The following is a 288358-nucleotide window of genomic DNA, read 5'->3' as shown; positions in this document are numbered from 1 at the left end:
GTACCGGAGCGCAAAGGTGCAGTAACACGAGGAGCCTGAAGTTCTCATAGACTGTGCCCCGCACCGTTAAGGCTACCACACAGCTCCCAAGAACGGTAACTGATCGGGACCTCGACGCCATAGAGATTGTCTGCCTGACAGTTTGTACTCGGAGAGCGCACCATTTCACGGTACCCGGATGAATGAAACTCTCCGTGCTTCTGCTGTCAAACAGACAATGTATCAGGCGTCCATTTACCTCTATGTCCATCATGGACTTGTCGTGTCTGTGAGGTTTGGCCTGGTCCAGGATGATTGACGCCACTGTTGGATCCCGAGTGCAAACTGCAGGCAGCTGAGATGGTCGATGATGAGGACCCCTGCTGGTCGTCTGCAGCCGGTGTCGACCAAAATGGCTGCGCCCATGGATCGCACGTGGTCGATGGCGTTGAAAGTGGCGGCACTCGCAGGTCGCACATGTCTTGCGTCGTCGTCCTCAGGAATGGCGGCGCCCGTGAATCGCACGTGGTTGTAGACATCGACGAAGTTGGAGACGAGGAGACGGATCCTGGGGAGTCACACGCAGCACTGCTTGGCTTCGAAGGTGGCTTCGCTCGGCACACTTTAGCATAGTGCCCTTTCTTTCCGCAAGCGGAGCAAAATACCGTCCTGGCCAGACATCGCTGACGAGGGTGCTTCGCCAATCCACAGAAATAGCACCATGGGCCTTCTGGAGCTGCCGCCGCCGTCAGGTCCGAGGTTGAAAGCACGATCGTGCAGTTCCTAGGAGCCGCTGGGTAGAGTTGAGTCAGTGGCTGTACTTGCCACCATGTTCCCACGTGGTCGGTGGGGTAAGTTTCAAGACTTCTGGAGGCCGTTTCCATCGCATCAGCCAATTCCACCGTCTTAGCTAGGTCCAAGTTACCCTGCTCTAGCAGCCGCAGGCGAATATAGGATGAGCCGATTCCCGCCACGGACGCATCTCGGATCAGATCGTTAGTATATTGAGTAGCCGACACCGGCTTGCAATTGCAGGCTCTGGCTAGCTGCTGAAGTTCGCGCAGGTACTGTCCCGTCGTTTCACCGGGCTGCCGCCGTCGAGTGGCTAGTAGGTGCCGAGCATGAATCTCGTTTGGCGGTTTATGGTACAGCTTCTTGAGTAATTCGATGGCCTCTTTGTAGTCTTGTGAATCGCGAATTGTTGCATACACAGTGTCGCTTACCCTTGCGTGGAGGACCCTCAATCTGTCGGCGTCGCTTTGGATGCTGTTGAGGCATCGATATAATCCTGGAAACACTTCAACCAATGGTCGAAAGTGTTCGACGCTCCAGCAGCACGCGGATCTAAGGTAAGCCGATCAGGTTTTAACATTTGCTCCATGGTTTTTTTTTTCAAAACAAAAATTGTTGCTCATAAAATTGATGCGCGATTAATTCACTCGGGAGGCTGGATCGTACCCGGGAAATAAAGGCTTTTATTAGCAACAAAAATAGAGCATACTGCTTAACAATACAATCCCAGACTAAAGGGTCACTAGGAAGTGCAGTGACCTTTATACTCCAATAGGAAGGCGGAGCCAACCGGAGTGTACCACAGAACAATGCCAACAGGTGGAACACCCCAACCCTAACCCCAACAGTAACAAGAGTCACATATGTACAAGTACCCATAGTGATAACCATTTATGGTTCAGTACCCATAGTGATAACCATCTATGGTTCACCACACCTTCCATCATCAAAAAGGAAAAGGAAATCAGGTGGCCATCTCCACGTCTGTCCATTTCCCCACTCCCCTCGACATTCTCCTTGCTTCGCTCGCTGATCCTACAAATCCATTACCAGCATCAATGTTCTCGCTCAGACCAACATCCCCGGCACTGAAGCATTGACCACACACGATCAGCTCTGCTGGGTGGGCCACATCATCCGCATGCCTGGCATGAGATTCTGGGAATAAGTGCTCTACTCAGAGCTTCGACATAGGAAGCAAGCCCAGAAATGCAGAGGAAGCGCTTCAAGGACACTCTCACATGCCTCCTGTCACCTGGGAGTGAGGGTAACGAGGAGAATGTCGAGGGGAGTGGGGGAAATGGCCAGACGTGGAGATGACCACCTGATTTCCTTTTCCTATTTGCTGATGGCAGGATTTACAATATTTTAGAATTAGCACATGTTGCCTTCTCAGAAAGCTCAAATTACTTTTACCAACGCTCGAGCGTGTTTGTGTGACCGAACCCAGTGACTTTTATAATCTTCAACTTTAAACATCCAGATTGTAGTTTTGAATGTTAATCTGGTATTTGGGTGACCTAACTGCCTACCAAAGCTTGCAGATGATATGAGTTTGTATAATTTAAAGGATGTTTATATCCTCTCCATGTTACATTCTGGCTTGTATATCACTGAACATCGAACATAGAACATTACAGCGCAGTACAGGCCCTTCGGCCCTCGATGTTGCGCCGACCAGTGAAACCAATCTAAAGCCCATCTAACCTACACTATTCCAATATCATCCATATGTTTATCCAATGACCATTTAAATGCCCTTAATGTTGGCGAGTCCACTACTGTTGCAGGCAGGGCATTCCATGCCCTTACTACTCTCTGAGTAAAGAATCTACCTCTGACATCTGTCCTATATCTATCACCCCTCAATTTAAAGCTATGTCCCCTTGTGCTAGCCATCACCATCCGAGGAAAAAGGCTCTCACTATCCACCCTATCTAATCCTCTGATCATCTTGTATGCCTCTATTAAGTCACCTCTTAACCTTCTTCTCTCTAACTAAAACAACCTCAAGTCCCTCAGCCTTTCCTCATAAGACCTTCCCACCATACCAGGCAACATCCTAGTAAATCACCTCTGCACCCTTTCCAATGCTTCCACATCCTTCCTATAATGCGGCGACCAGAACTGTACGCAATACTCCAAGTGTGGCCGCACCAGAGTTTTGTACAGCTGCAACATGACCTCCTGGCTCCGAAACTCAATCCCTCTACCAACAAAAGCTAACACTCCGTACGCCTTCTTAACAACCCTACCAAACTGGGTGCCAATTTTCAGGGATCTATGTGTGGTAAACCACTGTTAAGCTTATTGCCTGTGTGTGTGTGTGTGTGTGACATGCCTGGACATGCCCCTGCCGACCCTGTCTGAGACTCCTCCCCCCTGGTCCAGGAATAAAGGTGACTGCTCCCAACCCCCCTGCCTCAGTCTCTGGACCAGTTCATCAGCATGGGTGTGCTCCAAGTCTTTTGCTAATAAAAGCCTATTTGTTCTTGCATACAAACTAGTCTTTGCTTGATTGATAGTGCATCAATTTTATTCTCAAAAAGTTTGGAGATGGAGCAGATACTAAAACCCGATAGATTAGAATTGGATCCTCAAGCCGTAGGAGCCTCTAACAGCTTCGATCACTGGCTGCGATGTTTCGAAACTTTCCTCACCGCCTCCGTCATCCGGACCGAAACCGACAAGCTACACATGCTCCACGCCCGGGTAAGCGATCAAGTATTCTTGATGATTAGAGACGCTGAAACTTACGAGGATGCAATCGAACTTTTAAAAGGCCAGTACAACAAACAGACTAATGTAATCTACACCAAACATCTTCTGGCTACTTGCAGCCAACAGCCAGGAGAATCGGGTGACCAATTCCTGCGTGCGTTGCGAGCACTTGGCAGGGCCTGCAACTGCAAGGCTGTAACAGCCGCCCAAAACACTGAGGACTTAATCAGAGATGCCTATGTCACGGGTATCAGGTCAAACTATATCCGACAACGACTGCTGGAACAGGGTGGGCTGGATCTATAAAAGACTGTAGCGCTTGCCGACTCGTTAGAGCTGGCCTTCCGTAATCTCGAGGCCTACACCCCCGACCACGGGGGCGCATCGTGGACGCCGCAGTCACCACCACCTCTGTACTCGGGAGGGCCGCAGGCCTACGTCACGCCACGTCCCACCAATGACCCGACCGCTGCGGCAATCTCTGGAGGCCCGAAGTGCTACTTCTGCGGCCTGGGGAAGCACTCCCGACAACGCTGCCCAGCGAAGGATGCGATCTGCTCCGGATGTGGAAAGAAGGGCCATTACCCGAAGGTATGCAGGGCGAAGTCGACCTCCAAGCCCAGTAGCGCCGCGTGCGACCCGCGGGGGCCGCCATCTTGGGCGCCGGTAGCCGTGTGTGAGCCGTGCGGGCTGCCATCTTGGAGGCCATCAGCTGCGTCGCAAAATCCAACGGTGGCTTCGGTTACGCTGGACCAATCCAGGCCTCACCAACTCGCCAGGTCCATGATGGACATCGAGGTAAACGGTCGCACTACAAACTGTTTATTTGACTGTGGGAGTACGGAGAGCTTTATCCACCCTAACACAGTGAGTCGCAACGCCCTTTCAGTACTGCCAGCGAAGCAAACGATCTCCATGGCTTCAAAGTCCCACTCGGTGGATGTCCTCGGGTACTGCATGGCGACCCTGACTACCGGGGCACAGTGTACAAAAACATCAGGCTCCTCGTGCTGCCACAACTCTGCGCTGCCGTACTCCTGGGGCTAGATTTCCTGTGTCACCTTAAGAGCGTCACCATGGAGTATAATGGGCCTTTCCCCCCGCTCTCCGTTTGCAATCACCAGTTCTTAGATCGCCCACCGCGCACCACCTGCAGCCTCTCGACCCTTAAAGTCGCCCCTCCCTCACTGTTTGAAAATCTCACCCCCGATTGCAAGCCCATCGCCACCAAGAGCAGACGGTACAGTGCTGGAGACAGGGCTTTTATCAGGTCCAAAGTACAACGGCTCCTAGGGGAGGGGATCATCGAGGCCAGTACCAACCCCTGGAGAGCCCAAGTAGTAGTTGTTAAGACTGGGGAGAAACATCGCATGGTCATTGACTACAGTCAGACCATTAACCGATACACACAGCTGGACGCGTACCCCCTTCCCCGCATATCTGACATGGTTAATCAGATTGCGCAATATTGGGTGTTCTCCACCATTGACTTAAAATCTGCATACCCACCAGCTCCCTATCCGCCCGGAAGACCGCCAATATACTGCCTTCGAGGCGGATGGCCGCCTCTATCACTTCCTTAGGGTCCGCTTCGGCGTCACCAACGGGGTCTCGGTTTTCCAGCGTGAGATGGACCAAATGGTAGACCAGAACGGGCTGCGGGCCACCTTCCCGTACCTGGATAACGTCACCATCTGCGGCCATGATCAGCAGGACCACGACACCAACCTCCACAAATTCCTCCACACCGCCACACTCCTAAATCTGACCTATAATAAGGAGAAGTGCGTATTCCACATACGCCGCCTCGCCATCCTTGGTTGTGTTGTGGAGAACGGGGTCATCGGTCCCGATCCCGACCGCATGCACCCCCTCCTGGAACTTCCCCTCCCCACCAGCATCAAAGCACTGAGGAGATGCCTGGGCTTCTTCTCATATTATGCCAAGTGGGTTCCCAATTATGCAGATAAAGCCCGTCCGCTCATCAAATCCACCTCTTTTCCCCTGATGGCAGAGGCCCACCTGGCCTTCGACCGCATCAAAGCAGACATCGCGAAGGCCACGATGCACGCTGTAGATGAATACATCCCGTTCCAGGTGGAGAGCGATGCGTCTGACTTCGCCCTAGCCGCCACCCTTAACCAGGCGGGCAGACCCATGGCCTTCTTCTCACAAACCCTCCAAGGCCCTGAAATTCGACCCTCCTCTGTCGAGAAGGAGGCCCAAGCCATAGTGGAAGCTGTATGGCACTGGCGCCACTACTTAGCTGGTAAACGATTCACCCTACTCACGGACCAACGGTCAGTTGCATTCATGTTTAACAACACGCAGCGGGGCAAGATCAACAATGATAAAATATTGAGGTGGAGAATCGAGCTTTCCACCTACAATTACGACATCTTATACCGGCCCGGGAAGCTCAATGAGCCCCCAGACGCCCTGTCCCGGGGAATATGTGCCAGCGCACAAATAGACCAATTGCAGACTCTCCACAACGACCTCTGCCACCCGGGGGTCACCAGGTTTTTTCACTTCATTAAAGCCCGTAACCTGCCCTACTCCATTGAGGAAGTCAGGTCTATAACCAGACACTGCCAGGTCTACGCAGAGTGCAAGCCGCACTTCTATCGGCCAGACAAAGCACACCTCATAAAGGCCACCCGCCCTTTCGAACGCCTAAGCATCGACTGCAAAGGCCCCCTCCCCTCTTCTGACCGCAACATATACTTCCTCAATGTCATTGACGAATATTCACGTTTCCCCTTCGCTATTCCCTGCCTGGATATGACCTCGGCCATGGTCATCAGGGCCCTGCACAGCCTCTTCACCCTGTTCGGTTTCCCTAGCTATATCCATAGCGACCGGGGATCCTCCTTTCTGAGTGATGAGCTGCAACAGTACCTGCTCTCCAAAGGCATAGCCTCGAGTAGGACCACCAGCTACAACCCCAAGGGGAACGGACAGGTAGAGAGGGAGAACGTGACAGGCTGGAAGGCTGTTTTACTAGCTCTGAGGTCTAAGTGTCTTCCAGTCACCCGCTGGCAAGAGGTCCTCCCTGATGCACTACACTCAATTAGATCACTCCTTTACACAGCTACCAATGCTACCCCTCACGAAAGGATGTTTGTTTTCCCCAGGAAGTCCTCCTCGGGGACCTCATTTAGAGAATATAAAGACTGACAAATCCCCAGGGCCTGATGGAATCTATCCAAGGCTGCTCAGGGAGACGAGAGGTGAAATCGTTGGGCCTCTGACGCAAATCTTTGTCTCGCCACTGGACACAGGTGAGGTCCCAGAGGATTGGAGGATAGCCAATGTGGTCCCGTTATTTAAGAAGGGTAGGAAGGATAACCCGGGTAATTATAGGCCGGTGAGCTTGACGTCCGTGGTGGGGAAGTTGTTGGAGAAGATTCTTAAAGATAGGATGTATGCGCATTTAGAAAGGAATAAACTCATTAACGATAGTCAGCATGGTTTTGTGAGAGGGAGGTCATGCCTCACTAACCTGGTGGTGTTTTTTGAAGAAGTGACCAAAATGGTTGACGAAGGAAGGGCCGTGGATGTTGTCTATATGGACTTTAGTAAAGCGTTTGACAAAGTCCCTCATGGTAGGCTAGTGAAAAAGGTTGGATCCCATGGGATAAAGGGGGAGGTGGCTAGATGGGTGGAGAACTGGCTTGGTTATAGAAGACAGAGGGTGGTAGTGGAAGGGTCTTTTTCCGGCTGGAGGCCTGTGACTAGTGGTGTACCGCAGGGCTCTGTATTGGGACCTCTGCTGTTTGTGATTTATATAAATGATCTGGAAGAAGGAGTAACTGAGGTGATCAGTAAGTTTGCGGACGACACAAAACTGGCAGGACTTGCAGATAGTGAGGAACATTGTCAGAGGTTACAGAAGGATATAGATAGGCTGGAAATTTGGGCAAGGAAATGGCAGATGGAGTTCAATCCTGATAAATGCGAAGTGATGCATTTTGGTGGGAATAATGTAGGGAGGAGCTACACGATAAATGGAAGAACCATAAAGGGTGTAGATACGCAGAGGGACCTGGGTGTGCAAGTCCACAGATCTTTGAAGGTGACGTCACAGGTGGAGAAGGTGGTGAAGAAGGCATATGGCATGCTTGCCTTTATAGGACGGGGCATAGAGTATAAAAGTTGGGGTCTGATGTTGCAGATGTATAGAACGTTGGTTCGGCCGCATTTGGAATACTGCGTCCAGTTCTGGTCGCCACACTACCAGAAGGACGTGGAGGCTTTGGAGAGAGTACAGAGGAGGTTTACCAGGATGTTGCCTGGTATGGAGGGGCTTGGTTATGAGGAGAGATTGGGGAAACTGGGGTTGTTCTCCTTGGAAAGACGGAGGATGAGGGGAGACTTAATAGAGGTGTATAAAATTATGAAAGGCATAGATAGGGTGAACGGTGGGAAGCTTTTCCCCGGGTCGATGGTGACGTTCACGAGGGGTCATAGGTTCAAGGTGAAGGGGGGGAGGTTTAACACAGATATCAGAAGGACATATTTCACACAGAGGGTGGTGGGGGCCTGGAATGTGTTGCCGGGCAAGGTGGTGGAGGCGGACACACTGGGAACGTTTAAGACTTATCTAGACAGCTATATGAACGGAGTGGGAATGGAGGGATACAAAAGAGTGGTCTAGTTTGGACCAGGGAGCGGCGCGGGCTAATTGTTCCTTGTTTCTCGTTTCAAGGCTTCATTCTATGATCATCTTGCTGGTGCCAGTACAGAGCGAGACTGCGGATAGTTGGGAACCTGTCTCGGGGGCAGGGAATTCATATGGTGTTCGTGGAAGTGGAAATGACTAGGGTTGGGAAGCATTTTCCGATCAGGGCCATTGTGATCTCCTGGACTCGTTTCGATCGCCTCAGGGGGTCGGAGGGGAATTTCCCAGATTTTTTTTCCCCATATTGGCCCTGGGGTTTTTCACTCTGGGTTTTCACCTCTCCCTGGAGATCACATGGTCTGGAATGGGGGGGTGGGGGTGAGTTAATAGGTTGTAATGAACAAAGCATCGTAGCTGTGAGGGACAGCTCGGTGGATAGGATATTGGTATGTAGATAGGCTGGAAAATTGGGCGGGGATCCTGGATTCAGGATTCAATCCTGGACCGGGGAGCGGCGCGGGCTTGGAGGGCCGAAGGGCCTGTTCCTGTGCTGTATTGTTCTTTGTTCTTTGTACCGTCGTGGCTGACGTCCCCAGGCCCTGTCCTGCTCCGGAAGTATGTGAGGACCCATAAGTCGGACCCCCTGGTTGAAAAGGTCCAGCTCCTCCACACCAACCCCCAATACGCCTATGTGGCACACCCCAACAGGCGGGAGGACACGGTCTCCATTCGAGACCTGGCACCCGCAGGTGCCCCAGGGACCACAACGACCCACAACCCCACACCCCCAATCCCCGTATACAGCACGCCTGAGCCCCAGGAGCCGCCACCACGCACCCGACAATCGGAAGGGACTACAGACGACTCGAGAGACTACGGCCTGGTGCCTGAACCAACACCGCGGCCATCGGAACCGACACCACAACCGGCACTACGGCGGTCGCCACGGCAGATCAAGCCCCCACAGAGACTGAATTTGTAAATTTGTAATTCTGTAAATGTCATTCCATTGGGCGGCACGGTAGCGCAGTGGTTAGCACTGCTGCTTCACAGCTCCAGGGTCCCGGGTTCGATTCCCGGCTCGGGTCACTGTCTGTGTGGAGTTTGCACATTCTCCTCGTGTCTGCATGGGTTTCCTCCGGGTGCTCCGGTTTCCTCCCACAGTCCAAAGATGTGCGGGTTAGGTTGATTGGCCAGGTTAAAAATTGCCCCTTAGAATCCTGAGATGCATAGGTTAGAGGGATTAGCGGGTAAATATGTGGAAGTAAGGCCTGGGTGGGATTGTGGTCGGTGCAGACTCGATGGGCCGAATGGCCTCCTTCTGCACTGTAGGGTTTCTATGATTTCTATGATCCACCTCACCCCCGCTGGACTCTTTTTTAAAAGCAGGGGTGAATGTGGTAAACCACTGTTAAGCTTATTGCCTGTGTGTGTGTGTGACATGCCTGGACATGCCCCTACCGGCCCTGCCTGAGACTCCTCCCCCCCTGGTCCAGGTACAAAGGTGACTGCTCCCAACCCCCCTTCCTCAGTCACCGGACCAGTTCATCAGCATGGGTGTGCTCCAAGTCTTTTGCAAATAAAAGCCTATTTGTTCTTGCATACTAGTGTCTTTGCTTGATTGATAGTGCATCACTATGCACATGGACACCGAGGTCTCTCTGTTCCTCCACACTACCAAGTATCTTACCATTAGCCCAGTGCTCAGTAACCCTGTTATTCCTTCCAAAGTGAATCACCTCACACCTTTCCGCATTGAACTCCATTTGCCACCTCTCAGCCCAGCTCTGCAGCTTACCTATGTCCCTCTGTAACCTGCAACAACCTTCCGCACTGTCCACAACTCCACCGACTTTAGTGTCATCCGCAAATTTACTAACCCATCCTTCTACACTCTCATCCAGGTCATTTATAAAAATGACAAACAGCAGTGGCCCCAAAACAGATCCTTGCGGTACACCACTAGTAACTGAACTCCAGGATGAACATTTCCCATCAACCACCACCCTTACCCTCTGTCTTCTCACAGCTAGCCAATTCCTGATCCAAACCGCTAAATCACCCTCAATCCCAGGCGTCCGTATCTTCTGCAATAGCTTACCGTGAGGAACCTTATCAAATGCTTTACTGAAATCCATATACACTACATCAACTGCTTTATCCTCATCCACCTCTTTGGTCACCTTCTCAAAGAATTCAATAAGGTTTGTGAGGCACGACCTACCCTTCACAAAACCGTGTTGACTATACCTAATCAAATTATTCCTTTCTAGATGATTATAAATCCTATCTCTTATAATCCTTTCCAAAACTTTGCCCACAACAGAAGTAAGGCTCACTGGTCTATAATTACCAGGGTTGTCTCTACTCCCCTTCTTGAACAAGGGGACAACATTTGCTATCCTCCAGTCTTCTGGCACTATTCCTGTGGACAATGACGACATTTTTTTAGGGTAAGAGAGTTTGATTTTTGGATTTTGGATGCAACCCAAACAAGCAATGGCACTCAGTTTGGCTTCAGCAATCTACACACACGCTCATCATTTACTGGGTAATCATTAAAATCTGTGCTTAGATCTCCTGTGATGCATTGAACATTTTTACAAGGTAGCATAAATCAGCAACTCGTTTAATTGTTTCTTGTGTAACATTAGTTCCAGCCAAAAATCTAGGAGGTCATCCTCAATAGTTCTCAATAGAACTCAATAGTTCTATTTGTTTTACACTTCAGTATAAGAACACATTAAAACCTTGATAAATCAGTGCCTCTATTTCAGAGTAATAAGACCCAGAAGGGTAAATAATAAGACCTCAAAGGCCTGGTTGCGAATTAACAACACTCCACAGTGGATCTAATCTTCTGCCAAAGATTTCTTTATTCTTCTTTCAGCAAAAGGTTTATAAAATTTCTGTTGATACGAAACCCCTCACATCAATAATGTCCCAGTTATAAACCCTGCACCAGGTTGATTTGGCTGATTTCAACCCAAGTGGCATTGAGAATGGTTCTTGGGCTAACGAAGGTTGGGGAGGGAGTCAGGGGGGACAGTGTGGGAGGTGGTTGGGAGAAGCAACAGTGCCTCCCATTCTTGATTAGCCTCATCCATGTAACCTTCACTGGAAAACATTCATGTCTAGACATTATGTGGAGACAGAATTAAGCTAGAATGTGATGTGCTGTTAAGAAAGAATAATCTGCTGACACTTGCACTCATATCACATAAAGTAATATTTTCTGCTTGTTTTTTCCAAAATTGGAATTAAGCCAATTATTTTAAATATGTTAATTTGATGTTCACATCACACCAATGGGAAAATATTCCCTAATGTTTCAAAGCTCGATGAGGGACTGGATGGCTGCAGATACCTGAAGAGCCAGAGGGCCCCATACGTACTTCACTGGGGCAGAAAACGTCCAGCCATTTTTGTACAATCCAACCAAAACTCGAGCAGAAAGGCTGATAATTAGACCTGGTCTGATGCACATTCACAGACTTCAGTAGAAACACAAAAGGCTCACATGAAAAACTGTAGAGAGGCCAGCAGTCCACATGGCTGCCCTGGTCCCTACATGTTTTCCACACGTCTTCTATATGCCCAAGAGAGGACACCACCCCCTGAGGTGATCACTCATTCTTGTCCCAATTGGTCCCCACAAACCAGGTGATCCTCTTCTGCTCTGTTGCTCTATAGGACGGGGCATAGAGTATAAAAGTTGGGGTCTGATGTTGCAGTTGTATAGAACGTTGGTTCGGCCGCATTTGGAATACTGCGCCCAGTTCTGGTCGCCACACTACCAGAAGGACATGGAGGCTTTAGAGTGCAGAGGAGGTTTACCAGGATGTTGCCTGGTATGGAAGGGCTTAGTTATGAGGAGAGATTGAGTAAACTGGGGTTGTTCTCACTGGAAGGACGGAGGATGAGGGGTGACCTAATAGAGGTGTATAAAATTATGAAAGGCATAGATAGGGTGAACGATGGGAAGCTTTTTCTCAGGTCGGTGGTGACGTTCACGAGGGGTCATAGGTTCAAGGTGGGGGGGGTGGAGGTTTAACACGGATATCAGAAGGACGTATTTTACACAGAGGGTGGTGGGGGCCTGGAATGCGCTGCCGGGCAAGGTGGTGGAGGCGGACACACTAGGAACGTTTAAGACTTATCTGGAAAGCCACATGAATGGAGTGGGAATGGAGGGATACAAAAGAATGGTCTAGTTTGGACCAGGGAGCGGCGCGGGCTTGGCGGGCCGAAGGGCCTGTTCCTGTGCTGTATTGTTCTTTGTTCTTTGTTCTATAAGGGACAATCACCACAAATCCGCACATGACCATGATACATGGGTTGACCTTGCATTTTTTTGTGTAGTCTAGGCCTTCTTTCAGCGATGAGGTTGCGTCGGCATCAAAGGGGCCAAGGAAGGGCATCGCCAGAGGCAGCCAAGTCTAGATTGGATATTTTAGCACCTGTTCCACAACAGTAAAGTACAGGTCATTATGTTGAGTAAGATCAGGCATTCTAGACAGCTGACAAAAGTAGGGCCCATCATAGAAGTAATGACTTGTGATAAGGCCTAGATCCACAAAAATATAGGTAAAATCTAACGATATTTTAACCCGTAGAAGATAATTCTGGAGATGGCGGGGAAGGCCTCGATAGTCAGAACTATTCTGTGCCTCCTCCATCTGACGGGTGTGTCAAGTGAATCTCAATTTTATGGATTCTCTTCACTAAGAGTCCAGTACAGGATCAATCCCACTGGATCCACGGGTTTTGGCAGAATCAATGCTTGCGGTCATGGATGGGTGCATTCCTGAGACTATTGCGGGGATTTGGCTTGGTGAATTTTCAGGATCAGCACCTTCAGTAGAGAAATACAAACTGAAGGCAAAACGTGAAAAGCTAAACATTTTCTTGAAACATTTTCCTCATATAACGAAAAGACACATATTCTTGTGCTGGCTTGGCTCAGCCTACAGGGCCTGTGATTCCTAATAAAACTTCCAGATGTACATATATCAGCTCCTACTGCTGAGATCATGTCGGGTGAATGGAACTTCCAATGGCATGAGAAGCTTTGAACTGGAATGGCAGGTTGCCATTGATTTGGTATTATTTTTGAGGCTTTATTCCCAGACAAACTTGAGGCAATTGGACACCAGACTGACGCTCAGCCAATCTCTTGCCAAATTGTATTTTTTGTGCCTTTGTGTTAATCAAAAGATCATTTCACTTTACGGAACATTTCTTTTTCTTTTTCTGGCTTCCAGTCAATATTCCTCAGAAACTTCACTTGTCATCTTGGAGAATTCTTGATGACTATTTCAAGCCCTTCATGAAAACACAGAAAGCTGGCAGATGTAGAAGCATGTTTATGTTTATATATTTTCCTTCTCTACTAGTTGGTGAGTAGGGGACATGAATGCATGTTTCACGCCATGCCTCCGGGCATCACTCCCTGGCTGGCAGACCCTGGAAATATTCCCAGAGCACAAAATCAGTGATTTCTTACAGTACACTGAAAATGATTTTCACGTGTTGTTTTGGGAAGGGTGTGGGTGGAGGCGGGGATGGGGGCGGGGGTTGTAAACAGAGGCACAACTTGTATAAAGGAGAAATCCAATGTGAGAATGCAGATTGCGCATGAGCAGAGTGGCTTAGTGGACAGGATTTTCCGGCCACACTCACCCCAAGCCCGGAAAATCCCACCTGAGGTCAACGGACTTTTGCATGGTCCGTGTTCCAGCGGCAACGATTCCGGTGGTGGGGAGGTGGGAAAATTCCACCTTTTATCTTCACGAGCACAGGTACTACTACTTTTCGTTGGTGAGTGCATCCTGACCCAAAGCTGGTTATGGTCAAGTGTTATCATTAACTAAGAATGTCCCAATTCCCAAATCATTTAGAATTATCAGTCGAGTTGAGAACTCATCTTGGTGGTGCTGGATGTTACGAAACTGCAAAAACAAAAATTGGCTCCAAGGGACTCTTTGTACTTAGGTCAGGAAAGAATCAAATTGTGGTTGCCAGACCAAATCTGTAAAGAAAGAACAAGGACATGGCTGGAGTACTCATTTAACGTGAAGACAGACATTTATTATGTGACTTCTACGGGAAGCCCTACAGAGGTAGTGCATCCTGTGACACATTTGCTATCTTGCGACATGCTTTCCATTTGAGAGTTCCTGTACAGATCAACATCTTGGGAAGTGCGAATGATTTAAGATACTGTGTCACTCACTGCATCTGTCCATGTGTGCATCTTGTGATTTTCTCCTTGCGCCCAGCAGAACAATTATTTATAGCAGTTTCGTGATATTCTGCTCCCAAATAATTGAGTCATAGGAAGTTCTCCGCAAAGTTACAAACGTAAAAGGCTTGGCGGGGCATCACAGCTTTCTTACCACTGCAGATTGATATGCGGCAACCATAAAGCATTTCAGCTGACAACAGTTTTTCTCTCCTGTGCAAGATACGATGAGCTACTATGAGCGAGCATCCCCAATCCATTAAGCTGTGTCAGCCATGCTTCAGTCAAATTGTTTCTTGCACCAACTGTTTCAGCTAACTAGTTTTCTCTTTTGTTACCTTTTGCAGCCTGAATTGTATGTGTAAGCTGAATGCAAGCTGGCACATGGAGTGGTTTGAAGTATTTCAGGAGAGCCAGCCCGGGCTTGTAAAAGGCTTGACTAATCGAATTGAATTTATTGATGAAGTAACAGAGGCTGATGAAGGGAAAGCAGTGAACTTTTTCTGTGTGAATTTTCAGAAAACATTTGACAAAGTACCACTGGTTAGCAAAGTGAGGCTCATGGAGTGGGAGGGTACGCGCCAAACGGGATAAAACTTTGACTTAAGGATAGAAAACAGTGCGCCGGAGTAAATAGTTGCTGGTCAGACTGGGGGAATGGGAAACAGTGGTGTTCCCCAATATTCAATAATCACTTCTTTTTTGAAAAATGACTCGAGTATTGGGATGCAGGATAAAATTTGACAATTTGTTGATGATGCCAAACTTGGCGTGTGGCAAGGATGATACCAGCTGACTGCAACAAAACAGAGGGGGAATTTTCCAACCTCGCCGCGTCTGGCACAGATCGCGCCGATCCCGAAAAATAGCGTACGGGTCTAAAATCGGTTTCGCGCCCGGTGCCAAATGGTTTGCAATCATCCCAGTCCCTTTCTAATGGTGTGAACCGGATCTCACCCAGAAAGGGCGAGAGGCCGATTAGCATGTTTAAAATAGCATTTAAATATGCATAGCCCATTCAATGCAGATTCTCCCAGCTCCCGGGACTTTCCGACCTTCGGGCATAGTGCCAGACCAGTGAGAATTACTACTGGTCTCCACTAGCAGAGACCAGGCATGAAGGCCATGCTGGGGGGCTCGGAGATCACTGAAGCCCCTGGGTGGTCAGGGACAGACCGGCGCTGATCGCTCTGGTGATCTTGCCATTTGTTTTGGGGAAATTGCAGCCATGGTTAAGCTGGCTGAATGGAGATGGAATTTAATAAGGAAAGGTAACATAGACTAAATGGCACAGTTCTAAAGAGTGTTGAGGAACAGAGCAACCTGGAATTTCATGGTCATAGATTTTTGAAGATAGCAAAGCAAATGGGATCCTCAGCTTCATAAAGTACAAAAGCAGGGAAGTTACACAACTTTTAGAAAGCTCTGGTTAAACCATGACGAGAGTATAGGGTCCAGTTCTGGTAAGCACACTCTAGGTAGGATATGACCATCATTGAGAGAGTGCAAAGGAGATTTACCCGAATGGTTCCAGGGGGGAGTGACTCCAAAGTTAGGTTGGAGAAGCTGAGGTTGTTGGCCTTGATGAAAAGGTGATTGAGGCGAGATTCGATCAAGGTATAAATGATTATGACTGACTTAAATAAGGTAGACAAAAAAAAGCTGTTCTGATGATACAAGGGCAAGGGGACATGGATTCAAGGTTTTGGGCAAGGGTTACAGGGAGACGATAAAGAAGAACCTTTTTTACACCGGGTGGGAATGTCCTGGAACTGGCGGCCATGAAGGTGGTGGAGGTAATGAATGATTTCAAAAGGAAATTGGATGATCACTTGAGGGCAGTAAAATGCAGAGCTACGGGGGATAGAGTGGCATTATGGGACTGATGGATTGCCCTCTTGTGAACCAGCACAGATAGATGGGCCGAATGGCCCTTTCTGTACTGTAATGATTCTATGGGTGGAAGCTTCCATTCCCAACAGCAGGGGGGAAGCTTGGTGGTTGGAAAAACTTATTTTGGCATGAGGCCAAAAATCAATTTCCTGACAGTGGGATGAACTTCAGGAATTCTGGTCTCGGGACTTTAAAGGTGGGTTAAAGGTGGGTTGAGTTTCCTGATGAACAATGACAGGAAGCCCGCTTGCATGCATTAGCCTGTCATGCGTGCTCACTAAAAGGCCACCTAACCGGAATAAAATTCCTCCTCCAACGTTCCCAACAGTCAGAAATGAGAACGTTCTCTTTTATAACTATACTTAAATGGCGTGCACTTGGCGATATAGATTTCTTTTGTGATTAACCATGAGTTGGCATTGCACTGTTTATAAATGCCAGCCTATGTTTGAAAGCGGGTGATGGCTGTACAAGTTGAGTAGAGGATGACCAAGGAAGGGAGGGAGGCTTAGTGGAGAATGGTGGAGAAGGGGCAGGGCAAAAGTGGACGGGGATAATGCAGACTGTCCAGGTGCCCTTTGAATATGGCACTCTGAACTATGACCAACTTCGAGGCAACAGCGGGGCCAGCAATTTCCTGTTTGCCCTCCTCATGAGAATCAATGAGCGGGTGCATATTTAATAAGCTGAACCGTACAAGATCCTACGTGGTCAACAGTCAGGCCCTCTTTGCAGAAATCTCTCCCACTTCTGTGGCCACCACCGAACTTAGACTCCAGGACAGAGGGCTCCAGCCTATGACTCTATTGCAATATTTATTTGATCCTCATTGCTTATTCAAACTCTGAGAAAGGTCATCTCTCCCAGTGGTTTGATGGGTAAACGTACAACTCCTTGTGATAACTGAGTTTCCCAGGACAGAAACATCCCAGCTTTATTCCTGGTTTTAGGAACATAAGAACGTAAGAAATAGGAACTAGAGTAGACCATTCCACCCCTCAAGACTGCTCCAGCATACAGTATGATCATGGCAGATTTTCCACCTCAACAACAATTTATTAAATTATGTTTTATTCATTTACAGATGTGGGTGCCATTGGTTAGGCCAGCATTTATTGCCCATCCCTAGTTACCCTTGACAATGTGGTAGTGAGCTAACGTCTTGAACTGCTAACAGTCCATGTGCTGTAGCTACACCCACAGTGTTGCTAGGGAGGGAATTCCAGGATTTTGACCCAGTGACAGTGAAGGAACAGCGATATATTTCCAAGTCAGGATGGTGAGTGGCTTGGGCGGTGGGTGAAGTGCGGGGAGGGGGGGGGAGGGGGGGGGTGAATCTCCAGGTGGTGGTATTCCAAGGTATCTGTGGTCCTTGCCCTTCAAGATGATAGTGTCATGGGTTTGAAAAGTGCTGCCTAAGGAACTTCGGTGAGTTCCTGCAGTGCATCTTATAGATGGTACACATTCTGTTACTGTGCGTTGATGATGGACGGATTGAATCTTTTGTTCTGGATGGTGTCAAGCTTCTTGAGTGTTGTTGGAGCTGCACTTATCCAGGGAAGTGGAGAATATTTCATTACACTCCTGATTTGTGCCTTGTATAAGAACATAAGAACATAAGAAATAGGAGCAGGAGTAGGCCATCTAGCCCCTCGAGCCTGCCCCGCCCTTCAATAAGATCATGGCTGCTCTGATAGTGGTTTAGTTCCACTTACCGGCCCGCTCACCATAACCCTTAATTCCCTTATTGATCAGAAATCTATCTACCTGTGACTTAAACATATTTAACGAGGTAGCCTCCACTGCTTCAATGGGCAGAGAATTCCAGAGATTCACTACCCTCTGAGAGAAGAAGTTCCTCCTCAACTCTGTCCTAAACTGACTCCCCCTTATTTTGAGGCTGTGTCCTCTAGTTCTTGTTTCCTTTCTAAGTGGAAAACATCTCTCTGCCTCTACCCTGTCTAGCCCCTTCATTATCTTATATGTCTCTATAAGATCTCCCCTCAGCCTTCTAAACTCCAACGAGTACAGGCCCAATATACTCAATCTCTCCTCATAAGCTAACCCCCTCATCTCCGGTATCAACCTGATAAACCTTCTCTGTACTCCCTCCAAGGCCAATATATCCTTCCGCAAATAAGGGGACCAAAATTGCACACAGTACTCTAGTTGCGGCCTCACCAGTACCTTGTACAATTGCAGCAAGACCTCCCTGCTTTTATACTCCATCCCCTTCGCGATAAAGGCCAACATTCCATTTGCCTTCTTGATCACCTGCTGCACCTGCAAACTGAGTTTTTGCGATTCATGCACAAGGACCCCCAGGTCCCTCTGCATAGTAGCATGTTGTAATTTTTCACCATTTAAATAATAGTCCATTTTACTATTATTCCTTCCAAAGTGGATAACCTCACACTTGTCAACGTTATACTCCATCTGCCAGATCCTCGTCCACTCACTTAGCCTATCCAAATCTCTCTGCAGACTTTCCGCACCCTCCACGCAATTCGCTTTCCCACTCATCTTTGTGTCATCCGCAAACTTTGTTACCCTACACTTGGTCCCCTCCTCCAGGTCGTCTATGTATATGGTAAACAGTTGAGGCCCCAGCACCGATCCCTGCGGCACGCCACTAGTCACCAACTACCAACCAGAAAAGCACCCATTTATTCCGACTCTCTGCTTTCTGTTAGACAGCCAATCCTCAATCCATGCTAACACTTTACCCCCAACTCCGTGTACCCTAATCTTCTGCAGCAACCTTTTGTGAGGCACCTTATCGAACGCCTTCTGGAAATCTAAAAACACCACATCCACCGGTTCCCTTCTGTCAAACGCACTCGTTACATCTTCATAAAAATCCAGTGAATTTGTCAAACACGAATTTCCCTTCATGAATCCATGCTGCGTCTGCTTGATCAAACCATTTTTTTCCAGGTGTCCTGCTATTTCTTCTTTAATGATGGATCCCAGCAATTTCCCAACTACGGACGTTAAGCTAACCGGCCTGTAGTTACCCGCCTTTTGTCTACCTCCTTTTTTAAACAGTGGCATCACATTAGCTGTTTTCCAATCAGCTGGCACCTCCCCAGAGTCCAGCGAATTTTGATAAATTACAACCAACACATCTGCTATTACTTCTGCCATTTCTTTCAGTACCCTGGGATGCAGTACCCTGGGATGGACAGTTTTTGGGGAGTCAGGAGATGAGCTATTCATTGCAGGATTCCTAGCCCTTGACTTGCTCTTGTAGCCACAGTATTTATATGGCTAGTCCAGTTCCGTTTCTGGTCAATGGTAACCCCCAGGATGTTGATAGTGGGGCATTCAGCTCTGGTAATACCACTGAATGGCAGGGGGAGATTGTTAGATCCTCTTTTGTTGGAGATGGTCATTGCCTGGCATTTGTGTGGTGCGAATGTTACTTGCCACTTGTCAGTCTAACCTTGGGATATTGTTGATGTCTTGCTGCATTTGGACATGGATGGCTTCAATATCTGAGGAGTCGTGAATCATGCTGGAAAATGGGAAGTTGCTGAGAAGCAGTCACTGGAAGACTACGCAGTGGGGGCCACACCACCACCAGAAAAATGTCAGTGGCCCAAGAAGATGATCTTTAATTGAGCCTTTAAGTGGCTAAGTTGGCTGCCTGCCTCTGTTCACCTGGTAGTCAGCAGCTGCCAATTTCATCACTTGGCTCAGCAACAGGATTCGATCAGAGACATTCCAACATGGCGGTGAATTTTAATTTTAAATCGGGCTGCCTCACAGCGACAATACGCTGGGGGAGGCTTTAATTTGGTAAGAGTGTGACCTCAGCTACAGGAAGTACCACTCTCAAGGGCAGCCACCCAACCTGATTGGCCAGCAGTTCTGCAGTCTCAACAGCACCAGAACACATTAGTGGCCGCTGCTGGGACTGCAAACGGTCCCAGGAATTTAAGATATCATCCAGACTTAACACGGGGCTGTTGGGCAGGCACATTTCTATGACTCCAGCAACGGTGGTGGGGGGAGGGGGTGGGACATTAATGTTTAGAGGTTGGGGTGAAGACACATGGGTAGAGGGGTGGGACCATCTTTTGGAGGGGGTGCCCCTGATGTCCCAAAGGAGGTACCCTGCCCTTTCTGCCCATCTTTACCCCACACCGTGAAAGCTCCCAAATTGGTTAGCTTCCTGGCTCCTTCCCCAGTTGCACATATTATTGTGGTGGAGATGGAATAAGTCAAGTTGCCATTAATAAGCTGCATAAGAGCCTCAATAGGCCTAAAGATGGGCCTTTACAACCCCCTGCAATATGAAGGAACGTTGGGGATGGGCGGTGCAGTGGTGGACTGTGACCATCTGCTTTATTTTTATATGCCCCAGTGGGAAACCATCCCCTCCCCCCACCTCCTTCCCTTCCCCCACCCACCCCCCTGCTGACCCACCTTCAATTATGCCAGTGGGAAGGCCATAACATTTTAAAATCTTAGTGTTTCACAGAGACATTGGTTTGGATTTTAAAAATGTGCTTGCAGTTCACCTCAAGGAAAATCTTTCCCCTTTCCTGACAATTTAAATCTCTGCCAAATCAAGGGCCTATAGCAGCAGTGATGTCAGCAAGCAGATAAGCAGCCAATCATACTGAAGTATTCCCACACTGCCGGGAACTGAAAGAAGATTTAGGATGGAATTTTACAGCCCCTCCTGCTGGCTGCATTTTCCATTCCCTCCAAAGTCAATGGACTTTGTGAACGGCTGGCTACTTTTTCCAGTCCCATCCCTGACACAATAGGGCCGTAAAATTCCACCCTTTATAACCTTCAGGTTAAATTTAAATTTCAGATAGAATTTAAACATGAGAGTGAGAATTTTAAAACAAAGGAACTGGTGAATGAAGACCAATATTAGTCAATGAGGACAGGGGCAATGAATGAGTCGGACTTGATGCAGGGTGGGATTCAGGTGTAGAGTTGTGAATGTAACAAAATGTACAGAGGATGGAAGTTAGGCCATAGTCAAGGAGCACATTAAAATAGTCAAACCTGGAGATAGCACAGGCATGGATTAATTCATATTACAAAACCTTACAATGGGCATCCAGCAAAATCACTGCTAAGGAAATCCTGGTGGCAATATTAAGATACATTTGTTACATTCTTGTGGCCATTTGATATTTTTTAATATTGCTTCCTAGGTTAAAAAATTGGTAACTAATTTCCTTCTACACTGTGATATGAGTCCAGCTGATATGTGAAGTAAATAAGGAACCGTGGATATGTGATGTAAGTAATTTGCTGAGGATGTGATTTAGTTTATTTATTAGAGTCACAAGTAGATTTACATTAACACTGCAATGAAGTTACTGTCCCTGGCACTCTAAGGCAGCAGTGCTAACCACTGTGTCACCATGCTACCCTTTAATTAGAATTTAAGAGAATTCAAATACATTTGAAGTAAATAGGATCTGCTTTGTGAAATAATTGAGTTCTTTCTTCCAAACTAGAGAGGATGCTATTGTGCATGATCTACAGTCAATGGGATTTTTATTTTTTAAGTTATTACCACTATTGGATACTAATAAGTCACAGTGATGTTTGATAGGAACTTATCATCTAACACAGATGTAGCAACATTGTTAAAGCCCAAATTCTCACTTCACTCAGCATTTAGCTGACTTGTCTCCTGCTGAAACTGCAATAAACACTAAAGAAAATTACTGTTTACTTTTATTGCTTAGGGGCTGCTTGTGGCACAGTGGTTAGCACTGCTGCCTCACAGCGCCAGGGACCTGGGTTAGATTCCTGGCTTGTGTCACTGTCTGTGTGAAGTTTGTACTTTCTCCCCGTTCTGCGTGGGTTTCTTCCGGGTGCTCCAGTTTCCTCCCACAGGCCAAAGGTATGCGGTTTAGGTGCATTGGCCATGCCAAATTCTTCCTCAGTGTACCCGACCAGGTGCCGGAGTGTGGCGACTAGGGGATTTTCACAGTAACTTCATTGCAAGCTTATTTGTGACTAAAAAAAAATTGTTTTAAGTTTTAATCTGTTGGAAAGGAATATCTCAGTGTAACCAAATACCAAACAGAAATACATAGACTGCTACATATCATAGGAATAAAAAAGAAAGGCTTGCATTTATATAGCACCTTTCATGATCTTTAGACACATCAAAGCACTTTACAATTGCTCTGGATGTGTAGTCTCTGTTGCAAAGTAAAAATTGCAAAAGCCAATGTACACACAGCAAACTCACAACAAGGTGGAGATGACCAGCTCATCCGTTTTTTGTGATGGTGATTGAGGGATTGGCCAGTCCACTGGGGATAACTCCCCTGTGCCATGGGGACTTTTACATCCACCTGAGACAGCAGAAGAGGCCTTGGTTTGATGAGGGCATGGGCTGGCCCTCCAGTGACTGGCATCTAGTCAATCACTGGCAATGCGTGGGAAGGGAACCCTATTCCAGGAAGCTGCAGCCAATGTTAGCAGCAAGCTGCCGTGAGAACCTGAACCTCCTGAGACACTGGCGTTCTGCCATGACAACAGAGCTAGTTCTCTGCCTTTAGATACTGTGTTTGGGGATCTCACCAAACTGGATCACTATGTCCATCTCCAGCTGTTTTGTGGAAGGTCGGGCAGCTGAGGAGACGGCAGCTGGTGCTGTTGTTGGTATTTTGCCACTGCTGCAACATTTGGTAGTGGTGCGGCCGTTGCCTTTAATCCTCAGCAGAGGTGCAAGATGTAGCAGCATTAGCTGCTCCCATGCCTGTTGAAGGCTGGCAGTGGGGAAGTGCAGCGGAAGGTGGGTGAAGTGCTAGAAAAGTGAAATGCCTTCCAAGGAGTTGGCAAAAAACTGTCAAACAATGAAAGCACTCTTAGAAAGAAGAAATGCTTTAACAGTTTCTCACTGGCTATAGCTGGAGCTCCTCGGTGTAACTGATCAAACTTTCACAGCTTGTCAATTTCACTGTAAAAGCTTTTCCCACAGAGCATTCACCATGGTGACCCTGGCAACTTTCTGACAGCTCGGGAAACCGCTTCCGTGGCTGGTAAATCCAGGATTCAATCATAAACTGCTTAATAATTGGCTTCCAAACAACCTCAAGTATTTCTGAATTACTATAGAGCAAAGGGGACTGCCCACTTTCTTTCCTTCCTGTTCTGGGAAAGCAGGTGGAGGGTCAGATCACATCAGCATCCTGACTTAATGGAAATTTCCGGGATTTTTCCACCCAGCTTGCCACTACCTCCAAACCCACTTCCAATGGTCTGACAAAATTCTGCCCTTTGTTACTGAAGATAGATTTCAATAACATCGCCACAGTTGGTGTTATGGTGTAACTCAGTTTGTGCACAGTCTAGTGAGACATACAATCTGACTGTGTGCCTAGGTTCCTGTCACATGTAAGAAGTGCTCAAGCGTTCTAGCTGAAAATACAAACATCTTGAAGGAGGGATAAGAAAAGACCATTCACTTAGTGACTTCCATTCCATGCAGATATGGTACAGCCTGGGAGAAACAAAGAAAATAGTCAGGCCAATTTAGTAAAAAATTTGGTTAATTCCCTTCAAACACCTAAGGCAATGCAAGGAAACTCCATGGAGCACGTTGACCCACAAGTCTTTCCCTTCACATGCCTCAAAATAATGCTGCAGTTGCTGTAAAGCACAAGTACATCTCGTTTTTATAAAATATTGATTGCCTCTTTCAGACAATAGAAATGATTTTGTTGGTAACAAGTTGCTGACTCTATGGCTACCTTTATGCTGATGCGTTGTTTAAGGAGCAGCGTGCACAGTTGTTATCAGTGGTGATGGAGGGAGGCACAAGCAGAGATTCATGCATATGGAACATAATTTGCTAGCTTCAATTATCACTGACTTGCAAATAGCTGACAAGACAGCCAGATCTTTAATTTGAAAATAAAGGGTAACTTCCAATTAGGTTTTTAAAAAGTACACAAGAGAAAAGCTTCATCCAGTTACCATTATGCTATCCTTACTGCAAAATGAGTGTAGCACAGTAATCCCATTTACATTGATGAGATAACCTGTATTTGCTATTACTTTGCACTATTGTTTTCCAAACCAACAAAGGAGGTAGTTAATTGTTTCTAATGGGTCACTCGCTGACAGGAAAGTGGACCTTGGTTGTTGCACCAAAATGTGCCAGTGTTTGATAAACCCGAGCCCAATCATTCATTATAGATTCCGTCAACACCATTTAGCCCTATTTCTCCATCTCTGGACATTGATTCTACAATGACTGATTGGACTGCAGTTTAATCAATGAGCTGTCATGTTATCAGGCAAATCCATACATTGTTCAGACAGCAGTTTATCAGCAGAAAAAAGAAATGCAAACAGTGGGTTGATTGCATTTGTAGCTGTTACATCCTGTCGTCCTAAGCATTGCCACAGTGATATATTTGTCAGTCGTTTGCTTTGCAGGTTGATCAAACAAGTATTTATCATTTCCAGGTCAATACTCAATCAGAACAGATTGAGAATTCCTTGGGATTGGGGGCAGCACAGTGGTTAGCACTGCTGCCTCACAGCGCCAGTGATCCGTGTTCGATTCCCAGCTTGGGTCACTGTCCATGTGGAGTTTGTACATCCTCCCCGTATCTGCATGGGTTTCCTCCGGGTGCTCCGGTTTCCTCCCACAGTCCAAAGATGTGTCCATTTAGGTGGATCGGCCATGCTAAATTGCCATTCAGGAGGCGATTTTACCATTGCATTGTGCCCGTTTTCGGGTGTGAAAACATGGTAAAATCGGGCGTGAGGCGAATAGCACGATCAGCGCCCGCATCCACACCGAATTCCCCTTTACCAAGGCCCGAAAATGGCCACAATCGGCACCGCGCCCGAAATGGGCGCAACAGCGATTTAAATGCATTTAAATTGAATTAATGGGCTGCACGCCCAACTTTACCAGCACTTCCCCCTTTACCACCACATTAGCCGATCCCGAATCGGCACGAAACAGACATGCTCAATATAAGTCCGATTCGGGCAATTCATCAGTGAGGGTAAGTGAGGAGGTAAAGTGCATAGCGTCCGACAGCTCTCTGCTACTCACGGGTGTCCTGTTGTTGCGGCCATTTTCTATCTCGGGTCGGTGGCGGCTCTGCAAGTGCATGGGGGTGGGGGCTGTTGCTCAGCAGGATCTCCGATGTCCGACTTGCAGCACAGACCTGGGTCTCAGCACTGACCTCGGGTCTTGCGGTGCTGCTGGGTCCTAGTGCACTCAGCACTTTGCCAGCTGAAGGATGTGCACAAAGCTCTTGTAAATAGCACTGCTGCAGCCTCTCAACTTTGTATGGAGTTGTGATTCTGGGGGAGCATGTGGCTGGGGGAATTGGGGGCCAGGGGGGCTGTGATTGTGGATGTGCTAGGGGCATGCAGCGTTGCATAACCTCCACATTCGTTCCTCTCCACCTCCCCCCACCCCCCCTTCAGAGTGACGAGATGGCTTTTGCAATGCAACCAATCGATCTTGCTGTTCTTTTGGTTGCTGCTGGAGCTGAGGAGGAGGAGCTGGAGGAAGAATTGCGGGCACAGGAGTTACCACTTGCAGGAGTAGAGGGAGATGACCACCAGAGGCAGGAGGTGTCTGCCATTCATCCAGAGAGGGGGCGTAGGAGAAGGAGGGAGCAGAGACCCGGCAGTTCTGTGCGTGAGTGCCCTTCGAGCAGATGTCGGACACCATGTGCCACCAATGTCTCCGCCTCCGAAAGGAGATGGTAAAACATCTGTGCAACCTGTTGCAGGACCTGGCACCTCAAGCAGGGGGTGGGGTGGGGTGGGGGGGGCACCCACTCTCAGTGGCTGTCAAATTGATGGCCGCTCTGAACTTTTGTGCGACTGGTACTTTCCAGAGCCCTAGCGGAGATGTCTGTGACATCCCCCAGTCTTCCATGCACACCTGTGTCAAGCAGGTCACTGAAGCCCTGTATGTCCGGGCTGGGCAGTACATCAAATTTAACCTGGACCAGGCCCATCAGGAAGCCCAGGCTGCAGGGTTCGCTGCCATTGCAGGGATGCCAAACGTGCAGGGGGCGATCAACTGCACACATTTCGCTCTCAAGGCCTCTCAAGGCCTCTCAAGGCCCCCCTACAGAAGAAACGAAGATTTGTTAATAGGAAGGGGTTCCACTCCCTGAATGTTCAGCTAGTGCGCGACCATAACATGACCATCATGCACGCATGTGCCAGACATCCAGGCACTGTGCATGACAGCTTCATCATCAGGAGGTCGGACATCCCGGAGGCATTTGAGGAGGAGACCAGGCTGCGGGGGTGGCTCCTGGGTGATATGGGTTACCCACTTCGGGCACGGCTGATGACGCCTATGCGAAGGCCTGTGTCTGAGGCGGAGACTCACTATAATGAGGCCCATGAAGCCACCTGCGCGATAATGGAGAGGTGCATTGGGCTCCTCAAAATGCGATTCCGGTGCCTGGACCAATCTGCAGGGGCTCTCCAAGACAACCCTCTGATCTCCTCCCACATTGTCAGTTTATCAGTTTTGCATAATTTGGCTGTGCAGGAGGAATAGGCGGAAGAGTACACTTGGAACTACCACTACGTCTCAGTGACTCCCCAGGCTGTACATCAGAGGTGGAGGGGGCTAGCTGCCTACCTCGCCGTGTGGCCTGCGATGTGCGTGGTGGGCATCCTCTGGAGGCCCTGGACCTTGAGGGCCCTGGCCTGCTTCCAGGTGTCTGGGATGTTTCCTTGATACCCTCTTCATCCCGCTGCCCAAGAGGTGCCCCGGTGTCAGGAAGGGGGGAGTCAGAAGGTTTATCCACAGAGACAGTCACCTGGCTGGAAGACCCCGGCATGGGCTTGAGCCCTTCCTCCTCTCTTGGGGTTCCTGTTGGCCCCTGGGGCACTTAATAGGACAGCGATGCTTCTGCAGTGAGCTCCAGAAACACCGGCGTCTCTTGGCCCTGCCGGTCCTGGAGGACCACCTGTGTCCTACCCATGGTGGTCGATGGCCACTTGAGTCGGGGGCCATCTTCCAATGGCTGCAGCAAGTGCCCTCTGAGACTGGGCCACTCTCTGCAAGCCCTCAGCCGTGGCCCTCTGAGACTGGGCCACGTTCCCAAGGGCTGCTGCCGTAGCCTGGTGTGTTTCAGCGCTGTCCCGCTGGGTCTCCCGCAAGCTCTCAAGCCTCTCAGCCATAGGCCGCAGAATCTTGAGAAGCCTGTTCAGTCCCTCAGCTGTGGCCTGCTGTGACTCGCCCATGGCTTGCAACCTGCCACTGATGATGAGGATCCCCGGCCCCAGGCTTTCCTTGCAGTGTTGGTCTGGGAAGCACGCAAGACAGGCAATAGTTGGTACACCTGAAAGCTTTGGGACTCCTCCCAACAGCCTCGCAGTCAGTCCAGTGTGGTCGTCAGCCCCCACTGCATTCCCTGGCTTTGTTGCTGCATCTCCAGCAGCTGAGGGAGAAGTGATCTCAGAGGCCCAGCATGTAGCCTGGGGCCAGCTGAGTCCTCGCCTCCAGCAGCCGCCGCGTGCCAGAGGCCTCGGACGTTCCCTCCTTCACCCGATGTACATCAGCAGATGTGTCGTGCTCACCAGAGAGTGACCCAAAAGCCTCAACACTAACTGGACCCACCGACGTGTCAGTTTCTGCGATGGTGAGTTGTGAGGTGGAAGCTGGCGGATAAACGGTGCCACCCTCGGAGTTCCCTTCACCCATATCCTCCATGGACTCCTCCGAGCTGTCATGATTAGGATGGTAAGGAGCCACACTGGGGGCCTCGATGGCAGAAGGCCCCCGGGCATCCGGATCTGTTCCTGCAACACAGGACACAAGGTTAAGTGCAAGGGAGGGAGAGGAATCCGGGATGCCAAACACATGATTCACATTTCTCCATTGAACATAGAACAAAGCACCAACAAAATTATATCACATGAACAGGCTCTTCAGCCCTCCAAGCCTGTAGCGACCAGACTGCCCATCTGATTTGTAACCCCCTACCCTTCCGGGGACTTTCTGTCTCTATTCACATCCCGTTCACAAAGCTGTAGAGATGCCCCTTAAAGGTCACTATCGTATCTGCATCCACGACCTCCCCTGGCAGTGGGTTCCAGGCACCAACTACCCTCTCTATGCAAATAAACATGCCTCGTACATTTCCTTTAAACCTTGCCTCACGCACCTGAAACTCGTGCCCCCAAGAAGTTGCCTCAAAGTGAGTGGAGGAATGACAGGTGCTCATGTCTGGACGGCAGCCCGACCATGTTGTTGCTGACAGCTCGCATCTCCCCTTCGCTGGAGATCACCAGCGCCCACTCCTCAAAGGGGGTGAGGATCCAGATGTCTGGCTCACCACCCCGTCTTCGCCCTCTCATGGGTGTTGTGCTCGGTCTTCTTCTGTGGAGACAGAAGGACAGTAAGGAGTCTAACAACACCAGGTTACAGTCCAACAGGTTTATTTGGTAGCAAACGCCACTAGCTTTCGGAGCGCTGCTCCTTCGTCAGATGGAGTGGAAATCTCCACTCCATCTGATTTCCACTCCATCCGTCGAAGGAGCAGCGCTCCGAAAGCTAGTGGTGTTTGCTACCAAATAAACCTGTTGGACTTTAACCTGGTGTTGTTAAACTCCTTACTGTGTTTACTCCAGTCCAATGCCGGCATTTCCACATCGAGACAGAAGGAGCCATGAAAGAAATGGTGGCCTGACTCCTGCAGAGTATCAGGTGGTGGCCCTTAGAGAGCAAGCACAGTAGGGCCCTTGGGTGGGATAGGAAGGAGGTGCTTGGGGCTCAGGAGCTGGAAGCATGCAGGGTGCTGGGGATGGGAGGATCTGAGGGAGATTTGGGGGAAGATGCTAGATGGGGTTCAGCACTCATTCTTGCTGCACGAATGAGGTCATTGAGGTTTTTCCAGCACTCCTTTGCAGTTCAGGGGGCCAGTGCCCTGGCACTGACCGAGGCAGCGATTGCCTCCCAGGCCGCATTTGCATCAGCCCCTCCCCCCTTGGTCTGCATCCTCCTGGGGCGAAGAGGGTGCCCCTCCTCACCTCTGCTGCATCCAGCAGTCTCCCCACGTCACCTTCAGAGAATCGGGGGGCTGGTCGTACGCATATTGTCCTGCACTGCCTGCCTGCCTGTACATTCTTGAGTTTTTAATGGAGCTGCCCCTTGTTAGGGCAGATCAGCTGCAGGCAGTTTGGCAGAACATTCCAGCAAGTTCCATGCAGTTTGCTTGTTAGCATTGAGGGGAAGGCAAGTAAGCACCTGCTGACGAAGTGAGATCAGTGCCTCAATGATTGGGTCATGATGTGGAGATGCCGGCGTTGGACTGGGGTAAACACAGTAAGAAGTTTAACAACACCAGGTTAAAGTCCAACAGGTTTATTTGGTAGCAAAAGCCACACAAGCTTTCGGAGCTCCAAGCCCCTTCTTCAGGTGAGTGGGAATTCTGTTCACAAACAGGGCATATAAAGACACAGACTCAATTTACATGAATAATGGTTGGAATGCGAATACTTACAGCTAATCAAGTCAATGATTGGGGACAGGAGAGAGAGAGGGAGGTGTCACACAGCCATCAGAGTCCGGAGGAGATGGGGGCCTTGTGCAGGAGGGTCTGGGGTGCGGGTGAGCGGGATCACTCTGCCTGATATCTGTAGGGTGGAGGGGGCAGGGGGGTCCACTGCCACTCTGCCTGAGATCGGTGGAGGGGAAGGGAGGAGGGGGTCGCGATCAGTCTGGGCGGTGGGGGGGATGGGGGAATGAATGGGTCTGTTATGTTGTGGGGGTGGGGTAATGTCTGTGGGGGCCAGGAGGAGGCATTAACCGGCCCGGGCACAATGTGGCAGGGGAGCGCTTTTCAATTATTTTTTACTGCGCATGTGCAGTTGAAGGCTCCGATCGGAGCAGCAGCGTTTCGGGCACGATAAGCCCCGCCCACAGCGCAATTCAGACTCGCATTTATTTTTTCTGGATATGTGCGTATGGGGGCGCCTGAGAACAGATTTCCAAGTCAGATCTGAATTGCACCCAGATTCAGCACTTAGAATCAAAATGGTAAAATCGCCCCCTTAGTGTCAGGGAGACTAGCTGGGGTAAATGTATGGGGGTAGGGCCTGGGTGGGATCATGGTCGGTGCAGACTCGATGGGCCGAATACACTGTATGATTCTGTGATCTGTGATGTGTTTCCAAGTGGTTAGAGCTACTTAGATGTATCACTTTATTTTCCTGTTGAATAAAGCTTAAATAATTTATGAAAACTTTAAAAGCTGATGTCATATAAATAATTCTAATCGTGTGACATGTGTAGATTAATTTATGACAAGTTGCCACCACTATTCAATTCCGTTTTTATTATTTCTTATTGAAGGAACAAAGAAGGATTTGCTTTTATATAGTGGCAGCAACACTGCTCCAAAGTACTTTACAGTTAATGAAGCACTATTCAAGCCTGTTAGTGTTATAAAATAGACATGTGGCAACAAATATGCGCCCGGCAAGTTCCCAGAAATGAAAATCTGGAAATGGCCAAATAATTTTGAGAATTCTAATGAATGTGGACTCGCAAAGGAACTGAATCAACCATTGTTTCATGATTGAAATATTCAAGTAAAATCTTCATCAAATTGCTTTACACATACGTGATAAATTGTGAAGACAGTGAGAGATGAATTTGTATGGAGCGGGGGTATAGAAACCCTACAGTGCAGAAGGAGGCCATTCGGCCCATCGAGTCTGCACCGACCACAATCCCACCCAAGCCCTACCCCCACATATTTACCCGCTAATCCCTCTAACCTATGCATCTCAGGGGCAATTTTAACCTGGCCAATCAACCTAACCCGCACATCTTTGGACTGTGGGAGGAAACCGGAGCACCCGGAGGAAACCCACGCAGACACGAGGAGAATGTGCAAACTCCACACAGACAGTGACCCGAGCCGGGAATCGAACCCAGGACCCTGGAGCTGTGAAGCAGCAGTGCTAACCACTGTGCTACCGTGCCGCCCATAGGTATAGGTATTTTTAAAAATTAATTTACAGGATGTGAGGTGTCACTGGCTCGACCAGCCTTTATTGCCCATTCCTGGTTACCCTTCTGAAGGTGGTGGTGAGTTCCCTTCTTGAACCGCTGCAGTTGCTAAGGTGTAGATATACCCGCAGCACTGAGGGAGGACTTGGGATTGCCAGGGAAATGCCTGATCTCTCCCTCATTCCGTCATCACTTCCAGTTCTGTAGCTCTCAGAGATATCTGTGTTTCTCTAATTCCAGTAAGACATTTAACAACACCAGGTTAAAGTCCAACAGGTTTATTTGGTAGCAAAAGCCACACAAGCTTTCGGAGCTCCAAACCCCTTCTTCAGGTGAGTGGGAATTCTGTTCACAAACAGGGTATATAAAGACACAGACTCAATTTACATGAATAATGGTTGGAATGCGAATACTTACAGCTAATCAAGTCTTTAAGAAACAAAACAATGTGAGTGGAGAGAGCATCAAGACAGGCTAAAAAGATGTGTATTGTCTCCAGACAAGACAGCCAGTGAAACTCGGAAGGTCCAGGCAACTGTGGGGGTTACAGATAGTGTGACATGAACCCAATATCCCGGTTGAGGCCGTCCTCATGTGTGCGGAACTTGGCTATCAGTTTCTGCTCAGCGACGCTGCAGCATTGTGTGTCGCGAAGGCCGCCTTGGAGAACGCTTACCCGAATATCAGAGGCCGAATGCCCGTGACCGCTGAAGTGCTCCCCAACAGGAAGAGAACAGTCTTGCCTGATGATTGTCGAGCGGTGTTCATTCATCCGTTGTCGCAGCGTCTGCATAGTTTCCCCAATGTACCATGCCTCGGGACATCCTTTCCTGCAGCGTATCAGGTAGACAACGTTGGCCAAGTTGCAAGAGTATGTACTGTGTACCTGGTGGATGGTGTTCTCACGTGAGATGATGGCATCTGTGTCGATGATCCGGCACGTCTTGCAGAGGTTGCTGTGGCAGGGTTGTGTGGTGTCGTGGTCACTGTTCTCCTGAAGGCTGGGTAGTTTGGTGCGGACAATGGTCTGTTTGAGGTTGTGCGATTGTTTGAAGGCAAGAAGTGGGGGTGTGGGGATGGCCTTGGCGAGATGTTCGTCTTCATCAATGACATGTTGAAGGCTCCGGAGGAGATGCCGTAGCTTCTCCGCTCCGGGGAAGTACTGGACGACGAAGGGTACTCTGTCCACTGTGTCCCGTGTTTGTCTTCTGAGGAGGTCGGTGCGGTTTTTCGCTGTGGCGCGTTGGAACTGTTGAGCTCCGAAAGCTTGTGTGGCTTTTGCTACCAAATAAACCTGTTGGACTTTAACCTGGTGTTGTTAAACTTCTTACTGTGTTTACCCCAGTCCAACGCCGGCATCTCCACATCATCTCTAATTCCAACCTGTTTCCCAATTCTGATTTCAGTTGCTTCATCATTGGCTGACATTCCTTTACCTACTTAGAGCTTGAACTCTAGAATTCCCATCTAATCACCTCTGCCTCATCCGCCCCCATCACCACAACATCAAACAGAGCGAACGGTTCTGACCAACTCCGCCAACTCTTCTGGGCCCGATAACTCTCCCTATCTCTATTAACAGCTCCAGCCTATCTAACTCTATCTCTGTTATCACACAATTCACCCAAACAAAATTTTCCAACAACTAGAACCCTCCATTTCTCTTTCAGATCACCAAACCTACAACCCTTCCGATCATCATCCAGAGACGGCAACCTATATCCTCCATCTCCTGCAAAACTTCCTATCACTGTTACATCCTCAAATCCACACAACTGTCCCTACAACTGTCTATTTGTGTAACCTCATTCAGAGCCCGCAACACTCTATCTTTGTAATAGTCCAAAGCTCCTATAACCTCTACAATTCTCCCAACCTCAATAACACCCGTTAGAATACTGCCAGGCTGTTTTAGCTCGTCTGACCGCCAAGAGTATTCTCTTGTATCCCTCCTCTGAGATAAGACATCCTACCTCAGTAATCTTCTCCAGTTCTTACAGGCCTCGACTCTATAACCCTCGCTATCTCTCTAACCTCCTCCAGCTACTACAACCTCTCTATCTCCTGTAAAATCCTTCAGCCCCCACAATGCGCTCAATGCTGTCATCTTGCTCAGACTCTGAGATTGCTCTGAGAGTGGAACAATCACAGAGACTGAGTCTGAGCGATGCCATCAAAGAGGGAGAGACTGAGCGGAACGGTCACTGAGACCGAGGCCATGAGCAGAGTGTTCTGTTCACAGAGGCTGAGGCCATGCGAGGAGTAGCAGCTCTCGCCCAATCACTCTTTCTTGTTCATTCATTCTATCTCTCCCTTGCTCTCTCTCTCTTTCTCACTTTCTTTCTCACTCCTTCATCCTCTTTCATGCTCTCGCTCACTTTCACTTTTTCCTCTCTCTGTGAGTCTGTAAATGGAGCTGGTGTGAACCTTCACATCCCATCATCATAACACAAGGAGGCGTGTAGGGCTAAGTCTGCAGCTAAACATTTAATATAACATCATATAATAATTTAATACAGTATAAACTGAGATCAACTAATTAATTAAAAACTAACAATTAAGACAACTTGATTAAATACATAACCTTAAGAATACTTATACATTGCATATGGTGAAGGTAAAAGTTTTAATTTGGTCGACATAAAACTTTATCTAAATGAAGACATTAGTTTAAAAACTCTAAAAGAAGCTGTGTTGAATTAGAGAGTTCAAGCTTTAGGGAGAGAGGTGAATAAAGACATTGGGTGGGATTTTTCTGTAGCGGGGCGGGAAATATGAGCAGGAGGTGAAATATTGGGCTCGCGCCCGATTTCTCGCCTCTCCCGATATTGCCGCAAAATCAGCCGGCCCGGGCGCGAGGCTGATTTCAATATTAATAAGGCCATTTTAACATCATTAATGTGCCTGGGACATAAGAGTCCAGGCCTTCAGACTGAAGTGGTGGAGGTCCTCACAAGCAAGGATCACAAATGGTCCCCACCAATGGGGACCAAGGCTGATGGCCCACTGGTGTGACCAGTGTCCATTGAAACCCCCCAGGTGGTCAGGGGCAGGGCTGGGCAGTGCCCCATGGGCAGTTCCAACCTGGCACTACCAGCCTGGGAACCTGGGCAGTGCCAAGGGGGCAGCTCCTGATTGGGGGTGGGGCCTGAAAGGAGCAGGGAATGACGGAGGCATTTCTGAAATGGGAGGTGCCAATAGAGTGGGGGAGGCAAAGGGAGAGGATGGAAGGAGGGGGGCGAAGGGGGGATTTCAGCATCGGGGCTGGTGGTTGGTCGGTGGGGCTGCCAATCAGGGGTCGGGGCTGCCAATCGTGGGTTGAGGTCTGTGATCGGGGGTTGGGGCTGACATTCAGGAGGCCAGCGATTGGGGTACCGGTGACCACGGGAGTCAAGGATCGGGTGAAGAGTCCGTGAGTGGGGCATGTGGCGCTCGGGGTGATGGCAATCAGGTGGATCCATGGGGGCATTTGCTGGGTGATGTCCGTGTGGAGGGTTTGACATGTCTCCCAGTATACTGTGTATACTTGTAGACAGTATAATGGGAGATACGGGGGTGTGCACAATCGTGCCCCTAGCATTCTGCAGCTGGCTTCCTGGCCTCAATAGGCTCCGGCCCCCTACTGGCAGGAATCAGTTTACAGCCTCTGTATTGCACAGAGTGCTGTAAACTCACGATACTTATCTCGCTGAAAAATCGAGTGAGAAAACCTCCCATTTTCTCACCTGTTCATCACTACCAACTGACTACAGCTCACCCGTTTGTCACGTACCAACCGACTCAAGTACAGTGTGTGGTGAACCATAGATGGTTACCACTATGGGTACTTGTACATATGTTACTCTTGTTACTGTTGGGGTTAGGGTTGGGGTGTTCCACCTGTTATTATTGTTTATGTGGTACACTCCATTCGGCTCTGCCTTCTTACAGGAGTATAAAGGTCACTGCTACTTCCTAGTGGCCCTTAGTCTGGGATAATATTGTTAAGTAGTGTGCTCCAATCTTGTTGTGAATAAAAGCCTTTATTCCCGGGTACGTCCTAGCCTCCCGTGTGAATCAATCGCGCATCAATTTTACTCACAACAAAATACTGAAAATTTTGTTCCAAAAGAAAATGGAGCAGATGCTAAAGCCTGATCGGCTAACCTTGGATCCGCGTGCCGCTGGGGCATCGAATACTTTCGACCATTGGTTGAAGTGCTCCGAGGATTACGTTGAGGCCTCGACAGCAGTCCAGTCCGACGCCGACAGATTGCGGGTCCTCCACGCCAGGGTGAGCGACACTGTGTATGCAACAATTCGCGATTCCCAAAATTACCAAAATGCTATTGAACTACTCAAGAAGCTGTATAATAAACAGCCGAACTAAATTCATGCTCGTCACCTATTAGCCACTCGACGGCGGCAGCCCGGCGAAACTACGGGACAGTACCTGCGCGAACTTCAACAGCTAGCCAGAGCCTGCAACTGCAAGGAGGTGTCAGCTACTCAATACACCAACGACCTTATTCGGGACGCGTTCATGGCGGGAATCGGCTCATCCTATATTCGCCTGCGACTGCGAGAGCAGGGTAACCTGGACCTGGCTAACACGGTAGAATTGGCCGATGCAATGGAAACAGCCTCCAGAAGTCTCGGGACCTACCCCACCGAACACGTGGGAACAGCATGGCAAGCACAGCCACCGCCTCAACTGTACTCGGCGGCTCCTCGGAACTGCGCGATAATGCTCCCAACCTCAGACCTGACGGCTGCGGCAGCTCCTGGAGGCCCACGGTGCTATTTCTGCGGATTGGCGAAGCATCCTCACCAGAGATATCCGGCCAGGACGATGTTTTGCTCCGCCTGTGGAAAGAAAGGGCACTGTGCAAAAGTGTGCCGAGCAAAGACCCCTTCCAAGCCCAGCAGTGCTGCGTGCGACTCCCCAGGATCCATCTCCTTGTCTCTGGCCTCGTCGATGTCTTCAGCCACGTGCGATCCACGGGCGCCGCCATTTCCTATGATGACGACGCAAGCCACGTGCGACCTGCGGGTGCCGCCGTTTTCAACATCATCGATCACGTGCGATTCATGGGCGCAGCCACTTTAGTCGACACCGGCCGCAGAAGACCAGCAGGGGTCCTCGTCATCAGCTATATCAGCTGCCTGCAGTTACGCTCGGGATCCAACAGTGGCGTCAATCATCCTGGACCAGGCCAAGCCTCACAGACTCGACAAGTCCATGATGGCAACATAGAGGTAAACGGGCGCCTGGCACAATGCCTGTTTGACAGCGGGAGCACGGAGAGCTTCATCCATCCGGATACAGTAAAACGGTGTGCTCTCCGTGTGCAAACTGTCAGGCAGACAATCTCCATGGCGTCGAGGTCCCGATCTGTCCTCGTTCTTGGGAGCTGTGTGGTAACCTTAACGGTGCGGGGCACAGTCTACGAGAACTTCAGGCTCCTCGTGTTACCGCACCTTTGCGCTCCGGTACTCCTGGGGCTGGACTTTATGGTCCACCTGAAGAGTGTGACCCTGCAGTACGATGGGCCACTCCCTCCACTTTCAGTGGGATAACAGCAGCCTCCAAATTGTCCAGCGCGCTCCACATGCAGCCTCTCAACACTCAAAATTACCCCGCCTTCCCTATTCGAAAATCTCGTGCCAGGCTGCAAGCCCATCACGACTAAGAGCAGGCGTTACAGCACTGAGGATCGGATCTTTATTAGATCTGAGGTTCAGCGGCTCCTCAGGGAAGGGGTCATTCAACCTAGCATTAGCCCATGGAGAGCACAAGTCGTGGTGGTTAAGACTGGAGACAAGCCCCGGATGGTCATAGACTATAGTCAGACCATTAATAGGTACACGCAGCTGGACGCATACCCTCTCCCGCGCATATCTGACATGGTCAACCAGATTGCGCAGTACCGGGTGTTCTCCACCATTGACTTGAAGTCAGCCTACCACCAGCTCCCCATTCGCCCAGAGGACCGCAAATACACGGCCTTTGTGGCGGATGGCCGTCTCAACCACTTTTTAAGAGTCCCTTTCGGCGTCACTAATGGGGTCTCGGTCTTCCAGCGTGAGATGGATCGAATGGTGGACCAAAACGGGCTACGGGCTACCTTCCCGTACCTGGACAACGTCACTATCTGCGGCCATGACCAGCAGGACCACGACGCAAACATCCAGAAGTTTTTACGCACTGCGTCTCTCCTGAACCTGACCTATAACAAGGAGAAGTGCGTATTTAGCAAGCACCGCCTAGCAATCCTCGGATACGTGGTGGGAAACGGGGTCATCGGCCCCGATCCAGACCGTATGCGTCCCCTCCTTGAACTTCCCCTACCCACTAGCATCAAAGCACTGAGAAGATGTTTAGGCTTCTTCTCGTACTATGCACAGTGGGTCCCCAATTACGTGGACAAAGCCCGTCCGCTCATAAAATCTACCTCTTTTCCCCTGACAGCAGAGGCTCGCCTAGCCTTTGCAGGGATAAAAGCCGACATCGTGAAAGCCATGATGCATGCTGTTGATGAGTCCATCCCTTTTCAAGTGGAGAGTGATGCATCTGATTTCGCCCTGGCCGCCACACTTAACCAGCCGGGCAGGCCCATCGCCCTTTTCTCTCGCACCCTCCAAGGCCCTGAAATTCAGCACTCCTCTGTGTAGAAAGAGGCTCAGGCCATTGTGGAGGCCGTACGGCACTGGTGCCATTATTTGGCTGGAAAACGGTTTACCCTGCTCACGGACCAGCGGTCCGTGGCCTTCATGTTCAACAACACGTTAAAGGGAAAAATTAAGAATGATAAAATCTTGAGGTGGAGAATCGAACTCTCCACCTACAACTATGATATCATGTACCGTCCGAGGAAACTCAATGAGCCCTCAGATGCCCTGTCGCGTGGAACATGTGCCAGTGTGCAGGAGGACCGGTTACAAGCCCTCCACAATGATCTCTGCCATCCGGGGATCACTCGGTTTTTCCATTTTGTAAAGGCTCGGAATCTGCCCTACTCCACAGAGGATGTCAGGTTGATAACTCGAAGCTGCCAGGTTTGTGCAGAGTGCAAGCCGCACTTCTACCGGCCTGACAGGGCACACCTCATTAAGGCCACTTGCCCTTTTGAACGACTGAGTGTCGACTTCAAGGGGTCCCTTCCTTCGACAGATCGGAATGTGTATTTCCTCAACGTGGTTGACGAATACTCACGATTCCCCTTTGCCATCCCCTGTTCTGACATGTCCTCTGCCACGGTCATCAAAGCCCTGCGGAGTCTTTTTACCCTGTCCGGCTACCCCAGTTATATCCACAGTGATAGGGGTTCGTCGTTTATGAGCGACGACTTGAGGCAATACCTGCTCTCTAAGGGAATTGCCTCAAGTAGGACTACGAGTTATAACCCCAGGGGTAACGGACAGGTCGAGAGAGAAAACGCTACAGTCTGGAAGCCTGTTTTACTGGCACTAAGGTCTAGGGGTCTTCCAGTCACCCGTTGGCAAGAGGTACTTTCTGATGCGCTCCATTCAATCCGGTCCCTCCTGTGTATGGCAACCAACGCTACCCCACATGAGCGGATGTTTACCTTCCCTAGGAAGTCTTCCTCTGGGACCTCACTGCCATCTTGGTTGACGTACTCAGGACCTGTCCTCCTGCGGCGGCATGTTAGGGCCCGCAAGTCCGACCCTTTGGTTGAACAGGTCCACCTCCTCCACGCCAACCCTCAATATGCCTATGTGGCATATCCTGATGGGCGAGAGGACACAGTCTCTATCAGAGATCTGGCGCTTGCAGGGGACCTGGAAACCCCTGTCACTCCCGCACCCCTGGTTAGGATTCCTTTGCCCATTCTCTCCCCTCCTGACATGGCGCGGGCAGCATCGGGACCTCAACTTAATCCTCTTACTCCCGTGTACAGCTTGCCTGAGTCCAGGAGATTGTCGCCACCTCGAGGTCCACAGGCGTGTGAGGAACTGGAGGAGTCAGTGGACACCACCTCGGAGAGAGGGTTGTCACCACGGTCACCAGAACCGGCACTGGAGCCAGTGCTGCGGAGGTCGCAGAGACGGTGCGGACCTCCGATACGACTGAACTTGTGAACATGTGGACAGTTCGTATTGTCTCCTTACCCCACCGGCCTTTGTTTTTAAAGGAGGGGTGAATGTGGTGAACCATAGATGGTTACCACTATGGGTACTTGTACATATGTTACTCTTGTTACTGTTGGGGTTAGGGTTTGGGTGTTCCACCTATTATTATTGTTTATGTGGTACACTCCGTTCGGCTCCGCCTTCTTACATAAAGGTCACTGCTCCTTCCTAGTAGCCCTTAGTCTGGGATAGTATTGTTAAGTAGTGTGCTCCAATCTTGTTGTGAATAAAAGCCTTTATTCCCGGGTACGTCCTAGCCTCCTGTGTGAATCAATCGCGCATCACAGTGTCTTCCCTGCTGCCATCAAACTTTTGAATGGACTTACCTTGCATTAAGTTGATCTTTCTCTACACCCTAGCTATGGCTGTAACACTACATTCTGGACTCTTTCATTTCCTTCTCTATGAATGGTATACTTTGTCTGTATAGCGCGCAAGAAACAATACTTTTCACTGTGTGTTAATACATGTGACAATAATAAATCAAATCAAATCAAATCACTTCGGATTTTTCTGAGAAAATTCTGCCCATTGATGGTGACAACAGCACAAGGGAAGGAGCTGATTGGTGGACAGCTGGTGAACATTTTGTTTCAGCTCCTAAGATTGTTTCTGATCAGTTAGTTTAATAATGTCAGTCGGGGAACATTTGTGTCGGCATCGTTCTATCTATGGGAGAGGATGGACACACAACAAACAATCCATTTCGGGGCAGCTTCTTCATTGGGTGGCTGTGAAGCCAATTCTTCAGAAGCAGCTTCCTCCACGAGTGCTGAAGGTGAAGCTGCCGAGTGCATTCTCTGGCTTGTTAGTCGCAGCAAATGATGGCGGCTGCTCTTCCATCCGATGAAGAGCTGCTGTTGCCGCTCTTTTATTCCTTCCTGCTGGTCTCCGCATCACTTAGGGAACAATAATAAGAAGAACATATTAGAGTTAGATAATCACTGGAAAAGAACAAGAAACAATCCAGAATAAAAACACTTAATGGGAGCAGGGCCAGTTTCGAGGGGTTGAGAACAAATCCATCCTGGATTAGTTGGAACCAGGGATTGGTGGCAAAACTGTAACAGAACAGTGAATCCTCTTTAAAGATGAGGAATTTTGGGGAGCGTCAGTATTCGTTCACACAGGAAGGAAAAGCAGGAGAACTGGTTGAATTCCCTGGATGACAAAAGGGTGAGAGTGTAAGTGAAACTGATTGACGAAATTAACTAAGTAGAGATGTCTGGTCAGGTGATGTGCTATTGCTGTATGATGTGGGAGCTGGCAGATCCCATGGCGAGCTGCTGTGACCACATCTGCAGGAAGCATTGGTTGCTTGAAGAACTTCGGCTCAGAATTAATGAGCTGGAGTCTTAGCTTCAGACACTGCGGCACATTCGAGAGGGGGAAAGTTACCTGGACACTTTGTTTCAGGAGGCGGTCACACCCGACAGATTGAGTACCTCTAATTCAATCAGTGGTCATGGACAGCACGGTGTGACTGCAAGTGAAGCAGGTACAGGGATCCTGAATTCAGGAACGGAGGAGCCTCAGCTCTTGACCTTGTCCAACAGGTACATGCTCCCTGCGTGGATGAGGAAAAGGGCTGTCGGGAGGATGAGCTTGCCGGCCCATGCACTGTGGTAAAGGAGGCCATTCAAGAGAGGGGGAGCAAAAAGACAAGTGGTAGTTGTAGGGGATTCTATAATTAGGGGGACTGATTGCATCCTTTGTAAGCCGGATCGTGAGTCCTGCATGGTATGTTGCCAGCCCACTGCCAGGGTGAGGGACGTCTCTGACTGGCTTGAAAGGATATTGGAGTGGGAGGGGGAGGATCCAGTTGTTGTGATCCATGTTGAGACGAGAATAGGAAAGAGGACCTATTTGGGATTGTCAGGCACTAGGAGCTCAATTAAAGAACAGGTCCTCAAGGGTAATAATCTCTGGATTACTACTCGAACCATGTGCAAACGGCAAAGAGAGAAGAAGATTAGGATGATAAACATGTGGCTAAAGGAGTGGTTTGGGAAAGACAGGTTCCATTTCATGGGGCACTGACATCAGTATTGGAACAGGAGAGAACTGTACCAATGGGACGGGCTCCACCTAAACCAATCTGGGACCAGGATCCTAGCGGAAAGGCTAAATAGGGAAGTCACAAGGACTTTAAACAAGTTAATGGTGGACAGAACTTGGAGAAGTTAGTAAAGTTTCCAGAACTAGTCATAGAGTAGAGAGTATAGGAATTGTCAGGAATAAAACTTTAGGCACAGCAGATAAAAGGACAAATATGGGAAGGGGGGCAGTCAACACAACACTGAGGGTGCTGTACCTAAATGCACGCAGTATATGGATCAAGGTAAATGAGCTAGGAGCACATATTGTAATTGATGTTGTGGGCATCACAGAGACGTGGCTGCAAGGGGATCAGAGGTGGGATCTGAATATCTAAAGATATGTATCCTATCAAAAGGACAGGCAGATGGGTAGAGGAGGCGGGGTTGCCTTGTTGGTAAGAAACAAAATTAAATCATTAGCAGGAAGTGATACAGGGTCGGATGGTGTAGAATCTGTGTGGGTGGAGCTGAGGAAGCGCAAAAGGAAGAAGTCCCTGATGGGAGTTATGTACAGGCCCCCTAGCAGTAGTCAGGATGTCAGACAGGAAATAAATCAGGAGAGAGAAAAGGCATGTAAAAAAGGCAATCTTACAGTAATCACGGGGGATTTCAATATGCAGGTGGACTGGGAAAATCAAGTTGGTAGCGGATCCCAAGATAAAGAATTTGTGGACTGTCTACAGAATGGTTTTTGGAGCAGCTTGTGCTAGAGTCCACTAGAGAACAGGCACTTCTGAATCTGGTGATGTGTAATGAGGCAGACTTGATCAGGGGACTTAAGATAGTCAATATCTTTTCCCAAAGACAGGGGAGTCTAAAACTAGAGGGCAGAGGTTTAAGGTGAGAGGGGAGAGATACAAAAGTGTCCAGAGGGGCAATTTTTTCACACAGAGGGTGGTGAGTGTCTGGAACAAGCTGCCAGAGGTAGTAGCAGAGGCGGGTACAATTTTGTCTTTTAAAAAGCATTTAGATAGTTACATGGTTACGATGGGTATAGAGGGATATGGGCCAAATGCGGGCAATTGGGATTAGCTTAGGGGTTTAAAAACAAAAGGGGGGCATGGACAAGTTGGGCCGAAGGGCCTGTTTCCATGCTGTAAACCTCTATGACTCTAAGGTGAAGGAACCCCTAGGGGGCAGTGACCGCAATATGATAGAATCCTCCTTGCAGTTTGAGAGGAAGATGTTGGAATCAGATATAACGGTGCTTCAGTTGAGTAAAGGAAACTACAACACCAGATTAGGAGGATGCTGAGGGGGCTGGTGAGGGTGACAATGCAGAGGAGGAGGCGGAAGCTCCCCGGGCAATGAACAAGGCCCGGCTGGGCTGACGTACTCGGTATGGATTCATAGTTTTGAGGACGAGCAGGACTAGGGAGTGAAAGGTTTTCCCACCATGGGGACTAACATCTCACCAGTAACATGGTGCCAGCAGAATGTTCCCATGCTGTTGGGTGGTTTCTGTGGGAGAATGATGATGACTTGCATTGAGGGCAGTGCTATGCTCCGTTCATCCTCAGCGATATGTCTGACTCCATCTCGCAGACAACATGGGCAGCCTGGCAGCATCGTAAATTAACTGGGCACTGTACATTCTCTGGCAGCGCAAAGTATTTGTATGGTTTATATGAAACTTCTATGATAATAACACAAACACATTAAACTGTTAAGAATGAAGGAAAAACATTAAAATTAAAATTTCACGTTAACTTCCCTCTGTTGGGCTTTCAGGCTTTCCAGTCTGGGCCGGTGTCTGCTTAATCAGTGGAGATTTCCCCAGCTGTCTGCACAACTTGGCTTCTATCCCTGACTTCCAGTTCTTGAACTGCACAGTGGAGCGCTGGAGGAAGTGCACGGTGGCTGCAGGGACCTGTCTCTTCCCCTGTCCTCGTTCTCTCTGCCGTGATGATCTGCTATCCATCCAAGATTGGAGTCGCTGCATTGATTGTTTCAAAAATGGTCTCCTTGCTGGTGGAGTGATGGTGAATGGCTGCTCATTCTCACTGCGACGCATGTCAGGCCTCAATGCAATCCAGATGGAATGGCTGCTGTCTGTGTCCGAGTCACTTTCGAGATTGATGCTGTCCCAATCTGTGTCGTCAGGGAAATGTCCGTGTGCACTCTTTGTGATCTCTCTGTCCATTGCGAGTCCCTCAATGTCACTCATCTGTGAACCGTGTTCCTCCATTACATCTGGTTCTGGTCAAAAGAGGAGACTTCCCCAGTGGATGTTTCCATCCCACAGGCACTGCCACCCAGACTGATTACATCCATTTCTAATCGACCTTCAACCTCAGTCAGACTCATAATTGCAGCAGGAGACTCCACCAGTGGCTGCGCTGCCATCGGCGACCACTCCAGCAGTCAGTCATGTCTCACACCTTCCATGTTTTGCAGTCGTGGTGATGTTCCAAGCTCTTCTTGGCAATACTGAATGATTTATTCCAAGTTCTCCATCCTCCAAGGCAGCTGATTATTAACGGCCGTCAACAAGTTGTGAAGACTTGGCTCCTCTTCATCTCCAAGTTCAGATTCTTTGGTGGGATCTTCCATCTTCCCACTCATTAGGCTGGTTGAGCCAACACAATGACATCTGAGGAATCTGTGGTGTTAAATTGCAGCAGATTTCCTCCTTGGTCATTTTCATTAATTGTCTGCATCCCCTCTTCATTCACCGTTGTTGTGAAGAGAATGGGATGCATTGATCCGTTTATCCTTTTCACGTTGTGACGGTCATTGTTGACTCTGGGGTGTCCAATGCGCACTGATAATATCTGTTTGGTGTATGAACAGTTGGCAGGTAGAACACCAAATCAATGGTAAACATTCTGTCAACAGCATTTAAACTTGGTAACTATGGAAACGGGTAAACAGGATGATGTCACAAACATGGTGGTACTGTGACATCACAGAATTATGTAACAATAGCCTCATACCCGACAGTGTGATGTCACCAGCTTCCAGAATTCCCCAATTTAGAGACACAAGTCAGGAAACAAAGACCAAAGTGTTAAGACAATGGGGGCTCCGTGTTAATACAGCGCAGAAGAGAAAAGACAAAGGAATTTCATTTTCATAGAACCTATCACCATCTCAGGATTTTACATTTTCCATTTAGGGGCGGCACGGTGGTACAGTGGTTAGCACTGCTGCTTCCCACTGCCAGGGACTAGGGTTCGATTTCCAGCTTGTGTCACTGTCTGTGTGGAGTCTGCACATTCTCCCTGTGTCTGCGTGGGTTTTCTCCGGGTGCTCCGGTTTCCTCCCACGGCCCAAAGATGTGCAGGTTAGGTGAATTGGCCTAAAATTCTCCCTCAGTGTACCCGAACAGGCGCCAAAGTGTGGCGACTAGGGTAATTTTCACAGTAACTTCATTACAATGTGAATGTGAGCTTACTTGTGGCTACTAAATAAACTTTAACTTTAAATGGCAGCTAATGAATTACTTCATTCAGAGACTGTTGTGATGCAGGGTTGTGAGTGAAAAAGGATGGAAATAATGAGATGGAAGATGTGATAATCCCTCAGTTCTGACATCAGAAGTTATAATGATCAAGAAAGACTGAACAAGCTGGGATGGGGGCTTCCCCGCCGTATGTTCCCCCCACATTGGGACATCACATCACTTGAGGATACTCTCCTTGGGAACCCCACCTCCAGTCTCTGAGGAAGAAGATTGCCCTCCTCTCCTCCACAGAGTCCAATAGCCATCCGAGCTCCCCCTCTGTAAACTGTGGAGCAGTTTTACGAGGTGCCATCTTCCTGGTGTGACTGACTGTGATCATGAGAGAAGAGTCAGGCTACATGTAAAATGTAAATTAATATGTCCAAACGCACCCCTTCCCCTCCCCTCCATTCTCCTCCCCTCCCTTCCTCTCCTCCCTCCTTGTATACAGAAAGACAAACGAACTGTTGTGTTAAAGTAAAAAATATTTAATTGATCGTTGTGTTAAAGTTAAAGGACATGGCCAGGATTCTCTCAAAAAGTTCTAAATGCCGAATTCGCATGAAAACTCCCGTTGGTTTTTTTAGCGGGATTTTCAGAATGAATCTCCCACACTCTGCGCATCACAGAGTGCACTCGCGTGATTCGCTCTGAAAACCTGTGGGCGCGGCCTATTCCCGCCCGAGAGGCCAGCAGCATAGCGCTGAGTGGGCCACTGCACATGCTCCAATCTGTCAACGCCAAGATCAGCATGCACAGTGGCCCCGCATTGCCAGCCTCCCAATCGCTGGCCAGCCCCACATCACTGCCCCTCTGACCGCCCCACCCCCAGATTGCTAGCCTCTCGAATGTCTCCAAGCCAGCCCTGATGTCTCCCCCTCCACTTGGCAAGCCCTGTTCCCCCAAACCCCTCCCCCATCCCCGCCAGCAGTCCCGGCTGCCCCAGCATTCCCGGCCCCCTCCCAGCTTTCTTCTGGCAGAGTGGCACCGGGACCACCACCCTCACTGGTCGGCCCCCAAAAACCCTGCCCCAATGGCCCCGCCCCCTTGGCATTGCCCGATGCCCAGTGAGCAGTGCCAAGATGCCCCTTGTGCATTGCCAGTTTGCCCCTTGGGGCAGTGCCAGTTTCCCTCTTGGGCAGTGCCAACGGGCCTGGCTGGCACTGCCAGGCTGGCACTTTCCAGGGAGTACCCCCCCTTACCCCCAAACTCCTGGGGGGGAACCTCAATGGTCTCTGTTTCCTCCATCGGGCTCGGGCCACCGTTCCCCGTTAGTGGGGAGCTGCTGTAAACCTCGCTGGAGGGAACCACTCCTGGCTGGGGGGAGACACTAGCGGGCCCGGAGACCTCAGACCCGGGCCCGCTAATGAAATGGAAATCCTCATTAACATATTGTAATCAGCTTGCGCTGATTTCTGGCACTCCAAAAACCTTAGCCCCGGAAATACGCAGAGGTCGTGGCGCCCCACGGGAAGCCCGTGAAGGAACCTCCGCTGATGTCTCCCAGCCCGTTGTGCTGTAGCACAGTGGGTTGGGAGAATCGCCCCCTATATTTCATTGTGAGAAATTTGGGAAAGGTGAGGTCATTAAACAAAATTTAATTGTTCAGTTAAATGTTAACATGGTATCAATGTTTTGTATTTATAACATTAGTTTTTTAATAAATGTTTTTCATTAAACTTTACAAAATTCTGCAATTGCTTTATTGAAATAGCAAAACACCACATTTAAAAATGAGATAATTATAAATGAATAACATAATGGAAGTAAACAAGGCAGAAGAATGATGAACACACGGCGGTTTCGATTTTCCACGGCCCAAAATGTGAACTCCCCTTTGCTCAACCTCATGCAATAAGGTATCCAAATCATGGTCCGAGACATCCCGAACTCCCTCCTTCCCAATTACATTTTCAGTTTCCATATTCTAAATTAAAACATACAAACACTTATAAGAATGCAAAATGTATAATTAGAAATTAATTCAAATTTAAATCGTAGTTTCACAGATTTAAAACAAATTTCAAATCATATATTCAAATTTACATATCAAATAATATCCATCTTCATAAAATCATAAAAATTAAATTAAAAATTACAATTTAAATGAGCCAATAACAATAGGATTAACTGCTTAAAAGAAATAGCAAAAAAATGTAAAAAGAAAATGACATACATCAACAATAGCAGGGAATCATTTTGATCTCTTTGTCTGCACTTTAAAACTGCTGTTTCACAGTATCACCTCAACGGGCGTTTTCAAACTGTCCCCGTCATAAGGGAGCATGGCTGGAGTTCTCCTTCACCACGCTGGGGACTGCAGAGATTGTCCAACGCTTCTCGGCCTTTTGGCTAAGATCAAGTGTAGTATCAACATGCTGTGCTTGGTTGAAGTCATTAGGTTACATTTTAGCTTCATTTGAAGCAATTTTTAAAAGCGGCATCTCGGCCTTTTGGCTAAGATGCAAATGAGATCAAGCTTTGGAGGAGGAGCTATTCCTACTCCAATCAGCTTGGATCATGTCGATCAAGCCCAAGACAGGAGGTGAGAGCCCTGTCTTGTCAGCTTGGATCGGGAATGTCTCAACTTGTTGAGACTCTGAATTGGACTTGATTTGATTGAATTGAAATAAAAATACAAAAAAAAACTGAAGGCCGAAAGCTACTGCTCCCATCGGGAGTTAGATTGGCAATTTTGAATGCAGGTAACTTTGGAAGGAATTCTCCTATTTCTGGCAGCCAATGGCATTCCGCAGCTCGGTGGAAGTTATGGGCCGTAGTGTTGTTTAAAATATTAGTCAACTCCGTCCTACTCAAGGGGGGTTTGGATGGTTTGTAAGTGATCTCTGATACCCCAAGTGGAAGATTACTCTGCTTCTTCTCTGGCATTTCTGGGATTGGAGTTCCCTCTTTTGCTGCGACATTTATTTTTTAATTGATTTTCTCACGCTGCCCTTCCCAGCATCGCACATGCACTATGCTCCCGGACCCAGCTCCCTCTGAGACACAGCCCCAGTTGCCTTTGAATAAGTGGGCATGTTTCACATGTGGGTGGTTTAGACCATAAGACATAGCAGCAGGAGTAGGTCATTCGACTCATCGAGTCTGCTCCGCCATTCAGTGAGATTATGACATATGTAATGTGATAATCCTCAACTCCACTTTCCCACCTTAACCCCACAACCCTTCATTCCTTTACGAATTAAAATTCTGTCTAGCTCAGCCTTGAAGAGCATATTTAACACCCCAGTCTCTACAGCCTTGTGCGGGTTATTGATCGTTGCAACATCACCTCTCGCCTCCTCTGGATGGACAATAAATGCTGGTCTTGCCGACCTGGAGAATCTGGAGAATGAGACTGTGAAAGGTGTGATAGCAATGGAGTCTTCTTTATTTAATGATAGCAACCAATTTGAGTCATTAATCTACAGCTAGAGGCCAGATGCTGTATTTTGATCTTGCTTGATCCTGAAGATGTGAACTCAAATCCCATCATGAGATTGAAAATTTCAATTCAGTATTTTAAAATGTTATGTTGATGGAATGATTGTGAATCTGTCAGATTGTCATCAAACCCCAACTGGTTCACTCATGTCCTTCAGGGAAAGAAATCTGCCATCCTTATCCTTATGTTACTCCAATGCTGCACCCAGTGTGATTGATTCTCAACTGCCCCCTGTACTGACCTAGCAAAGCACTCATTTCTATCAAAGTGCAACTGTGCTTGGACCATAAATGCGGGCCAGTCAGCAACACCATCATCCTGAGAGTGAATCATAAAAATAACAACAAACTTAAACATGAGGTGAGGAAAACCCCCAGTGGTGGAGAGCGTTTAACACCACAGGCCCAAAGTCACCTGTCACCTGATCCCAGGAGACAGGTGAGAATTATTGGACAGCTCATTAAATTTATACTGAGTTGGTTTCTGTGTCTTCGAAATGGTTTTTGTTTTAATTGAACACGTAGCTGATCTAAGGTCTTCTTGTAGCCTTTACTATTGTACTCATGATACTAGTTAATGTGTGTTAAAACCTTCCATTTACTTTTAGGCCCTGAAACCACTCAAGATTTAGAATCTTTTATGAATTCATGAGATTCAATGGGAATCATGCCAAACCTCAGTTGGCATCAATTATGCTGAAACCTATGGAAGGGATAAAGGGAATAATTTTCTGGCAAATCCTAGGGACTCCTCTCAACAATGGCACTCGGTGCCAGTTATTAAATGGTCAATGCAAATTAGATGGAATTCTGGTGGAAAGGTGGGAATAAAGTTCCTTTTCCATCCGACTGGAAATCTTTCTTTCAACCTTTTTATCCCTAAGAAACACCGGGTCATTGAATGAAACCAACACTTGCTGAGACAACAAGTTTAATGGCTTTTGGCATCGCTGACCCTTCCTCTCTCATCATAAATAAACACTTTACTGAAGGAATCTAAAATAACATATTCAATGGAAGGTTCAGCGCTGGGTTATGTTTTTGAATGTCAAACACTAAATCCATATTTAATGATCTTTGATGTCCCAATTCCCTGTACAGTACAATATCTGGGGCAGATTTGGTTCTTTCTGTAAAAGTAAAGGTTATTGCAGCATGGAGCCTGCTTGAAAGGAGGAGGCAGCTTTTGGGCACAATGTCTGCATCCATGGCCACTGACCTCCACTAGAAAACTCTGTAAAAGCATCTTGGGCTTCCTGGAAATCTTTCCAACTGATCCTAAATTGCCACCTCTACCTGGAAGAAAAATGCATACTCTCTCTTTGGCATAATGGAAGGGTGTGTCCAACCAGATAAAGGCTGTGTGGCTGTGTAACAGACTGTGAAATGATGCTTCCTAAAGCATATTGAACTTCACAACATGGCTTTGTGTTATTTCTGTTGAGCTTTATCAGAAATGCTTATATTAAGCTTATCTTTCTTTACACCCTATGACTGTAACACTTCATTCTGCACCCACTCCTTTCTTTCTCTCCAATGTACTCTATGAAAGGTATGCTTTGTCTGTATAGCGCACAAGAAATAATACTTTTCACCCTATCGCTGTACGTGATAATAATAAATCAAATCAAATCAAAAAAAATCCTGATACCAAAACCTTTAACCTCATTTGCAGCCAGGTATATGGGAATTGGGCATTAACCCAATTAGCAAAATCCTTGCATCTAGTTTGCGACCTCGCTCTGTGCAATTTGCATTCGTATATCCCAACTGTATATACTATATATATCTGTATATCCTGACTGTATATACTGTATACATCTGTATAACCTGACTGCATATACTGTATATATCTGTATATCCTGACTGTATATACTGTATAGATCTATATAACCTGACTGTATATACTGTATATATCTGTATATCCTGACTGTATACACTGTATAGATCTGTATATCCTGACTGTATATACTATATATATCTGTATATCCTGACTATATATACTGTATACATTTGTATAACCTGATTGTATATATCTGTATATCCTGACTGTATATACTGTATACATCTATATAACCTGACTGTATGTACTGTATATATCTATATATCCTGACTGTATATACTGTATATATCTGTATATCCTGACTGTATACACTGTATAGATCTGTATATCCTGAAGGTATATACTATATATATCTGTATATCCTGACTGTATATACTGTATATATCTGTATATGCTGACTGTATACACTGTATAGATCTGTATATCCTGACTGTATACACTGTATAGATCTGTATATCCTGACTGTATATACTGTATAGATCTGTATATCCTGACTGTATACACTGTATAGATCTGTATATCCTGACTGTATACACTGTATAGATCTGTATATCCTGACTGTATATACTGTATAGATCTGTATATCCTGACTGTATACACTGTATAGATCTGTATATCCTGACTGTATACACTGTATAGATCTGTATATCCTGACAGCAGGATGGGCTTCAGCTCATTTAAAATCAACCTCTTTTGATGCATCTCTTGAATCAGAGCCTCCAGTTCCTGAGTGCCAGGAAGAACAATGTTGACCTTATGCCACTGTGAATGATTGGTCCACTTTTCTAACAGCATAACTGCTTCTTTAATGGTAAGTTGCAGCCCATCATCACCTGCTGCCTCATCATATTTTATGCTCTCAGCTAAGAATACTGCATCGGAAAGCTATTCAAATTGAGAGCAGGTATTCTCTTGGAATACCTGCCCACCCTCTGAGCTGCCAGGGTGCAGGTGAACCTTTTCCATCAGTAATTCCCATTTTATCACCTTCAGAAATTTGAATTCTTCATTAGACTGTTTTACACATTTGTGATAAATTATGGAGACAGAGAAAGATGATTTTGTAATGGGGATTGCAGGTATCCTTACTCTACCCATCTACAAGACGGCATGTTGGCACAGTAGTTAGCACTGCTGCCGCACAATGCCAGGGGCCCCGGTTTGATTCCCAGCTTGGGTCACTGTCTGTATGGATTCTGCTGGTTCTCCCCGTGTCTGTGTGGATTTCCTCTGGGTGCTCCGGTTTCCTCCCACAGTCCAAAGTTGTGCGAGTGAGGTGGATTGGCCATGCTAAATTGTCCCTTAGTGTCCAATGATTTGTAGGTTAGGTGATTGGTCATGTGTGGGGTTACAGGGATAAGGTGGGGGCAAGGTGTGCTTTCAGAGTCTAAGTGCAGTCTCAGTGGGCTGAATGGCCTCCTTCTGCATAGAGTCATAGTCATAGAGGTTTACAGCATGGAAACAGGCCCTTCAGCACAACTTGTTCATGCCACCTGTTTTTACCATTAAGTTAGTCCCAATTGCCCACGTTTGGCCCAAATTCCTCTGTACCCATCTTCCCAATGTAACTGTCTAAATGCTTCTTAAAAGAAATTTTTTTACCTGCCTTTGCTACTACCTCTGGCAGCTCGTTCCAGACACTCATCCCCTCTGTGTGAAACTACCATGAAACTCTACTGTCGGGATTCAATCGTATTCTACTTTGCAGTCATCTTCAGAGTGGAGAAAGTGGAGAAAAGACCACAAGGTCAAGGGGCAATCTTAGTGTATTCATTATAAGTTAAAAATGGAAGTGGAGAAATAATCAGACTTAAGATGGACAATTCTCCAGAACCTGGTGCTTTCTGACCCAGAGTATTAAATGGGCAGGGAAATTGTAAATCCGTCAATCATTATTTTCCAAAGCTCGAGATTCAGGAATTGTGCCTTTGAATTACAAAATTGCAAATGGCACTCAATTATTTCAAGAGGTTGAGAGGGAGAAACTAAATAACAGCAGAAAGAAACTTGCATTTATGGAGCAACTTTAACACACAGGAGTATTACCAAAAACAAAATTTGACACAGAGCCACAAAGGGAGGTATGAGGTCAAATGGCTCAAAGCTTGGCCAAAGTGGTAGATGTTAAGGAGAAGTGAGAGGTAGACAGGCACTGATATTTAGGTAAAGAATTCCAGGGCTTAGGCCCTAGGCAGGTGAAACATGGCTGACAACAGTGGAGTGAAGAAAATAGGGGATGTGCAAGAAAATTCGAGCATTGCCAAAGTCTCTGCAGGTTGTAGGTTTGAAAAACATCGCAGAGATAGAGAGGAGTGAGCCCTTGGAAGAATTCCTAGTGCAGAAGGCAGCCAATTGGCCCATCAAGCCTGCACCGACAACAATCCCACTCAGGCCCAATCCTGTAACTCCACCTATTTATCCTGCTAATCCCCATGACACTAAGGAGCAATTTAGCGTGGCCAATCAACCTAACCTAACCTAACCTAATTTAACATGTCTTAAACCTATCTAAAGAAAGCACTTGCAATAATACAGAGCATTGCACAACCTTGGGATGTCCCAAAGCACTTTATAGTCAATGAAATGTAGTCACGGTTGTAATGTACATAACATGGCTACTAATTGGAACTCAAACTTGGTTCCACAAACAAGTAATTATATAAATGACAAATATTTTACTTTTAATCATGTTCCTTTAGGGACAAGTTTTAGTCAGAACACCAGGGAGAAAGCCCTAGTTCTTTTTGAATAGTAACATTGGATCTTTTACATTTGTGTAAGAAAGCAGGTTTGACACCCCATCCCAGAAATGGCACCTCCAACAATGTGGCACTTTTCCAGTAATGGATTGAAACTGTAGCCTGAGCTCAGGGCCTGAAGTAGGGTTCAAACCCATAACCACTGAGCCTAATCTGATACCAGCATCATGGTAAACGCTGGCCGGATTTTTACATCAGGAACACTGGTGAAGCTAATGGCTCTCACTGTTACTTATGTGCAAATCGCTCAGCAACATTCAGATGTGCAGCAAATATAATGTTCAACTTTAAAGTCCAAACGTTGCAGTTTGAGTTCTGCTGTTCTTTCATTAGCCTTTAGCCTTCAAAAAATGGCATCTTGCTGCCTGGCTCAAAAATGAAAAGAATGAAATGTGTGAAGTTGCTGTATTTGCACAGTAGATGCAAAGTAAACTTGGCACAGAAAGTTACATCTTGTACATTCTGCTCTAAGTATCCTTTAACCCTATGCTAAACATTACTTATTGCTGAACACTCTCTCTAGCTCTGAAAAACAACTATTGTAAGTATGGGGGTTATTCCTTAAGGTATTAATTGTTGTTGGAGATCTGAAAATGTCAAATTTAATTTTTTTTAAATCTTTTATCCTTCTTTTTCTCTCTCTTTTAATCTGATCTTTATTTCTCTTTCTGTACCTGAACTGACATTAACTTTATCCACTTTAATTTATACTTCCTGCTCAATGGGAAGGAAGAGTGGATCAATGCTAACTGCTTTGAGGCGAACATCACTGTCATTGAAGCCAAACAGTCCTCTCTCATTAATGACAAAAGAGAATCAAGTAAGATGACTCTAAATAGATTAATTCGAACAGATTGCTAGATGGGATGGGATTTTCCAGCCGCGCATGCCCGAAGACTGGAAATTCACACCCAACCTCTTTATTGGCCAAATTTTCTGTCCCCCCGCAGGGGGCAAGATGGGAAATTTTCGGCCATGGTGTACCAGTGACTCCTGGTTACAACTTTGCCAGAATATTCAGATGTGTTTCAAAACAGGGAATATTAGGTGCACGTATGAAGCAATCAAAAAGGCAACAGATCCAACAGTAAAGAAAATGTCTCCATTAAAAACAAAGGCAGGGGAGATCATCACTGACAATAAACTGTTAGATGGGCGTAATGCTGCTTTGAGCTGTACTCTAGAATGAACACTGTTACTGAGGAAGCTCTAGACAACACAGAGAGCCGGCCTGTCATGCAGGAATTGGATCGTGAACCCACAGTGGAGGAGCTTGGCTACAATTCCCATGGTGGCACAGTGGTTAGCACTGCTGCCTCACAGTGCCAGGGACCCAGGTTCGATTCCTGGCTTGGGTCACTGTCTGTGTGGAGTTTGCACGTTCTCCCCGTGTTTGTGTGGGTTTCCTCCGGGTGCTCCGGTTTCCTCCCACAGTCTGAAAGGTTCATAGAATCATAGAAACCCTAGAGGGCAGAAAGAAGCCATCTGGCCCATTGAGTCTGCACCGACCACAATCCCACCCAGGCTCTACCCCCATATCCCTACACATTTACCCGCTAATCCCTCTAACCTACGCATCTCAGGACACTAAGGGGCAATTTTAGCATGGCCAATCAACCTAACCCGCACATCTTTGGACTGTGGGAGGAAACCGGAGCACCCGGAGGAAACCCATGCAGACACGAGGAGAAAGTGCAAACTCCACACAGACAGTGACCTAAGCCGGGAATCGAACCCAGGTCCCTGGAGCTGTGAAGCAGCAGTGCTAACCACTGTGCTACCGTGCCGGTTAGGTGCAAAGACTCGAACAGGCGCTGGAGTGTGACGACTAAGGGAATTTCACAGTAACTTAATTGCAGTGTTAATGTAAGCCTTACTTGTGACTAATAAATAAATAAACTTTACTTTACTTTACTTAATAAAGCTGTTGACTTACCATACATAAAGCTCCAGATTCTGATGTTATGCCACCTGAACTCAAGCACAGAGAACTGGTATTCTTCCAGCATCTGCATAAACTTCTCTGTCTCGGCTGCAGAGAGAAGGTAATTACGCAGGATATGAACGAAGCAAAGATTGTGACCCTATACAAGAACAAAGCAACCACAATGACTACAACAACTTGTCTGCGTGAGTTTCCTCCGGCTGCTCCGGTTTCCTCCCACAGTCCGAAAAACGAGCTGGTTAGGTGCATTGGCCGTCGTAAATTCTCCCTCAGTGCACCCGGACAGGCGCTACAGTGGCAACTAGGGGATTTTCACAGTAACTTCATTGCAGTGTTACTGTAAGCCTACTTGTGACACTAATAAAAATGAACTTGAAGTGTTTTTGAGACCAATATCTGCTCTGTGAGCACTTTACTCGGCATTTCCTATTATCATAGGGATGGGACTGAATTCCGGCCTGGGTTTGGACATGTGCAGTTTATGGAGCAGTGGGATTTTGGTCGGCCAAGCGTTTGAAACACAACAAGGACGGGATTTTACAGCCTTGCTCGTCCCAAAACCGTAAAATCCTGCCCGAGGTCAATGGATCTTTCTATGGTCCACCCCTCGCCTGCTGCGATTCCCATGGCGGGCGGGACGGTAACATTCCGGCACATGTATCTTACATCTGGGATTGATACGGAAAAGTACGGCGATATTCATTACCTGTTTATTAATGGTATAAGAAAGAATGTACATTGAAAGTCATCAATAATATAAATGACTCAACTGTGTAGAAAATTATTGACTACTTTTCCCCCTTCCAAACTGATTTTATTGGTTAATTACATGCATTTTGTTTTTTGTGGAAGGCATCCTGACAAACTCAAGGCATCGGGTCAGCAGAGTGCTTGTTAAAGCTGTGAGGAAAGTCCCAATTGGAACAATTATGTCGCCACCTAGAGGCAATGTTGTATCACAACCAAGTTCCTCATATATGGTCGCACCTTAGTGCAGCTTATCTATTGGATAATAGGGACTACTGCCCTGTTCTATTGTGTTACATGAGCATATTCATTGATTATAGTTTGATTTGGTTCTAAAAATATATAGCTTCTATTCAGTTTGGAAATGACTTTTTCAACTGGACACGAGCATCAAATCACACTCATAAGATCACCAGAAACTACTTACCATCTGAACATTGAGAAACAAAGATATATATATATATACACATATATGCCCCATTAAAATAGTGTAAGAGAACCAATTGCAATGAAGTTAATTTAGAGGTCCAGTGATAATGTGGATATAATGTTGAATACATCTTTTTAAAAACATTTTTATGGCCATTTGTAATTTGGGCCTGAGTGTTAGAACAGTACCTGCACATTTGGGTGCTCCAGTTTCCTCCCACAATACAAAGTTGTTCAGGTTAGGTGGATTGGCCATGCTAAATTGTCCCTTAATTGCAAAGATGTGCAGGTTAGCTGGATTGGTCATGTTAAATTGCCCCTTAGTGTCCAAAGATGGACAGGCTAGGTGGATTGGTCACCCTAAATTGCCCTGTAGTATCCCAAGATGTGTGGGTTAAGTGAATTAGCCATGCTAAATTGCCCCTTAGCATGTCCAAAGATGTGTAGGTTATGTGGATTAAACATGGCAAATGCACGGAGTTACAGGGATAGGACTGAAGAGGTGGGCCTGAGTAAGATTCTCTTTTGGAGAGTCAGTGCAGACTCAATGGACCAGATGGCCTCCTTCTGCATTGTAGGAATTCTATGATTCTAACATGCACAACTACACAAACTGATGACTTAAAGAAAGCTAGATATAGTTACATCATGTTATGCATAATTCACAAAATAAGAATTTACATACTATTGTAAAATGCTAACATAATATAAGGACGTTGTGAGTTGTAGAATCATTAATGTAGTGATCCCACTGTTAATAGTGAAGGTAATCACCATTTTTGTCACTGCCTTTCCAATTACACAATCAAAGAAACACTGTTTCCTCTCCACCAAAACTACAACCTTGGATCTATGCTAGCTCAGAGTCATGCAGCCTGAGGATCCAGATCCTTCTGCAGCCTGATCCTGTTTCCAGAGGACACAAGGACACATGCATTAGACTCGCTATCATGGCTGTCAATGCACTTGACCCCAGATGTTGCTAATATTTTACTGCAAAGAGTGGCAGAACTGAGCAAATCCACTTCCCTGTATGTTTTTCTTTTACAATTAACCATTTGCTTTTAGAACAACATTCTAGAAAGAAACTATAGCTCAGATTTCCACCAAGGAAAGGCTGTCCATCATGGTAAAAAGAGCAGACAAGCTTAAAGCTCCTAAGTCCCGCCACTGAACACAGCATTTTCTATTTTCACTGGGACAAAACTGAAGTTCAGTCTGGATTCACGCATGTGTGGTTTAAGGAGGAGAAGGAGCACGCCATTATCTTGACTCCACCATGTGCCATGCCATCAGTCATAGCCACTTCAAAGGTGGCCAACACCTTCTCCTCCTTCAGTTTAAAGACATGCAGACATGCTCAGCCCCTTCCAATTAGCTGCTGCTGCCTGCCTCAATGTGCTGCCATGTTCTGCAAGAGAGAGGGCAGTACGTCAGTGAATATGGAGCAGTTCGCCTAGGCGATGTACCTGTCATGGATAAATAGCTGACTGTGTATGCAAGCTGTGAGGTGTGGGTGTAAGGCTTGCAACAATTCTAAGTGTGTGAAGGTGCTGCCTATAAATTGTGCTGGCCTCGCATGAAGTAGGGACCCTTGTTGGGGCATGCAGCCAATCCAGTGTGTTTAGTGCTGACAACACAACTGCAAGCACAATAATGAGCCGGCAGCATGGAGTTTGCATATTTGCTGCATCAGAAGAGACAGGTCAGGGTCAATCATCCCTTGTCCCTTAATTGGAAGGTTGTGGGTTCAAGCCCCCAGACTTGAGAATAACACCCTTGTTGTCACTTCACTGTAGCACTGAGGGAGGACTGCACTGTCAGAGGCACCAGCTTTTGGATGAGAGGTTAAAACTGAGGCTTCATCTGCTCTCTTAGGTGGCTGCGAAAGATCCCAAGGCACTACTTTGAAGAAGTGCAGTAGAGTTATCCCTGGTATCCTGACCAATATGTATTATATTGTAATCTATGTGAACAACATAACTAAAACAGTCATTATCACATTGTTGATTATGGGAGCATGTTGCAGATTAGAATCATAGATTCTGTACTGTGCAGAAGAGGTCATTCGGCCCATTGAGTCTGCAACAACTCTTTGACAGAGAGCATCTTACCCAGGCCCCATCACCCAAGAAAACAATTTTCCCGTTATTATAAACTGGAAAATTGTTCTTTAAATATGCAAATTTACAAAAGGAGCAAATAAAAGACATGTTCATGAGATCTGGGAGTGCAGGACCACAGTTCCCTAAAATTGGCAACATACGTGGCCAAGGTGATTAAGAAGGCATATGGCATGCTTGCCTTCATCAGCCGGGGCATTGAGTACTAGAGTTAGTAAATCATGTTGCAGCTACATAAAACCTTGGTTAGGACGCATTTGGAGTATTGTGTGCAGTTCTGATCACCACACTACCAGAAGGAAGTGGTAGCTTTGGAGAAGGTGTGAAGAAGGTTCACCAGGATGTTGCCTGGTTTCGAGGTGTTGACTATGAGGAGAGGGTGAATAAATTGGATTGTTTTCACTGGAGGCTGGGGGGGAGACCTGAGAGAGGTCTACAAAATTATGAGAGGCATAGGCACAGTGGATAGTCAGAGGCTTTTTCCCAGGGTGCAAGTGTCAATTACAAGGGGGCTCAGGTTCAAGGTGAGAAGGGGAAAGTTTAAGGGAGATGTGCGGGGGAAGTTTTTCACAAAGGGTGCCTGGAACGCACTGCCAGAGGAGGTGGCGGAAGCAGGCACATTAGCAACATTTAAGAGGCATCTGAATGGGTACATGAATAGGGAGAGAATGGAGGGATGCAGACCGAGTAGGGTTTTTTTTAGTTTAGGTAGGGCATCACGATCAACACAGGCTTTGAGAGCCAAAGAGCCTGTTCCTGTGCTGTACTTTTCTTTGTTCGTTGTTCTTTGTTCTTTGAGATCTCGTGAACTGCTCTCTTCAATTGATAATATTGCTAACTGCCAGGGAAAGACAAGACTCAGAGAAAAAAATCTCTAGCTAATTGTTCCAGAGGAACAGCTAGAGAGGTGATTCAAGTGAGGAAAGCTAGTAGGAAAGAGGGATTTATAACTTAATTTTTTTTCTTTCTTTTTTTCGGAGTTTTTGTAAGGCAGCCGGAAGTCTAAAACCGGAAGTAGGCCCCAGTAAGGCCTGGGAAGTTTTTTTTTCTCTGACGTCAGCCAGTAGCACGCAGAAGGTTTAAAAAGCAGGCCGCTCTATCCAGCAGGCAGCGTTGTGAGAGGGCGGCGAGTGAGAGGGAACAGAGTGGGACGGCTTTGGCTCAAACAGTCTTCAGCGTGAACAGGCAGAGGCGAGGGTAGTTCCGGTAAGTTGTTATTGTTTCTTCAGAGTAGAAAGAATGCCAGGCAGGATGTTGGAATGCATCTCTTGCATGATGTGGGAAGTCAGGGAGGCCTCCGGTGTCCCTGACAACGACACCTGCAGGAGGTGCATCCAGCTGCAGCTCCTAACAGACCGCGTCAGGGAACTGGAGCAGGAGCTGGATGACCTCCGGATCATTCGGGAGAATGAGGAGTTTATAGATAGTAGCTTCAGGGAGGCAGTTACGCCAAAGGCACAGAGCACAGGTAATTGGGTTATCGTCAAGCGAGGGAAAGGGAAAGGGCAGTCAGAGCAGGGTTCCCCTGTGGCCATTCCCCTCCACAACAGGTATACCGATTTGGATACTGTTGTGGGGGATGCCTTACCTGGGACAAGCTGCGGCAGCCGGATCTCTGGCACTGAGTCTGGTTCTGCAGCGCAGAAGGGAGGGTGGAAGAAGAGGAGAGCGGTAGTGATAGGGGACTCGATTGTCAGAGGTACAGACAGGAGGTTCTGTGGTCGTGACAGAGACTCCCGGATGGTTTGTTGTCTCTCAGGTGCCAGCGTCAGGGATGTCTCTGATCGCGTGCACAGCATTCTGAAGTGGGAGGGTGATCAGCCAGATGTCATGGTACACATCGGTACCAATGACGTAGGAAGGAAGAGTGAGGAGGTCCTGAAGTCTGAGTATAGAGAGCTTGGTAGGAAGTTAAAAAGCAGGACCCCGAGGGTAGTAATCTCAGGATTGCTACCTGTGCCACGTGCCAGTGAGGGTAAGAGTAGGATGCTCGGGCAGATGAATACATGGCTGAGGAACTGGTGTAGGGGGCAGGGTTTCAGATTTCTAGATCATTGGGACCTCTTCTGGGGCAGGTGGGACCTGTACAAGAGAGACGGGTTACACCTGAACTACAAGGGGACCAATATACTTGTAGGGAGGTTTGCTAGTGTTATTGGGGAGGGTTTAAACTAGATTTGCAGGGGATTGGGAACCAGAGTGCCAGAGCAGATAGTGGAGCCGGGGTGAAAATAAATGATGTTCATAGTTCATGCAAAATCACAAATAGAAGGGTTGTGTGTGGTGGTAATAATCTTCTGAGGTGTGTCTATTTCAATGCCAGGAGTATTGTGGGGAAGGCAGGTGAGCTGAAGGCGTGGATCGACACATGGAATGATGACATTATAGCCATTAGTGAAACTTGGCTACAGGAGGGGCAGGACTGGCAGCTCAGTGTTCCAGGGTTCCGATGTTTCAGACGTGATAGAGGCAGAGGGATGAAAGGTGGGGGGGGGGGGGGGGGTGGCATTGCTAGTCAGGGAAAATGTTACAGCAGTGCTCAGGCAGGACAGATTAGAGGGCTTGTCTACTGAGGCCATATGGGTGGAGCTGAGAAACAGGAAAGGTATGACCACATTAATGGGGTTGTATTATAGACCCACCCAATAGTCAGCGAGAATTGGAGGAGCAAATCTGCAGAGAGATAGCAGACAACTGCAGGAAACATAAAGTTGTGATAGAAATCATAGAAACCCCTACAGTGCAGAAGGAGGCCATTCAGCCCATTGAGTCTGCACTGACCACAATCCCACCCAGGCCCTACCCCCACATATTTCCCCGCTAATCCCTCTAACCTATGCATCTCAGGACTCTAAGGGGCAATTTTTAACCTGGCCAATCAACCTAACTCGCACATCTTTGGACTGTGGGAGGAAACCAGAGCACCCGGAGGAAACCCACACAGACACGAGGAGAATGTACAAACTCCACACAGACAGTGACCCAAGCCGGGAATCGAACCCAGGTCCCTGGAGCTGTGAAGCAGCAGTGCTAACCACTGTGCTACCGTGCCGTGATAGTAGGGGATTTTAATTTTCCACATATAGATTGGGACTCCCATACTGTTAAAGGTCTAGACGGGTTAGAGTTTGTAAAATGTGTTCAGGAAAATTTTCTAAATCAATATATAGAGGTACCAACTAGACAGGATGCAATATTAGATCTCCTATTAAGAAACGAGTTAGGACAAGTGACGGAAGTGTGTGTAGGGGAACACTTTGGTTCCAGTGATCATAATGCCATTCGTTTCAACTTGATCATGGATAAAGATAGATCTGGTCCTCGGGTTGAGGTTCTAAACTGGAAAAAGGCCAAATTTGAAGAAATGAGAAAGGATCTAAAAAGCGTGGATTGGGACAAGCTGTTCTCTGGCAAGGATGTGAATGGTAAGTGGGAGGCCTTCAAAGGAGAAATTTTGAGAGTGCAGAGTTTGTATGTTCCTGTCAGGATTAAAGGCAAAGTGAATAAGAATACTGAACCTTGGTTCTCGAGGGATATTGGAACTCTGATAAAGAAGAAGAGAGAGATGTATGACATGTACAGGCAACAGGGAGCAAATAAGATGCTTGAGGAGTATAAAAAGTGCAAGAAACTACTTCAGAAAGAAATCAGGAGGGCTAAAAGAAGACATGAGGTTGCTTTGGCAGACAAGGTGAAGGATAATCCTAAGAGCTGCAACAGGCATATTAAGAGCAAAAGGTTAGTAAGGGATAAAATTTGTCCTCTTGAAGATCAGAGTGGTCAGCTATGTATGGAACCAAAAGAAATGGGGGAGATCCTAAATGGGTTTTTTGCATCCGTATTTACTAAGGAAACTGGCATGGAGTCTATGGAAATAAGGCAAACAAGTAGGGACGTCATGGAACCTATACAGATTAAAGGGGTGGAGGTACTAGCTGTCTTGCGGCAAATCAAAGTAGATAAATCCCCAGGACCGGACAGGGTATTCCCTCGGACCTTGAAGGAGACTAGTGTTGAAATTGCAGGGGCCCTGGCAGATATATTTAAAATGTCGGTATCCACGGGCGAGGTGCCGGATGATTGGAGGATAGCTCATGTTGTTCCGTTGTTTAAAAAAGGCTCCAAAAGTAACGCGGGAAATTATAGGCCGGTAAGTTTGACGTCAGTAGTAGGTAAATTATTGGAAGGAGTATTAAGAGATAGGATCTACAAATATTTGGATAGACAGGGACTTATTAGAGAGAGTCAACATGGCTTTGTGCGTGGTAGGTCATGTTTAACCAATCTATTAGAGTTTTTTGAGGAGGTTACCAGGAAAGTGAATGAAGGGAAGGCAGAGGATGTTGTCTACATGGACTTCAGTAAGGCCTTTGACAAGGTCCCGCATGGGAGGTTAGTCAGGAAGGTTCAGTCGCTAGGTATACATGGAGAGGTAGTAAATTGGATTAGACATTGGCTCAGTGGAAGAAACCAGAGAGTGGTAGTGGAGGATTGGGCGGCACGGTAGCACAGTGGTTAGCACTGCTGCTTCACAGCTCCAGGGTCCCGGGTTCAATTCCCGGCTCGGGTCACTGTCTGTGTGGAGTTTGCACATTCTCCTCGTGTCTGTGTGGGTTTCCTCCGGGTGCTCCGGTTTCCTCCCACAGTCCAAAGATGTGCGGGTTAGGTTGATTGGCCAGGTTAAAAATTGCCCCTTAGAGTCCTGAGATGCGTAGGTTGGAGGGATTAGCGGGTAAATATGTGGGGGTAGGGCCTGGGTGGGATTGTGGTCGGTGCAGACTCGATGGGCCGAATGGCCTCCTTCTGCACTGTAGGGATTCTATGATTGCTTCTCTGAGTGGAGGCCTGTGACTAGTGGTGTGCCACAGGGATCAGTGCTGGGTCCATTGTTGTTTGTCATCTATATCAATGATCTGGATGATAATGTGGTAAATTGGATCAGCAAGTTTGCTGATGATACAAAGATTGGAGGTGTAGTGGACAGTGAGGAAGGTTTTCAAAGCTTGCAGAGGGATTTGGACCAGCTAGAAAAATGGGCTGAAAAATGGCAGATGGAGTTTAATGCAGACAAGTGTGAAGTATTGCACTTTGGAAGGCTAGTGGTGTGTCTTTTGTACAGGACAAACCAAGGAAGAACATACAAGGTAAATGGTAGGACACTGAAGAGTGCAGTAGAACAGAGGGATCTGGGAATACAGATACATAATTCCCTAAAAGTGGCGTCACAGGTAGATAGGGTCGTAAAGAGTGCTTTTGCTACATTGGCCTTTATAAATCAAAGTATTGAGTGTAGAAGTTGGAATGTTATGGTGAGGTTGTATAAGACATTGGTGAGGCCGAATTTAGAGTATTGTGTGCAGTTTTGGTCACCTAATTACAGGAAGGATATTAATAAGGTTGAAAGAGTGCAGAGAAGGTTTACAAGGATGTTGCCGGGACTTGAGAAACTGAGTTACAGAGAAAGGTTGAATAGGATAGGACTTTATTCCCTGGAGCGTAGAAGAATGAGGGGAGATTTGATAGAGGTGTATAAAATTATGATGGGTATAGATAGAATGAATGCAAGCAGGCTTTTTCCATTGAGGCTAGGGGAGAAAATAACTAGAGGACATGGGTTAAGGGTGAGGGGGGAAAAGTTTAAAGGGAATATTAGGGGGGGCTTCTTCACACAGAAAGTGGTGGGAGTTTGGAATGAGCTGCCAGATGAGGTGGTGAGTGCGGGCTAACTTTTAACATTTAAGAAAAACTTGGACAGGTACATGGATGAGAGGGGTGTGGAGGGATACGGTCCAGGTGCAGGTCAGTGGGACTAGGCACAAAAATAGTTCAACACAGGCAAGAAGGGCCAGAAGGCCTGTTCCTGAGCTGTAATGTTCTATGGTTCTATGGTTCTAAATGAAGGAAAAACACTGGGAATTCCTTCACCTACTCCCTGCAAGCTCCTTAAAACGATGGTTACTGATCATGCATCAATAAATATATTTAACTCATCCCTTGTAGGCAAGTGTTAATGTCCTAGGAACACATGGCTAAGCATTCAGTCCCAGTTAATGTGGTTTACTCTGATTATATTCCAGGTTTCAATTAACTCTAGTGGTTTGTTTCAAACCCTTGAATAACATTTACCGGTAGAATTAGTAATCCTGGTGCCAACAAATTATTTAAGAACAGATGAAGCCATAAAATTAAGCTAAGTCTTTTGACTAATCACGGTGGCACAGTGGTTAGCACTGCTGCCTCACAGTGCCAGGCACCTGGGTTCAATTCCCGTGTTTGGGTCACTGTCTGTGTGGAGTTTGTGCGTTCTCCTCGTGTCTGCATGGGTTTCCTCCGGGTGCTTTGGTTTCCTCCCACAGTCTGAAAGACATGCTGGTTAGGTGCATTGACCCGAACAGGTGAAGTATGGCGACTAGGGGATTTTCACAGTAACTTCGTTGTATTGTGAGTGCAAACCTACTTGTCTCACTAATAAATACACTTTAACTGAATTAGTGAACATAGAACACTGCGCAATGCTAAGTCTGCTGACCACGATAATGTGCTTTATGAGATGGCCAAAAGCGTCATAGTGTGTGCGGGTCTCTATTTTAGGTCTTCGGTATCAAAGATGCTATTTGGCGCTTAGCAAATTCTTGGGGCAGCGTTCCTAGGGAAACCTTGCAAAATGCATGGCATAGCTTGTAACTATGTTTAAAGGTGAAGAAAGTTGAGAGCTGTAATGTAAGGCCAAATAATTTAATTTTGATTTGAGAATTAGTTCTGCGTTAATGTTGATTCCAAAAGTTCAAACTTAGGCCTGGGGTTTGCCATTTAAATGCTACCCGTGAATGAACTTCTGTTGATGGAGAGGCCATAAAATGTTATGTTACAGAATTTGCGAAGCTAATAAAGAATGTGGAAATTATCCTTGAACGGATATATAACACAGACAAGGTGAGTGTTTTCTGGGGGTGTTGCAAAAATCAATGAAAAGGCCCGCTGTGCTGACATGTGCAAACGCTGCTGGAACACATAAGTTCTTGGTTATTGGTAGACATGCCAAGCCTCATGCTCCTAAAGCGATGAAAATTATGTCGGAGTTTTACCAAGTGAACAGACACGCATAGAGTCAGCCAGGAGATCTTGAGAAACTGGTTCCATAGCAATTTTGTTCCCTTGGCTCATGCACACTGTCGCAAGGTTGTGTTAGCTGCTCACCACAAAACTGTGTTTCTTTTAGATAATTGTTCAGCTCACCACCTCTGGAACAATTAGATGTTGATAATGGCTTTCCGACATATTTACCCTCCAATTCCATATCTTTAATTCAACCAATGAAACAGGGAGTTATTAACTCAATGATAAGCCACTACAGGACCAACTTGTGAACAGTTGCAGCTTTTTGGTGCTGATGCTTTTAAGAAGGTCTTTGGTATCAAAGATGCTATTTGGTGCTTAGCAAATTCTTGGGCATAGCTTGTAACTATGTTTAAAGATGAAGAAAGTTGAGAGCTGTAATGTAAGCAAAGGCAAGGTTATCTCTTGTGTTATGTCAAGCAAATGCGAATTGACGTAAATATTGACTTAGACAAGAAAGGCATAGCCATATGGCAGAATAGTGACAATAATGCTCCAGTTGTGCCACAAGTAATGGATTCGGAGATAATTGAGGAAGCTTTACATCCAAAGTCTGTGGATAGTATAAGGGGGCAAATGATCATCAATCATTAAAATCATCATTTAACTTCCTTGTCAAAGTATAAAAATATCATCACAGCTGCCAACTTAGGGAATTGGTTCAGTCTTATCCTGTCCAGGTCAATTATGAAACTACTAAGTAGACCATCATTGGTTTAATCCTGTATCTACCAGTAATGATAGGTTTAACTCAACTAATGCCAATTTATGGCGGCACGGTGGCACAGTACGGCGCTATGGTGGCACAATATGGCAGTGTGGTGAATCATAGATGGTTACCACTATGAGTACTTGTACATATGTTACTCTTGTTGCTGTTGGGGTTAGGGTTGAGGTGTTCCACCTGTTAGCATTGTTCTGTGGTACACTCCGTTTGGCTCCGCCTTCTTACAGGAGTATAAAGGTCACTGCTACTTCCTAGTAGCCCTCAGTCTGGGATAGTATTGTTAAGCAGTGTAAGGGGAAAATACAAGGGGGGCACACTTTAAAATGGCAGCACAAGAAAGCACACTCTGAAATGGCTGCCTGGCACACACAGGGTTAACTGGGAAAGAAGCCAGAAAAACAGCCACAGGCTCCCGCTGTTCAGAAATAACGTCAAGCCAGAATCCTGACAGACAAACCACTTACAAAGTACAGACAGTGACTCATAGCAAACAAACACCTCAGGAAGCCAAAGCCAAGGGTCGAAACATCTTTAAGATAAGGAAACCCCTAAACAAAGAGCTTAGATTAATGTGAGAGGAAGGCGGGAAATATGAATGCGAGGGAACCGATTAGCACCCGCACAAGACGAAACTAGCCATTGATAGACCCATTCATAAAATGTTAAATGTCTATACCTGTTTGTATTCTTGTAAACATGGGGAAATGTACCCATTCATGAAATGTTAAATACTTGTACTCACTTAAACAATGTGATAATCTTCGAATCACCGGTGTGCCCATTGTGTAAAGGGTATAAAATTGAACCGCTCCCGGTATACAATTGAGAAAAGGTGTTCTACGAACATAGTGCCTTCTCTCCCGGGGCTCCGTTTAATAAATCGTATTTTCTGCATCTCGAAGTCTGACTACTAGTGGATTTTTCCCACAACAATTGGCGTAGTCGGCAGGATCCTATTACTGGTGAGATCGATTGGCCACGGTCGCAACCGGGGTAGAGATCGCGGAATCTGTGACAGTCAGACTGGATCAGGAAATACGGTTCATAAGGGGAAACATTTGTACTGTTTATTTGTGATAATATTTGTTATAGTGATAAGTACTAACTGCTGATAGGAATAAGAATTACTGTGATTTGTGCTGATCAACAAAAGGACAAGGTAGTGCCTGTCTCAAAACCTCTGCCTTAGACTGGCTATTAAGAGCAGAAATCTGCCACGTGAAGGTCAGGAATTGAAGTGAGTGAGAGACACCAAGGGCACTAAAGGATTGTGAAGCACAAAAGGGCAGAAGTCGGTTTAACATCACCCTCTGTCGTGGCGAACAGACGCAGAGGTGCCAGCTGATTGCATGAAAGTTATTGAAAAGTTGGAAACTGTACTGTCAATGTGGTGAAAAGCGGGGAGGAACAGGAGTTTGATCAACTCTGACCTAAACCGAAATCCGGTGGAGAAGCACATTGCCGAAGTGGTAATCGTGGAAGCCGTGAGTATAACTTAAAACCCTGTAACGGCAGTAAAACACGGTGTGAGAATAGCAATAGTGGCCGGGGGTAGTGAAGTCCCTACGGTAGTTAACACACTTTGCTAAGAGTAGTAATAGTGGCCGGGGGTAGTGAAGTCCCTACGGTAGTTAGCACACTTTACTAAAGAATAATCGTGGCCGGGGTTAGTGAAATCTGCGAAATGGCAGATAGTGAAGTTAAAAGGGGATCTGCAGGTTCCCTGATTGAAATCTACATGACAGACAGGAAGGAGTTAATAAAGAGAATGCAAAAGGATGGCTGGGATACTTCTCAAACGTTAGAACAGCAGAGGAAATGGATAGATAAAGTGAAAAGAGATAGAACAAAGAAAATAGGAATAATGTTAACACATCAGTTAGCAGGTCTAATTGAGCAAACAATTGCATCTACAAGGAAATGGAAAGAGGACAAAGAAAGAATTAAAGAACTAGAATCCCAAGTGAGGGAATTGGAAAAACGAAATCAGGTTTTAGAAAGGCAAGAGGGAGGAGAAACTGATCCTCTGCCCTCTTATGAGTCTACCCAGCAAGGGCCAACGGCACCCTCAGGAGAGTGGGAACAGCTGGAACATAACTTTACGCGCCCATAACTAGAGGGGGCACCGCAGCGCGACCCAAGGCAAATTATAAACCCTTTACCCCAGGGGAAAGACAGCAGATAATGGCTTCCCTGGGCAAATTACAAACCAGAAGCGCGAACACCACATTCTGGGAGGAATTAGACACAATCTGGGTAGGACATCAATTACACCTAAGAGACATACACCAGCTGGTCAGGGCAGCGTGTCCAGCGGATAAATGGAGACAGGTAGTAGGTGGACCCGCTTCCCCTATAGCGCAGGATTATAGTGGGGGACGGTGGACACATGTAATCCCCCTAACAGCAGAAATAGATACCCAACAACCACCCTTCTTACGGTTTAAGGAAGAAATTCAGAGGGTCTTAGGGAATGCCCCCACTAACTGGAGCAGAATCACCACCACAAAGCAGCTTAAAGGGGAAGGAGCCTCTGAGTACGGGGAACGATTGTTCCGAATATACCAAGAGTGCTCAGGACAAGTGGACCCAGGGCGAGGAGATCAAGCATTCATCCAAGCTTTTAAGGATGGACTCTCTAGTGCCCACCAGATCATCCTAAAAATGGGAGTGATCATGTCCCAAAATTACGATGAGCTGGTGGAGTGGGCTGGCGGCGTCCCAGCGGAAGAGAAACCACAGGCAAGAGCAAGGTTAGAAAGGGTAGCAGCCTACAGTAACGAGAGTGAAACAAAACCCAGATTGATCTGCCACAATTGTGGACGACAGGGGCACTTTGTGAGGGATTGCGGGACTCCACGGAGAAAGAGCAAAACTAGGAACAGTGGTAAGCATTGCAGCCACTGTAAAAGACACGGACATACGGAAGCCGTATGTTGGCATAAGCATGGGAGACCCCCAGCCCAATCCACGTCCCCAGCTGAACCCCAGGAACAAAAGGACACCCAGGGTCAGCAAGATTGATGGTCTGCAGCCCCCGTCCACAAGGGTAAAAAGGAGGGAAGGATTTATGTGTCAGCACTGGTAGGGGGCAGACAATGCGAGATGCTAGTGGACACAGGGGCATCCATATCTGTTACCGACCTACCCTTACCCACTACGAATAAAATGATTTATCTGACTGGGATAGGAGGGAACAAAACTCCCGTCTACCTTAGCGAGACCACGTTAGTTGAAATAAACAATCTATATATCCCAATGAAGTTCTATGTGTGCAGAAATAACGAGGGAACCATAATGGGGAATGATTTAATGAAAGAATATGAGATCTTGATAGATTGTGGGAAGGGAGAATTGATTTGGCCAAGACAGGACGGTCGAAAAATTAAAATAGGGAAACTCACAAGCCACCTCGAGACCATTAAGGTGGCCACAGTCACCACCAGAAAATGGGAGTTAGAGACAGGAGGGTTCGGAGCCATTTGTGCTTCCGTTCCCGGAGTATGGGCTGAGACAAAGTTAGATACCGGGTTAACCAAAACGGACCCAATAAAGGTACCGGGACCAGAGCATAAGCCACACAGGCAGTACCCAATTAAACCAGAAGCAGAGAAAGCTGTAGTAGAGATTGTGAAAGGGTTAGTGAAAAAGGGGATCCTGAGAGAAGCCACGAGCACCACTAACTCCCCAACATGGCCAGTGAGTAAACCTGACGGGAGCTATAGGCTCACGATAGATTACACTGGACTTAATAAAGTCACGTCCAAACTGCACCCCATTGTAGCAAGCCCTTCGACAATCTGTGTGTAAGGGCGGCACGGTAGCACAGTGGTTAGCACTGCTGCTTCACAGCTCCAGGGTCCCAGGTTCGATTCCCGGCTCGGGTCACTGTCTGTGTGGAGTTTGCACATTCTCCTCGTGTCTGCGTGGGTTTCCTCCGGGTGCTCCGGTTTCCTCCCACAGTCCAAAGATGTGCGGGTTAGGTTGATTGGCCAGGTTAAAAATTGCCCCTTAGAATTCTGAGATGCGTAGGTTAGAGGGATTAGCGGGTAAATATGTGGGGGTAGGGGCTGGGTGGGATTGTGGTCGGTGCAGACTCGATGGGCCGAATGGCCTGCTTCTGCACTGTAGGGTTTCTATGTCTATGTTTCTATGTTAATCCTGAATGGACTGTCACAGGAGCATAAAATATTTACAGTACTGGACATAGCTAATGGATTCTGGTCCTTACCCTTGGATCCTGAATCCCAAGACAAATTTGCATTTACAGTAGGGGACAAGCAGTATACCTGGACCCGTTTACCACAGGGATTCCACAACAGCCCCGCTATATTCCATCGAGTGATGAGTGACATCCTAAATAGGGTAGAACTGCCAGAGGGTAACACGACCTTACAATATGTAGACGACATCCTAATAGCTTCAGAGTCCAAGTCAGGACATCAAGAAGCCCTATACCTAGTACTGAGCGAATTAAAAGCCGCAGGGTTAAAAGTCAGCCCCAAAAAGGCGCAGATCGGGAAGTCACAGGTCCTATACCTAGGGCACCTTATATCCCAAGGACTTAAAGAAATGCCGGCGGACAGGAAAGAGGCAATACAACAGATGCCGCGGCCGGTTAATATAAGAGGGGTTAGAAAGGTGCTAGGACTATTCAACTACAGTCGGAGTTTCATACCAGGGTTCACAAAACTCGCAGAACCCATACAAAGACTCGTTAAAGGGGGGAAGCCAGCTTTAGACCCCGTAGAGTGGGAACCCGAGCAAGAAGAAGCTTACACTAAATTAAAAACAGAACTAATATCAGCCCCCGGACTAGGCTTACCCGATCTTAACAAAGACTTCCACATTTATTGTAATAATGAGGAAGGGTTCTATTCCGCAATAGTGACACAGGACCATGGCGACAGAAGGAGACCCATAGGGTATTATTCCACCGCAGAGGGGCCGGTAGTCACTGGACTGCCAAAGTGCATAGCCGCCTTGGATTGCGCCGCATGGGCTGTAAACGTTAGCGAGCCAGTAATCATGACAGGGAACATAATCCTCCACACCAAACACACCTTGGTGGAAATGTTAAACACAGGAAAACTAAAGTCAGTCTCCAACATGAGAAGGGCTAAATGGGAAGCTGTCCTCCTACCTCCCAGTAAGTCCGTAACAATAATAAGGGATACGGGAAATAACCCAGCAGAAGGAATCTTAGATGGAGGAGAACCCCACAATTGTGGGGATGTGGATGCAGGAGAAGGAGAAGGAAGGATAAAGGACATGCCCCTGGTAACAGCGGAAGAGACCCTCTTTGTGGATGGGTCACGTAAATATGTGGAGGGATCACCCCGAACAGGATGGGCAGTCGTAAATAGTAAGCTAGAAACAGTGAGGTCAGGAAGAATTGACGGAAGCTTGTCTGCACAAGTGGCAGAACTGGTGGCACTCACCCAGGCACTTGAGTTGTCCGAAGGTAAAGCGGTAAACATTTATTCAGACAGCCGCTATGCCTTCGGAGTCATACATGATTATATAACAGCTTGGGGAAGGAGAGGGTTCATAACGACAGGGGGAACCCCTATCAAGCACCAGCAGAGAATTGAGGCATTATTAAGAGCTAGCGAGAGACCTAGAGAAGCCGCAGTAATAAAAATTAAAGCGCACCAGAAGGAACCCGGAAGAGATAGCCCAGACTGGCTAAATTTCAAAGGAAACCAAACCGCAGATAGGGCAGCACAGATAGCCCTAGAGCAGGAAACAATTGATGAATTACCCATAGCAACAATAGAACCAACAGAAGCCGAAGTAGACATTCAGGGTTTACATGAGGATACCCCAAAGGAAGAAAAGGAGAAGTGGGAAGCGCAGGGAGCAGTCAAGGGGACAGATAACATTTGGAGACGAGAAGATAAGGTAATAGCACCAGAGTGCATACAAAACACCCTATTGGGATTACATCATGGACTCTCACATGTGGGTAGAGAGGCCATGATCACTAATATCGGAAAGGCGTGGTGGTGGAAGGGAATGGGAAAGGATATTGCCCGACACTGTCACCGATGCGTGACGTGCGCGCAACACAACCCTGGCAGACCCATAAAAATTAAAATGGGACACCAGCCGAGACCCAAGGGACCCTGGGAACATCTACAACTGGATTTTACAGGACCACTGCCACAGTCCCATGGCAAAACTTACTGACTGGTCATCATAGACCAGTTCACCCGGTGGGTGGAAGCATTCCCAACTTCAAACTGCACTGCTACCACAGTGGCCAGAATATTGGCAGAGGAGGTAATCCCAAGATGGGGGGTACCCCTACAAATTGATTCGGACCAGGGAACGCACTTCACTGGAAAGGTAATAAAAACAGTATGCCAATTAATGGGGATAAAACAAAAATTTCACATCCCCTACCACCCGCAGAGCTCTGGAATGGTAGAACGTATGAACAGAACACTAAAAAATGCACTTGCTAAGGCCATGCAGACATCAGGAAGAAGGTGGACAGAGGTATTGCCCACCATACTAATGAAATTAAGGGCGACCACGAACCGGACCACCGGATTAACCCCTTATGAACTAATGACAGGACGGGCGATGCAGTTACCAGAAAGCATCATAACAGGTGGGACCGATGTCGGTCCACTAAAAGATAAAATCAAGAGATACGTTCTGGACCTGAGCACCCAGCTAAAAGGGATGCGCAAATTGGTAAAAGACAATCAGGAAATAAAAGACGCAGAGAGAGAGCTGGAAACGCTCCCTGACGTCCCAACAGTGGGAAGTCGCATCCTAGTGAAAACACTACCCGACAAACCAGGGTTTGCACCAAAGTGGAATGGGCCATATGAAATTATAATTAGTGGGGATACCTGTGCCTGCATAGACATAAGAGGGAAAGGGGTCTGGAAGCACTGGACGCAGCTGAAATTATACAAGGGAGATAAGTAGCTAAATCAATGAACTAACAGAACTGCTTTCCTCAACACAGGCAAAAGACTGCAAGCAAGTGCCGGCGTGCGCGGGTTAATAAACGAAATAAACTGTAAAAGATTAAAAGTGTAATATTAAGTTACAACTGTTGCGAAAATGTATGTAATCGCGTATGTAATTGTATTATTTTGTGTTGTGGTAACCGTAAATCTGACTGGGCTAGAAGACAACTTGTTTTACAAAGCCCACATACATTTACATGGGAATCGAACTGTATGTTACCCATTAACACAATCTGTAGAAGCCCTATTTGTAGCCACCCCTGGGTGGACCCCTCATGACTTATATACTGTAGATACATCAGAGACACCCTGTAAGGGACAAATTGGCAAATATAAAAGAGGTTTACAGGGGAGATGTGTGGGACTTGTAAACCCCACTAATCCTACATGCAAGGGGTCCCAACAGGAGGGAGGAAAAGCTTGCCCAGACACTGCAAGCTATCCGCTTTGTTTCACGGGGCAGGGATGGGGATGTGCCTATGCCTTAGTCCCTAAGAATGATTCTTGTGTTCAGACACAGTGTGTCCGTCAACATTGTCGGATCAACAAGGGACGGATTATTTGTATTTGTGACGAACGAAAATGTTTAAATATAACCGCGGGAAGACAGCTTATTTGCGGGCAATGTAATGGGACTCACGTAAGCTCGGCCAAATGGACATACCCCTTTGTCACTTACCAGGTGGTGGGATCAAACGGGAAGCTAAGTAAACTGAACAATTGGCAGTATGAGCAAACTCACAATCGGGACACTAAATGTTACCGGGCTAAGAAGGGGTATGTATTCCTCTTCAATGGTACCTACATGACAGAAACTCCAAACCTCCCAAACCGTTTTGCGGTAGGAACAATCGGGCCACTGACTGTTCCATGCCCTCAGAAGGGGTACATTCAGAGGAGAATAGTGACCCGGGCTATTAGCAGGGAATTCTGCGCTGACTGGGAAACCCCGAGTACACTGGGATCCTCACTGGGGTATGGGTTCCTCGGAGCTTTATCTCATGGAGGGTCAGCCGGGGTAATTGGAGCTAAGAATAGAAACCATATTGTTTGTGGGCTAACAATCCTGGGAAACAGCACTTCAAAAGCATTGGAGGCTGTCAACCAAGAAATGGCTGAGTTAAGATTGTATGCGCAGCAGACACGATACGCAGTGGACTACCAGTTAGCACAACAAGGGGGAGTATGTGCCATCATAGACGACAAATGCATAACCCATGTCACAGATGAGTCTTACAATATTACACAAGTCATCAATGACATCAGGACGCAACTCGATAACTTTAGACAGGGACCCACAAGAGGAGGTAGTTGGCTGGCTTGGCTGGTGGGAGAATCCTGGGAATCATACCTGTTACATGGGTTGATTATACTCATTGTCATTATACTTGTCTGTTGTCTGACTGTGGGATGCCTTAAAGCCTGTTTTAAAATAATGTTGACAAGAATTGTGCCAGGAGCCAGTGTGTACATCGAAGAAGAACCCCTAATGAAGATCCCCGAAGACGTCAGAAGAAATGAAGATACTGGAAGAAATAAAGACATCAAAAGAAGCAAAGAAGGAGAGAAGAAAGAGAACCTGTATATGTGAATGTATGATTGGTGGTCTGAGGATTGTCCAAGCTATAATCCGACCAACAGGAGGGACTGTAAGGGGAAAATACAAGGGGGGCACACTTTAAAATGGCAGCACAAGAAAGCACACTCTGAAATGGCTGCCTGGCACACACAGGGTTAACTGGGAAAGAAGCCAGAAAAACAGCCACAGGCTCCCGCTGTTCAGAAATAACGTCAAGCCAGAATCCTGACAGACAAACCACTTACAAAGTACAGACAGTGACTCATAGCAAACAAACACCTCAGGAAGCCAAAGCCAAGGGTCGAAACATCTTTAAGATAAGGAAACCCCTAAACAAAGAGCTTAGATTAATGTGAGAGGAAGGCGGGAAATATGAATGCGAGGGAACCGATTAGCACCCGCACAAGACGAAACTAGCCATTGATAGACCCATTCATAAAATGTTAAATGTCTATACCTGTTTGTATTCTTGTAAACATGGGGAAATGTACCCATTCATGAAATGTTAAATACTTGTACTCACTTAAACAATGTGATAATCTTCGAATCACCGGTGTGCCCATTGTGTAAAGGGTATAAAATTGAACCGCTCCCGGTATACAATTGAGAAAAGGTGTTCTACGAACATAGTGCCTTCTCTCCCGGGGCTCCGCTTAATAAATCGTATTTTCTGCATCTCGAAGTCTGACTACTAGTGGATTTTTCCCACAACAGCAGTATGCTCTATTCTTGTTGCGAATAAAAGCCTTTATTCCTGGGTACGTCCTAGCCTCCTGAGTGAATTAATCGCGCATCAGGCAGCACATTGTTTCATACTGCCAGGGACCTGGGTTCACTTCTGACTTTGGGTCACTGTCTGTGCAGAGTCTGCGTGTTCTCCCCGTGTCTGCGTGTGTTTCCTCCGGGTGCTCCGGTTTCCTCCCACAGCCTGAAAGACATGCTGGTTAGATGCATTGGCCATGCTAAATTCTCCCTCAGTGTACCCGAACAGGCACCGGAGTGTGGCAACGAGGGGACTTTCCACGGTAACTTCATTGTAGCGTTAATGTAAGCCTACTTGTGACACTAATAATAATATCAGATGGGAAACACAGGATTAATTTGGGATGACAGACATACACAAAATCACAACACTTTTCCATATGCAGTAAATTTGGGAAATTATGTATTAGGAACTCAACTGGAAGGGTGTAAAACATGGAGAAAAGCAATTGTGTGCCCATACAAGACAATGGACCATCCCAAAGCAACAGGTGACTTTAATTAGACGCAAGTAAATAGCACCTCGGAGGCTGTTAGATCTGAACTAAAACAAACACAAACTTTATCTGCAGGAGAGGAGAATATTGTAGAAAAGGAATATAATTATGAACAGAATATTGTGCTCCCCCCAGGTGGGTTCTGTGGCAAGGGAATGTAAAATTGAATGGAGGGCCCTTAAAGGCCACTTAAGGACTTGTGCCCACCCATCTTCAAATGTTAGGCTGGCAGGAGCGGGTGCCAGCAAGACGGGAAACAGAGAAATAAACTTTTCTTCATCTCGGGAACGTGCACAAGATCCAGGAGGAATCATGAAACAGATAACATTTCAGAAAATGCTTGATGAAGTTGGAAAATCTTGTGCAGGCACATCATCAACATTACCAACCCTAATCCCATCAACAACGCACTGGATGAAGCACAGGACCCAGGTTTAGCAGCTCTTGCCGTTGGCCTTTTACTTCAACGCCCCTTCCGACTCTTCGTGAAATGATTGTGTATAAATCATCTGTCCCTTCCATGTTATCAGCATGATCTTAGTGAAGCACCTTGGGAATGGAAACATGGAAGTTACAGGTTATGGATAAGTAAAACAACTTTTTATTACAGCACTGTTTTATGTTTCAGGTAAATATTCATATCTACAGTGTCTTCCAGTTCACACATTTGTGGTTATGCCGTCCACATCATTCTATCATCCAGGAAATTCAGGAGTGATTTGATCCCAAGTATCCCGGACTGGAGAGATGACACTAATATTGTACAATCTTAATTTTACAGAAGTTGCTGGACATACATTAATTGCATTTGGAGGGAGCCTGTTCTCTTTTGCTAGTGGTGCTAGGATTTAGTCCAATTAAATACATTGGGGTTTATACACTTATCCAGTTTATACTGTGCATTGCAGAAGACTGCAAGAGTGCAAATATGATAGGTATTAGCAGCAGAAGAGGTAGGCTGCCAGGGGTTTTCAAAAGATCCACAGAGGTGAAAGCTAGTTATTTGTTTCTTGAATACTTGCCAGATTATAAGGCTTGCTGTTAAAGGTAAGTAAATTATTCCAAACAAATAAACCAGTTTTTCATTTTGCATAGAACAATAACTGGAATTTTAGAAGGGATCACAGTCAAATTAATCTCAGTACATTATTCTGTTTTTTACCAGCAAATGAAAGAATGTACAGAATTTAATTTATCGTTTCTATGGAAACAATTTGGTTTAAATTGAGTGGAGTTAGATCTTCCAGGTCCAGTGGATTTAAATCCAATTCAAGCCATTCTATTTCTAATCTACTGATGTAATTTTCCTTGTAGAACGACAACATTACCCAAGAATGAATTATATAAGGCAAGCCCACGTGAAAAGCAAAGGAAGTTTTATTTTGCAAAAATATACATTGTTTTTAAAGTTTATTTATTAGTGTCACAATTAGGCTTACATTAACACTGCAATGAAGCCGCTGTGAAAATCCCCTAGTCGCCACACTCCGGCACCTGTTCGGGTACACTGAGGGAGAATTTAGCATGGTCAATGCACCTAACCTGCATGTCTTTCGGACTGTGGGAGGAGACCGGAGCACCCGGAGGAAACCCAGGCAGATACAGGGAGAATGTGCAGACTCTGCATACAGACAATGATGATCTCGACATAGTGGCTGTGCTAGCCATGGGAGCAAATTCCCTCATGGCTGCTAAATCTCACAAGAACGGGATTTGTGCTGGCTTGATTACAGTTTAGGATCTGGAATTAAATGCTCTCTTCCAAATTAAACATTTGCAAACAGCATCTATTGCAGCCAAATGAAGAATAGTATGGAATTGAATTTTATGGCCCACAGCCTTTAATGTTCCTCCTTATAATATAACTGTAGAATATTCTTTTGAAAGAATGCACTGGCTCTGTTACAACAATGGTTTGTGGCAGATAATTCCATATTCCAACCATTTCCAGGGAGGATGTTTTTTTTTCTAACCTCCCCTATAATCTTTCTGTAATTGATACATTTGTGGCTTCATACAATTCTAATGACTGGCAGAGACAATGTCACTTCTTACTTTATCATAGCCCTTCATAATCTTGAAGAAACTACCAGTTCACTCATAACCTTCCTAACCCCTGACATAAACTTCTCAAGATTCTCTTCATTACTCATCCCTGGTAACATGGTCCAGGACATCCTCCAGCATTTCAGCGTGTGAATCAGTCTGACGTTGCAATGCAACAGTGTGGGATTGCTACATTCTCAAGTGAGTTATTAAGCAGTGTTTCCATGTTCCTGTTAGTGTTGACATTAACAAGCTTATGTCTCCATTCAGAAATGAGTAAGTTATCTCAGTGCCCTGGCCAACACCATCAAACGAAACATTTATCTCATTTGCTATGCAAAATATAGCATTGCCCACAGTGACAAGAGTTCAAAATGAATTCATTTCTTATAAAGCTCTTTAAAACACACGAAGGATACAGTATTGCACTATATACATGCAAGCTCTTTCCTGGATTCTATTGACCTTGCTGTTATCTTCAATGTCTTACAACAGAACAGTTAACCTCATACTTCACAATCTATCGAAGCTCCCCTCTATTTTTTCCAGTTGTTTTCCCTCCTCGCCTGAAGTCATAGAATCCTACAGGGCAGAAGGAGGCCATTTGGCCCATTGAGTCTGCACTGACCACAATCCCACCCAGGCCCCATCCCCATGCATTTACCCTAGTTAGTCCCCTGACACTAAGGAGCAATTTAGCATGGCCAATCCACCTAACCCACACATCTTTAGACTGTGGGAGGAAACCGGAGCACCTGGAGGAAACCCACACAAACGCGGGGAGAATGTGCAAACTCAGACAGTGATCTGAACTGAGAATCGAACCCACGTCCTTGGCACTGTGAGGCAGCAGTGCTAACCACTGGGCCACTGTGCCGCCCTAAGTGCAGAAGTATAACTCTGCAGAAGTATAATTTCGCAGGCACTGACAGATACCCAGTACAACTGGCTATTATTCATGTGGGCCAGTGTATTTATCCTTTGGGACATTGGGAACTATGGCCCTCTCTCACTGTCCCCAAGTTCATGTTTCACTTTTCCGAAGTCTCGTCACTATTCCATATCCTCAATCATTGATTCTAACGTCTGTAAATTCTCTTTACAATCAATGGCATGATACCCATGGCCTCTTTCCAGTTGCTTTGTCCTCACGACCTCACACAATTAATTTTTTCTGACAGCCTTATCAATGTATTCGCATTATATTATGACATCAATGGCACAATCCCAAATGAAGGCTCTTGTGAAATCTTTCTTAACAGACCAAGTAGACAAAACCTGTGGGTTAATTTTGCAACTTTGTAGTACTCAAGGTTCAACCACTGTTATTTTGAACCTTCAACAGTTTAAATCACAGCACAGAAAAAGCTGCCAGGAACACCAAGGTGTCCAGAAGTCAAAGCAGTTCAGTTAATGTCAGAAAAGGTGACTTGGGATATAAGGGGTAACAAAAAGCTAACTAATTAAGGGGAAAAATAAACCACAAACCTTCTGGTTGTTACTTATTGGGAGGCCTGTTTCTGTCAGACTGGCTGCTTCCCATATGCGTTCAATAGAACCATAGAACCATAGAAAATTACAGCTCAGAAACAGGCCTTTTGGCCCTTCTTGTCTGTGCCGACCCATTTTTTGCCTAGTCCCACTGACCTGCACTTGGACCATATCCCTCCACACCCCTCTCATCCATGAACCCATCCAAGTTTTTCTTAAATGTTAAAAGTGACCCCACATTTACCACTTTATCCGGCAGCTCATTCAACACTCCCACCACTCTCTGCGTGAAGAAGCACCCCCCTAAAATTCCCTTTAAACCTTTCTCTTTTCACACTTGATGCGCGATATAACACACGAGAGGCGTGATGTACTCGGGAAATAAAGGCTTTTATTGCCAACAATAACAGAGCTACCATATACAGTACACGATCCCAGACTAAAGGGTCACCAGGCAGAGCAGTGACCTCTCCCAGGAGGCGGAGCCGACTGGGGTGTACCATAACAACTATATTAACAGGTAGAACAGCCCAACCCTAACCCCAACAGTAACATATATACAGACTCATAGTACTGGCCAGACCATGGCTCAGCACTACCTAGTGGGAACCAACAATGGTTCACCACAACCCTTAACCCATGCCCTCTGGGTTTTTTTCTCCCCTAGCCTCAGTGGAAAAAGCCTGCTTGCATTCACTCTACCTATACCCATCAAAATCTTATACACCTCTATCAAATCTCCCCTCAATCTTCTACGCTCCAGGGAATAAAGTCCCAACCCATTCAATCTCTCTCTGTAACTCAGCTTCTCAAGTCCCGGCAACATCCTTGTGAACCTTCTCTGCACTCTTTCAACCTTATTTACATCCTTCCTGTAACTAGGTGACCAAAACTGTACACAATACTCCAAATTCGGCCTCACCAATGCCTTATATAACCTTACCATAACACTCCAACTTTTATACTCGATACTCCGATTTATAAAGGCCAATGTACCAAAGGCACTCTTTACGACCCTATCCACCTGTGACGTCACTTTTAGGGAATTCTGTACCTGTATTCCCAGATCCCTCTGTTCAACTGCACTCTTCAGAGTCCTACCATTTACCCTGTACGTTCTACTTTGGTTTGTCCTTCCAATGCGCAATATCTCACACTTGTCTGCGTTAAATTCCATTTGCCATTTTTCAGCCCATTTTTCTAGTTGGTCCAAATCCCTCTGCAAGCTTTGAAAACCTTCCTCACTGTCCACTACACCTTCAATCTTTGTATCATCAGCAAACTTGCTGATCCAATTTACCACATTATCATCCAGATCATTGATATAGATGACAAACAACAATGGACCCAACACCGATCCCTGCGGCACACCACTAGTCACAGGCCTCCACTCAGAGAAGCAATCCTCCACAACCACTCTCTGGCTTCTTCCATTGAGCCAGTGTCTAATCCAATTTACTACCTCCCCATGTATACCTAGCAACTGAACCTTCCTAACTAACCTCCCATGAGGGACCTTGTCAAAGGCTTTGCTGAAATCCAGGTAGATAACATCCACCGCCTTCCCTTCATCCACTTTCCTGGTAACCTCCTCGAAAAACTCTAATAGATTGGTCAAACATGACCTACCACGCACAAAGCCATGTTGACTCTCCCTAATAAGTCCCTGTCTATCCAAATATTTGTAGATCCTATCCCTTATCACACCTTCCAATAACTTGCCCACCACCAACGTCAAACTTACTGGCCTATAATTTCCCGGATTTCTTTTGGAACCTTTTTTAAACAATGGAACAACATGAGCCACCCTCCAATCATCCGGCACCTCCCCCGTGAATACTGACATTTTAAATATGTCTACCAGGGCCCCTGCACGTTCAACACAAGCTTCCCTCAAGGTCTGTGGGAATACCCTGTCCGGTCCTGGGGATTTATCCACTCTGATTTGCCTCAAGACAGTGAGCACCTCCTCCCCTTTAATCTGTAAAGGTTCCATGACCTCCCTACCTGTTTGCCCTATTTCCGTAGACTCCATGCCCATTTCCTCAGTAAATACGGATGCAAAAAAACCATTTAGTATCTCCCCCATCTCTTTTGGTTCCATACACAGTCTACCACTCTGGTCTTCAAGAGGACCAATTTTATCCCTCACTATCCTTTTGCTCCTAACATACCTATAGAAGCTCTTTGGATTTTCCTTCACTCTGTCTGCCCAAGCAACCTCATGTCTTCTTTTAGTCCTCCTGATTTCCCTCTTAAATAGCTTCTTGCACTTTTTATACTCCTCGAGCATCTGATCTGTTCCTTGCTGCCTGTACATTTCATACAACTGTCTCTTCCTCTTAATCAGTGTTACAATCTCCCTCGAGAACCAAGGTTCCTTATTCCTATTTATTTTGCCTTTAATCCTGACAGGAACATACAAACTCTGCACTCTCAAAATTTAATAGGATGATAGGGTGGATAGGGTGGATAGGGTCATAAAATGATATTACTCCTTTGACAGCACAAATACCTGCAGAAGCTCAAACTAGATCCATACTCTGACAACTTGTTTCTAATTTTTCACTCCCTCCTATTTTTATTTGTATCATTCAGTTGGTTAATTGTGTGTTAAAGCCACTGAACAAGATGCCCAAATTCAGTGATCAAATCTCTGAGCGATTGCATAGCAGGTAGCTAAAAACTTAACGCAGGGTCTCAGCATTTGGATTTTGCTTAATGTGGATTCAAAATTACCTCATTCTTAGCAGCATGAAATAAACACAGTCAATTCAGTATATTTGTTTCCGACATTGCAACATCTCCAGTTGTTTTCCCTCCTCGCCTGAAGTCATAGAATCCTACAGGGCAGAAGGAGACCATTTGGCCCATCGAGTCTGCACTGACCACCATCCCCTCCATGCCCCATCCCCATGCATTTACCCTAGTTAGTCCCCTGACACTAAGGAGCAATTTAGCATGGCCAATCCACCTAACCCACACATCTTTGGACTGTGGGAGGAAACCGGAGCACCTGGATTCCTCCAGGTGCTCCGCAAACACGGGGAGAATGTGCAAACTCAGACAGTGACCTGAGCTGGGAATCGAACCCATATCCCTGGCACTGTGAGGCAGCAGTGCTAACCACTGGGCCACCGTGCCACCCTAAGTGCAGAAGCATAATTCTGCAGAAGTATAATTTTGCAGGCACTGACAGATATCCAGTACAACTGGCTATTATTCATGTGGGCCAGTGTATTTATCCATTGGGATACTTAATTGGCTGTAAAGCACTTTGACTTGTCCTGAGGTCATGAAAGAATCTTTATCAATGCAAGTTCTTCCTCTTTCTTATAGGAAAAATAAAGGAGCTCATATAGACTGGAAATAGGACGCCTCTGAAGTTATCCATTCAGCATTAGTTGTACAGTTGTCGCCAACAGTTCCAGGAATTAAGTCTCAACTGTTTCGTGCTTGCCGTTTGCCAATCTTAAAATTGTTGCAAAATGTTTTAGTTAATGATGTGCTTTCTCATTCCATAAGCATGGGGCCCATTCCACCTTGTTCCTCTCCTCTCTTTTCTCCCATCTCCTCTCCACCCATCCTCTACCCTACTCCTCCTTTCCTTTCCTCTCTCTCCCCTTCCTTCCTTCTTCTCTCGTTCCTCTTCCTGCCATGTTTCTGTAATGATATATAATACTTAGACCTCATTTACTCTATAAGATACAAGACACCAATCACTCGTAAGGGATTATGTTGTTAACTCATTTATGACGAGGCACATGAGAACAGTTATACACAGGTATAAAGCATCAAGGCAACAGAGCTGTGTGTGTGTGTTCTCTTCTCAAAGCAAAAGTGAAACTAAGACTGGATCACATGACACATTTTCCTTCCAGTGATGTTGTGCTGAAAAGAATATTAAAACATCCCCCTTTCTTTTTAAAGACAGGCGGTGGCATGGTGGCACAGTGGTTAGCACTGCTGCCTCACAGCGCCAGGGATCGGCTTCGACTCCCAGCTTGGGTCACTTCTGTGTGGAGTTCGCACGTTCTCCGTGTCTGTGTGGGTTTCCCCCAGGTGCTTCCTCCCACTGTCTGAAAGATGCGCTAGTTAGGTATATTGGCCATGCGAAATTCTCCCTCAGTGTACCCGAACAGGTGCCGGAGTGTGGCAACTGGGAGATTTTCACAGTAACTTCATTGCAGTGTTAATGTAAACCTACTTGTGACACTAATAAATAAACTTTTACTTTATTCCCCCCCCCTTGCAAAGAGGTAAAACCATTTACAATGCATGTTATTGTTTTGTTACCTTTATATAAGTGCTTGAACTGATTAATATATGAATCTCTAAAGTGTAAAGATAACCTGCCAGTACTCCCAGATCTTGTAATGGTAACGCTGTCTGGAGGTTTCTTTAATTGCTCACAGATCTGTGCGAGTGTCGTTCTTGCGTGTTGTTCCTAGTTGCATTTGGAATCTTGCCCTAGATGCAATAGGATGGTTTATGTTTGAGGAGCTGGAGTGGATGTGATTTGTCCTTGGCTATGCCTCACTGTTGCACCTGGCTCTAAACAATTCCTGTCATCACAGCTGATTGATAAGTGTCTTCTGTCGGATTCTGCATGGTAACTTATTGTCCCAACTCTAAACTTGGCAATACTGTGCCTGCAGTTTTATCATGCATGTTGTTCATCTCCTCGTGTAATTTTATCAGTTACCGTCTAGCTCCTGAGAGAGTATAATGGGTAAGAGTGAGTAAATTGGTACACACTCGTCTACCAAACATGAGCTCTGCTAGTGATGGAATAGTTGCATTTAAACTTATTGCTCTCAGGTGTAACATTGCAATGTGTGGGTCTTGCTTGGTCTGACTACATTTGAGAATGAGGGATTTCATCATATTAATCATTTGTTCAGCTGAGTCATTAGATCTAGGATAATAAGGAGAAGAAGTAGTGTGATCGACATTCCATTTCTCACCTATGTCCTGAAATGTCCTCCTAATACTTTGCAGCCCTTTATTTATAATGATCTCTTGAGGCACACCAAATGAACTGAAAATTGAATTAGAATGCTTCATCTGTTGTGCTATTGTTAAATAATGGGATACTTGGTAAAATAATGATGATGGTGAAGTCAGTGCCATAGACATGAAAGAGCTCAGATGCGATTTTAGAGCAAAGATGGGTAGGAATTTCATGTGGAATCAATGCTGATTGATTGTGTGGTACTTCATGCTGATTTGACCTATGCCTTTGACTTGCCTCACACTTCTTGACAATACCTTCAATGTTATTGTTCATATCCTGACAGTAGACTGTCTCTATTGTGATTCTTCATGTCCAATCAACGCCAATGTGTGAATGATGAAGTTGTTCAAGGATAGTTTTGGAATAATTTGTTAGCAAACTGTGGACTATTGTCTCACACTACGATGTCTGGGATGCCTTGTGTTGTGAAGATTCTCTTCAGTGATTGAATGACTGCCTTTACTGTGATGGTGTGCATTGTATTCACTTATATCCATCTGGAGAAGTAATCATGGTGGCACAGTGGTTAGCACTGCTGCCTCACAGTGCCAGGGACCTGGGTTCAATTCCCGTGTTTGGGTCACTGTGTGGAGTTTGTGCGTTCTCCTTGTGTCTGCATGGGTTTCCTCCAGGTGCTCCGGTTTCCTCCCACCGTCCGAAAGATGTGCAGGTTAGGTGCATTGACCATGCTAAATTCCTTCTCAGTGCACCTGAACAGGCGCTGGAGTTTGATACCTCGGGGATTTTCACAGTAACTTCATTGCAGTGTTAATGTAAGCCTACTTGTGACACGAATAAATAAACTTAACAAAGATGACGATGAAACTCAACCAAATCATTCCCAGGAGTTTTGATGGCCTTGTTGTAAAAGTGGAGTGCGAGGCTGGTTCACTCCGCTGCTGCCTATTCGCTGCACACATATGGAAATTCATGATAGGCTCTTCAATAGAATGATTAGTACCTGGCCACCAGACTGGCTGCTGGACTCTTGACCATCCTCAAATGATCTTCATGTATTTTTTGGAGAATTTCAAATCAAAGTAATTTAGAGATGGCTAGTCTGTCACTGAAGAAATTATCAAAGGGGGTGGCCCGGTGACACAGTGGTTAGCACTGCGGCCTTACAGCGCCAGGGAGCTGGGTTCAATTCCAGCCTTGGGTCACTCTCTGTATGGAGTTTGTACATTCTCCCCATGTCTGCGTGGGTTTCCTCCGGGTGCTCCAATTTTCTCCCACAGTCCAAAGATGTGCAGGTTAGGTTGATTGGCCATGCTAAATTGCTCCATGGTGTCAGGGGATTAGCAGGGTAAATATGTGGGGTTACGGGAATAGGGCGTGGGTGAGATTGTAGTTGATGCAGACTCAATGGGCCGAATTACCTCCTTCAGCAATGTGGTCAATGATTGTGACATTTTCACTGTTCAAAGTACTTGCGTAATATTGGGTTGTTTGGAGTATAATCTGGTCATCTTCTCTGGCAGTACACTACTTAGATGCCTTTGTCATCCTGTTACTGTGCTTGCTTAATCTCTTGTAGCCTCTTCTCAGTGGCTGGCAAGTGTTTGGTAATGAGTGAAGTATTTGCTTCTACTTCCTTAATGAAATTTAAACCTTCTAATTTGACTCCTTCCACTGTTATACCTGATAGTTTTTTAAAGTTTATTTATTAGTAGGCTTACATTAACAATGCAATGAAGTTACTGTGAAAATCCCCTTGTCATCACACTCCGGCGCCTGTTCGGATAGACTAAGGGGCAATTTAGCATGGCCAATGCACCTAACCAGCACATCTTTTGGACTGGAGGAAGAAACCAAAGCACCCGGAGGAAACCCACCCAGACACAGAGAGAACGTGCAGACTCCGCACAGACAGTGACCCAAGCCGGGAATCAAACCCGTGTCCCTGGCACTGTGAGACAGCAGTGCTAACCACTGTGCCACCATGCTAGTGCATTTACTCTTGCTTTTTACTTCCCTTGAACATACTGATTCATATCTTAATAGTCTCAGTCTGTCATGTTGGATTCTATGCAGCATTTTTACAGCCTCACATCTGTGGTGGGTAAATTGTTGGAAGGTATTTTGAGAGACAGGATCTACAGGAATTTAGAGGTTTAAGGACTGATTGGGGACAATCAGCATGGCTTTGTGAGGGGAAAATCATGTCTTACATTTGATTGAGTTTTTTGAAGGGGTAATGAAGAAGATAGATGGGGGCAGTGCAGTTGATGTTGTCTACATGGACTTTAGCAAGGCCTTTGACAAGGTACCGCATGGTAGGTTGTTGCATAAGGTTAAATCTTATGGGATCCAGGGTGAGGTAGCTAAATAGATACAAAACTGGCTTGATGACAGAAGGGTGTTTGTAGAGGGTTGTTTTTCAAACTAGAGACCTGTGACCAGTCGTGTGCCTCAGAGATCGGTGCTGGGTCCACTGTCATTTATCATTTCTATTAATGATTTGGATGAGAATATAGGAAGCATGGTTAGTAAGTTTGCAGATGACACCAAGATTGGTGGCATGGTGGGCAGTGAAGAAGGTTATCTCCGATTGCAACAGGATCTTGATCAGTTGGACCAGTGGGCTGACGAATGGCAGATGGAGTTTAATTTAGATAAATGCGAGGTGATGCATTTTGGTAGATTGAACCAGGGCAGGACTTACTCAGTTAATGGTAGGGCGTTGGAGAGAGTTACAGAACAAAGAGATCTAAGGATACAGGTTCATAGCTCCTTGAAAATGGAGTCACAGGTGGACAGAGTGGTGAAGAAGGCATTCAGCATGCTTGGTTTCATTGGTCAGAACATTGAATACAGGAGTTGGGACGTCTTGTTGAAGTTGTACAAGACATTGCTAAGGCCACGCTTGGAATACTGTGTACAGTTCTGGTCGTCCTATTATAGAAAAGATATTATTAAACTAGAAAGAGTGCAGAAAAGATTTACTAGAATGCTACTGGGACTTGATGGTTTGAGTTATAAGGAGAGGCTTGATAGACTAGGACTTTTTCCTCTGGAGCGTAGAAGACTGAGGGGTGATCTTACAGAGGTCTATAAAATAATGAGGGGCATAGATCAGCTGGAAAGTCAATATATTTTCCCAAAGGTAGGGGAGTCTAAAATTAGAGGGCATTGGTTTAAGGTGAAAGGGGAGAGATACAAAAGTGTCCAGAGGGGCAATTCTTTCACACAGAGGGTGGTGAGTGTCTGGAACAAGCTGCCAGAGGTAGTAGTAGAGGCGGGTACAATTTTGTCCTTTAAAAAGTGTTTAGACAGTTACATGGGTAAGATGGGTATAGAGGGATACGGGCCAAATGCGGGCAGTTGGGACTAGCTTCAGGGTTTTAAAAAAAGGGCGGCATGGACAAGTTGGGCTGAAGGGCCTGTTTCCATGCTGTAAATCTCTATGATTCTATGACTCTATGGTACCATGATATTACAGACATTTGCACTGTCTGTGCGTGAGTGATCTCAAGGCATTATAAATTGGTCTTCTTTTGCTATCTTTTTGAACTTGAAATAAAACTGCACCCAAATCCGCAGACGATATATCCGCTGCTACAATTGTTGACAATTCTGGATCAATGTGTGTAGAATTCCAGGCAAAATTCGATGATTCTTGATCTTGCCAAAAAGATTTTGCTAGTTCACATTCCCCAGGACCTTGTCTCAACAATTCATTGATTTCTGCCAAGTATTGTAGGGATTTGGTTGACCATCCAAAGGATTCTTTACAACTTTGTGATGTTCCTAGGCTGTGGGAACTCTGTACTCACCTTGCTTTTCTGTGGGTCAGCAGTTACTCTCAAGTATTGCACAATTTGCCTTAGGAATTTTATCATAGCTTGGCAAATTCACGTTTCTCATTCAAAATCAAACCTGCTTCCTCAAGAACATTGAGAACAATTTCATTCTGCGGTCATTGTTCTTCTCTCGATGTGACTGTGTATGAGTATGTCATCCATAAGACACATTAGTTCTTCCATGCCTTTTAGTATCTGAGAGGAATATTTCTGGTGCAGAAGCAATTCTAAATGGTAACCTGGTAAAACAATGATAACCGGATATCATTATAAAAGTAGTTAGCTGTTTGGATTCTTTGTCCAGAAGCAAGTGCCCAAGGCCATTGTTAGCATCTAATTTGGTGAAGAGGGTACTTTTTGCTAATTTGGCAAGATTTTCATCCACTGAAGTCATCACGTGGATCTCACACTCTGCTGATTTGTTTAATTGAGTAAAATCCACATAGATTCTAATTGAAACATTAAGCTTTGGTACTGTGACCTTTCTAGAACATCACTTTGTTGAATGGTTACTACAGAAAGAAGTCTCACAACACAAGACTTTTTGCTGTGCCTACCCTAGTCCAATGCCGGCATCTCCACATCATGGTTACTACAAAGATGACCCCCTGCTGTAACATATGCTCAATCTCACTCTTGACTATGTCTAAGAGTAGGTGAAGGACTTTTCTCAGCGTAAAGGGGCAAATTAATTTAGCATCAGCTCTTAGGGTCACGTGATATTCTGTCTTCAGCTCTCCTATGCTTGAAAATAATGTTGGGAATTCTTTCCTGAATACAAAGTTGAACTGCTCATTAAAGCAATTTAATCAAATTTGTAAATCAACTTCAATCGTAAGTATGCTTTCCTGCTTAATAACAATCACTCTAGGTTCTGTATGACATGCAGAGGTTCAATGATTTATTTATCTTTGTGTCTTAGTCTTTCCAAGTGTTGTCCTATGACTGCCAGTATAGCCCCTTCTGGACCTTGTAACTGGATGGATGATGGCTGCCATGTGATATATTTAAGCGAATTTTCTTAATCTGATAAGGCTGAAACACCCGTGCCTGTGTCTAATTTAAACTCTGTTGGATGCCCATCCACTTCTAGTTTAATGCTCTGGTAATTATTTTCTGCTTCATTAATTTCCCCTGGGAAGGTTATTTGTTTTTTTTTCTGGAAAATCATGATATCGGTCTCCCACTCAATGTATTTGATTTGGCTTTGGTATTTTCTCTTTTCGCCTTGTTTGGTTACTTGCATTTTAGATTGCAGACAATTGTACAGTTTTCTCACTCGCCACAGCTGTAGCACTCTGCTTCCCCCTGCTGGACATTCCTCCCACTTGTGTCGGGGTTGCCTGCCTCACCAAGAGCCCTTCAAGGGGGCAATTGATACGCTTTAGGAAGCTTCTGCTTTAATACACTTTCTCTATTTTGTTCGATATATTGAATGGCCTCACTCATTCATTTTCAAGGGACATCACTTTCCTCATGAACAAATTCTCTATTTCACTTTCTGAGTTCAGTCTGTTGAGAAATTTGTGCTGCTTTAGTAAGAGTTAGACCCTCTTTCCCTTGCAACAGATCACAAAGAGTTACATCCAGGATCCTAACCACAGTGAGATTGCATGTTAATTAATCTCTCAGAATATCATAGCCGCAATTTACTACTAGCCTATACAGGTCATTAATGATGGAATCCATGCACTCACCCAGTTCTTGCTTCCACTTAAGTTATATTCATTCAGTAATTACATTTTTTGAAAATAAAAATCGAATGCTGCAGGTCTTCATTGTAAGAGCTTGAAGCTTCATTGACTTCTTGTCTCAATATTACGTTATTGGCAATAGCTCGAACAGCATAGGGCAAAATCTTACCCAAAAATGTCAGAGTGTTGGGTGTGGCATGAAAAACAGAGTGTTTCGCACCAATGGTGCTGGCATGTTTTCGGGCCAAATCTTACACCACATTAGCATTAATTTCTATTCACACCAGTTTCATGCTATTCCAGCGACGTGTTCCCTCTAATTCGTCTACAGCATAATGACTTAATTGCTGCAAGCACTGGGAGCTCCATGTAAACGGCTCCCCAGCACTTGTTCCACAACAACTGCGGGGGATAGCAGCCAGCACCATGCTTCAGGGAGGGGGCACTGACCAGACTGCTCAATGGAATGGCGCAGAGGCAGGAAAACCTTTACCCACACAGCAGGAGATGGCCATCCAGCAGGGTGACCACTCCTGCTTGGGATGCAATGGCAGCCCTGGTCAGTGCAAGCACACTCCAGAAGAGAATGGGGCAGCAGTGTCACAAGAAGATAAATGATCTTCTTCGCTCAGCCAGGGTAAGTGAACTACCCCGAGTCTCCCCCTCACACACCCCTCGCACCCCGAACCCTTTCACTCACTCAGCCTCCTTGACCTCTGCAAACACCAGGCACCAGGTTTCCCCTCCCTCCCACAGTCACCATGTTCCTTACATATTTATCCTTTGCATTTATGAAAACCGACAGACTCCGTGCGTTCTTCTGTGCTGCTTTATACAATAAGTGGGACAAAGGATCATTTTTCCTCATCTCCATGTAATGTAAAACAGTGACATGGATGTGATCATGAGAACCATGATCAACTTCAATGCACAAAACTAATCCAAAAGTTACATTGGGGGAATTTTAACTCTTGCCAATAACTTTATCAGGCCGATATCCAGCCAGCCATCCACGTGCATCCTGATTCTCATTTCCATCAAAGAAGGCATACAGCATGCTTGCCTTCATCAGCCGGGGCATTGAATACAAGAGTTGGCAAATCATGTTGCATCTATACAAAACCTTGGTTAGGATGCATTTGGAGTATTGCATGCAGTTCTGATCATCACACGACCAGAAGGACATGGAAGCCTTGGAGAGAGTGCAAAGAAGGTTCATCAGGATGTTGCCTGGTCACGAGGGTGTTGATAATGTGAAGAGTTTGAATAAACCAGGATTGTTTTCATTGGAATGATGGTGGCTGAGGGGAGACCTGATAGAAGTCTACAAAATTATGAGAGGCAGAGATAGGGTGGATAGCCAGAGGCTTTTTCTCAGGGTGGAAGTTTCAATTACAAGGGAGCACAGGTTCAAGGTGGGAGGGGGAAAGTTTCAGGGAGATGTGTGGGGAAAGTTTTTCACGCTGAGAGTGGTGGGTGCCTGGAACGCGCTGCCAGGGGAGGTGATGGAAGCAGGCACATTAGCAACATTTAAGAGGCATCTGGATGGATACATGAATAGGGAGGGAATAGGGAGATACAGATCGAGTAAGGGCAGAAGGATTTTTTTTAGTTTACTTAGGGCATTAAGATCAGCACAGGCTTGGAGGGCCGAAGGGCCTGTTTCTGTGCTGTACTTTCTTTTGTTCTTTGTTCAATAAAAACAGAAATTGGGAGAGGTTTACAATAGGAGAGAGCTGATTTCACCTTGTTTATGCTATCATAAAATTAAAAATAAAATGAGTGAACAAAAGCAGCTGATGGTAACTTGTAAGTGTAAGGAAGCAGCAGATTGATGAGTATGGGGTCAGGAGGTATCACGTCTTAATGAAGAGCCTGCAGATCTACTGTTCAACACAACAATGCTGCCACAGCATCACACATTGGTGCAGGCGTTAAGAGCCATAAAAGTCTTACAGATCATGACAAGTCCATCAGCTCCACACTACAGGAAACTTTAACAACATGCTGACCACCGTGTAGAGTGTGGCAGCTTTATAGGATCTACGGAGGAGGCCCTTCCACAAAGACCCAGGCAGTTGTTCTCTCTGTGGATTCTCAGACTGCAACAGTAGAGGCCAAAATTGGAGGGAATGGTCTCTTCCACCTGGTCAGGCTTTGCAACTGGATGTGGTTAACCAGGACATGGAGCTTAGCTGCTTTCATTAATAGAGTCGGCCGTTTTCCCAAATCCATTGCTACACAGAGCTAGTTCCCAGGACCATGACTGCATTCGAATGATGCTCAGAATGACAGCACATACATATGAGTCCCCTAAAATGCCTACACATGACATTAAGGACCATGTAATAGGTGCAGCCTGTAGCCGACCTGTTTGCCTTTAAACAAGGAGTAATTCAGTCCAAAGAAATTCATATTGACACACAGCAGTTAGGAACCAGAAGGATGTGAAAGCTTTGGAGAGAGTGCAAAGAAGGTTCACCAGGATGTTTCCTGGTCTCGAGCATGTTGACTATGAGGAGAGTTAGGAAGGAACTTAGGAGAAGGAATAGGCCATTCAGGCCCTTGACTCCACAATTCATCAGGCTGATCATCTACCTCAATGCCATTTTCTCGTGCTATCCCTATATCCCTTGCTATCAGTAGTATCTAGAAACCATCGGTCTCTGCCTCGAACATGCTCAATGACCGATCCTCCACAGCTCTCTGGGGTAAAGGATTCCAAAGATTCACTACCTTCTGAGTGAAAAAATTCCTCCTCATCTCGGTCCTAAATGGTTCACCCCTTATTCTGAGACTGTGTAGCCTGATTCAGGATACGCCGCAGTCAGGCGAAACAGCCTATCTACATCGACCCTGTCTACTCCCTTAAGAATTTTGTAAGTTTCAGTGAGATCACTTCACATTCTTCTAAACTCTAGAGAATACAAGGCCCAGTATCCTCAATCTCTCCTCTCAGGATAATCCCGCCACCCCAGGAATTAGTCAGGTGAACATCCACTACACTCCTGCTATGGCAAGTGTATCCTTCCTTAGGCAAGAGACTCCAGAAGGACGTGGAGGCGGGTATCTCAAACATCCCTGGCACTGAGGGTATCTCAAACATCCCTGGCACTCAATGAGAACCTATGAGAAGGGTTATACTTCATATACTAATAACAAGGCAGTGCCAAAAAAAATAAGACAGGACTGACAATAAAATTATGGTAGCTAAATTTGTGCCAACTTTGTGTTTGGAAAGATGAGCAAGTTGTTTTCATAAGATTTTAGGGATCCTGCAGCTGTTGTTGGCTTTGGATGAAAATTATAGCCTCAATCTCCCAAGAAAAAGCCAAGACTTCCCTTTCAGAACCAAGGAGAAGTGGCACACTGAATTGTCTTCAGATTACGGCAGCTGCCAGGAAGGTGAGCATGAACCTGCATGTTGTGCTACTGCTGGCCACAAACCAGCTGCACAATGAAAGAGAGGGATTTCTTCCTATTAATCTGACAGGTGGCATCGAGCAAGGAAACACATGTGCCCATGTCAATGCCACCCAAGATTGCCACTCAAAATGCCAGCACTGTGTAACATTGCAGAGCCATCTCATACAGCTGACAATTTCCATAGAAAAGGGGCTGGTGTTTCTCACTGTAGCTAATTAAGCAAGTCACGGATGCAGTGTTGAACTGTACATCAGTGTTAGAACAAAGAACAAAGAACAGTACAGCACAGGAAACAGGCCCTTCGGCCCTCCAAGCCTGTGCCGCTCCTTGGTCCAACTAGACCAATCGTTTGTATCCCTCCATTCCCAGGCTGCTCATGTGACTATCCAGGTAAGTCTTAAACGATGTCAGCATGCCTGCCTCCACCACCCTACTTGGCAGCGCATTCCAGGCCCCCATCACCCTCTGTGTAAAAAACATCCCTCTAATATCTGAGTTATACTTCGCCCCTCTCACCTTGAGCCCGTGACCCCTCGTGAACGTCACTTCTGATCTGGGAAAAAGCTTCCCACCGTTCACCCTATCTATCCCCTTCATAATCTTGTACACCTCTATTAGATCTCCCCTCATTCTCCGTCTTTCCAGGGAGAACAACCCCAGTTTACCCAATCTCTCCTCATAGCTAAGACCCTCCATACCAGGCAACATCCTGGTAAACCTTCTCTGCACTCTCTCTACCGCCTCCACGTCCTTCTGGTAGTGCGGCGACCAGAACTGGATGCAGTACTCCAAATGTGGCCTAACCAGCGTTCTATACAGCTGCATCATCAGACTCCAGCTGTTTTCCTAAATCCACATGTGCACAGCCTGCAGTAACCCCATGCCATGTAAGTTCAGGGTGCTTTGCAACCATTACACCCATTGGCAATGTTGAAGATTGGCTATTCTTCAGGAAGTAACTTGTAACATTGCCGAGCTAATTGTTTCCTGTGCAAGCAGCTTTTGCAAGTTTGGCTCCCAGATGTCGGAATTTGTCTGTCTATTCCAAAATGGGAATGCTGGCAAGAGTTGCCTCATACTTGTTGCATTGTCTGAAGCCTGGCACCACTGTGTTCCTCCTTCTCTTCCCCAGTAATACAAGGGGAGTTTCTCTCCTTGTTGCTTACTGTACCCTGTGTGCAATGGAATGTAGAGTACATTAATTAGGGTACATGCATTAATAGCAGCATAAGCCACACACGCAGAAAAGTTGGCAGCAACATAAATCAATTTAGAAATATGTTATCCATCAATTCCATTCTTTTATTCATTCATGGGACATGGGCATCGCTGGCTGACCAGCATTTATTGCCCATTCCTAGTTGCCCAAAGACATTTGAGAGTCAACCACATTGCTGTGGCTCTGGAGTCATGTGTAGGCCAGACCAGGTAAGGATGGTAGATTTCCTTCCCTAAATGACATTGGTGAATCAGATAGGTTTTTCCTGACAATCAACAATGGTTTTGTGATCATCAATAGATTTTTTTTATTGAATTCAAACTCCATCACCGGCGGTGGCGGAATTCGAACCCAAATTCCCAGAACATTGGCTGAGTTTTTGGATTAATAGTCTAGCGATAATATCACTAAGCCATCGCCTCCCCTTGCATGAAGGTAATTGCCAGGTAAATCCCTTACCATCTTGTCTGGCGTGCCTTGCAACCCATTTTATGGGGATGGGAATATTACCTGATGCAAATAAGGTGCGATTGCAGCAGAATGGAAAGTGAAATCATACAATTACCACCTTACATCTATGGAGCTGACAATAATTAGCTGGGTGCCCTTCGCAAATAATTGGCATTTCTTTTGAAAAAGAAGCAGATGGCAAACTGGGCAGAGTTCCAGTGTAGCTTTTTCCAATGAAGCTGTCCAATTCACATGACTACAATGGGCAGTCAGGAGTGGGAAATCCACACTTTATTCACGTGTTCGCTCCACTCCAAGGAAGCTTTGGATAATGAGCACAATTAAACTGAAGGGTATGTGGAGCACCATCAAAAGGTAAGTGATTTAATGAATGAATCTATGTGACAAATATACTTTCCAATTCAGACGATTATAAAACCATGTCCAAAATTTTCCAATCTAAAGTGAACTCGTCTGAGAAGATCTTGAATAGGCTGTTAAAACTCTCCATTGTATGTACACACAGAACATGTTTAACTCAGTCAAATGAAGTATTTTATTTTCTCATCGGCTGTAAATTACATGGTTAAGAGGATTTTTCTTCCCTTATAGAATTCAGTTCACCTGATTAATGACACTCTCAGGAGACCCTGTCAAACAAAGAAATCCCCAGAAAGAATGGAGTTACTTACTCTTTAAACATTTAACAGAATTCACTGCGAAACCCATCACAAAGTCTCTCCCTGCCTGTCCAACAATGAGAGTAATCCAGTCCCTCTGATGATGAAGGATTATTTAAACCTTTCATCCATTCAGTTGTTAATCTTGTTAAAATGAGGTCGTCTATGAAATAGTTTTACTATCTGATGTTAATTGATGCTCTATTTAATAAGACAGGAGTTTTAAAAAAGGCAGCATCAATCACCAGACTATATTTTAAAGTAATTTATTTTGTACAAAGAAGCCATATTTGTAAGATGGTCCTCTATTATAGACTTATAATGTTGACACCTAAATTGTTGTCTCATTAATGAAGAATAACCCATTGCCAGGCAGCTGTTATTTTTGGATCACCTCCCAGTTCAGGACAGGATGACATAGTAGCATAAAACATTTAACGCTGGTAATTGGTGGATTTCAATCAGAAACTGCATTTCACCAGTAATATAAACTTGTCACTTGCACAAGCTCACTTTGTCTATTGCCTAATGAAAATGAATACGACGTTATAATCATCATTACAGTAAATGACCAACTGACTCCTCACAAGAGGATAGAAATTAATGTTGGCAAGGTTACAGTCTGAACATTTAAGATGTTTGTTTCAAATTCCTCATCCCACTATTTTAATAGAGCATTCAGCCGTTTTAAAATAAGCACATAAATTCCTCCATTAATTTAAAGAGTGAGAAATTCGGGACCAGTTGCACAAACTGTTCACACACCCGTGCTTCATTTCTGCTTTATTATAATCTAATTTTGTAAATCTAATGGGGTGGCACGGTGGTACAGTGGTTAGAACTGTTGCCTCACAGTGCCAGGGGCCAGGGTTCAATTCCTGGCTGGGGTTGCTGTCTGTGTGGAGTCTGCATGTTCTCCTAGTGTCTGGGTGCTCCAGTTTCCTCCCACAGTCTGAAAGGCATGCTGGTTAGGCGCATTGGCCATGCTAAATTCTCCCCCAGTGTACCCGAACAGGCGCCGAAGTGTGGCGGATTTTCACAGTAACTTCATTGCAGTGTTAATGTAAGCCTACTTGTGACACTAATAAATAAACTTTAAACTTAATTTTCAGAGTGTTAACTTCAATTGAAGTAAAAATCAGGAGAAATGTAAAAAGGGCTGCCATCTCATTATGATGTAGTCTCCATCTTAAAAATGCCGACTTTTGTCGATACATAGTTTTGTCTGTAATTTTAACAATTTTAGATTGTTGAACAGTCAAAGTTACTGCTATACTGTCTCAACCAGATTACAATGATTGACAAAACACAATCCTTACTAAATATCGTCAAATTGATTCTGCCGTACATCCATGAGCTGAGAAACAAATCTCACCAATGTTTGCCACATGTTTAGAGGATGCCTTGAATGCCCAACCCAGTAGAATTCGAACAGTAATGAGGCTGACAGCTGCTATTAATTTCAGTGTGATCACTACAACAGAAAGAATATTGAAAGAATAATGCAGTCTTTGACAACTTCAAAGTCTCCTTAGTAAGCTCCAAATTCAAGTAATTTAATGCAACCAATATGCCACTGGACAATATGCCATCAAATGTCTATTTCTGTGTGACCGCAGTGAAGCTGGAGGTTAATAAACAATTGTTTCTTTAAATAGACTTGCTAAAATAAATCCAGATGTGGAGACTGTCTGAGAACCAATCAAAATAATGTACGATGCAGCTATGTTCAATTCACAAAAATATTTCTCCTGTGCCAGTGTGCAGTCAGCTAGTTATGTTAGTGGTCGTATGTGTGTCACATTATGTGACAGTAATAGAAGGCGGAACAAACCTGTCCAATTCTACATGAGAAAATGTCACCTGGAGCTGATAGCAAGTACACTACCACTGACTGCTGTCTCTGCTATAATGATAATTGGAATCTCACAGGTAGTATGAGGGTCTTTAGTCTCTCATTTCTCTCATATAGTTTGAATTTGATGCTGCCGCAGACAATGTCCCAACCAGGAAGCTCTTGTCATACTCTACAGGATTTTCCAGAGCACCCAGGCAGTCATCTCTCTGACAGAGACCAGTGCAGATGACAACGAGTTATTTTTCATGCTACAGTGACCACAGGTCGTGCCAGAACTCAGCCAAACCACTACTCAGTGCTGAATATACAGCAGTCCCATGTCAGCAGAATTAAAATGAAATGCAGATTGAGTTTCTGCACTTGGTCTATAAATTTAATAGCGAAAGGTGGATTGTATAACAATTCCCAAAGCTGTTTCTAAAAACCTCAGCATTTGATTAAACAGGAATTCAGTAAACAGCAGGGAAGAGAAATTGGCTACCCAAAGCCAGGTGTGGGGCGGGCAGTACACAGTTAACCCATGCCCATGTAATGTGCTGCAGGCAGCATGGTAAATTGGCACTGCTTGCTGCTTGCGGTGCACTATGTAATGGCAGCCAGTCCCTCCTAGAGGGAGGCACATTGTGGGTTCAGGAAGTTATGGCAGTTATTAGAATACTGATTCTGTGCTTTGATATTTTCATCAATGGCAAAACACATGGGGGAGTGTCCACAGAGCTTTTCAGTCACAATCTGAGGCGTGGAGGTCTTGGTGGAAGAGGAGGAAACAAGGAGTGACATCCTTTATCCGGAGGAGGGAGGACCACTCCAGTCAAATGTTCAGGAAGCAGTGGGAAGAAGTAATGCAGCCTGGAAGTATTTGGCACATAGCATTCAAGAGCCACAGTCACATTGACCGCTTCAGGCAATGTTCTCATGTCCAGCATTGAGATTGCAATTGTGGTTACAGTAGTTAACATATTTCAGTCATGACCTCTTTATGTGAAGCAAAGACATCTCAAGCATTGACCCTCACAAAAACTGAGGCGAGAGATTGCTCCATAAAGACCCACTACAGCTAGGGCCTCATACAGAGAGGGCTTCTCCCTCTCCTCCTCCCTCTTATAGCAGTTTGAAGCTCTGCGTGGCTTCTCTTCATTCTCCCAGCCATGTTTAATTCTAAAAGGAAGGCCGACTAGGCCACCCATGTCTGGAAGCCACTTGTTTCAGCACAAGCTTTTAAACGATCAGAAAATACTTCAGCACCAGTCAGACTGCTCCCTGTAAACTATTCAAACTTTAGCAAAGTACAATGTAATGTGAGGTTTATGCACAAGAACTGCACAAAGGTTATAAAATAAGGTTATTTTATTGCACCAGCATCAAAGCTATATATAATTCTCAAGGGGAAGCTTAATATCAGTGAATAAACTATTTAAGGAGAATAATCACAGCCAGTGCTCTCTGACCTATGGATGGCCACAGCTCCTGAACACAGTGACTGACCAGTCTTGAATTGCTGCTCCAGTTCTTGGCTGTAGCCCTTCTCTCCTCTCTTTCCAAGAGGTTTCTCTGACTCGGGGGTGCTACCCGTCTTGAATTCCCCTTCCTGGATCTTTAGCCACTATCGGGGGCATCAAGCTACTCTATTCATGGTCTTAGCTCCTATCACAGTGCTACTCACAAGCTCTAGACATATCCTTGCTGTTTTCTCCCTTGCCTCATGCCACCTAGCTCCACACCTCAGATTATCAAAGACGCTGCTTCCTGCAAGGAGGGGCCAGCAGGAACCGATCAATTCCTTTGCTCAGTGTTCTCCCCGACCATCGTCATCCACTGCCAGACACCTCTTACAGTAGGAAAACTCCAAACAAACGTGCTATTGCACCAGAAGCCAGAGGAACTAATCCAGCAACTCAGCTCTGAGTAGTTCTTGATTCCTTAAAGTAGAACTGGCATGGAGCGGTTCATGTCCTTGAATGTTGTGCTCAGCTGTGAGATTGGAGTTGGAGCATGGCATTTGAAAATAGTAGAACCAGAATCGTATCAGTGTGCAGACTGATTGACATCATTATCTGCCTTCTCTACGGGCTGGTAATGGTCATTAAATACACGCACAGTCCCTCTTACCAAGATGGCATCCAGATGTACAACCAGTTGGATACTACAGTCCCCAAGTCAAATAACATAAAAGTTTTTTTTAGCATGTCATTTTGCAAGATAGTGTGTTGGTCCTCCTTACTTGATTTTGTTGACTTTATGCCTACTTCGCCATTGTGTTCACAGAATTCTTGTATTGATACAATAATATCTTTGCCCTGTGGGTAGGCAATTTAAGGTTAAGATCTGAGCACAGTCTGTTCGCATCTTGTCCTCACCGACATCTTCTTCTGCAAGTGGCAAGTGTTTCCTCTTGTGTTGTTGTCACCACTGGTGAATACTCAGTTGTGCTGATAATGCCACAGGTTCTCCTGTGGTAACGTTAATGTTGGTACTGCCTGTGAATATCTTTGATCTCCACGACATCCCCCCCCCCGGCTGTCCCTACCTCCGACCCAGCCGGCAGTCCCAAACTCCCCACCCCGATGGCCAACCCCGATCAGCCCCTTCCCTCCCTATGTCACTGATCCCAGCCCCCACCGATCTCCCCCATATGCCCTGCCCCAATAGGCACCACCCCTCTGGCCTCACCCCTCTGCCACTGCCCGATGCCCCTGGGGCAGTGCCACAGGACCAGGCTGGCAATGCCAGGCTGGTTACACCCAAGAAGCACCTCTCCTTACTCCTGACCACCTGGTGGGGCCTCCATGGCCTCCCTTCACTCCAGTGGGGTCGACCGCCAGTTCCCCATTAGTGGGTAGCTGTTGTAAGTGTTGGAGTGAAACACTCCTGGCGGGGAGGGGGAGATGCTAGCAAGCCTGGAGACTTCAGTCCCGGGCCCGCTAATGGGAATGGAAATCCAGATATTTAATATTTAAATAAGCTCCGCGCCGGTTTCCGGTGTGGAGCTGACGTGCTGGAAATCCTGTCCCTGTTGACGTGCGGAGGCTGTGGCACCCAATGGGCATTGCAAGACTGGCCTCTGCTCCTGTCACACTCCATACCCAGTCAAACCACAGTCCGTTGGAGTGGAGGGTCTATGAGTTCCGCAGCACAATGCTATACATAAAGACCAACTCACATGGAGCTGAGGAATGAACTAGTCTGCACTAGCAGAGTGGCATTCGGGGCAACAGGAGTGGTACAGCACAATGGCAGGTGGACTATGTATGTTGCACTCACCTCGAAACCTCGAACTGAGATCTGCCTTGTGCATGTTTTGCATCTGCCTTGGCATAGATCAGCTAGATAGTCAACATCTTTTCTCAAAGGTAGGGGAATCTAAAACTAGAGGGCGTATATTTAAGGTGAGAGGAGAGATATACAGAAGGTCCAGAGGGGCAATTTTTTCGCTCAGAGGGTGGTGAGTGTCTGGAACGAGCTGTCAGAGACAATAGTAGAGGCGGGTACAATTTTGTCTTTTCATAGAATCATAGAATCCCTACAGTACAGAAAGAGGCCATTCGGCCCATCGAGTCTGCACCGACCACAATCCCACCCAGGCCCTACCCCCATATCCCTACATCTTTACCCACCAATCCCTCTACCCTACGCATCTCAGGACACTAAGGGCAATTTCAGCATAGCCAATCAACCTAGAAAGAAAAGATTTAGACAGTTACATGGGTAAGATGGGTATAGAGGGATATGGGCCAAATGCGGGCAATTGGGACTAGTTTACTGGTTGAAAACTGGGTGGTATGGACACGTTGGGCCAAAGGGCCTGTTTCCATGCTGTAAACCTCTATGCCATTCCTTTTCATACGGGTTTGAGGCTGACGTGATTTCTCGCTGGAGTGACGCAAGATTGAAACGTGTAGGGAGATTTCAGCGAGCAGCTGTTTTAATGAGCATTCATGAGATGCAAATGAATGGAAATGCGTTTATGCTAACAGGCGGGGGAGAACCGACCCACCATTAAACCGCCATTGGGAGAATTTCAAACTGTTTTTATGCCGGTGGGTTTCTGGCTTTTCAGTTCCCACTGGAGTTCCCTCTTCCGCCGCCAGCAAATCCACCCAAGCGCATGGGAAAATTGTGCTCAATAATTCAGGTGGATGTCCCTTCATGAGAACCTTCAGTAGCCCAAGCTGGAACCTGATTTATCAGATTTCCTAGTAAGCCTCACTGCATTCCCAATCAAATTACATCAGGAGAAGTCCACTGGGCTCATAAAAGTTTAAGGCCAAAATTTCTTTCCATTGTATGTGTCACATTTTCCAACCGTTGTTAGTTCAAACATACAAAATATTAAAACACAATGAAGCAGTGGGTATAGTATACTATGTTAACCTCTTCTGTCTTATCCCGCTCTCTCAGGTTCTTTGCACCCAGTGCCAGCTCCCTGTAGACAATGGGCAGACAACTTACTCCTCGGTCTATTTCGAACTTGTTCTTGAGGCACATAACAGGGAAAAGCTTGGCTGTGGTGGTTCCTGGCCTCTGCTCAACTTCATCCCATGAGACTGCAGCTGGGCTTGGGAGTTTACTCATTTTGTAGCAATACACTGTACGACACATTTGAGCATTTGTTTTCAATTGGAACGTAGCTTTCTGTGCTTTCGGCACAAAGCACCTAATCGAGTCTTCAGACTGAATTAGCTGCCGGTGGTTCCCTGTAATAACCCCTTTCTCACGTTGCCATTGTCTTTTTTGCATTTTTATTCAGCCTGCATTGAATAACGTTCCTCCCTCTGGATTTTCCGAGAAGTTCCTGCCAACCATGTGTCATTCCGCCCACAATGCTTCATTCCAAAGTTCCTTTTTTTCACACAGAACAAAAATCTAATCCTCCCCACAAGTGCTGCAGTCTCCACAGATTCAACCATAGGTTTCTGTCATTGCTGTTAGCCCCCAGGAAACAGAGAAGAATGTTCACCATGATAACCTACTCATTCTGGGTGCTGATCTACATTTGGTTCGAGATATTGCTGGTAAGTTGCGTTCCTATTTTCTCTTTGATGGTTCTTGTGTCATTCAGAGTTTTCATCGAGTGTACAAAAGTTCTGCTTTCTGGAATTAGGTGGATCAGCAGGCTACGGTCTGTTCTGTTGCTTCTGAGACTAATATTCAAGCACAATCCAGACTATTAGAAGTATTCTTTCTTTGTTAACTGCTAAATCCCCATTATAATCTCTTTAGCATTACTGGTTGCGGACAATTCTGGTCCCATTCCAATTCCACTGGAGGCAATTTTCCAGCAATTTTAATGTACAGAAACTGGAAATTCACTCAAAACAACCCCAGTCTGCAATGGAATAATGTATACATTCAGGTTAGAATAATCCTTCAATAAAATTAATAATAATGTCTGTATTGATGTTCTGGCAATTCACTCGCTGGCCTTTGGGACCATGGAGTATTTTTAGAACTTTCTCTCTGGAGATTATGGAGAGTTGAGGTAGAGTCTAGGAGAACAGAGTCTTTAATCTTTCAACACATTATTAAACAGGTACTCAAACGCAGCACAATATTATATTTAGAGGTGCATTCATCTTCATTTGTCATAATAAAATTAATTAAAAGGGCGTGAGGTGCAAATTCATGTGGAAAAAAGAGATTTCATCTGCAGGACAAATGGCTCATACTTAAGGGTTAAATGGTGCTAAATATCAATCACTGAAGGAGACTATAAGGTTGCCGATAGACAGGAATGGGAAATTCTGCACTGGGTGCTGGAGGATATTTTCCCAATTTAATGCAAATTCATAGAATCATAGAACCATAGAATCCCCACAATGCAGAAGGAGGCCATTCGGCCCATTGAGTCTGCACCGACTCTCCAAAAGAGCATTTTACCCTGGCCCTATTCACGTATCCAACCCGCTAATCCCCCTAATATAACACATCTTGGGACACTAAGGGGTAATTTAGCATGGCCAATCCCCCTAACCTGTTCATCTTTGGAGTGTGGGAGGAAACCGGAGCACCCAAAGGAAACCCATGCAGACACAGGGAGAATGTGCAAACTCCACACAGTCACCCAAGACTGGAATCGAACTCAGGTCCCTGGCGCTGTGAGGCAGCAGTGCTAACCACTGTGCCACCACGCAGCCCTTTTTGCCAGGGCACAGTAGAAAGAGAATTACTCTGATGCCAGAAACATTGACACTGATGCTGTAGAATGTTCCACATTAATGTTTTCTTTCTTTATTCTTTCCAATTCCATTAATTTTAATGAATTAATTGAAAGCATTAATTGGACAATGCAGTGTTTGCTGTAGATTTATATTTTACTGGATGGCAATGATTAATACAAATAAGTTTCATAAAGTTAGCTTCCTCATTCATTGTTTTAAGACTTCCATTATAGTTAAAAAGTTCCTTGTAATTTTATGCCTTTGGTTAGATGCAGACTTGACTGTAACTGCTTCTCCCTTTTAAACAATAGAAGGCTGGAATTGTTGGCAGATTCAAAAGGTAATAGAAGAACATGATTGTGGTTAAAATGAGGGCTTCCTATACCCTGTACTGGAAAGGAAGAAAGAAGGAATTTATATAGCATGTTATCACATTTCCCAGCATATTCAATGCACGTCATATGCATTCCAATGGATTAGATTTTGCAATAAAAATAACAGACCAACAGCTTTGGTTGTATTCATGTGGAATTTCGACAGCAACTTTTAGTGACCACATATGAGCCATTAAATGCTTAAATTCAAGATCTTACTGTCCAAAATACCCTACTGTTCCTAAAGTGAGGTGAATCCCGCTACCTTGCCATCTGACATTTAAGTAATGCGAAGCTGCTGTATTTAACTGTGAACTAAACATGCCAGGAAAGGTTCAGGCTTGTCTATTCCAGATTAAGTACCCTTTTATTGGTGTGGTTAACAAAATATTAAATTTAACAAGTGTGGCTATTCAGTCCTTCAGATCTTAATAGTTGGAGATTTAAAAAAATAAAAATACTGTTTTTCTAACTCTGTCACAAAGAACAATACAGCACAGAACAGGCCTTTCGGCCCTCCAAGCCCGCGCCGCTCCCTGGTCCAAACTAGACCATTCTTTTGTATCCCTCCATTCCCACTCCGTTCATGTGGCTATCCAGATAAGTCTTAAACGTTCCCAGTGTGTCCGCCTCCACCACCTTGCCCGGCAGCGCATTCCAGGCCCCCACCACCCTCTGTGTAAAATACGTCCTTCTGATATCCGTGTTAAACCTCACCTTGAATCTATGGCCCCTCGTGAACGTCACCACCGACCTGGGAAAAAGCTTCCCACCGTTCACCCTATCTATGCCTTTCATAATTTTATATACCTCTATTAGGTCACCCCTCATCCTCCGTCTTTCCAGTGAGAACAACCCCAGTTTACCCAATCGCTCCTCATAACTAAGCCCTTCCATACCAGGCAACATCCTGGTAAAGCTCCTCTGCACTCTCTCTAAAGCCTCCACGTCCTTCTGGTAGTGTGGTGACCAGAACTGGGTGCAGTATTCCAAATGCGGCCGAACCAACGTTCTATACAACTGCAACATCAGACCCCAACTTTTATACTCTATGCCCCGTCCTATAAAGGCAAGCATGCCATATGCCTTATTCACTACCTTCTCCACCTGTGACGTCACCTTCAAGGATCTGTGGACTTACACACCCAGGTCCCTCTGCGTATCTACACCCTTTATGGTTCTGCCATTTATCGTATAGCTCCCCCCTACGTTAGTTCTACCAAAATGCATCACTTCGCATTTATCTGGATTGAACTCCATCTGCCATTTCTTTGCCCAAATTTCCAGCCTATCTATATCCTTCTGTAGCCTCTGACAATGTTCCTCACTATCTGCAAGTCCAGCCATTTTCGTGTCGTCCGCAAACTTACTGATCACCCCAGTTACACCTTCTTCCAGATCGTTTATATAAATCACAAACAGCAAAGGTCCCAATACAGAGCCCTGCGGAACATCACTAGTCATAGGCATCCAGCCGGAAAAAGATCCTTCCACTACCACCCTCTGTCTTCTGTGACCAAGCCAGTTCTTCACCCATCTAGCCACCTCCCCCTTTATCCCATGAGATACAACCTTTTGCACCAACCTACCATGAGGGACGCTTTACTAAAGTCCATATAGATGACATCCACGGCCCTTCCCTTGTCAACCATTCTAGTCTCCTTTTCCTCTCACTTAATTCAATTTTTTCCATTTCTTTATTTTGCTTTCCATACCTGGTTTTACATTGGGTTTAATATTAGATTGACACTTCCTGGTTCATATTCTGTGCAGCCCACTAACAATTCATAGAATCCCTACAGTGCAGAAGGAAGCCATTCAGCCCATCGAGTTTGCACCGACTACAATCCCTCTCAGCCCCCATCCCTGTAGCCCCACGTATTTACCTTGCTAATCCCCCTGATACTAAGGGTCAATTTAGCACGGCCAATCAACTTAACCTGCACATCTTCGGACTGTGGGAGGAAACTAGAGCACCCGGAGGAAACCCATGCAGACATGGGGAGAACGTGCAAATTTTGCCTAGTGACCCAAGCTGGGAATCGAACCCAGGCCCCTGGCGCAGTGAGGCAGCAGTGCTAACCACTATGACACCATGCCGCACCGTGAGGTCTTCAATCTCATTGGTAATCGAGATGCTTATCCTATTCACACAGGTCCTAGGTCCCTTGTAAACAGTGCTATGCTTTTGGTGGTTGGCAGACAGGAACTGTGAGTACAAAAGTCCAAAGAAAGTATATGGCCAAGAATAAACCTATCAAATGGTAGGTGTCTTCCGTTCATTGTTGTCTGCAAAATCTGACCCAAGCATTTATTTCAAAGTTACCTTTGTTCAGTGAATGAATGTCTGCCAATCACCAAAAGCATCTTATTTACAGCAGTGCCCCAAACACAGCAATGACAAGAATGGCCAATTTATTTGTTTTTGGTGGTGTTAGTACCAAATGAATGATGTTTGTCATAGTTCTGATTCATCACAAGTAAATTTGCACTGAAGAAAAGCTATTTTTCAAATGCCTTTCTGGAGATGACGATTAATGTGAAACGATGATACTTCTGTTGTGTGACTCCTAAACTGTTCAAGATGTGTGCCTGGATTGCATATGTTGTCAGCTTTCTCCGAGTATTTTACACAGCATCATTGCATGATAATTAAAGATAAAGGTTGGAATTCTATCTCACCACAACTTCCCCACCTACACACACACACACACACACACGTACAACACTAAAACACGCACATACACTTACAACACACATTCATACACACAACGCACACACACATACAACACACATGTTCATAATATGCTCATGATGCATACACTTAAAATACACAAATTCACAACACACAGCACTAAAACACGCACATACACTCACAACACGCACACACATACAACACACATGTTCACAACACACTCACGACACATACACTTAAAACACACAAATTCACAACACACAGACATACACACACACACTCACGATTCGTGTCCATTTAATTATAATCGGAGGAGACGGATAATTTCATTTAAAATTGTCTGTTCCGCTTTAGCTGTTTTACTTAGCTAAAATGTTATTATCAGTGTTCCTCCTTTCTGCTATATATCTGAACATTTCAACAAAATTAAGTGTGTAATCCTATTGAAATGTATTTATTTCACGAGTGTAATGATTTGAGAAGTGGTCTGTAGTTCAGTAGATCTAGCTCATTGCACTTCATCTCAAAATTCAAAGGAAGATTGCTTTGACATTCTGAGGCACACCAGGTTTTAAACAGAAAATTTCATAATAATGCCGTCTTTCACTGAAACTAAAGTAAAATAAATTACAGTAACCATGACAACATCAGCAAAACTCTTCACTGCTCACTGAGCTTGCGACAACTCTGACTTAATGCCACGTCGAGACAAACTTGGAGTCCCTTCAGGCCTTGCCTGTGGGAATGGCCATCTGTTTCCAGGCAGCAGATACTTATACAAACTTTTGGTAGATAGATTTTTAATTCTACTTCTCAGACTTTATTTCTATTTTCCACAATAATTTTCTTCTCTCCTCTCCTAAAGTTTCTCACTCATATTGGAGAAGTTGTACAAGCACTTCACCTGACTTTAAGCCTTCACTGTGTGTTTTAGCAGGCAATTCAATCGGGTAATCCTGTACTCACTTGATACCTACACATGCAAACGTTCCAACAAGCAATATTAGATAGCAATCAGGAGCGGGAACCCCTTTCCCCCCTTTAATCTCCTACAGACACTGCTCCAAGCACCCTACACCAACATTGCCACCATCCATTGCAGTCTAAGGATGATGAGGTTAATTGCACATACCTTTGCAATATCCCAGTTTGATAAACTAACTGGTACAAGGAGGGAATGCACTTACAGACTGAACCATCAGCAGAGGGTGGCATGGTGGCACAGTGGTTAGTACTGCTGCCTCACAGCGCCAGCGTCCCAATTCGATTCCTGACTTGGGTCACTGTCTGTGCAGAGTCTGCATGTTCTCCCCGTGTCTGCGTGGATTTCCTCTGGGTGCTCCGGTTTCCTCCCACAGTCTGAAAGATGTCCTGGTTAGGTGCATTGGCCATGCTAAATTCTCCCTCAGTGCACCCGAACAAGCGTCGGAGTGTGGCGACTAGGAGATTTTCTCAGTAACTTCATTGCGGTGTTAATGTAAGCTTAATTGTGACACTAATAAATAAACTTTAAACCTGTCAGACTATTCTAATGATTCTGGCTCAAGCTATGTCTGTAATTATCTATGATGTGGAGATGCCGACATTGGACTTGGGTAAACACAGTAAGAAGTCTCACAACACCAGGTTAAAGTCCAACAGGTTTATTTGGTAGCACAAACTTTCGGAGTGCTGCTCCTTCTTCAGGTGAGTGCTACCAAATAAACCTGTTGAACTTTAACCTGGTGTTGTGAAACTTCTTACTGTAATTATCTATACATGCAACAATTGGATTGGCAAGAGGAGAATCCAGTTGTTGTGTCCATATAGGAACCAGAGACATATGTAGAACTAAGAATGATCTTCTGTGGAAGGAGTTTGAAGTTCTATATTAAGAAATAAAACTTCAAAATAATAATCTCTGGATTACTACCTGGGGGAGGTGAAAATTGGCACAGCGTCAAGCAGCCTGGAGAATTAAACATCTGGCTCAAAGAGTGGTGTAAGTAGAAGTGATTCAATTCAAGGGGCCCTGGTACCAATAGGGGGAGGGAAGAAATGGGCTCCTTTATGACTTGATTGGAATCAGCACCCTGATATATTGTTTAAATAGTGCTGTGGATAGCGCTTTAAACTAAAAGAGCTCTTGGGAGGGTGGCGATCACCTGGGGTACTATACAGTTTTGATCTCCATATCTATGGATGGATACATTTGTTTTAGAGGTGGAACAACAGAGGTTCACTGGATTGATGCCTGGGATGAGAGTTATCCTATGACAAGAGGAAGAGTAAATTGGCACAATATTTTCTGGAGCTTCAAAGAACGAGACACAATTTCATAGAAACCTACGAGATTCTGAAGCGATCGACAGTAAACACTGAGAGGTCATTTCCCCTGGCTGAGGAATTTAGTAAGAAGTTTAACAACACCAGGTTAAAGTCCAACAGGTTTATTTGGTAGCAAAAGCCACACAAGCTTTCGGAGCTGCAAGCCCCTGGTGTTGTTAAACTTCTTACTGTGTTTACCCCAGTCCAACGCCGGCATCTCCACATCATGAGGAATTTAGCACATAGGTGCAGAGTCTCTTAATATGAGAATGATAATTTAGGGTGGAGATGAGGAGATATCTCTTCACTCAGAGGGTTACGAATCTTTGGAATTCTCTACCCCAGAGTGTTGTGGAGGCTTCAACATTCAGTTTATTTAAGGCTGATACAGACAGATTTTTGGTTTCTCAGAGAATCCAGGGATAAGGGGAGCAAGTGGGAAAGCAGAAGTAAGATAGATCAGTCACAATCATATTGAATGGTGGAACAGGCTTGAGGGGCATATGGTCAATTCCTGCTCCTATTTTTTTTTATTCATTTGTGGAACATGGGCGTTGCTGGCTGGCCCAGTTGCCCTTGAGAAGGTGGTGGTGAGCTGCCTTCTTGAATCGCTGCAGTCCATGTTCTGTGGGTTGACCCACAATGCCGTTAGGGAGGGAATTCCAGGATTTTGACCCAGCGACTGCAAAGGAACGGCGAAATATTTCCAAGTCAGGATGGTGAGTGGCTTGGAAGGGAACTTGCAGGTGGTGGTGTTTTCATGTATCTGCTGCCCTTGTCCTTCTAGATGGAAGTGGTCATGAGTTTGGAAGATGCTGTCTAAGGGTCTTTGGTGAATTGCTGCAATGCATTTTGTAGATAGTACACACTGCTGCTACTGAGTGTCGGTGGTGGAGGGAGTGAATGTTTGTAGGTTTGGTGCCAATCAAGCAGGCTGCTTTGTCCTGGATAGTGTCAAGCTTCTCAAGTGTTGTTGGAGCTGCCCCATCCACGCAAGTGGGAAGTATTCCATCACACTCCAGACTTGTGCCTTGTAGATTTGTCTTTGTATATTCATATAGACCACTTGAGACGCTCTGGTTGTTCCTCGAGCAAGACGGTCGGGATGAGAGGGGAGTGCCTCGCAACTGCCTTCACTCTCCTCCACCACAAACATTCAGTTGAATTTCCACTGGCAAGGGGCAGGCAGGCACCAAAGAAACACCTCCAGAGGGTATTTGGGCACTCCTGTCATGGTGCAAGGCAAGTTAACCACCAAATCTTAGAAAATTAACCTCCTTCCCAAAGAGTCTACTTGCTGAGCAACGTTTTAGCAGTGCTGATTGATTGTTACAAGCAGAGAGGTAAAAAGTACAGTTGGAAATAAAGTTTATTAAATACCCTTACCTGTTGCTGTTCTTTAAGTTGAAATCTAGTTTTCATTCCTTTGTTTTGTCCATTTTCTTATTGTAGGTACCAGTTACTGGACAGTCCACTGCGAGTGATGGAAAACAAGAGGCTTCCGATTCCCTGCAGAAGCATTTAGTGGCAGTTCTTGTCCTGCTGGTTATAGTACTGTTAGTGTGTGTTGCAACAATCTTTGGAATAACTCTCATCTACCTTAAACTCAATCAGGTATTTGTCACATCATTTAAAAAAAAGGATTAAAATACAGTTTTGCATTTCTATTGTCATAAGTAGAAAGCACAGGAACGCGAGTAGGCCATTCAGCTTCTCAGACCTGCTCTGTCTAACTGCTTCACTGCCAATCTGTACCTCAACTCCTGTTACCCAACTAAGCTTCATATCCCTTGATCCTCTTCCCTAACAAAAATCTGTCAATCTCAGCTTCGAAAGTTCCCATTAACCCAGGGTTCACAACCTTTTATGGGAGAAATTTTCCGATTTCCACTGCCCTCTGAGTGGAAAAGTGCTCCTAATCTTTTTTTTGTTGGTCTTATATGGATTTAAGCAAGTATAAAAGACCCTCACTCTGTGAATTTGCACAAACTCCAATTTAACAGTTAATCTGACAATGATGTGTTCACGCCCAATGCAGTTTAAGTGGAGTTCTAACCTTTTAGGTTAGGATTTTCCACATCCCCCTACCCACGCCTCCCCCACCACCACTACCACCACAGAGGGTTTTCCCATGGCAGATGTGGCAAGCCATTGGCTGCCGGCAGGATCTTCCAGTCCCGTCGAAGTCTATGTGCTTTTGTGAGATTCACCAGCCCCGCCATTGGGGAATCTGGTGCAAGGGGTCAACTTTGACTAGACCAGAAGATCCCGCAGGTGGGAGGGGTGGGAGGGTGGAAAATTCCCTTAAACTTGGCCCTGAAATTCTGTGTGTTTTACTCCCGCTAAGACATCAGTGAAATCCCCCAAGGAACTGATAGCACCCTGTTGCAACAAATGTCCAGCATTGCTGCCCCTTATACATAAATGAAGGGACTTCTCCTTCCTGGCTGTACATGAGGACCTAGATTATCAGTGATACTCAGTGGATTATCAAGTCAGATGAGACATCCCAGCCTCACCCAGAATGCATGTGGACTCCACTAATGGGGTACAGGACTTGCAAATGACCTGGAATCCTGGGACATCTTTTCTCTATAAAAGCAAAATTTCCAGTTTGGCTGCTTTCCACAGGGGTGTGGAAGCAAAATATTGTGGCTCCAAGGTGGGGGAAGACTGCCAGGATTGGGAGGGGCTGGCAACCATCTCCACTGCCTGACAGGCATGTGGGTAGCAACTTTCTACTGACAAGGACACCGGCATAGTGTCATTGTGGCATTACCACCTGCTGATCCATGCAAGCGATGAACTGCCTCGCTGACCCCAGAAACTTTGCCAGGGATTAGTGGCAGTGGGCACCAGTAAGCAGCTGTCTGCATCACTCCCTGTGGAATGGCAGGGCCCCAATATTTGCTCAAGGTGGAGGATGTCTCATCTGATTATGTTTGTACAGTTTGTTCAGCTTTTAGTTGCTCCACAGTGCCAGCAACTATGGGGGTCATTTTTGGCTTCATTACCTGGGTGGTGTCCTGGTAAATCAAATCATCTGCCCATTGCAAGATCCACTTGACTTTTCATTCCATTGATTTAATTGGGATAAAATTTGAAGAAGGTCTATAATGTGCAAATGATTTCTTCTACGAAAATTACCTGCACGTCTTAAATCAACAGATCAGTATAATGTGATTCACTGGTGGATTCCTTAATTGGTGTAGCAACAGTGCATGTAGCCACTTCAAAAAATTCATAATTAATTTGTCTCCAAATGTCCAGTGGAGTTAATAGTCAGCTGAATTTGACACTCCTGCTGTTTTGATACCTCGTTCTACAATTACCAAACAGAAGCAATTCAAAACGAATGAAAATATTCAAGAACTCATTGGGGGAAATTCTGTTAGTGGCGTTGCATTGAGATTAGGAAGATCCTAGGTTCAATCCTTGGACTGTGCTGACTTTGCTGATCTCTATTGTAAAGATACTAGAATTTGCTTGAGTGCATGAGGGGATATTTAAGCTCAGCTATGATGGGCTGGATTTCTGCCAAGCCTGAGAGCCCAGAAATCCATTAGCTTATCGAAGCACCTGAGCCTCAGGGAAGACATTGCTTGACTGGCAGTTCTGGCTCTCTGTTCTCTACTGTCAATTATGTAATATTTATTTAAGCAAGATAAAGAAGTTTCAAGTGCTTGCAGTTTCTGCTACCTGAAAGGATGATATTGACATTTTTATTAGTTTGTACTACAAGGAAGTTTTTTTTTTAAGAAAGGAAAAAGTTATCAATGAATGACCTTTTAAAGCCTTTTCATACATATAACTGCCACTAGAGGGTTCATTGGTTCTAGACAGTTTATAGTGGGTGAATGGGCATGGAATTAACATAGTTTGGCATGGGGCCATAGGGGCTGTTTGGGAGGGCATAGCTTGGCATGGAGGCATGAGGGACCATAGGGATAGATAGGTGGGAATGATATGGCATGGATGGGGCATGAGCGGTGTGTGAGAGTAGAGGACTGGAGATCCTTGCTGTTTTTATTTTTATTGGGTGGCACAGTGGCATAATGGTTAGCACTGCTGCCTCACAGTGCCAAGGACCTGGGTTCGATTCTGGCCTCGGGTGACTGTCTGTGTGGAGTTTGCACTTTCTCCCTGTATCTGTGTGAATTTCCTCTGGGTGCTCCAGTTTCCTCCCACACTCCAAAGATATGCGGGTTTGGGAGATTGGCTATGCTAAATTGCCCCTTAGTGTCAGAGGGACTAGCAGGGTAAATGCGAGGGGTTATGGGGATAGGGCCTGGGTGAGATTGTTGTCAGTGCAGGCTAAATGGCCTCCTTCTGCACTGTGGGGATTCTAGATTCTATTCTATAATTCTATGAGACCAAATCCCACTGCATCAAGGTAGGCCTTTAAACAGCCCACCTTGGCAGCCAGCAGCCCCTATAGTTTTCTCTGAACTTTTCCCTGGATGACTGGTTCAATTTCAGCCCCCATCCATGCCTGAATGAAAATTCTGCCCCCGTGAACATTTTGTCCTGAGGTGGACGGGCCGAACTGGGAATTTTCCCAACTCCCGCTACATGCCTCAAGGGTGAAAAGCCAGCCTGATATATCCTACAATCAGCATTCAATACTTAGATTCCTAATGAAGACAAAGAGAGTTCCAGAAGCCCCCAGATCTAAAAATCAAAACGGCCCGATTGAGGGAAAAATGAGAGTGAAGGAAAAAGAAATTGGCAGAAGAATTATTAGGAAGCTGTTGGTCTAATTAAAGCATTGGTCTTTTTAAATGACCTTCTGAAAATGTTGATGTGCTCTTGTTACCAATTAAGCCCCCTTGCTACTATTTAATATCTAAATAAGCCAACTCCTCCCATATACAGTGCAAGCAATTACACTTTTTGTTTCAGATCAGCAAAATGTTGTCAGAAAAAGATGACGAGACATACGCGCAGATTGGTGCTAACCTGGCTCACTTTACACAAGTCAGGAAAGATCAGGACTCGACCAATGCTAATGGGAATGTGAAAGGAAACAACAGCCGCCAAGTGGGAACTGGCAATGAGCATGACACAGAAGAGAAGTCAAGCAGGTCTTCTTATCTTAAGCTTCCTGATGGAACAGTTCAAACCACCTCATTCAAGTCTCCTAACAAAGCCAAGCTTGGTGCAAATCCATCAAAAGACCCCAATGCCAATGGATCCAGAGGGGATAGCCGACCAACAGAGAATATTCCAAAATATTCCTCACCGCCATCTTACAACAAAGCTATCAGGAATGGTTTGCGAAATGCTATGTTGGAAAAAGCAAATGGGAACCACGAAAATCTAACTCCGAGAGAGGTGAATAATTCCCAGGGGAACGTGCTTCAGCAGTCAACAGAGTTGAGAATTTTCAACCATGCAGCAAACAGCGACTCTGTTGTCACCCAAACTAACCAGAAAACTGCAAAAAAGCCTAAAGCTGAAGATAGATATATAGAGACAAACGTCCCGGCGCATTCCACTCCTGACTCAAGTATTTATGCAATTTATGATGTGCCTCGATCTTGTTTGTGTTCCTCAGTGTGCCGTGGTGTCGTCTGGCATACATCGACTTTCCAACACAACACTCTGAAACGCTCCTTAAGTGAAATAGGTCCCTCTGCCTTTGAACTGCCACTTGAGATGCTTCAGGATAACAAGTATGCAGTGCCTAGACCTGTGACCTTTCCTAGCCATGGAAACTATGAAGCTGACTTTAAGAACCTGGAGAAATCCTCATCCAAGGACTCCGGCGTCCTGTCATATGTAGATTCCCAGTTGCTGGATTTGATCCCTGAGGGAAAAGAACCTCGGCTTGACTCAAAAAGTAATCTGGAAAACAAACAAAGACAAGTTGCAGATAAGGAATCCACCGGAGACACCAGTTTATTTATTTAATAGAATTGTAAATTAGAAGTCCCAAACGTACCGAAAATGAGTAATGTGCCTCTAAAATTTGAAAGAAGGAATTGCCCTGTGCACTTTCTTAAGACATGAAAGATGGCAAGTATTGAGCATAAATTACCAATCTACGAGTACAGTACCTCATTTTATACATCTAATTTATTACTGGTGATAAATTCAGCCAACCCGTGTTAATTAATTGAAGATATGCTAATTTACTAACTTCTATCAAGCAAACAGGACATGCATCTGTAGCAAATAACGTCTAGCTCCCAAGTAACAGGAATTAATGGCACAAGAATGGGAGATAAATTAATGGACCAATGGGAATAATTATGAGAAGAGAGTCTAGAGTGCTCAGTCAAATAGCAAAACATTTCTTTTGGAGCAAAACAGCTGGATAAGTTCGGGCTCTGCAGTCTGCCACCTTATTTGTACAATAACATTTATCATACTTAAGTAAGGATTGTATATAATTGATCTAAAGATTATGTTATATGGCATATGTGGCGTCCAATCCTGAACATTGCATTTTGGGAAGATGTTAAAGCCTCGATGAGGGTACTTACCAGAAAAAAAAGCAAAGGTCTCAGGTATGAGGAGAGACCTGAGAAGTTGAGGTTTTTCTCCTTAATCCAGAGAAAATTAAGGAGAAGAAGAGAATTAATAGAGGTGTTCAAAATGATGAAGGGTTTTGGTAGGGTAAATAGGCAGAAATGATTTCCACTTGCAGGAGGTAATTCAGGGACACAGCTTAAGAGAATTAGGAATATAACTAGTGGGATGAGCTTCTTTTCACTCAGCTCCTGGCCTCAATACAGTTTTGCTTCAAACATGGACAAAAGAACTGAATGCCACAGGTGAGGTGAGAGTGACAGCCCTTGACACCAAGGCAGCATTTGACTCAGCATGGCATCAAGGAGCCCTAGCAAAACTGAAGTCAGTGGGAATCAGGGGAAAACTCCACTGGTTAGAGTCAAACCTGGCACAAAGGAAGATAGTTGGAAGTCATCTCAGTTCCAGGAAATCATTGACGGAGTTCCTCAGGGCTATGTCCTAGGCCCAATCATCCTCAGCTGCTTCATCAACTACCTCCCTTCCATCATAAGGTTAGAATGGGGATGTTTGCAGATGATTGCGCAATGTTGATCATTAGTCGCGACTTCTCAGATACTGAAGCAGTCGGCATCCAAATGCAGCAAAACCTGGACAATATCCAGGCATGGGCTGACAAGTGACAAGCAACATTTATGCCAGACAACTGCCAGGTAGTAACCATCTCCAACAAGAGATGATCTAACCATCGCCCCTTGACATTCAATGACATCACCATTGCTGAATCCCCACGATCAACATCCTGGGATTTACCATTGACCCAGAAGCCATATAAATACTGTAGCTACCAGAGTAGTCAAAGGCTAGGAATCCTGCAGCGAGTAACTCATCTCCCAAAGCCTGTCCACCATTGACAAGGCACAAGTCAAGAGTACAATGGAATGCTGGATGAGTGCAGCTCCAACAACATTTAAGAAGTTTGTCACCACCCAAGACAAAGCAGCCCACCTGATTGCTACACCTTTAGCAAACATTCAATCCCTCCACTACTGATGAACAGTGGTAGCTGTGTGTACCATCTACAAGATGCACTGCAGGAACTCACCAAGGTTCCTTAGGCAGCACCTTCCAAACCCACGACCACTACCATCTAGAAGGACAAGAGCAGCAGCTATCTGGGAATATCACCACCTGGAGGTTCTCCTCTAAGCCACACTCCATCTTGACTTGGAAACATATTGTGGTTCCTTCCCTGTTGCTGGGTCAAAATCCTACTTAACAGCACTGTGGGTGTACCTAAACCACATGCACCTTCTGAAGGGCAACTAGGGATGGGCAGTAAATGCTGGTCTATCCAGCGATGTCCAAATCCTGTAAAATGATTTGTAAAACAAAAGTTGGTAAGATGCAGAATGCACTTCTTGAAAAGATGGTGAAGCCCCACTACCCCACCCTTGACTTGGGCATCTGCATACCTGGTCAGTCTCCTGCTCAAATCAGACAGGAGGTGGTAGCTGGATCGTAGGTGGGTGCCTTATTTTTAGGGGCTGGGGGCTCATGCAGGGAAACAAAAAATGGCCCCTGGCACTCAGGTAAGTCACGAGGAGGACGTTTTGAGAACCCCTTATGGTCAGGGAAGGGATAGCCCAGTCTAAACTTACATCGAGCATGTCTTGTAGGAGCATTTTCTGGCCTTTTCTCTGTGGACTTCACCTATTGCGAAGGCTATAATTCCTTCTCTGCTCATAACACCAGTCACAGATTATCAGACCCTGGCCTTTATATATAAAGAATGACAATGAAGACATCTTTGCCAACTGCTCACAAAGGCAGGCTAACAGAAAAGCAGTGGGAATGGAGTGGGTTTGAGCAGTTATGTATACCATCAATGTTAATCATCTGCTCTCAACAGCACCCCTCCATTCCTCCTGTCAGACAGATAGAGATAAAATCATCCCTGCTAAATGCATTAAGCAATTGGCATCTAAAAATAACTCCACAGATAAGGCTCAGGATAGATAGCTCCAGGTATCCACAGTTCTTACGTTCATATCTTTGCACATAATTTATCCCCAAAAATTTCTGAGTCATCTGATAGAAAACCAGAGCTAAGACTGAGGAAGAAAACTTCAAATGAAGACTGAAAGATACCAGCCAGTAACAGACAGCCAAGATCTGAGGAAGAAATATTAAAATGTCAACAGCTGCATGACAGGATGTTGTAGCCTCCACAGTCCATCTTTGTTCAAAGAACCATCAAAGGATGTTCTTACACCACAACAATCTGCCTTGGCTATGAGCTGCACCATAATGTGCAGCCGGGCAAAACTATCTTCACATTTCCTGGTTCCTGCCTCACTGGAACTGATAGAACTCCTTGTAAACAGTTCCAAATGTAAATGTTGAGAGATTAATGGAGAGGGTTGAAATCCTCCTCACAGTTTAAGCAAAATTAGGTGGGTTTGCAAAATGTCCCAGGGATCCAATGAAGGCCCTAGTGCTTTACAAATTCAGTACTCAGAGAATGGTTGAAATGTGGGGCTGGCTGCCACGGGGAACAGTTGAGCCAAACAGGAAAGATGTCTTTAAGAGGAAGCTGGATAAGGACATGAAGGAGAAAGGAATAGAAAGTTACACTAGTAGCATTAGAAGAAGAGGAGTGGGAGGAAGTTCATTTGTAGCAAGATATCAGCATGGATCAGTTGAGATATGGTCTGTTTCTGTGCTGTAAATTCTATGTGAATCAGATTAGACACTGCACCCGAATTTGCACTCTGTGCAGTGTCAAACCATAATGAGCTATAATTGCCATATCTATGGAGCCACACCTCGCTGTGTCCTGAAACTATGTGAGACCCTGGATGGAATTTTGTGCCCTCTCCCGTGGTGAGGTTGGTGACAGGGGACATTTGATTGGGCAGATGAAGCCTTCCCATCTCCACCCTAGTTATACCCGAAGTGGGAAGGACCATGGTCAGCCTTCTGACCCTGCTGCCAGTTGAAGCCCTTCAGTGAGCATTTAATATCCACTTAAAGACCTCATCCTGCCACCATGGTTATGAACCTGGCAATAGGCAGGGGGCTCGGCATGTGCGAAGCACGACAAACAAATCCACATGAGGTTGCTTGCGGGCACCCAGGGAGGTCCCCAGTTCAAAGGCACTTAATGTCTGATCAGTTGAAAGAGGATTGTGAAGGAGCAGCCTACTGAGGGCCACCCCCCTACCCTTGCATCCACCTCCACTCCCGTCCTCTTTATGAATTGAGGAAATTATGACATTGGTAGGCCGTTTTTCTGCCAAAATTTCCTTCCCTTTTCTTCTATTCATGGTGAGCCACATTCAGGCCCCACTTTAATGTGGCAATTTTCCCCATTACCATCACCGCATGGCCCTCCCCCCACCATCCCTCACTCCTGGCCTGAGATCCAGTAACAATCCTAGGCCTCAGGTAGATGTTGTACCTGCAGTGCAGTAGCTGCTGCCGTTCAGGAGAGATGCTGGCCTCTGATTGACCAGTAGTTTTTGGCAGGCTGGATTTTTACCCCCAGGGCCTTTGAATCCACTGCGAACCATTAAGTGATATGGACACTTTTAGCACCTTTTTCAGCCTTCTTCATCATCATTTACATTTCACGTGTCCAATTACATTCCCACCCCCTGCCACCCCGGCACCCTCACAGTATAAATCTAGGTCTGATTTTTCTTTGCTCTTAGCTCTGAGGAAGGGTCACCCAGATTTGAAACGTTGGCTCTATTCTCACTCCACAGATGCTGTCAGACCTGCTGAGATTTTACAGCATTTTCTGTTTTTGTGTCTAAACTAATTCACTTTTGAGCCAGGCAGCAAGATGCTATTTTTTTGAAGGCTAAAGGCTAATGCAAGAACAGCAGAACTTGAACTGCAACTTTTGGACTTTAAAGTTTAACATTACATTTTCTCCTCATCTGAATGTTGCTGAGCGATTTGCACATAAGTAACAGTGAGAGCCATTAGCTTCACCAGTGTTCCTGATGTGAAAATCTGGCCAATGTTTACCACAAAGCTGATATCAGGTTAGGCTCAGTGGTTATGGGTTTGAACCCTACTTCAGACCTTGAGCACAGGCTGCAATTTCAATCCATTACTGGAAAAGTGCCACATTGTTGGAGATGCCATTTTTAGGATGTGATGTCAAACCTGCTCTCTTACACAAATGTAAAAGATCCAAGGCTGAATTCTCTGGCAGTGCTGGTCTAAAAGCCGGAAATTCCCACCCATCTGTCAATGGGGTTTCACATTGTCCGCAACCCGCCCACTAAAATTCCAGTGACGGGCGAGATGGGAGAATTCCGGCCCTAATGTTACTATTCAGAAAGAACTAGGGCTTTCACCCTGGTGTTCTAGCCAAAACCTGTCCCTAAAGGAACATGATTAAAAGTAAAATATTTGTCATTTATTTAATTACTTGTTTGTGGAATCAAGTTTGAGTTCCAATTAGTAGCCATGTTATGTACATTACAACCGTGACTACATTTCATTGGCTATAAAGTGCTTTGGGACATCCCAAGGTTATGCAATGCTCTGTATTATTGCAAGTGCTTTCTTTAGATAGGTTTAAGACAGTTTTTACGTTTTATTTTTACTGTGTAAAAATGGAATATTATCCGTTCACTTTGGTTTATTGAAGATATGTAAAATAGTTAATTTTTATAATTTCATTACAATTCCATTTTCTTTCCATATAGACATGCAGCTCCCAGCTCAAAGTGTATATTTTTTTCGGTTGCGTCTCTACACCCGTATTTCGTACCCTCTGCCTGGAGTGTTCTGGCACATGTTGTGCTCTTTTCTTCTCCGGATCCCAACGTAATGAAGTTTATACCTGTAAAAGGTGGCTTCGTTGCTGCCAGATACATTGCAAATAATTGTGTAAAATATGCCATTAAAAAGCAAACTTTTCATAATTCTCTGCACTTTATTTTTTGTTTGTTGTCCACAGCATTTCCAGGAGAATGTATTCAAACAATGTGAACCAATATAAGGCTTCACATCTCATCTGAAGAAGAGCAGAGGGCATCTTTGGTGCCCTGATCAACATTTGTCCCATTAAAAGCAAATTAAGTGTGGATTAATGGAACCTTCTGTTTGAAATGGTTGCTAACGTTTTTGGGGTCAGCTCATACATGTCCAAATGCTCTGTCACTCTGTTAATGATGATATACTCCAGTAACTTCGACAACTCTTGTTAAACTGATGAGTCCAGAACTGCCTCAATTTTAAAATTTTCATCCTTGCTATCAAGAATGAGGTGGCACAATGGTTAGCACCGCTGCCTCACAGCGTCAGGGACCCCGGTTCAATTCCGGCCCTCAGGTAACTGTGTGGAGTTTGCACGTTCTCCTTGTGCCTGCGTGTGTTTCCTTCGGGTGCTCCAGTTTCCTCCCACACTACACAGATGTGCGGTTTAGGTTGATTGGTCATGCTAAATTGCTCCTTAGTGTCATGGGGATCAGCAGGATAAATAGGTGGAGTTACGAGGATAGGACCTGGGTGGGATTGTTGTTGATGCAGGCTCAATGGGTCGAATGGCTTTCTTCTGCACTGTAAAGACTCTATGATTCTATGAAATTCCAAGGGCTCAGTCCTCTGTGTCTCTGTGATGTTTTTCAACCCTGCAACCTGCAGAGACCTTGGCAATGCTTGAATTCTCTTGCACATCCCCTATTTTCATCACTCAACTATTGTCAGCCATGTTTCACCTGCCTAGGGCCTAAGCCCTGGAATTCTTTACCTAAATATCAGTGCCTATCTACCTCTCACTCCTCTTAAAATCTACCACTTTGGCTAAGCTTTGAGCCGTTTGCCCTCATATCTCCCTTTGTGGCTCTGTGTCAAATTTTGTTTTTGGTAATACTCCTGTATGTTAAAGTTGCTCCATAAATGCAAGTTCCTTTCCGCTGTTATTCAGTTTCTCCCTCTCAACCTCTTGAAATAATTGAGTGCCATTTGTAATTCAAAGGCACAATTCCTGAATTTCGAGCAAACAGGAAGAACAGAGCTTTTCCACAGGCTTCCACTGCTCCAGTATGACATTTTGTTGAACAGACAAGGAAGTCCTGATAAATTCTCCTTTCCAATGTTTTACATCTTTCTATTTTGAACAGCTTTGCTACTTTTTAATTGTGGAGAGTTTTGAAATCTGTGCAGTCACAGTCTTTACCAGATTTAGCGAGTTGATATTTGCCATTGTTCTGGTGCCCAAGAGGGCTGTAGTTGCTTCTTTATTTTTGGCAATGAAAGAGATCAGCTCAAAATGCTGCTGTCATTTTATACATGTCACATGCTGCACGGTTTAGGAATTATAAAAAGTATCCAGTTTAGCAATAATCCTATGATACCAATGATCTGTGTAAAGAAAATTGAAAAATTCACACATTAATTGGTTTAGCGTACATCGATGGATCAGTGTTTGTGGATATTTAGCCTTTGTCTAATCCATACTATACCCAGCCTATGATTTTAACACTTGAGGGGTAGAAGTTAAGAGCATATTTCATCTACAAAGATTCACAGGGCATCAATCAAATTGCAGCCACTCACCTTGGTGTACAAACTTGAGAAGAGTATGTAAAAAAAAAGAGAAAGTGAGAAATATTGTTGCTCCTTTATTTTTCGGTGCTCTGTTCTTCCTGTTTGTTGGGTTTTGTTAAGGTTCAGTCCCTCCTGGACCTCAGCCAAGTGGCCATTCTCATGTGTGAATCTTGAGACCATAAGTAGAGTGTTTAACTGGCTGAATCAGTTGATCTCAATCCTCTTCTAACAATACTAGTTTGAACTGTCCCTGCTAATACTCATTAAAGAGGCTACACATGATTTGTTGGATATTGTTTCAACAAATGTCCTGTCCTAACAGTGATCAGCTAATTGGGAGCAAACAAGGTGATGTTGGTATCAAGAGTTACCCAAAGAGGTACTCACAATTTCATATTTATCATTTCTGGAGTTGTAAAGAGTTCCTTTGAAATACATTGAAATTTTCTCTGGAAAACCTTAAGACTTCAGTTCTCAAGTAACATTTAATCTGGATTGCCCCAAGTGCTGTGCTACTCCACCGTATAGCACCAACCAGGACATAGGGAGTGTTTGATCATGGGCTTCTTGTTCAACGTTGCCCTTGGCCTGGACAAGGAATGGGAAGAGAATGTGGCACCACGCAGAGCAACACCAGCTGCAGGAAAAAGGGACTGGGAAGCAAGGAAGACAATGTCGTACCCATTCCCCATGCAGGTATAGAGCACCCTCCTCCTCCTCCTGACCTCATTCACTAAGACCTCCAGTGCCATTGTCTGTGTGGAGTTTGCACATTCTCCCCGTGTCTGCGTGGGTTTCCTCTGGGTGTGTGGGTTAGTAGGTTGACCATGCTAAATTACCCCTTAGTTTCCAAAGTTGTGTAGGTAAGGAGGATTAGGGGTTACAAGGATTGGGTATGTGTGGACCTGAGTAAGATGTTGAGTCGGTGCAGACTTGAAGGGCCAAATGACCTCCTTCTGCACTGTAGGGATTCTATGATATTAAAGATCCTGTGCATGCTCTCCCTCACTTTCTGATCCATGCTGTAATGGGCCGACATGTGCTTACCAGAGCATTCCACACCTTCAGTGGAAGTGGATACGAGGAGTCCACAGCCAAAACTTTATGGATGTCCATGCCACGGAATCTTCTGGTCTGCCGATGGCGCACCCCAGCTGTGGGTTTCCTGGTGGTGTGGGGTGGAGTCAATGGGAAATTCCATTGACAGCAGCGGGATCAGAAGATTCCACCGTCGGCCAATGGCATGCCACCTCCCACCATGGGAAACACACCGCAGGGAAGCCAGAGAATCCATATATACTGCTCCATGAAAATTGCACCTAAATAGCACTTGGCCTAAAACCTGCACATTTCTGGTTTAACATCTTCAGGCAAGTTCAATGTCTGGGTAGGACATTGTCTTCCCAAATTGTGAGCTAAATCCAGACTTTCAAACAGCCTAGTTTTATAAGCATTGCACCCATTTAGCAATGTTTTTAAACTTTGAGCAAAATAACTCCCTAAGTTTTTCTAAACTTTGAGCAAAATAACTCCCTAAGTTTTTCTAGTCTTAGAGCTCTCATGGGCCTTCTCTGCAGCTTCTCCAAGCATGAATGACTGGACAAGTATTCCAGATGCAGTCTAAAAGGTACAGCGTGGAGTTTGATCATGATTTCTTACTTGGTTTTACATTGGTCAACTACTATGTAGTTCATCATTTTATTGGCTTGCCGATTGCCACTGCAGTTACTAGACATGTTTATTTTCGTTAAGATGTGACACAATGCACGATTCTGCTGTGATTAAATGCTGCATTGACTGAAACTTGGAAGTTCCTCTCCTTTCTCCCAGGAGCTGCCATTAGTAAGGCTGTGAGTAGCACAACTGAGTATAGACCAGGAAAGGGGTCAATTTCCCCCAACCAACTGATGTGTTTGATTCTAACTTCAGCTATTTTAATACAGTTGAGCAAGTACATATATTGCCCCATATTTATTTTCGATGTGCGATGCTTTACATTAATCTGCACTAGATTTCATCCGCCAGTGTTCAGCCCTCCCAAATTACTTTATTTCTGGGCTGTCTCCTTCACTTGCTTCCATTGCCTCTCCACGCTCAGTATCATCTGCACAATTGGCTACATTGCATTTACCCTTTTGAAACCAAGGCATTGATGTACATTTGAAAGAGCAGTGTGGCCCTCAGTACTTGCTCTCCACCCTGGCACTGAGGGCTGAATTTTCATTCCCGGGCACTGATCCCATGGTTGAGGGGGAAAAGTCAGTTGGGAGCCCACAAGTGTTGGTGGCCTCCAGAAGCCCCACCCAATTCAGGATAGAAGGCAGGCTACCTCCCGAAGCTGGTGGGCCAATGTGGGGAGGCCCTCCAACATGGTCTGATCAATAGGCCCAATGTCAGAGGAAGGAGCTGCAGACATAGGTAGAAGAAATAGAGAGTGCCCCAAGATGGAGGAGACCTCTAAAGAATTTCACAAAGATTAAAAATAAAAGATGGCCACACCAGCCAGACTGTCATTGTGGAGGGAGAATCCTTGCACAGGATGGCTTGCGGCAGTGACCCTCTGGCAATCACAGCTGCAAGGATAGGGATGAAGAATTAAGAGACATCAGTGCCCACGTCTCCACGCACCCAACCCCCGAGGCTCTCCAGCGAGTGGCTGTGACCTCCGTCGCCTTCACAAGATTCCACTCCCATCTCTAAAATTCCAGGTTATCATCAGTGCAAATCATAGAATCCCTATAGTACAGAAAGAGGCCATTTGGTCCATCGAGCCTGCACCGACAACAATCACACCCATGGCCAATCCCTGTAACCCCATTTATTTACCCTCCTAATACTCCTGACACTAAAATTTAGCATGGCCAAACAACCTAACCTGCACATCTTTGGACAGTGGGAGGAAACCGGAGCACCCGGAGGAAACCCACGCAGACATGGAGAGAATGTGGAGAGTCCGCACAGTCAGTGACCCAAGCCTGGAATCAAACCCAGATCCCTGGCGCTGTGAAGCAGCAGAGTTAACCACTGTGCCACCGTGGTTAAGCTGCATTCACTTTCACCAACTCTATACTTGCATTCCAAAAGGCATTAAAGAATGCTGTGTGTGGACAAGCATTCATGCTGCGTGCAAGTGTAACGATCATGAGATTGTGCAGCCTATCACAATCCAATTTCAGAATTTCACAAAGGGAGGGACAATTCAACACAATCTCTATGTCATTGATCTCTGTCAGAACATGTTAGTTGGCAAATGCCCTCAATGAGCAATTTCATTAGCTTAATTCCCAATTGGCCTTAGTGTTCCTGCAGGTTACAATGAGGGAAATTACTTAGGGCTTCTGACTGCTTTCCTGTGGTATGGTGCGTTAAGGTAGGATCGAGTTGGGTAATATTAGTGAAAGGTATCTGTGCTCCCTCAAGCAGAGATACGGGAAGTGCTGTGATAAACTGATAATCATGATGTGGAGATGCCGGCGTTGGACTGGGGTAAACACAGTAAGAAGTTTAACAACACCAGGTTAAAGTCCAACAGGTTTATTTGGTAGCAAAAGCCACACAAGCTTTCGGAGCTGTAAGCCCCTTCTTCAGGTGAGTGGGAATTCTGTTCACAAACAGAGCATATAAAGACACAACCTCAATTTACATGAATAATGGTTGGAATGCGAATACTTACAACTAATCAAGTCTTTAAGAAACAAAACAATGTGAGTGGAGAGAGCATCAAGACAGGCTAAAAAGATGTGTATTGTCTCCAGACAAGACAGCCAGTGAAACTCTGTGGGGGTTACAAATAGTGTGCCATGAACCCAATATCCCGGTTGAGGCCGTCCTCGTGTGTGCGGAACTTGGCTATCAGTTTCTGCTCAGCGACTCTGCGCCGTCGTGTGTCGCGAAGGCCGCCTTGGAGAACGCTTACCCGAATATCAGAGGCCGAATGCCCGTGACCGCTGAAGTGCTCCCCAACAGGAAGAGAACAGTCCTAATCACCAGGCAAGACTGTTCTCTTCCTGTTGGGGAGCACTTCAGCGGTCACGGGCATTCGGCCTCTGATATTCGGGTAAGCGTTCTCCAAGGCGGCCTTCGCGACACACGATGGCGCAGAGTCGCTGAGCAGAAACTGATAGCCAAGTTCCGCACACACGAGGACGGCCTCAACCGGGATATTGGGTTCATAGCACACTATTTGTAACCCCCACAGAGTTTCACTGGCTGTCTTGTCTGGAGACAATACACATCTTTTTAGCCTGTCTTGATGCTCTCTCCACTCACATTGTTTTGTTTCTTAAAGACTTGATTAGTTGTAAGTATTCGCATTCCAACCATTATTCATGTAAATTGAGGTTGTGTCTTTATATGCTCTGTTTGTGAACAGAATTCCCACTCACCTGAAGAAGGGGCTTGCAGCTCCGAAAGCTTGTGTGGCTTTTGCTACCAAATAAACCTGTTGGACTTTAACCTGGTGTTGTTAAACTTCTTACTGTATAAACTGATAATGCAGAGTAATAAACATTTTTTAAAAGTCTAAAGTTCCATATCAATAAGAACAAAAGAGAAGTTGTAAAGAAGGAACTTTTCCAAACCAGCTTATAAGTGAACCTGGCTACAGGTCATTTTAATAATTGAACTACTTGACGGAACTCTACTATACGGCTGCTAGTTTGTATTTTTCACAAGTTCTGATCTGACGTATGGCACCGAGATGGCCAACATAGTTTATAAACAGAAAGTACAAGACCAAGCATGAACAAATGACAAAAAGCCATGGCCACTGGGCAACATTTCATCTTTATCACTAACACACTAAACAGCAAAACCAAAGTTACAGGTCAGTACATTTTGCATGATATAAGGACATTAATATATGCAGCTGCTTTTCTCATCTACTTCTGAGGTAACAGTGTAATGTTCAGAACATAATATTACACCCCACCCGTTGTTTGAATGCAATGGAGAATTATCCTGTATACTGGTCTGACTTAACTCTCTAAAGTAACGAGACACTAACATCAGGAATATTGTGCTGTTACATAGTTAAAAATGCAGAACAGATCAGATTCACCAGTACAACCATGTGGGACTGTCCTTAGTTTTAGCTAATTGCAAAATGAATTTTTAAGAGGACATGGCAATTTTTATACCATTGATGTACTATTTAATACATGTAAATTCCCTAAAATGATAAGTTAAAACCTTTGAATTGTTTCTCATTACTGGGCAATAATGAGAATTTCATACATTTCAGCGTGGTGGAATTTGAATTAGTTTCACAATCTGAAGAACAAAAATCTAATCTTCACTCCCAAGTGCTCAGGCTCATAGTTTTACTATATTTTGCATATAATCTGCTATAGTCTACTTCCATCAGGTTGATTAAATGTAAGTTGTTACCTTAAACATACTGTTCAGACCAATACAGAATCACAGAAGTGTTACCGCGCAGAAGGAGGCCATTCAGCCCATTGTGAAAATCAACATATTCATAGACTAACCAACAATAACTTTCAAATTCACTTCTGACATGATATCTTTCCTTCTTTTACCTCATAAGTAAATCCTGGATGGACTTTAGCCTTCACTTTGAATACTTACAGTTACATAAATTGGTGAAGGCCATACATACTTCGTCCATCGTATTATTTTGAAATTAAAGTATTTTTCCCCCTCCCCTTTCCAAAACATGCCCTGATATTTTTAGTCATAGTAAGAAGTTTAACAACACCAGGTTAAAGTCCAACAGGTTTATTTGGTAGCAAAAGCCACACAAGCTTTCGAGGCTCTGAGCCCCTTCTTCAGGTGAGTGGGAATTCCCACTCACCTGAAGAAGGGGCTCAGAGCCTCGAAAGCTTGTGTGGCTTTTGCTACCAAATAAACCTGTTGGACTTTAACCTGGTGTTGTTAAACTTCTTACTGTGTTTACCCCAGTCCAACGCCGGCATCTCCACATCATTTTTAGTCATGACATTATTTGGGACCACGAAATGAATAATAACAGAGATACAAAGACACAGTAACAGTGACCACGCTTATTTAAACTAACCCATGAAGGAAGGGAATAAGGTGAACAAAATTGAGTCTTCACCAAATGGCAGCAGATATCCTGGCTGAAGTGGCTCGATAAAGGCAGGTGGGACCCCAGATTGTTCACCTCACATAACACCTTCACCTCCTACTGTACTCAAGTAATATTAAAACACAGGAAAACATAAATAATTCAATGTCTAAAAAAGAGATCAATGTGTGCCACCCACTTCCCATGAAAGCATGTGTTCTGAAAAGGAGAAATAGCCTTCAGCTTAAAAGTTCAGTGTTTCAGACATCATCTTCCACCATTCCATTATTTCTGCTTTCTCCTCTTCTTTTCTCTCAGAAAATGATTCAAGACTAAAATTGACCTGCAAAGAATCAGATCAAAGTAAAAATGATTGAAATGTAAATGTCTGCACTTTGCAATTTATTCATCAACGGCAGAGGTTTGGCACACACCAGCATTGTGTGAATTCCACACACCAGAATCACAGACACACAGTTCCCAGTACAACCACTCCTCTTCCCTCCCCCACCACACCCCCTCCCACCCCCACCCCCATCCCCTCCCCTCCAATCGCCTTCCCCCCCCTCCTCCCCCCATCCTTTCCCCTCCACTCCCCCATCCCCTCCGCTCCATCCCCCATCCCCTCCCCTCCACTCCCCACATCCCCTCCCCTCCCCACATCCCCTCCCCTCCACTTCCCCATCCCCTCCCCTTCCACCCCCAATCCCCTCCCCCTCCACCCCCCAATCCTCTCCCCCTCCACCCCCCATCCTCTCGCCTCCACTCCCCCATCCCCTCCCCCTCCACCCCCATCCCCTCCCCCTCTACCCTCCATCCCCTCCCCTCCAATCGCCTCCCCCACCCCCTCTCCTACCGCCCCACTACACCTCCTCTTACCCCCACACATCGTCCCCGCACACCCACTCCCCTCCTCTGTCGCTCCCCCTCCCCCCTCCACAACCACACCCCCACTCCCCTCCCCACCTCACCCATTCCCCTCCCCCTACCGTCCCCCCAACCCCGCTCCTTCCTCCCCCACTCCCTCCCTCCCCACCACGCTCCCTCCCTCCCCACCACCACACACTCTCTCCCTCCCCCCCTCCCTTCCCACATTCCCTCCCTCCCTCTCCACTACACACACTCACTCCCTCCCCACACCAACCCCACACACCAGACAATCAAAGAGCAAATGTCAAGAAAAGCATTATATTAATGCAAGTTCATTCTTTCTTTATAACCTACTGGATTCCTGGAGCTGTGGGAAATTCAAATCTTAACAAATTAGGTTAACATTCAATGAATACCAATCATTATTTATAAGTGTCTGTAAGTATGTTGTGAAAACAACTTCATCAACAATTTATATTTGTTCAGTGCCTTTATAATAGAAAAAAATCTCCTGATGCTTCACAGAGGCATAATCAAAGAATAGTTTGGATAGAGCAAATAAAATTCCCACCATGAAGCTAATGCACAAGGACTGCCCATTTTACCATCAAAATTTAGACCAAGCAAAGTATGACAGGCAATTGTATCTTGGAATGAAAATATTTTAAAATACTTTTTTATTCATTAACTTTTCTGGGGAAATTGTCCAGGCCAGTTCCACCATTCAGGAGGCCAGAATGCCTCATCTCACTGGGCCTATACCAGCCTCACACATGATCCAGATCCCACTGGTGGGGGCGGGAGGTGGGAGAAGCAGGAATACCCACAATATAGAGTTCAGGTTTTTGCCTCTGACAAAACTCCTCAAGGACAAGACCCCCTCCACAACCCAGACAAGACTCCCCCCAAGACATTACTCCCTCGCCTCCCCCAACTCAGACAAGACTCCCACACAGTGGAGTTACAACAGCAGTGTGTCAGATGGCCCAGTTATTTCCTGGCTCATTATTGCCAATTCTCTGTGAAGAGATTAATGGTTAGTAATGTACTTGAAATTGAAAGATTAGTGAGTGTTTATCAAAACACTCACTAGATGGAGAAGGGGAGAGCTCAGACCAAAGGTTTGAGATGTGTCTATTTTAACGCCAGGAGTGTAGTGAATAAAGTGGATGAGCTTAGAGTGTGGATCGATGCTTGGAAGTGTGATGTGGTGGCCATTACGGAGACTTGGGGACAGGGACAGGACTGGATACTTCTGGTGCCGGGTTTCAGATGTTTCAGAAAGGACAGAGAGGGAGGCAAAAGAGGGGGGGAATGGCACTGCTGATCAGGGATAGTGTCACAGCTGTAGAGAAGGTGGAAGCCGTGGAGGGATTGTCTACAGAGTCTCTGTGGGTGGAAGTTCGGAGCGGGAAGGGGTCGATAACTTTGCTGGGTGTTTTCTATAGGCCGCCCAATAGTAACAGGGATGTTGAGGAGCAGATAGGGAAACAGATCCTGGAGAGATGTAGTAATAACAGGGTTGTCGATGTGGGAGACTTTAATTTCCCAAACATCGATTGGAATATCCCTAGGGTAAGGGGTTTGGATGGGGAGGAGTTTGTTAGGTGTGTTCAGGAGGGTTTCCTGACACAGCATGTGGATAATCCTACAAGAGGAGAGGCTGTACTCGATCTGGTACTGGCTAATGAGCCTGGACAGGTGTCGGATGTCTCAGTGGGGTAGCATCTTGGGGATAGTGATCATAACTCTATCTCCTTTATGCTAGCATTGGAAAGAGATAGGATCAGGCAAGCTAGGAAAGTGTTTATCTGGAGTAAGGGGAAATATGAAGCCATCAGGCAGGAGATTAGAGGCGTAAATTGGAAGGAGGTATTCTCGAGGAAAAGTACCGAAGTAAGGTAGCAGATTTTCAAGGAATGTTTGTCTGGAGTTCTGCATGACAACGTTCCGATGAGACAGGGAGGTTTTGGTAGGTTACGGGAACCGTGGTGCACGAAAGCTGCACTGAACCTAGTCAAAAAGAAAAGGAAAGGGTACAAAAGGTTCAGAGAGCTAGGCGATGATAGGGATCTAGATGAGTATACGACTTGTAGGAAGGGACTTAAGAAAGAAATTAGGAGAGCCAGAAGGGGTCACGAGAAAGCGTTGGCAGGTAAGATTAAGGAGAACCCTAAGGCATTCTATAAATATGTGACGAGTAAAAGGATGAGATGTGAAGGAATAGGACCTATAAAATGTGAAGGTGAGAGTCTGTACAGAACCAGAAGAAATAGCAGAGGTGCTTAATGAATATTTTACCTCGGTATTCACGGTGGAAAAAGACCTGGGTGGTTGTACTACAGGATTGAGGCGGACTGAAAAGATTGAGGATGTGGACATTAAGAAAGAGGATGTGTTGGAAATTTTGAATAGCATCAAGGTAGATAAGTCGCCGGGACCGGATGGGATGTACCCCAGGTTACTGTGGGAGGTGAGGGAAGAGATTGCAGAGCCTCTGGCGATGATCTTTGCGTCGTCGATGGAGACGGGGGAAGTTCCGGAGGATTGGAGGATTGCGGATGTGGTTCCTATATTCAAGAAAGGGAATAGGGATAGCCCAGGAAATTACCGGCCGGTGAGTCTAACCTCAGTGGTTGGTAAGTTGATGGAGAAGATCCTGAGGGACAGGATTTATGAACATTTAGAGAAGTTTAGTGTGCTCAAGAGTAGTCAGCACGGCTTTGTCAAAGGCAAATCGTGCCTTACGAGCCTGGTGGAGTTCTTTGAAAATGTGACTAAACACATTGATGAAGGAAAAGCGGTAGATGTGGTTTACATGAACTTCAGCAAGGCGTTCGATAAGGTCCCCCATGCAAGACTTCTCGAGAAAGTGAGAGGGCATGGGATTCAAGGGGCTGTTGCCTTGTGGATCCAGAACTGGCTTGCCTGCAGAAGGTAGAGAGTGGTTGTAGATGGGCCTTTTTCTGAATGGAGGTCAGTCACCAGTGGTGTGCCCCAAGGATCTGTTCTGGGACCCTTGCTGTTTGTCATTTTCATAAATGACCTGGATGAGGAAGTGGAGGGATGGGTTGGTAAGTTTGCCGACGACACGAAGGTTGGTGGTGTTATGGATAGGTTGGAGGCATGTCAGAAGCTGCAGCATGACATAGATAGGATGCAAGAGTGGGCAGAGAAGTGGCAGATGGACTTCAACCCGGATAAATGTGTAGTGGTCCATTTTGGCAGGTCAAATGGGATGAAGGAGTATAATATCAAGGGTAAGACACTTAGCAGAGTACAGGATCAGTAGGACATTGGGGTCCGGGTCCATAGGACTCTTAAATCAGCCTCGCAGGTAGAGGAGATGGTTAAAAAGGCGTATGGTGTGCTGGCCTTCATCAATCGAGGGATTGAGTTTAGGAGTCGGGAGATAATGATGCAGCTTTATAAGACCCTCGTCAGACCCCACTTAGAGTACTGTGCTCAGTTCTGGTCGCCTCATTACAGGAGGGATGTGGAAATGATTGAAAGGGTGCAGAGAAGATTTACAAGGATGTTGCCTGGATTGGTTGGCATGCCTTATGAGGATAGGTTGAGGGAGCTCGGTCTCTTCTCCCTGGAGAGACGAAGGATGAGAGGTGACCTGATAGAGGTGTACAAGATGTTGAGAGGTATAGATCGGGTGGATTCTCGGAGGCTTTTTCCCAGGGCTGAAATGGCTGCTACGAGAGGACACAGGTTTAAGGTGCTGGGGAGTAGGTACAGAGGAGATGTCAGGGGTAAGTTTTTCACTCAGAGGGTGGTGGGTGAGTGGAATCGGCTGCCGTCAGTGGTGGTGGAGGCAAACTCGATAGGGTCTTTTAAGAGACTTCTGGATGAGTACATGGGACTTAATAGGATTGAGGGTTATAGGTAAGCCTATATATAAGCCTAGGTAGGTAGGGACATGACCAGCGCAACTTGTGGGCCGAAGGGCCTGTTTGTGCTGTATTTTTTCTATGTTCTATGTTCTAAAATAAAGGCTTTTTAAAAAATCTCTGTTGTTGAGCCAAGCTCAGACTTGGGTGTGAGAATCTACACAACCAGTGAAAAGATTTTCTCACACAGGAACCTCTTTGATTTTCACAGGAGAAGTGTGAAGTCGGGTGAAAGATTTTGTGAGTAAATTGATGTAGATTACCACTGTGGCTGGGCTTAATGGAACTGCCACTTTCTTGGTTATTGCTAGAAATCCTGGAGCAGATGCTGTGACTTTATAGTTGCCAGGAGCCAGAAGCCTCCAGAAATCGCCGTCTTTAGCTGAAGAGAAAGAAAAAGAAAATGTGCAACAGTTATAGTTTTAGCGCAGCTCGTGGATATTCTTTGACTGACAGGTTATAGGAATCCTACAGTGCAGAAGGAGGCCATTCGGCCCATTGAGTCTGCACCAACAACAATCCTACCCAGACCCTATCCCCATAACCATAACCATCATATATTTACCCCACTAATCCCTCTAACCTATGCATCCCAGGACACTAAGGGGCAATTGAGCATGGCCAATGCACCTGACCCACACATCTTTGGACTGTGGGAGGAAACCGAAGCACCCGGAGGAAACCCACACAGACATGGGGAGAATGTGCAAACTCCACACAGACAGTGATCCAAGCCGGGAATCGAACCTGGAGCTGTGAGACAGCAGTGTTAACCACTGTGCCACCATGCCTTCCAGCCCTGGGCAGTTTTTGCAATTTATATATGTTCCAATTAGAACCATTCTCAATGAATTCAGGGATTGTCTAAATGTCTGACCAGGTAAGGACACTAAGAAGTCTCACAACACCAGGTTAAAGTCCAACAGGTTTATTTGGTAGCAAATACCATAAGCTCACACAGGAATCATTGCTACCAAATAAACCTGTTGGACTTTAACCTGGTGTTGTGAGACTTCTTACTGTGCTTACGCCAGTCCAACGCCGGCATCTCCACATCAGGTAAGGACAGGCAGATGTCCAATACAGCTAAATATTAAATAACAAAGCAATTCCTGATTCAATCATTATCTTTATAAGTCTACAAAAGCACCAGTTTTTTTTTTCGGGCCAGTGGGAATTTTCCTGAAAAAATCATAATAGGATTCAAGTTGAAAGGGGGGAGTGAGCTGCCACTGAGGGCTCACTTCAGCTGTGTAAGCAGCGAGCAACTGACCGAATGATAAATCCTCTTTCAGGAGAATCTGTCCTGAACCACCATCCCTCCTTCCAGTGTGCCCGATTATTTAGAATGAAAATAGTTAAAAACCAAGAAACACAGTGGTTGCTGATACGTAATATTTAAACGCGATTGTTATCAAAATGGTCTATAAATGAACATAAAATTATTTAGGAATAGGAAACAGCATCAAGCCTAACAAGACTATCATTTAGGGGGGGTGGTAGCATAATGGTATTGTCATTGGACTAATAATCTAGAGACCCAGGTTAAATCTCTGGGGACCCGGATTCAAATCCTACCATGGCAGAGGGTGAAATTTGAATTCAATTTTGGGATGACACGGTGGCAAAGTGGTTTGCACTGCTGCCTCACAATGCCAGGGACCTGGGTTCAATTCCGGCCTTAGAGGACTGTCTGATTGGAGTTTTCACGTTCTCCCTGTGTCTGTGTGGATTTTCTCCGGCTGCTCCTGTTTCCTCCCAAAAATGTACAGGTTAGCTAGATTGGCTGTGCTAAATTGTTCCAACGTGTCCAAAGAAGTGTAGGTTAAGGGGATTAGTGGGGTAACTACATGGGGTTACGGGGATAGGACAGAGGAGAGGGCCTGGGTAAGATACTTTGTCGGAGGGTCAGTGCAGACTTGATGGGCCGAATTATCTCCTTCTGCACTGTAGGCATTCTATGATTTTATCTGTTCTTCTTGTCATCATGTCCCTCGATTCCTTCCCTGCAGTAAAATATTGAATTGTCTCTTGAATCTATTTATAACATCCATGCCATTGCCTTTGCTGGGAAAGCAGGGAGTGAACTCCCTGTCACTCACCATAGCTTTGGCACGAGAACCACGAGACCCTTAGCAAAATGGTGTCAACATGTTTCATGCTGTTTTTCCAGGATTTCTGAGACACCTCTCTAAATGTTTTGGTAAACGTGCAGGAGAACCTTTGTGAAAATTCACTCCCTTGTTCTACAAGTCCAATGGCCCTTTGGCGAAAACAATGCCCCTTCACTTTTGTTCTTAGAACCACATCCTTAATTTACAAGCTCACATTGAAACTTGAGCTAGACAAACACTGTGAATTTGCTTCCCTCAGTACTATGCACCAGATCACCATTGTTTTATGCAGTTGTTATGAATACTTTTCTTCATTCCGCATTCAGCTGGTTCAACATGAATCTTGGAGTAATCGGTTAAGTTAAAGTTGGGAAGAGTTGCACACATCTATTGGAAAGAGCCAGTGGTCCTTGACCTGATCTTGAATCACAGCTTTCAGCTATACTTTGGCTGTACACAAGTGCAGATGTGATGTGAGTCACTCCCAGATGAGATCATGTTGGAAAGTTAACAAATGTTTCAAAAGAGTTTGCAAATCCTCTGTTATATTCCACCCCTGGCCAATGTAAATATTAATTTGTCACAAGTTACTGATTTAGAGCAAGTGTGCTTGCTCTAAATCAATAACAAAACTTGGGTCTGATTATTGATCTTCTGAAAGTGTGACGAGAGAAAGTCGAGAAGGGATTGGATTATTGGTAAGCAATGGAAGGGAACAACAAGCCCCAAGGCTGTTGTTTTCCAGACATTCTGACAGCAAGACCTCATCAACAAAGTGGCTTCTTGTCTGTCCAATCTCCTTTATCCTCCACAGCTGTAAGAGGCAGGAACATATCTCTCTGCTGAAGTATGTCATTGCTGTTACTATGCCTGTGTGCTGCACTACATCCCTTGTGCTTGTTTCATGATTGTGTCATTTGAATTTTAATTAACTTTCAAATATTCCCATGCATTGACAGTAAAGACTGTTCTCTCAAGGGAGAATTTCAGAGCCAAAGCGTGAGGATCAATTGACTTTACATTGACAAACGTCCTTAAGGGTTTTGCAGCAACATATTCCCATAAAAATAAACGTGCGTGCTGTGTTGAATTCCAATTCCAGTTCTCTTCCCGGACCTACTGGTGCACGAAGGCAGACTTTCATCTGTTTCCATGGCTAGTAATTGCCAGGACAGGTCACTAGTCTGTCGCCAGAGGCTTATAGCTTGAGGGGCGCCACTCCACACCAAGCATGGATGACCATGAGTCTCTCACGCTCTTACCACCAACCAAATGCGTGTTTGAAAGGATTTGCAGGTTGACACACTAAAACTGTTTGGCCACGTTATGAACAAACCTTCCTTGACCATCAAGTCAATGGGGTGAGCTTCAAACCCGCAGCTTCTGGCTCAGAGGCAGGGATGCTACCCACTGCGCTACAAGACTGTTGATGCCTGTTTTATTAAATATAATTCAAGTAACTGTAATTGTAACATTTTATTTGAAACACGCTGGTTACACAAGAACATCTCAAGAATGGAACTCCTGTTCCAGAGGAATAATAAATGAGCAAACAATTTTGGCCCCATCCCCTCAATTTCCTCCTCAATTCTCCTGAAAACCATGATTTGGAAAATGGTCTAGCTCCAGTTATCGGATCAGACATGTCATGCGTGCAACTAAGACAAGAGGCTGTGGAAACTGGGCCCTCGGCCTCATCAGCACACACAGCTCACAGTGCCAGCACTGGTCATGCCTCGAATGGCAACTTGACCAAGCAAAGTTGGTCTATCAACAGAAAAAGGGAGTTAACGTTTTGGTTCAATGATCTTCCTGATAAACTGAAGAAAGTTAGAACTGTAAGAAATTTTACACAAGTGCAGAGGCATGGAAAGAAGGGAAGGCGAGAGCCAAACCACAAGAAAAAGTCTGTTATACAGAAAGCAGGAGAGATTAAGGCCCAGATCTTCTGGTCTCTGAATGGTTGTGGACCACACATTCCTTGGAAGGTATGCCACAGGACCCCTTGAAGTTCCAACACACTGAATCCATGGAACTGCCCAGAAAATTTGAATTTCCGATGGGCAAATCCCCTGCTCTCCGGGACCCTCTGTGAAAACTACAACTCTAAGTTTGTTCCAACTTATTTAGCTGGATAGTTACCCAGGAAACATTAGACAAAAAAACCTAGGGCGGGATTTTATGGTCTCGCTCAACCTGAGACTAGTAAATCCTGCCTGAGGTCAACTGACATTTGCACTGTCCACCCCTTGCCCGCTCTGAATCCACGCCGGACAGTGCGGTAAAATTCCAGCGATAGTAGTAACTCCTGGGTAACTATACAGCTGATTTCCCCCCAACACTCACACTGCCCCCGTCCACCTCCCGACTCCCCGTTCAACCTGCTGACTACCCCCCGACCACCCCACAACCCGACCTGACTACCCACCTGCCTGACATCCCCTCCCAACTTGATCCGACTACCCCCTGACCCACCTATCCATTCATCTACCTGCCACCCTTTCACCTCACCCAATTGCCAATCACCTGCTGCCCCACCTACCTACCACCCTATCCAGCCGCCACCCTGTCAATCTTATCTTACCGAACCTACCCCTTACCCTTATCTTACCCACCTTAATCCCTCCCTCACCATAACCCCTTACCCACCCCATCACCCACTCTATCCCCTACCCACCCCATCACCCATTCTACACCCTTACCTACCCCATCACCCACGCTATCCCCTTACCCACCCCATCACCCACCCTATCCCTTTACCCACCCCATCACCCATGCTATCCCCTTACCCACCCCATCACTCACCCTAACCCCTGACCCACTTACCTTTGCTCCATAGCTTTATAAAGAATCTTTGGGATATTTAAACTCTTTACTTACTGGAATATAGCAGCTCATACCATAGAAAAGGTGGATTGGCTCCATGTCAGACATGCTGTGCATTTCTGGAAAAGCCTGGATCGGAAGTCCTGGTCAGAAATGTGGAGCTCCGGCGCGAACGAGTAAAGCAGGAGCGGAGCAGCAATTCAACAGTGATTACGGCTCCTCAGAAGATTCAGGCCGAACCGGTAAGAAAGGACGATGATGCAAGGTAAAAGTGGGGGGTAACAGGAACAAGGATCTAGAAGTATAAGCAGCAACTGCAGAGTCCATACCAGGGGTGGAATCGGCCAGTCCCGTTGATCATGTGTACAAATCCCATAATAGCTGCGAATTCTCATGAGCAGGCAAAAATGGAATTTGTGCCGACGAGACCTCAGTTTGAGATCTTCCCCACCGGTGATGTAATCTGGTTCACGCCCTGATTCCATAAATTTTAATACATTAACATCTAATTACTGGGCTTGATACTGTAACAGCTGCCCATGGCTCCCCCAACCACCCACCACCCCCACTACACACTCCCCCCACCCCCAGACAGTGCAGCATCACGCTGGCGCAAATAACTACTGGTTTTCAGTTGTGATGCCAGTTGCGATGCCCATGTTGGGTGCGCCGAGGTAACCGCTGTGGGTTGAGGGACATGCCTGGGCATTGCTTAATTTGAGCACGATACTGCCCCCTACATTTTTGAGTCTGGAAGACTGTTAAATGTCTAATTGAAAGAGGAGGTGCTGGTCATTATGCTTCAATGTAACAGTGTCGAGGTATATTAATGACCCTATCATTGCAGCTCCCACGCAGAACTGGATTCAATGAATCAACTTTGCTTCCAATTTATACTCCTTCCTACCTTTCACATAATCCATCGCAAAGGCCTGAATTTTCAGGATGGTCGATGGGGAACACATCTCCACCAACTCCATTTCATGCTCAAATTAAGTGGTAATTATCAGCAGGCAGGTCCTTCACCTTCACCTGGATGGAGGTCCCTCCTTGAAGAGCTGTCAACCAATCAAACTGGTCGACAGCTCTCTCGCCCATCCAAGCACAGCGCTGCAGTGAGCAGAAGCACCACGACTGAAAACAAGCCCAGAAACCAGAGCGCTGGTAAATACCAGGGGTCCCGGGGAGAGAAGGGGAGGGAATTACCTTGGGGGAGGTCGGTTTCACTGTCGGGAGGTAGGCCTGGGGGCTGGGAGGGAAGGTGGGATGGGGTGGGGAGAGGAGGGAGGGAAGGTGGGGTGGGGTGGGGAGAGGAGGGGGGGGGTCAGGGATCTTGGTCCATGAGGGCAGGATGGCCCAGTCTGGAGGGTCCTTGCGATGGAGACAATCCCCTCCTACCTGCCCAAGATCGAAGGTGGGAACTTTATCACATTGAGGCTGGCAAGAAAAGGCGATTGAGTGGCCACAAGGACCTTAACTGGGGGCAAAGGTTAGTTTCCCATCGTGGCCCTGTCTGCCCCACTATGAAATCGCATTCCGGTTGGGACAGGCAGGATCCCAAAGGGAATATCATCCATGCTCCTCAGAACCCACCCGAGGGAGAGTGTAAAATTCTGGCCCAAATCTTCCCTTCTTCAGTTTTGTCATTCCTCTTTCTGGGGTTGGGCTGTCAACCAATATTTACCATAAGCCAACCAACTCCCTCAGCTCCATTGATTCCATTTCCTCACAGCTGATGCCTGAAAGGATTCTATTCCATTCCCCGAGTTTCTTGGGCTCCATCACAGCCAGATGTGCTTAGTGGATGATCCAATTCAGTCTATTCCTGAGAATAGATGCCAGTCTTCAGCCAATCCAAGAAAAGCATCCTGCTTGATCGCCACTTTAAACATTAACTCTCTCCACCGCAGGTACATAGTAGCTGCAGAAAGTACAGTCTACAAGATGCACCGCAGCAATTCGCCAAGTCGACAGCACCTACCGAATCTTTTACATCGATCACCTAGAAAAATCAAGGTACACGGGAACAACACCACCTGCAAGGTCCCTTCAAGTCGCACACCATCCTGACTTGGAACTATATTACCGTTCCTTCAGTGATGCTGGGTTCTAAATCCAGGAACTCCCTCCCTGACAGCACTGTGGGTGTACTGACACCACATGGACTACAGCAATTCAAAGAAGTGGCTCATTACCACCTTCTCAAGGGCAATTATGCATGGGCGATAAATGTTGGTCTTGCCAGCAGTGCTCACATGTAATGAGCGAATTAATAAAAAATTACTCTGATGATACTATTGTCCACACTCGTGCTTCTAATACATCTTCCTTTTTCCTTGAATGAGGATTCCTCTTCACAGTGGTCGACAGGATCCGTGATCACGTCAGTCCCATTTCCCCCTCTTCTGTTCTCACTGCTTCCTCTCTCTTCCAGCTAGGGTTCTCCTTGTCCTCACCTTGCACCCTACCAACTTCCGTATTCAACACATCATTCACCACCATTTTCAACACTACCTACATTTGCCCTCCTCCCTCGACATGCTGAAAGGACCAGTCCCTCCACAAAATCCTGCTTCACCTTCCCAACGCCACAACACCTGCTTCACTTCACACAGCAAGTACAAAAGATGTGAGAACTACTCCTTCACCTCCTCCCTTCCCACCATCCGGATTCCCAACACTCCTTCCAAGTTAAACTGTCATTTACTTCTTACTTCCTTTATTAAGTATATTGCATTCACTGTTCACGATGCCATTTTCTTTACAGTGGGGAGACCAATCGCAGACAGGGCGAGTGCTTTGCTGAACACCTCCATTCATTCCACCAGCTGGGCCCTAGGATTCTGCTCACTTGTCATTTTCATTCTCTGCTCCATTCCCACTCTGTTCTCTATCAATAACACCATTCTAATGAAGCTCAAAACAAGGTCGAGGAACATTTTGATGATGCACTTTACAACCTTCCAAACTCAAAACTGAACTCCACAATTTCAGACCATAACCATGGTTCTCAGCCAGCTGTTAAGAATTCTGTTGTTGCCTTTACACTTTCCCTCGGCCCATTTCTAGGTTTTTACTTTTCCCATTACTGCCCTCTTTTTGTCCCCTTTGGCCTTTGCACTACCACCATTTTTTTCCATTTAAATCTCTCCTGCCTTCCATCGTATCACAACCTTTTCTTTTGTTCTTTCCCGCTCCTCTTTTCCCTGCCTCCATTTCTAACGCCTTCCAGTTCCCACATAAGATCATAGACCTGAAATGTTAACTCTGTTTCTCTCTCCATGGATGCCAGCTGCCCTCTTCATCATTTCCAGCGTTTTTTGTTTAAGTTTCGGATTTCCAAGATTCACAGTATTTTGACTTTTGTCAGTTAGCAGCTAACATCAGATAAATCCTTGGAAGGGGGAATTAGAGTGGGTTATGGTGGCTCCATCAGAAGAGATTGAAATTTTTTTTTATACACTTACCCCTGTCATTAGCAATCCCTCAAGCCACTGAAGAATTTTGAAGGGGCAGACCCAACCGCGACCCCACCCATAGAATCCCTGCAGTGCAGATGGAGGCCATTCAGCCCACCCAATCCCCACAATCCCATGTATTTACCCTGCTAATCCCCCGGACACTAAGTGGCAATTTAGCATGGCTAATAAACCTAACCCACACATCTTTGGACTGTGGAAGGATACCAGAGCACCCAGAGGAAACCCACGTAGACACGGCAAGAATGTGCAGACTCCACACAGACAGTGACCCAAGGCTAGAATTGAACCCGGCTCTCTGATGCTGTTGGCAGAAGTGCTAACCACTGTGCCACCCTGCCGCCCCATTCAACTCATTGCCAACAAAGTTTGAAGTGGGGGGGAGGTGCTTTAACAGGCGCCTGATATCTAATAACCATATCTAAGGGGTTTAAGGCCTGGTTTAGGTTATTTTATCAGGATAGGCCTCTCAGCCCGATCTGTCCTGTCCTTCTTCAATGTTCACATTGGTACACCTTCCATCATTGCGCAGAAAAAGGCAGCTTGGCTGATTTCTGTTTTCTCCCTTAACCAGAGGCTCTACGGCCACTCTGCAGCATGGCTGAGACCAACTAGCTGCACAGGGATTGATCTTGCAGCTCCTCCCAATCTGCCTGGTTACATATCACACCAGCTGCTGCATTTACAAACTTAACAGAATAGGAAACCAAAAGAGAAAACGCTGGAAAATCTCAGCAGGTCTGACAGCATCTGTAAGGAGAGAAAACAGCTGATGTTTCAAGTCCAGATGACCCTTTGTCAAAGCTAAAGGGCATAGAAAGTGGGAGATATTTATACTGCAGGATGAGGGAATGAAAGATGAGTCATAACCACAGAAACCAGGGGGAAAGGCTGCTAATGGCAGTCCACAGAGAGAATAAAGGGTGTGAATGGCCAAACAGCAGAGAAGCTAAAATGAGAGGGTAAACTGTGACAGATAAAGACGTTTGGGGAGGGGGGAGGGGAGGGGGTGGAAATGGGTGGTTTCAGAGTTTCATAGTTACAGAGGTAAAATTTTTAAAAGGGGAAGCAAAGGGGGAGAAAAGATAAGGGAATGGGGATAAAGTAGGGGGAAAGAGTGGGGGGAGATAAGAAAAATGAGGAAAGACAATAAAAAAATAAAAGGTAGAGAACAGTAAAAAATTAAAAATAGAATGAAAACAAAGGGGTCGAGGTGGGGTAGAGCAAATCATCTGAATTTGTTGAATTCAATGTTGAGACCAGAAGGCTGTAATATGCTGAGCTGGAAGATGAGATGCTGTTTCCCCAGTTTGCGTTGAGCTTCACTGGAACGTTGCAGCAGGCCAAGGACAGACATGTGGGCATGGGAGCAGGATCGTGTGTTAAAATGGCAAGCAAGCGGAAGGCTGACTGCACACAGACCGAAGATGCTCAGCAAAGCGATCACCCAGTCTACGCTTGGTCTCTCCAACATAGAGGAGATCACATTGGGAGCAGCGAATGCAATAGACCAAATTGAAAGAGGTGCAAGTGAAACGCTGCTTAACCTGGAATGAATGTTTTGGATCTTGGATGGTGAGCATTGAAGAGGTAAAGGGGCAGGTGTTACATCTTCTGTGATTGCATAGGAAGGTGCCATGAGTGATGGGAGAGGTGTTGGGTACAGTGGAGGAGTGGACTAGGTTATCCTGGAGGGAACGGTCTCTGCGGAATGCTGACAGAGGGAGTGAAGGGAAAATGTGTTTGGCAAAAATGGCAGAGGATTATGCTTTGCGTGCTGAGGTTGGTGGGGTGAAATGTGAGAACAAAGGGGACTCTATCCTTGTTCTGAGAGGGAGGGGAGGGGGTGAGGGTCGTGGCACAGGAGATGGACTGCACGCTGTTGAGGGTCCTGTCGACAACTGTAGATGGGAATCCACGGTTGAGGAAAAAGGAGCACATATTAGAAGCACCACTTTGGAAAGTAGCATCATCGGAACAAATGCGACGGAGGCGAAGGAGCTGAGAGAAAGGGATGGAGTCCTTACAGGATGTGGGGTGTGAAGATAGCTGTGTGAGTCAGTGGGCTGTAATGGATATTGATAGATAGTCTATTGCCGGAAATGGAGACAGAAAGGTCAAGGAAGGGATGAGAGAAGTGTCTGAGATGGACCAGGTGATGGCGATGGAGGGATGAAAACTGGAAGCGAAGTGAATGAATTTTTCAAGGTCTGGACGAGAGCATGAAGCGGCATCAAAATAGTCATCGATGTACCGGTAAAGGAGTTGTGGGAGGGGACCTGGGTAGGCCTGGAACAAGGAATGTTTGAGTCCAGATGACCCTTTGTGCTAAAATGTTTTAGCACAAAGGGTCATCTGGACTTGAAACGTCAGCTCTTTTCTCTCCTTACAGATGCTGAGATTTTCCAGCATTTTCTCTTTTGCTTTTATCAGAATAGGGGGCTCAATTACAAGAAAAGTGAAAGAAATTGCAAACAAATTTATAAAAAGTAACTGTTAGCTGGCAACTGGTATTGCAGAGTGTTGGGAACTGAATTATCAGAAGAACATTAAAGATAGATAGGACATGAAGCATAGGCAAACCAGTGAAAGCAAAACCACAGTTATGAGGTAAAACTGAAGTCACTGGGAGGGGGACTGAGTCACATTATTGGATGCAGTGATACGCCCTCACCCCTCATAACAGGCAAGTTTTCACACAGGGCCCAACTGCTCTGAGCAAGTCCCGGCACTGACCTCACACATTGAAGCTGGTTTCCAGAAAGGCGTGGCGAGGGGAACTGCCTTTGTTGACTTATCCTGTGCTAATGACACAGACGCACAGGTATGCTGTTGAAACTCTCTGAAATCATCTGATGCATGAAAACTCTACAATTAATCAACCCCGAGATTAGCAACTGACAGTTCCATGTGCACCTTGGAGACCAAATTAGCCACCGTGCATAACCACCAATGGTCTCCCATCGGGATTAGTCCACACATTAGTCTTCACTTCAACATGTATTCAGTGAACTCCTTCCCCCAAGGTCACAGCTTTTTGCATATTCTGACATCTTGGCCCTAGCTTTCCAAGCTAAAGAACTCCAAGATATTGAGAAAACATTCATATGAACTTACAAAATAGGAGCAGCTGTAGGCCATTTGGCCCCTTGAGCCTGCTTCACCATTTGATAACATCTTGTCCGATCTGAATGTGGCCTCACATCTACTTGCCTGACTACTCCTATACCATCTGACACACTTGTTGGTCAAGAATCTAACGCCCTCTGCCTTAAAGGTATTCATTGGTCCTGCCTCCACTACTCTCTGGGAGAGAATTCCATAGACTCGGGATCCTCTGAGAGAAAATAATTCTTCTCATCACCATCTTAAATGAGAAATCCATTATTTTTGTACCATGTCCCCTAGTTCTAGTCTCTCCCACAGGCAGAGACATCCTCTTTGCATTTTCCTTGTGAATCCAACTCAGGATCTTGTTTCAATAAGATCACTTCTCATTCTTCTAAACTCCAATAGATATATGTTCAGTCTGTCCAAACTTTCCTCGCAAGATAACCACCTCATCCTAGAAATTGGTCAAGTGAACATTTTCTGAACTGCTTCTAAAGCAATGATGTTTTGTTCTAAATAAGGAGACCAAAACTGTACAGCGTACTCCAGATGTGCTCTCACCAATGCTCTGCATAACTGTAGAAAAACATCCTTGCTTTTATATTCTATTCCATTTGCAATAAATCACAACACTCCATCTGCCTTTCTAATCACTTGCTGTACCTGCAGCCTAACTCCTTGCGACATGCAGATCTCTCCGTACTGCAGACTTCCGCAATCTCTCTCCATTTAAATTAAATGCTGCTTTTCTATTCGTCTTGCCAAAGTGAACAAGTTGACATGTTTCAAGAATATACTCGATCTGCCAGATTTTTGCCCACTCATTTAACCTATCCATATCCCTTTGCATCCACCTCATGCCCTCTTCAAAACTTACTTTCCTTCCAATCTTTGTGTCATTGGCAAATTTAGCAACCATAAGTTTGACCCCTCATCTAAGCCATTGACTGAGATTATAAATAGTTGAGGCCTCACCACTGATCCCTGTGGCACTCTTTGTTACATCAGCCAAACAAAAAATGACCCATTTATGCCTACTCTCCATTTCCTGTTAGCTAAAAAATCCTCTATCCAGGCTTGAATGCTAATGTGTTACCCCCTACACTTTGAACTCGCATTTTGTGCAATAAGTGTTAAGTTAACTGAACTGTAGTTCCCTGCTTTCTGTCTCCCTCCTTTCTTGAACAGATGAGTTACATTCACTATTTTCCAATGTGATGGAATCTTTCCAGAAGCTTAGGTGTTTTGGAAAATTAAAAGCAATGCATCTCCTATCTCAGAAACTACTTCTCTTAAGAACCCAAGTCCATCAGAACCTGGGAACATGTCAGCTTTAAATTCTAATAATTTTCTCAGAACTCTTTCTCTGGTAATTGTAATTGCTTTTAGTCCCTCCCTCCCTTTCATCTCTTGATTTACAATTATTTCTGCATTGTTATTTCGATCATCTACATTAAAGACACTCACAAAATATCTGTTCAATTAATCCACCATTTCTTTATCCTCCCACTTCTCAGACCCACTTGCGAAAGAACCAGTATTCACTTTAGTTACTCTTTTCCTTTTAAAACACCTGTAGAAAATATGGGCTGGATTCTCCGATCTCATTCATTCCCACTCAACTGCCAGCGAGAATGGAAAATTTAACACTCAGCCAAAACTCCACTGACTGCAGCAGCGCTGGAGAATCCCAGCTGTGGATGAGGTCGGAGGTTTCCAGCATGTTTTTATGGCCTGAATGTTTCACCGATCGAGCGCACGCACTCAGTGGGCCCAGAAGCAGGCGCGAAACGCGCATCCGACCGCGATCGGCCCCGGAGTGTGATTTCAAGCTGGCTGGCCAACTAACGGGCAGTGTGAAACGCATACTCTGAAAAGCTGAGCAATGCCGGGGAGGTCAGGAAGAGGGCAGGCCGTGAGGGAAGTGACGGTGCAAGTAGGTGTTTGCAGCGAGGTCCCTGAAGGCTGACAGCTCCCTCAGGGAGCTGCAGTAATGTTCCAATGACACTTGCACCAATGAATATTCTGCAAACTCTCTATCAAGCAGAATCAAGCAACTGGCAGCAAAACACAAAGCACCTCAAACCTTAAACGTTTCCTTTGCTGTTATTTCATCCCGGACATTTTCTCCTACCCTGGGTCAAGAACGGTGTAAAAATGTAAAAACCAACTGGCCAATTGGTCCATGCACCAAGTGTAAAAGCAAATGGGCCATGTAAAATTAGAGCCACTTGCGTGCTTAGTGTTTTTTAAAAAATTGTCGGTGGGCGTGATTCCAACTCTTACACACAACCACCAACCAAAATATTGCAGAGGGGGCGCCATGATGACGGGACCCGCACCCCATATCTTCTCACACAATTTCACTCAGGTTTGGGTCAGCACACACCCACTCAAACTCCATAAAATTTAGCCCACAGTTCTATCTAGTTTTCTCTCATACTCTAATTTCTCCTTCCATTTCATTCTCTTAGTCAGCCTTTGCTGTTTTTTTAAATTCCGTCCCATCTTTTAACCTGTCATTAGTCCAAAGATGTGCGGGTTAGGTTGATTGGCCATTCTAAATTGACCCTAGTGTCAGGAAGGGTTAGCAGGGTAAATATGTGGGGTTACGGGAATAGGGCCTCGGTGGGATTGTGTGGTCGGTGCAGGCATGATGGGCTGAATGGCCTCCTTCTGCACAGTAGGGATTCTATGATTAATCCTCCCAGAATTGTATGTTTTTTCTTTCAATTTGATACTATAGATAGCTTCCGTAGTTATCTACGGTTGGTATATCTTTCCCCTAAAATCTTTCAGTGGAGTTTATCTTTGCTGCATGTTATGAAATAACCCCTGAAGGGATATTCCTACTGAAGATCTGTGTCCTCTGGAGCTTACTTCAGAAAACAGACGCTCCAGCATAATGCTGCAATGGCTGTCATTCCAGCCTCTCACCTGAACAACTACAAGACCATGGAAGAACTTAATGACCAGTTCTCTGACTGACCAACAACCCAATGCCAAAATAGTTTGCCATCACTCTTGACCTACACCTCCAGAACATTGGAGTCAAGTTCAAGATGAGAGTGAATCTTATGTGGAAATTAGTGGGTATTTCCGGGCGCAGCAGAGCCAACAGGCTAAGTGCTGCTTCACTGGCTGTGGGCTACCCAACAGCAGAGTACTCTTGCTCAATCTGCCTCGGGAACCACCACATAAATATGGGAGATACGCACCTTCAGGAAGCCAACAGGGCCCGAGCGACTTCCTGTGCTTGTACAGACTGAACTTCCTGATGTCCACAGGGAAAATACCCTCCTCAAAGAACATCACCAACGGTGAAGTATTCCTCAGTACTGCACTGAAGCGTTAACTTTGATTTCTGTGTTCAAGTCCTGGAATGAGGCTTGAACCCACAATCTTCGGACACAGCGGTAAGGGTACTGCCAACTGAACCGCAGCTGAAACTATCATTGGCTAGTAAAGCACGTGGGATCCTGGGCTTTATAAACTGAGGCGTAAAATACATAAGCTAAGAACATATGTTAGCCTATATGAAGTACTGCTTCAGTCCCAGATACAGTATTGTGCCCAATTCTGTCAATAAGCAGAAAGCACTGATTTAGAATCATTGAATATTTGCAGCAGAGAAGGAGGCCATTCAGCCCATTGTGCCTGTGCTAGTTCTGTGCAAAAGCAGCTCAGCTAAACCTTTTGCCATAACTCTGCAACTCTTCCCCCTTCAGATCTTCATTAATTTGCTTTGAAAGCAGTAATTAAATCTGCCTTCACCACACTCTCAGGCAGCGTATTCCAGATCCTGAACACTCACTATGTTAAAAAGCCTTTTTCCTCACATTGCTGTTGGTTCGTTTGCCAATTACCTTAAATCTGTGTTCTCTGGTTCTTGACCTTTCTGCCAACGGGGACAATTTCTTACTCTATAGCCGGAATTTTACCGCCTTGCCCACCCAAGGCTCGTAAGATCCCGCTCGAGGCCAAGGGAGAATGCCGTTCTGCGCGCCTCGCCCGCCCCGATTCTGGGGTGGGCGAGTGGTAAAATTCCAGCCTATCTGCCTGGACCCCTCAAGATTTTGAACATGTCTATCAAATCTCCTGTCAACCTTCTCTTCGCTAAAGAGAACAACCCCAGCTTCTCCAGCCTACCCACACAACTGAAGTCCCTGGAATCATTCTCATAATTCTTTCCAACACGCTCTCTGAAGTCTTCACATTCCTCCCAAAAGTTCAGTGCCCAGAATGAGGTACAGTAGGCAGCATTTTCTCATTTCTCAGGCTGCTAGTTGAGGTGTGAAAACTGGCGTGCAGCTCGCCGGCTGCACGACCAGCCTTTCTCACCACACAGTACAAAATAAACCAGAGGTATGGCCCACACCAAAATGCCGGCAGGAAGGGGTAGGAAAAAGTCAGCAATGCCAGGAATCCCAGATTGGGGTGCCGTTTTTAAAGGGCGCCTCAATCTACGATTAAAAAAACAGGAACAGCCCCCTCCCCATGCACACGGAGCCCCCACCCCACCTCGCCCACATGTACATAGGCAATCCCCCTACTATCTCACCCACCCTCGCCCCTCCCATTCACTGGTTAGGAGAACATTCCCAATGGAGCTCCCCAAAGGGGGCCCCCCGGCACAGCTTCCTGGGTGTCAAGGGCAGTACTGGGGGCAGTCTCAGGGGGCCAGGAGGCAGTGTCAGGGTATTGCCCAGGCATGTCCCTCTACCCTGGGGACTATGCTTACCTGTGTACCCCTGGTGGGTTCCCTTCACCTGGTAACCATTTTTAAAAACCTGTTGTAAATCTTGCCGACTTCACATTACGTTGGCGAGGAGGCAATTCCGAATGTGGGGGGAACAACACGACGAGGAAGCCCACCAATCAGATGTTAATGTATTGAAATGAAGTTCTCAACTTTCCCAGGCAGGAACCTTGTTATGTCGCTGGCTGGAGGGTGGGGAAAATCAGAAAATAAAATATTGCCGGCAAGGTTCTCGTTTCCCAGTTCTCGTGGGGTTTTGTGTCCACGTCGCCATTTGCGCTTGCAGTTAACGCAGGCACACCATCCCTTCAATACCCCATTTGAGGAAAAATCAATGTTTTATACAGGTTCATCATAACTTCCTTGCTTTTGCATTCCGTGTCTGTACTTATAAAGCCCAGGGTCACATTTGCCCTTTTAACCACTTTCTGAACCTGCCCTGCCACCTTCAACAATTTGTGCATATATACCCCCAGACTTATATGTTCCTGCACCTCCTTTCAGACTTTCACCCTTTATTTTATATGGTCCTTCTCAGTTTTTCTACCAGAATGTACTGCTTCAAACTTAACAGCAATACATTCAATCTGCCATTTGTCAGCCCATTCCACCCACAGGTATACATCCTCTTGAATCTATCACTATTATCCTCTCTGTTCACAATACTGCCAAGTTTGGAACATCTGCAAATGTTGAAATTGTGCCCTGTATGCCCAGACTTGCATATATATCAACAAAAGCTGTGCTACCAGTACCAAGCTCTGGAGAACCTCACTGTTCATCTTCCTCTAATCTAAAAAAACACCTTCTGGAAATCCACATACACCAAATCAACTGCATTTCCCTCATCAACCCTCCCTATTACTGCATCAAAAAACTCAATTAAGTTAGTTAAACATGATTTGCTTTTAACAAATCCGTGCTGGCTTTTCTTAAACTTGTCCGAGTGACTCTTAATCGTGCCTTGGATTGCTGTTTCCAAAAGCTTTTCCACCACTGAAATTAAACTGATTGGTCTGTAATTACTGGATTCATCCTTATGTCCTTTTTTGAACAAGGATACAAGGTGATTTATGCTGATTGGCAGAAGAATCAGCAGCAAAATGAGGAAAAAGTGTTTTACACAACCAATGGTTAGGGTTTGGAATGCCCTGCCTGAGTGGGTGGCGAATATAGATTCAATTGCAGCCTTCAAAAGGGAATTGGCTAAATACTAAATTACAGGTAAGACCAATGGAATTGAACTCAAAAGAACTGGCAAAGACCCAGTTGGCTAAGTGGTCTCCTTCTGTGTTGTATTATTCCATGATCTTCCGCTTCTATCTGATCACTTTGTATTTGAGGCAATTTTGGCAGTTCTATCTGGACTTACGTTAGCCGCAGGAAATGAAGGTGGCGCAAGTAAAGGGTTCACAGTGGGTGGAGAGGGGGAATGTAAAATGTCTTACATGAAGGTATCCTCAATCAATAAATAGAAGTACCAGGAAAGACTGATCTGCAGCCAAATGCACCAGAGCTTCTTTAACCTTTGTTTTCATAGAATCCTTACAGTGTAGCAAGAGACCATTCAGCCCATCGAGCCTGCACCGACCACAATCCCAGTCAGGTCCTATCCCCGTAACCCCATATATTTACCCTGCTAATCCCCTGACACTAAGGGACAATTTAGTGTGGCCAGTCAACTTAATCTGCACACCTTTGGACTGGTTTTACCTCCCAAAATTGAAAAACTAAATGCGATCATACGTACCGGATGTGATATCATGATTTAGTCCGTCCACAGATATAGTGGCATTAGAAATTGGGTTCCCTTGATAGTCCCGGACAAACCCTTTCACACCACGGTGCACCTGAAACACAATCGTGACCATGTCAATAATGACCGAATGACATCCATAACTTCCCACCTAGAGGGAGGTCACGAGCAGAAGAATTGTTTGTGAACTGAACTGTTTAAAAAATAAATTATCAGACAATTGCACAAGGACAACAGTTGAGAGGAGAACATGAAGAAAATTAATATCTGTAAAATGATTTCTTTTGGTTTGCTTTGCATTGGATAATATCCAGTCTGCAAACCGCAAGAAACAAAAGGAGACAGAAAGCCAAAAAGATAGCTTTCAGAAAGAAAAGTTCTTCAGCTCCCATTGGAGCCTTCTACAGATATCAAACTAGTATTTAAGATACGACATTTTGATCAATATTAATCTTTCACACACTTGAATAATACAACTGTAATTTAAACATTGTCATCTTTCCATTGCTGGAAATGTGTCAATTTTAAACAGAGACTGCAAGACCAGCCAAGCAGCTCTTCTGTAATCACAGCCTTTCTGAAATAACACACTGGGCTGGATTTTCTACCAAGGCAGATAACTCAAGTTGGGAAATTTCTCAATTTGGCAGATCTACCTCAGTTCTAATGCCCCATTAACCCAATTTTCACTCTGGGAAGGCAGGCCGGGATAGATTTGGGCCCACTGACCCCAAAAGCAAAGCATTTTCTCAGTTACGGGCGGCACGGTAGCACAGTGGTTAGCACTGCTGCTTCACAGCTCCAGGGTCCTGGGTTCGATTCCCGGCTCGGGTCACTGTCTGTGTGGAGTTTGCACATTCTCCTCGTGTCTGCGTGGGTTTCCTCCGGGTGCTCCGGTTTCCTCCCACAGTCCAAAGATGTGTGGGTTAGGTTGATTGGCCAGGTTAAAAGTTGCCCCTTAGAGTCCTGGGATGTGTAGGTTAGAGGGATTAGCGGGTAAAATATGTGGGGGTAGGGCCTGGGTGGGATTGTGGTCGGTGCAGACTCGATGGGCCGAATGGCCTCCTTCTGCACTGTAGGGTTTCTATGTTTCTCTGGGACTTTGTCCCAGTTGCTTTAGAAGCAGCTAAGCCCTCTAGCCCTCACCTCTCACATCCCCTCAGCCCCCCCACACACTCTATGCCCCTTCCATGCCAACCCATGCACCCACCCATCCCTCCATGTATCCTCAGACCCTCCCCCATGCCTCTCTATAGCCATTTCATAACCTCGCCATGCCACCTCCATTGTCACTCATCCACCATGCACAGACCTTGGGAACCATGTAGAGATGAAAAAACTTCTTTAAACAATCTAGTACAACTCTCACTCATACATATTTGATAGTGAAAATGATTTCCATCCACGTAAACTCATTCAAAGCTTTAAAATCTCCCCAGGGGTTCTGCCTGTTATAAAAAGTAAATTAATTTCTATTCAACCTCACAAAGATAGTTAATCATTTAAAAGCCTCTTCAAACTGTCAATCAAACTCTGAATTCAGTCCCCTGCTGAGATAATCCTTTTGCAGATTTTGCAACTCAGCTAAGTATTCACAATGTAATAACAGTCCTTAGGAAATGTCAACAACAACCTCTATTGAAACTGAGGAACAGTCATGGTTTCTTCTAACCTATGTCAGATGTCTTATCAATCAGAACAATCCGGCAGATTTTTTAAAAGCTCTCTCTAATAGCTTCAGCCTATTTTTTCAAGTTTAAAGAGCAGGGTATTTAAAAACCTCAGATGATAACACTTACACGGATGTATTCCAGCCTTCACATGAGTTTACATCTATTCTAACAATTTGTGATTCCCATTTTGCAACAGCCAAAATGGGGCCTGTTTGAACTCAGCTCTAAGTTCAAATGGCCCTGCTGAGTTTGGGTTTCCCACCTGCGAGATTCACGCCCCACCCCTTCCCTTACTGGAAAAATGTGGGTGTCCAAAATGGGGCAGGACTTCGGTATCCGAGTCCCACCTGCCATCGTTAAAAGTCTCTGGAGTTGGCCCGAATTGATAATCATCTGGCCCAATGTAAATGATGAGACAAGTGAAGAATGACACTTTTAGAAATGGACTTGATCAAAGGTCCCCGTCTATTGGATATTTTTCACTAACCTGCTCAATGTAATTAATGAGAGAGTCTTTATTCTCCCTCCAATACTGTGGGAGTGTGTCTTCGGGTGGGAATTTTTCACAGCTGAGTTCCAGTGTGATCTCAAAGCAGTTGCTGCTCAGGTAGTTGAAATCCTGCATACCTGGAAAGTAACAAGTTACAAAATTAACAATCTTACAGTGTTCACCGGGACATATATGGACAAAAATGGATGGTGCAGTGAAGAAAAGCACTGTGACATGGAACTCTGTCATACAGATTAGATTCCATTTCTAACCAATGCTGAATTCGTCACGCAGAAACAGTTACCTGTGTCACCTGATGAGAAAGATAAAGGCCTATTGGAGCTGTCTGACTATCGGCGGAGGCATTAAACCGAGCCTCCATTTTCCTACTTTGTTGCATGTAAAAGATCCCATGGCACCATGTTGAAGGAGGCAGGGCCATAAAACCCACCAAGATTAAATATATCCCAGGCTGCTAAGAGAAGCAAAGGGTGAAATAACAGAGACTCTGACCACAATATTCGAATCCTCTCTAGCTACAGATGTGGCGCCAGAGGACTGTTAATGCTGTTCAAAATGTAAGGAAGGAACAGAAAGAGTAATTACAGGTCAGTCAGCCTAGCCTCAGTGGTGGGAAACATTGGAAAAAGTTCCAAGGTGCTGTAAGATGCTGGGAGTAGTTCAGTAGGTCTTATTAAGGTGTTCATAGTCTTAGGTAGTTCAATCCTAAGTATTTATTAACCACTAGAAACTATATACATAGAAACAGTAAAGGTCCAAGCTAGGAGCTGTCTCCATGCTTGCTTCTACACATAGCTCTGTCCAACACTACACTGACCCACTAGGTGCTGGTCACTTGTTCTCTTACATCACTGTGTGGGCAATACTGTACTCAGTCCCACATTAACCCTTTATGTGCCCGTCCCTAATATTACATGAGGAATTGTCATTTAGAAAGGCATGAATTAATCAAGGACTATCAGCATGGGTTTGTTCAGGATAACTCAGACTGGATCCAAAATAGGGTCAGTGGCAGGAAGCAAAAGAAAACTGTCGACAAGTGTTTTTGTGAGTGGAAGATTGCTTGCAGTAGGACTCTCTGGGCTTAGTACTGGGTCCTGTGCTTTTCATGGTTTACATTAATGACTTGTGACCTAAATGTAGCGGTCTTGATTAAAAGTTTGTACATGATACAAAAAGTAGCCATACGGTTGGTAGTGAGGAAGAAGGCTCTAAAGTGCGGGAGAATATCAATGGGCTGCTCAGTGGGCAGAAAAGTTTCAAATTAAACTCAATGCAGAGGAGTATGAATCCTTATTTGCCTTCTCCAAATGCAAGTGAATAGACAGTAAACGGTAGGATACTGAGAAGTATGGCGCACCAGAGGGATCTCAAAGTGGATGCTCAAAATGGATCTCAAAGTGGATACATCCCCAAGGCCACAGGACAGGCAGATAGGACAGTTGGGAAGACAAATGGGATACTTTCCTCTATTAGCCAAGAGTTAAAAGATAAGCGGGGGAGGTTATGTTAGAACTCTTTAAAAAAAAACTCTTATTAGACTACCACTAAAATACTGTAAATAGCTCTGGTCGCTATGTTACAGTAATGTGAGCCCGCTATAAAGGAGATTTATCAGGGTAGTGCCAGGAATGTAGAATTTTAATTGTGAGGAAAGACTGAATGGGTTAAGGTTCTTTGAAACAGAGGAGGCTGAGAGGAGATTTCATTGAGGTGTGTAAAATTGTGAAGAATCTAGATAGCTAGGACAGGAAGGACCCATCTTCCTTAACAGGGAGATTAATAATCAGGCACATAGATTTGAAGTAATTGGTAAAAGAATTGGAGGGAAATTGTGGCACAGTTTCACCCAGATAGAGGTGAATGTCAAAGGAGTTTGCTCTCAGAAAGGGGGATTGAGGCAAAAATGCATCAAAGAAAATACTTGGTTGTGCACTTTTAGTGCCATAGCCTGCAGGATTGTGGGCAAAGTGCTGGAATGTGGAATTAAGCTAGACAGACACGATGGCTGAAACCCTACCAGTGCACCCGCTCCAGAATCGGGGAGGGCGAAGTTCCCAGAACGGAAATCTTCGTTGGCCTCAGGCAGGATTTTATGATCTCGCCTGAGCAAGGCCATAAAAACCCACCCGTAGTGCCAAATGGCCTCCTTCTGTGCAGTAAACCTTTTTATTGTTGGGTTCTACAAACACAGAACAGAAATCCAACACTGTATATACTGTGTATGTATATAAAATATTTATCCTTATTCCATTTGGTTAACCCTCTGTCTGGAATGTATTCCTAGCCATCTCCAGGGAAAAAAAGTTCACCTCTCAATTTTGGGAATGTCACACCTCGTTATGCCTAAGGAATTGCATACAGACAACCTGGGGCTGGTCAGACAAATTTCAAATGGAGCTATAGGAAGACTATTTGCATTTGATAAGCCAATCTTGCTAGCAGAGTCAATGGCTCAACTGAGACGATAGCATTCTGGCACCAGACCCTCAACAAAATGGCATCCTTTAAACCCATATTGGCTGAGACATCATCAGTCCTGAAAGCAAAGGCAATTCCAGATGTTGGCTAAAGGTGGGCATGATGGGAGAATATGTCAGGAGGGCTAGAAATCAGTTTCACGCCAGCATGAATTTGCAGTGGGATCTTTCACTGGTGCCCACCATGGTTGGGCAAAAAACCTGCCAGAGACCAGCCTGAACCTTATTTGCATCCTGTTAGTGAACGCCAGATTCTCTCCAATGCTGGCGGGAGAACACACCAACGTGAAACACATTTGGAACAACGTGGTATGGAGATGTCGGGACTCATCTGAGCAATGCCTGGGGCTGCATCCAGAGTTCAGAATGGAGGTGACCAGAAACCCTGGACCCTGGAAGACCACAGCAGGTGTACTTTCCAGATCATTGTCTTAGACAGCTCCCATCTTCCAGCCTCAGAATAAACCTGGTGACCCATTTCCATTCTAAGGAGGTCTACCTTCCAGTCTCAGAGTCCTCCCAGAGATCTATCTTCATTTTCAGGAGGTCCACCATCTTTCTTCAAAAGTGGGTCAGTCAGTGATGTTGGGCACCTCTTCAATGGAGGGTCTGGACACAATGGTGGACTACATGCTTTCCAGGCCTGCCCGCCACTGAATATGGCACAAAACACCTGGGTGCATAATTAATAAGGTCAGGGCAGGATGGTTTGTTGTGCTTTCCTGTTGGCCACCTAAATGTCTCGCCACCATACTGCACTTAGTCTCGAATTGGGAGAATTTAGGTTTAAATAAATCCTAAATGGTAAGTCGGACAATGAGATCATTGTTTTGAGTCCATTCACTCACATCCAGTCCTGTCAGCATCCTGTTACTTCATCTACCAAAATGTCAGCAAAAGTCCCGAACCACAAGTATTATTTCTGTAATCACTGGCAAAGATGGATTTGGTGACTGATGCCTTGGTTTGTTCTGCAAACCAGCTTTCATTGCACGGCTTTATGTTGCTGGATTCCCTCCTCAAAAACTTTAATTCTGAAAGATCAGTTGATTCGTTCTTAATGGTAAATGCACTGAAGAACTGGCAGCAGCTCTCAATGACATCACTGTGTTCTGTTTCAAAAATACTCCCAGCAATGTAAGGTATCATAATAAACTTGCACAAAAATAATCATTTTCCAGTTAAAGTAATTTTTTCCATAATTCTTACCCCAGAAGTAAATTTGGAACAGATTTAATATGGGCTGGCAGTGATTAGCCTGGTAGAGTAAGATGCAACATGCAAAGGTACAAAAAGCAAAGCTAATGTTTAGAAAGGTTATCTGTCATCTACATCTGATGCCAAAAATAAATCCAATATTGTTTTATATTTGTCAGGTGCCACACTGAAATGTGCATTAATGTCCAGTGTGACCAATCCACCTGAGAAAGTATTACATTTCCACATAATTCTGCAACACTGGAAGTAGCCTGGAGTGGGTTCCAAATCAGTAACTTTTTGGATTAATACCTTCCAGTCCTGCAAAGTAATTAGGGAAATAAATCATGTGAGTTTGTGCCCTGGATTTCCATGTTATCCAGTTGAGCTATGCACTTGACAAAAGAGCAGTCCACAGATGTAGTTTTCCCCAGAGGAACAAACGCATGTTCAAGTCTCTCCAAGCATTTTGCTTCCAATCATTTCTCAAGAACTTCATTACCACAGCGCATTGCGTACGTATTGTGACAAATATTAATTTTAGAATACTGTTATGTTTTGGGACTGTTGCTTTAGTTGAGCGTAAAAAGGGGATCACATGATCCATTTTGAATTCCACCCAACAACAAGCCTTGGAGGTAAAGGTTATAATGGCGGATGGCAAGGCACAGTTCGTTTTACTGGAAAGAAGGTGCAAGATATTCACCCCTGTAGACAATGCCATGACGATTTGATGACTGTGGGTAGCCTGTTAGTCTCCAAATCTCACAGGAAGGTGTTAGGAATGTCAGGTTTTATAAAAAGTTATAGAACAAAGAACAATACAGCACAGGAACAGGCCCTTCGGCCCTCCAAGCCTGCGCCGCTCATGTGCCCAACTAGACCATTCGTTTGTATCCCTCTATTCCCAGTCTGTTCATGTGGCTATCTAGATAAGTCTTAAACGATCCCAGCATGTCCGCCTCAATCATCTTGCTTGGCAGTGCATTCCAGGCCCCCACCACCCTCTGTGTAAAAGACGTCCCCCTGACATCTGTGTTGAACCTTGCCCCCCTCACCTTGAACCCGTGACCCCTTGTGTTCATCACTTCCGACCTGGGAAAAAGCTTCCCACCGTTCACCCTATCTATGCCCTTCATAATTTTATACACCTCTATTAGGTCACCCTTCATCCTCCGTCTTTCCAGGGAGAACAATCCCAGTTTACCCAATCGCTCCTCATAGTTAAGAGTTTACCAGGCAACATCCTGGTAAACCTTTTCTGTACTCTCTCCAAAGCCTCCACGTCCTTCTGGTAGTGTGGCGACCAGAACTGGACACAGTATTCCAAATGTGGCCTAACCAATGTTCTATACAGCTGCAACATCATATGCCAACTTTTATATTCTATGCCCCATCCAATAAAGGCAAGCATGCCATATGCCTTCTTGGCCACCCTCTCCACCTGTGCTGCCATCTTTAAGGATCTGTGGACTTGCACACCCAGGTCCCTCTGTGTGTCTATACTCCTGATGGTTCTGCCATTTTGATTCTCGGCTAGGGTCACTGTCTGTGTGGAGTTTGCACATTCTCCTCGTGTCTGCGTGGGTTTCCTCCGGGTGCTCCGGTTTCCTCCCACAGTCCAAAGATGTGCGGGTTAGGTTGATTGGCCATGCTAAAATTGCCCGTTAGTGTCCTGAGATGCGTAGATTAGAGGGATTAGCGGGTAAAATATGTAGGGATATGGGGGTAGGGCCTGGGTGGGATTGTGGTCGGTGTAGACTCGATGGGCCGAATGGCCTCTTTCTGTACTGTAGGGTTTCTATGATTTCTATGATTTCTATGATTATTTATTGTATAGCTCCCCCTTACATTAGATCTACCGAAATGCGTCACTTCGCATTTACCTGGATTAAATTCCATCTGCCATTTCTCCGCCCAATGTTCCAGCCTATCTATATCCTGCTGTATTCTCTGACAATGTTCATCACTATCCGCAGCTCCAGCAATCTTTGTGTCGCCCGCAAACTTACTGATCACACCAGCTACATCTTCCTCCAAATCATTTATATATATCACAAACAGCAGAGGTCCCAGTACAGAGCCCTGCGGAACACCACTAGTCACAGACCTCCAACCGGAAAAAGACCCTTCCACTGTTACCCTCTGTCTTCTATGGCTAAGCCAGTTCTCCGCCCACCTAGCTAGCTCACCTTTTATCCCGTGAGATTTAACCTTTTGCACCAGCCTGCCATGAGGGACCTTGCCAAACGCTTTACTAAAATTCATATAGACGACATCCACGGCCCTTCCCTCGTCAATCGTTTTTGTCACCTCCTCAAAAAACTCAACCAAATTTGTGAGGCATGACCTACCTCATACAAAACCATGCTATCTATCGCTAATAAGATTATTCAGTTCTAAATGCGCATATATCCTATCTCTAAGAATCTTCTCCAACAATTTCCCTACCATGGACGTCAAGCTCACCGGCCTATAATTACCCGGGTTATCCTTGCTACCCTTCTTAAATAACAGGACAACATTTGCTATCCTCCAATCCTATGGGACCTCACCTGTGTCCAGTGAAGAGACAAAGATTTCTGTTAGAGGCCCAGCAATTTCATCTCTTGCCTCCCTGACAAGTCTAGGATAGATGACATCTGACCCTGGGGATTTGTCTGTCTTAATGTTTCCTAAAAAACCTAACACTTCCTCCCTTGTAATTGAGATTTTTTTCTAACAGGTCAACACATCTCTCTGAGATACTACCAGTCAACATGTCCCTCTCCTTTGTGAATACTGATGCAAAGTATTCATTTAGGATCTCTCCTACTTCCTTTGGTTCTAAGCATAATTCCCCTCCTTTGTCCCTGAGAGGTCCTATTCTTTCCCTAACAACCCTCTTGTTCCTAACGTATGTATAAAATGCCTGAGGATTCTCCTTAATCCTGTCTGCCAAGGACATTTCGTGACCCCTTTTTGCCCTTCTAACTCCCTGTTTTAGTTCTTTTCTACTTTCTCTGTATTCCTCCAGTGCTCCATCTGTTTTTAGCTGCCTGGACCTCATGTATGCCTCTTTTTTCTTTTTGATTAGACCAACAATTTCACTGGTTATCCACGGCTCCCGAATCCTACCTTTCCTATCCTTCTTCTTTACAGGCATTAGCCTGTCCTGCAGTCCTATCAACTGCTCCTTAAAAGACTCCCACATGCCAGATGTGGATTTACCCTCGAACAGCCTCTCCCAATCAACAGCCACCAAATCCTGCCTAATACAGTTATACTTTAAACTGTTTATTTAATTCCAAGCTCGAATGGAGTTGGCGTCCAGGAGGATAGCTAATTACTATTTCTATCTGGATACAAGGCCCATGTGATTCATGTTGCCATGGAGGTGGGTTTTGAAATTGAAAGAGTCCATAACAAGCCATTGTAGTGTTGACTTAAAGGGTTTTCCAAGATATCAGTCTCTACAGGGATCATGCCAGTATAATTTATTTTTCACCCATCCTTGCTCTACACAAGCTGCTTTAGTGTTTTGCAAAATTGTGCCTAATGGAATCTTAACTACAAAAGAATACAAATTGGACTTTGCTATTCTGATTTGTTCAGTCTGACATTTTGCTTACCTTGTGAATCCATTCAGTCCAAATGTAAACTGCACGGTTATGATAAAAAGGGTTTTTATTTACCACCCAGCTCATTTCTCCTTGTTTGAGAAATGAAGCGCAGGTACAAGTGAGGTCACAAATAAACAGCTTCTTAAGCTAGGTTCACAAGGAGTCTATAATCCTACATATTCAGAAGTGATCTTGGCAGTGCATTCTCTCTTACATTTAAAAAAGTCCAGAGGCCCCAATTCAATTTACATAGGACACAAGAGCATAAAATTGCCTAAAAGAAAATCTGACAATCGAGAGAACATCACAGAGCAAGCCTTAATATTCTGGCTGGCCTTTGTTGCGTATCCAAACCCATTACATGCAACATTATTTCACACACTAATAATATGGTCACATTTTTAACCTGCTAAGTCACAATAGTAAATTTTATGTCAAGGAAAATAGGCACTTCCTATCCACAATCTAGACTGTCATTTCACAATACATTTAACAGTAACTCATGGTGAATTTCCATTATCACTATAATTAAAAGACTTTTATCCATTGAATCTATATTTTCTTTAAAGTAAAATTGGAACCTTTCCAAGGACTCAGTCTTAAAGCTCAAATTTAATGGCTGACAGACAGAGTATATGGAATCTTTTTGCACCAGTCACAAACTAATTATGAGGAACTGAGATAAGGGTATGCAAAGAAGGGTACATTTTGCACAGCTCTGCGCCTGGCCCTGCTCTGTTTGAAAGACATATTGTTCAGAGAATCAGCGATAAACAGGTTCAGATGCCTGATTCTCAAATTGTTGATGCTGTCAATCAAGGCTCAAGGAACATTGGGAGCCCTGGCCACATCAAATTTAACCTTAAATGTATCACTACAGCTCAACTCTTCAGCTTAATTCCTGTCCCTCTCACCTCAGAGTCAGAGGTAAGGGGTTTCAAAGTTGACCCCAGGATTTCAGCACCTAATTTAGAAGAAAAGCAACTGTAGTACAGAGGGTTTGGTACATGGTCAGAGATACTACCTTACAGATTAATCTTTAAACTGAGGTTCCATCTGCCTTATAAGGTGAACATGAAGATCAAAGATCAGGGAAGGTAGTTCTGGGGTTGAGTTAAATTCATCCCTCAACTAATCCCATCAAAGCAGATTAACTTGTCATTCATCACACTTGTTTGTAGGTTTATATGTAAATTGGTTGCCCCATTCGCCCAATAGTCACTGGACTTGAAATTAATTTCTTGGATGTGGAACCCTTTGTGGTCTGTTGAGGACTTGAAAGGCAGAATAAATGCATTTTTATTCTTATTACATAATGTAGATAATGTATAACTAGAAAAAAAGTATTGGTTCTTCCACCAGTTATGTAACAAAGTGAATTAAACGGATAGTTAAAGCATATACAGTCGACAACTGTTACGCAGGGTAGAATTTGATGTCATTATCTAATACAGTGTTCTCCATAAATTCATTTTCACTTACCCCCTGGAACATTGTACCAAGCTCCCCCGTTGGTTATTCCATCAATAAAGCTAGAATCGTCATCGTTCTTGTGGCATGGTTGTCTATTGGGGTTAGACATGACCGGATTTAAAGAGGCGTAAGCCTCAGCCAGGCTTTTAAAAATCTTATCATCTGGGCTGGCACTATATTCATGGGTAGAACCTGCCAAAACATGCATACACTTTCTGAAGCAATCTGTTTAAATAAACATGAATAGTTCTACTGCAAATGCTATTTCTGTTATGTTCACTTCAGGATGCCATTTTAGTAAGCCTCAATTAGACAGTTCGCTTTCACCTCACTGCACAAACACCGTGTTGGATTTGGATTTTTATTTGTTCAATTGTATACTTTAGATGATTGACCAGACCTTACTCATATCTGAAATGAGATAGGGACCAATAATAATACAATTTCTATCCACCCGCATATAATGATTGGTCAATGAATTGAATTAGTTGGCAGCTGTTCCTCTGTTATTGGTTCTCACCATTTCCCAGCCTCAGTTACTGGGCTTAGCACCCTAAGAGCAAAGCCGAAGGACTGAATCCAAGTATAAAATCGAGTTGAAAAGGGGTGCCCAGAATGCTACTCTAATGTTAGTCAGGTGGAAGATGGGGCTGCAGATTCTGGTCTTGGTTACTGGGCTCCAATGCTCTGCTCTTAACTCTCTCAGCCCCAATGGTGACTGACGTGGGGGAAGGGGTAGAGCATGAGGGGGAGGGAGGGAGTGAGGGGATAGATATCATGGGAGGGAGAGGGACTGCAAGCTTTCCCTGGACAGGGTGGTAGGATGCGGCATGGGAGGGGAGCTGGGAGATGTGAAATGGGCTTAGGGATGGGATGGCATTGGAGGGATGTGAACAGCATAGGAGGAAGGGGTGGAATGGGGGGAAGAGATTAGGATGATATGTGAATGAAAGAAGGAATGGGATGGATATGGCACAAGAGGAATGTCATGGGAGGGATTGAATGGCATGTGATGGGAATTTAAATAAATAAACTTGCAATAAAGATCACTACAAATGTTTTCCAGGTCTCCTCTATTCAGGAAATAAAGGATTGCAAAAACTCCACTAACAATTTATACACATCTGCTTCTTCAGTTTGCTCTCCCTGCTGCTTGAACTGTCAAAAAAAAAGTTAACTAAAATTAGACTGGGGAATACCTCGAGGTTCAATTACGTGCATCTGAGCACAATTTTGAAAAATAAATCTTGCTTTATTTCCTTTTATGCTTCACCTACTATGAGTACTTTGAATGAGGTAGTGGCAGTGCTTGGAATCCATCAAACAGTGCTCTGACATGAATCAATGAGTTAAAATTGGTTTGCATTTGTGAACAGTCTAACAGCCGATCTGGGCGTGAAGAGTAAATGCCAATTTTTTGGCCTTTACCAATATGGCAGACTATGCACATCTGGCTTGTAATGTGTATGTGCTTCCTGCTAATCATACTGGAGGCTTAAGGAGTTTCTCAGCATCCAAGAAACACAAAGCCACATTTCTGAGACACGGAGTCAGTTTAATTCAATTCAGTAGTCTGAACTGAAATTTAATTTCCATTTTAACAGTGATATAAAAAAAGGCCCTAAATCATAAATTCTTGATTTCTAACTGTGCCAATGCATTAGGTGTTTGATGTAAATTACTGTAATCATTAGTGTCACCTCGCTCTGTTGTACAAGGTCAAACCACTATTCTTCTCAAAGTTGCTAAAGCACACAAGAGGGAAAAACAGGCCCTTTCTGAGAATGCATGTTCATTTGATAGTTTATTACACCTAGCCAGTTCCTAGTAATCTACCTGGATTGTCCTTTGTAGCGGTTTGATCTCCACATTCTTATTTTCAATAAGAAATGATTAAAGTCTATCGAAAACTTTGCACTGGATAATACTGGATTGGCGGTTTCCCTCTACAATCACTTCCATGATAACAAAGCTGTCAGCACAGGACTGCATTATGATTGTCCTTGATACATAACCATAGTGGCGAGGAAAATAATTGGTTTGATAGCAGATACAACTATCTGACAATGAAACCGGAACCAGGCTTTGATTTCAGAACGTGAGACATCAGCAAAGGAGGAAAATAAAAAATCACTGACAAGTATATTTTAAATCAAATATGTTGTAATGCTGTGGTTTTCGAGTGTAGAACCTGCCTTTATCTGAAAACTGACTTTTTTAAAAGAACAATGTCCAGAAAAGCATCTTATCTTGTATTTGTTAATTTCATCAAGTTAATTAAATGAATTGTTAGGATTCTTTTAAAACCATTGGCTTAGATGTCATCATTCACTTGGTAATCCACTTTTACTACATGTCCATCAACTGATCTTTTTTTTCAAACTTTATTTCTAAAAATATAATACTGAGGAAGTCCAAAACAAGATAAGTTACCACAACTGCAAAGTTCTGAAAAATCAAGCTGGAAATTTGACCAAAATGGGAAGTTTGCATTATAGCAAACATCTGTGTTGGAACAGGCCTGATAACTACTCCTGCACAAACATAATTGGGAAACCAGTTAGCTCAGTCAGTGGGGTTCAAGCCCCTAGCTAGGCACTGCTTTTTGTAGGCGGCACGACTCGGGTTCGATTTTGGCCTTGGGTCATGTCTGTGTGGAGTTGCATGTTCCTCCCGTGTCTGCGTGGGTTTCCTCCGGGTGTTCTGGTTTCCTGCCACAGTCCAAAGGTGTGCAGGTTAGGTGGATTGGACATGTTAAATTGCTGCTTAATATCCCAAGATGTGTAGGTCAGGGGGATTAGCCGTGGTAAATGCGCAGGGTTACGAGGATAGGATGGAGAGCTGGGTAAGATACTCTTTCAGAGAGTCGGTGCAGACTTGATGGGCCAAGTGGCCTCCTTCTGCACTGTAGGGATTCTATGTTCGGGTGACATAATGGTGACACATCAAGTGGCACACTCTTACCTGATGAAGGAGCAGTGCTCCGAAAGCGCGTGATTCCAAATAAACATGTTGGACGTTAACCTGGTGTTGTGAGACTTCTTCCAGGCGACATAATGATATTATTTACTCCCTCCTCTGTGCCTTGCAGTATCTCACTGCCCTGCCTGTTTGCTGACCCCCTGTCCACAGGCTTGGATTTGACATGAAGATGGCAATCTTCGGAGAGACTGACATGTTGGCAACACTTTATATGCACCTAGCAAAGATCATTTATCATCATTTATCATCAGTTGTATTTACCAGTGCGAGTTTCATCATATGGATAGTTCGCCACAACGTCACCACCATGAAGATTTGCTGAGAGAACAAATGGGATATCCATGATCCAGTGAATGATAGCTTTGGTCTCTGGTGCAAGCTGCAGAAACAAGAATCTCTCAGTACAATAATGCATCACACATTGACAAAGATCTCTTAAAGCATGAGCAGTAATGAAAATACTCCCGTACAAGCACACCATGAACTTGTATGTGAAGACTCTTGAACATAGCTTGTTTTTATTGGAACAGTTTTGGATTTTTTGCACTAAAATCTTTGTTCTATACATTTTCAATCCATATGGCTGCTTGTGGCATTATCTTTTACAAATAAAAGATTTCCTGCTTCTATAAGTTTCATAACTAGAACAGCTTGCAACTTCACCTCTGTGTACAGGGAAGCTGTGTGGTTTGCGCCACCTAGTGGACTTGTTGGGAAGCAATTCCCAACAATTCTGTTAGCACAGAACAGGCCCAGTAATACTGATGACTTCTCACTCAGTCATATGCACTATCCTAAAGATTCAGGGCAGCAAAGGCTTTCTCTATACTTGTGTACATTTATCAGCATTCCAATACTGCATAATGTGCAATATTACTGGTCTCTGAACCCTTGTTAACAAAACAGGCAGTACGATAAATCCTTTGAGCCAATCTGCAATGAATCGCTATATAGAACCCAGTAACTTCTTTCTTACTGTTGATTTTTCTATCATTACGTTAATGCTCACTTTGATAATACTGTATTGCTGTGTGGGTGTCACAGAATTATGAAGCATGCAAAATGAGTTTTCCAAACTGGCGCTTGGGGAAACATGGTGGCACAGTGGTTAGCACTACTGCCTCACAGCGCCAGGGACCTTGGTTCAATTCTGCCCTTGGGTGACTGTGTGGAGTCTGCACATTTTCCCCGTGTCTGCGTGGGTTTCCTCCGGGTGCTCCGGTTTCCTCCCACAGTCCAAAGGTGTGCAGGTCAGGTTCATTGGCCATGCTAAATTAACCATTAGTGTCCCAAGATGTGTAGGATAGATGGATTAGCCATGGGAAATGTGTGGGGCTAAGGGGATAGCGTGGGGGAAAGGGCCTATGTAAGATGCTTTGTCGGAGAGTCGGTGCAGACTCGATGGGACGAATGACCTCCTTCTGCAGTGTAGGGATTCTAGGAACTGCTGGTCTCAGCAAATCCAGCAAGTTCACTTTGGTGATGTGGAACTATGCGGAACCCATACTTTGGTAGTTGCACAGCGTTAGGGCAATATCAAAACAGCTTACAATGAAGCATTTCTGAAGATGGCTGGCCCAATTTCAATAGAAGTAACAGGAATAAGGAAATCCACAGCAGGGCAGGATCCTGTTGTTAACAAGCACTTCACTGAAGGCTGCCATCCTTCTAGCCTTGGGCCTGTACAGCCCAACACAATATGGTGTACATATTGCTGGGAATTTAAAGGGCGAATGTGCAAGTAATGGTCACAGCTTCTGAGCAGTGCACGCACTGTGTTGACCTTTCACAGCTGGTTTTGTGTTACCACTGTTACTCTGGAATAAGTCCTGCAATATCAGTAAGGGAAAATTGCTGGAAACAATTCAACAATATTAACTCCCCAATTACAAACTTGAAACAAATTCACAACATAAATGCTTTTCGATATTTCTGATTGGAACAAGTTGAATAACTCACAATTAGAAACATCCCCTCCTCAATAAGTGTACCAAATAAAACTCCGGGACAGGAGGAGGCCATTCAGCCCCTTGAGCCTGTTATACTATTCATTTCAATCATGGCTGATCCACACCTCATCTCTATTTATCCACCTTTTCTCCAGATTCTGTGATTCCCTCACTGAGTAAAATTCCTGTTTGTCTCGGTCTTGATCGTTTTAATTGAGCTGGATCCACATCTTCTCGGGTATGGAGAGAATTTCACATTTCCACGAGAGTCATAGAGGTTTACAGCATGGAAACAGGCCCTTCGGCCCAACTTGTCCATGCCACCCAGCTTTTACCACTAAGCTACTCCCAATTGCCCGCGTTTGGCCCATATCCCTCTATAGCCATCTTACCCATGTAACTGCCTGAATGCTTTTTAAAATACAAAATTGTACCCGTCTCTACTACTACCTCTGGCACTTTGTTCCAGACACTCACCCCACTCTGTGTGAAAAAATTGCCCCTCTGGACCCTTTTGTATCTCTCTCCTCTCACCTTAATCCTATGCCCTCTAGTTTTAGTCTCCCCTACCTTTGGGAAAAGATATTGACTATCTACCTTATCTATGCCCCTCATTATTTTATAGACCTCTATATGATCACCCCTAAGCTTCCTACCCTCTAGGGAAAAAAGTCCCAGTCTATCCAGCATCTCCTTGCAACTCAATTTTCTCCTGAATAGCCTAGCTCTCATTTTAAGGGTGTGTCTGTTTGCTCTGGATTCCCACATCCTATTGAGGTCGAGTCCAAGATATTCCATTGGAGTACGTCAGTTTCCTAAAGCAATTCTAGCAGGCCTGAATTGCTTGGACAGCCTGCTGCAGGGATAGGCTTTTTGACCAATGGGTACGAATTGATGGTGGTGATTTGCTACATATATATTACAACACCTCTGCTGGAGTATTCAAATAAGATGCAAATGACAGAATATATGTTATTGTGTATTTCCCGTCCCTTGCGGCCTAGCAATGTTGAGATCGAAGGTCATCTATGGTGGTGAAGGGAAGGGTTTCAAATTTAAAAGCCAGAGTCTCTGGATTTGATAGAAGGACAACTGATTGCTTGGGAAATCTCAAAACCTGATGGTCAGTTTGAGAGGCTGCTGACCAGGTTACAGTGTAGCAACAATCCGAACCACTTTCCAAATCGCCCCAACGCCCCCGCCCGCCACTCCAAAACAGATGTCTCCCAGGATGTCAACTCTCCAGAATTGGCCTGGAGTCTGCAGGAATTGAAGATCAATCTTCAGGTCGCTGCTGTGCGCAACCCTGGAGAAAACAAATTACAGCAACATTACAAAATTATCTTTGCCTTACATTTTTTGTGAGCGTTTCTCTTTAAGATAATAATATTGAAAATGGCGGGGTACAAGGCTGTTTGGCTGATATTCAAGCATCATCCATTTGGGTAATGAGTCTTTTTGTTTTCTGATTGGCTGATTAATGGTTGAAGCGTGGAGGAAAAGTCATGAGATGAGATCTCCAAGAATACATTTAATCATAGTTAGCATCCCTACTCCCCAACGGAATTGAAAATCCCACCAATAATCTATCAAATGTATTTAAATTACACTGCCCTCTATAAAAGCAGCCTTCCTTTATTTGTTTAAAGTTAATTTATTAGTGTCACAAGTGGGCTTATATTCACACTGTAATGAAGTTACTGTGAAAATCTCCTAGTGGCCACACTCCGGCACCTGTTCAGGTACACTGAGGGAGAATTTAGCGTGGCCAATACACCTAACTTGCACGTCTTTCAGACTGTGGGATGAAACCAGAAGGAAACCCATGCAGACACGGGGAGAAAGTGCAGACTCTGCACAGACAGTGACCCAAGCCAGGAATCGAACCTGGGTCCCTGGTACTGGAAGGCAGCATTGCTAACCACTGTGCCACCGTGCTGCCCTAACAGGTATTGCGAATCTGGAGCAACATAGATATTCATAAGGTAGTTGAATAACGACATTATGAATGGATTATCGCAAATCTTCCAAATGTTTCAGCTTGCTCTATGAAACTTTGACAACTAACAGAAGCCTTAAGGAAAAGTGGCCTTTAATGACAGTTTAGATAACTACTGATTTCTACTTTCTAACTCCAGCAATAGTTCCCCTGATAGATGTGGTTCCACAGAGTAATAAAGTGGGGTTGAATGAATTTGAAAAATGGCCTACCATCCTGTGGAGAAGCCTGCTGGAAACACCGAGGAAAGAGTTTGAAAATCACAAAGGCTTTTCAGTTTCAAGGAGGTTTAAGGAGAGAAAAAGGCTGAGGCAGGGAAATTGAATATTCTGTACTTGGTAACTCGATCACAAGTGGAGCTCGACTCCATGTTGGGACCACAGGCGTTCTGATAAAAGATCGTCGACCTGAAACATTGTCATTCCCTGGACATTCAGGGCCAGAGACAGATTGCCACTCCACTCCCGGTTTCTTCCTTCAAAACTCCGACTGCTCCTTTCTCGGCCAACCTCCCGACTCAGGCCGGGCAAGAACCGCAGCGGGTTCCCAAGTCTGTGCCTCGAGGTCTGGAGAGCTGGAGGTAAGGAAGTAACACCCCTTTTTTACAACACTAACTGCCATAAAGTAGATAAGATCCAACCACTTACAGAAGCCAGAGTGATGTTAAATTTGTAAGGTAACTGGGGGGAATGGGGAAATTAGGGTCAGGTGGTCAGTAGGTTGGGTGGTCAGGAGAGTTGGGGAACATCACTACTTTAGTTACCCAGAAATTGGAAGCAGGCACATTAGCATCTTTTAAGAGGCATGGATGGGTACATGAATAGAGAGGGAATAGAGGGATATGGACCAAGGGCAGAAGGTTTTTTTTAGTTTAGTTAGGGCATCATGATCAGCACAGGCTTAGAGGCTGAAGGGCCTGTCCCTGTGCTGTACTTTGCTTTGTTCTTCTAACTTTTCCTGGGTAACTGTTACTGTAGGACAGTCACAACCATCCAAAGGTTGTGATTTATACTGTACTTTAACATGGTTCCCATTGCAGGGCAATTGCCCAACACAAGCTTCCCAGGCAACTGTCATGCAATCCTTACCCAGGGACTTCCAATGGGGGGGGGTTCCCAAGCGCATCTCTGGTGTAATCTGCAGTTACAACACCCTGGAACTCAAAAGTTGCGGGCCATTAACTCTGTTTCACTCTCCATAGATGTTGCCAGACCTGATGAGTACTTCCAAAGTTTTCCATTTTTATTTAACTTCCAGATAGGTAGGAGATACTTGAGCCAGTTTGCAGAATGGCTGTTCACAGAGCGTGTTCCTCAGGAAATCACAGGCCTGCATTTTCTTTTCCTAACTATTGAAACTAATGGAACTAATGGAAGAGGTCGGCACAGTGGTTAGCACTGCTGTCTCACAGCGCCAGGGACCCGGGTTCAATTCTGGCCTCGGGTCACTGTCTGTGTTGAGTTTGCATGTTCTCCCCGTGTCTCTGTGGGTTTCCTCCAGGTGCTCCGGTTTCCTCCCACAGTCACAAAGATGTGCAGGTTAGGTTGACTGGCCATGTTAAGTTGACCCTAGTGTCAGGGGGATTAGCAGGGTAAATGTGTGGGGTTACGGGAATAGGACATGGGTGGGACTGTGGTCGGTGCAGACTCGATGGGCCGAATGGCCTCCTACTGTACTGTAGGGATTCTATGATTCTATAAACAAGGCACTAAGGGCCCACAATTCCCTAAGCAGTGCTACCTGTGAGCAACCTTTCTGGCAGGGGGGGGGGGCCTCTGTGGATGTCAGCCTTGCTTTGTGTGCATGTGTGTATATATGTGTGTGTGTGTGTGTTTTCATAAGAGAAAAACTGGGGAGTATGAACATTCTTCCATCTTAATGATTCTATAGAAAACAAAGTGTAGAGAAGAAAACACTGGATTAAATTCTGATGTGCAAGATGAAGCTACGCGTTACTCAGGGAGCAGTCACTTTGTCCCAGTTCTCTGCAGTCACCATCCTACCTTTGTGTTTCTGTCCACAGAAAGCTTTAGATTTTTCAGAAGATGGTTATTGGGCCCCCCTTCCCTTTCATACACATAAACAATCCTGTCAAGGTCGAGAAAATTCCTGTTGAGGTCTATCCCTTGGGCATTATTCCGACCCACAAACCAATCCTTCAGGTCACCGGTCTGGAAGAGAAAGACAAGGGGGGAAAATGTTATGTAAGAATATACCGTTGAAAGCAATTAAAATGATCTGTAAAACAGAAGCCAAACATTTCTTGAAAATTGGACATTTATATTACCAACAATTACTTAATTACCTGTTTATTCTGATACTGAATTGGGCATAATTTACTAAAATGGGGATGTGGAGAAATACAAAAGCTTGGTGATGAAGGTATCGGTTGGAAGGTGAAGGTGAAAGGAGTATCAGCTCCTAACAAATGACAAACATTTTGTTCCTTCCATGCAGCAGTGTGACAGGAATGAAGACTTTCCGAGCTGGACACAAGTTCTAAAGCCAGCTCTGTTAGGGAGGAGCAAGCATTTGAAATGAAGGATGGAGGCGATGTAGGAACTAAGGGTAGATCCATCAGAGGTAACAAACAGGAGCTGATTGTTAGACTTGTGAGAGGCATAAAGAGACTGTGCCTTTGAAGAATGTAAAGAAACAAAGATGGTCGTGTCCCCAGAGGGCGTGAAGGATCATGGTGCAACCGTTCAGCTATTACACTGCAAAAAGACTTTAGCTTGGGTGCACAGAAGGAAGCATACATACTACTGAATAATGAATAAAATATTGATATTAAGTAGAAACAAGGTGGGAGGGAGGACGGGACTCCTAGTCCAAGGACATGGGTCACATCTTGCAATGCCGAGTAAACCCATTGACCAACAATGGGGAGTAAAAGGTCCACAGGATTAGCAGTCAACTACACCACAGATAGTTAATTTGTGAAGGAACTGAATAGTAAAACTTTGATGGGAAACCATCTGATGTAATCTGTTTAGCAGTGCAGATTCATCAAGGGCTTTGGAAATCCCAAGACAATAACAATTATACACCACAATGTTCAGGAGCTGAATTGCAAAAGTACATATGTTTGCACTTATACACAAGAACATAAAAATACGTAAGTCACCAAGGGAAAGGCTTTATCAGAAACCACACTGGCAATCTTAAGTCAGGCCCAAAACTGCAAGATTATGCATAATAGCCCAAATTTCTCTCATTGCTGCTTTATTTGCATAGGAACTGAGGTAGGGTTGGCCTAGGCCAGTCATTAGAATTGCAAGAGGGAGGAAGGTGAACAGGAACGCTTTGCAAAAAGGAAAGGCGAGATAAGATTAAACTGAGAAATACACATGTTGAGAATGTGCTATTAAGGAGGGTTAGAACTTAAAATGTGCTCTGAGCTTATCAGTTCACTATTAGAATGTGCAATAAAAAGCAGAAGTGCCACGCAAATGAATTGAACTGGAATCTCCTCCCTTAGGGAGTTTTGTTTTTGAGTGCCTGCCAATGTAAAGAACCGTCTCAAATCATCTCTGGGGACAAATGGGAGAGACGCAACAGATTGTGAACTGAGTCAATAACAAACTACTTCTTACAAAGCTAGTTTTAAAATGATGGCCCAACTTTGAACTTGCCGTAAGTCCAGGAATAATCTGCTGGCAATGCAATATTTACACGGATTCAGAAAGAATGCATCTGGCACCATATTTACAGACAATGAATTTGTGTTTTATTTTTGGGGTGGCCTGTATATTGCCTGAAATCAGGCAAGAAAATTGTGTCAAAAGCTATCAGGGATTGAGGAGCATTCTTCCTCACTCCCTCCTCCATCTTCATTTCCCCAGAAGCACCTCATCACCATTCAACATTTCTTCATGGGGATGTAGCTGTTTTAGCAAGTGACAAACTGGGGTGTATTTGCATTTATGTTATCACACTGAACATCTCAAAACAGTGCACTCGATAAATTATTTTTCACTTTGTGGAAAATATGCGTGCCGGAATTTTACTGCCCCGCCAGCCCCGGGAATCGGAGCGGGTGAGCGGCGGAACATGGGAAGGTCCATTGACCTCGGGAGGGATTTTACGGTTTCGGGACAAGCGAGGCCATAACATCCCACCCCATGGTTGCTCATAATAGAAAGAACACAAACTGTACCCCAGCAGCCCACGTTTACAAGGCGCAAAACAAAATGTCTAATGTTAGATGTGATTCTCCAATTGGACAGCACCAGCTGAACAATCCTGAGTGTGCTGATAGCTACACTAACAACCAATTTAAGATCATTAGTCAAGCTCATAATGTGGTTCATTTATACTTGCTGGAAGTGACATACAAGCATACACAGAAAGCCATTCTCTACAAACAAAAGGAACACATTCAAGCTTTACACCATTTTTGAATTACCCGGGAGCTTGGGGAGCCTATAGTTCCCTATTGCTTTCACCATGCAATGCCTCGACCAGAGTCGAGTTGCTAAGCATTCAGTACCCTTTTTTCTGTAGTATAAATTGTAGTGATTGTTTGAAGCTTGGAATTCTTGTGTTTTCCCGGTGAGTGCTTGATGAAAAGCTATCTTTCTTTTCAGCAATATTCAAGTTCAGTACTACCCAGCAAAATTACTTTTTAAGTGTTGTTGTGACACAAGTAATGAGTGACAATGGACATAATAATAACTAAAATCCAAGTGTTCGAAAACGTTTATCCAACTTTCATGGAACACTGATGCCATCTTATGGCAGATTTGCCATTACAATTATTGTCCTTTTTTGTGCCAGGGCTATGGCTGTCCAGTAGATGGCGGTAGAAGCAAATCTGACACACAATAAATCTTAATCGTTACACTTCTGAATATGCAGAAGCTCTGTAAGTAGGTTATACAACATGTTTTACAATTCAACCTGTAAAGAACACAATTAAAGTAGAAAAGTTGCAGACACAAAATTCTACACAAATGTTGATAACATCCTCACCACTGTAATATAATGGAGTATGTTAGACTAGTTTCACAAAGGGTTAACCATAATAGTCTGTGTGTTATAGATGGGAATAATATACACTCGTTTGATGCAAGACTCTGGGAGAGTCTAATGTGAATGCAAAAAGGACAGCAGGGTTAGAAGATCCTGAGAGAATGTTCTCCATACCATGTAAATATGTTAAAATGAATGCTTTGAGTGTTTACAACCAGCAATCTTTGGGAATCATTGAAATGGCTCCAATCCAACAACACAATAATACAACCGTCAGGGCCTCCAGCACCCCCCAACCAAAGACACTACTGACACCCAGTACTGGATAAATAGAAATTTCCTTCAATTAAAAAAATCCCGAGGACCAAAGCCAATGTATTAATTTCCCACACCTTGCTTTTGTTCCATAGCTGCGTCTCTCTGGCAACTACCTGTATCTGAGTTAAACCCTGGTGTCATACTTGGCCGCAGGTGAGCTTCTAACCACACTGTGGCACAGTGGTTAGCACTGCTGCCTCACTGCTCCAGGGACCCAGGTTCAATTCTGGACTTGGGTCACTGTCAAGCCCACGGATAACCTCACGATGCTCCACTTCTCCAGCTTCCACCCTAAACACATTAAAGAAGCCATCCCCTACGGACAAGCCCTCCGTATACACAGGATCTGCTCGGATGAGGAGGATCGCAACAGACACCTCCAGACGCTGAAAGATGCCCTCATAAGAACAGGATATGGCGCTAGACTCATTGATCAACAGTTCCAACGCGCCACAGCGAAAAACCGCACCGACCTCCTCAGAAGACAAACACGGGACACAGTGGACAGAGTACCCTTCGTTGTCCAGTACTTCCCCGGAGCGGAGAAGCTACGGCATCTCCTCCGGAGCCTTCAACATGTCATTGATGAAGACGAACATCTCGCCAAGGCCATCCCCACACCCCCACTTCTTGCCTTCAAACAACCGCACAACCTCAAACAGACCATTGTCCGCAGCAAACTACCCAGCCTTCAAGAGAACAGTGACCAAGACACCACACAACCCTGCCACAGCAACCTCTGCAAGACGTGCCGGATCATCGACACAGATGCCATCATCTCACGTGAGAACACCATCCACCAGGTACACGGTACATACTCTTGCAACTCGGCCAACGTTGTCTACCTGATACGCTGCAAGAAAGGATGTCCCGAGGCATGGTACATTGGGGAAACTATGCAGACGCTGCGACAACGGATGAATGAACACCGCTCGACAATCACCAGGCAAGACTGTTCTCTTCCTGTTGGGGAGCACTTCAGCGGTCACGGGCATTCGGCCTCTGATATTCGGGTAAGCGTTCTCCAAGGCGGCCTTCGCGACACACGACAGCGCAGAGTCGCTGAGCAGAAACTGATAGCCAGGTTCCGCACACACAAGGACGGCCTCAACCGGGATATTGGGTTTATGTCACACTATTTCACATAAATATTTCTGCTTTTTTCCTCCTGAGTCTTTATCATGCGATCCTAGAATCAGAATTTATGTCACACTATTTGTAACTCCCACAGTTGCGTGGACCTGCAGAGTTTCACTGGCTGTCTTGTCTGGAGACAATACACATCTTTTTAGCCTGTCTTGATGCTCTCTCCAGTCCCATTGTTTTGTTTCTTAAAGACTGGATTAGTTGTAAGTATTCGCATTCCAACCATTATTCATGTAAATTGAGTCTGTGTCTTATAAGTTCTGTTTGTGAACAGAATTCCCACTCACCTGAAGAAGGGGCTCAGAGCCTCGAAAGCTTGTGTGGCTTTTGCTACCAAATAAACCTGTTGGACTTTAACCTGGTGTTGTTAAACTTCTTACTGGATCTTCGCTACAGAGGTGGATAACTAGAATCAGAAAATTTCCCAACTCAGCAACCCACCAAGGTTCAAAGGTTTAAAATCCCATGTTCCTCCGGAGAAGTAAATTATTGCAAGGTCCACTAAATCCAAAAGATCCTCGGCAGCCATGGAGGCAGCAGAGTTCTAAGATGGCCTGGTTAAAAGGCCCACTTCAGTTCTCTGAGACTATGTCTCAGTTGTTATAGATGCAGCTTGGTCCTCTAGCCCTCACTCGATCATGCCCCTCCCCAGCCACCTTCCTGGCACCACCCCCACTCACCCCTCATCCAATATATGCCACCTCCACTCACCCAGTATCCAACATTAGTAGAAATCATAGAAACCCTACAGTACAGAAAGAGGCCATTCGGCCCATCGAGTCTGCACCGACCACAATCCCACCCAGATCCTACCCCCATATCCCAACATATTTTACCCACTAATCCCTCTAACCTACACATCTCAGGACACTAAGGGGCAATTTTTGCATGGCCAATCAACCTAACCTGCACATCTTTGGACTGTGGGAGGAAACCGGAGCAACCGGAGGAAACCCACGCAGACACAAGGAGAATGTGCAAACTCCACACAGACAGTGACCCAAGCCGGGAATCGAACCCAGGTCCCTGGAGCTGTGAAGCAGCAGTGCTAACCACTGTGCTACCGTGCCGCCACGCACGGTACCATGGCTACTGTGCTGCCAGTCAGTAGACCCCAGGAGTGATATATGGATGAAAAAAATAACTTGTAACAATCTAATATAGCTCAGAGGGGCTCAGAAATGCAGCATATGGCCTGCCTGTTGCTCTTCAGCTGCCCCCAAACTATCTCACATTTTAGGGGGCAAGGGTGAGGGTAGAGGCATTGGGCTGCCTGCCAACTAATGGCCACTTAAGTGCTTCATCCCATTGCGATTTTACCCTGGGTGGGGGAGGCCCATGCCAAGTGAGAAGTATGGCAGCTTTAGTTAGGGCACCTGTGTCAGGAAAGTTGTGTGTGTTTTTGGGGTGGCATCCTCTGTGCCCATCAGAGGTATTCATACCCCCTTTAACTCTCTCTGACCAGCCTCTCAAACCCAGCCTCCCAAACCCCTTCACTCCCCTCTTGGGGCCTGCCAGGAAGGCCTTGCCAATACCCCCTAGCACTGCCTTCAGTCCAGCCTCCACAATCTCCTCTTCTTCACACACCTACTTAGTCCCAGTAGTGGCCACTGCTCAGAATTGATGCTGCTGTGAGTACGGATCTACTGCCCATTCAATTGGCTGGCAGCTCTTTGAAGTGGGACTTGCTCCCCAGATGGGGGCAGAAATCTCACCATTAGCCAGTTGACTTTATAAGTCAATTTGACACATGTTAAAGGGCTGCAGGCCAGCTGGTATTGACAGGGTTGCATTCCCTGCCAATTTCACATGGCAGGGCAGAAACTCCTGCCATCTGAAAAATCCTGCCCTTGATAATGAAAAGAACTTCCATCAAAAATCCATTCAAAGCTTTTAAACCTCAAGTGGTTAATTTTTAAAAAAAATAAATAAACAAACTTCTATTTGGACACCACTTCTAAGACAGCTAATCCTTTAACAACCTCTTTAAACTGTCAAACTGTGAATCCCTTGCTGAGACAACAGTAGCCGCTGAAACTTTGCGAAGCATTCACAATAACATATTCCCAGCTTTTGGGGAAATGGGAACAAAGAACTCAACTGCATGGCCAAATGGTAACGTTTTCTTCTTAACTACACCAAATGGCCTGTCAATCAAAGTAGTCCAGCAGAAGGTTTTTTAACTCTCACCAACAGTTTAAGCCTATGTTTTTCATGTTTGAGGGGCGGTGAAGTTTTTAAAAATTCAGATCTTTACACTTAAGCTAACCTTATCCACCCTTCAAGAGTATTTATATCTATTCCATTCACTCATTACTCCCAAAATGTGGATTAAGCCAAAAAAGCATCTGTTTGAATCCAGCGCTAATTTTAAATGTCCTGCCAATTTCCTCTTGTGTGTCACATCCCGCCCCCTTATCCATGCAGGTAAAAATGGGATCATTGAAAATGAGTGCAGGATTTCCACAGGGTCTTCCTGACTCCATGAAAATCCGGCTTTTGTCCTGATATCTATGCCGGAATTTTACCACCTTGCCCGCCCGAGGCTCGTAAGATTCCGCCCAAGGCCAATGGAGAATGCCGTTCAGTAAAATTCCGGCCCTAGTCTTAGATTAACCACAGGTTTCTCCAGTTAAACATTGGGAAGACGAATGACACCAGTTCCATCCTCTTTCCCAGCCACTGCCTCAGATTGTAGTGGATTGTTCGTAACCTTGGCATGCAATCTGGTCCCCAGTTGAATTTCCAATCCCACATCGTCTCAATCATTGTTCACTCTTAATATCTGCTCCCAAAATCCTCATCTGTATCTTTTCTTCCTCCAGAATCAACTATTCCAATGTTCTGCTGGTTCTCCCATCCCCCATTAGTTCATGCAAAACTGTGTTGCCTGTAGCTTGAACCACTTGGCCCTAGGGACACTGTTTTAAAATTAGGGATCACCTATTTAGGACAGAGATTAGGAGGATTTTGTTTTGATGGATATGCAACTTTGGAACTCTCTGCCTCAGAAGACAGTGAAGGCAGGGTTATTGAATATCTTTAAGACAGAGACAGATACATTCTTGTAAGGTGACAGAATCAAAGATTAGGGTAGATTTTAGGACCACAATGGGTGATGAAGACAGCAGAGGAGAAGCAGTTGTTTCACGGTGAATGGAACTCAGAGACCAGTGGCACAGAGGTGGAGAGCATAAAAGAGGCACTGGAGAATAAGGAAATGGTGACAGGTACATGAGAGAGGTTGAGGAGAATGAGACAGTACACCACAGGAAGATATTTTTGACTCCAGCCAATGCTGTGTGGCTGGCACAGAATCTGTACGATAGAACAACGGTGCATTTGCAGTATTCAGTTTTTATTTTGGCTATTAGGCCTTTGCAGTTTTTACCCCTGAATAAAATGTAGTTAAAACCTGATGATTCAGGCAAAATCATCACCAAGTGTGCAACCAAGTACAGATCTGGAAGATCCCAATTTAATCTCCCATTTATAATGCTTTGCCTTTTTTTTATTCATTCGTTGGACATGGGCGCCACTGGCTGGGTCAGCATTTATTGCCCATCCCGAGTTGTCCTTGAACTGATTGGCTTGCTAGGCCATTTCAGAGGGCAGTTGAGAAACAACCACATTGCTGTGGCTCTGGAGTTACATGTAGGCCAGACCAGGTAAGGATGGCAGATTTCCTTCCCTACAGGACATTAGTGAACATTAGTGGATTTTTCTGACAATTGACAATGGTTTCATAGTCATCAGTAGATTCTTAATTGCAGATATTTTGTTATTGAATTCAAATTCCACCAGCTGGCACAGCAGGACTCAAACCAGGGTCCGCAGAACATTAGCTGAGTTTCTGGATTAATATTCTGGTGATAATGCCACTAGGCCATTGCCTCCCCATCACTGATCTCAGAAGCTAGAAATACAGTTGCCATTACCAGTTCTGGTCTGGCTGATAAGAAATTCCTGTCCAGTGATCACGACTGGTAAATGTAGAGGTACAGCTGTTAGGTGAGAAAATGAACAGTGTTAGATACGATGAACAGAATATTGCTCAACTTGCTGAACTGCATTCCAATATGACATCAAGGCCTTCAGAATCGTAGAGGAAAATAAAATTATTGTTTTAATTTGCAGATGACTCATCATGAGTGGCAAAACTGAACGTTTCCAAACAGAGTTTTCCCAACCAGATGACTATCATTTCAACAGAATGATATAACTATGAATGGGGTTTGGAGTAAACTCTGCTGTAATATTTGGTCAAGGACTGTAGCCTGGAGATGAGTTCTATGTTAGCTTTAAGGGGAGGAGGCTTTGCTGTTGAGGTCGGGAAGTCCAAGAGTACATGTTCCCCGAATACCCTACAGAATTTAACTGTGGGCAAGGGCTCCTTTTGTTTCTGTAGGTTCCCATCCACATTCAGCCTGACTGACAAGCCTGAACCTTGTCAGAAGGGAAACCTACTTCAAAAGACAAGAACTTACGAGAACAGGAAAGTGTATTGTGGGTGTGAAAGAGAATGCGGAAGGAGCAGATGGTGGTTGCAGAGGGGGAGCAGATGATGCCAGGAGAAGGAGGAAAGAAATGATAGCCATGGAGCTGTGGGAAGATGGTGATATGGAGTGGGAGCAGTCTTTGGTCACGGGGTGAGGGTGGGGCGGGGGGGTGGGGTGGGAGGGGGTGTAGAAATACACTGTGGTCACAGAGGGGGGAAAACAGACCATGGTCACAGAGGGCAGGGGGAGCACATGGTGGTCATGGTGGAGGGAAGGGGGGTAGACGATGGTCATGGAGGACAGGGGGACTAGACAGTGGTCACAGGGAGAAGGGAGAGTGGAAGTAGTGATGATCACGAAGGGCAAGGATATAGATGATGATCATTGACCAGGGAGCCAATGGTGGTCTCAAAGAGAGTGAAGCAGACAGTGATTATGGATGAAGGTCTTGGTGATGGGGATAGCTTCTTGTGGTAAGCGGCAGGAGGGAGCAGCCAGAGAGTAGTGCAGCATTTACTGAATAGATATTGAGCTTGAAAAGAACACTTCTGCTCCTCTTAGCCACAAGCCGTGCTGTAAAGGCACTTACCTCATGCATTCAGCCCTCCTCAGCTCTTTGCACTGGCCAAGATGCCTGGAAAACCAGACTGGCAGGAATAAAAACAGAATCACTGTCAAACTAAAGGTTAATAACTACACACTTTAAACAACCAATCCTCCTCCTGTGAGTGGATTGGTCACCTGCCCCTTGCCCTACGCCCATCAAAATGAGAAGTGGGCGCGTTCAAGACGGATTCATCTTCCTGTTGCAGCTTTTTGCACTTCAATCCAACATAACCTGAATCCAGATGTTTTTTGGGGATTAAGACTTGGTCCTTGGTGTCCACTCACCTGTGAAGCTGCTTTCTCAAACCCGTCAGGATTCATGGATGGCATGATGTGTATCCGTGTGCTGTGAATCAGACGGACAATTGACTCGTTTCCTTTCTGGTATTCATTGCACAGGTACTGTGCCAAGAAGACAAGCATCTCTCGTCCCACTGCCTCGTTCCCATGCATGTTGCCAATGTATTTGAATTCTGGCTCCCCTGTAGGAAAATAGACAGAGAGGAACAATAAGCACTTTTCCAAAAATTGATGGTCATCCGCTTTAGGAACTAGTTAAACTGTACATTGGGGATTTTTAAAGGGCAGTGCTGTATTTCGCTTCAATACCAGGGATTTATTTTGTTCCCGGGTCTCTTGACTGCCCCAGGCTATGCCTGACCTGAAATCATATGGATGGACACCCAATCTGTTCTAATAGTCCACAATGTCAGCTTAAGCTGGCTATGAGAAAGTCAATAGGTTGTCCCATTTTAACCCACTTCCTTGTGAGCAGTTTGTTCCTTCCTTGACTGCCCATAAGTTCATAAGATATAGGAGCAGAATTAGGCCATTTGGCCTATCGAGTCTGCTCTGCCATTCGATCATGGCTGATACGCTCCTCATTCCCATTTTCCTGCCTTTTCCCCATAACCCTTCAACCCATTACCAATTAAAAATCTGTCTAACTCCTGATTAAATTCACTCATTGTCCCAGCATCCATCGCACTTTGGGGTAGTGAATTCCACAGATTCACAACCCTTTGTGAGAAGTAGTTTCTCCTCAACTCTGTTTTAAATTTGCTACCCCTTATCCTTAGAATATGACCTCTCGACCTGGAATGCCCCACAAGAAGAAGCATCCGCTCCACGTCTACTTTATCCATACCTTTTATCATCTTATATACCTCAATTTATGATCTAAATTCCAGAGAGTATAGGCCTAAACTGTTCAATCTCTCTTCATACGACAAACCCCTCAGCTCTGGAATCAACCTAGTGAACCTCCTCTGAACTGCCTCCAATGCCACTACATCTTTCCTCAAAAAGGGGACAAAAACTGTACACAATACTCCAGGTGCGGCCTTACTAATGCCTTGTATAATTGCAACAATACTTCCTTACCTTTATATCTATTCCTTTAGCTATAAATGCCATAGTCAGTGATGGATTAACTACCACCTGGACCCCTCGGCTGAGCTTTAATAAGGCCCCCTGACCTTGCCCCCTGCCCCCTGCCCCACCCTTCGTTGAATAGAATAAAGTGACGTTAAGTGACATTAGATAACTTATATCGTTGTACTATGTATAATGTATTACATGTATAATATCATAAAGTTATATGAATCAATTACAGCCCTTTTATTCATTTATTTTTCATTTTCTTTACATTTGTACTTTAAAAAGCTTCCGTGTTTTTTGGTTTACAAAAGTGTCGATAACAGCATGTAAATCAACAGGTCGAAGCATGTCTGATTCAATGTGTATGAGTGCCAGATGACTAAGTTGGTGACAGTCATTGTGCTGTGGTGTGAGGCTAATACTATGTTAGGGTGAATGTTGAAAAAAGTACTATATGTAACTAAGTATGCACTAAAATAAGTATATATACATGTTATAGCATGACAAGAAACTCTTTGTTGCATTTATTTTGTATTTATTTGCATGTAGTACAAGTCCGGGGGTGAAGCTCCTCTATTTATAGGTATTTGTTATATTAATTCACCCACGGGGTATAGTTATGAAAATTTATTCACCCTTAAAAGGGCTAAACCAATTTTTTTTTGCTCTCGGGGCCCCCCTCCCTTCCGGGCCCCTAGGCCTACTCAGCCTTAATCCGCCACTGGCCATAGAGACGGACATTGGTGCCAGAGGTCTGCAGCAGGTCTGCACCCCCACACCACCCCACCCCTCCCCTCCACCCCCGCCCCCACCCCCACCCCCCAACCTTCTGAGATAACAGTGGCAAGATGATGGAGATCATTGAGGCTGAGCAGAGGAAAAAAGTCATACGTGGCTATGACAGGAATTTAACACATGAATAGAGTGGATGCAAGAAGAAAATAAAACACCAGTCTTTTTTTAAAACTCAGGTAACAGGTGTAGTGATGGAAAAGAGGAGGACAAAGCAATTTTTTTTCTTTGAAAAGGTTACAAAATGCTGCTAAAGTGTTTGTGTTGCCATCAATCGATTTACTGCGAGTAAACTGGTCTCCAGTCGCATTATAAAACAAGCAAAAGCGAATCGAAAGCCCGTTACACTTCAGTAGGAAAGAAATTCAGAGTATGAAATCAGCTGCTGATTTGCCAATTTTATACTAATGTCAAAAAGACAGTTCCCCCCCTGCTCCCACCAGCCCCCAGGGTTTATAATTTAATGCACTCCATGCTCAGACAGCAGAAACAACCATCCCTGCAAAATAATAGCAGTACAAAACCCAAGGTTAACACAAGAGCAAGGCTAAAATGTTCATTAGAATACCATTAAAAATGGGACAAGCCATTCACATTTAAAGAGGAACACAGAACATAGAACATTACAGCGCAGTACAGGCCCTTCGGCCCTCGATGTTGCGCCGACCTGTGAAACCAATCTAAAGCCCATCTAACCTACACTATTCCAATATCATCCATATATCTATCCAATGACCCTTTAAATGCCCTTAATGTTGACGAGTCCACTACTGTTGCAGGCAGGGCATTCCACGCCCTTACTACTCTCTGAGTAAAGAACCTATCTCTGACATCTGTCCTATATCTCTCACCCCTCAATTTAAAGCTATGTCCCCTCATGCTAGCCATCACCATCCGAGGAAAAAGGCTTACACTGTCCACCCTATCTAATCCTCTGATCATCTTGTATGCCTCTATTAAGTCACCTCTTAACCTTCTTCTCTCTAATGAAAACAGCCTCAAGTCACTCAGCCTTTCCTCATAAGATCTTCCCACCATACCAGGCAACATCCTGATAAATCTCCTCTGCAACCCTTCCAACACTTCCACATCTTTCCTATAATACGGCGACCAGAACTGTACGCAATACTCCAAATGCGGCCGCACCAGAGTTTTGTACAGTTGCAGCATGACCTCCTGGCTCCGAAACTCAATCCCTCTACCAATAAAAGCTAACACACTGTACGCCTTAACAACCCTATCAACCTGGGTGCCAACTTTCAGGGATCTATGCACATGGACACCGAGATCTCTCTGCTCATCCACACTACCAAGTATCTTACCATTAGCCCAGTACTCTGTATTCCTGTTACTCCTTCCAAAGTGAATCACCTCACACTTTTCTGCATTAAACTCCATTTGCCACCTCTCAGCCCAGCTCTGCAGCTTATCTATGTCCCTCTGTAACCTGCAACATCCTTCCGCACTGTCCACAACTCCACCGACTTTAGTGTCATCCGCAAAGTTACTAATCCATCCTTCTACGCCCTCATCCAGGTCATTTGTAAAAATGACAAACATGTTAGGTGAAACATTATGGCAAAAATAGTTTAAATTAAATTAGATATGTTGAAAACAAACTCAAATCTACTCAGATACTGTTTCTACATTATTTAAACAAATGTTACTTTGATTTCTTAGCCCAAGTTTATTGAACATTTGCATATGGATGGGTTTGAAATAATATTCAAAAAAAATTTGTGAAAGTGTTTTTTTTTGGTGAAATTCTAATTGAACAGAAACATACGCCACACCTACATTCACACGTGACAAATTGACAAGTGACAACACTGAGAAAATGGAAAGTTTACCATTTTTCACACAAACCTTTGCAGACCTGCCACGCAGGTCAGAGGGCCGTGCATTTGGCTGCACACTTTTGTTCTTTGTGCCCTTTATCTATTTCAATTCCTAAATCTAATTCTAGAACAGCATCTGCTGCTGCACCAGCCTAACTGTTCTCTTCCACACCTCTTTAACTGCAAGGTTGTCAGCCAAGTGCCAATTGTAACATGTTCCCACTGAGAAGACATTAAAAGACTGCCCACTCATTTCACTTAGGAACTTTCAGACAGAGCAGGCTTTCATTGCTTCAGAGCGGCATTGAAACTCTGCTTCAGTCTGTGAAAGGGACAATGATCCACTAACACACCATGATATCCAGTCCTCCACAAACACTCTTTTGTGGTTTTATAAATCACAGACTTGTGTTGGTGTTTTCAGTTCAAGCTAAAGCTCTAAAGTTAATTCAAACAAATCAGGCGAGGGTAACGGCACAAACGCAGTAAGCTCACTGGGCTTCAGACCAAGTCCTATGCAGACAAAAGGAATATATTAATTCATTCACATTCACTTTTAATATTGATCTGTAATCCCAAATGAAAGTTTGAAATTGGGCTACAGTTTGTCTCATTTACAAAAAGAAAGATGCTTTTTATCAGTTCCAGTATCCAAGTATAGTCTAAGGTCTTGGAAGCTACTAAAGTAGGTAAATGTTGTGGCAATGTCACTTTTTGCCCTTTCTCTGAACTGGATGGTTCTGTAGAGTAAGCCAATCTGTCCTCTGTCTGTGCTGGTGCACTCTGTCAGGGCAGGTGCCTCTGTTGAGTAGGTAGAGTTGAATTGATTTATTATTGTCACATGTATACAGTGAAAAGTAATGTTTCTTGTGCGCTTATACAGACAAAGCATACCATTCATGGAGTTACATAGGGGAGAAGGAAAGGAGAGGGTGCAGAATGTAACGTTGCAGTTACAGATAGGGTGAAGAGAAAGATCAGCATAATGTGTGATAGGACCATTCAAAAAAAGGTGAAGCAGAACTGAGGTCCAACATGTGTAGCATCACTTGACCGCACAGATAAATCACATCTTTAAAATGATAGTGAGGATTGGAATAGTTTGATAGCTCCTGTCAATCAAGTGGATCAAAGGGATTGCAAGGATCCTATTTACTTCATGAAGAGGGTCACAGATAAAGCCAAACACAACCACTTCTGTATATTCTTCACCACCTACAGTGCCCCCCAACCACTCCTCCCCTCACTTCCTCTGTGCCCTGCCGCTGCTAAACTCTTTCCTCCAGCCATTCACCCATGCATTTTCAAACACCCACCTGCACATATTTCTGCTCTTGTCAATCTACCTAACCACTCTTTCATGTTGGATGTCCTTTTTCCCAGTAAAATTTTCACTCCCTCCCATCTTGCTCATTCCTCATATCTGAACTCACTCGACTCTAAGGCTCACAGACTAGTTTGACCATCCATCATTAATGTTGCTGGCCACATCAAGCACAAACAGGCTTCCTTCTCCTCCACTAATGAAACAGTTTTAGTTGATGGGGAAGCAGTGTTTGTTTGAGCACATGTTCTACAGAGCAGCAATAAAACTTTACCAACCAACCTTTCCCATAGATAGGGTAGCCATGATGTGGAGATGCTGGCGTTGGTCTGGAGTGAGCACAGTAAGAAGTCTCACAACAGCAGGTTAAAGTCCAACAGGTTTATTTGGAATCACGAGCTTTCGGAGCACTGCTCCTTCATCAGGTGAGGGTAGATAGTGTGGGGAAAGGTTGGTTAGTAAAGTTTGATTGCTGCTCAGTAGGTGTGCCCAAGCCTACACTTCTTCCCCATCAACTAAAACTGCTTCATTGCTGCCACCAGGCTGCAGCTGGTCAGCTACAGAGATCTGCTAATGGTCGCCTGCCCCATTGGAAATCTCAGGAGCTGTTAATGAGCTCTCTTATGATTGCAACACATTCAATTGATGAAACAGGTGATGAAACAGGCGGCACGGTAGCACAGTGGTTAGCACTGCTGCTTCACAGCTCCAGGGACCTGGGTTCGATTCCCGGCTTGGGTCACTGTCTGTGTGGAGTTTGCACATTCTCCTTGTGTCTGCGTGGGTTTCCTCCCACAGTCCAAAGATGTGCGGGTTAGGTTGATTGGCCATGCTAAAATTGCCCCTTAGTGTCCTGGGATGCATGGATTAGAGGGATTAGCAGGTAAAATATGTAAGGATATGGGGGTAGGGCCTGGGTGGGATTGTGGTCGGTGCAGACTCGATGGGCCGAATGGCCTCTTTCTGTACTGTAGGGTTTCTATGATGATTTCTATGATGACCCTGCATAAATTAACCACAGGTTGTGGCTCCTTTAAATGTTTTACTGTCACACTCCCGCTCACATTCAGCAGGGGATTGGGTGGGGTGGGAGTTTATAAAACACGGGGAAGGGAGCAAGCTAATCGCAGGGAGCAGGGGTGGGGCAGGGATAAGGGAATGGGATTTACTGGTCAGCTTGTTATGTCTGCTGAGACTTCTTCTCCATTCTTAAAGTTACAAAGCCAGTGCTCAGGGGGGACTGGGCAAACCAAATCCATTCCTTGCTTACTTCAAAAACCAAACTCAAAAACCAATTGAATCCACTTCAAGCTCCCCATATGGGATTCAAAAGGTCCAAGTTGACAAGATGAGGCATTGCACCCCCATCTTGGGCTTGATCTGATGCTTGATTTTAGCCAAAGCACAAGCAGTGCTGGAAAGGCACTGCCCAATCTTATTGACGCAGCCCTTCGCACCTTCTGTCAGCTGATCAGCTTCCTCAGGCCTGCGAAACCTGACCCAACATGAATCTAAAATAGAATCATGAGTAAAATGAAGGTGCAGTAGCATAGCCCCTTTAGGGGGGCGATCCCTGAGGGCCACATGATTCGGCCAGACCCTATGGAGAGGCAACGCGGGAAGCCAAGCCAATCAGGAGCAAGGGCACGCTTCCCGGATTGGGGAAGAACCTCAGGTGGAGCCAGGGAGGGGAAGGAAATGGACGTGTATATTCCAGTTTTGCAAACCACTGCTTTTACACATATAAATATTGTTGATAATAAATACTTCATAACTTAAAGCCACAACAAGTCATTTTCGAAGTTATTACACTGGCAACAGTTCTCAGAATGGGCTGCAATCCTGAAACCAGATTGTGCTGTAAGAAAACGTGGGGATTATAAACTTACTGTTAATCAAGGAGCTGAGAGATAGATATCCAATTCCTAAAATTGAGCACCTCTACGCCAAATTAGCACCAAGTAAGATCTCAGTCACACCCAGCAGCAGCCGGAGTTGGATGAGGATTCTCATTGGTTGGTTACCATCAACACCAGTACACATGTTTATCTTTTGGAATCTCATTGACTTGTGCCATATTCCAACGTATGAAGGAAAGTTTATTACAGATCATTCCTAACGTAGTGTTGTATCTAGATGATGTGCTGATTACATGAGCCTCACCTAAGGAACATGGTCAAACTTAGAGGAAGTTTTGAGAAGATTCAAAGAGGTGGGAGCCCATTTGGAATGAGTGAAATGCACTTCCCAGGTGGATGAAGTTACATACCTGGATTTCAGAGTAAATGTTAAAGGTTTACATCCTTTGGAGAATAAAGTTAACCCATTAGGAAGCACCACAATCTTAGCCCAACTTCACCAGCTTTTGAAGAAGCATCTGCTTTGGGAATGGACTGAAGCACAAAGTGAAGTATTTGCCAAAGTTAAGCAGGCGTTACAGTCGTCAGCAATGTTTATACATATTGATCCAACCAAACCATGTGATGCATCACCTTACCGAGTGGGAACAGTTTTATTCCACAAGATTTGCTGGGCGGCAAGATAGCACAGTGGTTAGCACTGCTGCCTCACAGCACCAGAGACCTGGGTTTAATTCCAGCCTCAAGTCACTGTCTGTGGGGTTTGCACATTCTCCCTGTGTCTGCGTGGGTTTCCTCCGGGTGCTCCGGTTTCCTCCCATAGTCCAAAGATGTGTGGGTTAGGTTGATTGGCAGTCCTAAATTGAACCTAGTGTCAGGGAATTAGGAGGGTAAATATGTAGGGAATTGGGCCTGGGTGGAATTGTGCTCGGTGCAGACTCGATGGGCCGAATGGAGTTACCAACCTCTTAGGATTGGCCTGGAGTAGATCAACGTCCAGGACACTGCTATGTGTAACCTTGGAGAAAAATGATTGGGACATTATAAAAGATTGGATTTATGATTTGTTTTGAGTTTTTATTTTTGTATCTAGTAAAGAGATTGAAAATGGGAGAGAAAGGCTCTTTGGCTGATAAAAGCATATCGTCCAATTAGGAAATTAGTCTTTTTGCTTTCCAGTTGGCATAGGAAGGCAGCATGCCACAAGGATGGATGTGCTGGCCGACTAATGATTGGAGCATTGGGAAAAGTCATGTGATGAAACCTCCAGAAAATACATTTAATCACAGTTGTCACAAGTCCCATGTCCCGTTTCCAGTTCGACTCCAATTCCTGCCCCTGTTCCAGATATTCTGCATTTTAACCTTTGACACGAACCCGACAGACCATTCTAGTGAGATAAAAATTCACCCCTTGGTCTCTGTTTACTTGCCAAGCCACTTCACAGTTGAGACAACACTGGAATAAATGAACAACTTATGAGGGCATTAATCAGAAATGAAGAAAAAGTCTCTCATTATAATGTAGAACAAGGATGAAATGAAGTAATTACATGAGTGTGGCCTGTCCCCCAACAGTTTATATGCCTTTATCACAGGCTTCCTATCAATTGTACCATTTGTAGATGTTACGCCACTAATACCCACTCTACTGAATGCTAATTGTGGGCCAGAGATGCATCAAACATGTTGCGAATGTTGATGCACACTGCGGACCTTTTACACATTTGGCATGGCGAGATCCTATAATCAATTACAGCGAGGGCTGTGCTGGATCTGAGAAATGAATTGAATGTCTCCAATTTTACCATGCTTGGATTTAATTAGAAATGAATGCTGAATCCCCTAGTAAAGTATGATGAATAGGATCAATCTAGATGCAAGGATATTAAAAAGGGAGAGTGAATGTTCTAAATATCCTGCAATGTTACGTTGCTATATCTTGTCAAGCCAACAATCTACAGTGCAATACTAGATATGGAAACCCTAAATAATACATTGGAAACTGGTTCTCATTTATACACATTGAAAAATATTTTAATGCTTTGCTTCCTTCCAAATTATAGAAAACGCTGTTGGCTGATTCAAGGTTAAAATGGATTCATATCAAATTTTCACAGTGATAAATTACTGCCCGAGATATTTGGCTAGTTGTACGTGTCATTTTGCTACTGATTGGATTGTGAGAATTAGACCCACAGCTGCATAATACATATTTTTTAATTGGCCTGCAGCATTTGAAAATTGTGTAATTGAACTCCAGCATTGTCAAGTTTATCTGCAAATGTTCATTTTTTTAAAAAGGACTCAACTGATTGCTTTAGCTGTGCTGCTTTCCGAACAGAAGGCTCACTTTTCATTATCTATTTGTAAATTTCCTTCCCTGCAATCGCTGCTATATATAAATGACCACTCACTCAATGTTACATTTAAACATCATCCCTGTGCTCACCGACCTACACCGGCTCCAAGCCAAGCAACAATGCAGTATTTAAATTCCCTTCCTTTTTTTCCCAAATCTTTTCATGGCTTCATCCTTCCCTATCTCTGTAACCTCCCCCAGCTCCACAAACCTCTGATATCTGTGCTCATTAGATCTGCCCTCTTGAGCATTCCCAATCTCAACTGGTCCAATATTGGTGGCTGTGCCTTTAGTTCCCTTAGGCCCTAAGCTCTGGAAATGCCTAAACCTCTCTGCCTCATTACCTCTCTTTCTTTAGTTGCTCCATCAAACTGTTCTCTTTGACCCACCGTGTGGCCACTTGCCCAAAATAGCTCCTTCTTTCAACTGGGCAAGGCGAGGTCAATCTCTCTCAACATGAGGGAGACAAGCTTTCAGCACATGTACTCTTTCTGGCACCTGGTATTCACCAAGATGGTACAGAAGGTGAACATGGAATTGTGGGGGGGGGGGGGGAGGTTATCCGTCAAGCATCAGGGGGCCACCTAGCTTGTTTGGAAAAACTGCCCTACCTCCCAGACCAGGCAGATGCTGCCATACCTCCTCCAACCCAAGCTTAGTGAGTGAAGTAAGTCAACACCAGCAGCCAACGTCACCAGTAAAATCATCGAGGTGAGACCACCACACCCCCAATAAAAATGAGAGGCAATTCGCAACTAAGCTATAAGCAAGTCCATGTGTGTGCCCATGTCAGTGAGCAATGCCCCTAGTAACACTGCGACTGCACCCAAACCTGAGATCCCCCATAGTGCCTCTGGTGGGAGCTCGGGTGCAACTGTTGTGTGGAATAGGAGGCCTCAACTGACTTGGTGATCTCCCTCACAGAAAAGGAAGAGCTACCGTTCCTTTGGGTTGAAGGAACGCTGAGACAAGGGTTACCCTTCCATGGATGAGGTGCTAACAACCCACACATGCCTCTTCTCCCGGACCTTGCACCCTGCCCCAATACCACAGGTTATAGGCAGGACTGTCCATTGCCCGCAAGGGTGCAACAGATCCCTTCATCCAACTTGTACCTTCTGGGTATGGGCGAGGCCCCCTGTCTGATAAGGAGATCGAGGATCCACCCAGATCATCGTTAGCACTTGGAGTGGGTTTGGGAGTCCTGGAAACCAAGGCAGGTGAGGTCCTCGAGGCTGAGCCCACCCAACAACGTGTCAGCATCCCCACGGACTTATCCAACGCAGTCAAAGACAATAATGAAACTGCTCCACACACACTGGGTCACAGGCTGGTGTCAGGGAAGGGAAGGGCCTCTCACTCTGTCCCGAGCTTTGGTGTCGGGTGCATGGTGTTTGGGACGGATCTTTTCTCTGAAATTCCATGTGACCCAGCATCGGAGACTGAGCAACACCCTGAACTGCTGTCCTCTGCCCCAAAACCCCCAGCAGAATCCCAGGAAGGACCCCCACTGTCCTCAGTCCGATGATCATAAAGCTGGAAGAAGATGGATCCCTGGTCCTGGATCTAGACCGAATCAGTGCCAAGGTCCAAGCCTATTACGTTGGTCTGTTTCCTCCAGATCTGTCTAAAAAGGATGCTCGCAGAGTTTTGCAGGAGGACTTGCTGAAGGCTGGAGCAGAGTGTGCTGAGTAGCTTGATCCTCTATTCATGGTTCATGGGGTAAGCCTCCATGGCTAAATAAGCTGACCACAGGGCTTTGGCAACATTCAGAGTGACAACTACATGTCCATTCTAGAGAAAGGTCCAGTGACTGGGGAGATGCCCCTGTCCTGGCTCAGGCCGTCATTATCTTGCTGCCCAAGAGTGGCATCGCCACTTGCTTAAAAACTAGTGCCCAGCCTCCCTCCTCAGCATGGACTATAAGGGCTTTACCACGGCCATATCTGCTCGCCTTAACATTATGCTGGTCCACATGATCTATCCTGACCAGTCCTTCACAATCCTGGGTCAAAGCACCCACAATAACATCCAGGTGGTCTGGGCCCTTATCCACCATTCCCAGAGGTCCAGTCCATCAGTTATTTTTCTTTTCCGGGATCAGAAGGCTTTCAACAGGGTGGATCATGAGTGCCCAGAATCTGCAGGAATTTGGGTTCAGGATACATTTTGTCACCAACCCCCCAGATTCAACTTCTGTATGTCACCACAGAGTAACTAATGAAAGTTAATTGGTTCTTTATGGTACAAGGGGGAGGAGTATATCAGAGATGTCCCCTATCCAGTTGAATTCCATCTTAATGGAGCCTTTCATGTGCCATGTGCAGGGGAGGTTGAAGGGATGGTTCAGCATGGGCCATGTGTGGAGGACTTTGTCTCTGATTGTGCTGCCCCTCATGGTCCACAGATCCTATTGACCTGCAGAGGATGCGCAAGTATCAGTAGTTCTGCTCCATGGAGTCCACCAGCAGGAAAATGTTCTGGACTCCTGTTTGATCAGTGGTGGAATAACTCCATGCGGAGGAGGTTGGGGCCTTTTACCTGGAGCACTACCCAACTCCTCTATTTGGGAGTCTATCTTATCCCAGAGAAGGGATCCTGACTGGTGAGCTGGCAAAAGTTGGAGGCCAATGTTACCACTCACCCCAGGTGCTGGAGGGATCTGTTCCAAGTGCCACATTACAAAAGTCAAACAATGGTCATAAGCTAACTGGTGCCCGCTAAGCTGTCACTTTGATACCTCCCAGAGTCTGTCAACAAATTACTGAAGAAGCTAATCGACTTCTCCTGGGACAAAAGGGTGCACTGGGCCTCCCCGTGAGAGAGGGCAGTCAGGTGGTATGCCAGCTGGTAACACTTCCCTTTCAAACCCTGCAGTGATGCCTATACATTGGGTGTCATTCTGGGTGGTGTGCGATGGTGAGGTATTTCCTCAGCCAACTGCACAGCCTCAGTCATGACATGTAGCTGCTGTTATAAACCAGTGGTGTGGTGGGGCCCCCACTAATCCCACCAGAATTTGAACCATTCAATTAGAGATTAGGGCCTTTAAATGGCTTAATGATGAGTCTAATTAGCCAACTGGGTTCCATTAGCCCATTCCTGCCACTGACTAAATGAGAGCCAGTTTTCACGCCAGTGGGAATGGCCCACATGGCATCCCCCAGCACCCAGCCTGCTCTCCACAGGCTCTTAAATCCCAGCCATTAACTCTGTTTCCCTCCCTACTAGGTCTGGGTCTGCTGAGTATTTTCAGCATTTTCTGTTTTTATTGCTGACACCTGGCATAGTTCATATATTAAGACTGGCGATCTGGTGAAAGTTTTGAGCTGCTGTATCTGGAGGTAATTTTAAACTTTGGGCAGTATTGAATTAGTTACCAATTGGCACCAAGCCTAAACAACCTTTCCACTGAGGTGAATGGAAGTGAAAATCAGACAATACACAACAAATTCAAGATACCCATCTCGCATCATTAAAGTTACCCACTCTGCCTTCCGGACTTAAGGGGGGAAATTGGGGAATAATTATCGTATAACTGTTGTAATAATGAAAATGCCCCACATTTTCCCCACGAGTCATGTAACATTCAGCTTCATCAGTAAAAAAATATTTTCAATTTGTTTCAATGTTAGAGCAGTGGAACCAATTTTCCACTTAAGGTCTAATTCAGACTTAAATGATTAAAAATCAAAGCAAAGCCCACTGAGATAAAGTAACACTCTTGGATAAAATTCAATTTGCACAATTATTCACAGCATAAGGTGCCAATTTGTGTGGGTCCAAGCTAGACAAGTACTGGAAAAAATAGATGGTGACAATTAAAGGGGATTTTACAATATATGGATATTAAAACTAGAAAGTTTTTGGAGAGTCTCAAGAAGCATTTTATTCTATCGCCCACCTTTGCAAAGATTGATAGGCATGATGTGTGTAGAAACTTGATGTCTGTATCGATATGCGCGATCTTCTTGGAGATCCTCTCCACTTGGAGCCGGCAGTTTGCGGTGTCGATGGTAGTCATGATGTGAATTAAGGCTCCGAAAGCTTGTGGCTTTTGCTACCAAATAAACCTGTTGGACTTTAACCTGGTGTTGTTAAACTTCTTACCAAGATTGATAGGGCCAGGAATTATGAAGTGGCTAGCAACATAAATGGCTGCAGATATGAAAAGGGCAAAGAGCACTCCCCCAAGCATATTGGATGCATGCTGATGTTAAGATGGTGCTGCATGAGGTGCTATCCAGGAAGGTAGTCTCCAATGCCATCCCTATACGTCAGCATTACTGTATACCTATAAGGAGGTGTAGCCACATTTTAGGCTACCGCTAACCATGGGTGGAATTTTATGGCCCCACCTTGTTGGTGGCGGGGCTGGAAAATGCAGCAAGACATTCAAAGTCCATTGACTTCAGCGGGACCGGAAGATCCCACTGACATGAGGGACTAAAATTCCGTCCCATTATAATCAGAAGGTGCACCATCCTGATGCTGCATGATAGCTGTAGATGTTCTCCCATGATTCTCGATCTGTCTATCTGCTGACCTCGATCCCAAGAGGTCTCGTTCTCAGGGTCATCATGTAGTAAGTGTATTAGGGTTGATGATATCTTGAATAGAAATGATTAATAGGCAAAGCTGGTTTTTAAAATGTCAAACATGCATTCTATCATGTGGCACATTGTCAAATATGACATGGTCTGATTGGGTACTCCTGAAGGTCCTTCCAAGTTAGTGATGCCAGTGGTGGTTTGCTGACTCCATTTTCTTTGGAAAGAGGAACCTCTGCCAGAACTAGGTCTGTCAACATGAGGTCATTTCCTCTCTCCCTGCAGGTGCAGTAGGTGTCAGTGCTGGGAGAGATGGGGGTGGGTGCAGTTGAGAGAGCAGTCGGGGAGGGGGCACCAGGCACTTCTGGAGTGAATGGACCCATTTCTTTTCTCCATCGGTCCTCCTCATCATTTCAACATGTCACCTAGGAGGATTCCCATTGGTTAAACATTGATGCTCCGACAAGAAGCATGGAACAAGCAAAGAAAAGACAATTACCACAGAGGCAAAATAACTAATAATATGTCCTAAAATCTTGGTTGTTACTTTGGCTTTTAGCTGTCCTATCAGCTAAAAGTTCATCTGGTTGCCTTGGTAGGCAACCTACACACCAGCCATAAAATAGAACCCTCTTTTTAACCACTAATATGATGGCCTCCTCCCATCTGTTATCAATTGGGAGATTCATCATTTTGAGTGGTACAAGCAACTAGATTCAGAACAGATCTAGCAGCTCAAACTGGACATCCAGAGGCACTGTGGTCCATCAGCAGCAGCAGAATTGTACTTCACTATGATCTGGAATCTCATGGCCTGGCATATTCCACAGTCCACCACCAAGCCAAAGCACCAACTTTAATTCAATGAGCAGTGTAGGAGGGTATGCCAGGAGCAACAACAGGAATACATTTTTTTTAAATGAGGTGCCAACCTGGTTAACCTGCAAAAAAAGGACTACAACCATAACGAACAGTGGAATCAGTGTGCATTAGGCAGAATTAAGGGATCTCATAACCACAGGATTGGATCAAAGCTTCTGCAATCTTATTGCATTCCATTTCGAATGGTGGTGGATCACTAAACAACGATCTGGAGGAGGAGGCTGCACAAGCATCCCCAGTCTCAATCTGGAGTCCAGCACATTGGTACAAAAGTCAGCACTGCAGCATTTGCTGCATCTTCAGTCAGAAGCACCAAGTGGATGTTCCAAGTTGGCCTCCTCCCAAGGTCCACAGCATTACAGATGCCAGTCTTCAGCCAATTATATTTAATCATAGAAACCCTACAGTGCAGAAGGAGGCCATTCGGCCCATCGAGTCTGCACCGACCACAATCCCACCCAGGCCCTACCCCCACATATTTACCTGCTAATCCCTCTAACCTACGCATCTCAGGACTCTAAGGGGCAATTTTTAACCTGGCCAATCAACCTAACCCGCACATCTTTGGACTGTGGGAGGAAACCGGAGCACCCGGGGGAAACCCACGCAGACACGAGGAGAATGTGCAAACTCCACACAGACAGTGACCCGAGCCGGGAATCGAACCCGGGACCCTGGAGCTGTGAAGCAGCAGTGCTAACCACTGTGCTACCGTGCCGCCCATACTCCATGGTAGATGCTGAAAGAAATGTGCCTGGCTGGGGAATCTAGAACACGGGGTCAGTCTTAGAACAAAGGGGCCAGTCAAGGAGATATTTCTTCTTTCAAAGCATCATGAATCTTTGGAATTTTCTATCCCAGAGAGCTGTGGATGCTCATCGTTGAATACTTTCAAGGGAGATGTCCATAGATTTTTTAGCAATTAAAGAACTGAAGGGAAATGGAGACAGTGCAGGAAGATGGAGCTGAGGTCCATCATTGTTGCATGGTGTAATGTGTTCAAATAAGGCCTCAAGTGGCCTATTCCTGCCCCGATTTCTTATTTTATGATATCAAGAAACAGTTGAGCACACAGGATACAGTAAAGGCAATGGGCCTCAACAACATCCCAGCAATAGTACTGAAGACTTGCGCTCCAAAACTAGCCGCACTCTTAGCCAAATTGTTCCTGTACCAACACAATATTGATATCCACCAGACAATGCAGACAGGGCATACCTGACCAATTCTCCACTTAAAGCAGGACAAATCCAAACTGGTCAATTGTCGCTCCATCTATTCTCGATCATCAACAAAGTGATGGAAGATGTCATTAACTATCAAGCAACACTTACTCACCAACAACCTGCACACTGATGCTCAGCTTGTGTTCCACTAGGACCACTCAGCTCCAGCTCATTACAATTTTGGTTCTAACGTGGGCAAGAGAGCTGCAATCAACAGCAAAGTGGAAAGTGCAGTGCCTGACATCAAGCAGATGACCAAAGTTTGCAATCAAGGAGCCCTGGTAAAAATAGGAATCAGGATGGGGGGGTTGGGAGTGGGGGAGAATTCTCCTCTCTGGTTAGAGTGATACCCTGCAAAAAGAAGGGTGTTTGCAGTGTTTGGAGGTCAGTTGTCTCAGCCCGATGACATCACTGCAAGAGTTCATTAGGATACTGTTCGAAACCCAATATTCTTCTGTTGCTTCAGCATTCACCTACCGTCTATCAAAAGGTCAGAATTGCTGTTCACTAATGATTTTTCACAGTAACGTTCAGAATTTTTCAGATACTGAAGCAATCAGTGCCCACATCCAGGAGGACTTGTACAACATTCAGGCTTGCGTAACAAAGTGACAAGTAACAGTTGCACTGCACAAGTGCCAGTCAGTGGCCAGCACCAACAAGAGGAAATCAACAAGGAGCCCAAGTAAAATTTAAGTCAATGGGAATCGGAGGAAAGCTCTCCACTAGTTGGAATCCATACCTAGCAGAAAGGAAGAGATTTGTGGTTGTTGGAGACCAATCATCTGGACCCCAGGGCATTACTGCAGGCATTTCTCAAACAAGTGTCCTAGGACAAACCATATCCAGCTGCTTCATCAATGATCTTCGTTGCATCATCAGGTTAGAAGTGGGGATGTTCATTGATGACTGCAGTTCCAATTGCAACTCACTCCTTAGATAATAACCTACTGGTTTGATAGGGCCTGGGTGGGATGTGGGTCGGTGCAGACCCAATGGGTTGAATGACCTTCTTCTGCAATGTAGGATTTTATGATTCTGTGATGATGAAGTAGCCTGTCCTTGTGTGCAGCAAGACTTGGACAACATTCAATTTTGAACTGAAATTGGCAAGTAACATTCATGTCACACAAGTGTCAGGCAATAGTATCTTCAAGGAGAATTTAGCCATCTCCACTTGACACTCAGTGGTAGTGCCGTCACTGAATCCTTCACTTTCAACACCTTGGAGTTCACTATTGACCAGAAACTTAACCGGATCAACCACTATTTATATAAAAACTTACAATAAGAGCAATTCAAAGGCTGTGAGTTCTGCAGGAAGTAACTCATCTCCTGATACTCCAGAGCCTGTCCACCATCTACAAGGCACAAGTCAGGGGTGTGGTGCAATACCCTCCACTTGCCTGGTTAAGTGCAGCTCCTACAACACTCAAGAAGCTCGGCACCATCCAATACATAACAGCCCACTTGATTGGCACCCCATTCATCATCTTTCCTCCATAGTAACTTCATTGCATGCTATCTGGAGCGTAATGTGCAGTACCACATCTTACCTAGTAATCAGATAAAGTGAGGCAATAGCCGAGTGGAATTATCATTAGACTATTAATCCAGAAACTCAGCTAATGTTCTGGGGACCCGGGTTCAAATCCTGCCATGGCAGATGGTGGAATTTGAATTCAATAAAAATATCTGGAATTAAGAAACTATTGATGACCATGAAACCATTTTCAATTGTCAGAAAAGCCCATCTGATTCACAAATGATCTTTAGGGAAGGAAATATGCCATCCTTACTCGGTCTGACCTACATGTGACTCCAGAGCACAACAAAGTGGTTGACTCTCAGCTGCCCGTGGGCAATGAAGGATGGGCAATAAATGCTGGCCAGCTGGTGACGCCCATGCCCCATGAATGAATAATAAAAAAAAATGAACAATTGGATTTGGTGTCATATTTTGCTTTATATTGCTACTGTAAAGCTCCTTGGGATGTTTAATTGCATTAAAGGTGTTATATAAAAAATTGTTGTTGTAGTTAATGGTTTGTAATGGCAGTGCACAACCAATGGGCAGGTTATTTCCATTTTGATTATTTGTGTGTGATTAGTACATGTGAAACCAGTGTTATTCTCAAGTCCTCTTGGACAGATGGTTGCAGAGTAATGTTTCCTTTATCCCTAAAATGTGCCTAACCTTGTTGCCCAATGTGAATGATTCTGTTCTTCATATGTTATAGCTTTGCTGAATGAGATCACAAATCTTGAGCTGTGTGGAGTTAATTTTATGTTGTGCGGCCCCATCCACCAGAAACAGGGCCCAAACTCAGACTCTATAGAAATACTACAGACAGTAATTAAAGGAGACTTCTCTCAAACCTGCAAGTTCTTCTTACATTCTGCTTGAGAGTGGAGCTCTGCCCCAACCTTTCAAACCAGCGGCATCTTCCCAGAATGAGTCAATGCATTGTACGATGGTGCACAAACTCTATGTGGTAAAGGGAGTGGGGATGGTTTCAGCAGAATGGCTGCTGGCTACTCATTGTGACTTTATTTTCAAAGCACTTCCGCCCACTGCCTCAATGAACTAGTCTGGAGGGACATCCGTCCCAGGAGACAACTTTTTCTTCCAGGCATCAAGCAAACCACTGAGGATGCAGGCCCCACAAATGCCATGTTAGCTTCCTGTATTAAATATGCTGCAGACCAAACAAACACAGGAGAGAGCTTCCCCACTTTCTTTGCTCCCTTCACTGCTGATGTTGGGGTGCATGTTAACTTCGTCCCCCAACATGCCCAGGTCGGACACTGACAAACAAGGAAGCAATTCCAAAATCCCGGAATGCTTTCTTTGGCCAGCGAGAGATTGATGTTGATTCTGGTAGACTGCCAGCTATTCTGGGAGAGTTGGTGACCCTAGAGATGGTTGGTGCTCTTCTGCAATTGGAATTGTCTACGCATCAATGTGAAAGCATTCATTAATATATCCAATGTTCTGATGCTACCTGAACTAACGGATACCAGTCTAAAAGCACTTAAAGAGACACCATGTTATTGTTTTAAATGAAGCATTCAATGCACCAGTCCACTCAAAAATATGCTAATGAAGATATGGTGCAACAATCTAAATTACATCCAATTACCACTTTCACTGCCTGTGACTCCATCATGAGCTAAAGATGCAGGTCTCTACAGGCTCATTTCCCCTCATTTCCGCAAGTCCTATCCCACTAAAGAAAAATACATCCACAAAACAAATTTTCATAAAGTCATTACAATTGAATAATCACTGCTAGCAAATATGCACACTCCTATGAAAATTTATGGTTGCGCAAGGTGAAGTTACAGAGTGATCTGATTTCAGTGTCAACAAGGCTCTGTGACAATCTAACATGACTCAAAGGTTGCTGATGACGTCCCTATCAATCTAATGTACCATTTTCCATTATGAACATGATGCTAACAAAGGCTTTTTCATATCAGCATGTAAAGAGATGAAGTTTCATACTATAATCATAATCCCTTGATGGTTAAACTACCTATTTATCACCTTTGTCACTTAAAGATCAAATTCCAGATTTAAAAGAGCTTATCTAATACAAAAGCAACACCAAAATAATAAAGTTTATTTATTCGTCACAAGTGGGCTTACATTAACATTGCAATGAAGTTGAAAATCCCCTCGTTGCCTGTTCAGGTACACTGAGGGGGAATTTAGCATGGTCAATGCACCTAACCAGCACGTCTTTCGGACTGTGGGAAAAAACCGGTGCACCCAGAGGAAACCCATGCAGACACAGGGAGAATGTACAGACGCCGCACAGACAGTGACGCTAGCCGGGAATCAAACCCGTGTGCCTGGCACTGTGAGGCAGCAGTGCTAACCATTATACCACCGTGCCCACCCCAATAGACAAAGTAAGATTGCCCTATAGCTTAAATCATGAATATTGCAACTGTTCCATTGTCAGGCAGTGTAGCAACACATTCAACAATATATACAATAGATACACACTATAATTAAAATTGGGGACATGGTGGTACAGCAGTAATGTCACTGGACTAGTAATCGAGGGCCATACACTCATTGGCCGGAATTTTACCTTCCACCCGACATGGGAATCAGAGCGGGAGAGGGGTGGACAATGGGAAGGTCCATTTACCTCGATGGGATTTTACGGTTTCGGAACGAGCGAGGCCATAAAATCCCACCCATTATCTTCCTTTCATTTGTTACAATTGCAGTGGATTATTAAAAATGTTTAAACATGAAAGGAGCATTGTTTTCGTGTTGGATAGACAACTCCAGAAACAATTGAGTACGTCCTGCTCTAACCCCCCATTCTACTAACCTCCAATCATTTAATTTAAATCTACCACTGTGCATCTACAGCCAATTCAACTCATGAGAAGGGTGTAATATGATGCACAGTTTCAATAGAAGATAAAGAAGGTTGCAACGTATCTTATGTATATTTACATGTTACTTTAATTAATTCACAGTAAGCCACCTAACAAGAGCACCATCGCTATAACATGGAATATTAATGGAATAACATGGACTATAAAATGGAATATTCCACACTAATGGCTACAAACATCTCGTACAAACGCACCCCACAGATCATCTTTTCTTCATCAAACCATGGCTGTACAACATTACAACCTTTCCTATAATCCAGGATCGATCCTCACATAGGATTTATCTTCACTCTATTTAATGGATATTGCAAGTTCCTATATCACAGGCAACTGCCAATCATTTATCAGTTGGGTGTTCTCTAGAACGGCTTCCTTACAGTAACTGCCAAATTTAATAAGGAAAGAAATAACTTGTATTTCGATTGTACTTTACAATTTTTTTAACTAAGCATTCAGTGCACATCATTGGCCTTGGAGGGAGTGCAGAGAAGGTTCACCAGGTTGATACCAAAGATGAGGGGTGTTGATTACGAGGAGAGACTGAGCAGATTGGGTTTGTACTCGTTGGAATTTAGAAGGCTGAGGGGGGATCTTATAGAGACCTATAAGATAATGAAGGGGCTGGATAGGGTGGAGGTGGAGAGATTCTTTCCACTTAGAAAGGAAGCTAGAACTAGAGGGCACAGCCTCAAAATAAAGGGGGGTCAGTTTAGGACAGAGTTGTGAGGAACTTCTTCTCTCAGAGGGTGGTGAATCTCTGGAATTCTCTGCCCCCTGAAGTGGTGGAGGCTACCTCGTTGAATATGTTTAAATCACGGATAGATGGATTCCTGATCGGTAAGGGAATTAGGGATTATAGGGATCAGGCGGGTAAGTGGAACTGATCCACTTCAGATCAGCCATGATCTTATTGAATGGCGGGGCAGGCTCGAGGGGCTAGATGGCCTACTCCTGCTCCTATTTCTTATGTTCTTATGTTCTTATCCCTAATTGCCTTTGAAATGCTGGTGATGAGCTTCCTTCTTGAACTGCTGCAGTCCATGTGGTGTAGGTACACCCACAGTGCTGTTAGGGAGGGAGTTCCAGGATTCTGACCCAGCGACAATGAAGGAACGGCGATGTATTTACAAGTTAGAAAGATGAGCGGCATGGGGGTGGAAGTTGCAAGTAGTGGTGTTCCCATGCCCTTGTCCTAGATAGTACTGGCCATGGATTTGGGAGGTGCTGCCTAAGGAGCCCCGGTGAGTTCCTGCAGTGCATCTTGTAGACAGCTCCCACTGCTGCTACTGATCGTCGGTGGCGGAGGGAGTGAATGTTTGTAGAAGGGGTGCAAAGCCAGTGGATTGTTTTGTTCTCGTTGGTGTCACGCTTCTTGAGTGTTGTTGGAGTTGCACTCCTCCAGGCAAGTGGAGACTAGTCAATCTCACTCCTAACTTGTGCCTTGTAGCTGATGGTAAGGCTCTTTGTTGTATATGGCCATTGCGTGTGATGCGAATGGCATAGTGGTTAACACTGCTGCCTCACAGCACCAGGGATCCAGGTTCGATTGTGGGTCATTGTCTGTGTGGAGTTTGCAATGTTCTCCTCGTGTCTGCGTGGGTTTCCTCCGAATGCTCCAGTTTCCTCCCACAGTCTGAAAGACGTGCTGGTTAGGGGCATTGACCCGGACAGGCGCCGGAGTGTGGTGGCTAGGGGATTTTCACAATAACTTCATTGTAGTGTGAATGTAAGCCTACTTGTGATGCTAATAAATAAACTTTAAACTTTTAAGCTCTGAACATTACTTGGTCACTTTGTCTCAGGCCATCCCTAAGTGTTTTTCAGCCAATGAAATACTTTATGAAGTGTAGAAACTTTTGTAATTCAACATGTGACAGCCACTTTTCACCCAAGGGACTGGATATCTCTCCCAACAAGAGAGAATCCAACCATCTCCCCTTGACATTCAATAGTATTACCTCACTGAATCTCCCATTATCAAAATCCTGGGGACACCATTGACCAGAAACTGAACTAGACCAGCCAAATAAATCCTGTGGCTACAAGATCAGGTCAGAGGCTGGAAATTCTGTGGCAATTACCTCACCTCCTGAATTTCCAAAGCCTGTCAGCCATCTACAAGTCAGGAGTATAATGGAATACTCTCCACTTGCCTTGATGTTCCCTGCGGCTATATTCCAGGTGTTTTATTCACTGTTAGGCCCTCTAGCCCTCACTCACCCACATGGCCTCTCATATCTTCTGTACCATCACCACCCTCATACCACCCCCCCTTCCCCACCCCCTCCCCACCCCCCACCCCCTCCCCCTCCCTCCCCCATATGGCCCCTCCATAGCCACCCTTCCGGTATTCACTGGGGGAAGACCACAGGAACCATGTGGAAATGTAAAATAAAACTTCCAAAAACCTAATTCAGCTCTCATGAATACATATATTCAATAAACCTATTCTAAGCATCTCAATCTCGTAAATAGTTAACCTCTTGTAAAAACAACCTTCTATTCAGATCCCACATCAAAGACAACTAATCCTTTAATAGTCACTTTGAACTGTCAATCAAACTGAACTAAGAACTCCCAGATGAGATAATTGTAGCTTTTGAAACTCAAGCATTCCTAATGACATAATAACAGCCCTTAACGAAATGTCAACGAAGGCACCTAGTGAAATTATCACCATGACCAGATGGTAATTGTTTCCCCCAAATTATACCAGATGGCCTCTGAATCAAAGCAGTCCATCAAAGGGTATTTTTAAACTCTCACCAACAGTTTAAGCCTGCTTTTATTCCATGTTTAACAAGTGGGGGATTTAAAGAGTTCAGATCATGACACTTAAATAGACCACAACCATTCTTCAAGACACTTACATTTACTCCAATAATTCTGGGTTAAAAGTTTTGTGTAAATTCAAGTTCAAATGATTCTGCTGAGTTTGTGTTATCTGCCTGTGTGAGACACGTCACACTCACTGCCCCAGCAGCGAAAAATTAGATGCGTCAAAAATGTGGCACAACTTAAAAGTCCCGCCCACCATTTTTAAAGGCCTGCAGAGTTCTCCTGACTCTGTGGAAATCTGGGCCTATATGTTCAAGTCTTTAGAGTGGGCTGGAACTCATGACCTCCTGACACAGAGGTGAGAGTGCTACCCCTGAGGCATAACTGACACCTAGCACAAAATTAGATCAAGGATAATAACTCTTTTACCACTCAATGTTTTCATATTTCTCATCCCAGCTGCGGCACCTAAGTGGCTGGTTCACCCCAACCTCTCCATCAAAATATTCACCTCCCTCCTGCACAACCTTGGGCCTCCCCTTCCCACCATCTGCGCCCCCCCACCCTCCCCCCCACCCCCCACCCCCCACATTAATTAGCTGGAAGTGGGACTTAAACTCCTCACATGAGCTGCCACCTCCCTCACCCCTTAGAAGGCTTCCAGATTGTCTGGAAGCTCTCTAAGGGGTGAGGGGGGATGGGGTGGGTGAGGGCAGTAACCCAAGTGAGGAGAGTAAGTCCCATTTCTAGTTAATTAACTCTTCTGGGAGTGTTAAATGGCTTTGTGGTGCTTAATCAGTGAGGACAAGTTCACGGCAGACCCTGTGGCACGGCAGGAAATCTCACCATCTGAAAAATCCTGCAAGAATTGCAAAATGAATCCACTATTATAGCTGAACCCATTCATATCATTAATGGTGCCGCTTCCAGATTATCCACATATGATAATATATACATCAAAGACCACTCACCTAATCAGCATTTTTATACTACGAAGCTTGGTAAAGTTAAAGGGCAGGGTGGAGGAGACCGATCAGGAAAATCTAAACTAAATAAATTTAAAGGAGCTGTATCTTCATTACATTGTAATTCCAATTCATAGAATCCCTACAGTGCAGAAGGAGGTCATTCAGCCCATCGAGTCTGCACTGACTCTCTGACAGAGCATTTTACCCAGGCCCTATCCCCTGCCCTATCCCTGTAATCCCATACATTTGCCATGGCTAATCCACCTAACCTACACATCTTGGGACACTAAGGGACAATTTATCATAGCCAAACCACTTAACCGGCTCATCTTATTACTGTGGGAGGAAACTGGAGCACCCGGAGGAAACCCAGGCAGACACGGAGAGAATGTGCAGACTCCGCACAGACAGTGACCCAAGGCCGGAATTGAACCCAGCTCCCTGGTGTTGTGAGGTAGCAGTATTAACCACTGTGCCACTGTGAGAAAGACAATCTGAAAAATTCTGAAACGAAACAAATTTCTGACAAACAAAAGTTCCGAATAATCGGCAAGGGCATTGTGATTTACTTAATGAGCGGATAAAGGATCTTCTGTGCAAAAAAAAATAATTTAAAAGGAAACTCAGTGGATTTTCAAAATCCTCAGGGACATTTTCGGAGCGGAAAATTCTGAGCTCTTTCTGGATTTGAACGTGTTCAGAAACTATCCAACATGGAAACAACATCCTTTTAGAAGATAGCGTGTCTGACTTTATTTGACTATTTGTCAGAATTGCCCCACAGTGACATTTTGTCGTCCTAATGACACGTTGCTTAGATACAGTGCTATTTGTGGATGTAATTGCCAGCAGACAGATGTTCTCTTCGGGTTGCTTTAAGCAATTAGCGATGTCGGGTATTAGTCATTCATCACCTCAGGTGGAAACGTTTTAGCAATGCTGATAGCACACACTGAAAATGCAAGTTGACCTTTGGGCTTTCGAGCTCCCAAAAATAGCTTCCCAAATTGTTCAATCCGCACATGACAGTAAAGGTAAATTACGGTATTAGTTCCTGTCAGGGTTTGAATTTAATCCATCGGGCACTGCATATACACGTAGCAAACTTTTAACTCTTTATACCTCGGCTTGTTGGAAACATGCTTGCCTCAGTGTCAGAAGGTTGTGGGCTCAAGCCAGAGGCGTGAGCAAAACTTCTATTCTGACGTTCCAATGCTGCACTGTTAAAGACGCCATCTTGTGAATGAGAAGATTAACCGAGGGCCTGTCTTTCCACTCAAGTTGAATGTCACAGATCCAATGGCACCATTCAACGAAGAGCAAAGGAGCCTCACCTGGGTCATGGTTAAAATCTGTCCCTCGGCCAACTCAATTAAGAAGCAGTATGTCAGATCAACCAACTCCTTTCTGTTGGTGGGACTTTACAGCATACAGATTGACTGCCTTTCTTGCCTACCTTATACAAACAGCTATACTTCAAATGTACTTCATTGACTGTGAAGTAGGTTCAGGTCATGACAGAGGCTGTATAACTGCAAGTTATTCTTCAGAGACAACTTGTATTTATATGGCAGGCCAGACTTTCCAGCTCCCCTCCCCTGTTTACTGGGGGTGAAGGTGACTCGCCATTGGCCACCAGCAGTTGGTCCAGTCCCACCGATGTGTGTGGCATTTTGCGTGGCTCATCCGTTCCATCACCAGGGAACCCTCCGAAAGGGGTTGCCTCCAGTGTGATCAGCAGATTCTGCCAGCAAGAAAAGCTGGAAAATCCCACCTGGTCTCTAATTTCATAGTGAAACTTCCCAAGGCATCTTACAGGAGTGTTATCCAACAAAAGTTTGACACAGAGCCTTATAAGGAAACATTAGGGCCAAAGACCAGAGGCTTAGTCAAAGGGGTTGGTTTTATGGAGCTCAAGAGAGAGAGAGATGTGGTGAGACAGATAGGTTTAGGGAGGGAATTCCAGAGACTAGGGCCCTGGCAAATAAAGGCATAGCTATCAGTGTTGAAACAATTAAAATCGGGGACACGGGGTCCTAATTGGAGGAGTGCAAATATCTCAGAGGTTGAAGGAAGAACCGGAGATGAAAGATGGGAGGGGATGAGGGAAAACCATGGAGGTATCTGAAGACAAGGGTAAGGACTTTAAAATAAAAGGCCAGAATGTTCTAGCAGCCGCCCCACCCCTTCCCCCGCCACAGGAAAACCCACAGTGGGACCGGCAAACCATTGAAGACCCCATTCCCATCAACAGGACCAGAAGATCCCATCGCTTAAAGGGCTGGAAGATTCTGGCCAGGGTTTCTTAAGCGGAGCTAATGTTTCAATTGGTACTGCACAAGACCTCCCTAGGTGGAGTAAGAGATGCTTAAAGAAATCACGGGGCTCTAAGTTAGAATAGTAAAAAAGTCACACCTGTGACATAGTAAGTATTTGCAGCTACTCCTCCCAGAGGCTTCCAAGGTACATCCCACAGAATTCCAACTAATGATACTTGGTTTGTAGCACATTTCATCTTTTTTTAAAAATTCAATACAATGTCAACTTCATTATTACAAAAGTAACGACAATGTCACAATATAATAATGAAATATCCAGATCTGTATATGAGAATGCACAAATGCCACTTCTTACACTCTCACCTCAAAATTGTCCCATTCTTCCAAAACATGAGAATTATTAAATACTCCAATTGTTGCAATAACCAAAGCCTAAACTATTTCTGTGTAATTGTTTCAACTTACGAACAGCACAGTGTTTAGCACTGCCGCCGCACAACGCCAGAGACCCGGGTTCAATTCCTGCCTTGGGTGACTGTGTGGGTTTCCTCCGAGTGCTCCGGTTTCCTCCCCCAGTCCAAAGGTTGCAGGTTAGGTGGATTGGCCATGCTAAGTTAACGCTTAGTGCCAGGGGATTAGCAGGGCAAATATGTGGGGTTACGGGGAGAGAGCCTGGGTGGGATTGTGGTTGGTGCAGATGGGCCAAATGGCCTCCTTCTACACTGTAGGGATTCTATGTTACCAAGGCCCCAGGCTCTCGGTTATAAGCACCTCCATTTTGACCATGTTGCCACGATTGGATTTGGAGGGCACTTGAGGGAACGCAGAGGAGATTTACCAGCACGATTCCAGGCCATGGATGAGGGATTTTAGCTGCAATGATTAGGTTGGAGAAGGGCAGGGGATGTTCTTCTCTTTGGAGCAAAGGAAATTGAGGGGAGATTTGTTACAGAGGTGTAGAAGTCTATGACAGACTTAGAAAGGTAGACAAAGAAATGCTGTTCCCATGAGTTGATCATACAAAAGCAAGGGACGGGATTTTCCGGCCACCCTCGCCCCAAGACCGGAAAATCTCGCCCGAGGTCAACGGGCCTTTGCATAGTCCTGTCCATTATTACAGGACCTGTAGTACTCTACGATTCCTGTGGCGGGCGAGTCGGGAAAATCCCGCCCAAGTGGGACACAGATTTAACAGATTTGGGGAAAAGGTACAATGGAGGGTGGGTGAGATGAGAAAAAATCTTTTTTACACAAGGAGTGGTAATTATCTCAGATTCACTACGTACGCGGGTGAAGGAAGTAGACACAATCAATGATTTTGAAAGGAAATTGGATGGTGTAATAGACCTAGGGCGCCTTGATGTGACTTAAATCAGCAAAGGCTTTATTACCAAATAAAGAATAATATATACAACAAGGTCAGACTAGATTACAATGCAATTGCTCTATTCGACTCCCTGACTCCAACTGTGAGTCCCTCCTCAACCCATGGTACGCATCGGCCTGCCAATTGGCTCAGCTTCCCTCCAGAGCGATCCTTATGGTCCTCGCCGATCAGGTGGTTCTCAGGAAAAGCCCCCCCCCCCCCCTCCTTAAAGGGCCACTCTACCACACCCCTTCCCACTCGAATCCAAAGTACACCAATGGAGGAACAAAGAACAGGATTAGTAACGCACACAATAGGCTTGAGATAAAAAGGGTAGCAAGAAAAAACACCGGAAAACTCAAAGCTTTAATCAGTCCGGAGACTTCCGGGCTCTGGTGAAACTTCTCAGTTCAGTGTCGGCTCTTCTAAATTTAAAGGGCCAGACTGGACAGACAGAAAGACAGACTCATTAATCCAAGATCGAGTGGTTCTTCAACAGCTTCTGGCTCCTCGGTCTCCACAATCCTCGGTTGTTCCTTTTCCACATTCTCAACCAAAATCCCAGTAACCAGTCCTGGTATCCTTGCACTATCTGCAGGGATCGCCTGTGGATCCCCTGTGTCCATTACTCCTCTCCCCCGTGGGTGGTTAACATGTTTCCTGCAGCTTTGTATCTCCATGACGTAGGAGACCGGTCCTGTTCTCTCCACTATTTCACCAGCCACCCACGCTGCAAAATTTCTAACAATGACGGCATCATTCACTTTAAACATTGAATCGTGATTTTCCTCCTGAGAGGCTTGCCTAGTCTCCACCCTGGAATGCCATGGATGACCAATATCTTCCTCAGCTTGTCAATCGTGGCCATGGCTGGTTTATTTTTTGAGCACAAAAGACAATGAAATTTTATTTACAAAAAAATGGAGCAACACAAAAGTTTGCTTTTTTCAGGTGAAGACAGTAAAAGTTGTTCAATAAATGCTGCTTTCCATTTCGTACTGCATTAGAATGCATCCCTGCTCCTTTTGCAGTTTAATTCCAGCTTGACAAAGCTGATGTCTTTTGCATGTTGTCTGAAGCACTGGCAGCACATAAAGCTAATAGTGATATAACACTACATTCTGCACTCTCTCCTTTCCCTCCCTATGTATGGTATGCTTTGTCTGTATAGCATGCAAGAAACAATACTTTTCATTGTATACTAATACATGTGACAATAATAAATCAAATCAAATCGAACCAAACATGCTGAGGCCGTATTTCCGGATCAGGCCATGTCAGTTCGCGCACACCCAGCATGCGCGGGAGCCCTGGCTGAATTTCCTGGGGTGTGACCAGTGAAGCTGCTGATGACCCATGGCAGACAGATAGAGAGAGAGAGAGAGTGTGGCCGCGGCCATTGTGGATTTCATCACATCTAACCACTTGGAGTGTGTGTCTATCAATACAAGAACACATAATCTACGTGTAATCTTGCCCATGGACAGCCTGGCCACTCCCAAGGATGCAAATTATCTGGCAGTGGTAAAACCTGTTTGTAACTAAGGCAGTGACTATCCGTTCTATTCCTTGGTCAATGCCCGGCCACCGCACATAACTCCTGACTAGGGCCGTCATTCGACCTTGACCTGGATGAGAGTTGTGCAGTTATTGTAACAGGAGTCATCACCCCTGGGGTGGGACTATAAATCTAGACCCCGCACAGTAACACCCCATCTTCACAGGTTATTTCTGACCTTCTACTTTGGTAAGATTTGAACAACTCTGAGTTCCCATACCACCACCCTTGCATGAGCATCTTTTTTATTTTCGACAATACAGGGGCTCTCTCTGTCCACAACTTTGTGTTTTGTTGAGACTGGCAAGGTCTCTACCAGATATAGAGCCAGTATAATCTCTTCAGGAACCAATGGTGATACCGCTGTTTGTGGCAACGGCAAACGGCTAAGTGTATCCGCATGTGATATCTGCGTTCCAAGGCAATGCTGAAACGCATAACTGCACGCTGCTAACAAAAGAGCCCGTCTCTACACCCTTGCAGAAGCGATTGATGGCACTGGCTTATCTTCTCCGTATAGACCTAACAATTGGTTGTGGTCTGAGACTATTATAAACTGTCAGCCATAAAAACGTTTATGATATGTTTTGACTGCATAGATGACAGCCAAACTTTCCTTGTCTATTTGGGAATATTTTCTCTCCATGCTGGACAAAGGCCTTGAAGCAAAGGCAATGGGCCTTTCTGCACCATCAGGCATCCAGTGGGACAAAACAGCTCCCGCTCCATACAGTGAAGCATCGCTGGTTAATATTAATGGTTTGTTTGGGTCAAAATGCACCAACAAGACAGATGACTGCAGAGCCTGTTTAACTTTTGGGAAAACTTCCTTCTGCTCTTCTCCCCATTTCCATCCTTGGTGTTTTTTAACAATTGGTAAAGTGGGGCTAAAATGGGAGAAACATTTTTAAATCTGCCATAGAGGTTGACCATGCCCAGAAATGATTTCAGCTCAGATACGTCTTTTGGCTGTGGGACTTCCTTGATGTAGCTCTTTTGAATTGACCCCGAATCCTAAGTAGGTAAATTTACATTTCTCCCGTTTCAGCCTAACCTTGCTTTCTTAAAGCGTCTCAAAACTTCTTCTAAATTGGATGTGTTCTTCAGGCAAAGTACCTGTGATTAATACATCATTGGATAAACCATTACATCATAGAAATCATAGAAACCCTACAGTGCAGAAGGAGGCCATTCGGCCCATCGAGTCTGCACCGACCACAATCCCACCCAGGCCCTACCCCCACATATTTACCTGCTAATCCCTCTAACCTACGCATCTCAGGACTCTAAGGGGCAATTTTTAACCTGGTCAATCAACCTAACCTGCACATCATTGGACTGTGGGAGGAAACCGGAGCACCCGGAGGAAACCCACGCAGACACGAGGAGAATGTGCAAACTCCACACAGACAGTGACCCGAGCCGGGAATCGAACCAGGGACCCTGGAGCTGTGAAGCAGCAGTGCTAACCACTGTGCTACCGTGCCACCCATTCAGGTACCCATTGGCATGTCTTACGAGACTCTCTCCATCGTATGCTGGAAAATGACACAGGCTGATGAGACTCCAAAAGGCAACCAAAAACCTCAACAGTAATGTTACAGAAACCTGGAAAATCAGCACTTGTGCTAATTTCTCCAGGGTTTCCATTACAGACGACTGGGAAAGGTTTCGTGGAAATTCACCTCCAAGGTGTTTAGCAGATAATTTACAGTTCTGACACAAAAATTAGTTTTGGTGGTTCAGACTGATGCCTTGGCTGCAGAAGCATTTATTAAACTGGATGGGGCTGTTGAAGTTCAGAAAAAAGCCATCTGATGTAAGATGAAAGGGCTTTGAAGTACCGAGATGGAACAGCAAACAGAGTGTGTCAAGCACAGACAGTGTGATGAAAGGATTGACAGAGTTAGAAAATAAATCTGTGCAAGAACAAAACACTGGCTGATGAATACTGTGTATGGTATGAGGAAGAAGAAATGGCACTCATTCATACAGTTTAGATAGTATGGAACCAGTGGCGGCACGGTGCACTGCTGCCTCACAGCGCCAGGGACGCGGTTTTGATTCTCGGTTTGGGCCACTGTCAGCACAAAGTCTGCATGTTCTCCCCGTGTCTGCATGAGTTTCTTCCGGTTTCCTCCCACAGTCCGAAAGACGTGCTGGTTAGGTGCATTGGCCACGCTAAATTCTCCCTCAGTGTACCCGAACAGGCGCCGGAGTGTGGCGACTGGAGCAGTTTCATTGTAACTTCATTGCAGTGTTAATATAAGCCTGCTTGTGACACTAATAAATAAACTTTAAAACTAAAGTTGCCTTCTCCCACTTTTCGCTTGTGTGGACATCTGCATATTTTTCTCACTCAAGAGACCGATGAACAAATTTCAGAGAGCACAGCAATAAACTGAATTTCACAAAAAAACGTTGAGGTTTAAAGCAAAGAAACAATTGCTAAACAAAAGTACAGAAATGCCATAGCAATAAATTGTTAAGTTAAAAAAGAGTAATTAATAAAAATGAGCAGAGTGTGAGAGGGTTAGAGTGTGTGGATGGATGCGTGGGAGGGTGCATGTCCATGTGTTGGTGTGTGATGGTGGGAGTGAGTGAGAAAACAGGCTGAGCGTAAGGTAGACTGATACTCACCCTTACACACTCGGTCATTGCTTGCACTCACCCTCACTCACGCACCCCCACACAGGCAAACTCACTCAAGTCAGTCTCTTCCCTCCCACAAACACACAGGGCCGCATTCTCTGACTGACCTCGCCCCGTGGCTGGGATTTTCCCATCCTGCTGCAGTGAATGGAGATTTGGCTGGGCACCAAAAAATATTCAAGTGTGTTCTTCAAAACTAAAAAAAAAATGCCTGCTGCGCTGATCGACTAGCGTAGCAAGGTGGGAAATTTGAGCAGGAAGCTAAAAATCAAAATGGTGCTCGGCGTCAGGCTGTTCACAATCTTCCCAGGCCACTTTTGCCGGCGTAATCAGCCTCATGCCTGGGAAGGGTGTGAGGCTGATCTAAATATTTATAGAATCATTTAAATCTTATTAGTGAGCCTGGGACGTAAGAGTCCAGGCTCACTTAGCTTTTCGACCTGGCCAGTGGAGGTCCTCACCAGAGAGGATCACAGATGGTCCCCACCAACAGGTTCCTGATGTGATGGCCTCACCAGTGGGACCGAAGACCATTGAAGCCCCTGGATGGTCCCGGAGCAGGGGGCCAGCTTGGCACTGCTACTGGGGACCAGGCAGTGCCAAGAGGGTGGGGCCTGATGGGGGCCGGGGTCTAACTGGGGAGGAGGTCAGTAGGAGGAGAGGGAAGTGGGGAAGCTCTGTATCAGGGGTTGAGGGCTAGTGGTGGGCCTGGCATCAGGGATCAGGGCCGCAATCAGGGGGTGATCAGTGGAGGGGGGTGTGAGAGGCCAGTAATATCTGAGGGGGAGGCAGCCATTTCCGTGGGGGGTGGGTGGGGGGGCGGGGGGTAGGTCATGTCTATTGTGGGGAGGTAAACTGGAGATCTCCTGGTATACTGGAAGATTGGTGTGCATGTGTACTGGTGCCCGGAGCAGTCTTCTGCCAGCCTGTCTGGCAGGATTAGGCTCCGTTCCCCCACACTGGCATGAGACTCCCAAGTGCCGAAAAAATTGAAGGTGTGGGAAAATTGCGTGGGGTAGTTCACTGAAACGAAACAGAGTGAAACACTTCTGTGACACCATCGCCCCCATGATTTATGGTTAACAGTAGCACCGTGAGTGGGAAAGGATCAGAATGATGGTACAATTATAAAAATTTATGGTCCCATGTGGGGGAATAGTGATTACTTTAAAGATTAAAAAGGACGCAATATAATACATCGGGAATGTAACAGAAATACGTTCACTCAGCCTACTTGATGAAGTAAATCAGATGTACTGTTGACGCATTCAACGTTGAGCTGTCAGCAATTTATGCTAGACTTCATAAAATCTATACAGCATCTAATTTTAATGGCATGATCCACCCCCAGTAAATCTGCCAGATCGCCACTGTGTAAATGTAAAAATGAATGCATCGAGCATGATGTTGTCACTGAGAATTTGTGCTGCTGACGCATCTTTTGTCTGATCCAGCGGAAGCTAATTCCACTTCGTGCTTGCGAACAAAGGTCAGTGCGATTGGAGCACATGGTGAGTCACAACACGCAAACAGGTCGACTGTACAGCCTTTTCATGGCTTTTAATTAAAGCCCTGGAGCAGTCCGGTCAGAAAGGAATAGGCCTGTCAAATTAAAAAGGGAAGGAATGGACCTGAGTATTTAAGTGCATTCGTGATGCTCAAGTGCTGTATGGGGCTATGGTTTAAAGAGTTGACCAAGCTAGTTTCCTTTGATGAAGATTCTGTCAGTGCGGAAGAAACACCTACCCATCCAAACCATTCAAAATTAAAAGCAGTCGTGTGGGAGGTAAAACCTGAGGAATTATGCTTTATTTATTCACACGTACTAGGGCAAGAGATTGTACGGTGGAGAAGCTGTTTCCCTGGCAGGCTGGAATGTTCATTTAACTCCAGCAGGCACCTTTCGATGAAAATAGTAAAAATGTCTTCATATGGCACTGCAGTTTCCTGATACAGGCAACACAAAAACACAGTCATCTGTTCCTGCTGTTTAGCAAACATGCAAGGTGATTTGAACTGTCTTTTCACTTGATTATCACACAGAAAATGGATGCTGCAATCCAGGACAATAGCACAATCTGAAACAATAAGTGCGACAAAATGGTCTCCATGTCATTCAAATTTTAACTGCACAAATCGGGTTAAAACATAATTCTGTAGCTGCAAATTCATTCCATTGCTGCTGCAATCGCTTTGAGGAAACCAAAGTAAAAAATGACCAAATTTACCAAGTTTTGTGGGCGGCATGATGGCACAATGGTTAGCACTGCTGCCTCACTGCGCCAGGGACTCAGGTTCGATTCCTAGCTTGGGTCACTGTCTGTGTGGAGTTTGCGCATTCTCTCTGTGTCTGTGTGAGTTTCCTCTGGGTGCTCTGGTTTTCCTCCCACAGTCCGAATATGTGCGGGTTAGATTGATTGGGCATACTAAATTGACCCTAGTGTCAGAAGGAAGCCAGGTAAATAAGAGGAGTTACGGGAATAGGACCTGGGTGGGATTGTGGTCAATGCAGACTCAATGGGCGGGGAGGCCCGTGGGGGGGCTGGGGGAGGCCCATGGGGAGCTGGCATGGAAACCCACGGGGGGGCTAGTGGACAGACCCGAGGTGGGGTTGGAGGGGAGCCCCACAGGGGGGGGGGAGACTCACAGTGGGGCTGGCGGGAAGACCCGTGGAGGGGGCTACGGGGAGACCCATGTGGGGGGGCTGCGGGGAGATCCGCGGGGGGGAGGCTGGTGGGGAAACCCGCGGGGGGGGGGGGGTCGCTGATGGGGAGGCCCGCGGGGGTTTGGCAGAGAGACACACTGTGTGGGGCTGGCAGGGAGACCTGCAGGGGGCCTGGGGGGTAGGCCTGTAGGGGGGGCTGGCGTGGAGGTCCGTGGGGGCTGGAGCTGGCGGGGAGATCCGCAAGGGGTGGGGCTGGTGGGAATACCTGCGGGGGGACTGGCGAGCTACTGAAATTTCTGTGCAAAGCCTGGAAAATTCTGGTCATAGAGTTTATGGAGAGTAGAGTGTGGGAGTCCAGCCAGTGCCTTGGAATGACCTCCAATGTTGAGGTAAGTAAGCCATGGATGAGAGTTTCAGCAGCTGATGAGCACTTGCAGTGCAGAGGCAGGGCAGAGTCAGGTGATGTTGCAGAGGTGGAAATACACAGTGTTAGTGATGGCGTAGATATGGGTCAGGAATTTCCTCCCACCCCCTGTGATATGTTTTCTTGCTTGGTTCACCATTGGTCACCAACAGGATAGAGAAGAGGGCCGTCAGCATACAAGTGAAAATTGATGCTATGTTTCAAATGGTGTTGCCGAGGGGCAGAATGTAGATGAGAAATGGGGTTGAGGATAGGTCCTTGGGGGAAATCAGAGGGAACAATGTGAAAGATGGGAGGGAAGGCCTCTGGCTATGATTAGATAGATAAGAATGGTACTCGCTAATGCAGTCCTCAGCAGCTGAAGGAGTGAAGGCACGTTGGAAGAGGATGGTGTGTCAACCATCCCAAAACTGCAAACAGATCAAGCAGGAGGAAGAAGGATATTTACCTTTGTGACTGTCATACAGGAGGTCATTTGTGATTTTGGTAAGAGTTGGTTAAATACTGTGAAAAGAGCATGGTGGAAAGTCCAAAAAGCAGAATGGAGGGGTTCAAACATTGACGTGAACTAAACCGAGAAGGTGGATGAATTAGAGTCGACAAATTTGAAATCAACTCCGGTACAGGAAGAACATACAAACATGTCGAAGCCATTCGGACCCTTGATCCTGCTCCACCATTCAATAAGATCATGGCTGATCTGTTTGTGTTTCAAGTTCTACATTCCCATCGACCCCCCAATAACCTTTGATTCCCTTGCTTCAAAGTATCTATCTACCTCTGCCTTAAAAATATTCATTGACCCTGCTTGAGTCAGAGATCCAAAGTTGCACAACCCTCAAGAGGAAACATTTCTCCTGATCTCTGTCCTAAACGGGCAACCCCTAATTTTAAAAACATTAGTCCCTAGTTCTGGACTCACCCACAAGAGGGGACATCCTTTCTACATCTTGTCAAGACCATTCAGGACCATTCACCCCTTACTTTTCTAAACTCCAGTGGAAACAAGCCCAGTTTGTACAACCTTTCCTCATAAGACAATCCTCTCATTCAGGTACCAATCTATTAAACTTTCTCTGAACCATCTCCAAAGGAGACCAAAACTGCGCACAGTATTTGAGATGTGGCTGGAATTTTATTGTCCCACCCGCCCGCCATGGGAATCAGAGTGAATGAGGGGGGGGGACAATGGAAAGGTCCATTGACCTCAGGGGATTTTACGGTTTCGGGACGAATGAGGCCGCAAAACCCCGCCCATGGTCTCAGCAATGTTCTGTTCAACTGAAGAATGACATTCTTACTTTTATGTTCAATTCCTCTCGTAATAAAGGATAGTATTCCATTAGCCTTTTTCATTTTGTGCTGTACCTGCATACTAACCTTTTGCGACTCATGTACCAGAACACCAAGATCCCTCTGCACCTCAGAATTCTGCAGTCGTTCTCCATTTAAGTAATACTCTGTGTTTATTCTTCCTGCCAAAGTGAACAACTTCACTTTTTCACACGTTTTCTCCATCTGCCAGATTCTTGCCCATTCACTCAACCTATTGATATTCGTCTGCAAACTCCTTATGTATTCTTCACGACATACTTTCCTACCTATCTTTGTGCTGTCTGCAAATTTAGCTATCATGTCTTCACTCCCCTCATCCAAATTGTTGATGTAGATTGTAAGTTGAGGCCCGACCACAGACCCCAGCAAAACTCCACTCGTCGCATCCTGTCAATCAGACAAAGACGCATTTATGCATACTCTGCCAGCAAGCCAATCTTCTGTCCGCGCTAATACATTATCTACCACACTATCAGCTTTTATTTTCTGCAGCAGCATTGATGTGGGACCTTATCAAATGCTTTCTGGTAATTCAAGTACAGTATGTCCACAGATTCCCCTTTATCCACAGCACATATTACTCCTTCAAGGAACACTAATAAATTGGTTCAACATGATTTCCCTTTCATTAAATCATGCTAAGTCTTTGCAATTAACTTGATTTTTTTCTAAGTGCCCAGCTATCTTCCCCATAACCGAAATCAAGCTAACTGCCCTATAGTTTTCTATTTTCCTTCCCTCCCTTCTTGAACTGAGGGGTAATACTGGCTACTTTCTAGTCTGATGGAACGTTTTTAGAATCTAGGGCATTTTGGACAATTAACACCAATGCAGCCACTACATCAGTAACTAAGTCTTTTAAGAGCCTAGGTTGAAGTACATCAGGAGACTTGTAAGCCTGCAGCTCCATTGGTTTGCTCAGTATTACCTTTCTAATGATTGTAATTTCACCAAGCTCCTCTCTCCCTTCCACTTCCTGGTTTACAGCTATGACTAAAATGTTTTTGTATCCTCCATTTATTTTTAATTCATTCTTGGGATGTGAGTATCACTGGCAAGGCCAGCATTTATTGCCCATCACTAATTGCCCTTGAGAAAGTGGTGATGAGCTGCCTTCTTGAACTGCTGCAGTCCATGTGGTGTAGGAACACTCACGGTGCTGTTATGGAGGGAGTTCCATGATCTTGACCCAGTGATGGTGAAGGAACAATGATATACTTCCAAGTCAGATTGGTGGGCAGCTTGGAGGGCAACTTCCAGATGGTAATGTTCCTTATGTCTGCTGCCCTTGTCCTTCGAGATGGTAGTAGCTGTGGGTTTGGAAGGTGATGTCTTAGGAGGCTTGGTGAATTCCTGCAGTGAACCTTGTAGATGATACACACTGCTGCCACTGAGCATTGGTGGTAGAAGGAGTGAATGTTTGTGAATGGTGTGCCAATCAAACAGGATGCTTTGTTCCAGATAGTGTTGAGCTTCTTGAGCGCTGTTGGAGCTGCACTCATCCAGACAAGTGGAGAGTATTCCATCACATTCCTGACTTGTGCCTTGTAGATGGTGGACAAGCTTTGGGGAGTCGGGAGGTGAGTTACTTGCTGCAGGATTCCTAGGGGGCGATTTTGGGCCCGCACTCACCATCTGCAGGAATGGCGACACGCATCAAAATCCAGAAAACGTGATTCACGTCGACAAGTCTCCAAGTTCCAATCTTCCAGGCCCCGATAGTGAAACACACTGTGGGACCCCATTTTAATACATTGGCATGTCGTTAGCGAGCACTTCATCCCTCACTAGATATTCAGCAAGCGCCAGCATGACATCATGCCGGCGCCATTTACAACAGGTTCATCTGTTGTAAATGGACCTGTCGTGGAGGTCTCCCCGGGAACATAAAGGTGAATATAGCCCCCCTGGGGGAGAGTGACATGGCCAGGCAATGGCCCCTGCACTGCCCCTTGGGGCGGCACGGTAGCACAGTGGTTAGCACGGCTGCTTCACAGCTCCAGGGACCTGGGTTCGATTCCTGGCTTGGGTCACTCTCTGTGTGGAGTTTGCACATTCTCTTCGTGTCTGCGTGGGTTTCCTCCGGGTGCTCCGGTTTCCTCTCACAGTCCAAAGATGTGCGGGTTAGGTTGATTGGCTATGCTAAAATTGCCCCTTAGTGTCCTGGGATGCATAGATTAGAGGGATTAGCGGGTAAAATATGTTAGGGATATGGGGGTAGGGCCTGGGTGGGATTATGGTCGGTGCGGACTCGATGGGCCGAATGGCCTCTTTCTGTACTGTAGGGATTCTATGATTCTATGATTCAATCTATGATTGACACAGATTGGCACTGTTAAATTGGCAGATTTATTCCTGTTATGATCAGGGTGCAATTGATCTATCCCCTAGTCTAATGTTACAATTCACTTCAGCTAGCTCAGTTTTAATGCCCATATTGTTGCTCTTATTTAAGTTTAAAATACTAGTCTTAGACCCACTCTTCTTCCTTTCAAACTGGATATAAAACTCAATCATATTGTGGTCACTGCTACCTTTACTCTGAGGTGACTAACTAAACCTATCAAATTACACGATAGCAATTCTAAAACAACCTGCTCTATGGTTGAAATAAAGACATAGAGGGAAATAATACATTTGAATAAGGGATGGAGAGAGAGAGAGGAAATGGCATTTTAAAAATAATAAAAGTGCTAAAATGTTTAAACCTCTAAAAATGTGCAATTTTCCTCCTTTCCCACAGTTGGCGGTCTATAAAACACGAGCAATAGTGCACTATTGTCTATCCTCTCTCCCCACTGAGCGGGTTCCATCAATCAGCCAGTTCTAGAGATTCACAACTCATGTCCTATTTCCTGGTAACGACTTGTCTACGTGTACATTATTCAGAGTGCATCATTGACACAGAATTATTTTTCCAACAAGATTTAGTATAAAATGTGCTTGCAACAGAAGGAAAACTTATAAGACTGAATCACAATGTTATTGTTAGTGCTTTGCTTCAAAGTTCAAATGATTTTATTTTAAAACAGGATGAATATTAACATAATGGAAACCTCAGGGAAAAAAAGGGTATAATCTGGCATTTTGAGCTCTACGCATTATTTCCCTGAGCCTCCACTAATCTCCTGCTGGAGACCCGAGGGGGAGATCACTCCTGCAGCAGCTCAGAACAAATTTGTTCTGTGGCTTTACTCACGCCCACATAAGAGAATGCATGTGCAACATGAACATGTACCTTTTTTGTGTGTACACAAGATCAAAAGATCCACTACAATTACCTGCAGACATGGCATTTTGTCTATTAAAGAGGGACCTAATGCCAGTTTAAGGATCCTTTGTATAGATTTGTCAGCTAGGCCTGCACACCATTCAGGGTTTGAAGAGTTTCTTGTGGCCTAGCCAGCATTTTTTTATGACTTCCCTGCTGTGGAGTTAGGAGGATTTACTTTATGGCTGCTGCAAGCTTAGTCAACTGCCTGTGGAGGTACAAAAATAAATTATATAGAGTCTTCAATTCTTATCACATCTCGGGCCTCCAAGGCTGATGTGCACCAGCTATGTGCCTGAAATGGGCTATAATGAATTTTTACCCCAATAACTGCCATACTTAATACTTCAGGACAACATTCTGCTCTTCACAAAACCCACGTGATCACAATATTTAAGCAGGGATGAAACGGAATCCTCAGTTATATATCTGTGCGCTCGACTTTGGTGCAGAGGAACTTTGGGAAAGCCTAAACAGGAATTCTGTTGTGTTTCCGGTCATTAAATTAGCTCGTAGGAAATTACTGACAGTTACTCCTGCCTCACTAAACTGTGAGAAAGTGACCAAAAATGGTAGATGTAGATTAGCCTGTTGGTGCTGTACACCTTTGACTTTCCAATGTGCAACTTGATGGTGGTACAGTGGTTAGCACTGCTGCCTCACAGCGCCAGGGACCCGAGTTGGATTCCCAGCCTAGGTCACTGTCTGTGTGGAGTTTGCACGTTCTCCACGTGTCTGCGTGGATTTCCTCCGGGTGCTCCGGTTTCCTCCCACAGTCCAAAGATGAGCAGGTTAGGTGAATTGGCCATGCTAAATTGCCCCTTAGTGTTCCCGAACAGGTGTCGAAGTGTGGCGACTAGGGGATTTTCACAGTAACTTCACTGCAGTGTTAATGTAAGCCTACTTGTGACTAATAAATAAATAGATCATTTGGAATAGTAGGAGACATCTATTAGCTTGGACATGGAGCTGGGTGTAATCCCTAAACTGAGCATTGATATTAATGGAAATACATTCAATTGGGGCCTCAATACAAATAATCCACTTTATTGGGACCAATGAAGTTCATTATTTTCATTAATTCACAGACAGCAAAATGGATGTGTGGGTTCGCAACCCAAACCAAACTGGGAGATTTCAGGCCAAATTAGGTGAAATGGGCCTGTGCCATCATTTAACATGAATGATTGAGTGAGTAAACAGTAAAAACTGAGTAGTTTAGGCCAATCTGTGTCGAAGCAGAAGGGCAAGTACTGACTGATGGCAGGGTGTTTATTTAGGTGAACAAAGGAAATTAACTGTGCCTTGCATAGAGAGACAAGGTTCATTTAGCAGATATATTGCAGCTTTAAAAATCCAATCATTTAATAATCAAACACAAAGCTGTCAATTACCTGTTAATGGAGTGCTGAAAGAATGTTAAATTACCGGTAAAAAGATCTTTGGGTCATTTTAATGTCAAGCTCAATGTGCCACCTTTTCTACAAACATTGACTGAAGGAGCATCAGTAACACAATTTAGCACATTGCTTCTACCTCAAACTTAGAATTCTATTCATCCTTCAAAATCAGTGGAAGACACAAAAAAAGGCTAATTTTCTTGAAGAAATTCTAAGTGTAAAACGGGCAAGAAAACAAGCAAGAAAAAGGGAGGAAGACGGTTGATTGCATTCCTCCCCCCTCCCCGATCATCGTCCCACCTCATTGCCTGCCCTCCACACCCCCCCCACCCGCGCGATCGTCATCCCGGTCGATCATTCCCAGTTTGCAGCCCCGGCTGATCGCACCACCGATCGCAGCGCAATCTCCCCCCGATCGCAGCCATGGCCAATTGGCCCCTCCCACCCCCAATTTCTGCATGGCCGGTCAACCACGCCCTTATGGAGCTCCCCACCACCTCCCCCCCACTATGGCCCTGCCCCCTCAGGCCCCATCCCTACTATACCCTGCCCCCCCCCCCTCAGGCCCTACCTGTGTCTAGTGGGCAGTGCCACAGTGCCAGGCTGGCAGTGCCAGGGTGCCAGACTGGCACTGCCCCATGGGCACTGCCCCGCCCAGGGGCTTCAATGGCCTCCAGTCCCACTAGTGAGGCCATCAAATCTGATCCCCATTGGTGGGGGCCATCTGTGATCTTCGCCGGTGAGGAACTCAACCAGGAAGGAGACTAAGCTAAGTGAGCCCGGACTATTGCCATGCGTGTAATTAATATTTAAATCAACCTCGCACCCTTCCCGAGTGCAAGGCTAGTTTTGCTGGCAGAACAGGGCTGGCAAGATCGCGGGATGCAAGAATTGTGCGTGAACCCAATTTTTCATCTCTCGCCCTAGGAAAATAGGAGGAGGCTTAAGAGGAGCATAAATACCAAAATGAATGGGTTGGGCAATTGGCCTGCGTCTGTACTGTATATCATATGTAATTCTATGTAATTTAGTAACCTGTTTCCAAATTAACACTTTTCACTTTACAATGGTAACCAAATTATAGACCATGCTATAGACTTAATACTTGGACTGATTGTGAAAGCAAAATTTATGTTATTGTAGGAAATATGAAGGTCAGTCACCATGCATGCAACATAGCAAACAAAATCAGGTTTATTCAACATAAAAGACTGAACTAGCAAGGCATAATGCTTCAGGAAAAAGCTCCAACCATTATATTTTCTCAAGGCCAACTACTGTACAGCTACAAAATGCACTACTCCTGTTTCTAAGCAATGGTCTGAATTATCCAGGTTAGAAACTATATTCAAAAGGCTAATTTTAGGATCAAACATGATGAAAATTAGAAACCTTGTACTGTTATTGTGTCTTTCATGTCATCACAATGCTCCAAACCACTTCCTCCCAATGAAGCATTTTTAAGTGGAGAAATATCATGTCCACCAAAGCAGTTTGAATCCATTTGATGGCGCAGTGGCACAGTGTTTAGCACTGCTGCCTCACAGCACCAGGAAACTGGGCTCGATTCCTGGCTTGGGTCACTGTCTGTGCTGAGTCTGCACATTCTCCCCGTGTCTGCGTGGGTTTGCTCCGGTTTCCCCTCTCAGTCCAAACGAAGTGCTGGTTGGGTGCATTGGCATGCTAAATTCTTCCTCAGTGAACCTGAACAGGTGCTGGAGTTTGGCGGCCAGGGGATTTTCACAGTAACTTCATTGCAGTATTAATGTAAGCCTACTTGTGACACGAGTCAATAAATTTTAAACTGATTGCCTTTTTACTAGCATACTCTCAATCATCAGCAAAGTGATGACAGAATAGTCAACTGTGCTATCAAGTCACATTTACTTACCAAAAACCAGTTCGCCGTTTTTTTTTCTATTTCATTCTTGGGATGTGATCAGTGCTGGCATTACCCATCATTGAATTGGGCTCAATCACATAACTTACAGGTCACAATTCTCCGACCACACCCGCGGCTGGGATTGTCCAGCTCTTCTGTTGCAAACGGAGATTTGGCTGAGCCCAAAATTTTCCATTCTCGCTGGCAGTAGTAGCGAGACCGAAGAATTTCGGCCACCACCTTGGTACAAATATGGACAAGAAAAGATGAATTCTATAGGTGACGCAAGAGTAATTGACACCAAGAACATGAAGTCAAGGAGTATTAGTGAAAATAATGTTAATGGAGAGTGGTGGAAAACTGGCTGGAGCCATACTCAGCACAAGGAAAATGGTTGTGGTTGTTGGAGGCCAATTTTAGGAAATACATTATGACAATATTTATTGACAAACAAAAAGGGAATTTGAAGTTGATTTGGTTTCATTAATATTGTTCTTCAAATGAATACACACCTGTGATTTTTAACCTATTTTGATGGCATTGCAGACTTCTCTGTTTAACAATATACTTTATGTAACATTGGTCTGAAAAGAATGACCAGACATTTTTGTGGAGGTGGTGGCCTCACCCTTGGACTGAAACACTGGGGCCCAGTCCGTGTCTACTGACCTAGGAAGCCACAACAACCCTGTTTAACAGAATGTGGGTATGCAGTGATCAGGGAAGGGGTGGCCCTTGGCACCAGGTGGAGACTGCCAGTGGGCATAGGGTGCCTGAACAGTTAAGCACCCCGGTCCCCACAGCTGGGCTGCCAGGATTTATTTGGTGGCCTCGTCACAGCAGCAAGAGGAGGCACTTAAGTGGTCATTAATTGGCCACTTAAGGGCTTCAATTAGCCCCGAGGACAGGCAGGTCAGCCGACCTCTACCTGTCACTGGTAAAATCCCAGCAGAACTGGGTAGGTGCAGCATTCTCTTCCATAACACACAATATTGTCTCCCACCCCCCACCACGCCCCACCTCCACCATCCACCTGATCCTGGGGGAGGGGAGGGTACAATTCCGTCTCGTGTTAAGAACAACTGAGACGTACACCGGGAAATATGCCGAGCCACTTCACACAGGATTACATTCGGAAAATTGGGAGACTGCTTTAAAGTTAGCAACTGAACCTTGAATGTGCCGATGCTGCCATCAGCAATTCACTATTAAGCAGGTCAAAGTGCGAAATGCTTGGTTTACAGCCCTGATGTAAACTGCAGTGCTGCTTTGGTATGCAAACTGTAGCAATACATCCCTTCACCATCTACCGTCCAACATCACTTCCCAGATGACAAATGGGAGTGACAGACATAACAATGATTTTATCATGCACGACTCCACATGATCTAGGCTTAGCCAACACAGTTGTCTGGGGTGGGGATGCAGTGGAAGCTTTAAAATAATAATTAGAGGAATGAGGATACATGATAAGAAACTAAATTAGAAAATAAATCTCATTCTTTAAAAACAGAAACTTTGATTGCTACAAATTGTCCTTCGACTATTAATTTTTACAGTGTTAGTCACACTACTTAGCAAAAGAAGAATTGCCAAATGCATGTATTTCCAATTAAACATGAGTATTTTAAAATTAATAATTTATGGACAAACTTTGGATTTAAAAAAACTTTAAATCTACTACAGGAAATATGGTTAAATCCCCTAATTGATAAATCAGCTAAAGCTAAGGTATCCAGATCTAAGATGCTCAAACTGATATTCAGGAAAGGTGGAGATCAAATGAGTTGAAAGGCCTCCCTCATTTAAACTCTTCACAGACAGACGACAAATTTGCCCCAACTCATTTGTTGCATATTCTGGTTCAATAAAACTCTGGATTTAAATAAACCCAACGGACAAGTCCTCACATAGCTAATGTGTCTGTTACTTAGTTGAATTTGGAGAACTGCTGCTGTTATACCATTGTGGGCAGCACGGTGGCACAGTGGTTAGCACTGCTGCCTCGCAGCGCCAGCAACCCTGGTTCGATTCCTGGCTTGAGTCACAGTCTGTGTGGAGTCTGCATATTCTCCTCATGTCTGCGTGAGTTTCCTCCGGATGCTCCGGTTTCCTCCTACAGACCGAAAGACGTGCTGGTTAGGTGCGTTGGCCATGCTAAATTCTCCCTCAGTGTACCCGAATAGGCACGACTAGAGGGTTTTCACAATAACTTCATTGCAGTGTTAATGTAAGCCTACTTCTGACACTAATAAAATAAACTTTAAACTTGTTATATGTACATCTGGCAACATAAACAACTCTTCCAGATTTCACTACTTCCTCCACAGAACAGGAGTCTATTGTATTGCCATTAATGCAAGCCAGGATGAAATTTGGTAGTTGGTCGTAAAGTGTTCCTTATTGCAAGAGGAAATGCTTCAACCATGTGCTTCAGACTATTATACACTAATACCGTGTGCTCTTTGACAGCCAGGTTGAATTAGGTTTTTTTGGCTGATAGCTTTGAACTAATAAGCTGTTATTAAACAGTTCTCCAGCTTTCAATCTCTATCATTTTAAAATGCCATATAACATTTAAAAACCTATCTATCTCATGTTTACAGGAGCCTTTCAGCTCTCACAATATTGAAATCTGTAATACCAGATGGGGGCCTCACTAGGCAGGGCAGCAAAATGTTTAAATTGGAAATGCATTAAACATGCAAATGATTGAGCTTCCTCATAAAACAAAGAATTATAACTCACACTGGTGAGTCACTATGGCAACATCTTAGTTTTGATAATCCTTCAATTTTCAGCCAAGTAAATAAACAGGGAATTTAGTCACCTCTTCCCAAATCAAGCAGAAGGCACTCAATGCAATAGGTGCTGTCTGGTGAAGGATACACAACCCAGCAACGTCATTGGATACAAGTCTGAGAAGAAGAAAACAACTAAAACCCAAATCAAGTTAAAATTTGTTTCCCAAACTGTCTACACCTAAAAACATTTCTTACTTCAGTAAGTTCCAGATGCACTGATATGGGTACCTGGGAGTGAGTTATATGGTGGGATGATAACAAAGGCTATGTATTGTTCAATCTGTTGTGATTCAAGCATTTTTATTTCATAGCACTCTTCCAGCATTCCTTTTTATTTTATGTCTATCAGACAATATGAAACTGCACAAGTTTCTTTTTAATTCATTCGTGGGACATGGGCAGCGCTGGCTGGCCAGCATTTATAGTAAGAAGTCTCACAACACCAGGTTAAAGTCCAACAGGTTTATTTGGTAGCAAATACCATAAGCTTTCGGAGCAATGCTCCTTCGTCAGATGGAGTGGTCTCTGTTCTCAAACAGGGCACAGACACAGAAATCAAATTACAGAATACTGATTAGAATGCAAATCTCTACAGCCAGCCAGGTCTTAAATGCACAGACAATGGCACATTGTCTGTGCATTTAAGACCTGGCTGGCTGTAGAGATTTGCATTCTAATCAGTATTCTGTAATTTGATTTCTGTGTCTGTGCCCTGTTTGAGAACAGAGACCACTCCATCTGACGAAGGAGCATTGCTCCGAAAGCTTATGGTATTTGCTACCAAATAAACCTGTTGGACTTTAACCTGGTGTTGTGAGACTTCTTACTGTGCTTACCCCAGTCCAACGCCGGCATCTCCACATCAGCATTTATAGCCCATCCCTAGTTGCCCTTGAGAAGGTGATGGTGAGCTGTCTTCTTGAAACACTGCAGTCCACATGCTGTGGGTTGACCCACAATGCCATGATTTAGGATGTAACTGCTGCCCTTGTCCTTCTAAATGGAAGTGGTCGTGGGTTTGGAATGTGCTGTCTAAGGATCTTTAGTGGAGTGAGGCTTATATAGCTCATCTGAACCCTATTATTATATTGTAAAGAGTTAACTCCATGATAGCTACTGTGTATGTGTGTAAAGAGCAATGTCACAGTAATATCACTCACTAAGAGTTAACAGAGAGGCATCTTAGAGAATAGCCCCAGCCATATTTTGGTCTTACTTAACCCTTGTAAATAGTTACCATGTACATCAATGTTTTTTTTTCAATAAAAGATCGTTGCCTCCAGAAAGATCTCTTGTACAATAAGAAGCTAACAAATTCCAAAGTAAAACCATAATAATAGATGGTGAACCTGTGACTACACGCAGAGAGAAACAGTAGAAAAAGGCATGAAAAGCTTCAAGTGAAGCCCAGTGACAGTGTAGTTCAACGGGCGAAGGACTTGGAGGCCAATAAATGAGAACACCGCTGCCTGGAAGTTCCCCTCCAAGTCACTCAACATCCTGACTTGGAACTACATCGCCGTTCCTTCACTGTCACTGGGTCAAAATCCTGGAGTTCCCTCCCTAACAGCACTGTGGGTGTACCTACACCACATGACTATATCGGGTCAAGGGGGCAGCTCATCACCAGCTTCTCATGGGCTATTAGGGATGGGCAATAAACGCTGGACTAGCCAGCGATGCCCACATCCCACAAACACAAAGAAAAGGACAGAAAACAGAGAAAAGTACAACACAGGATCAGGTCCTTTGTCCTCCAAACCTATGCCGATCTCAGTGCCCAAACTAAACTAAAAAAATTTACTGCCCTTACTCGGTCCTTCTATTCCCTCTCTATTCATCTACCCATGTAGATGCCTCTTAAATGTTGCTAATATGCCTACTTCCATCACCTCCGCTGGCAGTGTGTTCCAGGCATCCATCACTCTGTGAGAAACTTTCCCCACACATCTCTCTTAAACTTTTTCCCCTCTCACCTTGAACCTGTGCCCCCTTGTAGTTGATGTTCCCATCCTTGGAAAAAGCCCAGTGACCACATCGGAGATGGCAAAATAACAAGGGCAATCCAGCAACTGACAGGACAAGCAGTGTGGGAAAGGACCTCGAATCAGGGTGAGAAATGGCTACTATTCTGCCTCTACCAGAATCATTTCAAAATATAGAGGGCTCCTGATAGACTGAGCAAAGGCAAAACCGGGGAAGACATTCCACCTGGTACCGCAATGCTTCAGGTCTCGCAAGTAAAGAGAACAAAAGGTCAAGGTAGCACTTAGCAGACAACATGCTGGCCAGACATGTGGTGAATGAAGAGACAGCCTCCTACAAGGATGTTATCCAAACCTTCGACTCATATATCAGTCTTCAGAAAAATATTGTCATTAAGAGGGTGAATTTTAATCGGCACAGTCCAAAAACAGTGAAGGGATTAACTCATTCTTCAATGAATTGTAATTCCTAGCTGACAATTGGGAGTTTGGAGCACAAAAGGGTGACCTGATCAGAGATAGAATAACCTTTGGTTTTTTATATGAGAATCTCTCTGACTTCTTACAACCTCAGGAATATTTAAACTTAAGCAAAGTTGTATAACTGGCCAGAGGGCCAAAGAGTGGGGCCAGAATATGGCTTTTGTCAGAGACACAAGGGAAATTTCCCAAGAACAGCCCAGGGAAATTATTCAATTTGTGGGCTGCAAAACCAAAAGTATAGCAAGGCAGCAAGCAGGGAAATGGCCTGAAAAGGCACTGACCGCCATTTTCCAATATCCCCGCTGTGGCTGGAAGAAGGTCCACAAGTGTGAACAATGCTCGGCCCAGAGATGTGACTGTGGCAAGATCAGCCATTTTAGAAAGTGGTCTGCCATTCCAGGCAATCCATGTTTACAAGACAGAAAGAGAAATCCGTTAAAAGCAACCTCCATTCAAGAAATTCAAGACCTTGGCAATCAGGAAATCATTTTCCTAGGACAAGTGAAGGAAAACAAAAGCATGTACTGGAGTGCTGACCTCGATGTAAATGGGCATCTGACCAAATTCATGCTAGGCAGAGGAGCTGGCATGTCTTCATATTATCTGATAGAGTTTCATAGTTGAATAAAGTGACTCTGTAATTGACCTCTATTTAACACCAAGGACCAAAGGAGGATGTCACAAATCTTTCACTTTTCTTTGGGGACAGGGTAGAAGAAACAGAAATAGGATGTACCAAGAATGACTGTGACCACCCGCAAGATGATATTCTACACCTCAATTTATTCTTTCAGGAAAGAGTGCAAGAGAATGAAGCCGCAGCAGAAGCTATTGGAAGAAGGAGTCTTGGACCTTACTCCATGGCAAATGATCGTAAAGTCTTTGGAAAGTCAGAGGCCTTTTTCAAGGGTGGAAGTTGAATAATCAGAGGCTTTTTCGAAGGATGAAAGTGTAAATTACAAGGGGGCACATGTTCAAGGTGAGAGGGGGAAAGTTTAAGGGAGATGTGCGGGGGAGGTTTTTCACTCAGAGTGGTGGATGCCTGGAATGTGCTGCCAGAGGAGGTGGTGGAAGCAGGTACATTAGCAACATTTAAGAAGCATCTGGATGGGGACATGAATAGTGAGGGAATAGTGGGATATGGACCTATTAAGGGCAGAGGGTTTTTTTTTAAGTTTAGTTAGGGCATCATGATTGGCACAGGCTTGGCGGGCCAAAGGGCCTGTTCCTGTGCTGTACTTTTCTTTGTTCCTTGTTATCTCTTTTGAGGAGAATTACCTAATTGTTGAAGAATGTAATAGAGATGAATATTTCTGCTAATTCCACTGAGTCCATGCATAACATGCAAAAACAATTGGAAATAGCCAGCAGACAGCTATCCAGGGAGAATGAGACTCTCAACTCCAAATTGGGTCAAACCAATAGTGAAAGTTCAGAGGTTGTTAATCTGTACAAATGTAAGCTGGAGCCCGCACCTCGATCTCATCAGCGAGCCATGGAAGCACTGAACTTTATTTAATTGAAGAAGCAGAGACCCAAAGAGCTTCTCCAGTGCCTTAGAATAATTTCAAGTCGAGCATCACATGAAGCCTGAAAAATATTGAAGTTGAGCATGAGTTGGAGACATCTAGCCCCAGAAAGAGAAGGCTGAACTCAAATTCCAGCTATTAGCAGTCACACGGCATCATCAATCCACAGAGAGGGATTTACATGTTAGAACACGTGCAATAAAAGAAAGTGAACATATTGCAACATGCAGAATGCTGTACCACTTCTAGGAAAGTGGTCACAGCATCAGGCAAAAGGAGTTGGTTATGGAGCAACTATCTGAAGTAGTACTGACGCATGTTATCTTTCCTATTACTACTGAGATTCATATTAAAAATGCCCAATGCTGCCCTTGAACTCTCAATCAAATCTGCGGACCAGAGTACTGTGCAGGAACTTTCTCTTGATCCCAGTCCTGACACTTATTCCATTGTTGATGATGGTGCAATCCTATTTTCTGCAGCTAACCCTGAGATAGCACTGTCTGCAGCAGAGCTGCCTCAAGCTGAAGCAGTAATGGAAGTGATGCTATACATAAAGACATTCCTGCCTTAAGAGAAATAGGGGAATCCTCCTTTCCTCATCTTCATTAGTGTCTTCAGGGACGCCTTTAATTCTTCTTCTTGTCCACATGATTCATTCATCACTCAGGTTCCTCAGTTTCAGAGTTCCTCCAGGTAGTGTCCCAGGCCCAACATCTTCAGCTGCTTCATCAATGACCTTCCTTCCATCATAAGGTCAGAAGTGGGGATGTTCTCTGATGATTGCACAATGTTCACTATCATTCATGACTCCTCAGATACTGAAGTTTTCCATCTCCAAATGCAGCATGACCTGGATAATATTCTGGTTTGGGCTGTCTAAAGGCAAGTAACATTCCTTCCACACAAGTGCCAGGCAATTACTATCTCCAACAAGAGAGAATCTAACCATCGCCCCTTGACATTCAATGGCATTACCATCACTGAGTCCCTCACTATCAATATCCTGTGGGTTACCATTGACCAGAAACTGAACTGGACTAGCCATATAAATACAGTGGCTACAAGATCAGGCCAGAGGCTAGGAATCCTGCAGTAAGCAACTCACCTGATTCCCCAAAACCTGTCCATCATCTACAAGGCACAAGTCAGGAGTGTGATGGAACACTCTCCACTAGTCTGGATGAGTGCAGTTCCAACAATACTCAAGAAGCTTGACACCACCCAGGACAAAGCAGCCCACTTGACTGACACCCCATCCACAAACATTGTACAGCAGGAACTCACCAACACTCCTTGCACAGCTTCTTCCAAATCCATAACCACTACCGTCTAGAAGGGCAAGGGCAGTAGATACATGAGAACACCACTACCTTCAAGTTCCCCTGCATGTCACTCACCATCCTGACTTGGAAATATATCGCCATTCCTTCACTGTCGATGGGTCAAAATCCTGGAACTCATTCCCTAACAGCACCGTGGGTGTACTATACCTCAGGGACTGCAGTGGTTCAACAGGCAGCTCACCAGCACCTTCTGAAGGTCAATTAAAGATGGACAATACATGTTGGCCTAGGCCACAACACCCACAACCCAGAAATACATTTTTAAATAAGTATTGAATGTTTTTGTTGTCATCACAGAAGCAGTGAATGATCCAGCCGCGGAGTTTTTCACTGGAGCTGAAAGTGCTTTCTTTTGTCAAGTCTGTATCTCCACCTCTCCCCGGTGCGCAACGTGGAAGGTGATGCATTTCAGCGCACTGAATTCCTTTACAAGGGGTTGTGATTGTTCAAGTCCTGGAGGGTTCTCTCTTGAATCAGTTTTCACTGCTTTTGCATTCAGGTCATCGCAAGTGTCACAGTCCAGCAGGCAGTTGTTGTGAAAAACTGCTATCCCACTCCACCAATATGTTTGCCTTCCAAGGAGACAAGAAGAGAACACGTGTGTCCTACACATCCTCCGAGGAAACCAAGTTGGAATTGACATCTTTGGCAAAAAGTGACTTGGGATATTGTGGTTGGAAGGGGAGGGGAGTAGATGAGGTAGCACTGCTGCCTCACAGCGCCAGGAACCTGGGTTCGATTCCCGGCTTGGGTCATTGTCTGTGTGGAGTTTGCACATTCTCCTCGTGCCCGCATGGGTTTCCTCCGAGTGCTCCGGTTTCCTCCCACAGTCCAAAGATGTGCGGGTTAGGTGGATTGGCAGTGGGACGAGCTAGGGTAAATGCATGGGTTGCGGGGATAGAGTCTGGGTGGGATTGTGGTCGGTGCAGACTTGATGGGCCAAATGGCCTCCTTCTGCACTGTATGATTCTATGATGCATGGAAACTGCACAAGTAGTACATGAGATTAGCTGTTTGTGGGAAGAGTGACCCTTGGGGATAGATGTAAAGTAAAGGGTTAACTCGAATAACTATTGAGCATATGTGTAAGGAGCTATGTCACTCACTGAGGGAAGATGATTGAGCAGCATTTTAGAGAGTAGTTCCAGCAATGTCTTGGTCTTAACCTTCGTAAATAGTACATAAATAAATGTGTTTTTTCAACAAAAAATCATTGCCTCCAGTAAGATCTCTTCTAGAGTAAGAAACTAATGAATCTTGAGATAAAACCATGACATAACAGATATAATGTGGAGATGCCGGCGTTGGACAGGGGTAAAAACACAGTAAGAAGTCTCACAACACCAGGTTAAAGTCCAACAGGTTTATTTGGTAGCAAATACCATAAGCTTTCGGAGCGCTGCTCCTTCGTCAGATGGAGTGGAAATGTGCTCTCAAACAGGGCACAGAGACACAACATCAAGTTACAGAATACTGATTAGAATGCGAATCCCTACAGCCAGCCAGGTCTTAAAGGTACAGACAATGTGGGTGGAGGGAGCATTAAACACAAGTTAAAGAGATGTGTATTGTCTCCAGACAGAACAGCCTGCAAGTCCAGGAGGCAAGCTGTGGGGGTTACTGATAATGTGACATAAATCCAACATCCCGGTTTAGGCCGTCCTCATGTGTGCGGAACTTGGCTATCAGTTTCTGCTCAGCGACTCTGCGCTGTCGTGTGTCGTGAAGGCCGCCTTGGAGAACGCTTACCTGAAGATCCGAGGCTGAATGCCCGTGACTGCACCCACCCACATTGTCTGAGTAGTCAGTGCAGAGATTTGAGCAACTTACTGAACTCATTGTGTAATTACACATTGTCCTCGGGAAAGGGAAACTTCATAGTTGCACAAACCTATGTGTTACAGTGTCAGTACTTAAGTAAAGACCTAACTAAACTTGCCACCAAAAGTTTGTATCTATCGTGTAAATATAGCAACTCACCACTCTTGTAGATCCACCCACATTGTCTGTACCTTTAAGACCTGGCTGGCTGTAGGGATTCGCATTCTAATCAGTATTCTGTAACTTGATTTTGTGTCTCTGTGCACTTTTTGAGAGCACATTTCCACTCCATCTGACGAAGGCGCAGCGCTCCGAAAGCTTATGGTATTTGCTACCAAATAAACCTGTTGGACTTTAACCTGGTGTTGTGAGACTTCTTACTGTATAACAGATATATTCAGACAACTGAATCCACTGCAGCCATGTTTGCCAAAAGATTCTTGAATTTTGCAGACATTTCCCAAATAAACAACAGTGTCTGAGACCAAGATTTTGCATTATTGTTTGAGCACACCGGAATGATTAAAAAATATAAAGGAAGGATGATTTTATAGTGGCATTTCTATTAGGAGTAAGGTTTAATTTTTGGAATAACCCAGATCAAAACAACAATGTGACGAGTGGTGTTCGCCATTAATCATGGACAAATTCTACACTAACTTCAGACAAGTGGCAGATGCACTATTAAACACTCAAAGGCTGCTGATGCAGTTCCAACTGTACTGCTGTTAGGTTCCTGAAAATGGCATCACTGACTGGTTCACCATTGAAAGGTGCAAAGTTGCTATATTTACACGATAGATACAAACTTTTGGTGGCAAGTTTAGTTAGGTCTTTACTTAAGCGCTGACACTGTGTAACACATAGGTTTGTGCAACTATGAAGTTTCCCTTTCCCGAGGACTATTACACCGCCTTTTGTCTACTTCCTTTTTTAAACAGCGGCGTAACAGTAGCTGTTTTCCAGTCAGCCGGCACTACCCCAGAGTCCAGCGAATTTGATAAATTACTACTAACGCATCTGCTATTACCTCAGCCATTTCTTTCAGTACCCTGGGATGCATTCCATCCGGGCCCGGGGACTTGTCTACCTTCAGTCCTATTAGTCTACCAAGCACCACCTCCTTAGTAACAGTAATTGTATTAAGGACCTCCCCTCCCACCAACTCTCGATCTCTAATATTCGGCAAACTATTTGTGTCTTCCACCGTGAAGACCGATACAAATAACTTATTTAAACTCTCAGCCATTTCCTCGTTTTCCACTATTAAATCCCCCCTCTCATCTTCCAAGGGTCCAACATTCACTCTAGCCACTCTATTCCTTTTTATATACTTGTAAAAACTTTTACTATCATTTTTTATATTTTGAGCTAGTTTAGTTTCATAATCTATCTTTCCTTTCTTAATCGCTTTCTTAGTCGTTCTTTGTTTTTCTTTAAAGCTTTCCCAATCCACTAATTCTCCACTATTTTTGGCCACTCTGTACGCATCTGATTTTATTTTAATACTCTCCTTTATTTCCTTCGTTATCCACGTCCGATTATTCTTTTTCTTACAGTCCTTCTTTATCAACGGAATATATTTTTGCTGAGTACTTAAAAAAATCTCCTTAAAAATCCTCCACTGTTCCTCAGCTGTCCTACCTACCAGTCTGCTCGCCCAGTCTACATTAGCCAATTCCACCCTCATCCTATCGTACTCCCCTCTGTTCAAGCAGAGGACACTGGTTTGGGACCCTACTTTCTCACCCTCCATCTGTATCAGAAATTCCACCATATTATGATCACTCATCCCAAGAGGATCCTTCACAAGAAGATCCTTAATCCTACCTGTCTCATTGCACAGAACCAGATCCAAGATAGCTCGCTCTCTCATAGGTTCTGTAACATACTGTTCAATGAAACAATCCCGACAGCATTCCAAGAACTCTTCCTCAAGCCCTCCACGTCCAATTTGAGTCGACCAATCAATATGTAGGTTAAAATCCCCCATGATTATTGCCGTTCCACTTTTGCACGCATCCATTATTTGCTTGTTTATAGCCCTCCCCACCTCTAAGTTATTATTTGGGGGCCTATAGACCACGCCTACCAGTGTCTTTCTCCCCCTACTATTCCTTATCTCCACCCACAACGATTCCACGTTTTGCTCCTTAGAGCCTATGTCATCTCTCACTACCGTCCTGATATTATCCTTTATTAACAAAGCTACCCCACCTCCTTTTTCTACCTGTCTATCCTTCCTAAATGCCTGATGTGCAGGATATTCTGGAGGGTCTGAAAATAGATAAATCCCCTGGTCCGGATGGGATTTATCCAAGGATTCTCTGGGAGGCAAGAGAAGTGATTGCAGAGCCTCTGGCTCTGATCTTCAGGTCGTCGTTGGCCTCTGGTATAGTACCAGAAGATTGGAGGTTAGCGAATGTTGTCCCATTGTTTAAGAAGGGGAACAGAGACTTCCCCGGGAATTATAGACCGGTGAGTCTCACTTCTGTTGTCGGCAAGATGTTGGAAAAAATTATAAGGGATAGGATTTATAGTTATTTGGAGAGTAATGAATTGATAGGTGATAGTCAGCATGGTTTTGTGGCAGGTAGGTCGTGCCTTACTAACCTTATTGAGTTTTTTGAGAAAGTGACCAAGGAGGTGGATGGGGGCAAGGCAGTGGACGTGGTATATATGGATTTTAGTAAGGCGTTTGATAAGGTTCACCATGGTAGGCTTCTGCAGAAAATGCAGATGTATGGGATTGGGGGTGATCTAGGAAATTGGATCAGGAATTGGCTAGCGGATAGGAAACAGAGGGTGGTGGTTGATAGTAAATATTCATCATGGAGTGCGGTTACAAGTGGTGTACCTCAGGGATCTGTTTTGGGGCCACTGCTGTTTGTAATATTTATTAATGATCTGGATGAGGGTATAGTTGGGTGGATTAGCAAATTTGCTGATGACACCAAAGTCGGTGGTGTGGTAGACAGTGAGGAAGGGTGTCGTAGTTTGCAGGAAGACTTAGACAGGTTGCAAAGTTGGGCCGAGAGGTGGCGGATGGAGTTTAATGCGGAGAAGTGTGAGGTAATTCACTTTGGTAGGAATAACAGATGTGTTGAGTATAGGGCTAACGGGAGGACTTTGAATAGTGTGGAGGAGCAGAGGGATCTAGGTGTATGTGTGCATAGATCCCTGAAAGTTGGGAATCAAGTAGATAAGGTTGTTAAGAAGGCATATGGTGTCTTGGCGTTTATTGGTAGGGGGATTGAATTTAGGAGTCGTAGCGTTATGTTGCAACTGTACACAACTCTGGTGCGGCCGCACTTGGAGTACTGTGTGCAGTTCTGGTCCCCACATTACAGGAAGGATGTGGAGGCTTTGGAGAGGGTGCAGAGGAGGTTTACCAGGATGTTGCCTGGTATGGAGGGGAGATCCTATGAGGAGAGGCTGAGGGATTTGGGATTGTTTTCGCTGGAAAGGCGGCGGCTAAGAGGGGATCTTATTGAAACATACAAGATGATTAGAGGTTTAGATAGGGTGGATAGTGATAGCCTTTTTCCTCTGATGGAGAAATCCAGCACGAGGGGGCATGGCTTTAAATTGAGGGGGGGTAGTTATAGAACCGATGTCAGGGGTAGGTTCTTTACCCAGAGGGTGGTGAGGGATTGGAATGCCCTGCCAGCATCAGTAGTAAATGCGCCTAGTTTGGGGGCGTTTAAGAGATCCGTAGATAGGTTCATGGACGAAAAGAAATTGGTTTAGGTTGGAGGGTCACAGTTTTTTTTTTAAACTGGTCGGTGCAACATCGTGGGCCGAAGGGCCTGTTCTGTGCTGTAATGTTCTATGTTCTATGTTCTATGTTCTATGTAACCCTGTATATTCAGTTCCCAGTCCCGGTCCCATTGTTATTCCACCGAATCATCTTTGGACTGTGGGAGGAAACTGGAGCACCCAGAGAAAACCCACGCAGACACGGGGAGAATGTGCAAACTCCACACAGACAGTAATCCAAGATCGGAATTGAAACCGGGTCCCTGGCATTGTGCTAACCACTGTGCTACTGTATCAATGTTGCATGTAGATCACCACTCTATGGGTAAAGACATCATCACAAAGGCCTGCAGCATTATGCCAATCAAGAAGACAGACTCCTCCAATCTCTAAGCAATTGGGCACAGTACAGCTGGAATGACTGTTAATGCATCACACGTTCTTTGCTGCTGCAGGGGTATCCTCGTCATCGATGACCACCTCCTCCTACCCCACCTCAGCATCTGTATCCAGCTGAGCAGAGCTCGGGCTTGCTGCACCATCTTCCTTACCGGTCCCACCAAACTGTGTGTACCTGAGCTGGTGCATGTCTGCATAAGTCCAGTGGTGGTGAGCGAGTGACCTCCTCTGTAGAATCATTGTGCTCCTCCTACACCACCTCCCATGGAACACTCTGTCAGACAACAAATGCATGAATTATGGCTGTCAGGATAAGGATGCTTTAAGTGATCATTATGCATGTGATCACGTTTCATTTGCTGAATACATCAAGGCGACATGATTATGTGTCATATGCCGTGTGGCTGCCTGATACTTAGTTCTGTAACCAGGTAGCTACAAGGCATCATCTTCCTGTCTTCGATGGCCAAACATGCAGAGACTCTGCTGATGTCCAGCGCTCAACCTCTGTAGCTTTCAGTTGCGAGATGGCTGAAGGGTCACCTCTGGTTCTCTGCCTCTCCCTAATGCTTTGTGCTCTCTTCTACTACAAGAGTGGAAAGAGAAATTAGATCGCGAGTAATTGAATGTGTCAAACAGTTGGATAGGGAACATTTTGCTTAGTGCGTGACTGATAAAGAGAGGTTTTGCATAAGGGTGAGGGTGAGCATCATTGATGGATGGACAGACGGGAATGTGAGAATGTGCATAGACAGAGACGGATGGGTGTATCTGACAGGTAATTTGATATGGGGAGTGATGTGCTGGGAAAGGCTTGAGAAGACAAAGTAAGGGGTTGGATACATATACACATCAGGATGTGTTTGAATATGCCACTATTACGCACCTCTCCATGCCAGGTCATTCAACCAGTTTTGGCAATGTACTTAGCACTGAAAAATTCCCAATTCCACAAACCAGACTCAGCAGAGCATGTCCTGGATGGTCTAAATTTCATTCCAGGTGGGCAGGTGTTGGCAGGAGTAGGGCCCACCGCTTCTGGAAACAGTGCAAAGGCAGCCACAGGCTCTGCGGGCTGTGGAGGTGGACAATGTAAAAGGCCCAGGCTCAGTGCTTGGGATTTAGTACCAATCGTTAAAAAACAACAAAAAGTAGCCCTCCAAACCTCACCTCTCATACCTCTTCACACAGTCCCCATGCCCTACTCATGCAAACCCATGGCACTTTATAGCCCTATGCCAGTCTATATCCCTCTATAAACCATGCCAACCTATTCCTATTTAATGTCCTCTTCAACAGCCAGATTGGTGATGGCAGGGCTTTTAATCAGGTGGGAGAGTGGTAGATGGGGACACTATCTTCCTGCCTCCACCCCAATTAAATCCGTGACAGGAGGGCCATCCTGCCCCACTGCCAATTGAGGAAAGTGGGCCGAATGATGCATCGGTAGCTGGCCACCATATTGAGTGTGTTTCCCTCATATGATTGCAATCATCTGGGCTAAAACAACAGGGAAAATGCTGATAAAGCTACCTGGATTCAATTCAGTATTTGCCTTATTTGTTGCATGTGGGGTCACTGATAAAATCAAGTGATAGCTCCCCCATTATAGAAATGTAATTCAATCTAATCTTTTCACCATTCAAAAATGTCTGGATATGGCAAAATAAATAGGCAATTTCTTTTGGCAAGGTTTAAGAGAACAATTTTTTGGTAATTTACACATTTTTAGTTAATGGAGCATGTGGAAATCTCTGCAAACAAATTGTAAAATGTTTTCATAGAATCATAGAAGCCCTACAGTACAGAAAGAGGCCATCTGGCCCATCGAGTCTGCACCGACCACCATTCCACCCAGGCCCTACCCCATATCCCTACATATTTACCTGCTAATCCCTCTAACCTACGCATCTCAGGACACGAAGGGGCAATTTAGCATGGCCGATCAATCTAACCCGCCCATCTTTGGACTGTGGGAGGAGACCGGAGCACCCGGAGGAAACCCACGCAGACACGGGGAGAATGTGCAAACTCCACACAGACAGTGACCCAAGCTGGGAATCAAACCCGGGTCCCTGGAGCTGTGAAGCAGCAGTGCTAACCACTGTGCTACCATGCCGCCCGTTTTCAAAGTACATCTTTTATTGCAAAAAGATGCAATTGCTAATGAGGAAAGTTCTCGGTTTTCTTGGAAAAATGATTTCAAAGCTCCAGAAAGGAATAGGCTATTGCCAGCTTTGCCTCAAGGGCTAGGCAGTGATGCAGACTATGTTAGTTGGATCAAGAACAGCACAGGATAATAGTCTGGATGTTTTGCAAAGTTACAGCTCTTGAGATAGTGCTATTTTACTGTAAGGTATTGTTCCCACAGTGAAGTGTCTTCTGCAGAATGCCGAAGTGATAATTGATGACATGTGATGTCAATTACGTTTGGCACTGTACAAGATTTTGTGGACAGTTGAGGAAAAACAAAGCCTAAAATCATGCAAAAATACATCCTGCACCAGATAATGACCAGAAGAGCATCAGTCCTCTTTGATGACCACTGCGATATTGTTTGGCTGGAATTTTCAGTGCAGCCCTCTGTAGGAAATGATCATCTGAAAATCAATCCAGGACAGCATCATTGGTCTGAATATTTCAGATGGTGGAGTTTTCCTGCCTGTCATCCAAAGAGTCAATGAGAAACTCAACCCCTCCAACTCTGACTGTCCCGCACACATTCTGGTTGCCACACTACCAGAAGGATGTTGATGCACTGGAAAGGGTGCAGAACAGATTTACCAGGATGTTGCCTAGTTTGGAGGATATGGACTACAAAGAAAGGTTGAACAAACTTGGATTGTTTTCATTGGAATGTCGGAGGATGAGGGAAAATTGTACACAATACTCCAAATGCAGCCTAACCAGCTGCAACATGATTTTCCAATTCCTATACTCAATGCCCCGACCAATGAAGGCCAGCATACTATATGCCTTCTTGATTACCTTGTCCACCTGAGTGCTACCTTCAGGAAACTGTGGATCTGCACGCCTAGGCCTCTTTGTATATTAATATTACTAAGGGCTCTACCATTTACTGTATACTTTCCTTCTACAGTAGGCCTTCCAAATTGCATCACCTCACATTTGTTCGGGTTAAATTACATCTGCCATCTTTCAACCCATGTCTCCAGCCGATTATCCTGCTGTATCCTCTGACAATCCTCCTCACTATCCGCTACTTCCCCAATTTTTGTATCATCTGCAAATTTACTAATCAGACCACCTACATTTTCTTCCAAATCATTTATACATATTACAAACAACAGAGGCCCCAGCACTGATCCTTGTGGAACACCACTTGTCACAGACCTCCAGTTAGAAAAGTACCCTTCCACTGCTACGTTCTGCTTTCTGTGCCCAAGCCAGTTTTCTATCCATCTTACCAGCTCACCTCGGATCCCATATGACTTCACTTTCTGTATCAGCCTGCCATGAGGAATCTTATCAAAGGCTTTACTAAAGTCCATGTTTACAACATCCACTGCCCTGCCCTGGCTAATTTTTCTTGTCATTTCCTCAAAGAACTCAATCAAGTTTGTGAAACATGACCTCCCCTTCACAAAACAATGCTGCCTATCCCTTCCAGATGTGAGTACATCCTGTTCCTAAGAATCTTCTCCAATAATTTCCTCATCACTGATGTAAGGCTCACAGGCCTATAATTTCCCGGACTGTCTATTCTGTCCTTCTTAAACAGAGGAACAATGTTAGCCACTCTCCAATCATCTGGTACTTCGCCCGTGACTAAAGGGGATCCAAAGATTTTAGCCAAGGCCTCTGCAATTTCTTCCCTTGCCTCTCTCAGTATAGTGAGAGGCTGAGGACACAGCTTTCTGGGGCACCAGTGCTGAGGATGATCGTGGAGGAGGTGTTGTTGTCTATCCTTACTGATTGCGGTGTGTGGGTTAGGAAGTTCAGTACCAGCTGCAGAGGGAGGAGCCGAGCCCTAGGCCACGGAGTTTGGAGATGAGTTTCGTAAGAATAATGGTTGAAGGCTGAGTTGTAGTTGATAAATAGGAGTCTGATATAGATGTCTTTATTATCTCGGTGTTCCAGAGTTAAGTGCAGGGCCAGGGAGATGGCGTCTGCTGTGGACCTGGTGCAGCAGTAGGTGAATTGTAGTGGATCCAGGCAATCTGGGAGGCCGGAATTGATTTGTGTCATGACTAACCTTTCAAAGCACTTCATAATGGTGGATGTCAGAGCCACCAGACGATACTCATTAAGGCACGCTGCCTGGCTTTTCTTTGGTACCAGGATGATGGTCGTCTTCTTGAAGCAGATAGGGACCTCAGATTGTTGTAAAGAGAGTTTGAAGATGTGCAAATACCCCTGCCAGGTGATCCGCGCAGGATCTGAGTGCTCATCCGAGTACCCTATCCGGGCCAGTTGCTTTCCGTGGGTTGACCTTCGAGAAGGCTGCTCTGACATCTGCAATGGTGACCTCAGATATAGGTTTGTCCGAGGCTTCCAGGGTGGAGGGCATGCTCTCGCTGGTCTCTTGTTCAAAATGTGCATAGAATGCATTGAGCTCATCAGGGAGGTGTGCATTGGTGCCGGCGATTTTATATGCCTTCATCTTGTACCTGTTATGTCTTGCAGACCTTGCCATAGTCGGCGGGGGTCGGTGTGGCTAGCCTGGGACTCTAGCTTGGTCCGGTACTGTCTTTTGACATCTTTAATGGATCTCCTTAGATCATATCTGGCTTTCTTGTATAGTTCAGGGTGACTTGACTTGAACGCCTCAGATCTGGATTTCAACAAGCAGTGGATATCCCTGTTCATCCATGGTTTCCGGTTGGGAAACACGCAGATTTGCTTTTTTGACACAGTCTTATACACACTTACTAATGAAGTCAGTTACTGTAGTGGCGTACTCATTCAGGCTGGTCACAGAGTTTTTAAATACTGACCCAGTCCACTGACTCCAAGCAGCCCCGTAGGAGATCATCCGATTCCTCAGACCAACATTGCACGATTTTCTTTGACCGATTTTCCCGCTTCAGTTTTTGCTTGTTAGCTGGGAGCAGGAGCACAGCCTTGTGGTCTGATTTGCCAAAGTGTGGGTGGGTGATGGAGCGGTAGGCATGTTTGATATTTGTGCAGCAGTGGTCTAGGATGTCTGGGCCTCTAGTGGAACAGGAGACGTGTTGGTGGTAACTTGGTAGGATGCTACTGCCTGCTGAGAAATAGCCTGGACCTGTCAATTAGGAGGCGAGTTAAAGGATACTGGGGCATGAAATTAAAGTAAACAAAGCAGTTAGGCTTCCCAGCATGGCCAGAGAGTTGACAGGGATCTGATCGAAGTACATAAAATACTAAAAGGGATTGATAAAGTGAACATAGATTAACATAGATTAGATTGTCCCTTGTGGTTATATATAGATAATACATAGGTTATACATAGATTAGATTGCCCTTTGTTCTAGATTGCCCCTTGTGGGGCAATCTAGCACAAGGGGTCACAGCGAAGAGGCGGTAGATTTAAAACTGAGATGAAGAGTAACTACTTCTCGCAGAGAGTGGTGAATTTGCACAACTCGCTGCCCCATGGCACAGTGGAGTCTGAATCATTAAATGGTTTCAAGACGGAGATAGATATATTTCTGATTAAAACAAAATGGGTTAAAGGGATATGGGGAACAGGTAGGGAGGTGGATTTGAGACCAAGGAGAGTTCGGCCATGATCTGATTGAATGGCGGAACGGGCTAGAAGGGCTGAATTACCTACTTCTGTCCCAAATTCCTTTGTTCTTATGTCCTCCTGAAGTTCGCTATTATTCTTATCCCCTTGTTGCCACAGTTCAAAGCTTTGTGTCATCCACAAACTTTGAAATTATGCCTCCATACCGAAATCCACGTCATTACTATACATGAAAAAGAGCAGTGGGGTTCTGACACTGGCACTGGGAGACAGTACAGTGTACATCTCTCCAGTTTAAAAAGCAACCATTCACTACCACCCTGTTTTCTGTCTCTCAGCCATTTTCATATTAAAGCAGCTCATTCACCTTTAACCCCATTGACTTCAATGTTTTCAACAAGTCTGTTGAGTAGTACTTTATCAAACACCTTCTGAAATCCCAACATCTACCACACTAGTTTCACAGTCCTCTCCATTATGTCATAAACAATTTGACTTTGACAAATCTGTGTAGCCATCATTTATTAACCCACATTTTTACAAGTTCTGTCAAAACTCATAAAATGGTGTAAAGTTGTTTATGCCCTTTCTCAGGTGTTTCCACCAACCTTCTACCAAGCTGACAATTGGGAGAACACTCACTGAAACTCTGCCTAATAAATCCATCCCTTTAATATATTTCACCAAGTGCTGTACTTTTCCAAGCCAGTTCAAATAAACAATCTCAACCATCAGTGAAATTAAGGATGAATGATGTCTCAAAATTGGTGATCATTTACCTATTACTGATTGAATGGGTATTAGCTCATAATGATTGCCAGTGTCTAACTTTCCTCCATCTTCTACTTTATCATTTTGATAGAGAGCTGTCTTCATTTTAGCTGTATAGGAAGTAAGTTCACAGATACAATTCAGAGTAGAGGGATTTTGTCCACTCAATAATACAACAAAGGTTCTCTGATGTTCTAAGCATTATATTCCAAGTTCACATGACAAAGCTTCCCATATGATACTTAAAGTAGCACCCTCCCAAAGAGCACAAAATGAGCAAGGTGAATCTCAACACCTGTCTAATCCTATTAGTCAGGGCAGACTGGAGCAAGTCCACGGAACAATATAATGATCTTGATCAAAGGGAAGGTCATATGTACAGTAAAATGTGCAAGAAATAAGAACTTAATACTATATTGTTTGGTTTAGACAAAGGTCACAGTGATACCACGACGCAGTGTGCCAACTGACTCTGTTATTGGCATAAAGTGAGGACCAGAAGAAGCGGTTTCTTAATCGCTAGCAAGAAAGAAAGAAAAAATATTTAACCGTGTATTTAAAAATAAATATAGAACATTCACAACCAATGAGGTACTTTGAATTGTCGCCAGTGTTGTAATTAAGAAACTAACTGCATTTGGCCACATTTCTCCAGAACATTGTGCCCCTATAAATTTTCTGGCAGGCAAATCCTTTACATACGTGAGTGTGAAATGTTAGTCTTGTGAGACTCCAAGTTCTAAAGTTTAAATACAAATTTAAAGCACACACAACAGTTTTTGTTTCCTAATGAAAATCACTTTGATGAGGTGCTGCTGCACAGTTTGGAATTCATTGATAGACAACTTTAATTTCAGAGCAAGAATAACCCTGGCTAATGAATTCCTTAATAGAAAGTTTAACTCTGCCAAAACAAAATTGTGCTGACAAGCAGTGCCAAAGAAACAATGAAGCAAATGTGGAGTTAGATACTTCCCAGAGAAACTGCAACAGTATGCAGACCAAATCACCAAGGAACAAACAATACAAATAAGAAATAAGACTGCAGATCTCAAATGATGAGAAACATTCTCTCGATATGGCGATTAAACATGTTAAAAGCCTGATTTCACATGCTTTGCAGGGATATATGCTAATATAGATTATAGTAGTCTTATAGCTCTTTGTGAGTGTAATAATGTTACAACCCATGAATTAATCGAGTACCAGAGAAACCAAAATTTAAAAATGATGTAAGAACACTGAAAGTGCTATCTTCCAGATGAAGTGTTAAACCAAACCCCCCCTCCCCCCCCCCCCCATCTAATGCTTTGGGGATTTAAAAGATCTTGTGACAGGATGACAGAAATGACTCCAAATGACAGAAAAGCATTGAAGAAAATGCAAAAGAAAAAGATTTACAAGAATGGTTGCAAGAATGAGGGATTATAGTTATTCAGAATGAGAAGTCAGGCTGGGCATTTTTCTTAGAAAAAGGGCTTAGGAGGTGACCTGATAAAGATCTTTGTAAATTGTGAAAGGGTTGGGCAGGGTAAATATAGAGGGAAAAGTTCCATGTAGCGGAGCGCCAAATGTAAACGTAGTCACTTATAAATACAATAGGAAAATAAGAAGACATGTATTTATTCAGAGAGTGGTTAGAGTGTAGAAATTGCTATCACAGGAAATGGTGGAGGCAAACAGCTTTGATGCTTTATAAAGGAAATTATTCAAGTACATGGAGTAGAAAGATGCTGAAAGAATAAGATGATGGAGATGGAACAAGAAGAGAAATTATTGATATACAAAATATAACTGAGTAGTTGGGTCGAATGTTCTATGTAATAACACTATTTCTTCAGCCATCCCATAGCCAACATTCTTCCCTCAAATTGCACTATTAAAAAGCAATTTTCACCAGTTAAAATCAAGGTGGGCAAGCTGGAAAATGTATCCACCCATCTCATTTCTCAGATAAATGGGACCATTTGCAGTCTCCAGCAGTGAAAGCTTTGCAGCAACCATTGAGGTAGTATTCTCATAGAATCCTACAGTGCAGGAGGAGGCCATTTGGCCCATTGAGTCTGCATTGACACTGAAACACAGCATCCCACCCAGGCCCCATCTCTGTAATCCCATGTATTTACCCTACTAATATCTCTAACCTAGGCATCCTGGGACACTAAGAGGCAATTTATCATGGCCAATCTACCTAACCTGCACATCTTTGAACTGTGGAAGGAAACTGGAGCACCCGGAGGAAACCTACACAGACATGAGGAGAAAGTGCAAACTCCACACCGTCACCCAAGGCCGGAATTGAACCCGGGTCCCTAGCACTGTGAGGCAGCTGTGCGAACCACCGTGCCACACAGTTCTGTAGGAGAACTTATGATTCTAGATGTCTTGCTGAGTTGAATGAATGTTTTTACTGTTAACTTTTATTGAGTGAAAAAGAGTCACATGAACTCAAAATGTTAACTTTGTTACTCTCTCTCTCCTCAGATGTGGCCAGACCAGCTGCATTTTTACAGTATTTTCTGTTTTTATTTCAGATTGCCGGCATTTGCAGTATTTTGCTTTTACTTTATGAAGTGATATTGGCAGAGGGAACTTTGTCATGTGAGTCTGAGATGAAAATACTGTTAAGAAATAGAGAGTCCATATTAGGGGGTTGGGAAGTTACTTTAACCTCCAGTGAAGCATCACAATCCTTCTCACTCCACCCTGTTGCACTTTGGTGAATGTGGTTTCCTCTTCTTCCTTCCCAGATGGTTCCAGATTCCAGCAACTAGTGGCTGGGCCCACAGGATTGCAAGGTCGTGGCGGTCACAGCTCGCCACCTAAAATATGGAGGCTCCCTCAGATGTACATAGTAAAGATCCCTCAGAGCAGTGGAAGCAATGATATCTCTATGTTAGCATGCTCCAAGCTGGCTTTGACAGTCCTCTGACCTCGCATAGTGGAATAGCAAAAGGGGATCATGAGCCATGTGTGGAGATGGTATTCTTTGTTGTCGATCAGTTATCTTGTTGTTTTGTCTAGGATGCCCTAACACAATAAAAAATGCTGATTGTTGTAGGATGAAAGCTTCGTGGATGCTGCCAGGATAGTGGGCATTCACCAAGATGAATTCCTTGGTGCACTGCCTCCAATTGTGCATTGACGGAGTGGTAGTCCCTGCGGTATTGCTTCCCATAGACATGTGCTTGCACTCAGTGGCACTCTGCACCACTGAGAAGTCAGCTTTCCTGGCAAACCCAAATGCTCGTTCACCTGTTACTTCCTCCCAATGGTGAAGGGAATGTACTTATCAGGATATTTTGCAAAAATACTCATACAAAGGGGAAAACAATTTATACTGTACAAGAAGAGAATGCTAATGCATTGCCAAGCTTTTTTTTATTCATTCAAGAGATGTGGGCATCACTGGCTAGGCCAATATTCACTATCCATCCCTAATTGCCCTTGAAAAGGTGATGAACTGCCTTCTTAAGCCGTTAGTCTCTGTAGTGTAGGCAAACCCATAGTGCTGCTAGGGTGGACCCTGATTGGTACAGGCATTGCCATGGAGAACACATTGGTTGATAGCAACTGACAGATAACTGCTGGACATTGTTTGAAATTTAAACCAAGCATCTTGACCCTGAAGAGAATGAAGTTCTCTCTCCTCCTGTTCGAGAGTCTCTGTCACCTGCCAGATACTTCTATTCATGATGAAATGCAACACGTTGCCGTGGTTGCCTGTTCTTACATGAAAGGAACTGTTTGCTGGAAAGGGTGATGGTGACCTTCCCATCCACTGGGTGGATGGTCCCCATGCTGGTTTGTGGCTTCTGGTCTTGTCACAGTTCCGTCACCACTTTCTCAGTGAAGCAAAGCCTCCTGAGGTACTACTCCTGGTTCATTCCAACATTGGAAAGCTTCTCCTAAAAGACCATCTCAGGTGGGGCTTTCAAATGAAGGTGCTCCTACTCCTCTCTGGAGTTTCCCCTCTCTGCCTATATAGCAGGGCAAGTAGCACTGGAACTACTACCCCCCAACCCTTTGCAAAGGCAATGATTCACAAAATCACAGAATTGTTACAGTGTAAATGGAGGCCATCCGGCCCATTGGAGAGCCAGTACAGACACAAACCAGCACCATGACTTAGTGCCATTTCCCTGCCCTTTCCCAGTATCCCTGCTCATTAAAGCAATCAACTAATGCCCTTGTGAATGCTTCGATTGAACCTGCCTCCACCATACTTCCAGGCAGTGTATTTTGGACCCGAACCACTCGTTGTGTGAGAGAAAACATTTTCATATCACATTTGCACAATATTTTCTTCCTTTCCTTGGTCAGGAAAATACCTCAAATTTTCTTCAGCAACTCACCAGTATTTTCAGCTGCCTGAGTATAAGTCAGTCAAAAGCCTCCCAGCTGCAATTTGTTGAGTGGCCCTTGAGTGGCGGCACGGTAGCACAGTGGTTAGTACTGCTGCTTCACAGCTCCAGGAACCTAGGGTTCGACTCCCGGCTTGGGTCACTGTCTGTGTGGAGTTTGCACATTCTCCTCGTGTCCACGTGGGTTTCCTCCAGGTGCTCCGGTTTCCTCCCACAGTCCAAAGATGTGCGGGTTAGGTTGATTGGCCATGGTCAAATTGCCCCTTAGTGTTCTGAGATGTGTAGGTTAGAGGGATTAGCGGGTAAATGTGTAGGGATATGGGGGTAGGGCCTGGGTGGGATTGTGGTCGGTGCAGACTTGATGGGCCAAATGGCCTCTTTCTGCACTGTAGGGTTTCGATGATTTCGATGATTCTATGAAATATCTCCAGGCCAAAGACTAACCTGCTTTGTAACATTTCATACTTCAAAAGTGAATAAGGAAGACACCACCTTGTCAAATTTTTTTTATTCATTCATGGGACATGGGCATCGCTGGCTGGCCAGCATTTATTGCCCATCCCTAGTTGCCCTTGTTCAGAGGGCAATTTTGGTATCCTTGTGTTGCATCAGTCCATTAACATCAGTAACGTCAAGATCACATGTATTCTGTGACGGAGTGGATGCACCCGAGTGCGCCACTCCTCTGCTGGGAGACATCAGGTAGCCTAAAAATAATGCTACCCATACGCATAGGGAGGCGATGACCTAGTGGCATTATTGCTAGACTATTAATCCAGAAAATCAACTAATGTTCTGGGGACCCTGGTTCGAATCTTGCCACAGCAGATGGTGGAATTTGAATTCAACAATAAAAATCTGTAATTGAGAATCTAATGATGACCATGAAACAATTGTCGGGAAAACCCATCACTAATGTCCTTTAGAGAAGGAAATCTGCCATCCTTACCTTGTCTGGCCTACTTCTGACTCCAAAGTCACAGCAATGTGGTTGACTCTCAACCGCCCTCTGAAATGGCCTAGAGTTCAAGGCACCACTCAGTTCAAGGGTGCCTAGGGATGGGCAATAAATGCTGACCAGCCAGATTCACCCATGTTCCATGAATGAATTTTAAAAATTAAATTAATTTTGCACCCAGGATTTTCTTGTTTAGTTCTTGTTGATGGAACCTTTTTGCACACAAACTGAGTGCTGCAAAAGCCTACAGAACAACAGTAACTGCACTTTAAAAGCAATCCATTAATTCTAAACATTTTGGGCCATGGTGAGGATTGATGACGTGTTATATCAATGAAAGTTAGTTCTCTTGTCTTTAATTCAGCTACCTTGACAGTAGCTGTCAAGCAGCTACTGTGCATACCAAAAGTTATTGGCATGGACAGTAACAGGATTTCAGTCATGTCAGAAGCAACAATTCAGTGCTTACGAGAATGTTAAACAGCAAGACTGGGCAGAACAAGCTGCTCAATTGATGAGTAAAATTAACAAAGGTAAACTATCTGGACATAATACTGTACACTAATACAGAACTGGAGTATTACTGAATAAAAAGAAACATGTCAAATCTTTTTGAGTTGCACTCATCAGGACACTTCTCAAAAATACTCGTATAAGGGGAAAACAACAATTTATTCTGTATGAGAAGAGGATGCTGTTTGGTTAGCAAGTTATTTTCTTATTCATTGAAGGGATGGCTCAGGCAGCATTCATTGCCCACCCTTAATTGCCTTTGAGAAGGTGGTGCTTAGCTGCCTTCTTTATATACTGCAGTACCTGGGGTCTAGTTACACCCACAGAACTGTTAAAATAGACTCTGATTGGTAGACAAGATGAGAGGTCACACAACACCAGGTTAGAGTCCAACAGGTTTATTTGAAACCACAAGCTTTCGGAGCGCTGCTCCTCCATCAGGTGAAGTGGACTTTAACCTGCTGTTGTGTGACCTCTCATCTTGTCCACCCCAGTCCAACACCAGCATCTCCACATCCTAATTGGTAGAGGCACCAATGCACCAGTTGATGGCAACTGACAGATAACTGCCAAGCGTTGTTTGAAATTTAAGGCAGGCAACTTGACCCCGATTGGTCAAGGCATTGACCTGGGAAATGAATCAGCAAATGGCTGTCACTTATTTTGCTGAGCGACGTACAATGTGCAAAGTGTGTACATGCTCTTTCTGTCTGCTGATTTGCCTTCACTCATTTTACACTCCCTTTCAAGATGCATTTCACTTCCATTGCTCTTTCAGATCAATAACAAATTTGCACCACACAATTAAAAATGATAGAGGATTAATTTTACACGCACACACCTTGATAGTACTTGTTTTATATTTCTAGGCTTAATGTTGAAGGCCACTGTGAACTAGACTCACAAACTCTCATATATGTCCTTACTCAGTGAAATGGCAAGTGTTCTAAGAGACCTTTAACCTCTCCAAGAAAATGGTGTCACTATTTTCCTATAAACCTTTGGGAAGATGCACACATCGTACTGACTAAAATTTCTAACAAGATGGTTAATGAGTGAACATCCTCATTTCTGGCTTGCCTGCCTCAGTTGTTTTCATGGAATAATATACTCAGTGGGGGAGAAAGCAAACAAACTGAACAGGATTGGTATTACATTGCTGACAAATTAATTACAGGTGTTCTTACATTGTGGTAACAGAACAATTTTACACAAGTACATGGCCCATGACACCTGAACAATTTTGGTTAACATGGTAAATGTATAGTTCAGAAACAAGCAGTTTCATGTTTGCAGACAAATCATTATTCAAGTTGCTACAGTACCTTGCGTCAAGAATAAACTGCTCACTAACAAATAACGTGTATTTATGTAGAACCTTTGAACATAATAAAATGGTGCTTCACAGGAGCATCTAGCTACATAAGCTCAGATGACCAAACGCTTAGTCATAGAAGTCAGCTTTAAGAAGCATCTTAAAGGAGGAAAGCAGGGAGTGAATTCCAGAGTTTAGTGCCAGGCAACTGCAGTCACAGCCTACAATGGTGAAGTGATTAAAATCAGGGAAGCTGAAGAAGCCAGCAGTATACAAGTACAATTATGTTATGGAAAAGTCAACATTTAGCAATATGCACAAGCAAGACAGCATCCAAAATACATACTGTACCAGCCTCAGCTTACTCATTCATAGTCTTTTACTGATCAGCTATTGAACAATAAACAGTTGTTTGTCAGTGTGTTACACTCCCGCAGTACTTCCCTAGTTGTTTGCCCTATGTTACAATTTCCATCCATCTACCCCTTCACACATTGGCTATTCTCAGTGCCATTTAAGAATAATGGAAGCATGTGGGTGCCAGTATTGTGCAGGAAGTGTTAAAGTTTATTTTATTAGTGTCACAAGTAGGCTTACATTAACACTGCAACAAAGTTACTGTGAAAATCCTCTAGTTGCCATACTCCAGTAGCTGTTCGGGTATACGGAGGACAAATTTAGCATGGCCAGTGCATCCTGTTTACTGCTAACCTACAGACCTTTTTTTGGGAACGCACAAGGTATTGACCAAGAAGATACAGTTGGCGTAACAGTTTGTATGATTAAAGAGAATCTCGGAACATCAATGCAAACAAAACTAATGAAACCCGAAATGTTGCTCACTTCACTTTTACCAACACCACACAGGCAAAACATTCCTCAATCTACATGATTAACGTGAATCAGATGTCCGTTCCCAATGCATACTGATGGGCACCAAACAGCAGGCACAACAAAGGCTGCATGTGTTTCTATTCAGACAGTTATTGAGATGAATTACTTCTGAAAGGTCATGTTCCTTTTATTTTAAGAAAGGTGCCTTTGCTTTCCAGTCTGAAAGGAACCTTATGCACAGCTACTGATTTATATTACAGCAGTGTAACGTTGAAAGATGTCACTGCAATTACCTGGACTTAAGCTCATGTAATATTGTTAATGAAATACTTTAATTAGGATTCTGGTGTCTGAAATAATTGCCTGTTGATATTCAACTTTTAGTCAGAAAGTACATAATCTTTGCATTAGCCCCCTTCAGAAATACCTTAATGGCCTTACAGGGATGATAACCTTCACTCTGTGGCTGAGATATTTGGAGCATTTGCAGAGAATTCTATGGGTATCTTTTAAAAGAAGCGTGATCATTCCTTAAAATTGAACTTGAAATAATTATTTTCTTGTGTTACCTATTTGGTGAACATCTTTCGAAAACAAGCTCATCCCCAAACAATAATGTTTCCAATGCAACTGTGTCCCTACCACAGCCACATTCAATGTATTTTCACCTGGTGTATTTTTTTTCCATGTCTTCACAGTAAGGGCATCATGGTGGCACAGTGGTTAGCACTGCTGCCTCACAGCACCAGGGACCTGAGTTTGATTCCCAGCTTGGGGTCACTGTTTGCGGAGTCTGCACATTCTCCCCCATGTCTGCGTGGGTTTCCTCCAGGTGTTCTGGTCTCCTCCCACAGTCCAAAAGACATGCTTGGTTAGGTGCATTGGCCATGCTAAATTCTTCGTTAGTGTGCCCGAACAGAGGCGGAGTGTGGAGACTAGGGGATTTTCACAATAACTTCATTGCAGTGTTAATGTAAGCCTACTTAGGATACTAATAAAATAAACATTAACCTTAAATCTAAATCTTTTTCACCAGGAAGCACATCTTAGTTATTTGAAATATGCTGACACATTCCTGAATTAGAACACATCTGCCTTTTAATTTGTCCTTCCATTCTTAAAGTTACAAAGCCAATGCTGAGATTGGATCGGGTAGACCCGAATCCATCTCCTCACGTGCTCCAGAAGCTAAATTCAAATTGAATCCAATTCAGGGTCCCCACAAGAGAGACAAACAAGACCCAAGCTGACAAGAAAAGGCATTGCACCCCACCTTGAGCTTGATCCGAAAATAATTTTCCCTCGAACTGGAGGCGCAGCAACAGTCTCCATGACAACTGCAGCCTGCTCTCACATTATTGTCACCCAGAGTGGGGAAGGAGCTGGCGCGAATTCAGCGGGATCTGTTTAATTATACATCAATCCACATGTCTTTATAACTTGGAAGCAGCCCAACCTGCAATGATGTCCCTCCCTCCCATGACGTGACTCAAACAAGAAGACATTTTTGTTATAGATAGATTTTTTAAAAAACACATCCTGGTTCCATCCGTGCGGAGTGCGAGCTCTGACTGTTAATATTCAGCAACCATTTGAAAATGGGAAAGGTAAGCGAGAGGAGCTGAAGGCCCTTCACTCGCTTGTATTTAATCTTTGGACAGGGGGATCTAAAGGTGCACAGGCCCATTAAATCCAAGCAGGACTAAATTATATATGTACTATATATATTAAAAATGGCTGGAATAGTCAGAGGGGATTGGACTGACATGATTTGAATGCAGGTTTTTCTGGACGGTTTGCCGGGCAGGTGACAAGTTAAAATAGGGAAGTAGTTCCCCAGTATCATCCCTTCGACTATTACCCCCCTCACCAAATTCTGTTCATCCCCAAAATATAACAAAACAATTCATGGTGATTAAACAGCATACCCTTTATAAAAATAAAATCAGCAAAATATAACACACTTCTGGGTGATTCGATTAAAGATCACACCCATTAAAAAAATAAGCAGCAAAATATAACACAACACTTTCCGGATGATTAAATTAAACAGCATACCCTTTATTTAAAAAATCAGCAAAATATAACACACTTCTGGGTGATTAGATTAAACAGCACGCCCATTAATAATAAAAAAATAATATTCCCTGGCAAGCAGCCACATAGACCCAGTAACGAGCAGACAGCAAAACTGCGAAAACCCCTCCATTTCACCTTATTGCAACCACTCTGCAATATTTAGATACCGCTTACCCAAACACAAAAAAAGAAAGCCTTTGAAATTCAATGACAAAAATAAGGAAGAGAATGTTCATTCATTTACCATTCCCATTATTGCAAGAAGACCTTTTTCATTTCACCCCCCCCCCCCCCCCCCAATGCCCTCCTAAAGCCGGTTTCATTTAGAAGCTGACTTTGGGATTTGGGATTAATGTGTGTATGAATGAATTACCCGGTTCGTGCTTCCCGGGATTGTCTGTCATCTCGATGGCCAGCAGCTCCCGTCCCTCGAAGCTCTTGCCCACCGTGTAGATGCGGCTGATGCTGGGGCACTGGAGCCAGACGCCCACCAGGGCTTCGCGCAGCTCCGGGTAGCGGTGGTACTCGAACGGGATGCCCTGCGACTGCCAATCGGGAGAGGCGCGGGCTCCCGGGGTGGCGGCGGGCATCGCTGCCCTGGCCCAGGCTGCCGCTGCCCACAGTGCCGAGCAAGTCAGGAGAAGGCGACACAGGGTCATCTTGGAACCGGGGCTGGCGGCACCTCAACGAGGAGCCGAGCGAGTGGATGGAGCCCCGAGAAGAAGCAGCAACAGCAGCAGCAGCAGCAGCGAGAATAAAGTGACAGCCCGACAGAGGGGAGGAGCTGCTCACTGCTGACACACACACACACGCTTTAAAAGGGCATTGTCAAGGGTAACGGAGATCATTCTGTCTGCACACTGCCGCTATAACACCTCTGTGTCCCCTTCTATTATCAGGATGCTGTGACCAAGGCACTCTCCTACACTTCAATGCAACCAAGGAACATTTTTATTATCATTTTACTGCAAGAAAAACAACCCTGACGTCCACCGTACCATCTGGTAAAGTAGGGATGATCAGGAATTTAACAAGAGATCAGAGCTGACTCACATTCAAGCACAGGGGGAAAAAAACACAATAAAATCACAACCGGGGTGACACTGTGGTTAGCACCGCTGCCTCACAGAGCCAGGGACCCGGGTTCGATTGCAGCCTCAGGTCACTGTCTGCGTGGAGTCTGCATGTTCTCCCCGTGTCTGCGCGGGTTTCCTCCGGGTGCTCCAGTTTCCTCCCACAGTGCGGGTTAGGTAGATTGGCCATGCTAAATTGCCCCTTAGTGTCAGGGGGGATAAGGAGGATAAATATATGGGGTTATGGGAATAGGACAGGGTCTGGGTAGGATTGTTGTCCAAGCTCGATGGGCCAAATGGCCTCCTTCTGCACAGTAAATTCTATGATTCTATTAATTGGAAATAACCTATGACCTGATTCCATCCTGACCCAGGTAACAGACCATTTTTTTATTGGTACCTTTCGGTACTTTATTTCTAATCAAAAAAGCCAATTCAAATCAAGTCTAATTCTGGTCGTCACATGAGGGACAAACCAGATCCAAGCTGACAAGACAAGACTCTGCAGCCCACCTAGGACTCAATTAAACAAGATCCAAACTAACAGATGAAGCCTTTCACCCCTCCCGGGCTTGATCTAACACTTTGTGAGGAGTCTTCCTGTCCCGCCTGCCACAGGAATCATAGCGGGCGGGACACGGACCATGCAAAGGTCCATTGACCACAGGCGGGATTTTTCGATTTTGGGGCGAATGCGGCCAGAAAATCTCATCCTTCATCTTGGCCGAAAGGCTGATATGACTTTGAAAAATTGCATCAGGTAATGCCTCAATTTAACCTCATTGGCCAGCACTGGTTAACAGTGGTTAGCACTGCTGCCTCACAGCACCAGGGACCCGGGTTCGATTCCCAGCATGGGTCACTGTCTGTGCGGAGTCTGCATGTTCTCCCCATGTCTGCATGGGTTTCCTCCGGATGCTACAGTTTCCTCCCACAGTCTGAAAGACATGCTGGTTAGTGCATTGGCCATTCTAAATTCTCCCTCAGTGTACCTGTACAGGCGCCGGAGTGTGGCTACCAGGGGATTTTCACAATGACTTAATTGCAGTGTTAATGTAAGCCTACTCGTGACACTAATAAATAAACTTAAACTTAATCACCCTGATCTTTTATTCGATGCTAGCCAGGGCAAACCACAATCAGCACACCCCCAGTACAATGGGCTAGCCTCATCCCCTGCCTGATCATTGACTCTCCCCTACCAGGTAAGCAGACATACAAGTGGCAGGGGTGGGGGGTTAAGGGGGGGGGGGGGGCGGTGGGGGGAGGCTTATACAGGGAAGAGGGAAGGGAACTCCAAACCAAATCTCATGTCACAGCGGCTCTCTGACACATTCCCACCTCTTGGCGATTTTGCCGGAGGCGGAATGGGAATGGTGCCAGTTCCCCAGCCAGCAGAGGCAGATAGCTCATTATCAGCACTTCAGTGTCCACTTACACATACATAGAAACATACAGAGAAAATATAGAGTAGGGAGTATGCCATTCAGCCCTTCGGGCCTGTTCCTTCATTCATTATGATCATCAAATTCAAATCTGTGTGTGAGTGCATGCTGCAAGTGAGCGAGTGTTCGCAATTTAAGTTCTGGGGCAAGTGTGTGATAATAAATAACCTCGTTTATATTTAAACTCACAATAAAAATTGCTGCTGGAAATTATTTAATTGGGATTCTCATCCTATGGATAAGAAAACACACTCCTTTCACAGGCAGTGAAAGGAAACACATAAAATCTGCTTGTGACAATACTTCCAGATAACACATCATTTGAATATCGTAATTAAAGCAGCATGAAAGGCATCAAGCTCAGTTGAGCGTTAGAGCTGTGATGGGAACATGGAGAAAGTTTTTTAAAGTTTATTTATTAGTGTCACAAGTAGGCTTACATTAACAATGCAATGAAGTTAGTGTGAAAATCCCATAGCCGCCACACACCAGCCCCTGTTCAGGTACACTGAAGGAGAATTTAGCATGGCCAATGCACCTAACCAGCACGTCTTTCAGATTGTGGGAGGAAACCCACGCAGACACATGCAGACTCCGCACAGATAGTGACCCATGCCGGGAACCGGTTCCTGGCGCTGTGAGGCAGCAGTGCTAACCACTGTGCTACCATGCTGCCCATGCATGTTGTTCAGCATGTTGAATGGTTCTATGTTTCAGGAAACAGAGAAAATAATAGCACAACAAGAAGTGATATTGTTTGTTGTTGGTCTGAAACAATGCAGTTAATAGATTAATAATACATTGAGTTTGCTCTGGTAAGACAAACAGCTGGATGTGATACAATGTTATCACTGAGATGTGATCTGGTTTACCATTTCAAGATGTGGAGATGCCGGCGTTGGACTGGGGTAAACACAGTAAGAAGTTTAACAACACCAGGTTAAAGTCCAACAGGTTTATGCTACCAAATAACTTTTGCTACCAAATAAAACTGTTGGACTTTAACCTGGTGTTGTTAAACTTCTTACTGTGTTTACCATTTCAAGACATTTTGAATAGCATCAGATATCAAAGCAATTTCCTTTCCCTGCCCTACAGGGCCTGTCTATTCTGGCTGATTTTCCATTGTCCCTTTTAAAGGCGAGCTGAATTGCTCTTGTGGAGAGACAGCACGGACATGCCGGGCTGAATGGTCTTTTTCTGTGCTGTAACCATTCTGTGATTCAGTGACTGTCTTGCACGCTAGCAAGCAGAGCCAGTCCCTTGGAGAGTACTGCCAGAAGTAGGAAGTGTTCCCTCGGCTCTTTCTATTCAGGGCAGTGGTGTGTTCCAAGCTGTTAAATTCTCACCATCAATGTCATCTTACACATTTCCCCAGAAATATCTGATTTAGACTTTGAAGATATGGATGTGAAATAATTATGCATTATGATATGAAATATATTTTTAATTGGTCCAGCCTGATTAATAATCCATTTCCAGAACACAGAAAATTAATGATTTGGTGCACAGAAATTAATTTTGAACAAATAGCATTGCTCACTATATTTTCAAGACTTTGCTAAGAACTAAATTGTTAAGAGTTGTATTTTGGGATAATTTCAGTAAGTTACTAATTATGTCATATGTATGGATATTGTTTAAAAATATCAATGAGCAGAATCTGAATTCACATTGATTACACATCCTGTAATCTTTGCTTCTGCCCATGTTAGTCATTTTTTGGAGTACTGCGTACAATTCTGGTCGCCCTGCCATAGGAAGGATGTTATTAAACTGGAAAGGGTGCAAAAAATATTTACAAGGATGTTACCTGGACTGGAAGATTTCAAATATAATAGAGGCTGGATAGGCTGGAATCCTTGCCCTGAAGTGTAGGAGGATGAGGGGATGATCTTACAAGGGTTTATAAAATCATGAGGGGCATAGATAAGGTGAAGAGCCAAGGTCCATTCCTCAGGAGAGGGAGCCCAAAACTAGGGGCATTGGTTTAAGGTGAGAGGGGAAAGATTTAAAAGGGACCTGAGGGGCAACTTTTTCACACAGAGGGGTGGTGCATATATGGAATCAGTTGCCAGAGGAGGTGATAGAGGCGGGTACAATTACAACATTTAAAAGACATTTGGAAGGTACATGGATGGGAAAGGTTTAGAGGGATATGGGCCAAATCAGACAAATGCAACTAGTTCCGTTTAGAAAACCTGGTCAGCATGGACAAGTTGGGCCAAAGGGCCTGTCTCCATGCTGTATATCTCAATGATTTTTTTGAAGAAAAGGAAGTGGAAGTCAAAATCTTTAAGCAACATTGATCATTTTTCATTTTTGTTCTCAATGTTATTGCATATTTTAAATGATTAATTATTTGAATGCAATCTTTTGCATTATCAAGAACTGCAGAAACCTTGCTGATAACAGGCTAGACCTATTGAAATCTCTTTCCTGTGGATATGTTGGTCGAGACTTCCTGCTCACTCTCAACTGAACTTTCGGGCGGATGGGAAAGGGAAGCGGATAGGGAACATAGTCAACTTCATTCCTGTCCTTTTTTCCCATCAGTTCAAATTTCCACCCGAAGTATCTGTTGAAAATACTATAATTACAGAGATGATTGTCACTACTTCTGCCATTACATGGAACTCAGAACTGAATATTGCGGATGTCGATATAAGCCACTCACTCCCTGTTGACAATGCACACTGCATGAGATGGAACTAGCTCTTTGCAGTCACAGGATTTGATCGATAGAGCAGCTTTATAATTATTCATTGTTGTTTTATGTTGCACATTTAAAAAAATTATTTCATACAATATAAGCATTGCTGGCAGACCCAGCATTTGTTGCCCATTCAGAATTGAGAAGGTAAACCACCTTCCTGAACCACTGCAGTTCATCTGGTGTAGGTACACGCACAGTGCTGTTAGGGAGGGAATTCCAGGTTTCTGACCCAGTGACAGTGAAGGAACAGCAATATAGTTCCAAGTCAGAATCGTGTGTGGATCCTTGGAACCCAGGCAACGTCCTGGTGATTTAGGCCACTTGTTTAGCTGAAACAAAATGAACAGTTTCCCTTTCACATGTTTAGAGCTTCAATCTAACCATGGTATACCCAGAAATTCTCCTATATTTGGCAGAGAATAAAGAGCAGGAAATCTAGAGGAAGCAGAGAAGAGAAAATTCTGTATCCAGCTTCGTACTTTCCTCTGGATCTCTTGGGTTTTTATTTCTTAACCAGTCTGCCTAATGGGACCTTGTCAAAAGCTTTATCAAAATCCATGTAGAGCACATCAGTTATACTACCCTTATCAGTCCTCCTTGTTACTTCCTCAAATAATTCAATCAGAAAGGTGAGAGGGGAGAAGAGGAAAAGTCTTTTCACCCAGAGGTTTGTGGGGGTCTGGTACTAAATGAACACTAAGCTGGTGAACACTCAAATGTATGTTATTATGCGTCTAGTATTGTGCGCCCTACTTTCCTCCCATGGTTACCAGTCCTCTGCAACATATCGGCCGGGATTCTCCCAAAAACATTCAAAGTCCCCATTTCCCATGAAAACTGGAGTAAGTCCCGCCGATCTTTTTAGCAGGATTTCCAGAATAGGTCTCTGATACTCTGCGCATCACAGAGTGCACGAGCGGGATTCACTCTGAAAATAAAGGGGCGGGGCCTATTCCCACTGGAGAGCTTGGAATCAGCGCACTGAACCTGCCAGCGTGCATGTGCCCATCTCTGGGAGATCATTATACACATCCTCACAGCATTGAAATCACTGGCCACTCAACCCCCCCTCACCCCCCCTCCCCCACCCCCCGCAGACATCGCTGGCCTCTCACCCCCCCCCCCCCCCCCCCCCCACCAGCCAACCCAGACTGACCTGCAACATCACACCCACCCCACCCCCCAACCCGGACATCGCTAGCCTCCCCATTCCCCTCTGACCCAGATATCGCTGGCCTCTCATTCCCCTTCTCCCCCCCCGACCCCATCCCTGTCCCTCCCCCCCCCCCCCCCCTCCCCGACCCGGACATCGCTGGCCTCCCCATCCATCCCGCCCTAGACATTGCTTCTCACTCCTCACCGACCCAGACATCGCTGGCCTCCCTATCCCTCCACCGACCCAGACATCGCTGGCCTCCCCATCCCCTCACCGACCCAGACATCGCTGGCCTCCCCATCTGCTCACCAACCCAGACATCGCTGGCCTCCCCATTCCCTCCACCAACCCAGACATTGTTGGTCTCCCCATTCCCCTCACCGACCCAGACATTGCTGGCTTCCCCATCACTCTGACCTGGACATCGCTGGACTCCCCATCACTGCTGGATGCTGTGGAGGAGAGGCAGAAGATGTTCCACCCCACTGAAGAACGTAGCCCAAGGGGCCACACAGCCAATGCTATCTGGGAGTCTGTGCCCGGGCATTGGAAAATCGGGCCAGCGGCCAGTTCAGCAAAAAAGATGAACGAGCTTCTTTGGGCAGCAAGGGTAAGTGTGCATCGCATTCTGAAACCAGTACATGTGCTGCACTCACCATGTGAAACCGTCCCCAAGGGCAGCCACCAGCCGCCCCCCTCACCCAGCACTGCCTCCAACCCCTGTGGCACCCACTCCCCCAATCAGCACCTCACAATGCATTGCCCTGAAACAGCCCACCTGAGCGCCCCCATCCCCAATACACATTGCACCCCATGCCCTTCCATGCATCATGCTTTCAATCCCTCTCATGTCCCCACAGGGGAAAACCGCACATAACCACAGTGAGAGGAAGAAAACTGAGGGTGGATCATCCGAGCTGCGCCTGCTCGTGGGTTTAAGCAGAGCGCCCTGGAGCTGGCAGGAGAAGCGGAGCAGAGAATGGTCACTGGCAGCCAGGTCAGCGTCCGGCATGCAAGTGAACATCATTTGAACCCTATTCCTAAAGTCTTCTTTGAAGTAAGTGCCATTCTGCGCAGGTTGTTTCCCCTCCCTCGCACTAACGTCTGTCCTTTCTTACAGGGGTGTATCCTGATGCTCCAAGCCCTCCTGGTGTCGCTGTTCCCCCCCTGCTCCTGCTGACTCCCCAAGACACCTCAGAGGGAGGCTCTGAGGAATCCTCCGAGGACAGCACCAGTGAATCGGCACAGGCATCAACGACACAACCCACCAACATAGAGGCTATGACGACGGTGGGGCATGTTAATGGTGAGGCTTCCGGGTCACTTACTGGTGAGCACATCACAGCCACTGATGCACATCGGGTGGAGGCAAGATCGCCCGTGGGCTTGGGCCAGCCTTGATTAAAGACTCACCAGCACGCCAGCCCCGGCCAATACCCTGTTGTGATGTGACCTGGAACCGGGGCCGGGGAGGGCAGGGGGTCGGGGGGGGATAGGGTGGGGGAGGGGTTGAGTGTGGGGGTTGGGGTGAAAGAAGATGGGGGAGGGGAAGAGTCCTCCTCCTCCTCCTCCTCCTCCCCTCCTCCTCCTCCCCCTCCCCCTCCTCCTCCTCCTCCTCCTCCCCCTCCTCCTCCTCCCCCTCCTCCTCTTCCCCCTCCTCCTCTTCCCCCTCCTCCTCCCCCTCCTCCTCCCCCTCCTCCTCCTCCTCCCCCTCCCCTCCTCCTCCTCCTCCAGGTGGTCTCCCCGCTGCTGCACAATATTGTGCAGATTGCAACACACAATGATGATGCATGAGGGCCACACAGGGCCGTATTGGAGGGCACCCCCGAGAGGTCCAGGCACCGGAACCACATTTTCAGCAGGCCAATGCATCACCTAACAACAGACCGGGAGGCAGCATGAGCCTCATTAGAACCGATCCTCACCTCGGTCTTGGGTCTCTGCAATGGCATCATTAGCCATGACCTCAGCGGGTAGCCCTTGTCCCCAGTGAGCCATCACTGCGGCCTGGGCTGGTCTTCAAATAGCCCAGGGATGTCCAAACGCCTCAGGACCTAGCTGTCATGGACGCTCCCTGGATGCCGTGCACACACCTGCATAATGATTAGTCTATGGTCACAGACTATCTAGACATTGAGGGAGTAGAAGCCCTTCCTATTTATAAAAGGTTGCCCCTCACCTCACGGGGACCACAGGGCAATGTGTGTCCCATCCACAGCCCCCTGCACATGGGGCAGTCCAGCTATGGCGGCAAAGCCTGCAGCCCGGGCCTCCTGCTGCGCCTGGCCAACATCAAAGTTGATGTACTGGCCTGCCCAGGCGTACAAGGCACCCGTCATCTGGTGCACACACCTGTGCACAGAGGCCTGTGATATACCACAGATGTTCCCACTGGGTGCCTGGAATGATCCAGTGGGAAAGAAGTTCAGGGCTGCCATCACCTTCACTTCTACTGGGAGCAGGTGCCCTCCCCTCCCCTGAACTACCACCTGACACATGTGCTGTACCATCTCTTTGCACAGGCGGAGCCGGCTCTCAAAATATCTCCTTGTCCTGAACAGCCTCTGTCTCCGCATCCTCCTGCGCTCCCACTTCCTGGGCCTCACCTACAGTCCTCTTCCCTCCTTCTGCAGGTTCTGCCACTGGCTGGTCTAGCAGTGGCTGTACGAGTCCCTCCACCTCCTCAGCCTCCTCCTCCTCCTCAACAGCTGCCACCATGATGGCCAGATCAATACCTATCAGTCTGAAATTCATCCGCATGGTGGGGGTTAGAGAGAGACAGACAGACAGACAGACAGATAGATAGAAAGATAGACAGATAGATAGATAGATAGATAGATAGATAGATAGATAGATAGATAGATAGATAGATAGATAGATAGATAGATAGATAGATAGATAGATAGATAGATAGATAGACAGATAGATAGACAGATAGACAGACAGACAGACAGACAGACACATGTCTTTGCTTTTTACTATCCCGGCACCCCCACTTCCTCACTGGGACCAATGCTCCCTCTTTTGGATGTTGACAACACAACACAATCTGTGGTGTCAGGTGTGACCTGATTAGTTTGCCTGACATTGGCATCGTGAACACAGCAGGCAGGGAGAGCTTACAGGCTGGTGTGCGGGCGTGGCCATTACGCACCCTTGAGCTATTGCCATGAGTGTAACTACAGCATTCACTTCCAGGCATGTGCTGCAGGTCAGGCACACGGGGCACGGACAGACTCCTGATTATCACAATATTGGTTCCCATTCACTGCAGAGTCCATGTAGTTTGAGTGTCTGTGTTAACATGAGCTCCCCTGCTTGGAGCACCAGCTGCCTGAACTGATGAGCCCTCAAGCAGCCCCCTCCCTAAAACCCCAGCAGGCAGTGCAGTCCCTCACAACATCCTCCAGCCAGAACAAAGGAACACCCCTGGGCCTGGAAACAGAAGTCCCACCAACATGCAGTAAACTCCTCCACCCCACCCCTACAGAGAGAACAATGGAACATCCCTGGGCCTGGGGGCAGCATCTCCAGCACTCAAAGAACTCCCCCACCCCACCCAGCAACTTTGCAGGCCCTGCCTCCACCCTCCCACACTCCAGAGGCTGCAACTCCATACCACTAACCTCCTTGCTCCTGTTCAACGTTGCCATGCCAGCTCCCGACTTTTATAGAGCAATTGTAAACGCCGCCAGCATGACGGCACACCGGAGAGGGGAGAGACGACAGTTCCATCACAGACCCGCTAATTATATGTAAAGGTATGGTAACACATATAAATTGGCACCACACTGATTTTCAGCACGATTCCATTCGCACTAAAAATCTTAGGCTGGGAGACGCGTGGAGGCCCGGCCACCCAGCGGGAAGCTCCTGATGTCTCCCGGCCCGCTGAGCTACAGAGCAGGGCAGTGGGCTCGGAGAATCGCTCCCATGGCCACCATATTTTTTTTGTTTAGATGCAGTGCCAGATTAATAGAATTTATGATAAATTCATGTTACATTCAGTCTGATCTGTTCTGTCCACTAACAGCACAGCTCTCTTTGAGAAAACTACTAAAGTTAGCTTTCCTGATTCCCTCAACTTTCCCTTTTCAACTCACTGGCAGATATCAGTGGACACCAGCCCCTCCCATAAATCATGAAATCATCTCTGACCCAATAGAGCATAAACCAGGATTAAAATGGCCACATTGTAGTTGGGTACTTCGCAACCACGTTTGATCATGAGCGCGACAATGCAACTCGAACCTTCACCTATGGGGGACTTTTTGATGATGACAAATGCTGTTGTGATCAAATACAAACCATGCTCCATATCACTGAATCATGCCCAATAACTAAGCTATTTGATGGCTTATACACCTTGCAATTTGATGATGACAATGCTATAACATGGCTAGAATTATCTACAAAGTCTTTATAAACTGAATAATGGAATTGCCTATATAAATGTATGTACATATATTATATGCACCTTATGCCCATGCATGTATGAAGATGATGGACATGTTTTACTATTTTTTAAGAAGTAGCATAGCCAATTTGCCTTGACCCAAGATGGAGTTAAGGGTGGTCAGGTGACTGTGATTTCTGTACAGACGAGGATCTGAACCTATCTCTGGAAAATCAGCAAAATGTAAATGCTCTTGTGGAAGACTCTTCAGATATTCAGGATGCAATATTATTGTAGAATTGATCACTTCTATTGTTTGGATAGTTACAGAAACACAAATATATTGATCACCCAGTGGTGAACCATAGATGGTTACCACTATGGGTACTGAACCATAGATGGTTAGCACTATGGGTACTGAACCATAGATGGTTAGCACTATGGGTACTTGTACATATGTTACTGTTGTCACTGTTGGGGCTAGGGTTGGGGTGTTCTACCTGTTGGTATTGTTCTGTGGTACACTCCGGTTGGCTCTGCCTACCTGTAGGAGTATAAAGGTCACTGCACTGCCTGGTGACCCTTTAGTCTGGGATTGTATTGTTAGTAAGAAGTCTCACAACACCAGGTTAAAGTCCAACAGGTTTATTTGGTAGCAAATACCATAAGCTTTCAGAGCAGTGCTCCTTCGTCAGATGGAGTGGTCTCTGTTCTCAAACAGGGCACAGACACAGAAATCAAATTACAGAATACTGATTAGAATGCAAATCTCTACAGCCAGCCAGGTCTTAAATGCACAGACAATGTGGGTGGAGGGAGCATTCAACACAGGTTAAAGAGATGTGTATTGTCTCCAGACAGTACAGCTTGTGAAATTGTGCAAGTCCAGGAGTCAAGCTGTGGGGGTTACTGATAATGTGACATAAATCCAACATCCCGGTTTAGACCGTCCTCATGTGTGCGGAACTTGGCTATCAGTTTCTGCTCAGTGACTCTGCGCTGTCGTGTGTCGTGAAGGCCGCCTTGGAGAACGCTTACCTGAAGATCCAAGGCTGAATGCCCGTGACTGCTGAAGTGCTCCCCCACAGGAAGAGAACAGTCTTGCCTGGTGATTGTCGAGCGGTGTTCATTCATCCGTTGTCGTAGCGTCTGCATGGTTTCCCCAATGTACCATGCCTCGGGACATCCTTTCTTGCAGCGTATCAGGTAGACAACGTTGGCCGAGTTGCAAGAGTAGGTACCATGTACCTGGTAGATGGTGTTCTCACGTGAGATGATGGCATCCGTGTTGATGATCCGGCACGTCTTGCAGAGGTTGCTGTGGCAGGGTTGTGTGACAATACACATCTCTTTAACCTGTGTTGAATGCTCCCTCCACCCACATTGTCTGTGCATTTAAGACCTGGCTGGCTGTAGAGATTTGCATTCTAATCAGTATTCTGTAATTTGATTTCTGTGTCTGTGCCCTGTTTGAGAACAGAGACCACTCCATCTGACGAAGGAGCATTGCTCCGAAAGCTTATGGTATTTGCTACCAAATAAACCTGTTGGACTTTAACCTGGTGTTGTGAGACTTCTTACTGTGTTTACCCCAGTCCAACGCCGGCATCTCCACATCATGACTACCATCGACGCCACAAACTGCCGGCTCCAAGTGGAGAGGATCTCCAAGAAGATCGCGCATATCGACACAGACATCAAGTTTCTACAAACATGCAAGAAAGCAGACAAGATACCGAAAGGACTACGAATCACGAACCCACTCAGGTCAACCTTTAACATGGACTACGCTGAGAGACTGTGCCGTCGCACCTCTCTCACCCTCCTCAAACACCTCATACACCAACTCTACAGCAAACGCCGCAGCCTGGAAACCAAGATCGAATCCATAGTCTCAACCTGCGCTCAGGACGCAGACCAGCTGCGAAACTCTGCCAAGCAGACGAGACAAAGGAACTACACCATCTACATGCACTCCAAGAACAGGAAACTTGAGAAACTCGGCATCACCACCAGCAGCAACCAAGCCTCCCCCGGTACCACAGTAGAAAACAGTACCACTGCAGGAAAGTCCATTGTAAACCTATCGGACTACACACTTCAGCCAGATGAAATCGAAGTTCTCAGCCGAGGGCTCAACTTTTGCCCCACTACCAAAATAGACCCCATCAGTCTCGCAGCGGACACAGAGGAATTCATCAGGCGAATGAGGCTGCGGGAGTTCTTCCACAAACCCCAAGAGGCCAACAGCGAACACAATGAGACAGCTAATGAACCGGAACAGCAGACAGAGAGACCTGCAGTGCAACCGAAGAGGAAAGAGTCGAATTGGACTCCTCCGGAAGGCCGCTGCCCTCGACTTGACATGTATGCCCAAGCCATCAGGAGGTGCGTCAACACCAAATTCATCAGCCACACTCACAAGACAGCACCGAACATCACCCAAGCACAACGCAAAGCCATCCACGCTCTCAAGACCAACCGCAACATTGTCATCAAACCAGCAGACAAAGGAGGGGCCATCGTCATACGAACAGAACTATACTGAACACAAGCTGTACTGTCTGGAGACAATACACATCTCTTTAACCTGTGTTGAATGCTCCCTCCACCCACATTGTCTGTGCATTTAAGACCTGGCTGGCTGTAGAGATTTGCATTCTAATCAGTATTCTGTAATTTGATTTCTGTGTCTGTGCCCTGTTTGAGAACAGAGACCACTCCATCTGACGAAGGAGCATTGCTCCGAAAGCTTATGGTATTTGCTACCAAATAAACCTGTTGGACTTTAACCTGGTGTTGTGAGACTTCTTACTGTGCTTACCCCAGTCCAACGCCGGCATCTCCACATCATTGTATTGTTATGCAGTATGCTCCATTCTTGTTACTAATAAAAGCCTTTATTTCCCGGGTAGGATCCAGCCTCCCGAGTGATTTAATCGCGCATCACACCCCAGACCCGATGTCGCAAACTCAATACCTAACAAGAGGGAGAAACCATTTTTATCTCAAGCAGGTGTGAACAGCTGCCAATCATTCCCCATTGTGTGGTAAATGGCTGATGACATCAAATCATTTGTGGCAACAATAGAAGTGTTGGTTCTGCAGTTATATGACTGTAACAGGCTTGAGATAGCAAACTCTATCCCGCCAAAGATGAGCAAGGGCAAGTCATTTGACCACTTGGGGCAGAGGAATCATCACCTCCTCAGTGAGAAGAATGGAACTTTGCCTAAATAGACAGTCAACTCAGGCGATAAACAGAGGGTCTAACTTGTTTTCGCCCGCAAAAATACATTTCTTCTCTGCAGAAGCTTAGCCACAATTTTGTAAGAACCCAGAAACATCCAACTTCCAGTTATCTTCAAAGAACCAGGAGAGAGAAACCTTTTAAACCTGCAATGTTTTCATCTTAAAGGACCGATTTAGAACACATGATTTGTTTCTTGTTAGTCTGTTAATAATCGAAGTGTACATGTCATCTCTAGAACTCATTTTATTGTGTGTTTGTGTATCTGTGCGTTTGAGTGAGTGAGTGTATCACTGCATTTATTTTGGGGATGTTGCATAAGATAGTCACCAAGAAATTAAATAGGGAATGCAGAAGAAACCTTACCCAAAAAGTGGTGAGAATATAGAAATTACTAGCACAGGGAGTACTTGAGGCAAATGGGATTTGAGTTGATTTAATTTGATTTGATTTATTATTATCACATGTATTAGTATACAGTGAAAAGTATTGTTTCTTGCACGCTATACAGACAAAGCAGACCGTACATAGAGAAGGAAAGGAAAAAGTGCAGAATGTAGTATTACAGTCATAGCTAGGGTGTAGAGAAAGATCAATTTAATACGAGGTAGGTCCAATCAAAAGTCTCATGGCAGCAGGGAAGAAGCTGTTCTTGAGTCAGTTAGTACGTGACCTCAGATTTTTGTATCTTTTTCTCAATGGAAGAAGGTAGAAGAGAGTATGTCCGGAGTGCGTGGGGTCCTTGATTATGCTGGCTGCTTTTCCAAGGCAGCGGGAAGTGTAGACAGTGTCAATGGATGGGAGGCTGGTTTGCATGATGGGCTGGGCTTTGTTCACGATCCTTTGCAGTTTTTGCAGTCTTGGACAGAGCAGGAGCCACACCAAGCTGTAATACAACCCGAAAGAATGCTTTCTATGAGGTATCTGTAAAGGTTGGTGACAGTCATAGTAGACATGCCAAATTTCCTTAGTCTTCTGAGGAAGTAGAGGCGTTGGTGGGCTTTCTTAACTATAGCCTCGGCGTGGAGGGATCAGGGCAGATTCATAGAATCATAGAAACCCTGCAGTGCAGAAAGAGGCCATTTGGCCCATCGGGTCTGCCCGACCACAATCCCACCCAGGCCCTACCCCCTTATCCCTACATATTTACCCGCTAATCTTCTAACCTACGTATCTCAGGACACTAAGGGACAATCTTAGCATGGCCAATTAACCTAACCCGCACATCTTTGGACTGTGGGAGGAAACCGGAGCACCTGGAGGAAACCCACGCAGACACGAGGAGAATGTGCAAACTCCACACAGACAGTGACCCAAGCCGGGAATCGAACCCAGGTCCCTGGAGCTGTGAAGCAGCAGTGCTAACCACTGTGCTACCGTACCGCCCCTGATGCTCTGGACACCTAGAAACTTGAAATTCTCAATCACTTCCACTTCATCCTTGTTGATGTAGACAGGGGCATGTCCTCCATTACACTTCCTGAAGTCGATGACCATCTCCTTCGTTTTGTTGACATTGAGGGAGAGATTATCGTACAGTTGCATTTAAGGGTTGGCTAGAGAAGTGTATGAAGGAGGAGGGAATAGAAGGTTATGTTGACAATTAATGATGAGAGACGTATAGGTTCCTGTAAAGCATGAACACCAGCATTAACTCATTAGGTTGAATGGCCTGTTTTTTTGCTATGCTTCCTCTTTGGAATTGCATATATTAAGACATCCAGCAGGGCAGGTTTTTGCCTGCTTCTAAAGGGAGGTGCCATTCCAGGAAAACTATTGTCAGAGAGAGATAAGATGGAAAGCGGAAGTGCTGCTTTGTTAGTTTATGATTAATTACAATCAGGGCCCAATCATACATACACAATAGGATAGTATATTGAATAAGTTTCTGATGTATCATTTCCATAACATACAAATTTAGTCAATTAAGAAGTAGGCTAGTTTAGGGATAATAAAATGACAATTTGTATCGATATAGTGCCTTTACTGTAATAAATATCCTAAAGCATTTACAAGGACCTTATTCAAAATTTCACACAGAGTCACGTAAGAAGGCATTGGGACAGGTAATCAAATGAGTGTTTTATAAGGAGCTTCTTCAAAGAGGAGAGAGAGGTGGTGAGGTTTAAGGAGGAAATTCCAGAACCTTATTGACCTTTGCAATTGAATGCATGGCCACCAATTTTGGGAAAAAGAAATTGAAGGATGAACAAGAGTCTAGAATTGGAGAGACACAAAGTTCTCAAAAAATTGTAAGGCTATAGAAGATTATAGAGAAGGGCAAGATCATGGAAGGATTTAAACACAAGGATGAGAATTAGACATTGCTGAACTAGGAACTAGGGGAGGCGATGGCCTAGTGGTATTATCGCTAGACTATTAATCCAAAAACTCAGCTCATGTTCTGGGGACCGTGTTCGAATCCCACCATTCAAGAAAACTCAATAAAAGATATCTGGAATTAAGAATCTACTGATGGCCATGAAACCATTGTTGATTGTCAGAAAAACCCATCTGGTTCACTAATGTCCTTTAGGGAAATAAATCTGCCATCTTGTTCTGGCCTACATGTGACTCCAGAACCACAGCAATGTGGTTAACTCTCAACTGCCCTCCAAGGGCAACTAGGGATGGGCAATAAATGCTGGCCAGCCAGCGATGCCCATGTCCCACAAATGAATAAAAAAAAACAGTATAGGTCAGTGATCATGGGCGTTGGCAAATGAGAGTTACCAAGAGTTAAGATGCAGGCAGCAGAATTTTGGATGAGTTCAAGTTTATAGAGGGGAAGATGGGAGGCCAGCAAGGACAGCATTGCAACAGTCAAGTCTGGAGATAATGAAAACAGATGAGGACTTCAGCAGCAAAAGATTGACATAACAGAAGTGGAAGTATGTGATCAAGGTGATGGAGAGAATATGGTGCCTGAAGCACAGTTCAGGTCAAATAGGAAACCATTGCTGCCAATGGTTCAGCCTCAGACAGAGGTCAGGAAGAGAACGATGTTTTCAATGCCACAGGGGCAAAGCTGATGGTTTCAGTTTTCCTAAGGTTGAACTGAGGAAAATGCCTGCTCATTCGATACTAGATGCCAGACAGACAAATCATAGGCAGTGGAGAAATTGCGAGAGTTGGCGTTGAGGTAGAGCTGGATAACATCACCAAGACATGGAACCTGATATTGTGTTTTCAGGCAATGCCTGCCATGGAATCGGAGCAAGCGAGGGGCGGACAACGGAAATGCCCGTTGACCTCGGACGGGAATTTCCAGTCTCGCTCGAGTGAGGCCGTAAAATCCCACCCAATGTCTTTGAGAGGAACCATGTAAATAAATAAAAAGGACAGGACAATGGTTGATTCTAGGGGACTCCAGAGGGAATGGAGTGGCAGCAGGAAGAGAAGCCATTTCAGCAGATTCTTTGGCTATGTCCAGAGTGAAGGAGAGCCATTTTGGAGAATGGTGGAATCAACCATTACAAAGCCCGATGATAGGTCAAGAAAGATGAGGAGGAATGTTGCACCATGGCCACAGTCGCAAAGAATATCCAAGCTGATCGGAGGGGTTCAAACATTGAATTGCAGGAAAGATGGGGATAGATGTAGTAGATAAGTAAGCGTACGAGGACTTTTACCAGGAAAGGGAGATTGGGGGGATGGATCTTTGCAAGGAAAGCAGGACCAAGGGTGTTTTTTTGGAGAAGGAGGATGATGACAGCAGATTTGAAAATATGGGGAAGAGAATCAGCTGAGAGGAACATGTTTACAATAGTATCCAACATGGGGGTCAGGAAAGAAAACTGGGTGGTCAGCAGTTTAGTAGAAAGAGGATCAAGAGTGCAAGAGGTGGGTCTCATGGAAAAGTACTGAGAAAGAGAGAGTTGAGTTCAGCTGTGTAATATAGGGTACACAACCTTGAGAACATATTCACTGGTGTGAATGAAAGCCTGCCAGTCATTGTTTACTTATGACTATTGATAAATCAGGTGTAAGGTTTCTATCCTTATGTTCTGTTAGGAGCATGTTGCAAAGCCTTATAACCTAGCTTTATACACAATACCTCCCTGTAATGTACATAGACTTTGCACTTAATAAAGTTACGCATTAAATTATTATGTGTGGAGGTTCCTGGAATATATCCTGAGCACACGCCAAAACCATTGAAGCATGAATCAATGCTTTTGTGTACAATTGTAATCAGGAGCAAATGGAATAATGACGTTTTCATTGTGGCTTTAAAAAAATAGAAAAATTGACGATTCACAAAGTGACAGTCCATGTGGCTTAAAATGTACACCCATCAAATGTACACCCATCAAATGTACACCCATCAATTGTGCCCAAACTCCTGCACACAATGTACAAAGTTAAAAAATATTGTATCAGAGGGAATGGGCAAAGTTTTGCCTGGAATTCTCCGGCCATTCACGCAGGCAGGATTCTCCAGTTGGGCTGGCAGCACACTCCACCCACAGATTTCCTGCTGGCATGGGGTGACGCCAATGGGAATTCCCATTGATAGCGGCGAGACCAGAAAATCCTGCCACTGGCAAACAGCAAACTATGTCCCTGGGCTATACTTACCTGTGGAGCCAGTGGGTTCCTTTCCCTGGCAGCAGGGAATTGTAGATCAAACTGACTGATGGCCCAGATGTCAAGGTGAACTGACTTCTAAGAAAATGCAAATCACCTGTCAAACAGCAAGGGCACACTCTCAGAACACATGTTGCAAGAAGCAGCCTCTCACCTCGACATGGCTGCAACTCTTCAGTTTTACTGATTGTAGCGTTGCGAAGTTGGGTAGAGTTGGGTAGTTTGGGAGGTAGGAAGTTAGAATTTGGCGTAAAATGCTAAGGGGGATGCATTGCGTGGTCCCGTTAAAAGGTGGTGTTTTTTCTGTGCTTAGAAATTTAAAATGCAAGTACATAGGGAACCCCAAACTGAAACATCTGTATTGAAAGGCCAAGCAGCAGTCTTTACCAAGACAATAGGCTTTTGAATTTAGCCAATCAATTTGAGTCAGGCACTTGGATACCAAAAACCTATTAAATTTAAATCTGATGGTATTGACAACCTACAGCCAATCCTATTGTGGGAAATACTGATATAACGAGAGAGGGAGAGAGAGAGGGGGGGAATCGCTGGCTCTCATAGCTTCATCTATGTCTTCGAGAAAGCACCATCTAGATAGCAAAGGTACCAAAGAGGAAAGAAGTTCCAGATGGATGAATCAACAGAAAAGGCCCAGAATATTCCGGAAGACACAAAACCTGGTTATAATTTAGAGAGTGACTAAATTCTATTTTTGTTAATGAGTGGGAATTGTATTTATTTGAACAGCATACCATTACAATCTTGTTTTATTCGGGAATAGTTAATAATTAGAAGGGATTTATTCAGTTTGTTAATATTTTAGTTAATTTGTTCATTGTTAGTTAGATACATACTTTGTACATGTTGATTTTAGAAAGCGTGTCAGGGATTTATTTTAATTTAACCACCAGAAGTTGCTGAAGAGCAGGTCACACCACTTCACACGCATCTTTTACAGATTATGGGGTGAGCTACTCCTCTTTGGGTGTTTTGATGTTAGTTCTCAGAGGGAAATCCACCTCTGTTTTGTAACAGTAGGCTTCCCAGCCTGTCAGTTTTACTGAAGAAGCACTCCTCCACTATGCACTCACCTCACTGCCCCTGGCAGCTTCCACACTTCTCAGGAAACCTGTGTGATGGCTATTACAGCCAAAGTGTTGGGTTAAATTTTCAGTTTTGGGGATTTAACTATTGAAATGACTGACCTGACAGCTCCACCTGGGTTAAATCTGGAAGTGGGCAGGATCATGTCAACTTCCTAACCCAATGCCAAGTTTTTCGGCTTTAGATATCCCCCATCACCCTTGTGCAGTTCTGCCCTGTGTCTCTGCCCTGTTCTCCCATTTAGATTTAGGTTTATTCTAGAGCATGAGGTTTGGGGAGGGGGAAATGAGACACTTCAGGGCACAGTGATTCTACAGCTTATATATAATGTTATGGCATCAGTTTATATTTATATTCTTGCTGCAAAAACAAATCCTCTGTTGTTGATATGAATAACAGCAATAAGGTCACTCTGTACACAACCTAAAATCTTACCTCAAACATTTTGCTGACGCAGGTTAAATCCTTCAAACTCTGCACCAATGTAAATGTTACAACATCGTTGCAGAAGTGTTTGATATAAATAACTTCTAGGAAGTAATCTAGTTGCCCTCACTTTCTCAGCTTCCTCCGGGTGCTCCGATTTCCTCCCACAGTCTGAAAGACGTCCTGGTTAGGCCATGCTAAATTCTCCCTCAGTGTACCCTACTAGGTGCCCGAGTGTGGCAACGCGGGGATTTTCACATTAACTTACCTGCGGTGTTAATGTAAGCCTACTTGTGACACTAATAAATAAACTTAAACAATTGATGGGGACAGCAGTGCCAAAGTGAAATTGTCAGGTTATAATCCATATATCATCTATTATTGAACTAAGATTAAATAAATAAATCTGAACAGTCATTAAAAACAACTATCATTAATATCTGGTGTTTTATTGCACAAATAACATTGCCATCTTTAATATCTCAATCTTCACAGATGCGCAGGAAAACAAAGTATGACACTGAACCACTTAAGAATATATCAGGAGATAATTGCTTCATGTGAAAATATATATCTGTATTATGTTTTAATGCACTTTCCTCAACAGACGGCCAAGGTTACCAGAATGCCACGGATAATGCAATTAACACGCAGTTGATACGTTCCAAAAACAATTGATTGATTTGCTTGCAGTATGCCAGGAATCGAAAAAGATTACGGACACGAGTTTTACACAACACATTTTGACACTAGTACCTTACCTGATGTGAAAATGTGAAAAAACGGCTAAATATAAGGTAGCATCAATTATTTATTTATCTAGCATTTTAAAAGTTTGTGCACATAAAAAGACATGAATGTTTAACATAAATATCTTTATTCTTTAGGATTGATTTGCCTTCATTTTTTTAATTATTCATTCATGGGATGTAGACATTGTTGGCTGGCCAGCATTTATTGCCCATCCCTAACTACCTTTGAGAAGGTGGTGGTGAGCCATCTTTTTGAACTGCTGCAGTCCATGAGTTGGAAAGGAAACTCCTGGTTGACCCAGAGACAGTGAAGTAATGGCAATAAAATTCCAAGTCAGGATGGTGTATAGTTTGGAGGGGAACTTGGAGGTGGTGATGTGCCCAGGCATCTGCTGCCCTTGTCCTTCTAAGTGGTAGAGGTCACGGCTTAGGAAGGTGCTGCCAAAGGAATCTTGGTGAGCTGCTGTAGTGCATCTTGTAAATGATACACACGGCTGCAACTGTGAATCGATGGTGGAGGTTTAAGGTGGGGGATGAGGTGCCAATCAAGAGGGATGTTTTGTCCTGGATGCTGCTGAGCTTAATGATTGTAAGAAGTCTAACAACGCCAGGTTAAAGTCCAACAGGTTTATTTGGTAGCAAACGCCACTACCTTTCGGAGCGTGCTGCTCCTTCGTCAGGTGGAGTGGGAGACCTGCTCACAAACAAGGCAGTCATGATGTGGAGATGCCGGCGTTGGACTGGGGTAAACACAGTAAGAGTTTTAACAACACCAGGTTAAAGTCCAACAGGTTTATTTGGTAGCAAATGCCATTTATTTGGTAGCAAATGCTAAATGCTAATGGCATTTGCTACCAAATAAATCTGTTGGACTTTAACCTGGTGTTGTTAAAACTCATACTGCACAAACAGGGCATACAGAGACACAAACTCAATTTACAGAATAATGATTGGAATGCGAGTCTTTTCAGCTAATCAAGTCTTAAAGGTACAGACAATGTGAGTGGAGAGAGCATTAAGCACAGGTTAAAGAGATGTGTATTGTCACCAGACAGGAGAGCTAGTGAGATTTTGCAAGTCCAGGCAAGTGGTGGGGATTACAGATAGTGTGACATGAACCCAAGATCCCGGTTGAGGCCGTCCTCAAGTGTGCGGAACTTGGCTATCAGCCTCTCCTCAGCGACTTGATGAGTTGTAAAGACTCGCATTCCAATCATTATTTTGTAAATTGAGTTTATGTCTCTGTATGCCCTGTTTGTGCAGTATGAGTTTTAACAACACCAGGTTAAAGTCCAACAGGTTTATTTGGTAGCAGATCTCCCACTCCACCTGACGAAGGAGCAGCACGCTCCGAAAGCTAGTGGTGTTTGCTACCAAATAAACCTGTTGGACTTTAACCTGGTGTTGTGAGACTTCATACTGTGTTTACCCCAGTCCAACGCCAGCATCTCCACATCATGAGCTTAATGATTGCCATTGGAGCACCTATTCAGGCAAATGGAAAGTATTCCATCACATTTTTGACTTGTGCTCGTGGATGCTGGATAATCTTTGGGGAGTCACGGGGTGAGTTACTTATTGCAGAATTCTCAGCCTCTTGCAGCCACAATATTTATATGGCTAAGTCATAAGACCATAAGGCATAGGAGCAGAATTAGGCTACTCAGCCCATCGAGTCTGCTCCACCATTCAATCATGGCTGATATTTTTCTCATCCCCATTCTCCTGCCTTTTCCCCATAACCCCTGATCCCCTTATTAATCAAGAACCTATCTATTTCTGTCTTAAAGACACTCAATGACTAGCCTCCACAGCCTTCTACGGCAAAGAGTTCCAACTGAGTTTCTGGTCAGTGCTAAGCCTAGGATGTTGATAGTGGGAGATTAAGCGATGGGGAATTCAGCAATGTGATGCCTTTGAATGTCAAAGGGAAATGGTTTGATTCTCTTTTGTTGGAAATGATCATTGCCTAGCAATCTCCGAGCAATGTGACACTAATGTTACTTCTCACTTATCAGCCCATTAAGCCTGAATGTTGTCTAGGTTTGTCTGCATATGGACACACGCCACTTCAGTATCTGAGGAATTGCAAACGTTGTGCAATTATCAGCAAACATCCTCACTTCTGACATTAGAATAGAGAAGCCACTGATTAAAAAGCTGAAAACGATTGGGCAAGGATAGTACCCTGAGGAACTCTTGCAGTGATGCCCACAGACAGGTGGTTGATCTCCAACACCCACAACCAGCTTCCTTTGCACTAGTTATGACACCAACCAGTGGAATTGAGTCTCCTTGATGCCATACTCAGTCAAATTCTACCTTGATGTCAAAGGCAGTCACTCTCACCTTACTTCTTAGTTTCAGCTCTTTTGTCCATGTTGTGACCAAGACTGTAATGAGATCAGGAGCTGAGTGGCCCTGGCGGAACCCAAACGGAGCATCAGTGAGCAGGTTATTGCTGAGTAAGTGCCACTTGACAGCTCTGTTGACCACACCTTCCTTTGCTGATGATCAAGTGTAGCTTGATAATTGGCCAGGTTGGAATTGTCCTTTTTATGGGGACGGTATTTGCCACATTGTCGGGTGGATGTTGGTGTTTCCTCTGTACTGGAACAGCTTGGCTGGGGCTGCAGCTAGTTCTGGGGTTAGTTCTATCGCATGCTGCTTTTGCTGTTTGGTTTGCGAGTAGTCCTGTGTTGCAGCTTCAGCGGGTTGACATCTCATTTTTTTAAAGGCATGCCAGGTGTTGCTCCTGGCAAGCCAGCCTGCACCCTTCATTGAATCGTTGTTATCCACCAGTTTGATGGTAATGGTAGAGTGGGGGATATGACAGACCATAATATTTCAGTTTGTGGTTGAATACATTCTGCTGCTGCTGAAGACCCACAGCACTTCACTGATAGCCAGTGTTAGGTTGCTAGATGTGTTCAAAATCTATCCCATTTACCACAGTAGTAGTGCCACACTACACGATGGAGTTGTTTGTTAGGGCAGTAAGGGGTCGAATACATTTCTGTTGGTCTGGAGTCACATCTCGGCCTATCCGGGTAAGGACAGCAGGCCTCCTTTCCTAAAGGACATTAGTGAACTAGATGGGTTTTTATAATACTTGATGGTAGTTTCATAGTCACCATTACTGAAAACAACTTAAAATTCAAGATTTGTTTTTAATGGAATTTAAGTTCCACGCATAGTTGTGGTGGAATTCAACCCGATGATCTCAGGGCATTAGAATGGGCCTCTGGATTACCAGTCCAGTGATGTTACCACAATGACACCTCCTGCCCAACAAGGGGGAATACAAGATGGGAAATGTTTGAAGTACTGTACCCATTATATCAGTTCCTACAGAAGATTTAAAATGGAAGACTGAATCCTCAGTGATCATAGAATCCTGGCAGAGCAGAAGGAGGCCATTCAGCCCATTGAATCTGCACCGACCTGCAACCTATCCTCATAACCCCACATATTTACCCTGCTAATCCCCTGATACTAAGGGGCAATTTAACATGGCCAATCCACCTAACCCGTACATCTTTGGATTGTGGGAGGAAACCGGAGCACCCAGAGGAAACCCACGCAGACATGGGGAGAACATCCAAACGCCACACAGACAGTGACCTGAGGCTGGAATTGAACCTGGGTTCCAGTGCTAACCACTGTGCCACCGTGCCACCCACAAGTCATCCAGTTATTTGACAGAGGTGTACTACCTCAGTTGATGAAAGAGATGTATTTTCCACTTATGGTATTGCTCCATGTCTTGCATAGCAGACCTTCATCACACAAGAGGGAAACATGCGGTATGACTGCAAAGCCAATGGTATTGGGCAATATTTGTTTTCAGCAAACAATGCATTGCATCGAGTAAGAGTGAACAGCAATACAAAATGGGAGGCTGGAGAATTAATAGTTCATGCTACTGAATGTCCAATCTTACCCGTGGGAGTGAGAGAAGCTGTCAGAGGACAAGGAATTTTCCAGAGAATAAGAGGGGGAAATTGGGCCAAGAACTGCTTTCCCCCATCTGCTCAGATATGTCACCCTCTAAACTGTGGGAAACACTGGAACATAAATTGCCAACGAGAGGAGCAAAGAAAGAAAAAAATAAAATTTCAACGGTAACGCATCCTCAAAGAAACAAGAAAAGGAAAATCAATACATCTTTCATGATGGAGCAACCAGAACTGGTAACAATGTGAATAAAAAGAACTGAAGGCAAACACAATGGGCTGTCTTTATTTAATCAGTTTTGTTCCTAAATTCTGCTGGAGACAGTTGTCTCATCAATTTTCCTATTTGGTCAAGCAGAACATTCAATTAGTGTCAACTATAATTTCTTGCAACTTCATCCATGTAGAGTTGCAATGTCAATGTTTTGTCACAAGAGGCTGCTAAATTATTGTGACAGCTCATTTGGGATACTGTAAGGCTTGGTGATACTAGTAACGGAGCCTGGCAGTTTGAAGATGTGTACAACATTGTGAAGTAAGAAGTCTCACAACACCAGGTTAAAATCCAACAGGTTTATTTGGAATCACGAACTTTCAAAGCGCTGCCCCTTCATCAGGTAAGTGTCAGAGTGTCTGGTCAGCTTTTTTGGGGAGAGAGTGCAATTAGCTGTTTAAAATATAGAGAAGTTCGAACAGTGCTGGAAAAGATGACATCGGTCTTTGTTGTCACTCCTGCCACCTGCTGTACATCTCTAGTCTTTCTAAATTGCTTTTATGTGGCATTGATGCTGTGCTTTATCAGGAGCAGCGCTCCAAAAGCTCGTGATTCCAAATAAACCTGTTGAACTTTACACTGTGCCCACCTCAGTCCAACGCTGGCATCTCCACATCACAACATTGTGAAGGACATACTGTACACAACTTGAAGTTGACAGGCTCTAGGCGCATAAAAAAAACAGTAAATGTGCATTGACTAGATTTGATATTCATTATATTAGTACAAACACCTAGTTTTGTGTCGGGGAACTCACTAATACAAAGTTGAACCTCTGCATAGACAACCACTATCGAAACCCACCAGCCACTCTGCTTACTTTGCCTGTCACAGGGCCATTGCTGGTTTTCATGGTATTATTTAATTAAAGGGACAGTGCATCTTTAAAACTCATCATGAAATTTGTGCGTGCATTTGAGCAAAAATGACCATGTTGCTTTCATAATATTGTCTTCTCTCCGCCCAAAGAAAAAGCTGGCTCATAACCAGCACAAGAGAAATACCACTGTAACAAAACTGTCAAGATTGAAAACCTTGAATCTTCAGGGTGAGGGAGCTTTCCAAATTCTGGACAGATGCACAAGGTGTATGAGAGGACAAGGCTGGAGAAAAGATGGTAACAGGAAATTGGATCCAGCTGGACAATGCTTACAGTTTCATAATTGCCAAGCCTTTGACAGTGTTGACTCCATGGTAGCTCACTCACTTTTGAATCAGAATGCTGTGGATTCAACTTCCACTCTAGAGACTTTAACATGTCACCCGGGCTCTCACTTCCTGGACAAATACAGTACAAAGGGAGTTGCTGCTTTAGATGAAATGTTGAGCAGAGGCCCTGACTAACTTCTGAGTGGATATTAAAGATCCCATGGCACTATCTAAGGAGTGCCATGAGGTGGGGGGGGAGGTGGGGGGGGGGGGCAGTATACTCGCCCAGTGTCCTGGCCAACATTCATCCTTCAAGCAAACCACTAAAACTGATTATCTGTTCATTTGTCTCATTGCTGTTTGTGGAACCTTGCTGCGCACAAATAGAATGTCACTTTTGTACACTGCAACAGTGAATTTCACTTCAAGTATTCATTGGCTGTTAGTACTTTGGGATGTCCTGAGCTCTTAATGGTCTCCTCAGAGATACAAGCGGCAGTCCCTACTGCCACATTTATATTAGCATTCCAACTCAAAAACCAAGTGTTAAAGTTAGAGGGCTGGTCTATCCCCCTCAGGTGGAAACAACTCTGGTCAGCTTTTTGGGAAGAGAGTGCAGTTACCTGTTTAAAATATAGAGAAGTTCCAACAGTGCTACAAAGGATGACATTGGTCTCTGTTGTCAGTCCTGCCATTTGCTGTATATCTTTGGTCTTTCCAATTGCTTTGACATGGCTTTGATGCTGTGCATTTCAGGTGGAACTTCCTGAAATAATTACCATGGAGTCATAGAATCCCTACAGTGCAGAAAGAGGCCATTTGGCCCATTGAGTCTGCATCGACTCTCTGACAGGGCACACACACCTTCCCCCCACTAATCCCCCTAACCTACACATTTTGGGCCAATTAGCATGGCTAATCCACCAAATTTACACATCTTTAGACTGTGGGAGGAAACCGGAGCAAATGCCCGCAGACACGGGGAGAACGTGCAAACTCCACACAGATTAAACTCCATTATCAGAATATCCAGCAGAGTCTGCCATAACTTAGATCACCACTCTGGTACATTTAAGACACCTTCTAATAGCTCATCCTCTCATTTCTTTGGGAGTCACTTCATGTTAACTCCCCACCCAGGTTGCATATCACACCAAGTAAACTCATTGGAATTGGTGGATACAGGTTGATCGGGTTCACGATGGAATGGTCGAAGTCAGATGTTGAAAGGTTTGGCATTGGTTTCTTCAGCAGCACTGGAGATAAAAACAAGGGATACAATGGGGTTTCCTGCTGACTACTTTCCTGTTTGATTTTCTCAGAGCAGTGAATTTCAAAAGAGAAATCTTCTTGATCTTTGGCAATTTGCAATTAATCATCACAAACCGACCCCTCCACTCCTATATTAACTTAGTGAACTCCAAGGATTTGCTTTGCCTGTAGCTCCTATTAACTGTTCTCTGATAGCCTGTCCTTCTCAAAAATGGTGCATTGTTTCTCACATGGCAGTCAGTCACAGACAATTTCCTCTGTCAAACTATTTCAGAATTCTGACCCCTTCCATTATGGAATTCCCAGAGAGTTACTGAGGCTTTAATAGATGTGCATGCACTGCAGGTCACCACTGCCACTTCATTTAAGTCTTCCCTTGTGTAACATTTGCCTCAAAGGTGAGACTCTTAAGTACATAAATGCATATTTAGGGTTGATGAAGTTGCATTTGCACAATATCTTTTCCGTCAGGGCATCCCAAACCACCTCACAGCCAATGAGGTACTTTTGCAGTGTAGTTATTGTTGTAATATAGGACTATTGTCTAAAGGAGATTGTTTTTGCTCAGCTTGAGGGTTTTTGAGACCTGCCTTCATGGGAGAAGAACCATGGAAATTAGGGAGTTTCCATTCAATTAATTTGCTACTTTCATCGACATAATCTTGGGTGCTGAATTGGCGGGTATGTGCCATCCACTCTCAAGGGTGAACTAGCTAGATGGATTCAGAACTGGGGTTTTCTGAATGGAGAGAGCAACTAGTGGTGTTCCACAAGGATCAGTGCTGGGACCTCTTGTTTGTCATATATAAATAACTTGGAAGAAAATGCAGCTGGTCTGATTAGCAACTTTGCAGATGATACTAAGATTGCTGGAGTTGCAAATAGTGATGAAGATTGTCTGAGAATACAGCAGAATATAGATAGGCTGGAAAATTGAGCTGTGAAATGGTAGATGAAATTTAATCCGGACAAATGGGAGGTGATGCATTTTGGTAGATCCAATTCAGGTAGGAGCTATAAAATAAATGGCAGAACCATCAGGAGCATAGACACACAGTGAGATCTGGGAGTACAGGTCCACAGACCCTCAAAAGTGACAGCACAGGTGGAAAAGGTGGTGAAGAAAGCATATGGCATGCTTGCCTTCATCAGACAGGGCATTGAGTATAAAAGTTGGCAAATTATATTATATAAATGTTGGTTATACTACATTTGGAATACTGTGTCCAATTCTGGTCACACTACCAGGAGGACATGGAGGCTTTGAAGGGAATACCGAAAAGGTTTACCATGATGTTGCCTGGTATGGAGAGTATTAGCTAAGAGGAGAGATTGAATAAACTGGGATTGTTCTCCCTGGAAAGATGGAGGCTGAGGGGTGATCTGGTAGAAGTTTATAAAATTATGAGGGGGCATAGATAAGGTGAACAGTTGGAAGCTTTTTCCCAGGGCAGAAATGATACTTGCAAGGGGGCACAAGTTCAAGGTAAGAGGGGAAAGGTTCAGTGGAGATGTGCGGGGGAAGTTGTTTGTTTTTTTACACAGAGGATGATGGGGCCTGGAATGCACTGCCAAGTGAGGTGGTTGAGGCTGACACGTTAGCGACATTTAAGACTTATCTGGATAGATATATGGACAGGCAGGGTATAGAGGGATATAAGCGGTTGGTCTAGATAGGACAACGTGATCAGTGCAGGCTTGGTGGGCCAAAGGGCCTGTTCCTGTGCTGTGCTGTTCTTTGATTATACTATTACCTCACATCCATCCCCACTCAATTTCAGTTCAAACAACATGGCATCACTCCGATAAGCTTGCGATCTCTCATTTTCCTGGGTTTTTTGTGTCATGGTTTCAAATTGGTGTATCCTGTTTCTGCACAAAGTATCAGCTTCAATCCAGCAGCTGCACCCTTAAGTGCTTCTTTCACACTCTCTCATCACCCTCATTCCTTCACCCTATTCCCAAGCAGTTCTGGTGTAACTGGTCAATTGTGCTTTTGCTCACGCAGCCATTTTGAAATTAGGTTTCTGACTGGACCAGTGACTAATGAATTGGGCAAACAAACATCCTGCTGCTTATCACAACAAATCACAGAATTCAAATTTCTTGCTCGAAGAAAATTCCTCATTATAAACTATGGAATTTTATTCTAGCTCCCAGAGTGACTACTGCTGCAATGAATTGCTATTCTATACCATCCTAGACACATTTTGCAAGATTGCCCAACACTACTTACTAGCTTTCACCTCCATTTTGACCCCTCACCCCCCATCCCCTTTTTGTTTTGTTTTTCGGTTCTCTGGACTTGTTCTCATACAATAATCCCACTCCCACATGGCCACTGTTGCTTGTGGTTCAGTTTCACTCCCACTGAGCACTGACCTGTGTTCTCCTACTAACACATTCTTCTATCCTACCTTTTCCACTATTAATATTCTTCAGTCCCTAACGGCACCAGTAACAACCCCTTTGTCTCATGCCCTTGACATCTTTGTCAATCACTCAACTCCTGAGCTCTGATGAAGGGTCATCCTGACTTGAAACGTTGGCTCTACTCTCTCTCCATAGATGCTGTCAGATCTGCTGAGATTTTCCAGCATTTTCTGGTTTTGTCTCCTTAACTCTGACCTGACTTTCCATTCCGTCTCTCCAAATATATAATTCATCACATTTCTATCCCTCTCCAGTTCTGTAGATGGTCATATGGACTCGAAAAGTTAATTGTGTTCCACTCTCCACAGATGCTAGACCTGTGAGTTTATCCAGCATTTTCTGATTATATTTCAGATTTCCAACATCCACAGTATTTTGCTTCTATATTAGCAGCTCTGGGTTGCCAATTAGGTAACTCTGAGGTATCTAACAATACAGTCAGCAAGAAGTCTAGGCTGACTATAGAAATAAGGATAAACATATATTTGATTCCAGTAACTTCACAAATAAGTCATGATTCAGAATAGTTTTTAATTTAACATATTTACAAACTTTCAGATACTTTGTGCATAATATAGAATGAAGGATTTAAATAGGCTTTCTCAACTACAGATATAGTAGTTATCTTTGCAAACAGAATCCTTTAAGGCAACCTCATCATACTATACATTACATGGTAAAAGTGCAAAGAGTCAAAACAAACTGAACAGATTACAGCAGTGCTAAAATACAGACCACCTTCAAAAAATACAAGTTTACAGTATCTAAGAATGGCTGGTCAGAATTTCCTGTCAAAATAACACATATGCAAATAGTGCAGCAGCATCAGGTGAGGGACTGATGCAGTTAAATGTGAATATCCAAAATTTCTGAGAGTTGTGTTGTTCTTTTCTTATAAAAACAGCAACTTGCCTTCAGCCCTTTTCGGTTGGGAATTTTTTGTTAAGCTTGCCACAAAAAACTAAGCCTGGTCATTACCTGCATAAATATCCTTTTAATAACATTATAAAGGTGGTAAAGACTGCCAATCAACTACCATGGTGATATAAATTAACTAATTAAGTGTGGAGACTTATTCGTCAACCATTAATTTTTCGGTGAGATTTTTAAATATTAGAATTTATATTTATAATTTCCTTTTTGCTGTCCTTTAATTGAATCTTTCTTTCTGGGTCTGATTTGACATTGAATTCACTATCTTCCACAGATCTTCCCATTTTTATTTCCCAATCCTTAAATCTTCTGATTTGATTTATTATTGTCAAATGTATTGATTGGTATACAGTGAAAAGTATTGTTTCTTGTGTGCTATACAAAGCATACCGTTCATTGAATACATAGGGGAGAAGGAAAGGGTGCATAATATAGTGTTACAGTCATAGCTAGGGTGTAGCGAAAGATCAACTTAATATAAAGGTAGGTCAATTCAAAAGTCTGACAGCAGGAGGGAAAAGGCTGGTCTTGAGTTGGTTGGTACGGGCTAGCCTGTCGGTGCCCTAACCAATCAGGTCCAGCTTCCCTTTCTGCATTGTTAATTGTTCACACTTTCAGCAATTAGTGGAGAAGCTTATTTAATGTTGAAGGATTCAGGGGCAAGTCTAATTAATAACAGATACTATTAGACACAATCCTACAGCAAATTCTGGCCCCATATCTTACTTTTGAAAAAAATAGATAAAAAGCTGTGGGTAAGAAATTGCATTTAAGTTTCTTAAGGTATCCATTTTATTCTTATTCTCTATGTTATTGTTGATAGTCAACTAATCGGATTTACTACAAAAAAGCAGTTTGGTTACTTGCAAAAGGAAAGGGGGACAATGTCAAGGTTAGGCACACAAGTCACCATTATAATATTCAAAATAAAACAGCAAAATAATCTGAGGTAAAAAATGCACCAATAAGAGGTCAAAATCACAATATTTTCAGATTTAAATACCTACTCCTTTAATCCAAGTCTCTCACTTTATATCAGTCTCATTTTATATATGTACATCATAATATTCCATTATCAGACACAATAGTACAGTAAATTTACAATGCAGTAGTCGATCACCTATGACAATGCACTTGCTGAGTAAAATGAAGTGTACAGAACCTTGGCCAGATCCCATCAGGAGTACCGTGTTCAGTTTAGAGCACTATACAATGAGGGTACATTGGCCTCAAGGCAGGTATGGTGCAGATTCACCAGAATGTTGAGAACAGGTTGCATAAACTCAAGGGAACACAAGCCAAGTTTAAGAAATTAAGACGCGATATGACGGAGATGTTTTAAATGTGAAGAGGATTCAATAGAGTAGATACAAACAAAAACTATTTCTTCTGGTGTGGGAAATCAAGAACAAAGAGACATCATGTTAAAAGTAGAGCCTAGACATATAGAAATTAGGAACTGCTGTTCCAGGCAAAAAGTAGCAGAAATCTGGAATTCACTTCGGCAATAATTGGTGAATGCTGGAACAATTGGCGCTTTCAAGACTGCGAGACTGTGATAAAATTTTGATAGGTAAGAGTGTCAAGGATATGGAGCGAAGCTGGATAAAATGAAGTTGAGAAATAGATCAGCCATGATCCAACTGAATGGTGGAGCAGGCTTGAAGAGCTGAATGGTTTACTCCTCTTCCTATGAATAGTCAAAAGCTTTTTCCCAGGGTGGAAGAGTCAATTACTAGGGGGCACAGGTTTAAGGCGCGAGGGGCAAGGTTTAAAAAAGATGTACGAGGCAGATGTTTTTACACAGAGGGTGGTGGGTGCCCGGAACTCATTGCCAGGAACTCATTGCCAGGGGAGGTAGTGGAAGCGGATACGGTAGTGACTTTCAAGGGGCGCCTTGACAAATACATGAATAGGATGTGAATAGAGGGATATGGTCCCCGGAAGGGTAGGGGTTTTTAGTTAAGTCGGACAGCATGATCGGTGCAGGCTTAGAGGGCTGAAGGACCTGTTACTGTGCTGTAATTTGTTTTGTTCTTATGTTCAAGTGCAGTATTCAAGTCAAGCTGGATTATCAGGTATGGGTCATTAGACTGCGTTGAGAAAGCGAGCAGAGGGTAGGAATACAATGTGGGGGGGGGGGTGTGATGAGGAGCATAGGTGAGGTCAGAATGGAGAGTAAAGATGGGGTTAGAGTTTCAATTTGCAAATGGAACCAGCTAAAAAGAAAATCTCAGTAGGGAATGCAAGAGGTGCAGCAGTCACAGTGAACGGGGGTGATGCGTGTTGTTGGGGATGAGGCAGAACAATATCTCAGGGGAAGGAAGTTGGTCAAAAAACAAACATTCATTTATAAAGTAAGTTAAAGTTTATTTATTAGTCACAAGTAGGCTTACATTCACATTGCAATGAAGTTAGTGAAAATCCCCCCATCGCCACTCTCCGGCACCTGTTCGGGTACACGGAGGGAAAATTTAGCATGGCCAATTCACCTAAAGTGCACATCTTTGGACTGTGGGAGGAAACCTGAGCACCCAGAGGAAACCCACGTAGACACACAAGAACATAAGAACTAGGAGCAGGAGTAGGCCATCCGGCCCCTCGAGCCTGCTCCGCCACTCAATAAGATCATGGCTGATCTTTTTGTGGACTCAGCTCCACTTACCGCCCGCTCACCATAACCCTTAATTCCTTTACTGTTCAAAAATTTATCTATCCTTGCCTTAAAAACATATAATGAGGTAGCCTCAACTGCTTCACTGGGCAGGGAATTCCACAGATTCACAATCCTTTGTGTGAAGAAGTTCCTCCTCAATTCAGTCCTAAATCTGCTTCCCCTTATTTTGAGGCTATGCCCCCTAGTTCTAGTTTCACCCGCCAGTGGAAACAACTTCCCTGCTTCTATCTTATCTATTCCCTCCAAAATCTTATATGTTTCTATAAGATCTCCCCTCATTCTTCTGAATTCCAATGAGTATAGCCCCAGTCTACTCAGTCTCTCCTCATAAGCCAACCCTCTCAACTCTGGAATCGATCTAGTGAATTTCCTCTGTACTCCTCCAGTGCCAGTATATCCTTTCTCAAGTAAGGAGACCAAAACTGTACACAGTACTCCAGGTGTGGTCTCACCAGCAC

The 288358-nt window shown here is 45.0% G+C and overlaps 2 protein-coding genes, 1 non-coding gene and 1 pseudogene across 5 annotated transcripts; 2 read left to right on the top strand and 2 right to left on the bottom strand.

The window, feature by feature from the left end:
* The first annotated feature begins 47272 nt into the window (after positions 1 to 47272).
* Positions 47273 to 47471, top strand: LOC144502081 (U2 spliceosomal RNA). The gene has a single exon (XR_013499251.1). It is a non-coding gene; the product is annotated as a U2 spliceosomal RNA (small nuclear RNA).
* A 54984-nt stretch (positions 47472 to 102455) lies between these two features.
* On the top strand, positions 102456 to 120536 carry LOC144493292 (uncharacterized). Of its 3 annotated transcripts, XR_013497727.1 has the most exons (4): positions 102462 to 102596; positions 110571 to 110732; positions 114021 to 115136; positions 120320 to 120536. XR_013497727.1 is itself a non-coding variant. In XM_078212155.1 (3 exons), the coding sequence occupies exons 1-3, from the start codon at positions 102534 to 102536 to the stop codon at positions 115029 to 115031; spliced, it is 1236 nt and encodes a 411-aa protein (XP_078068281.1). In that variant the 5' UTR covers positions 102462 to 102533; the 3' UTR covers positions 115032 to 115150. The 3 variants fall into 3 exon arrangements, 1 of the variants encoding a protein (XP_078068281.1); XR_013497736.1 differs by lacking the exon at positions 114021 to 115136 and having other exon boundaries at positions 102456 to 102596; positions 120320 to 120533; XM_078212155.1 differs by lacking the exon at positions 120320 to 120536 and having other exon boundaries at positions 114021 to 115150.
* Positions 120537 to 126931: 6395 nt separating this feature from the next.
* Positions 126932 to 255036, bottom strand: cpe (carboxypeptidase E). The gene is made up of 9 exons (XM_078213415.1): positions 254672 to 255036; positions 180723 to 180919; positions 170898 to 171065; positions 165208 to 165325; positions 161974 to 162156; positions 153189 to 153328; positions 151023 to 151122; positions 133247 to 133365; positions 126932 to 128557 (listed from the first exon to the last, which is right to left on the bottom strand). The coding sequence occupies exons 1-9, from the start codon at positions 254955 to 254957 to the stop codon at positions 128459 to 128461; spliced, it is 1410 nt and encodes a 469-aa protein (XP_078069541.1). The 5' UTR covers positions 254958 to 255036; the 3' UTR covers positions 126932 to 128458.
* LOC144501335 (small ribosomal subunit protein uS14 pseudogene) lies at positions 209466 to 209820 on the bottom strand (annotated as a pseudogene).
* Positions 255037 to 288358: the final 33322 nt, after the last annotated feature.

The sequence above is a fragment of the Mustelus asterias genome, chromosome 1 (assembly GCF_964213995.1).
Source record: "Mustelus asterias chromosome 1, sMusAst1.hap1.1, whole genome shotgun sequence".
Taxonomy (NCBI): Eukaryota; Metazoa; Chordata; class Chondrichthyes; order Carcharhiniformes; family Triakidae; genus Mustelus; species Mustelus asterias.
Note: the sequence above shows the minus strand (reverse complement) of the source record. Positions and strands in the feature narration are given on the sequence as shown.

What these genes read in the sequence shown, in the direction of transcription:
- LOC144493292 (XM_078212155.1), top strand. Translation starts at nt 102,534, where the DNA reads ATGTTCACCATGATAACCTACTCATTCTGGGTGCTGATCTACATTTGG. An exon ending in TTTGGTTCGAGATATTGCTG is followed by an intron (nt 102,597 to 110,570) that starts GTAAGTTGCGTT and finishes TTCTTATTGTAG; the next exon opens with GTACCAGTTACTGGACAGTC. An exon ending in TCTACCTTAAACTCAATCAG is followed by an intron (nt 110,733 to 114,020) that starts GTATTTGTCACA and finishes TTTTTGTTTCAG; the next exon opens with ATCAGCAAAATGTTGTCAGA.
- cpe (XM_078213415.1), bottom strand. Translation starts at nt 254,957, where the DNA reads ATGACCCTGTGTCGCCTTCTCCTGACTTGCTCGGCACTGTGGGCAGCG. An exon ending in CTGTGGACAGAAACACAAAG is followed by an intron (nt 165,326 to 170,897) that starts GTAGGATGGTGA and finishes TTGTTTCTGCAG; the next exon opens with CTTGCACCAGAGACCAAAGC. An exon ending in ATATGATGAAACTCGCACTG is followed by an intron (nt 162,157 to 165,207) that starts GTAAATACAACT and finishes ATGTTTTGGCAG; the next exon opens with GTTCTACCCATGAATATAGT.